General features: G+C 44.7%; 2 protein-coding genes across 3 annotated transcripts; one reads left to right on the top strand and one right to left on the bottom strand.

Annotated features, from left to right (window-relative positions):
- Nucleotides 1-43,677: 43,677 nt before the first annotated feature.
- HEATR5B (HEAT repeat containing 5B) lies at nucleotides 43,678-225,325 on the bottom strand. Of its 2 annotated transcripts, none has more exons than XM_082250254.1 (36): nucleotides 225,208-225,325; nucleotides 212,656-212,813; nucleotides 205,772-205,983; nucleotides 201,402-201,510; nucleotides 199,715-199,864; nucleotides 194,053-194,224; nucleotides 191,057-191,214; nucleotides 187,678-187,927; nucleotides 187,363-187,518; nucleotides 187,016-187,266; nucleotides 185,397-185,508; nucleotides 181,628-181,780; nucleotides 181,174-181,273; nucleotides 180,391-180,500; nucleotides 177,421-177,584; nucleotides 177,135-177,310; nucleotides 165,672-165,777; nucleotides 154,207-154,397; nucleotides 152,397-152,556; nucleotides 152,119-152,308; nucleotides 146,030-146,199; nucleotides 139,532-139,676; nucleotides 138,315-138,494; nucleotides 136,889-137,140; nucleotides 126,932-127,113; nucleotides 113,436-113,504; nucleotides 113,177-113,356; nucleotides 106,701-106,938; nucleotides 105,193-105,447; nucleotides 104,917-105,044; nucleotides 96,784-96,928; nucleotides 90,036-90,308; nucleotides 74,833-75,057; nucleotides 71,117-71,268; nucleotides 57,735-57,948; nucleotides 43,678-44,140 (listed from the first exon to the last, which is right to left on the bottom strand). In XM_082250254.1, the coding sequence occupies exons 2-36, from the start codon at nucleotides 212,779-212,781 to the stop codon at nucleotides 43,836-43,838; spliced, it is 6,159 nt and encodes a 2,052-aa protein (XP_082106380.1). In that variant the 5' UTR covers nucleotides 212,782-212,813; nucleotides 225,208-225,325; the 3' UTR covers nucleotides 43,678-43,835. The 2 variants fall into 2 exon arrangements, with proteins under 2 accessions (XP_082106380.1, XP_082106381.1); XM_082250255.1 differs by having other exon boundaries at nucleotides 199,715-199,858.
- Nucleotides 225,326-225,599: 274 nt separating this feature from the next.
- On the top strand, nucleotides 225,600-245,703 carry CEBPZOS (CEBPZ opposite strand; the record flags this gene model as incomplete). Its single annotated transcript, XM_082250193.1, has 4 exons — nucleotides 225,600-225,629; nucleotides 237,852-237,975; nucleotides 240,807-240,851; nucleotides 245,621-245,703. The coding sequence occupies exons 1-4, from the start codon at nucleotides 225,627-225,629 to the stop codon at nucleotides 245,701-245,703; spliced, it is 255 nt and encodes an 84-aa protein (XP_082106319.1). The 5' UTR covers nucleotides 225,600-225,626.
- Between the last annotated feature and the right edge of the window lie 3,499 nt (nucleotides 245,704-249,202).

The raw sequence follows: 249,202 nt of genomic DNA, 5'->3' as shown, positions 1-249,202 counted from the left end.
ATTTGTTTTCTGCTACATATTTTTGGTAAAAAAAAAATTAAAATAAGCAAATTTTGATTGGTTTGCGCAAAAGTTATCACGTTTACTAACTACGGGAAAGATTTGTCATTTTTAGTGGGTTTTTTTTTTTTACTAGTAATGGCGGTGATCTGCGATTTTTTTGCGGGACTGCGACAGATCGGACCCCTAACTGACATTTTTGACACTTTTGGGGGGACCAGTGACATTACTACAGTAATCAGTGCTATAAATATGCACTGTTACTGTAATAATGACACTGGCAGGGAAGGGGTTAACACTGTTGGTGATCAAGGGGTTAAATGTGTGCCTCAGGCTTACTGACATGTGTGGGGGGAGGGGGTTGTGTGACACAGACACAGATCGCAGGTTCAGTTATGCTGAGTCCTGTGATCTGTCCCTGCCTGTCACCGTCTCTCTTCCCCGATCGTCGGGGAAATACTGAGGAAATCCGCCTGCTTGTGTAAACAAAGCGGGCGGATTTCCTCAGTCTTTCCCCGACGATCGGGGAAGAGAGACGGTAATCACCGCCTCTCCTCCCCTGGCCCGACTCCCGCTGTGTCTAAACACAGCAGGAGCGCACCGCCGAGAGAGGGAGGAATCTGGTGACATAGGTCTATGTCGCCAGACCCAGGGCTGCCACCTTGCTGCAGTAGCAGCAACGTGAGCAGTGGTAAAGTGGTTAAGGATTCTTACTCTGAGTGGTGTACCCCAAGGTTCAGTGTGGAACCCTTACTTTTTAATATCTTTATAAATGATGTAGGGTCTGGAATTAGAAGTACAATTTCAGTCTTTGCAGAGGACACCAAACTTTGCAGTGGAATAACTTCCTTACAGGATGTCTCCAACTTACAAACTGGCCTCAATGCACTGTTTCATTGGGCAACTATGTGGCAAATGAGGTTTAATGTTGATCAATGTAAAGTTATGCACTTGGGGGCTAAAAATATGCATGCATCACACATACTAGGGGGAGTACAACTGGAGGAATCAATGGTGGAGAAGGATATGAGGGTTTTGGTAGATCCTAAGCTTAATAATAGCATGCAATGTCAAGCTGTGGTTTCCAAAGCAAGCAAAGTCCTTTCTTGTATTTAAGAGAGGTATGGACTGCAGAAAGAGATATAATTTTACCCCTGTACAAATCATTAGTAAGACCTCATCTGGAATATGCAGTTCAGTTTTGGGCACCAGTTCTCAAAAAGGGTATTGGGGAACTGGAGAAAGTGCAGAGAAGGGCAACCAAACTGATATGAGGCATGAAGGAGCTGAGACCCCCCACTAAGACCATGAGAGGCGGCAGCAGTTGACCTGGGGGACCAAGAGCGGCGGCGGGTGACCCAGAGACCGAGTGTGGCAGCAGGCACAGACCACCGAGAGGGCAGAACGGGAGTGACAGTGGGACCGGGAGACCGCGAGGTAACAGATTGACAGGTGTCTGTTGACAGGAGAGGTGGTGAGTAAGGGAAAACTACTGACCGGAGAGGAGTGTGACAGGGAAGCAGCGAGAGGCAGGCTGACCAAAAGAGGCTGCTGACAAGTGTCAGTTTACAGGGGCAGCTGAGCAGGAGCAGAGAGACCTATATAGAAAAGACTGACTGTTTGTAGTGGGGATGCTGGCTGAGGAGCGGGTAGTGTGAGCAACTGAGTACAACTGAGTATTGTTGAGTACCTGTGTATTGTTGAGTAGTATTGAGTACCTTTGTATTGTTGTTTACCTGTGAATTGTTAAGTACCTGTGTAGGGTTGAGTATTGGGTATTGTTGAGTAACGGAGTAGTGTTGAGTATCTGAGTATTGTTGAAGTATTGCGAGTAATTGAGTATTGTCGAGTACCTGTGTATTGTTGAGTACTGTGGTGTAACGTTAACCCCCCCTGTGTATTGTTGAGTACTGTGGAGTAGTGTTGAATACTGCTGAGTAACTATGTGTGACTGAGGAGTAAATGTGTGCTGAGAAATTAGATTCAGGTAGCAAGTTAACAATTAATCAGAGTTAAATTCCCAATCCCCATTAGATTAGTGGGTATGATGTTCGGAAGGTGTGGAGATGCGACTCAATGCACATCTTGTGGCATGTATGCGTTCCTCGATCATGCCATCGAGGGTGAATACAGCTGGACAAAATGTAAACCCGTTGCTTCCCTGGAAGCTCAGGTCCTGAATCTAGGGAAGCAACTGGCAACACTGAGAAGAATCTCCATACTAAAGGAGAGTTGGGAACGTGGCCAGCACAGAGGTGGTGGAGGCACTAGAGCACAGTAGTTGGGTGACCGTTAGGAAGGGTAGAGAGGAAAGAATCAAGGAGGCCGATCCTGGACTGGAACATCCCAATAAATATGCGCAGTTGCGTGATGTTGGAGAAACCAGTCAGGGACCAGAATTGCTGGAGCAGAGTGACGCCCCTAGCTGCCAGGGGAAGAACTCCTCCAGTGAGGGCGGGAGCGAGGCTAAGGATAAGGAAAGACAGATTCTGGTGGTAGGGGACTCAATTATTAGAAGGAAAGAGAGGGTATTCTCTCACAAAGACCATAAGCGCCAAACAGTATGCTGTTTACTGGGTGCTTGGGTTCGGCACATCACAAATCTGGTGGATAGATTATTGGGTGGGGCTAGGGAGGACCCACCTGTCATGGTACACGTGGGTACCAATGACAAAGTTAGAGGAAGGTGGAGAGTCCTAAAAAATGATTTCAGGGACTTAGAAGTTAAATTGAGAAATAGGACCTCCAAGGTAGTATTCTCAGAATTACTACCTGTACCTCGAGCCACACCAGAGAGGCAGCGGGAGATTATGGAAGTTAACAAGTGGCTGTGGAACTGGTGTATAAAGGAGGGGTTCGGGTTCCTGGAGAACTGGGCCGACTTTTTAGTCGGTTACTGGCTCTTTAGAAGGGACAGACTGCACCTAAATGGGGAGGGAGCAGCCGTACTGGGAGAGAAGATGGCCGAAAAGTCAGAGGGGCTTTTAAACTAGCTGATGGGGGGAGGGCCCAGATGTAGAGCTAGCCAGCGGGGAACAAGATTCAGCAGGCAATATTGTGGGCATTAGTGGTAGGGTGACCAGAGAGCCAAAATCAAAGATAGGTAACTTGACAAATCCTAAATGCATCCTCATAATATCTAACAAGGGTATAGTATGCGACCAAACAAAATTAGGGGGTGTGTATACTAATGCTAGAAGTCTGGCTAACAAGATGGGAGAACTGGACCTGCTAATGTATGAGGAGGATTTTGATTTTGTGGGAATTTCAGAAGGTTGGTTTGACAGCTCTCATGATTGGCTGGCAACCATTCAGGGGTATTCCCTTTATCGCAGAGATAGGGAGGGTAAAAAAGGGGGAGGGGTATGCCTGTATATCAAGAACGATGTACAAGTGAATATGAGGGATGATATCACTAATGGAGCTAGGGAGGAGGTGAAGAAAAACCCCAAGAAATTCTTTAAGTATATAAATAGGAAGAAAGTGAGGCCAGAACATATTGGCCCCATAAAGGATAATGTAGGGAATCTGGCTATAAAGGACAGGAAGAAAGCAGAGGTTCCAAATACAGTGCTTTGCGAAAGTATTCGGCCCCCTTGAACTTTGCGACCTTTCGCCACATTTCAGGCTTCAAACATAAAGATATAAAACTGTAATTTTTTGTGAAGAATCAACAACAAGTGGGACACAATCATGAAGTGGAACGAAATTTATTGGATATTTCAAACATTTTTGAAAAATAAAAAAAACTGAAAAATTGGGCGTGCAAAATTATTCAGCCCCCTTAAGTTAATACTTTGTAGCGCCACCTTTTGCTGTGATTACAGCTTTAAGTCGCTTGGGGTATGTCTCTATCAGTTTTGCACATCGAGAGGCTGAAATTTTTGCCCATTCCTCCTTGCAAAACAGCTCGAGCTCAGTGAGTTGGATGGAGAGCGTTTGTGAACAGCAGTTTTCAATTCTTTCCACAGATTCTCGATGTTTGACAATGGGGATGGTGTGTTCAGGGGGATGAGCTGTGTCGCTTTTACGCCAAACATAACGTTTTGCATTGTTGCCAAAAAGTTTGATTTTGGTTTCATCTGACCAGAGCACCTTCTTCCACATGTTTGGTGTGTCTCCCAGGTGGCTTGTGGCAAAATTTAAACAACACTTTTTATGGATATCTTTAGGAAATGTCTTTCTTCTTGCCACTCTTCCATAAAGGCCAGATTTGTGCAGAATACGACTGATTGTTGTCCTATGGACAGAGTCTCCCACCTCAGCTGTAGATCTCTACAGTTCATCCAGAGTGATCATGGCCTCTTGGCTGCATCTCTGATCAGTCTTCTCCTTGCATGAGCTGAAAGTTTAGAGAGACGGCCAGGTCTTCGTAGATTTGCAGTGGTCTGATACTCCTTCCATTTCAATATTATTGCTTGCACAGTGCTCCTTGGGATGTTTAAAGCTTGGGAAATCTTTTTGTATCCAAATCCGGCTTTAAACTTCTCCACAACAGTATCTCGGACCTGCCTGGTGTGTTCCTTGTTCTTCATGATGGTCTCTGCGCTTTAAACGGACCTCTGAGACTATCACAGTGCAGGTGCATTTATACGGAGACTTGATTACACACAGGTGGATTCTATTTATTATCATTAGTCATTTAGGTCAACATTGGATCATTCAGAGATCCTCACTGAACTTCTGGAGAGAGTTTGCTGCACTGAAAATAAAGGGGCTGAATAATTTTGCACGCCCAATTTTTCAGTTTTTTATTTGTTAACAAAGTTTGAAATATGCAATGAATTTTGTTCCACTTCATGATTGTGTCCCACTTGTTGTTGATTCTTCACAAAAAAATTACAGTTTTATATCTTTATGGTTGAAGCCTGAAATGTGGCAAAAGGTTGCAAAGTTCAAGGGGGCAGAATACTTTCGCAAGGCACTGTAAATTCTTCTCCTCAGTCTTCCCAAAAGAATTAGGGGGGATACAGTAACCTAGACTGTAATGTTAAAGTTAATAACACATCACAGGATGCACCCTCATGGTTAACAGAAGACAGGCTAAGAACCAGACTCGAAAAACCTAACATAAATAATTCACCGGGACCAGATGGCTTACACCCGAGGGTCCTTAAGGCAGCATTTCTCAACCTTTTTTCAGTCAAGGCACCCTTAAAAAACTATAGACTATCTTGAGGCACACTTTAAAAATGGACAGTCTCAAGGCACCCCCTTTATAAAATGTAAAAACGAGTCTAATAGTTGTACAAAACGCAGCAACATCCACACATGTAGGACACCCAACATTAGAGGTTAATTATTCTTCCAAAGCAAATACACTTTTGCAAACTGGTACTGATTAGTATTCCAATGTTTCTCCTCTCCCTCACTCAGCTAATGTGACCCCAACGCTGATGAGAGGGGCAGAGGAAGGTCAAACAAGGCTGCCATTGGTTATTAGGGCTATGGCAGATAGAAGGTTGTAATGGTGCACAATGAAAACCTGTGGCTTTGTAACTAAAAGGCAGGCTTCATCCACACGCAAGCTTGTATACAATTTTTGGGCTATTTTGAGGGATTTTGGCAAGGCACACCTAAAGAAACCTCAAGGCACTGCAGGGTGCCAGGGCACCCTGGTTGAAAAAGGCTGCCTTAAGGAACTCAGCCAGGTGATAGCCAGACCATTGTTCCCTATTTTAAAGTACAATCTACTGACGGGAATGGTACCAGCTGATTGGAGAAAAGCCAACGTGGTACTAATATTTAAAAAGGGCCAGGATATATCCCTGGGAACAACAGGCTGGTTAGCCCAACATCAATAGTCTGCAAGCTATTGGAGGGGATGATAAAGGACTATATACAAGATTTTAGTAATAAAAATGGTAGCATTAGTAGTAATCAGCATGGATTCACAAAGAATCGTTCTTGCCAGACCAATCTATTAACCTTCTATGAAGAAGTGAGTTGCCATCTAGATAAAGGAAGGTCTGTAGATGCAGTGTATCTGGACTTTGCAAAGGCATTTGATACAGTTCCCCACAAACGCTTACTGTACTAACTAAGGTACGTAGGTATGGACCATAAGGTGAGTACCTGGATTGAAATCTGGCTTCAGGGGTGAGTCCAGAGGGTGGTGATAAATGGGGAGCACTCGGATTGGTCGGATGTGGAAAGTGGGGTCCCCCAAGGATCTGTCCTGGGGCCAATCTTGTTTAATTTATTCATAAACGATCTGGAGGATGGGATGACCAGCAAAATCTCAGTATTTGTGGATGATACTAAGCTATGCAGGGCAATATCTTCTTCACAGGATGTGGAAACCTTACAAGAAGACCTGAACAAAATAATGGGGTGGGCAACTACATGGCAGATGAGGTTTAATGTTGAAAAATGTAAAGTAATGCACTTGGGTGCTAGAAATACGAACGCAAGTTAGTCGCTAATGGGAGAACCTCTGGGGTAATCTAGGATGGAAAAGTACTGGGGGCCCTAGTAGATGACAAGCTCAGCAATGGCATACCATGCCAAACTGCTGCAAGCAAAGTCAATAGAATACTGGGATGTATAAAAAAGGGAAACCCTTCCAGAGATAAAACGATTATTCTCCCACTCTACAAGACTCTGGTCCAGCTACATCTCGAGTATGTTGTCCAGTTCTTGGCACCGTTCTTCAGGAAGGATGTGCTGGAACTGGAGAGAATCCAGAGAAGGGCAACAAAGATAATTAGGGGAATGGAGGACATCAGCTATGAGGAAAGACTACAAGCATTGAACTTATTCTCTCTGGAGAAGAGACGCTTGAGAGGGAATATGATATCAATGTACAAATACCGAACTGGCGACCCTAGCATAGGGAAACAAACTTTTTAGCGAAAGGGAATTTAAAAAGACACGTTGCCATTCACTAAAATTAGAAGAGAAGCGGTTTAACCTTAAACTGCATAAAGGATTCTTTACTGTCAGAGCGGTAAGGATGTAGAATTCTCTTCCACAATCAGTGGTATCAGCAGGTTGCATCGATAGTTTCAAAAAACTTTTAGATGGGAACCTAAACGACCACAACATACAGGGGTATGCAATGTACTGTTAACTGCAAACACAAAAAACATCATAGGTTGAACTGCATGGACTGGTGTCTTTTTTCAACCTCACAAACTATAAGTTATTCACTTTAAGGTCATCAGAGGACAAGGGGGACTTTTTACGTCTAGAGGAAAAGACATTTCATCTCCGAATACAGAAAGGTTTCTTGACAGTAAGAGCTGTAAAAATGTGGAATAGACTGCCTTCAAAGGTGGTTCTGGCCAACTTAGTATATTGCTTTAAAAAAGGCCTGGATTATTTCCTAAATAAACATAATATAACTGGGTACTCACATTTATAGGTAAAGTTGATCCAGGGAATATTCGATTGCCTCTTGGGGGATCAGGAATTGGTTAAACTAGATGATCTTTTTTTTTTTTTTTTTCTCATCTCGGATGCCAGGTGGGCAACTTCCTTGGCTAACATACCTACAAGTAAGACACTTCCTTTCGCACACCAAACCTATTGCCGCCTGGTCCAGGGAGCTGACCCAATTTCAAATCCTTTGTACCAAGAAGGTACCCCAAAGACACCTCATATCAACTCTGTACTCCCTCGTTTCCCCCAGGTGATCCTAAAACGAACAAAGCTAGCCTTCAATGGGAAAGCGAGCTGTCCCTGGATCTGTCGTCAGAAGAATGGAAACGTATCTACTCACACATACATACAGGCTCTGTTATTGTGTCCGTTTAGGAATGTGGTTTAAAATTTTTCTCCAGATAGTACAGAACACCAGACAGATTACATAAAGTTTTCCCAGAGGTCTCTAACCTTTGCTGGCGCTGCAATAAAGAGCTGGGCTCTATTATTCACATCTGGTGGTCTTGCCCTAAAATACAAGTGTACTGGAACCAAATCCATAAACTCATAACAAACATTACTGCACACACTCCTAACTTCTCCCCAGCTCAGTATCCCCTCCATCCCACAACAGCATTACCAAAAATCTCTAACTCTTCACCTGATAAATGTGGCCAAAATGTGCATCGCTGCACGCTGGAAAGATACCTCTCCCCCATCGATTAAGGAATGAATCCAACGCGTCATGAGAATATAAGAAATGGAAGAACTAATCCACCAGGCTAACGATACTCCATCTAAATTTCTCAAAACATGGGCTGGTTGGTTGGTTACCACTCTTAACAGAACACATGATCTGGTATCATGTCCACACCAGGAATTGACTTTCAGGGGAAGAGGATGGCCACATATTCATCTCTCCAAGACCAACCCCCCACCCCCCCTTTTTTTTTATCCCTCCCTCCCCCTCATGGAACTACCCCATCTCTTATGCCTCGTACACACGTACCGATTGTCGGCCGTAAATATTCGGCCGACGACCGATTGGCCGATTGTATGCTTGTTAGTATGATGCTTCCGACAGCCGACAGCGCATTTTCGGCCGAACAGAATCCGTCGTGCAGGCATTAAAATTTTTGATGGCCAACACCAGAACGGCCGATTGTTCGCCAGTCAGTACAGAATTCGGCCGACAGACAGCAGATTTGCAAGACTGGGCATGCTCAGAGAAGAAAAAAGACACGGAAAGTTAACCATCACATGACATCACTTCTGTAGTCGGCTGTTGTTGGCTGACAAAATTCGTGTGCAGTCTTTTGCACTTTTCAGCGGACACGACAGCCCTGGACAAAAGACGGCCGATCGGTCGGCCTACGATCGGTACGTGTGTACGAGGCATTAGGCTCCAGTTTAGCAGTCCCTTCTTTAATTAAGGAGCAACTTCCCTAAATCCTAGACTCACAGTTGGTCCTTTACATCTTGCTCATCTAATTTATTATGAAACACCTAGATTAACCTAGTTAGATATTCCTCTGGTTTTGGTTTTTTTTTGCGACGGCAATACCTGAATGTGTTAAATGTTACTTGTTTTACTTGAAAACCCAATAAAAAAAAAAGAACTAGATGGCCTTTTATAACCTGACTAACTATGTAACTAAAATAAAATACGGCGAAATTGTGGTAAAAAAACACAAAAAGCACAGAAAAAAATGCTCAAAAGCAAACTAAATAGGTGTAAATGGTGCCTTAGGGCTCGTTCACACCTTAGGTGCATGAAAACTGATGGGAAAACTGTGCAGATTTCACTTGCAGAGACATCAGTTTTCAATGCACGTCAGTAATGTGCCCTATTCACACCAATGTTGATGATATGTCAGTTTTCTCCAGTGCAGAAAACTGTATACACGTTGCAGATTCCTGCATAGAAAAAATCTGCACGTGATACTGGTGTTGTGGTGTGAACAGGGCACATAGAGAAGAATTTATTTTTTGTGCCCTTGCAGAACATGTGCAGAAAAATGGACGTCTCTGCACCATGGTGTGAACAAGGCCTGAATGTACACTGAGCCACACATGCTACTGTAACTCCCATGCACGTGCGTAGGAGTGGCGTCAAAGGGGCCAGAGAGTGAAGACCGGGAGAAGATGGAAGTGCCAGTGACCAATGACAGCTCAGCACTGGAGGGCTTCTTTTAATAGCCAAGTCTGTCATAATGTGGTATATTCTAGCACATTGTGGCATAAACTAGCTGGGGGCCCATTTAATTAAAAAAAAAAAAAAAAAAAGTGTTTGATTCAGCTTTAAATAAAGTGATTGCGACATCTCCAGGGAAGCTGCCAAGCTGCCCACTCAAAACTAACCCCACAACTGCTGGGCATCTTTACTATGTAACCAGCAGGCATTCCCTAAATCACCCTCTGATTATTTGACAAGTGTCATTTCATAGCGAGAGGAAGAGATGTTTCATCCAATCCTCTTCCTCTGTGGCAGCCGGACCTCAGGAGATAATTATATTACTCTACTGTATACCATAAGTAGAGCGTATGTCTGATCATTACATATCATTGTTGCGTGGAAAAAGGGAAGGGTGTTTGAGGGTTGCAAATGGTTGTTTGACCTTTCTGAGTGTTATGTGTTTGGAGGTGGGTGTGGGGGGCGTCAGTGGTTGGGGATAGCTGGTTGGGTGGTTGGCAGTAGGACGGTGTCAATCCGAGGTTTCAGTAGTTGTGGGTTGGTGGGAAGGGGTCAGTGGTTGGGTGAGGGTGAGCAGGTTTCAGTCTGGGGTGTCAGTCTTTGTTGTCAGTGCTTGGCGGTGGGTAGGATACAGAATTTACTGCTACATCTGTCTACCTCAGTCAAGACACATCAACAGATATGGGTGGTGAATTACTAGATGTAACATATACATACAGGGGAGGACTGGGCCAGGGGGCAGGGGGGCAATTGCCCCCTGGGCCACTCTGAAGTCCTGTAAAAAGGCTGCACTGCTTCTGCCACAGACATGCCTAAAGGATTCTTGGTGAAGAGAAGTAGAAAGTCTCTGCCAGTGACCTACTGAGTGCAGGATGAAGACAAGGAAAGCTTGGATGGTGTAAACTGTGTCTGAGCATAGGCCGTTTCCATGCCCCACTTGAGACTCTCCTCCCCTGGCCAACCCCAACTGAGCTGTCCCAGTTTCCCCCCAGCCGCCCCCTGCTGGCCAGGTTGGGAACCCGGATTCAGCCAGTGAGTAAAGAGTACCTGGAGCAGGGCTTCAGCCTGGAATGTAGGTCAGGAGGAGGATGGGAAGAGGGAGAGTGAGAAGGGGGCCGAGTCGCTGCACCAGGGGCCTCTGGTTTGTACTTGCCCCCTGGGCTTAAAGTTGCCAGTCTGCCCCTGTATACATATACTAATGGAATTACTGTTTTGTGCAGCTTCATACACATAGACAGCCAACATTTTCCTCTTAGTGCAAATGAAAGTAAAAATGCCTGGTGTCAAAGTTCAGTAGGAATAATGAATGATCCCTTCATCGGTGCTCAGTGTGAGGTACAAATGATCCTTTGACCTGTGGTAAGTAGGAATGAACAATCACTTTCAACAATGGTCAGCAGGGGTAACAAATGCTTCATCAGTGGTCAGTAGGAATTTTGAAGAAATGATCCCTTCAACAGTGCTCAGTTGGAATAATAAAGGCCTCATCACCAGTGGTTAGCAGGAATAATAAATGATCCTGTCATCCTTGGTCACCAGGAGTAATGCCTCTGTGTCAGTGGTCAGTAGCAGTAATGAATGCTTCAAAATCAATGGTCATAGAGACCAATAAATTATCGGTATTCAGTGGGACTAATAATTGCCCCAGCATCAGTGACCAGTAGAAGCAATGATACCCCATTGTTTGTGTTCAGGATATAGTGGCCTATTATTGGTGGTGAGTGGGAGGAGTGTAGCTCCATTATTGGGAAGAAGGTAACCCTATCATTGATGGTGAGTGGGAGAAATGTAGCCCCAACATTAGGGGTCATGGAGAGAAATGTAACTCCATAATTGGTGGCGAGTGGGAAGTATGTAGCCCCATCATTGGTGGTTAGTGGCAGAAATGTAGCCCCATCACTAGTGGTTAAAGGAGGAATGCCATCCTATTACTGGTTGTCAGTGGGAGAAATGAAGCCCCAACATTGGGTGTTCAATGTGAAGAATGTAGCCTCATCCTTGGTGGTGAGTGGGGGGAACGTAGCCCCATCCTTGGTGGTGAGTGGGAGGAACGTAGCCCCATCCTTGGTGGTGAGTGGGAGGAACGTAGCCCCATCCTTGGTGGTGAGTGGGAGGAACGTAGCCCCATCCTTGGTGGGGAGTATAAGGATTGTAGCCCAATCATTGTTAGTTAGTGACAGAAATGTATCCCCATCACTAGCGGTAAAGGGAATAATGAAGTCCCCGTCATTGGGGATGCAATGTAGATTATACAGGCACTATCGAGCAGGGGTTCCCTCCTTTCAGTAGTGCCTGTTTAAACTGTCACATTATGGAATGCTATGCATTACAGAGAGTGTTTCTGTATCTGCTACAGTTAGTGGTTCCTTAACCACTTACCGCAAAGTGACGTAGGGCTACGTCGGCAAACTTTGCGGTGTTATACCGGGGTGATGCCTCTAGCTAGAGGCACCATCCCGGTACCGTGGTTTACAGCCGACGGTCGGCTTTCCATCGGTAACGACCAATGCGGCTCGGGAGCCGCTTGATCGTTACCCAGGTGAACGGGAGGGGACGCCCCCCCCCCCTCCCGTCACCTTCCGCGACTTTGCTCGGGGCTCCCGTCCCACCGGGAGCCCCGAGCACCCAGCCGGCGCGTCCGCCGGCTGGATGGAGTCCCGGAAGCGGCTTTGATCGGGTCTCTGATGACGTAACCCGGAGGCGGCATCCATGACATCACTTCCGGGTTACTCTGCTGCAAAAGGCGGCAGATTTAAAAAACGGCTGTATGCAAAAATGCCGTTTTCGGCGCTTTGCATACATGAAAGTGTAGTGGAGGGGTCTAGGGTCTTTTAGACCCTCGATCCCTCCATAAAGAGTACCTGTCACTGCATATTGGTGACACAAGGGATGTTTACATTGCTTGTGACAGCAATAAAAGTGATCAGATTTTTTTTTTTTTTAAAAACCTGTAATAAAGTAAAAAAAATAAATAAAATAAATAGGAAAAAAAAAATTTTAGCCGCCCCGTCACCGTTAGCTCGTGCACGAAAAAAAACGTATACGGAAGTCGAGCCGCAAATTAAATCACTGTTCAAACCACACATGTGAGGTATCGCCGCGATCGCCAGAACGTGAGAAATAATTAAAAAAAAAAGAGCTACACTCTAACACTACACTAAAATGTAAAGCGTCGCCTATTGAGATTTCTGTTGACCGTAGTTTGTCGCCATTCCACGGGTGTGCGCAATTTTAAACCGTAACATGTTGGGTATCTATTTGCTCGGCGTGACATCTTTCACAATATAAAAAAAAATGGGCTAACGTTACTGTTTAGTATTTTTTGAAATGCATTGAAATTTGATTTTTCGTAATTTTTCCAAAAAAATGGTGTTTTAAAGACCGCTGCACAAATACCGTGTGACAAGAAATATTGCAATGACCGACATTTTATTCTTCAATAAAAAGGGAGGAGGGCGTGAGCTTTCAAAAGAACCTGTCATTTTGCCATGAATGAGAAAAGCACAGGTTCTCTTAGAAATGGATTAGGTTGCAGTCACATCCGTATTTTTATACTCCCTTAACATAATACACACACTGGTGAATTTTACATAATATTGTATAGGGTGCAGTAACAAAACTACTGCATGCATGTGTTAGTGAGTAGTGAAGAATAACCTTGAAAAATAGTTTTTCAAAAATGATACGGTTTACCGGATAACGGGAAATTTATATCAAATACTTACCGTAATTTTCCTTTCCTGATGGACTCCATGGCAGCCTACGTGTGGGTTAGTCCCACCTCCTCCTACCTCATAGGACCCCACTCCCATAAATTTCACTCTGCCCTAGAGACCATGTTCCATAAAATAGCCTCCTCCGGCAGATGGGTGGGGACTCCGGCTGCCATGGAGTCCATCAGGAAAGGAAAATTACGGTAAGTATTTGATATAAATTTTCCGTTTTCCTGACAGACTCCATGGGAGCCTACGTGTGGGAAATAACTAGCCAAACACACCAGGGTGGGCAATCTGCTGTTCAAAAGAAATTTAATTTGCACCATCAACTGATAGTATCCGCAAACCAAAATCAACAGATGATAAAGAAGCTGGCTCGACACAAAAATTAGCCATGAAAGTGAATTGAGGACCATGAGGCCACCTTGCATACAACTTCAGGAGCCACATGATGGAACGCTGCCCAAGAAGTCGACATTCCTCTTGTAGAATGCGTCACAGCCTCCGGGGGAGCCAACCCTTTAGCTCTATAGGCCCACTGAATGGACTGGACAATCCAAGATGCGATCGTTCTAGATGAAGCACGCAAGCCTTTATTCTTCCCATAGAACAGGACAAACAGATAATCCATATGGCGGAAATGAGATGTGGCTTCCAGATATAGCTTCAGAATTTGCCCTACATCCAGTGGATGAGTCGCAGAGTCAGAGGATTGAAAAATAAATAGAGGATACTTTAGGATGAGAATCCAACATGGGAATCAGAACCACCCGATCCGGGAAAAACGTCAAAAAGGGTTCTTTGCTGAGACCCTTTTTGCTGAGGTGACTGCCACCAGGAACGCTACTTTAAGAGACAATTCTTTGATGGAGAGTTGAACCAGGTTATCTCTTCTGAGGTCTGCAAAGAAATCCAGAACAAGCGGAAGATCCCACTTAGGGAATCTGGGCTTTCTTTGTAGTCTGAGCCTAGAAGCTCCTCTGAAAAATTGCCTCACTAGGGGATGCTTTGCCCAGGATGTTCCTGTGAAAGCCGAGATAGCTGACACTTGAACTCGAAGAGAGCTGACTGATAAAGGCAGATCCAGGCCAGATTGTAGAAAACTCAAAATATGTTGAACCTTTGGAGTGCCTTGCACATCCATATTTCCGGAGATATGAGACATGAACTTCTTCCATATCCTTACGTAGACTCTATTTGTTCTAGCTCTTCTCGCATTCAACAGTGTGGAGATAGCTCCGCTTGGACACCCTAATGCCTCCAGCCTTTCCCTTTCAAAAACCAGGCCATCAGGTGCAGATGGGCCGGGCAGGAGATCCTGCCTGCAAGGTAGTGGAACTGGCTCGCGAAAGCTCAGCTGTAGCAGCATCGGAACCCAGGGCCTGTTCGGCCAATATGGGGCTATCACAAGAGCCTCCACTTCTTCCGACCTGAGTCTCGTCAGGAATCGAAGGAGGACTGGAACTGGTGGGAAGGCGTAAGCCTTGTGAAACCTCCACTGCTCTGTTAGGGCATCCACCCCGAAAGCTTGTGGGCATTTGAATCTCGTGTAATACTTCTCCAACTTGAAGTTGCACGGGGAAGCGAACAGATCCACTTCCGGAAGGAACCCTAGGGATTTTAGCCAAACACATCGGCCTGAAGACTCCATTTGTTGTTGTCCATGGAGACTCGTGATAGAAAATCCGCCTGGATGTTCTGTGATCCTGGTAGATAAACCGCAGTGACGTTGGATAAGTGTTTCTGAGCCCAGACCATTATTGGCTCGACTTCTTTCAATAGAGAGTGACTGCGAGTTCCCCCTTGATGCTTTATATACAACACTGCGGTCGTATTGTCCAGCCTCAGGAGGACAGATGTTCCTACTGTAAGGTGATGAAATGCTTGGAGAGCTTGAAATGCTGCCCGAAGCTCCAGGATGTTCGAGACTTCCCTGTGTAACCGAGGATTCCATTTGCCCTGGGCTATCTCTGATAGGCAATGAGCGCCCCAACCTGTGTTGCTTGCGTCCGTGGTTATCGTGACCCAGGAGATGGGAAGGATAGAATGGCAATTGAGTAGATTCCTCTTCTGCAACCACCACAGGAGACTGTCCCGCATTACTGGGGAAATCCAAATCAGATGATCCATGTCGCCTGGGCACCATTGGCAAAGAAAACCTGTTTGAAAAGGACGCATCCTCCATTGAGCCCATTTCACCATAGGTGTTGTGGCCACCATAGTACCTATTATTTTGAGGCACTGTGAGGCCCGGAGATGGGATGATGACATAGCCAGCTGTACTCTGTCTCTGATAATCGGATTTTCTCTAGAGGCAAGGAGACGCAGTGACTAGATCTCTGTGAACCAGGAGTTGCTCTCGATCTTGCGACAGAAGTAGTAAGTCGACTAAATAATGGTGAAGACGAACTCTCTTGATTCTGATCAGGGCTACCACAGCCTATAAGAGTTTTGAAAATACTCGAGGAGATGTTGTGAGCCCGAATGGGAGACATGTAAACTGAAGATGGTGTTGATCCACAGCAAACCGCAGGTATTTCTGGAACTCTGTTGCTATAGGCACATGGAAATATGCATCCTTCCAAGTCTATTGACACAAGCCAATCTCCTGGTTGAACCGCCTGGCGGATTGTCAATAGTGTCTCCATTTTGAATTTTTCCTTTTTTATAAAGGAGTTTAGATGTGTGAGGTCTATGACCGGTCTCCAGGAGCCATTCTTCTTCATTACTAAGAAGAGTGGAGAATAGAGGCCTTGAAACCTCTCTTTGGCTGGTACTGGAACTACTGGGCCTTGAAGCAGCAGCTCATCTACGTATGCTGAAAGGATTTGCCTTTTTTCTTCCGACCGTGGAAGAGCTGTGGGAACGAACTTGAGGATAGGTGGACTGCAGAACGACCAAGTGTGGCCTGTGGAGATTGTCCTGATGACCCAAAAATCTCTTATCGAGGCTGCCCAGATGTGTCGAAACCGGAGAAGGCGAGCACCGACCTGAACCGTCTGGACAGGCCCAACATCAAAAGGACTTAGCCGCTTCCCGGCTACTAGAAGAGGCTCCTTTGGAAGCCTTTTGGTTTGAAGATTGATTTTTTCTCCATGTTTTCCGGAATTCACGACCAGGTTTGTAACTTCGAGCATCCTTCGCTCTATCTGAAGATTGTCAGGACTGTGTCCTTCTCTGACCCAGCAGGCGACAATCCTGCGGGAGGAACCCCGACTTACCCCCCGTGGCCCGCGAAATAGCGCTCTCCAGCTTGTTCCCGAAGAAGGAAGACCCTTCGAATGGAATACGGCACCAAGCCTGCTTGGAGGAAGGATCAGCCAGCCAGGGGAGCAGCCATAGAGCCCGTTTAGCTGTCACTGAAGAGAGCATGACCCGGGCCACCAGACGAATAATATCTAGGGAAGCCTCCCCCAGAAAAGAAGCCGCCAGTCTGAGCTCATTCACTGAAGAAGCTCTGGCTACTTCTTCTGATACAGACCTTAGATCCGAATCCACCTCTAGTGTCAAGGCCTCCATGGCCTTGGATAAAGCCGCAATGGCTAGGGCTGGTTTACAAGCCATTCCAGCAGACACATAAATCTTCTTAAGGTCAGTGTCGATTTTGCTTTCCAGCCCATCTTTAAAAGACACTGTGTCTTTGAGTGGAAAAGTAACGTGCCTCGCTAATCTCATGAGGGCGGCGTCCACTAGGGGCGCTGACTCCAGGTGCTTCACATCCTCACTCTTGAATGGGTACATCCTGGAAACTTTGGATACCAGAGAATTTTTCCTCTCTGCACATGCCCACTCATCCGAGATGATTTCGCCAAGCTCACCTAAAAAGGGAAAATTATGGCGCTCTTTCTTTAGGTGTTTGAAGTACCTGCTTTGTTTAGATGGAGACTCTACTGGCTCCTTCCACTTTAGGGCTCCCTTAACTGCCTTAACCAGGGTAGGGACCAAGGCAAAATCAAAGCCTGTGCCAGGAGTATCCGATTCGTCCTCACTATCCGAGGAGTTGAAGCCGGAAATGCTCTGCTGAGAAGGGCCGGGAGTACTGAGACTATCCCAAACAGGGATGTCTGCCATACCAGCCGAGGGGCTACAGGTGCGGTCAACCTCCAGGTTTTGTAGGGATTCTTGGACCACCTGTCTAACCAGGGATTCCACCTGCTGGTTATCATTCCCCCTTTCTCTAGAGGCATGGGCAAAACATGCATCACATAGTGATTTGCCATCAGAAACACGTGCTCCACAACTCCAGCAAGATCTTCTATCAGGGTGTCTTTGTGCTGATGCAAGCGTGGAGCCTTCCTTGTGATGTTTGGTAGAAGACTTGTGGCGACTAGTGCCAGGAGATGTGTGATGACGTTGTGACCTAGTAAGGTCCTTATCTTCGCGTGCTTTAGTTTATCAGACCTAGAAGGGCTAAGAAAAAAGGGAAAAACTACCCCTACTGCCCTAAATCCAAACCGTACAGGGATAGGTAAAAATAATACCATTCTTACCTGTAGAGTAAGGGTTGGCCACTGGGGGGCGGTGAAGTATCCATACTGCTCTTAACAGGAAGACTGTAACAAACACAGGAATAAGGAAGTGCTGCATACACCACAGACTGCACACAGACATCCAGCAGGATTAAGTTTACCACTAGCAGAGGACGATCAAACACAGGGAAGCCGCCGCATATGCCCGCAGTACAATCCCAATGTGACCCACTGTGACAGCAGTTTAAATCTGCCGCCAGATGATGACGTCACCGCCCCCCCGTGACAGACAGCATCCGTGCGCATGTGTGAGCACGAACAGCCACTCCACTGCGCCAGCACCGCCCCCAGACACCCAGCGGTGACCGAGAAGCTGCGCTGGGACACAGGAAGAGCCGGGGGCCGCAAGATGAAAACGCACCTGCGTTCCAAAACACAGCAAGACAAAATACATATACAAAAAAATGGCTGCCATACGTTACCAAGCACGCTCCAAACCACGGTCTGACCTGGGACACGAAAACCTCCAGCGCATCGATTTGGGGTGTATTAATGGGCCTCCCGCTAGTAGCTAGGACGATTGGCCATATTCAGCTTGCCCGCCAGTGGCCAGGCTTTATGCTTCTCCAATGCATGGGATTGCACACCCGTGTCCTACCCGGCTAGTAGTTAGGGCGTACTGGACTCTTCAGGAATTCAGCCTGGAATCAATCGTGTAAATCACCAGGAAATAGACCGAAAATCTTCATGAGGTAAGACTTGATATCCATCCAACAGGAGGAGGACAAAAAAGGAACATGGTCTCTAGGGCAGAGTGAAATTTATGGGAGTGGGGTCCTATGAGGTAGGAGGAGGCGGGACTAACCGACACGTAGGCTGCCATGGAGTCTGTCAGGAAACATGGTTTTCATATACAAACGTGTGAATATTTACAGTGGGACTCCACCTTATACTTACATTTTTTACATTAGAATACGATGGGGAAACGTAAGCAGCACTAATTTATTGCTTTGTTATGCTGGTGGCCATACACATAACAATACCATCATTGTATTAACCACTTGTTACGTTACTGGACTGGAAGCTCTGGAAGATCTTGGTCATCACTGCAGCTGACTGAGATATCTTTTTTTCAGCCTGCAATTCTGAAGCTTGTAAAAGTTAGCAGCTAAAGAGCCGCTGGATTATTTTTACAAGAGGCGGGACAACCCCAGATTTCTCCGTAAAGAGGACCTGTCACTGCCCATGATATCGTCATAGCAATAAAAGTGATTAAAAAAAAAATATATATAAATATATATATATATATATATATATATATATATATATACACACACAAACCCGATTCCAAAAAAGTTGGGACGCTGTACAAATTGTGAATAAAAACAGAATGCAATGATGTGGAAGTTTTAAATTTCAATATTTTATTCAGAATACAACATAGATGACATATCAAATGTTTAGAGCCCATTCATACTAGCGCGACATGACTTTGGGGGGGCGACCTGTGAAGTCACGTGCACCGCGACTTCGGCGCGACTTGCAGAGACTTCACATGGAAGTGGAAGTCTATGCAAGTCGCTCCGAGGTCGCCCCAAAGTAGTACAGGACCCTTTTTCTAAGTCGGAGCGACTTGTGTCGCTCCTATTAGAACGGGTCCTGTGCAAATCAATGGACCGCGACCGAGCGCGACTTGTCAGGCTGACAAGTCGCGCTAATGTGAATGGGCTCTTAAACTGAGAAAATTTATAATTTTAAGGGAAAAATAAGTTGATTTTAAATTTGATGGCATCAACACATCTCAAAAAAGTTGGGACAAGGCCATGTTTACCACTGTGTGGCATCCCCTCTTCTTTTTATAACAGTCGGCAGGACTGAGGAGACAAGTTGCTCAAGTTTAGGAATAGGAATGTTGTCCCATTCTTGTCTAATACAGGCTTCCAGTTGCTCAACTGTCTTAGGTCTTCTTTGTCGAATCTTCCTCTTTATGATGCGCCAAATGTTTTCTATGGGTGAAAGATCTGGACTGCAGGCTGACCATTTCAGTACCCGTATCCTTCTTCTACGCAGCCATGATGTCGTAATTGATGCAGTATGTGGTCTGGCATTGTCATGTTGGAAAACGCAAGGTCTTCCCTGAAAGAGACGACATCTGGATGGGAGCATATGTTGTTCTAGAACTTGGATATACCTTCCAGCATTGATGGTGCCTTTCCAGATGTGTAAGCTGCCCATGCCACACGCACTCATGCAACCCCATACCATCAGAGATGCAGGCTTCTGAACTTAGCGCTGATAACAACTTGTGTTGTCCTTGTCCTCTTTAGTCTGGATGACATGGCGTCCCAGTTTTCCAAAAAGAACTTCAAATTTTGATTTGTCTGACCACAGAACAGTTTTCCACTTTGCCACAGACCATTTAAAATGAGCCTTGGCCCAGAGAAAATGCCTGTGCTTCTGGATCATGTTTAGCTATGACTTCTTTTTTGGCATATCGAGTTTTAGATGGCAACGGTGAATGGCACGGTGGATTGTGTTCACCGACAATGTTTTCTGGAAGTATTTCTGAGCCCATGTTGTGATTTCCATTACAGTAGCATTCCTGTATGTGATGCAGTGCCGTCTAAGGGCCCGAAGATCACGGGCATCCAGTATGGTTTTCCAACCTTGACCCTTACGCACAGATTTTGTTCCAGATTCTCTGAATCTTTGGATGATATTATGTACCGTAGATGATGATAACTCCAAACTCTTTCAAATTTTTCTCTGAGAAACTCCTTTCTGATATTGCTCCACTATTTTTCGCCACAGCATTGGGGGAATTGGTGATCCTCTGCCCATCTTGACTTCTGAGAAGAGACACTGCCACTCTACAAGGCTCTTTTTTTACCCAATCATGTTGCCAATTGACCTAAGAAGTTGCAAATTGGTCCTCCAGCTGTTCCTTATATGTACATTTAACTTTTCCGGCCTTTTATTGCTACCTGTCCCAACTTTTCTGGAATGTGTAGCTCTCATGAAATCCAAAATGAGTCAATATTTGGCATGACATTTCAACATTTGATATGTTATCTATATAATATTGTGAATAAAATATAAGTTTGAGATTTGTAAATTAGTCCATTCCTTTTTTACTCATAGTTTGTACAATGTCCCAACTTTTTTGGATTTGGGTTTGTATGTATATATATATATATAAATAAATAGCAAAAAAACACTTTTTTAAAGCACCCCCTCCCACTGTGCTTGTGCACAAAGGCAAACGCAAATGTCAGTTCCACACACAAATGTAAAAGGCGATCGCACTGCAAATGTGAGATAACGCTGCAAACGTTATGGTGAAAGCAATTCTAGCACCAGACCTGCTGAGTAACTCTAAACTGGTAACCTGTAAAGGCCATTAAACTGTCACTTTTTAAGTACAGTAGTTTGGCGCCATTCCACGACCATGTTCAATTTTAAAGCGCGAGATGTTGGGTATCTATTTACTGTAATATAATTTTTATCTTATCAAACAATTGGGTATTATTTTGTGTTTTTTATGCATTAAAATTCACTAAAGTCAAAACCAAAACCGCTGTGCAAATACCATGTGACATAAAAAATTGCAGAGGGAAGAGCCTGAAAATGGTGCCAGCAAGAAATCGGCATTAGGCTTGTGAAACCACCATCTACATGCAGCGTCAATAAAGCCTACAGCCCCACTAGCTACAAAAATTGCAACACCCACCATTTTATTCTCAAGGGCTTCTTATATACTGTATAATGTTAGAGGGTTCTAAGTAATTTTCTAATGTTAAAAAAGGGGATTTATACACAGGTATTAGAATACCCCTGGGGCTCAGGTGGTTAAACATTTGTTACACTGAAAGAATCATATTTGTAAAGGCATTGAATGTAATAAAATAATGGGACTTAAGCAACAATCAATATCACCGAAAATTATCAGATCTGTAGGAAAAAGCCATCAGGTATGAATAATGGGATTTTCTATTGTGTTCAACAATCATTTTCTTGATTTGGATGGAAGTACGCTTTAAAGAATAATTACAGGCATCAGCATGTTTTACATGGTTACATTGATCCAGCTTAGATCAATGTAACTATGTACAGTGCCTTGAAAAAGTATTCATACCCTTGAAATTTTCCACATTTTGACATGTTAAAACCAAAAACGTAAATGTATTTTATTGAGATTTTATGCGATAAACCAACAAGTGGCACATAATTGTGAACTGGAAGGAAAATTATAAACAGTTTTCAAACTTTCTTACAAATAAATATGTGAAAAGTGCGGCATGTATTTGTATTCAGCAACTCAATACTTTGTAGAACCACCTTTTCGCTGCAATTACAGCTGAAAGTCTTTTTGGTTATAACAAAAATAATAGAAGATTCAGCGCTGAATAAATATAAACTTAGACCAGCAGCTAACACTCAAGTGTAATCCAACACCCTCAGTACATATATAAATAATAGTGTAGCGCAGTCCAGTGTTACAATAAATTATGACAAATTAAAGTAAATCCTTAAAAAGCCACAAAAAACATTAAAAACATATGGTAGTAAAAAAGTTCATAGGTGAAGATGTAGATGGTAAGAAAAACACACAGTCCACTGGTGATCCGGTGAAATATAAAATATGTGTGACTTGAGTGCTCATAAAATCCCATCACCCGGCATTCTCTGCCTCTCACCTCCAGAACTTGACCCCACAGGGTCTAAAAGCATGAATCAATCTCCACGATGATCAGCCAAAACGATATCAATAGGACCAGACAATTGCCTCCAGCATAACGATATCCCAAAATCACAGAGGATACTCTTTCCCAATAAGCTCCAAAACATATGGATAAAAGAGGAAACAATCTAGTGCTCTCTGTTGCAGGAATAACATTTTATTGCTCAAAAAATGGTATTGCACTTACATTATGTCCCGGTTCAATGGGCATGTAAATAGCAGAGCATGCAGCGTGCTGTGAGGTGTCTGGCTTCCGTGTTGTGTGGCCGACGGACCGAGTGACCAATCCCCCGTACGCGTTACGTCTGGTGGGCGTAGACTTCTTCAGCGGGGATGCTGATAGGTCAATAGGTCCGGCTTTTTAAGCTTGAGATGGGCGGCGCCTATTTCGTCATGTCCGGCGTTTCACCATCGCCATAGAGACTCAATAGTCTCTCTGGACAGGAAGCGGAAAAGGCGGGCACGATCATGATGTTTACTACAGCTAAGCCACAACTATGTGTATTGCCGTGGAAACGGATGTCTCCGATCATGATACACTCTAAAATGAATCGGCTGCAATTTATATATCTGAAGGAAAATGTTTTAAAACACTACTTTAGATAATTTTATTACTGGCCATTAAAGATTCATCAAATACAATCAATCTTTGATTATAATGATGGTCAATCGGACCTGGCGGCCACACTGTTAACCAGTCACTAGATGGCAGCATACTGCATACTCTTAGGGCAAAATATAATGAGTACAATATTTTATAAAACACCACGTGCATAATTATTTAAAATACATAAAAATACAATCAAGATATTGTGACATTAAACCTTTATAAAAAGAATATTAAAAACATGTATATAAAAATTTACAAATAAATAAAATGACCATAAAACTCATCTGTCTGAAATAAAACAATTAAGATCGAAATCAACATTCAAGCCCAAAGGGGTTAAAACCTTCGCCTCATAGATCCAAAAGGATTCGCGGCGACTGAGTTGTCTGATAAAGTTACCACCCCTCCAATGGTAGCTGACTTTTTCAATACCCCAGAATTTTAAGGTGCTAGGATTCTTATGGTGGTAATTTTTAAAGTGCCTAGATACACTATGGGTAGTAAGTCCCTTACGTATATTGTTTACATGTTCTCCAACTCTTACATGTAGGGCTCTTGAGGTTCGACCTATGTACTGTAGCCCACAGTCACACTCTAACATGTAAACTACGCCTTGCGTAGCACATGTTATCAGATTTTTTATGTTATAACTTTTTTGTGTGACCGTGGATATGAAACTTTTTCGTTTTTTAATGTTTTTCCTACAGCTTTTACAGGTTGCGCACTTTCCACACGCATAAAAGCCTGCCAAAAACGGAAAAATGCCATTGTTTTTTACTCGGGGTGGGTTGATTACTCCTGGAGCTACTTTATCTCTTAACGAGGGGGCTTTTTTGTAGATGAACCTGGGCTGTTCTGACAAGACAGGACCCAAGATCCTGTCTTCTTTGAGGATAGCCCAATGCTTACGGACAATTTTTTCAACTTTTTTGTGCTGGATGTTGAAATCTAAGACAAGCCGGGACTGTGTATCAATTTCCTTAGATCTGGAATTTTCAAGGAGACGATCTCGCTCTGTATTTTTAACCCATTCTAATTCTTTCTTTATGTCTTTTTTGTCGTAACCCTTCTCCAAGAACCTTCCTGTTAAAGTGTCTGATTGTGCAATAAAATCCTCCTCTAAGGTGCAGTTGCGCCTTAAGCGTGTGAACTGTCCGCGAGGGATATTGCACAACCATTGTCTGTGGTGACAACTGTCCAAGGGGATAAAAGAGTTTCGATCTGTGGGTTTAAAATAATTCCTAGTTTTAAAACCACCATCAACTTTAAAAATTTCCAAGTCTAAAAACACAATATTTTCCTGTTGTATATTCCACGTTAAAACGATGTTTTTTACATTATTATTTAATCTGTTCATGAAGGCCTCCAAACTTAACATATCACCTTGCCAAATCATGAACAGATCGTCAATGTAGCGACGATAGCAAATAAGCTGTGGGGGCAAGTCTGCAAAAACAGCTTGTTCCTCCCAGTGGGCCATAAAGAGATTGGCCACACTGGGAGCAAACTTAGCCCCCATCACAACACCTTTGACTTGTAAGTAAAAACTGTGGTCATACCAAAAGTAATTTTTATTCAAACAAAACTTTAAACTTCTCTGAAGGAACCTAATTTGCTTCCTGGGTAATTGTGTTTGTGATAAACCCCACTTTACAGCACAGAGAGCATCGGAGTGGTCAATTATAGTGTATAAAGATCCAACATCCGCTGTAATCAATATACATTCAGATGAGCTGGGTAACACACTGAGTATTTGAATAATGTGTTTCGTGTCTTTGAGGAAGGATTTGGTTTTTCGTACAACAGGCTGAAGAAAATAATCTATATATTGTCCCAACCTGGCCGTAATGGAGTCAATTCCATTAACTATAGGACGGCCAGGTGGGTTCTCCAATTGCTTGTGTATCTTGGGTAAGAAGTATATTATAGGTCTCCTACAAAATAAAGGATCCAAATATTGAGCTTCCTTATGAGTGAGGACTCCACTCAGTTCACCTCTTGTCGTTAAATTGTGCAGTTCCTCTTTATACTCTAACATAGGGTCCTTTGATAAAATTTGATAGGTGGAGCGGTCACTCAGGAGTCTCAACATCTCATTTTTATAGTAGCTACCACTGAGTACCACTAATCCACCCCCTTTATCCGCCGGACGGATGACAATATCACTCCGGTTTTCTAGAGAGGCTATACCCCGTTTAACATATACTGGGTCATAGGCTTTTTTATATCTCAATTTTTCAAGGTCACTACACACCATGTGTTTGAACACCTCAAGGTGCTTAGTGTCCTGTCCAGGCGGATTAAAGGTAGATTTGTTGCGCAGAGAAGAATGTTGAAATGTAGAGGAGGATGAATTACGAATGGCAGGATTAGATAAAAAATATTTCTTAATACTCAACTGTCTCGTGAATTTCTGTATGTTCACATAGGTTTGGAATTTATTTAAATTCCTAATGGGGGCAAATTTTAGCCCCTTATCTAGGACTTTTAATTCATCCTCTGTAAGGGGAACCCCACTAAGATTGTAGATACCTGTACCTATCTGGGCCTCTGCCTTTTTGGTTCGTCTTCCTCCTCGGCATCCTCTCTGTCTTTTCTTTTTCCTAGGCTCTGGTTGACATTGTCTAATTGATAATGGTTCCCTCTCCAGTCGTGATTCTGGATTGGGGTTCCTGGAGCTGGGGATTGGAATTGGTTGTGAGGTCCCCTCCATGGGGACCTCCCTTCCTCTAAAAAATAATTATGTTCCTCATTTTCTTCCATATGGCGGAGGGGGGTAAACCTATTATGTAATGGCGTATCAGAATAGGGTCTATATTGGACATAGTTATGTTGTTGGAATTTACCTTTTCCTCTACCTCTCCCTCTTCCTCTGCCTTTACCCCTACCCCTAACCACATGCCAACCATCCCCTCCATTATTATCGGCTCTCTGGTAATAATTGTGATTGGGGGGGGGAGGGTTAGAAGAATTCTGTCTATCCCTTCCCCCTCTACTCCGATCTCGATGTACCCCATTATTTTGAGGGATGTGTTGTGCACGGGGAGTTGGCAAAGGGGCATAATATGTTTTCTTTTTGGGGACGGCTCCATTGTTACTATTACTTTGAGAGGGACCACTAACTTCCATTTCAGGAGTTTCCTGGTTGATCTGCCCATCTCAAGCTTAAAAAGCCGGACCTATTGACCTATCAGCATCCCCGCTGAAGAAGTCTACGCCCACCAGACGTAACGCGTACGGGGGATTGGTCACTCGGTCCGTCGGCCACACAACACGGAAGCCAGACACCTCACAGCACGCTGCATGCTCTGCTATTTACATGCCCATTGAACCGGGACATAATGTAAGTGCAATACCATTTTTTGAGCAATAAAATGTTATTCCTGCAACAGAGAGCACTAGATTGTTTCCTCTTTTATCCATATGTTTTGGAGCTTATTGGGAAAGAGTATCCTCTGTGATTTTGGGATATCGTTATGCTGGAGGCAATTGTCTGGTCCTATTGATATCGTTTTGGCTGATCATCGTGGAGATTGATTCATGCTTTTAGACCCTGTGGGGTCAAGTTCTGGAGGTGAGAGGCAGAGAATGCCGGGTGATGGGATTTTATGAGCACTCAAGTCACACATATTTTATATTTCACCGGATCACCAGTGGACTGTGTGTTTTTCTTACCATCTACATCTTCACCTATGAACTTTTTTACTACCATATGTTTTTAATGTTTTTTGTGGCTTTTTGGTTATGTCTCTACCAGCTTTGCACATCTAGAGAGTGAAACTTTTGCCCATTCTTCTTTGCAAAATAGCTCAAGCTCTGTCAGATTGGATAGAGCGTCTGTGAACAGCAATTTTCAAGTCTTTCCAGATTCTCAATTGGATTTAGGTCTGGACTTTGACTGGGCCATTATAATACATGAATATGTTTTGATCTAAAGATTTACAATGCCTCATGGGAATTGTAGTTCCTGAACAGCTGGAGGGCCGTAGTTTGGACACCCCTGATCTAAACCATTCCATTGTAGCTCTGGCGGTAGGTTTAGGGTTGTTGTCTTGCTGGAAGGTGAACCTCTGCCCCATTCTAAAGTCTTTTGCAGACTAACAGGATTTCATCTAAGATTGCCCTGTATTTGGCTCCATCCATCTTTCCATCAACCCTGACCAGCTTCCCTGTCCCTGCTGAAGAAAAGCATTCCCACAACATGATGCTGCTATCACCATGCTTCACAGTGGAGATGGTGTGTTTGGGGTGATGTGCAGTGTTGGTTTTCTGCCACGCATAGCATTTTAAATTTTTGGCCAAAAAGGTAAAATTTTGGTCTCATCTGACCAGAGCACCTTCTTCCACATGTTTGCTGTGTCCCCCCACAGGGCTTCTCGCAAACTGCCAACAGGACTTCCTATGGCTTTCTTCTGGCCACTCTTCCATAGATTTGTGGAGTGCACGACTAATAGGTGCCTGTGGACAGATTCACCCACCTGAGCTGTGGATCTCTGCAACTCCCCTAGAGTTACCATGGACCTTTTGCCTGCTTCTCTGATTAATGCTCTCCTTGCCTGGCCGGTCAGTTTAGATGGACGACCATGCCTTGGTAGGTTTCCATTTTCGGATGATGGATTGAACAGTGCTCTGTTCAAAGTTTGGGTTTTGCTTGTTTGGAACCTAACTCTGCTTTAACCACTTTACCACCGGAGGATTTTGCTGTCTTACGTCCAGGCCACTTTTTGCGATTCGGCGCTGTGCGACTTTAACTGACAATTGCGCGGTAGTGCGACGCTGTACCCAAACAAAATTTACGTCCTTTTTTCCCCACAAACAGAGCTTTTTTTGGTGGTATTTGATCACCAGTGCGATTTTTACTTTTTGCGCTATAAACAAAAAAAAGAGCGTTTATTTTGAAAAAATAACAATATTTTTAACATTTTTTTATATGAAATCCCCCCCCCCCCCCAAAAAAATGTAAAAATCTAATTTTTTTTTAATTTTTGGCCAATTTGTTTTCTGCTACCTATGTTTGGTAAAAAAAAATCACGATAAGCGTATTTTGATTGGTTTGCGCAAAAGTTATTGCGTTTACTAACTAAGGGAAAGATTTCTGTCATTTTTGGTGTTTTTTTTTAAACGTGTAATGGCGGCGATCTGCGATTTTTTTTGCGGGACTGCGACATTGCCGCGGACAGATCGGACCCTTGACTGACATTTTTGGGGTTACCAGTGACATTACTGCAGTAATCAGTGCTATATATATGCACTGTTACTGTAAAAATGACACTGGCAGGGAAGGGGTTAATTTTATTGGAGAGGGAGGGGTTAATGTATGCCTGGTGCTTACTAACGTGTGGGGGGGGGAGGTGACTGAGTGACACAAGGACAGATCGGATGTTCAGCTATGCTGAACACTGCGATCTGTCCCTGCCTGTCACTTAGGAGATCCGCCCGCTCTGTTTACACAAGCGGTCGGATCTCCTCACTCGATTCCCTGACGATCGGGGAAGAGCAGCGGCGATCGCCGCCGCTCCTCCCCTGGCCCGACTCCCACTGTGACTGAAAACAGCCGGAGCGCGCCTCCGGCGGCGCGCGAGCGCTGCCTACAGGGGGAGGAGTCCAGCGACGTAGGTCTACGTCGCTGGACAGGAACGAGCCACATTGCTGCAGTAGCAGCAATGTGAGCAGAGGTAAAGTGGTTAAACTTCTCCACAACTTTATTCCTGACCTCTCTTGAGTGTTCCTTGGCCTTCATGATGCTGTTTGTTCACTAAGGTTCTCTAACAAACCTCTGAGGTCTTCACAGAACAGCTGTATTTCTACTGAGTTTAATTAACACACAGGTGGAATCTATTTACTAATTAGGTGGCTTCTGAAGACAATTGGTTCCACTAGATTTTAGTTAGGGGTATCAGAGTAAGGCCCCTTTCACACTATCCGTCCATCGGACGGATTCCGTTTTTCTCAGCGGGGGATCGAGCCGCCGATCCCCCGGTGAGCAGGAGGATGACAGCTGTGTCTCTGCGCTGTGTGCGGAGACACAGCTGTCAGTTCCCCGTGCATCTCTATGGGGAAAATCTGATGGGAATGGACCGTTGGTCCATTCTCATCCGATCCCATCCGCTGGATGGATGGAAAATAGGGTTTCCATCCGTCCAGATTTGACGGATCGGATGTCAGCGGACATGTCTCCGCTGACATCCGATCCCCCATAGATATGCATGGGGGGACCATTCAGATCCGCCAAAAAAACTGACAGGCGGATCTGAACGGTCCGCTCGTGTGAAAGGGGGCTGAATACAAATGCATGCTACACTTGTCAGATATTTGTAAAAAATAAAATCCTAATAATATAAATTTACGTTTTTGGTTGTAACATGACAAAATGTGGAAAATTTCAAGGGGTACGAATACTTTTTCAAGGCACTGTATCTGACATACCTGGCTGATGCCTCTGGTAACTACTTGAGTAATGATGTCTATTTTAGTGATTTCTAGCTTCCAGTGTTATCTGTCAGGTATGTCATATGGTTAAGCTGGGAACATTTTCCCTTATCTTCCGTGTGGTCCTTGAAAAAGGTCTGCAAGGTAAAGGCATAATGTGCTAGTATGCATCACATACTAGCACATTATGAAATACTTACCTTAGAATGAAGCCCTCTTACGGCTCGCTGTCACCGCTGAGAGGGCTTCCATCTTCGACCGGTCTTCCTACCGGGCTGTTTGACTGCCCACACCGTGATGACGCACATGCGGGAGTCACAAACTGAGGCACGCAGCTCTGAAGGGACTGCACAGGTATGCCATTCCTTCTGAAATGACATCATCGGCTGCATGCAGTGTGAATATCTTCTAAACAGTGCAGGTTTAGAAGATATTCACGGTACCTAGAGGTAAGCCTTATTATGGACTTACCTGTAGGTACAATTGCAAAAATTTACTTTACTTCCACTTTAACCGTGCAGGGCTGATAATACTGCAAGTGTACAGCATTACATTTATCAAACGAATATAGCAAAACATTTTCGGTTGTATATTTAAGGGAATACAAAGGAGAAAATAAGAATCATTCATTGCTGGGGTTTGCATACATTTTAATGCACAGTTCTAGACAACAAGTGAAAACATAACTGCTAATGCTGTCTAGTAAACACAGTTGTGTGGAAGTCAAAATTCATCCTGTTCAGGCTGAAATCAAAGTTTAGCCTGTTATGTATATAGTGAGGGGAAAAATTGGATTTTTGACTTACCGTAACATCCATTTCTCTGATGTTCATTGACGGGCACAGCTCCTGATATTCATAATCATTGGGTTATACTTCCCCCTACAGGAGTAGGACACTAGGCAGAAATGAATTCTGGCTACACCCATGGGCAGTCCCAGGGGGTATAGTCCGTTTCTGCTACAGCCACTCAGTTTTGTGACAAGCGCTGTCAGGAGAAGTATAACTCCACAGAGAGGTGGGTGGTGTGTCCGTCAATGAACATCAGAGCAATGGATTTTACAATAAGTCAAAATATCCAATTTTCTCTTTGTTCATTGACGGACACAGCTCCTGATATTTATAACCATTGGGACATCCCAAAGCAGTGTTAAACATGCAGGGTGGGAACAAAAAAAAAAATTCCCAAAGCTAAACATTAGCTAACCAGGCAACAGGAGCTCAACCAAACAACTGGAGCCCACCTGAAAAAAACAACACACCCTCAAAGAGGATCTCGTCCTCTATACAGCAGCCTGCAAAACCTTGCAGCCAAAAGAATGAAGGAACAGGTCTTGTATCGCCCCCAAACAGGCCCTTAAGCGCTCTGAGGACAGGTGCAAGTTGAAAGTAAAAAACCTTGCCGGGGGGACAAGAGAGAAACTCGATCTTGCAGCCGGACCAAATGACTTTGTGGACCCACTTGTCTTGCACCCGGAAAGTCCACAGGCCTGGAAACCAGCAAAGACATTCTCCCACCGCCGATATGGGTCAGGGCTCACCTTCATGCAGATGGAGCCTTGTCCATGGGTCTGGAGTACCCCAATCCTAGCTTGCCAGACCAGGTTCGTTTGGATCCTCCAGAAGAGGCTCTGAAAACTGAGCCCTTGTCGGTCAACCCTGAGGGACAAAAAAAAAAAAAACTTATGAGGTGCGAAGGAAGACCCACATCTATGATGAGGTTTCTTGCCCTTAGTAGCCTGCAAAAGAAAGGTACTCTTCCACCCTGTGAGACCTTTAATGATGTCATCCAGGGTAGCGCCAAACAGGCGATCTCCATGAAAAGGAAGATCAGCCAAGGCCTTTTTTGAAGTCTGATCCCCAGGCCAGCACTTGTGCCAAAAGATATACGCCGAAGGACCACTGCCGAAACAGAGGGGCAATCCATCAGGGGAGCCGCCTCCAAATAGGCATCACGGATAAACTGCAGCCCCTGGACCAGCTGGTCCGCTAGCTCAGCAAAGGCAGGGGGGAGCTGTTCCCTCTCCAGGTCATGGTGTAGGATCTTAGTCCACTCGGTCAGAGTTTGCAACACTAGGGCAATGGTGAATACCAGTCTCATTGCAGAACTAGCCAGAGTGTACTGTACATAGTGTGGGCCACAGCCTCTGCCTTCCGGTCAGCCGGATCCTTAAAGGCTGGGGACTCTTTAACCAGAATCATGGCTGCCTTGTTTAATCTGGAAACCAGAGGGTCCACCACCGGTGGCACAGTCCACTTAAGAACGGAATCCTCTTTGGGGTAACACCTAGTAAAGCGCATAGGGACCCCACGGGGAAGCTTTGGACATCCCCACACTTTAGTGACAATTCTGTAAAAAAAAAAAAGGCAGGTAAAGGAAACACCTTTGCCGCTTTGGATGGCTTGCGAGTGCCAAAAGGGCGCCTGCGCCTCCAACGCAGATTCAGCTGCTTCCTCCATCTTCAAGGTTTTGCTCACAGATACTATCAGTGCATCCACCAGCGCCTTTTCGTGTGCGGTCGCAGATATGGAGAAATCATCCTCACTATCAGAGGATTCCAGGCACGTGGTTGCAGACCCAGCAGGGTGACCCACGTCTGTGGAAGCCAAATCAGATTCAGGATCTGATGAGACAGATGAGGCAGGGGAAGGCAGAGGGGCTTTATTTGCTAGCCGGTCACCTGCAAGCCACCTCCATCTGGGACACAAGGGACTCCAGGACTGCAGTCAGTGCATGAATGGTTGGTTGGGACCCGGCAGGCCCCACAGCCTCAGAGAGGGGAACCAGGTGGGGAAACGTGCTCCAAAAACTCCACGAGTCACCAGGGGTCCCCATAAAAAATGTAAAACACTGGTAAGGGACAACCCACACCACACTGGCAGCACCACCCGGTCGTCAGGCACAAAGCCCTAAGCGATCCTCAGCAGAGAAGGAGAGGACCCCACCAGATTTACCACCCACAGAAACAGGCACCTGCAGCCACCAGGAGAATCTGCACTACACGTGCGGCGATTAGGATGTAAAATGATCAAGGAGTCAACAGTAGGGGATAAGGAGGGGCTCCCACTACCAAAATTGCCGCCCACAGGGCTCCACTGTCATGGCTGCTGCTTTTTGCAATGCAAACCACAAGAACATGGCCACTGTGTATAGGAATACACAGGCTACAACAAAATGGTGGCACCACGCGGTATAGGAGTCAACACTAGGGGGTAAGGAGGGACTCCCATCGCTTAAATCGCCACCCACAGGGCTCCACTGTCATGGCCACTGCAATTTCCAATGGCAAACCACAACAAAATCGCCACCGGACAGCACAAACATGGCCGCTGTTTATAGAAACACAGGCTACAACAAAATGACAGCAGCACGAGGCTTACAGGGACCCAGGAGAAAGACCAGGCCTCAAGGACAGATCCAGGCAGGATGGGGGCCCTGGCAGGAGCCCCCACCAGGTACAACCGCCCTTGCACAGTCCATCGTCCGTTTACCAGTGACTGCGCACCCCCCACCCAGCCCCCATCGCCAGTTAGTGCCCTGCCAGACCACCCAAACAGCCCCAGCGTGGAGGGATGGGGAGGCGGGATGTGGGACTTGGCAAAGGGGGGGTGCCTGCGGAAAGAAGGGGAACACGGGGGTCCGACTATCCCAAGAAGGGGCCCATATCTACCCCAAAACCCTCCAGGGGGAGAGGGAGGACATCTACTCATCATGCCAGGAACCAGGTGGAAAACACTCCAGACAGAGCCCCTCTCCATCGAAATGGGGGGCTGTCGGCCAGGAGGAACGCTGCGACTCGGGCCGAGACCCAGTCATATGCGACCTTACAAAGAGTTTAACTCGCAGGCCAGCCCCCATCCGTTTAACTCGCTGGCCAGACTGGGATGACCACTGGATCTTGATGATCAAGCCCATCGCCCAGTCCGGCAGTTGATTGTAGATCTCACAGGAAAAAAGCCAGGAGGAAAAAATTTTCTATCTAAAAGCTGAGAGAGGGAGTATACCCACTGGGACTGCCCATGGCTGTTGCCAGAATACTTTTCTACCTAGTGTCCTACTCCTGTAGGGGGCAGCATAACCCAATGGTTATAAATATCAGGAGCTGTGTCCATCCATGAACGAAAGAGAAAAAGTATTTGATCCACTGCTGATTTTGTACATTTGCCCACTGACAAAAATGATCAGTCTATAATTTTAATGGTAGGTTTATTTTAACAGAGAGAGACAGAATAACAACAAAAATATCCAGAAAAACGCATTTAAAAAAGTTATACAGTTATAAAGGTTATACATTGATTTGCATTTCATTGAGTAAAATAAGTATTTGACCCCTTCGCAAAACATGACTTACAGAGGACAGGCGTTTCATGTAGTTGGCTACCAGGTTTGCACACATCTCAGGAGGGATTTTGTCCCAGATCCTCTCCAAGTCATTTCGAGGCTGACGTTTGGTAACTCGAACATTCAGCTCCCTCCACATATTTTTTTTATGGGATTAAGATCTGGAGACTGGCTAGGCCACTCCAGGACCCTAATGTGCTTCTTCTTGAGTCACTCCTTTGTTGCCTTGGCCGTGTGTTTTGGGTCATTGTCATGCTGGAATACCCATCCACAACCCATTTTCAATGCTCTGGCTGAGGGAAGGAGGTTCTCCCCTAAGATTTGACGGTACATGGACCCGTCCATCTTCCCTTTGATGTAGTGAATTTGTCCTGTCCCCTTAGCAGGAAAACCCCACCAAAGCATAATGTTTCCACCTCCATGTTTGACAGTGGGGATTTTGTTCTTAAGGTCATAGGCAGCATTCCTCCTCCTCTAAACACGGCGAGTTGCGTTGATACCAAAGAGCTTGATTTTGGTCTCATCTGACCCCAACACTTTCACTCCGTTCTCCTCTGAATCATTCAGATGTTCATTAGCAAGCTTCAGACAGGCCTGTGCATGTGCTTTCTTGAGCAAGCAGACCTGGCTAGTGCTGCAGGATTTCAGTCCTTCATGGCGTATTGTGTTACCAATTGTTTTTTTTTTGGTGACTATGGTCCCAGCTGCCTTGAGATCATTGACAAGATTCTCCCTTGTAGCTCTTGGCTGATTCCTCACTATTCTCATGACGATTGAAACTCCACGAGGTGAGAGCTTGTATGGAGCCTCCAGACCGAGGGAGATTGACATTTACTTTGTGTTTCTTTCATTTGCGAATAATCAAACTGTTGTCACCCTCTCACCAAGCTGCTTGGCGATGGTCCTGAAGCCCATCTACATTTTTGTTGGTAAATCTAAAAGATTGTACAATCAGATTGTAATGTGCATGGTCAGCTTAAAGTGATTGTAAATTTTCTTTTTTTTCTTTTTGTTAAAAATAACAAACATGTTATACTTACCTGTTCTGTGCAGGGATTTTGCACAGAGCAGCCTAGGTCCTCCTCTTCTCAGGTCCCTCTTCAGTGCTCCTAGCGCCTCCCTCCTGTTGCCTGCCCGCACAGCAAGCAGCGTGCTATGGGGGCACCCAAGCCGAGCCACAGCTCCATATGTCCATTCAGACACGGAGCCACGGCCCAACCCCCTCGCTCTCCTCATTGGCTCACTGAATTTGAATGACAGCAGTGGGAGCCAGTGGCGCTGCGCTGCCATCTCAGCCAATGAGGGCAGCTGATACACTCCAACATCGCTGGATCGAGATGGGCTCAGGTAAGTATTAGAAGGGCTGCTACACACAGAAGGCTTTGTCTCTTAATGCATAAAGCTAAAAAACCTTCCGACTTTACAAATGGACATAACTACTCAGCAAGTATTCGGTTTAATTTTCAATTCTGACTACAGTGCACCTTTACAATAGTCTTTACTGCACTTATTGTTATATCCTAAGTCAGTCAGGCTTGGAAATTATACAGGTGCATGTTTCTTTGCAAGGTCATGCTATATAAATATATGCTTCCAGAGGGGTTTGTATATGTTTATATAAACTACAGATATGAGCACAAAACTGGGTACACTTGCCAACAACCTAAACATACATCTCAACTTTTCTTCTCAATTCAGGCATTTCATAATACAACAGCCTACCTAAGTCTAACAGTTACTGACATTTTTCATTACCACCTTATATGATTTCAGTCACCTTTGAAGGACTAAATAAAAAATAAAAGCATTGGTATGTACACTGGAAACAAACTATTGAAGCCAATTGTGTGGTATTGTCTTCTGATTTGTACAGCTTCTGATTCGTTTCCTTTTTTCCAATAAACCCTCAGCACTAAAAACGAGCAGATTAATGCTGGCAAACTTTTGTTTGTGTTGCATTGAGGGATTGAATGAGACATTTAATCAAATCAAACAGCTGACAGCATGAAAAATGGATACCAGTATGGCTGGCATAAGACAGAAAAGTTAAATTATTGTCTATGTAAATTTAATTTATAAGTATTCGCTGTGTTATATTGGAGAGGTTTTGTTTTTTCCTGATTGCCGAAAGGAAATTGTAGACAATATTGTGCAATATAAGTGTGCAGGAATACCCAATATTTCATGCATTTACAGCTCTTCCCCTGACGCAAGCAAAATTTTTATTTTTAACTTATTTTAGGGCCTTTCACATTGCTTTGTCCACTTCTTTCAGCAGGGAATAAGGGAGCAGATCCCCTGCTTAAATTGAGCTGAAAAGGACACAAATTGGATTTTTGACTTACCGTAAAATCCATTTCTCTGATGCTCATTGACGGATACAGCTCTATCTTCTTGACCATTGGGTTATGCTTCCCCCTACAGAAGTAGGACACTAGGCAGGAAAAAACTTGACTATACCTATGGGGCAGTCCCAGGGGGTATACACCCACTCTCAGCCATAGGCACTCAGTTTTGTTACAAGCAGTATCAGAAGGAAGCCAACTCCACAGAGGGGTGGGTGCTGTGCCCGTCAGAAACATCAGAGAAATGGATTTTACGGTAAGTCAAAATTCCCATTTTCTCTTTCGTTCATTGATGGATACAGCTCTTTATCTTCTTGACCATTGGGACGTCCCAAAGCAGTGTTAAACATGAGGGGTGGGAACAGAAAGAAAAAAGTTCACAAGGCTAAACGGTAGCCAACCAGGTAACATGGAGCTCAACCATAAACAACTGGAGCCCACCTGAAAAAAAACAATACACACTCAAAGAGGACAAGGTCCTCTAAACAGCAGCCTGCAAAACCTGAAATGAAGCATCCGCAGATGCCAACACATGCACCTCATAAAACTTTATGAAAGTCTGCACAGACGACCATGTGGCTGCCTTGAAAACCTGCATCCCTGACACCTGATGACGGAAGGCCAGGAGGCACTAACGCCCTAGTAGACTGCGCCTTGACATGGTCATCTGGAAATGGTCACAGAGGAAGCAGACAACCCTTTTTGAGGTCTGTCTGTGGGCACAAATAGAGTTTGACTTTCTGAAAGACTCCGTAGCTGCCAGGTACACTCTTTTTGCCCAGACCACATCCAAGGCATGCAAAGGCAATTTCCTTTGGATGTTTAGGCCTGGGATACAGGGAAGGCAACGCAATGTCTCCTTTCAAATGAATAACAGAGACAACCTTTGGAAGGAATGACGGACAGGAGCGAAGGACCACCTTATCCCTGTGAATCACCAGATGAGGTGAATGACAGAATAAAGCCGCCAGTTCCAACACTGAGTGCACAGAGGTGATAGCTACCTACTGGGAGAGTGTAAGTAGGGAGATCCCTGGAATATTTTCAAAGGGAGGCTTCTGTAGAGCTGAAAGCACCAAATTGAGATCCCAAGGTGGCAGCAGAGCCCGCTCTGGAGGGACCATATGTCGGAAACCCTAAAGAAAGGTACACACCAGGGAGTGTGGGGCCAAAAGTCATTGGAAGAAGACCGCCAAGGCCGACACCAAGGCCAACTTCTGTTCAAACCCCCGTTGAAGGAAGGTTAAGATCTAAACCACCAAGAAGGAGGGAGGATGAACCCCAAGCGAATGACACCATGGAATGTACATCTTTCACGTACAATGGTAGATCTTCCTAGAAGTAGATTTCCTAGCTTCCAACAGTGTAGGAATCATGATTCAGATAAACCCCTATCCTTCAGCACCTGGCGTTCAAAAGCCAAGCTGTCAAAGCCAGCGACTATACAGTAGGATGGAAGATAGGTCCTTGGACAGCAGATCCTCCCTGGGAGGAAGCTTCCAAGGAAATGTCGGTGACCAGCCGCACCAGATTGGCGTACCAAGCCTGACAAGGCCAGTCTGGAGCCACTAAGATGACCAGAATCCCTTCTGCCTCTATTCTACGTAGAAGCCTTGGCAGAAGTTTGAGAAGAGGGAAGGCGTAAAATCAGCCGCTACTGACCCCACGAGGCCACCAGCGTGACTGTGTCATCCACCAGAGGATCTCTTAACCAAGTCACAAACCTCTGCATCCTTCTGTTGAGCCGACACGCCAACAGATCCAATTCGGGGGTGCCCCACCGGAGACACAGCTGATGAAACACCTCCGGATAAAGGGACCACTGCCCTTGGTCCAATGCCTGTCGACTTGAGGGGAGGGAAGGCGTAAAATCAGCCGCTACTGACCCCACGAGGCCACCAGCGTGACTGTGTCATCCACCAGAGGATCTCTTAACCAAGTCACAAACCTCTGCATCCTTCTGTTGAGCTGACACGCCAACAGATCCAACTCGGGGGTGCCCCGCCGGAGACACAGCTGATGAAACACCTCCGGATAAAGTGACCACTGCCCTTGGTCCAATGCCTGTCGACTCAGGTAATCCGCCTGCCAATTTTCCAACCTGAGAATGTGTACGGCGGAGAGGACTGGAAGAAAGTGTTCCGCCCACCTTAGAATGCCGGCTACCTCCACAGACGCCAGGACACTTCTTGTGCCCCCTTGGTGATTGACATAAGCCACAGTCGGGGGAAACTGTCCGATTGAACACGCACTGGACAGCCCTGAAGATGATCCCGTTCAATGGTCCAGACACAGTCTGATCGCTTGGGAGTTCCAAGACATTGATCTGTAGTCTGGACTCTTTCAGCGTACAGATCCCCTGAGGAGAATGCTTGACGGGGACGCCTCCCCAGCCGGACAGGCTGGCAACCACATTGACCACTGTCCAATACAAGGGGAGGAAGGATTTTCCCAGCCGGAGAAGGAAGCTGCCATATCAGGGACTCCCTCGTTCCCCGACTCAGCAGAATCTGATTGTCCACAGACTGCGGAGTCTTGTCCAATTTGGTCAGAATATCTCTTGCAGGGATCTCATATGGAACTGTGCAAACAGAACTGCCTCGAAGGTAAACCCCATCAGGCCCAGCACCCGCATGCAACTCCAGGGGGAAGACCATCTGTTGGACAGCAGGAGGCGAATCGCAGCATGCAATTTCTGAAGTTTGTCCAAAATTAGGAGCACTCAGGCTAAGGCCGAGTCCAGAGTCAGGCCCACATAGTTCAGCTTCGTGGACGGAGCCAGAAGAGACTTCTGAAAATTCAGAATGCAGTTGAATTCGCAGAGTTCGTATTGGGATCCCCAGGTTTTTCGCTAGAGCAGAGGGAGACTGCTCACAGAAGGAGATCCTCCAAGTAGCCCTGTAACGCGATCCCCCATTAGCGTAGCAAAGCTAGCACTGGGGCTAACACTTTTGTAAAGACCCGAGGTGCAGAGGCGAGACCAAAGGGTAATGCCACAAACAGATAATGCTTCTCTCCCACAGCAAAGTGAGAAAACGTTGGTGACTAGCACATATTGGAATGTGTACCCGCAAAAAGCAGTTGAGCGCCTTGAGGTCCAGGATTGGACGCAATGCCTTCCTTCCTGGGGAATATGAACAGGTTTGAGTAAAAACCCTGAAAACTTTCCGAAGTCAGAACGGGACAATCACCCCTTGAAGGAACAGGTCTTGTACCGCCCCAAAACAGGCCCTTAAGCGGTCTGGGGACAGACGCAATTTGGAAGGAAAAAAACCTCGCTAGGAGACAAGAGCGAAACTCGATCTTGTAGCCAGACCGAATTACCTCGTGGACCCACTTGTCCTGCACCAGGGAAGCCCACAGATGCGTAAACCAGTGAAGACGTCACACCATTCCCGATACGGGGGAGGGCGCACCTTCGAACAGAAGGAGCCTTGTCCACTGGTCTGGAGAAGCCCGAGCTTGGCTTGCCAGACCAGGTTTGTTTGGATCCTCCTGAAGAGGCTCTGAAAGGCTTCAAGCCCTTGTCAGTCTACCCTGAGGAACAAAAAAAAACGTATGAGCTAAAAAGGAGGGTGCACATCTACGGTGAGGTTCCTTGCCCTTAGTAGCCTGCGGAAGAAAAGTACTGTTTCCCCATGAGACCTTAAAATGACGTCATCCAGGGTAGCTCCAAACAGGCGATCTCCTTGGAAAGGAAGATCAGCCAAGGCCCTTTTTTATTTATTTATTTTTTTTAAGTCTGATCTGCAGACCAGCACTTGAGCCAAAGACACGCCGAAGGACAACTGCCAAAACAGAGGCAAGCTATCAGGGGAACCGCTTCCAAAGAGGAATCACAGATAAACTGCAGCCCCTGGACCAGCTGGTCCACCAGTTCGGCAGAGGCAGGGGGGAGCTGTTCCCCCTCCAGGTCACAGCCTCAGAGTTTGCGACACTAGGACAATGGTGAATACTGGCCTCATTGCCGAACCAGCTAGAGTATACATATTGCGGGCCACACCCTCCACGTTCTGGTTAGCCAGATCCCTAATGGCCGGGGACTCTTCAACCGGAATCAGGATTGCCTGGTTTAATCGGGAAACCGGAGGGTCCACCACCGGTGGCACAGTCCACATCTTAATAAAAATAAAACTCCTCATAGGGTTAATGCCTAGTAAAGCGCATAGGGGCTCCTCATAGGGGTAACTCCAAATAAAGCGCATAGGAACCCCATGGGGACGCTTTGGTCATCCCCACTCTTTAGCGACAATTCTGTCAAAATAGGCAGGGAAAAGAAACACCTTTGCCGCTCTGGATGGCTTGTGAGTGCGAAAGGGTACCTGCACCACCGTCGCAGCTTCAGCTGCATCCTCCATTCTCAGGGTCTCACACACAGATACAATCAGTGCATCCACCAGCGCCTTTTTGTGCGTGGTCGTAGATGTGGGGAATCATCCTCACTATCAGAGGATTCCAGGCGTGTGGTTGCAGACCCAGAAGGGTGACCCATGTCTGTGGCAGCCAAATCAGATTCAGGATCTGATGAGATAGATGAGGCAGGGGAGGCTGGGGGCACTTTTTGCTAGCTCATCGCCCAAAGTCACCTCCACCCGGGACACAAGGGACTCCAGGACTGCCGTCAGTGCATGGATGGATGGTTGGGACCGCAGCCTCAGAGGGGATCAGGTGGGGAAATGTGCTTTAGGGACTCAATTAGAGAAGAGGAGGACCCACACAAAAAAGGTGTATAACACCACAAGGGACACCCCCACCGCGCCAGCACAGAGCATTACCACTGCAATAGCAGAGAGGAAACGAAAATCCCACAAAAAGACCACCACCGATCAGGCACTTACAGCACCAGGCAACTGCACACCATGCAGCGATCAGGAAGAGAAAGATCCAGGAGTCAGCACTAGGGGGTGAGGAGGGGCTCCCACTGCTGAAATCACCATCATACATCTTCAAAAACATGGCCGCTGCTATTTTCAGTGAGAAAAACCACACAAAAAAAAAAGGTCACTGAGGCTACAGAAACATGGCCGCTGATCTACAGCACAAAAGGCTACAAGAAAATGGTGGCCACGCGGCTCCCAGGGGGACCCCAAAAGCAGCGAACACGATCCCAGCAGGAAGGGGGGCCCTGGCAGGAGCCCCCACCACTGCCCCCACCAGGTACAGCCCCCTCCTAAAGGTCGATCATCCTTTGGGAAGATAGGAAAAAATTCCATTTAAAAGAAAAAAATTGCCAGGACCAGAGATCCCAGCAAGGAACTAGGTCCTTACTCCTGACTAGGCAGAAAAAAAAACTGAGTGCCTATGGATGAGAGTGGGAGTATACCCCCCTGGACTGCCCCATAGGTGGTTCCAAATTTTTTCCTGCCTAGTGTCCTACTCCTGTAAGGGGCAGCATAACCCAATGGTCAAGAATATAGAGAGCTGTGTCCATCAATGAATGAAAGAGAAAAATAATTTTCTGTTACTCACCGTAAAATCCCTTTCTCAGAGTTCATTGACGGACAAAGCACCCACTCCTCTATTGAAGTTTACACTTCTGATACTGCTTTGTGAATAACTGCCTTGCCTATAGCAGAGAGGGGGTTTTATACCAGCTAGGACTACCTATAGGCAGTTCTGTGCTTTTCTTCCTAGTGTCCTCCTCCTATGTGGCGATTTAACCCTATGGCCAAGATTCAGAATAGTGGTGTCCATCAATGAACTTAAGAAAAATATTAGTTTTCTGACATCCATGCCTGTTCAGCTTGTTTTCACATTTTCACAGAGGACAGAGGCAGACTCATGATGGCTCAATGAGCATCCAGATGTAAACAGACAAATGTCTGATTACATAAGGCTACCTCTGATCTGTAACATTTAGGTCCAGAAAATGGTAAAGGACAGAATCCTTTTCGTTTTTTTTTCTCCCGGACCTGGACGAACTCAAAGGTAGGCAGGTATAAATGGACACAAGTTAACTTCCATCCTCCTGCCCATGTATCTGAATGAGGCTTCCTATCTGGTAAACCTGAAAACATTACATGCAGACCTGATTGGAAAAGGGGCCTCAAGAAAAGTTAAAAAGCCTACACAGGCATTAGGGATCTAGTAATGGAGTCTAATGTCGCCCACTTTGTGCAGCAAACATATTTTGTGTGCTTGTGTAGGCTTTTGAATTGTTCGAAACAAAATCTACTTGTAAGTGTTGAAACCATTATATTTCACTACACATTCATGTATACAAGTTTATTGTTTTAGGCTGAAAATCAACAACTTGAATGAATGTTACTATTTTCAATCATGTCTGTAAACATGCGGAGAATGTACAGAGTCTGAATATCTACAACTGATTAGACAGATGAATATAACAATAAAATCCACTTTAAATATTTACAACCAGTACAACACAAAATTCATGGTTACCCAATAAGCGAAACACACATTCATAAAGTATGTTAAAACCGAAAATGGTACTTCGTATATTCAATGTATATATAATCAGAAAGCAAAAGCAAAATGGTAGAAACAAATGTTGCCGTACGAATCCATAATATTTTACCTTTGAAACAAGTAATAGATACATTTCATTGTGTTATATTAAATATTCAGAGAATAGTCTAAGTGCAAAATGAGTGCAGGCTATACCCTAGTGTTTCAGGGAGATCATATATTTGTGCAATTTTTTATTCCTAATTATGCCAAAAGACGTTTTTTCAACTTCTATATTATTTGATGTCAAAGGAGTAAAGAGGTCTCTGCAGGCTGTCTGTGCCTGCTGTACAGAAAACCTACATTTTGTCTAATCGTAATGAAAAGTACCCTTTTCCCCTGTAAGCTGTACATTCCACCTACTTCCAGCTAAAGTTGGGAATACACTAATAGATTTTTATATAAAAATTCTCAGTACATTTAACGATTTGAAGAATGTTGTTTGCAAGTAGTTCAGAATTTCATTTGCCTTTAACATTTAATTTTGGAATAAAAGTAATTTCCTGAATGAAACCGCATACACTGTTAGAAATGTGTTCAAAAGGAAAATTTTCCTCCACGTTCCATCAAATCTTTTTGTCACTGCAGGCAAAAAACGATTGTCGATTTGACCCACTAACCATTCAAAATCTTAAAACAAAAAATTTTAAACGACAAATTCTACTAATGTATACCCAGCTTTAGTCTGACTGTAATACAAATAGTTCCGTGGCAGCGGTTTTCATGATACATGTGCTATGACTTGCTATCTAAACCTATGTACATGAGCATTTACCTGATCTTTGAACATTAACAGAATTTTTATATATAAATATATTTTGAAAAATGCTGATCGAGCCAATTTCATTAAAAACATACGCTTTTTTTTGCATAAAAATGACTCACAAGTAAAATGATGGTCATGAGTATTTTGGGTCAGAGGCCAGAATTTTGACAAGGTGCAAATGAAGGGAATGGCTGTGAATGTAAAAGTTTAAAAACAAAAAAGGTACTATAGAAAGCATGTAATACACATAAAGAAAACAGTCCTACATAGATAAACTAGTGTTAAGTTTTTCAATGCTGGAAGAGTTCCTTTGTAAAAAGTCCATCAGAATGCGTTTCAGAATAAAGTCTGCGGAACTTTCAGGAAATGCAACTGCTGAGCGTCTCTGCAGTTAGAAGAAATTAGTCTTGAGTTTGATGGTGGGTACACTTTGTATGGTAGGAGCAGGCTGTCGAGAGGCAGCTTTAGCCTTGCTTGCTTGATTAGCTCTAATGGCAGTTTCTAAGCATGCTTTCAACTCTGGAGCAGCTCCCATGACAGTTTTGAATGCATGAGGATACAGAGGACCAATACGCATCAAGTTCTGCAGTGCAAACTCATGAAGATCTTTTGAGGAGGGTGATGCCGAGCTGAAAGCATTCTCATCCAGCAAATAAGAAATCAGTGTTGGAACCAGCAGAGCAAGAAGCTGAACTCCTATGGAGAAAAATAAATGTTAAAAATATAACTGCAGAAAAGCTATTCTACCTATAATATCTAAAAAGTGCATGCCCATATAATAATCAAAACATTTTTAAATAAAATCATAATAGATTTATAGCGTGCTCATGATTCTGCCTCTAAATGTCCTGGGTACTCTGCAATTCAAATGTTAGAATGACAAGTTTACAACAAAAAAGAATGCAGTCCCCACAAGAACAAATTCATAGTTACATAGTTGGCAAGATTGAATAAAGATACCAGTTTATCCAATTCAACCTGTGTAGGTGTGTGCATTCATAATCATTTACTGTATCCTTGTATACTGTTTTTGCTAAGATACTCAAGAGTATTTTAAAACTCACAATGCTTCCCGCTGACACAACCGATTGTGGAAGTGAATTCCATGTCCTTACCGCCCTGATAGTGAAAAACCCTCTATGCAGGATAGTTCAACTTTACAAAAACCATGCCTATGCAGGTAAGGGATGTTTGTAGATTAACACAAACCGTGCAGCTCTAAATAAAGATAAATACCCTTGCTTTAGGTGTAGGCCATTTACATATCTTATGAAGCCTGACTAGAATACTCCCAGGACATTGCTAAATGAGACCTAGTTGTCACTGCTCACCTCCACCACCACAAGAATGAGCTCTCTCTCTGTTTCAAACTCCCTCAAATACTCTCTCTATTCTCTGATGCAGTAGCTCTGAGCTCAGCATTTGAGAGCTCACTCCTGTGATGGCGGAGATGTGTGAGGTGTGAGCAGTGATAACTAGGCCTCACTTTACAACGTCCTGGGAGTATTCCAGTTAGGCTTTATGAGATATGTAAATGGCCTACACCTATAGCAAGGGCTTTATTTAACGTAACCACTTCCAGCCTGCCCTATAGGCAAATGACGGCGGGAAGGTGGTTACATTATCCTGACCGGACGTCATATGACGGCGGCAGGATAATGCACTAGGGGGCGTGCAGAGCAGCAATCAGTGCTGCGGTGTGTCACTCTGACACACCTCATCTCCAATGTCGGGAAAGAGCCTACTGACGTAGGCTCTTTACCATGTGACCAGCTGTGTCTAATCACAGCTGGTCACATAGTAAATAGGAAAGTGCCATTGATCGGCTTTCCTCAGTTCGTGCCTGACAGGCACGAGTAGAGGAGAGCCGATCTACGGCTCTCCTGACAGGGGGGGGGGGGTTTGTGCTGGTAATCAGAGCATTGATTACCAGTGCAGACCCTTGGGGGCGGGGGTGCCACTAGAACCACCAGGGATGCCCACCCATGACCCCAGGGATGCCAACCATGGCCACCAGGGATGGCAATCAGGGCTCAGGGAGCCTGCCAGTGCCCTCCCCATCAGTGCTGCCCACAAGTGCCATCTATCAGTGCCCATTATTGCCCGCCAGTGCCGATCAGTGCCCACCAATACTGCCTATTAGTGCTACATATCAGTGCCCATCAGTGCTGCATATTAGTGCCACCCCATCAGTGCCTCCTCATCAGTGCCTGTCAGTTCGGCCTCATCAGCGCAGGAAAAAATTTATGTATTTACAAAATTTTATAAACAAACAAAAAAACTTTTTTTATTTCATTTCAAACTTTTCGGTCTTTTTTTATTTGTATAGCAAAAAAGAAAAAACCTTGCGGTGGTCAAATACCACCAAAAGAAAGCTCTATTTGTGGGAAAAAAATGACATACATTTGGTTTAGGTACAGTGTTGCATGACCACGCAATTGTCATTCAAAATGCAACAGCGCTAAAAGCTGAAAATTGGCCTGGGCGGGAAGGGGGAAAAGTTTGTTTTTATCTACAGATGCCCCTTATATGCATAGGCAGCATTGTGATAAAGGTTAACTATCCCTTTAAACCGCTTCTCCAATATCATTTAGTGGCCCCGTGTCTTCTTACACTGCCTGAGACTATACAGGTTTATTTCCTATGCCAGAATTGCCATTGAGGTATTTGTATATCGCTATCATATCTCTTCTCAAGCATCTGCACTCTAGAAAACAAGTTTAATGATTGTAGTCGTTCCTCGTATCTGAGATCCTCCAGTCCCCTTATTAACTTTGTTGCCCTTCTCTGGACTTTCTCCAGTTCCCGCATCTCCCTGCCTAGGATTGGTGACCAGAATTTGAGAGAATACTCAAGATGTGGGCAAACCAGAGTTTTAAAACAATAATGCTGCCACTTTTTATCACTGGAGTAAACTCCTTTTTTATGTATGCTAATGTTCTGCTAGCTTTGCTTGCTGCAGCTTGGCATTGCATGCAACTGCTGAGTCTGATCTGCTAGGACCCACCAGATCTTTTTCCATCCTGGATTCCCCCAGAGGTTCTCCCCCTAGCGAGAAACTTGCATACACATTTTTTAGCCTCCAAGTGCATTCATTTACATTTTTCGACAATAAACCTCATTTGCCATGTAGCTGCCCACCTGTCAGGGAACTTCCCACAGGAGAGCTGGATCTTCCGCCCACACTAATGCAGCGACGCCCAGTGGCTTATTTAAACCAGCCTGCTCCAGCCATTAGTTGCTGGATGATCTTCAGCTTCCTGTTTCCTGCGTTCCTGTTTACTTGGATTACCTGTTACCGACCCGGCTTGTCTCACCTGTCTTGTCTCTCCTCCTGGCTCCGACTATCGGCTTGTTTACCTACTCTGCTTCAGTCTGCTGTTCCCGTGTATGACCCCCGGCTTGCTCCTACGGACTCCTCTACTGCTTGATGAACTGTGTTTGACCCCTTGGCTTGACCTTGACCTCGCTCTTGTCGCACGCCTGGCTACCTCCTCTAGTCACCTTCAAGGCATCCTGCATTTCAGCACGCACTACGTGTCTACTACCACAGCAGTCACCTCTTCACCGGAGCTTGCCGCAGCTGGCGACCCCTGTTCCTTTGGGCACAGCATTCCCTGTCTCCACCTCCAGGGGTGCCTTGCACTTAGCCACAAGGGAAGCCCTCTCAGCACCTCGGCCTCTGATCAGGTACGTGATACCACCCCATTATTTTATTAAGGTCCTCTGGTAAAGTTACTATATCTTCCTGTTATTTCCCTACTTAATTTTGTATTGTTTGCAAACACTGAGATTTACCGGTAGCTTTTTAGACTTTATCCTATCCATTTTCTATCATGAGTGTGTGTATGTACAGGTACATCTCATAAAATTAAAATGTCAAAAAGTTTATTTTAGTAAGTCAATTCAAAAGTGAAAATCATATTTTATATAGATGCGTTACACAGAGTGATATGTTTGAAGCATTCCTTTCTTTTAATTTCGATGATTATGGCTTACAGCTAGTGAAAACTGAAAATTCAGTATATCAGAAAATTAGATTACACAGGACCGAAACGAAAAAAAAATGGATTTTTGTCTTACCGTAAAATCCTTTTCTCTGATGTTCATGGACGGGCACAGCTCCATATCTTCTTGACCGATGGGTTTATGCTGCTTTGCATAGGAGTAGGACACTAGGCGGAAAAAAATTTGACCACGCCTATAAGGCAGTCCCAGGGGGTATACTCCCACTTGCTGCTATAGGTCTTCAGTTTTCTAACAATCAGTGTCAGAAGAACATAAAAACCAACTCAATAGAGGGGTGGGTGCTGTGTCCGTCAATGAACATCAGAGAAATAAGAGTTTTACGGTGAGACAAAAATCCAGTTTTCGCTTCATTCATTGATGGACACAGCTCCATATCTTGTTGAGCGATGAGACATCACAAAGCAATGTCAATATGAGGGGTGGGAATAACACAGCAAGAAAAGAAAAAACTTCCCAAAGGCTAAACATAACCAACCATGCAAAACAAGAGCTCAACTAGGAACAACTGGAGCTCAACTGACAAAAATAAATACACCCTCAAAGAGGACTAAACCTCCCCAACAGCGGCCTGCAAAACCTTGGGGCCAGAAGAAGCATCGGCAGATGCCAACATATCCACCTTATACACCCTCAAAGAGGACTAAACCTCCCCAACAGTGGCCTGCAAAACCTTGGGGCCAGAAGAAGCATCAGCAGATGCCAACACATCCACCTTATAAAATTTTGTGAAAGTATGCACAGACAACCATGTGGCCACCTTGCATACCTGCATCACCGACGCCTGATGACGGAAGGCCAGGGAGTGCCATCGTAGAATGCACAGGGAAAGGAATAGGCCTGCACCACCATCTGTCTGATCCATCTGGAAATGGGTGCAGCAGACGTGGCCATCCCCTTACGGGGTGCATCCGTAAGGACAAACAGAGTATCCGATTTCCGATCTCTTTAGGATGTGTAAGCTTAGGACACAGAGAAGGCAACACAATGTCTTCATTTAAATGGAAAATAGAGACGACTTTAGGAGGAAAACTACTGACAGGTACGAAGCACCACCTTGTCTCTGTGAACCACCAGGTAAAGCGAACGACAGGACAACGCAGCCAGCTCCAACACCCTGCGCGCAGAAGTAATAGCCGGCAAGAAAAATACCTTCTGTGTCAAGGCGAGCAGAGGAATCTCACAAATATTTTCTAAAGGGCGGTTTCAGAAGAACCGACAGCACCAAAATTGAGGTCCCACGGAGGCAACGGAGACCACACAGGGGGAGCCAGGTGGCGGACCCCCTGAACAAAGATTTGAACCAAGGAATTTGTGGCCAACGGGCATTGAAAGAAAATAGTCAGGGCCGATTTCTGACTTTTGATGGTACCCAGGGGCAAACACTGATCTAAACCTCTTTGGAGAAACTCCAAGACACGAGACACAGAGAAGGAACCCCCCCGACTCACCCCAGATAATGTACGCCCTCCACACTCGATGATAAATCTTCCTAGAAGTAGATTTTCTAGATTTTAACAACGTCGGAAACACCGATTCAGACACTCCTCTATCCTACAACACCTGGCTTTCAATAGCCAGGCCGTCAAAGCCAGCAACTGTAAAGCAGGATGGAAGATTGGTCCTTGAGTTAACAGATCTTCTCTGAGAGAGAGTCTCCAAGGGACATCGGCGACCAGCCGTACTAGGTCTGCATACCAGGACCTGCGAGGCCAGTCAGGTGCCTCGCAGAAGAAGTGCCAGCAGAAGAGTCAGCGGAGGAAATGCGTAGATTAGATATTGGCTCCAAGGAGCTACAAGAGCATCTGTGGTGTTGGCCAGAGGGTCCAGAGACCTTGCTATGAACCTCTGCACCTTCCTGTTGAGACGAGAGGCCAACAGGTTCACCATTGGGAGTCCCCCCACCTAAGGCACAGTTGATGAAACGCCTCCAGGTGGAGAGACCATTCTCCCTGATCCAACTTCTGCCGACTGAGGTAATCCACCTTCCAATTTTCTACATCTGGAATATGCACGGCAGAGATGGCTGGAACAAAGCGTTTTGCCCATCTTAGAATGCCAGCTACTTCCCAGGCCTCCAAGGCGCTTTTGGTGCTCCCTTAAAGATTCACATATGCCACCGCCGTGGCATGGTCCGATTGAATCCTCACCGGGCACCCCTGCAGACAATCTGTCCAATGTATTAGGCAAAGCACACTGGACTCCTCCCGAGTCCCAACCCAAGACACCTCCCCATCTGGAGAGGCTGGCATTCGTTGTGACCATTGTCCAGTACAGGGGGAGAAAGATTTTTTCCTGTCGAAGCGCCGGAGAGCGGAGTGACAAGATCAGGAATCCCCTGGTCCAGCTCAACAGGATTAGGTTGTCTAGAGCCTGTGGATTCTTGTTCCATTTGACAAGGATCTCCTTCTGGTATGGAACTGAGCAAATGGAACCGCCTTGAAGGCTAAGACCATCAGGCCCAGCACTTGCATACAATTTCTGAGGGATGATCGCTGGTTGGACAGCAGGAGTCGTGCATCCTACAGCTTCTGGAGTTTCACCTCCAGAAGAAACATCCGGGCTAAGTTTATGTCCAGAGTCAGGTCCAGATAGTCTAGTTTTGTGGACGGAACCAGAACAGATTTTTGGAAATTCAGTTTCCACCCGAACTCTTGCAAAGTTCGCACTGAAATGTCCAGATTGTCTTTCAGGGCATTCAGAAGGAGATCGTCCAGGTACCCCAGCACCGCAATCCCCTTCTGCCTCAGTAAAGCCAACACTTTTTTAAAAATTTCCTAACCCACACAAAGTGGTTCAAAGCCTTGAGATCCAGAATTGAACAAACCTTGCCTTCCTTCCTGGGAATAGTAAACAGGTTTGAATAAAACCCCTAAAAAACGTTCAGATTCCGGAACCGGTACAATGAACCCTGTGACAGCAGATCCTGTACCGCCCCAAGAAGACAAACCCAGATTGGAAGGAAAGAACCTTGCCGGAGGCAAGGACCGAAACTATCTTGTACCTAGACTGAATCAACTCGTGGACTCATTTGTTTTGAATCCAGGAGGTCCACAGATCAGAAGAGAAGCAAAGATGTCCTCCCACCCCAAGTACGGGTGAGGGCACCCCTTCAGGCAGAAACTAGCTTGTCTGCGGTCCCGGAGGGGCCGGCTCTTGACTTACCAGGCCAGGGCCTCTTGGAACCAGCTGCGGGGTTACGGGTGGATTTTGATCCCTGGTCCTTAGAATCCGAAGCACGAAAAGACCGCTTATGGCCGAGAAGAAAGGACTACGCATGTGAGGAGTCTTCACTCCTGGCAGACTGCGGAAGCAGAGTACTCTTACCTCCTGTAAGGCCTCTAATGATCTTCTCCATGAAAGCTATAAACAAGCGGTCTCCTACAAAGAGGAGATCGGTCAATACCTTCTTTGAAGACTGGTCCGCAGACCAGTCTTTCAGCCATATCATGAGGTGCAGAGTCACCGCCATCACGGACACCCTGCAGGCTAAGGGGGCCACATCGAGAGCGGCATCACAGATATACTGCAACCCCTAGACAAACTGGTCCGCCAGGTCAGGAGGAGGAGGTTGTCCACCTTCCAAATCCTGTCGCAGGAGCATAGCCTATTCCGTTAGTGTCTGTGAAACCAAGGCTATGGCAAAACACTGGCCGCAGAATGAAACTGGCCATGGTAAAAAAGGTATCGTACCAGATATATTCAGCTCTCTTTTCAAAGGGGTCCTTAAAGGATGGAGAGTCCTCCACCAGGAGGGTGGCTTTATTCAACCTGGAAACCTGAGAATCAACCACAGGTGGTAACTTTCAGTTTCTTTAGCAGGGACTCTTCAAAGGGATACCTTCTAGCAAAGCGCTTAGGGACTCCGACATTTTGTTTGGGGGAACCCCACTGACTTGCGACAATATTGTCGAAATAGGCGGGAAAGAGGAATACCTTTGCCGCCTTGGAGGTTCTGCGGGTACCAACCTGCACCGTCGCAGCTGATGCAGTAGTAGCTACTTCCTCCAATTTTAAAGTTTCCCACACTGATATAATCAATGCATCAACCAGCGCCTTTTTATGCGCAGCTGTAGTGGAAAAGGAATCATCCTCACTATCAGAGCACTCAGGGTGCTTGGACGTGGGACCAGCAGGATGACACTTGTCCGCGGTGGCCAAATCCACTGCAGAATATGAGGAGGCAGAGGATTCAGGTGAAGGCGGAAGAGGCTTTTAACTCATCCTATTTTAGAGGGCCAAATCTACTTTAGGCACCAGTGACTGCAGGACCGCCGTCAAAACAGACTGGGACCCCGCAGGTCCAGCAGCCTCAGAGAGGGTGTGAGGGGATGACAAGTGCTCCAGGCACTCCATGGGTTAACCTGGAACCACCAGCAAAATGTGTAAAATTGCTGTAAATAAAATACCAACCCTCCGCTGCACCAGCGGCACTACAAATCCCAGTGCACCAAAAACGCTATAGCAGCAAGATAGAGCCAAATAACCCCCGCAGGGAGTCAACATCCCCTTCACAGATGCCGATGCAGAGTGTCAGGTATCAGAGAGGAAGAGGAAGTTCATAGAACTGCCACTAGAGGCCCACCGCTGAATCACCTCCCCATAGTCTCCAAAAACATGGCTACCGATTGATAGTAATGGGAAACTACAAGAAAATGGCCACGGACTACACAAACATGGTTGTCGCAAGATACAGCAGCCACCCAGAACAAAATGACGGCTGCACGTGGTGCCCAGGACCCTCAAAGGACCACTAGGTAGAGTTGGACAGCAAGGGGGGCCCCCGCTAGGGTCCCACACCCACAACATCAATGTTGAGGGGGGAGCATAAAGTTGGAAGGAAGGGCATTCGGGGATCCGACTAACCCAGGAAGGGGCCCAGGTCCACCCCAGAGGGGTGGGGGGACACTACTCCTGATAGACCACCCACCATCTTTGCATGGGGATGCTGCGGGCCAGAGGTATGCTGCGACTCAGGTCATGACTAGGATCGTGACCAGGGCTATGTGTCCTCGTGAGATGTTTAACTCGCCGGCCAGCCACCGTCCAGTGGGGCTCTGTTGCGGCCAACCCAGCGTGGAGCTAAGGTCAGGTCGCGCTCGCAGGCCAGATTGGGAAGACCGTAAGCATCTAGGATATCCAGTCTGTAGACCAGTCCGGCAGATGATTGTAGTTCTCACAGGAACAGAATTGATTGTAGTTCTCACAGGAACAGAAAATAATGAAAATAAAAAAAGGTTGTTTAAAAAGAAAAAAAATGAAAATATGCTAGGACCAGAGATTCCAGCAAGGAATAGGTCTGTACTCCTGACTAGGCAGAAAAAAACTCAAGTCCTATAGCAGGGATTTGGAGTATACCCCCGAGACTGCCCTATAGGCGTGGTCAAATTTTTGTCCTTCAATGAACGAAAGAGAAAAAGGATTGTTGGTTTACTTTAAAGCAGCGTTTCCCAAATGGTGTTCCGCAGAACCCTAGGGTTCTGCGAGAACAAAATCGGGGTTCCGCTGCATTTTGGCACATCAAAGATGGCCGCCGCTACCTGCTGTTTCCGGAAGGTCGGAAACCACAGAGATCGCGCAACCGCGATCTCATAAGACGGGCGGGACAATTCTGGACTGGGGGGCAGGACCAGTACTGAGGCAGCTGCCTGAATTAAAGCGGAGTTCCAGCCATTTACTCACCTGTCCAACGGTCCAGCGATGCGGCCGCCGGAAGCCTCGATCCTCTCCCTCGGCGCCGGCATCACTGCTGTGGGCACCCGGCTGTTACAGTTTGCGGCTTCACAGCCGGGTACCCACTGCGCATGCGCGAGTCGCGCTGCGCGCCGTGATTGGCCGGCAATCTTCTGGGACCTCTGACGTGTCCCAGAAGATTGCAGGGAGGGAGGGGGAGAGGAGAACTTCCGCTCAGGGCGCCGCGGCGCTCCGAGCGGAAGTGGGAGCGGGTACCTGTCAAAACTAGGTACCCGCTCCCCCCCCCAAAAAATGACATGCCAAATGTGGCATGTCGGGGGGTCAGGACTCCCTAAAACGGAAGTTCCACTTTTGGGTGGAACTCCGCTTTAACTTTTCACATCAACCAGGAGGTGATTGGCTGCTAGGATGGCTGCTAGAAGGCAGTCCTAGCAATCAATCACCAGCTTGCTAATATGAAAGGTTAACCCGGCAGCTCCTCGCTCTGTGTAAGGTAGGAGAGTGCAGGGAGGAAAGGACATGGCTGTGAACTTGTGAAGGATGGGGAGCAAGGTCATGTAAAGGGGGCTTTGCTGGGGGTGGGGGGGGGGGGGGTGTAAAGGGGGACAATTTTGTGGGGGGTATGTGAAAGGGGCAGCGCTGTGGGGGGGGGGGGAGAAATGTGAAGGTGACTGTGTTGTGTGGGGGGGATGTGAAGGGGGCGTAGGTGGGTGTGTGAAGGGGGAAAATGTTGTGGGGGGGGGGTGAAGGGGACAGTGCTGTAGGGAGGGGGTGTGTGAAGGGGACAGTGCTGTGTGTGGGGGGGGGGGATGTGAAGGGGTCAGTGCTGTGGTGGGGATATGAAGGGAAACAGTGCTGTGGTGGGGATGAGAAGGGTGACAGTGCTGTGGGGGGGGGGGATGTGAAGGGAGACAGTGCTGTGGGGGGGATGTGAAGGGAGACATTGCTGTGGGGGGGGGGGGGTGTGAAGGGAGACAGTGCTGTGGGGGCGATGTGAAGGGAGACAGTGCTGTGGGGGCGATGTGAAGGGAGACAGTGCTGTGGGGGCGATGTGAAGGGAGACAGTGCTGTGGGGGGGGGGGGTGTAAAGGGGGCAGTGCTGTGGGGGGGTGTAAAGGGGGCAGTGCTGAGGGTGGATGTGAAGGGGCAGTGCTGAGGGTGGATGTGAAGGGGGCAGCGCTGGGGGGGATGTGAAGGGGGCAGTGCTGGGGGGGGATGTGAAGGGGGCAGTGCTGGGGGGGGATGTGAAGGGGGCAGTGCTGGGGGGGGGGTGTGAAGGGGGCAGTGCTGGGGGGGATGTGAAGGGGGCAGTGCTGTGGGGGAGGGATGTGAAGGGGGCAGTGCTGTGGGGGAGGGATGTGAAGGGGGCAGTGCTGTGGGGGAGGGATGTGAAGGGGGCAGTGCTGTGGGGGGGGGGGATGTAAAGGGTGCAGTGCTGTGGGGGGGGAGGGGATGTAAAGGGGGCAGTGCTGTGGGGGGGGGGGATGTAAAGGGGGCAGTGCTGTGGGGGGGATGTTAAGGGGGCAGTGCTGTGGGGGGGGGGTGTGAAGGGGGCGGTGCTGTTGGGGGGTGTAAAGGGGGCAGTGCTGTGGGGGGGGTGTAAAGGGGGCAGTGCTGTGGGGGGGATGTAAAGGGGGCAGTGCTGTGGGGGGGATGTAAAGGGGGCAGTGCTGTGGGGGGGATGTAAAGGGGGCAGTGCTGTGGGGGGGATGTAAAGGGGGCAGTGCTGTGGGGGGGATGTAAAGGGGGCAGTGCTGTGGGGGGGATGTAAAGGGGGCAGCGCTGGGGGGGTGTAAAGGGGGCAGTGCTGGGGGGGTGTAAAGGGGGCAGTGCTGGGGGGGGTGTAAAGGGGGCAGTGCTGGGGGGGGTGTAAAGGGGGCAGTGCTGGGGGGGGGTGAAGGGGCCAGTGAAGGGGGCAGTGCTGTTAGGGGGGGAATGTACAGGGGGCAGTGCTAACCAGATATAAAATGAATTTGCCAGCAATTACACTCTGCTCATTGAAAGGTTTGCGCTGCGCTACTATATGGCACACATTTTTTTGTTTGTTGCAATTCCAAATTTTTGCTATACCATGTCAAAGGATTCCACAGGAAAAATTAATTGGGAAACCCCGCTTTAACCACTTGCCGACCAGTCACTGGGACTGTACTGCGGCAAAGTGGCTCGATTCCGTCTAGCGACGTAGACCTACGTCGCTGGACTCCTCCCCTTGTGCTTTCAGTCACAGCGGGAGTCGGGCCAGGGGAGGAGCAGCGGCGATTGCCGCTGCTCTTCCCCTGTGTAAACAGAGCGGGCGGATCTCCTAAGTGACAAACAGTGACAGATTGCAGGGTTCAGCATAGCTGAACATGCGATCTGTCCCTGTGTCACTCAGTCACCTCCCCCCACACACGTCAGTAAGCACCAGGCATACATTAACCCCTCCCTCTCCAATAAAATTAACCCCTTCCCTGCCAGTGTCATTTTTACACTAACAGTGCATATTTATAGCACTGATTACTGTAGAAATGTCACTGGTACCCCCAAAAGTGTCAAAAATGTCAGTCAAGGGTCCGATCTGTCCGCCGCAATGTCGCAGTCCCGCAAAAAAAAAAAAAAAAAAAAAAAAAAATCCCAGATCGCCGCCATTACTCGTTAAAAAAAAAAAAAACACCAAAAATGACAGAAATCTTTCCCTTAGTAAACGCAATAACTTTTGCGCAAACTAATCAAAATACGCTTATTGTGATATTTTTTACCAAACATAGGTAGCAGAAAACAAATTGGGCAAAAATTTAAAAAAATTTAGATTTTTACATTTTTTTTGGGGGGGAATTTTATATAAAAAAATGTGAAAAATATTGTTATTTTTTCAAAATTTACGCTCTTTTTTTGTTTATAGCGAAAAAAGGAAAAAGATCGCACAGGTGATAAAATACCACCAAAAGAAAGCTCTGTTTGTGGGAAAAAAGGACGTAAATTTCGTTTGGGTACGGTGTCGCACGACCGCGCAATTGTCAGTTAAAGTCGCACATTCCTGAATCGCATAAAGTGGCCTGGACGTAAGACAGCAAAATCCTCCGGTGGTAAAGTGGTTAAACTATGCACGTGTACAGTATAGTATGCACTTAATACTTGGTCAGGCCTCTTTTTGCATGAATTACTGCATCAATGCTGCGTGGCATAGAGGCGATCAGCCTGTGGCACTGCTCAGTGGTATGGAAGCCCAGGTTTCTTTGATAGTGGCTTTTAGCTCATCTGCACTGTTGGGTCTGGTGTCTCATCTTCCACTTGACAATACCCCACAGATTCTCTAGGTGGTTATGGTCAGGTGAGTTTGTTGGCCAATCAAGCACAGTGATACCATGATCATTAAACCAGGTATTGGTACTTTTGTCAGTGTGGGCAGGTGACAAGTGCTGCTGGAAAATAAAATCAACATCTCCATAAAGCTGGTCAGCAGAGGGAAGCATGAAGTGCTCTAGAATTTCCTGGTAGAGGGCTGTGCTGACTTTGCACTTGATAAAACACTGGACTGTGGAAAATGTTGCATTTCATTTGGAAATCAAGATCCCAGAGTCTGGGGGAAGAGTGGAGGGGCACAGAATCCAAGTTGAATGAGGTCCAGTGTGAAGTTTCCACAGTCATGATTTGGGGAGTCATGTCATCTGCTGGTGTTGGTCCACTGTGTTTTATCAAATCCAAGGGGAAAAGGAAGATGGGAGACACCAGACCCAACAAAGCAGATGAGCTGAAAAGACACTATCAAAGAAACCTGGGCTTCCATAATACCTCAGTAGTGCCACAGGCTAATCGCCTCCATGCCACGCCACACTAATGCAGCAATTCATGCAAAAGGAGCCCCGACCAAGTATTAAGTGCATACTATACTGTACATAGACATTTTTCAGTAAGTCAACATTTCTGCATTAAAAATCCTATTTTGTATTGGTCCTATGTAATATTTAAATTTTCTGAGATACTGAATTATGGGTTTTCACTAGCTGTAAGCCATAATAATCAAAAATAAAATAAAGAAATGTTTGAAATAGATCACTGCGTGTAACGCATCTATAAAAAACATAGCAGTTTCACTTTTTTAATTGAATTACTGAAACAAATGACCTTTTTGATGATATTCTAATTTTATGAGCTGTACATACATACTATATGTATTTGTGTGTATATATATATATATATATACCGTATTTTCCGGCGTATAAGACGACTGGGCGTATAAGACGACCCCCCTAATTTTCATCTACCGGTAATACTTATACTTAGGTTACCTTGGAGATATTATACTTGGCGTATAAGACGACCCCCCATTTTTGGGGGATTTTTTTGAGGTTCAAAAGTAGTCTTATACGCCAGAAAATACAGTATATATATTTATGGGAAAGCAATAAAGGATCAGAAGCTCCAGGTTTTTTTTAATGCTTTCTCTTTCTGTGTGCACGCACACAACACCTTTTACATTTACTGTACATGTAAACAAAAAATAATCATAAGATATCTTACAGCTTTGATGGCATGCTAAAATATTTCTTGATAACAAGTAAATGGCAAACATTTCAAAAAATGTACTTACTATTTTTTTCTTCTCCCAAAGCAACTACAGTCTCTAATACTTTAATTCCTTCCTGCACTGCCAGCAACTCTGTGCTGTTACTTGGTCTTTTTCTTGCAACAGCCTTTAAATTTTCTACCATGATGGGTGCAAGTGCATGAATATAAGGAGTGGAGAGAGCTCGATTGGAGTGCTGGAACACTGACAATATAAGCTGGTAACATTTTGCTTGCACCTGTGAAATAAAAACATGATAAATTATCAGTTTTGTTATGGATACTGAGGCCATCAAAAAAGAGGTTTTCAATTTCATGAGCATCTGATACACAGAGAAAATAACCCTTACAAGGATCCGCCAAGCACTATTTGAAATAAAATTGGCCACATATTTCAACTGCTGTTTTTAAAATCTCCCCCTTCCTGTAAAAGGCTATTTTTTAAAAGATCATATTTGAAAAATGCACAAATAAATGCTTTAAGGGCACTTCTATTCTAGAAAAATGGATTTCACACCCGACTTGTATTCAGCCTTGTGCAGTGACCTTACCCTCCTGACAGGGTAATGTTCAATTCCATTCAAATTGGCCAACAGAGAGAACGATTTTAGAAAAATTGGATTTTTGACCTACTGTAAAATCTATTTATCTGATGTTCATTGACGGACACAGCACCCACCCCTCTGTTGAGTTAAAATTCTCCTGACACTGGGGAGTATACCCCCTGGGACTGCCCATGGGTGTAGCCAGAATTATTTTCTGCCTAGTGACCTACTCCTTTACGGGCAGTATAACCCAATGGTTATGAATATCAGGAGCTGTGTCCGTCAATTAACATTAAAGAAATGGAAATCAAATTTTCTCTTTCATTTATTGAGGGACACAGCTCCTGATATTCATAACCATTGAGACGTTTTAAAGCAGTGTTAAACATGAGGGGTGGGAACAACAAAAAAATTCCCAAGGCTACACATTAGCCAACCAGGCAACAGGAGCTCAATCAAACTGGAACCCATCTGAAAAAAACAATACCTCTTAAATTGCAGCCTGCAAAACCTTGTGCCCAAAAAAGGCATCCGCAGATTCCAACACATCCACTTTATAAAGCTTTGAAAAGAGTGCACCGACGACCAGGTGGCCGCCTTGCAAACCTGCATCACTGATCCCTGATGATAGAAGGACCAGGCGGCACTAAACGCCCTAGTAGAGTGCGTCCTGACATGGAAGCTGTGGCATTGTCCGATTATATGTGCACTGGACAACCCTGAAGACGGTCCGTCCAATAATCCAGACACAGTTTGATTGCTCAGAGTTCCAAGACATTGATCGGGAGTCTGGACTTTTCCAGCGTCCAGATCCCCTGAGCAGAATGCTTGCTGAGGATGCCTCCCTAGCTGGACAGGCTGGCATCCGTGGTGACCACTGTCAACGCTGGTGACTGGCACATACTAGAATGTGAAGGTAGGCATCCTTGATATCGATAAAAGCTAGGAAATCCCCCTGGCTCAGGGATGCCACGACAGTTCGAATGGACTCCATTCTGAACTTCTGTACCCATACAAAGCAAATAAGCGCCTTGAGGTCCAGGATTGGACACACTTTGTCTTCCTTCCTGGGAACTATGAACAGGCTTGAGAGAAGAACAATAAAAATGTTCCAAAGCCGGGACAATCATCCTTAAAAGGAACAGGTCTTGTACCACCCCAAACAGGCCCTGTAAGCGGTTTGCGGACAGGCACAAGTTATAAGGAAAAAACCTTGCCGGAAGACAGGAGCGAAACTCAATCTTGTAGCCGGACCGAATGACTTCTTGGAGCCACTTGTTTTGCACCCGGGAAGAACACGGGTCCGGAAACCAGCGAAGACTTCCCCCCCACCCCCAATACGGGTGAGGGGGCACCTTCACGCAGAAGGAGCCTTGTCAACGGGTCTGGAGAAGCACGATCTTGGCTTGCCAGCCCAGGTTCATTTGGAACCTCCAGAAGAGGCCCTGAAAGGCTTCGAGCCCTTGTCAGTTGACCCTGAGGGACTAAAAACTTCTTACAAGCTGAGAAGGAACTCCCATGTCTACGACGAGGTTCCTTGTCCTTAGTAGCATGTGGAAGAAAAGTACTCTCCCGTGAGACGTTTAATGATATCATCCAGGGTAGCTCCAAACAGGCGATCTCCTTGGAAAGGCAGAGGGGGATGGGGTGCTGTTCCCCCCTCAGGTCATAGCGTAGGAGCTTAGCCCACTCGATCAGAGTTTACGTCATTAGGTAATGGTGAATACCGGCCTCATTGCAGAACCAGCCAGAGTGTACATAGTGCAGGCCACAGCCTCCGCCTTCCGGTCAGCAGGATCCTTTAAGGCCAGGGTCTCTTCAACCGGAATCATGGTTGCCTTGATTAATCTGGAAACCGGAGGGTCCACCACCGGTGGCACAGTCCACTTCTTAAGAAATGATCACTCATAGGGGTAAAGCCTAGTAAAGCATTTAGGGACCCCACGGGGACTTTTTGGTCGTCCCCACTCTTTAGCAATAGTTCTGTCAAAATAGGCAGGAAAAGGAAACACCTTTGCCGCTCTGGATGGCTTGCGAGTGCCAAAGAGCACCTGCGCCTCCATCACAGCCTCAGCTGCATCCTTCATCTTCAGGGTCTCATGCACAGATACAGATACAATCAGTGCATCCACCAGCGCCTTTTTGTGCGCTGTCACAGACGTGGAGGAATCATCCTCACTATCAGAGGATTCCAGGCACGTAGTTGCAGACCCAGCAAGGTGACCCACGTCCAGTGGGGCTATGTCGCGGCTGACCTAGCACGGAGCTGAGGTCTGCACGCGCTCGCTGGCCAAACTGGGGTTACCAATGGATCTAGATAATCCAGCCTGTTGCCCCCGGCAGTTGATTGTAGATCTCACAGGAAAAATCCAGGAGAAAAAAAATTTCTATCTAAAAAAAATGTTGCCAGGAGCAAAGATCCCAGCAAGGAACTAGGTCCTTACTCCTGACCAGGCAGAAAAAAATATAGTGAAAGAAAATAGGTGCGCGAACCTAAAATAATGAAAAGTGAAGTGAAAGCAGCACTGAAATATAAATTAAACGTGAAAGGATGGTAATATAGGAAACATTACCAAAGTGCGCTAAACAAATAATGAACCAATTGTTCAAAAATCCATGGATGGTGTCCGGGTTGACACCAAAAACATATACATTCAATCCAAACAAAGTGCAAAAACTATAAAAAAGTCTTTCTTTTCAAATTGGAGTGAAGGTGAGGGAGTGTTGGGAGGTGGGTGGGGCCTCGTCCCAAAAAAAAAAAAAAATGATCCAGAGTGGTTCTCAGTGACCTGATATACACATGTGGACACCCAGTGTTAGGAGTGGACTCTTACCACAATGTGGAGAGATGTGAGCATATGCTATGTTGTGTCCAGAAGTCCCAACTGATCAAGCTGGCAGGGATAGCTCTCGGAATGGACCGGAACAATCAGCTGCTTCCAAAGTGGGGAGGGATCTGTAGGCTTCCAGGCAGGGGGAGATGCCAAGACAGAACGAACCCAGAGAAAAGAAGAGGACTATAGTGCATTACCTTCGACTTTATTTATGAACTGAATGAAGAGACACTTACACAATCCAGACGAACAGACAGCAAATACAGGACGGTCGCGGATGTCTGCAGTACAAACCGGGACCTATGACAGCACGGCTGGCTCCCCCCGACGCGTTTCCACTAACAAGTCGGCTTCTGGGATTGGAGCTACAGCCGCGCTGTCCACATCTCTCATTTAAGTGTTGGCAAGTGGAGACTTCCGGTGCGGCCTCGGCGGGGACTCGGAAGTGCAATGACGCACTTCCGGTTGCGGAATTGGCCAATCGTAGTGTGTTCCTCCGAAGACCCGGATGTGCAATGACGCACTTCCGGTTCCGGAGTCGGCCAATCGCAATCGCATTACTTCAAAGACCCGGAAGTGTTGCGATGTCGTTCCGGATTCTTGCTGGGCCAATTACAGCGGATGTCAACAGAGCAATTGGTAGGTGATACCAAGGTATCCAAAAAAAGAAAAAACACTTTACCTACAAATGCATGAACAAGTAATCTAATGTAAGAAGGTAAGCAGTGTGGCCATGTTTACCCTTCTTGACGGCTAAAAAAGAATATTTTAATTAAAAGGCAAAAAATATGTGATTAAAAAATGCTAATATTCACGGTGAAAAAATTCACTGTTAATAAGAATAAACAATTTCGGAGGATAGATCGTAAATGGCCACGAATTGGACTAAAGACTAAAAACCCAATATGTGGACATATTTTATCTTGACTTTATCAGATGTTAAAAAACATTTTTTTTAAAAAATTATTAAAAAACTTTTTTAAAAGTTAACATTATATAAAAACGTAAAAATAAAAATGTTGGTTGAGGTGGATCGCAATGGAAATCTCCATCCGCCAACTGGTATATTTGATGACAATACATGTATAAATACCAAATTTTACAATATGTAAAAAATATAAAAAATTTTTTTTATATTTTTTACATATTGTAAAATTTGGTATTTATACATGTATTGTCATCAAATATACCAGTTGGCGGATGGAGATTTCCATTGCAATCCACCTCAACCAACATTTTTATTTTTACGTTTTTATATAATGTTAACTTTTAAAAAAGTTTTTTAATAATTTTTTTAAAAAAATGTTTTTTACGTTTTTTAACATCTGATAAAGTCAAGATAAAATATGTCCACATATTGGGTTTTTAGTCTTTAGTCCAATTCGTGGCCATTTACGATCTATCCTCCGAAATTGTTTATTCTTATTAACAGTGAATTTTTTCACCGTGAATATTAGCATTTTTTAATCACATATTTTTTGCCTTTTAATTAAAATATTCTTTTTTAGCCATCAAGAAGGGTAAACATGGCCACACTGCTTACCTTCTTACATTAGATTACTTGTTCATGCATTTGTAGGTAAAGTGTTTTTTCTTTTTTTGGATACCTTGGTATCACCTACCAATTGCTCTGTTGACATCCGCTGTAATTGGCCCAGCAAGAATCCGGAACGACATCGCAACACTTCCGGGTCTTTGAAGTAATGCGATTGCCCGACTCCGGAACCGGAAGTGCGTCATTGCACATCCGGGTCTTCGGAGGAACACACTACGATTGGCCAATTCCGCAACCGGAGGTGCGTCATTGCACTTCCGAGTCCCCGCCGAGGCCGCACCGGAAGTCTCCACTTGCCAACACTTAAATGAGAGATGTGGACAGCGCGGCTGTAGCTCCAATCCCAGAAGCCGACTTGTTAGTGGAAACGCGTCGGGGGGGAGCCAGCCGTGCTGTCATAGGTCCCGGTTTGTACTGCAGACATCCGCGACCGTCCTGTATTTGCTGTCTGTTCGTCTGGATTGTGTAAGTGTCTCTTCATTCAGTTCATAAATAAAGTCGAAGGTAATGCACTATAGTCCTCTTCTTTTCTCTGGGTTCGTTCTGTCTTGGCATCTCCCCCTGCTTGGAAGCCTACAGATCCCTCCCCACTTTGGAAGCAGCTGATTGTTCCGGTCCATTCCGAGAGCTATCCCTGCCAGCTTGATCAGTTGGGACTTCTGGACACAACATAGCATATGCTCACATCTCTCCACATTGTGGTAAGAGTCCACTCCTAACACTGGGTGTCCACATGTGTATATCAGGTCACTGAGAACCACTCTGGATCATTTTTTTTTTTTTTTTTGGGACAAGGCCCCACCCACCTCCCAACACTCCCTCACCTTCACTCCAATTTGAAAAGAAAGACTTTTTTATAGTTTTTGCACTTTGTTTGGATTGAATGTATATGTTTTTGGTGTCAACCCGGACACCATCCATGGATTTTTGAACAATTGGTTCATTATTTGTTTAGCGCACTTTGGTAATGTTTCCTATATTACCATCCTTTCAAGAAAAAAATATAGTGCCTATAGCAGAGAGAGGGAGTGTACCCCCTTTAACTGCCCATGGGTGTAGCCAAAATTATTTTCTGCCTAGTGCCCTTCTGCTGTAGGGGGCAGTATAACCCAATGGTTATGAATATCAGGAGCTGTGTCCGTCAATGAACAAAAGAGAAAAAGCCCTTTTAATTAGGCGTCAAGAGAAATAATCTCCTGTTACACATCTCAAAAAAGCAGCATTCAGAAGACAAAGCAAAATAAGCCAGTTCTGGACCTTGGATGTGAAAGAAATGCCCACGAAAGCTTCAAAACAGTTACTAGGGTGTATCTTTGACCTTGTCCTCTTCACTCACTGATGCTTTCCTGCTACTAGCACCAGCAATTGCTTTGCCTCACCTGGTCTGCAAGTGTTTTGGAGAAATATGATGTAACAGATTATTGGTTTCATTCTTGTGCACATCAAAGGGGTGACTTTTAATCTACTAACATCTGTTAAAGCAACCTTAGAAGAAAAAAAAAAAAAAACCTTCTTCCCCTTTTAGTTTTTATAACAAACAAACAAAAAAAATTAATGTACATCATTAATACCCTTAATTTCTTTAACGGTTTAGCATTAAAGCTAATTGATGAGCAGAGGATTGCGGTTATATAGCCACCAAGAGAAAGATTTGGACACAGACAATAAATAAAAAAAAAAAAAAAAAAAAAAAAGAATAACGAAAAAGCAGAACACATCCCAGTTTAATTCCCAGCACGCCTCAGTTAGTAGAAAAGCAGTGGTGTAACTATAGCAGTCGCAAGGGTGGCGATCGCGAGCCGGCCCCGTGCTGCAGGGGGTCCGTGCAGGTCCTGTCAGGTGTGTCTACACCTGTGCCTGAGCTGGAGTCGGGGGGCGGTCCTAGGTACCGATAGATAACTGCTTGTCACTTGTCCACACTGTGGAAAAAGCTGGCCCTAGGGTGTATACGCGGGCAGGAAGTTCGGCATAAAGGAGAACCGATCTCCTCCTGGCTCCTGCAGGGCTTTCAGTGGCTGCAGGGGCAGGATCAGTTCTACTATATGCCGCCCCACCAGACCTCCTATCCAGCCTGGTGGTAGCTGTATTCACAATGTTAACAAGTCATCCGTACCTAGGACAAACTCCCAGCTCCGCCCCCTGCTTCTTGTCTCAAGGCTGTTCCTGCTGCTGGGCAAGATAGGAGAAATGCTCCCTGCCCCAAGGCTGCTCCCGCCTAAGTAGATACAAACACAATCTATGCCACAGCAGAGTGTAAGGAAATACACTGCCCAGTGAGTATAGTATTCCAGGTGTCCTACCGAAAATCTGCTCTCCCCCCTGGCCCCATACTGCCCCCCTCCCATCATGCTGTCCCCCCATACTGCCCTCCACTGCACCCCTCTAATACTGGCACCTGCAGGAACACTGTCCCCCTATACTTCCCTCCACTGCCCCCTCCCATCATGCTGCCCCCCCATACTGCCCCCTCCTGGCACAATGTCCCCCTATATCACCCTCCACTTTCCCCCTCCTATAATGCTGCCCTCCTATACTGCCCCCTCTTGGCACACAGTCTCCCTATACTTCCCTCGACAGCCCCTCTCCCATCATGCTGCTCCCCCCATACTGCCCCCACCTGGCACACTGTCCCCCTATACTGCCCTCCTCTCATCATGCTTTCCCCCCATACTGCCCCCTCCTGGCACACTGTCCCCCTATACTGCCCACCACTGCCACCCCTCCATCATGCTGCCCCCCCTCATAATGCCCCCTCCTGGCACACTGTCCCCCTATACTGCCCTCCTCCCATCATGCTGCCCCCCCATACTGCCCCCTCCTTTTTTCATTCTGTTCCCCCATACTGCCCCTTCCTGTCACACTGCCCCTCTTCCGTCACACTACCTCCCTCCTGTCACACTGCCCCCCTCCCTTAATGTTGCTCCCCTCCTGTCACACTGTCCCACCCTTCAGCCGCACTGGCCACTCCCGTCACACTGTCCCACCCACCAGCCGCACTGGCCCCTCCAATCTTACTGCCCCCTCCTGTAACACTGCCCAGCTAACCTTCTGAGATGGGGTGGCTACATTAGTTTCCTTGTTTAGACTCTTATTTTCATCTGTGATCTGGCCATTAAGTGTTATTTTTCAACAGAACAAGCTCTCCAGCAGAGGTAGCAGTTAGAGGGATATGACAAAACATCTCCCACTGACAGGGGTGCTTACAATGATTAGCTTTTAACTATTTATATATAAATATATATATTTTTTTATTTATGTAAAACCTTCATCCTAAAAGAAAAAAAAAATTGTTTTTTTACTGTAACGGATTATAAAGTGTTCGCTGGAGTTTGGCTTCAGTTTGTAAGTGTATTTAAATCTGCTACTAACTTTAACACCCCCCCCCTCTCTGAAGGTGCCCACTGTGCTCCTTCATCCAGATTGAGGCACTTGAATACAGAGGGCGTTACTATGTGTGGCAGGTTTGGCGGGAGGATGGTGGTGGAGAACGGAGAGCTGCAAAATGCACCTTCGCCTTTGTAGACAAAAATCCTTGCACTGGCCCTGTATCCAGGGTACTTGTTTCCTGTGTGTTCCCTGGTCCCCCCTCTCACCCTGATATTTCAGCAAAGCCCCCCAATGGGGCTTCCAAAAAAAAAAAAAAAAAGTAAAAACAATAAAAAAATAAAAATTTAAAAAATGTAAAATTAAATAAAATGGTAAAAAAGAAAAAAAAATATATACAAAAATTAAAACCTCCTGGCCCCGACCACTGCCATACTGACCACATCCACTGCCCTACTGGCCACGTCCACAGCCCGCTGACCTATTGACCATGTCCACAGCCCGCTGCCCTGCTGACCACGTCCACAGCCTGCTGCCCTGCTGACCACGTCCACAGCCTGCTGCCCTGCTGACCACGTCCACAGCCTGCTGCCCTGCTGACCACGTCCACAGCCTGCTGCCCTGCTGACCACGTCCACAGCCTGCTGCCCTGCTGACCACGTCCACAGCCTGCTGCCCTGCTGACCACGTCCACAGCCTGCTGCCCTGCTGACTAACACTATTCACAGTCCACACTAACACCACTGGCGGAACGACCAGGGTTGCAAAGGTCGCACTTGTGACTAGGCCCTGGCCTTTTAACATCATGGTGGGGCCCAAGACTGCAGGAAGGAGGTCCGCTGCACAATATGTGAAAGGGATCCACTGCAACACTGTAAAAGGTGCTGGGACCAGTGGGAGGGGCTCTGGGCTTAAAAAGGAAGGGCCAAGGCCCGAGTTCAGGGGGACCTTCATGGGCACCAGGGCCCCGAAGGTTCTAGTTACGCCTCTGTATAAAAAATTAATAGTAAGATTTCAAACTGAGTAGTGGGACCTGCATCCCCCAACAAGCTCCAAAAAACTGGTTTTGTAGTAAGTGCAAATATATTAATTTTCCATTCTGGTTCATCGAGGGACACAGGATTTAGAGGCAACTGAGACAATCTAAAAAGCAGTCCAACTGAGGGCTGGCAACAGTAAGAAAAACACAGACCCACGTAACAAAACAAACAAAACAACTAAACTTATGCCCTGTACACACTATCAGATTATCTGAAGACTTTTGTCTGCAGACTTACCAAAACCATATAATATGAGGTCAAACCTAAACACTTTCAATTTGTATGCAATCCGGCAGGCCCTTGCACTACATAGAAAAGGAAAATCTGAAGACAAAAGTCTTCAGATAATCTGATAGTGTGTACAGGGCATAAGGGTTGTCTGCAGCTCAAAGAGCTGGCTGAAGGACCTTATGTCCAAATCTGGCATCAGGTGAGGCCTGAACATCCACCTGTGAAACCTTATTATGAACAGAAGACCAGGTGGCAGCCTTGCAAATCTGGGAAAACAGATAACAATTATTCCAAGAGGCACACACAGATCTAGAGTAGTAAGCATTGACATGAAAGCAAGGAACATGATCTGCTAAGCTTAAATATTGAACTGTATGAGCCATTAAGAAATGTTGGCACAAGAAGCTTTCTACCCCTTTATAGAAACATGATGAATCACAGAAAGAGAGGTAAACCTGGATAGCACAAACTACTTCCAGACAGTAGAGAGAAATGTCCTTCTCATGTAATGGAGCTGGACAGAGAGACAGAAGAACTATGTCCTGGTTGAAGTGAAAGGCCAAAACCAACTTAAGCAGGAGTAAGGCTCAGGGTCTCAACTCCACCTCTTCCTTGTGTAAGATCAGAAGTGTTTTTTTATGGGGCAAAGCTGCCAGCCTAAACACACTCCTTACAATCAGAATGCCCTTGGAGTGTAGTAAAGCTAGAATGGGAGCCAGTACCTTGTTGAACACCCTGGGTACAGAAGACAGACCAAATGGACAGCCACAAACTGGTAGAGCTGAGGGCCCACAGCAAATGAGGTAGTGTTGATGTTGACGGAAAGATAGAAACTGGAAGTCCACAGAGGCTAAAAAGTATTCCTGATAAGGGGAAGCTTTGATAGACCTGATAGATTCCATGAAAATGTTTTGAAACCGCAACCATGACATCTTGGTTCAAGGATATAACAGGATCATGCTGTCCAAAGAAAGAGCTTATCCCATGCTGTGGGGATGCTCCAAATTATAGAGTGAGATTGAGTAAATAGAATTGCTTTAAAAGTGGACACCATCAATCACAGCACTCACATGCAGCTCCCTGAAAGGCCAGGGTCAGGACTGAAGGACTGTTATGATGGAATCAGAGAAGATTTCTCAATGTTAAAAATGTATCCAAAATCCTCTAAGGTCCACAGTGTGATTGACACACTGGAGTGCAGGGTAAGCTCACGTTACAGATCATTAAGATAAAGTATCTAAAAAGTATATATAAAAAAAAAAAAAACACAAACGGCTGCTCTTACCATAAGTTACACTGTGCTCAAAGTTAAATACATTAAAATTTAATTCTAAGTAATTCCTAAATTCTATGTACAGCAAAAGTGAACAGTGCTAATTAAAGTGCTTATGAAAACAATCTTAAATAAATTCCAAGTGCTCCCTGCCTGCACTCCACACTCACCGACTCTTTGAATCAAAAAGGTGTAATAAATACCAATATTCTGGCGTGGTGAATGAAATCTCATTTCTCTTGTCTCTTCCAGTATTGTGGTCAGTAGCAATTGCAGCGTGTCATGAAATATCATAAAGAGATTTCCATGGCATAATAACGGTTTGACTTTATTCAGATTTGTGTATAAAAACAGTTACACTCATATTTGCGGCTTGAAATCTAGACATATATACAAGTGTCAGCTTGCAGCCTCGGGTTGCGCTCCAAATACCAGAACTACGTCACAGGCTATCCCTGCTTGACACATTTCACCTGTTGAGTCGGTGAGTGTGGAGTGCAGGCAAGGAGCACAGAGAAGTGGAATTTGCACCTTAGAGACTCATCTGCACAAGCATTTTGATATTTGCACTATGGACTTTATTTGTTAAGATTGTTTTCATAAGCACTTTATTTAGCACTGTTAATTTTTGCTGTATATAGAATTGTTGAGAATTTTATGAATTGTTTAGAATTTAAATTCCTTTCTTTAACTTTGAGCACAGTAGAATTTTATGGTAAGAGCAGCGCTTGGTGTTTCGTCATTCATTTATTAAGGTTATTTAACCCCATAACATAGCAGCAGCTCTAATATACACTAATCACTTGAATATAGAATGTATTATTTAATTACTATTCTCACACAACAAGCACTTTTTAGCACATGACCATAGCACAGGTGTATTATCTTAATAAAGAAACACACACACACACAAACTCGGGATGAACTGATTGGACTCTTTTCTTTTTTCAACCTTACCCACTATGTAACTATGATATTTGATGACTGGGATACCTTTGAAGAAGAAGGCCCAGAACCAATGCAAGGACCTTTGTGAATACTCGTTGGGTGAAGGCCAGGCCAAATGAAAGGGCACCGGTCCTCAGGAAGGATGTGCTGGAACTGGAGAAAGTCCAGAGAAGGGCAACAAAAATAATTAGGGGAATGGAGGACATCAGCTATGAGGAAAGACTACAAGCACTGAACCTATTCTCTCTGGAGAAGAGACGATTGAGGGGGGATATGATATCAATGTACAAATACTGTACTGGCGACCCTAGCATAAGGAACAAACTATTCAGAGAAAGGGGATACAATAAGACACGTGGCCACTCACTAAAACTAGAGGAAAGGCAGTTTAACCTTAAAGTGCGTAAGGGGTTCTTCACTGTAAGAGCAGTAAGGGTGTGGAATTCTCTTCCACAAGCAGTCGTATCAGCAGGGAGCATTGATAGTTTCAAAAAACTATTAGATGGACACCTTAGAGACCACAACATACAGGGGTATACAATGTACGGTTAAAAGCAAACACACACACACACACACACACATCATAGGTTGAACTGGATGGACTGATGTCTTTTTTCAACCTCACTAACTATGTAACTATGTAAAAAAGAGCCACAAACTAGTGGTTGTTACCCATGGCAAAGCCAAGAAATTGCTGGTGACCTATAAAAATAGGTATGTGCAAATGTGGATTTTGATGTATGCTAAGAAGTCTTCATGATAAAGGGAGGCAAAAACTGACCAGATTCCATCCAAAACGTTTCAGTTCGTACAGAGGTGTTGAGTGCCTTAAAATCCAAGATTTAGCAAAAAAAAAAAAAAAATTGAGATGGAAGACAACGGTGAAAATATCCTTGCAACCTGTGGGTACCACCGCTAGTACCCGAGCATTGGCTATACGAGCTTCCCAGATTCTACTTTGTTTCATCAAGCAAGCTGCTTCCCTCAAATGGGCAATAAAAGAAAAAAACATTTTTCTTTTTTTTTTATTTGACACTGAACAAAAAAAAAAATAAAAAAACAAAAATAATAAAAGTTACAATCTTTATAGTAGGAAAACTGGAAATTATTAAAAAAAAAAAAAATCACAAAAGGAAGAAGGAGTTAATTAGAACTATATTTCAATGATGTATTTAACTTAACTGTTTGCCCACACTTAAGGCCCGTACACACGTTAGGAAAATCTGAAGTAAAATTTAGTCTGATGAACGATCTGCTGATTTTCGGATCGTTAGTATAGTGCTTTCGACAGCCGATTACGAATTTTCGTATGACAAAAACTGGATGTGCAGGCTATAAAATTTTTATCGTACGTCAACACAACGTGCGATTTTTGTTTAATTAGTACAGTTTTCATTCGAAAATAATCATAAGAGCAAGACTAGGCATGTTCGGAAACGAAAGAATACATACAAAGTAATTCAACACATGACTTCTGAAATTGAATTCTGTTGTATGAGAATTTTTGTATGAAAGTAATCTCTTCACTTTCCGTATGAGACTAGCATGCAACAAAAAATTAAGTCCGATAATCTGATCATGTGTACGAGGCTTTACACTTTATTTCTTCACATTTAAAGCCATCATTCTACAAAAATGTTCCTTACAGCAAACTCACCAAAGGGTCACTGGAGGTCATTGCAGCTTTGAACCTGTTTATGCATCCGGTCTGTAATGACTGCACCCCAATAAGCTCAGTGCTTGTAGACCACAGAAAAAGTACAACAGCAGTTAGTATGCTTACTTCATCCAGTGTTTGTTTGGAGTCACCTGCATATGGTAATAAAGGGGGAAAGACTATATATTAAACTTGGTGCACTTCTAGCTGTAATATAAAAACACAACATATTCAAGAATGCAGACAGGTTTTATACAATTTGGACTGGACACTAGAAGACTGCATTAAAATGGTTATAAAGATAGAAGACTTTTTACCCTAATGCATTCTAGGCATTAAGGCAAAAAAAAAACTTTCTGCATGCAGTTCGCCCTCCCAGCACCCCCCCCCCCCCCCTCTCTCAAAAAATACTTAAATGAGCCAGATCGCGATCCAGTGATGCTTTTGATGGCAGTAGCTCTCTCAACTCACTTGACTGTCAATTGCAGCCAGTGAGGAGAGACGGGGGGGGGGGGGCGAGCAGAACTGTGTGTGTCAATGGACACATAGAGCCAGCTTAAGAGAGAGCGTGCACGAGTACTCCTATAGAAGGGGCTTGCTATGGGGAGCACTCAGAAGGCGAGATGAGCCCAGAGAACTGGTGGTAAGCATACCATGTTTGTTATTTGGGAAAAAAATGCATGTAGAATCATTTAAAGCGGTTGTATCCTCAAAAAAAAAAAAAAAAACAAAACAAAAAAAAAAAAACCCTGCAGGACAAAGGCATAATGAGCTAGTATGCATTGCACGGTCGCCCGGACACCACCGAGGCAGCTGACACGTTCCCTCAACGTCTTTTCCGGGTTCAGCGGCTCCGGCGCTGTGAATGGCCAGAGCTGCGATGAGGTCACTCCCGCGCATGCATGCAGGAGTTCACTTTCCGGCAAGGAGCTCTGAAGGTCCAGCAAGATACGCTGGACCTTCAGAGCGCATGAGCCGCTGGTGTCAGGGGCTGCATGCAGGGCGAATAGCTCCTAAACCGTGCCGGTTTAGGAGATATTCATTTTTCCTACAGGTAAGCCTTATTATAGGCTTACCTGTAGGTAAAAGTTAAAAAGCGGAGTATACTACTGCTTTAAAGTACCAACTGTGGTAAAAGTGAGGGCTGATGCACCCTAAACTGTGGAGAGAATAGGGGAGTAATACTAAACACAGTGCCTACCTCAAAGCGGCATTAAACGCAAAATCAAAAGTTTAATATAGTGCAGCTTACTAATTCTTAGATGTGGTGGTGGCTGCAATAATTTTCATCTTTAGGCTCCCCCCCCGCCCCGGTCTCTGTTTTTATCAGGTGAGCTGACCAGTAGCACACTCCCTGTATTAAAGTGCCTGCATTCTGGATGAAAAAAATGAAAAGTTAGCCCTGTCACATTCTCCCCAGGGACAAGAAAAACCTGCAGTATTTGGCAGCTAGAGCTCTTGTTTTATGATCACGTCTACCAAGAGAATCATTTTCTGGGGGCCAGTGACTATTGCAAACAGACAAATTATTCTGCAAGTGGTGTGAATGCTGCCCTGAACCAAAGGCCAAACGGACTACACTTAAGTATTCATTAATTTTAAACCGCCCCTTTTTTATTGTCGCTTATGTCTGTTTTGTAATGTACTTTTTGCAAATATTTCTTATGTTTTTCTTTTCATTAAATCAATATTTAAAATGTTTTAAGCTGAATTTCTGAGTGTGTAATCGAGACACAAATAATTGTAAGCATTCTAACTGGGCCACTACTTATTATACTTTGTTTAATTTGCCCACAGAAAAATGTATAAAATCTAGTTGTTACTATGAAGAACATTTTGCATCTATTTTTTATCCAGTTTATTAGCAAATAGTCCCCTTGATTGTAATAAATTATAGTTGTGTTTCTGGAAGCATTGCTGTAAATACACCCATTTACCAAAGAGTCTACAGAACGCAGGCAGTCGTTTCCCACCTAGCCTTCTGTAATTAATTTCTGTACAAAAAATAAAGGAACAGAGCGCACACCGCCCTAGTGTAACACCATTTATTTGAAGTTAATAGAAGCCATAAAAACAGGTACTCACAAACAGATAGGAAGTCATGCATGGAAATAAATATCCCCCGATGATGTTTGCAGGGCTCTCTCCTCCTAGCCTCGGCAACTCAGCTGTTCGTCCTACACTGATCAGTGAGTATCGTACGGCTAAGCCAACCGCCCCGGATTACTCAAGGAGACTCGATGTGGTGCGCCTACGCACGGTCCAGCCGCCGCCGCACACTCTCCAAGAGCCGGATGCTGTAGTCGCTCAGAGAAACTGACAATGCGGTTAAGCAGAGGGAGATTCCCCTATCGGGACCCAGAGCATGACTTTATTAATTTTTTTTATTAATTTTTTTATTAATTTTTTTAGATATGTACAATTCATGGATATATATGAATGTTTGGATATTATTGCCCCTGATTACAGGCTCTCTATTGTCATGTCCCTTTAAGAAATAGTGAGGGGAGGAGCCGCTATATTGTTATATAAAAGAGGGCAAAGGATCTCTGGGGTGTTGAGATCTGAAGAAGGAGGCTGCGCCTCCAAAACGTTGTCCCTAGCAACCCCATGCAAGTCATGCTCTGGGTCCCGATAGGGGAATCTCCCTCTGCTTAACCGCATTGTCAGTTTCTATGAGCGACTACAGCATCCGGCTCTTGGAGAGTGTGCGGCGGCTGGACCGTGCGTAGGCTCACCACATCGAGTCTCCTTGAGTAATCCGGGGCGGTTGGCATAGCCGTACGATACTCACTGATCAGTGTAGGACGAATAGCTGAGCCGTCGAGGCTAGGAGGAAAGAGCCCTGCAAACATCATCGGGGGATATTTATTTCCATGCATGACTTCCTATCTGTTTGTGAGTACCTGTTTTTATGGCTTCTATTAACTTCAAATAAATGGTGTTACACTAGGGCGGTGTGCGCTCTGTTCCTTTTTTTTGTACAGCTTCTTTGCCTCATATCCCATGGAGGGTTAGGAGAGCTGCCACACTTCATTCATGTGTTTCACCACAGGCCATATTACAAGATTCCCCAGCTTGAGAATCAATCTCCAGGATCTGTGCAGGGACTGGTAATGTGTGTTTTCTCTGTAATTAATTTCTACCTGGCTTGTCACGATCATCTTTTTTCCTCTAAGCTTATCGTATATATCACCTTTGTAAATCTGTCACAAGCAGTGTGTGTGTGTGTGTGTGTGTGTGTGTGTGTCTGCTTTTACACACTTGTTTTTAAACACTATACACAACCACCCTGTTTAATCCCACAGCAACAATCCAGAGAACAGGAATGCTGTATGACACTCAAATACAAAATTACCCCAATGCCCCAAACCTTCAAGGAGTGACAACTGCAAATTTTCAGATTCACCCCCACTTTCTGTCCAGATGATCTAATGGTCACCAAAACAGTTAAAGCTCCAAAGCAAGAACACAGATGGAAATAAGAACCTGACAGAGGTTCTAACCCTTCCAATGTTATCCAAAACTAGAAAAAAAAAGTGTTAGCTTTAACTACACCTTAGCTATACAGCATACATCAAACACTAAAATGTCCATTTTGGGAGGAATGGCCATTTAAGTGCTGTACTTTCTTCAGGTGTTCCAAGAAAACAAAATGTTCGGATATTGTGTTTTTTTCCATATTTACCTCTGATGGTACTTTTTTTCCCTCTTACCTGACTGACGGCACTCTAGAATAGATGCTAAAGTGCTGCGAATGAGATCAGTCCACTTTTTCTGAGTTTTTTCTGTCTTTGCAGATGGTGAAGTAATAACTGTCTTTATAGCTTGTAGGCAAGCACTGACAGGTAGAGGGACCTGATTATCTGAAGCCGTAATTGCCGTCTCTTTTAGAATTTTTGTGATTAGGTAAAGAATAGTAGGCAATATTGTCATACAACCTGCAAAGGAGAAGAAAGTTAAGGATAATACTTGCAAATAATTTGTTTACATGGGCTATAAAGCTGGTCGTACATGGCTCATTTTTTTCTGGCTGAACAAAAAAAAAAACTGAGCCAATTTCTCTATCCATTAGAGCTGCATGATTCTGGATAAAATGAGAATCACAATTTTTCTCTGGTTAGAAAAAAAGATCAGGATTCTCTCATGATTCTCAGCTTAACATCTTTTACATTATACAAAAAATTGGGCTAAACTTTACTGTTCGTTTTTTTTTTAAATTCATTAAAGTGTATTTTTCCCCAAAAAACTGCGTTTAAAGGATTTCTGTGCAAACACAGTGTGACATAAAATATTGAAACGATCGCCATTTTATTCTCTAGGGTCTTTTCTAAAAAAAAAAAAAAAAAATTATATAGATTTGAACTTGTAAGCAACAAGTGTCAGAAAAAGGCTTAGTCTTTAAGTCCCGGTTCACACTGGGGCAACTTGTCAGGTGCCCCATTCAGTGCAATGGAATCGTTCTAATCGGAGCAAGTCAAGTCGCTCCGACTTAAAAAAAGGTTCCTGCACTACTTTCGGGGCGACTTGCATTGACTTCTATTAGAGAAGTAATTTGCAAGCCCAGCTGAGTCGCACTGCAGGGGGCGGCTTCAGAGTCGGGAGACTGAAGCCGCCCCAGTGTGAACCCAGCCTAAGCGGTTAAACTGCCCTCACTTACAGATGGAAGTTCATTCCTTTGAACACAGGTGTCAAACACAAGGCCCGCGGGCTGATAGCGGCCCGCCAGGCCATATCATGTGGTCCTCACACCTCTCCTGCCGCTATGGCACCACCCTATTCTGGCCCCATCATGTCTCAGCAGTTGGCAGCAGAGAGGATGCCAGATCTCCTCCACCAGATCCTGCACTTCTCTGTGCAGCCGCGGAGGCACTCGTCTCTGCCCCCCTCCTCCCCATCTCGGCAGTCGGCAGCAGAAAAGAGGACAGAACTTTCTACAGATCCTACTCCTCTGTGCACAGCTGCAGCACCCCCTTGTCTCCGCATCCCAGGGTCTCGACATTCAACAGACTCTGGCAGTTGACTCCAGCCCTCCTCCATACTCTGCACTTTTCTGCTTCCCAGCCCCTTCCCTGGCAGAAGCACAAGGTAAGGGGGCTAAACTAATTAAAAGGAGGGTGGGGGGCTCTTGACATCTGATGTAAGGGGGGGTGCTCTGGACATCTAGTCTTATAGATACAACCGGCCCTTTGAAGGCAACCATAATACAGATGTGGCCCGCAATGAAATTGAGTTTGACACCCCTGATCTAGAAGAACGAAAAGATACATTGTAAAGCATTGTGTTTAAAGTTATCAAGCAGCCTTAATGTTGATAAACATTTGCCAGCTCTTTTTATTTGACAGCTGTGAGTGAGCAGAGAACGGCTCTGTAAGAATCAAGGCAATGCTGTTTTAAGATTGTGAGGGGGGTCAATCGGGATCGCAATTTTTTAACGATTAATCGCATGTGAGGTGCATGGGGAAATTGTTATTGTATTCTGCCAGTGTCAGTGACAGGCTCAATGGATGCATGAGCTGATCAAGCAAAAGTTTTTCAACAAACCCAGTATTTGAAAATTGGATTTTTCCTACATTCTTACCTGTAAAATCCATTTCTTGGATTACATCACGGGACACAGAGCAGCCATAAGAATTACTATCTGGGTTATGCACCACCTATAGGTGAATGGACACTGGCAACCAAAAAGACAGGAAGTCTTCCCCTATAAAACCCCTCCTACACAGGAAGTAACTCAGTTTTGTAGCAATGCAATGAATATCCTAAAAAGAGGGGAGGGAACCTCTGTGTCGCGTGATGCACTCCAAGAGATGGATTTTAACAGGTAAGAATGTAGGAAAAATCCAATTTTCTTTATCGTACATCACGGAAAACAGAGCAGCCATATTAATTACTATCTGGGATGTCCCAAAGAAATGCACTTAAGGTGAGGGAGAAAATTGCCACCGGAGAAGGACCTACTCTGCTGTTTGTAATACGCTGAGGCCAAGGCAGTATCATTTGCGGTTTTGACATGCACCTTGTGAATGTATGAACCAAAGGCCAAGTAGTGACCTTGCAACCTGAGCCACTGACGCCTAATGGCGGATAGCCCAAGATGCACCCATACACCTGGTAGAGAAGCTCTGCCCAGCAAGGTTGGGATTTTTCCCTTTCAAACCATAGGCTTGAAGGATTAACTGGCGGATCCTATGAGAAATAGTCGCCCTGGATGACGTCGGCCTTTCCAGAGCCCTTCTGGCAGCAAAAACCAGGATTGCAGAGCTGTGCTGACAATTCAAGTAAATCCTAACTGCCCGAACTACATCCAGAGTATGCAGTATTCTTTTCCTTGCCAATTGTGGACTAGGAAAAATAAAGGCAAGATACTGTCATAATTCCAGTGGAAACTAGAAAACCACTCTAAGCAAGAAAGATGGATGAGGACGCAACATCATGTTAATATGATGCAAGACCAAGAACGGCTCCTTACATGAAAGAGCCGCCAGTCCAGACATTCTTCTTGCCGAAGCTACAGTAACCAAAGAAGCCACCCTCCAAGTCAAAGGATTAACAGAGTTTCTTGAATTGGTTCAAAAGGTGGCTTGTTCAAGGACAGTGAAAACCAACTTCAAGTCCCAAGGACACAAGGGTGGCCTGATAGGCGGGACTGTCTGCGTTACACTCTGCATGAAGTATGAATCAAGGAGTGAGGAACCACAGTCTCTTGAAAAAAATGGATAGGGACGAAATCTAATCCTTAAATGGTACTTAAGGCCAATCTCATTTCCTCTACCTATCAGAAAAAAATGAAAAACTCCCACTCACATATTTACGCAGGTAACATTTCTTGGCTACACCCCAGGCATAAAAGATTTCCAAGTCTTGTGATGTAAACTCCCTGAAGCCAGCTTCCTGGTGTTCAACAGTGCAGAAATAACAGAACCCAAGACCATTAGGTTTGGTTGTACTGGAAGTGACCAAGGAGAGTACCCCGCAAAATTCACTGTGTCAGTCAGTGTACCAAGCCATCCTGGACTAATTCGGCTAAACAGTATTACCACTTCCTAAATTCTTTGCAAACGATGAGGCAGTAGTTGAAACAGAGGGAAGGAGTCAATTAGGGAGAACTGGTCCCTAAGGTGTTACCTACCTCTTGTCATCTACCTCTATTGCTGGTGGGACACTCGTTCCGGACATACCGTAATCTGTCCAACTTGTTGTAGAACTTGGGATCCAGTAGATCAAGCCGCAGATTTCAACATTCGCAGATTGCAAAAAACGTCTCAGGATGCAGAGACCACGTGGTCCCGGCATTAGTTGCTGATGACTGGAAAACCCCTCTGCCATTTTTCTATATCCAAATATATGTATATATATATATATATATATATATATATATATATATATATATATATATACTGGCGACAGACAGCACCTGCTGTTATACCCCAGGCAGAATGTGGAGCATGCGCCCTCCCCCAGCTGCCAGGGGAGGGACGGCTCCAGGAAGAAGGGGGGCCGTAACGCAGGAAAGGTTAGACAGGTTGTGGTAGTTGGGGACTCAATTATCAAGAGGACAGAGAGGGAAATCTGTAAAAAAGATCTCGTGAACCGAACAGTTTGTTGTTTACCGGGCGCCCGAGTTCGGCACATCGCAGATCTGGCAGACAGATTGTTGGGCGGGGCTGGGGATGACCCAGCGGTCATGGTGCATGTGGGCACTAATGACAAAGTTAAAGGTAGGTGGAGGATCCTTAAGAACGATTTCAGGGACTTAGGTAATAGATTGAGGAAAAGGACCTCCAAGGTGGTTTTCTCTGAAATACTGCCTGTACCTCGAGCCACACAGGAGAGGCAGAAGGAGCTTAGGGAAGTTAACAAGTGGCTGAGGAATTGGTGTAGGAAGGAGGGGTTTGGGTTCCTGGAGAACTGGGCTGACTTCTCAGTCGGCTACCGGCTCTTTAGTAAGGATGGGCTGCACCTTAATGGGGACGGTACAGCTCTTTTGGGGAGAAAGATGGCCACCGAGTTGGAGGGGCTTTTAAACTAGGAGACGGGGGGGAGGGCTCAGAAGTAGAATCAGTCAGGAGGGAGCAGAGGACTGAAGGCAGTTGTAGGGTCAACAGCGACAGTAGGTCAACAACATCAATTGGCGGGTCTGTGCGGGAGAACAGCAGACCAAACAGAAATAAACAAAACCGCCAATCACGTTTAACTTCCGTAAAACTAAGAGGGGTATATGCTAATGCCAGGAGCCTAGCTAATAAGATGGATGAGTTGGAAATGTTAGTACATGAGGAAGACATAGACCTTGTGGGAATAGCGGAGACTTGGTTCGACCCCTCACATGACTGGCTGGCCAATATCCAAGGGTATTCGGTGTACCGGAAGGACAGGGTTGGTAAAAGAGGGGGAGGGGTATGTCTCTATGTCAAGAACAATATAAAGGTGCTAGAAAGGAGTGACATTACGGATGGGATGAGCATGGATTTAGAATCTGTGTGGGTTGAACTCGATAGGGAAGAAGATAAGGGAAAAGTAGTTGTGGGGGTTTGCTATAGGCCACCTAACCAAGGGGAGGAGGTAGAGCTGGAATTTTTAGCACTAATAGGTAAAGCGGCAAAACTAGGATCAGTCATCATATTGGGGGACTTCAATTATCCCGACATTGACTGGGAAGAGGGGACTGCACACTCGCATAAGGCCCGGCTATTCACGGAAACCTTACAGGATAACTACATGTCGCAGTTGGTGGATTCCCCTACTAGAGAGAATGCTATCCTGGATCTATTGATCACTAATGACCCAGACATAATCTCGGAGGTTGGAGTCCAGGACAACCTGGGCTCTAGCGATCACAGGATGATCACATTTAGTATAAATAACAATATAAAAAGGCAAGTGGGGAACATAAGAACCCTAAACTTCAGAAGGGCAGACTTTCCAAAATTGTACTCATTGATGGAAAGGGTAAACTGGGACCAAACCCTGGGATCACTGACCACAGAGGAAAAATGGGAATGCTTTAGAACAATATTAAGCAAAGGCATCTTGCAGTGCATTCCTATGGGGAATAAATTTAGAAGAGACAAAGCCAAACCTGGCTGGCTAAACCGTAGCGTTAAAAAACTTATTAGGGGAAAAAAATTGGCCTTCAAGAAATATAAATCAGAGGGCACAGTATCGGCCTTCCAGCAATACAAGGAGGAAAATAAGAAGTGTAAACACGAAATCAAGATGGCTAAAATCAACTTTGAGAGACAAATAGCGGAGGATAGTAAAAAAACCCCAAAGAAATTCTTTAAATATATCAACAGCAAAAAAACTAGGGCAGTGCATATTGCACACATAATTAACGATGAAGGGAGGATGGTTACAGAGGACACTGAAAAAGCAACCGTGCTGAATTCTTTTTTCTCGTCAGTTTTTACGCAGGAAAAGGAAGGGTACACTGACCATGACTGTATGGTTAGTAGTAATACACAGGACTTGCCACTATGGCTAACAGAGGGGGAAATCAGGGAAAGACTGGATAAACTTAACACAAACAAATCACCAGGCCCGGATGGCGTACATCCGAGAGTGCTCAAGGAACTCAGTATGGTTATATCTAGACCACTGTTCCTGATCTTTGCTGACAGTATTAGGACAGGAGATGTACCAGGGGATTGGAGGAAGGCTAACGTGATTCCGATATTCAAAAAGGGCCAGAGACATATCCCGGGAAATTATAGGCCTGTCAGTCTGACATCAATAATATGTAAACTTTTGGAGGGGATGATAAGGGACTATATCGTAGAGTATGCTAAAGACAACAACATCATCAGTAGTAACCAGCACGGGTTTACAAATGGGCGTTCTTGTCAAACCAATCTCTTAGCATTCTACGAGGAAGTGAGCTGTGAGCTAGATAGGGGGAGACCAGTGGATGTGGTGTACTTGGATTTCGCTAAGGCGTTTGATACAGTTCCCCACAAGCGCTTAATTTATAAAATAAGGTCTGCAGGTATCGACAGCAGGGTTTGCTCTTGGATACGGAATTGGCTAAAAGGCCGTGTCCAAAGGGTAGTAATAAACAGCGCATACTCAGACTGGTCTGAGGTAGTAAGCGGGGTGCCCCAGGGCTCAGTCCTGGGACCAACCTTGTTCAATTTATTCATAAACAGCATTGAGGAAGGGATCAGTAGTTCGTTATCAGTTTTTGCAGATGACACAAAATTGGCCAGGGCGATAACTGCACAGCATGAAGCAGATATCCTACAGAATGACCTGGACAAAATTACGGAGTGGGCAACGACATGGCAAATGAGGTTTAATGTGGAGAAGTGTAAGGTTTTGCACTTGGGGACCAAAAACATAAAAGCACAATACACGTTAGGAGGGGAACCCTTGGGGGAATCAAAAATGGAGAAAGATTTGGGAGTCTTAGTTGATGATAGATTAGGCAACAGCATGCAATGCCAAGCGGCAGCTTCCAAAGCCAACAGAATATTAGCATGCATAAAGAAAGGGATGTATTCCAGAGATAAGACTATAATCCTTCCACTTTATAAAACTCTGGTCCGACCGCATCTGGAGTATTCTGTCCAGTTCTGGTCGCCAGTCCTCAGGAGGGATGTGTTGGAGCTGGAGAAAGTCCAGAGAAGGGCAACTAAACTGATTAGGGGGTTGGAGGACCTTACCTATGAAGAGCGGCTGCAATCGCTCGATTTATTTTCCCTGGAGAAAAGACGTCTGAGAGGGGACATGATAGCAATTTATAAATATCTTAATGGGGATCTCAGCTTAGAAGAAAAGCTGTTCATTCGAAGGAATTGCATGAGGACTCGAGGACATACAATGCGATTAGAGGAGAAGCGTTTTAACCTCAGGCAACGTGGGGGGTTCTTTACTGTTAGGGCTACAAGATTGTGGAATTGTCTACCACAAGAGGTGGTTTCTGCGGGTAGTATGGTGACTTTCAAAAGACTCTTAGACTTACATCTCAAGGATCAGGAGATTGAGGGCTATGTTAGATGATTACAGTCACACACACCTACACAGGTTGAACTGGATGGACTATTGTCTTTATTCAACCTCGCCTACTATGTAACTATGTAACCCACCTTCCTGAGCCGCAAGGTGCCATCCGGGTGACGGATATATGCCACTGTAGAGGCATAGTCGGATTGAACCTACAACTGGTTTGTCTAATCCCGAGCAAGGTGCACTGTCCAACGGTTTGAAGATATTGATGGGCAGTATTTTCTCATGTGAAGACCAAGTCCACTGAATTGTAGCCACCTTCAAACCAACTGTAGAGACTGGCATCAGTGGTTATCTTCCAAACCCTTGAAAGGAAGAATTTCCCCTTCTCCAGATTCAAAACCATCAATCACCAATTTAGGCCCTGCAATCCCCTGGGAACAGAGCCCTCCGGTATTTCAAAGCTTGGATCGTGTTCCAGACAGAGAGAATGATCCACTGCAAAAGACTTTGTGCAGGACTGTACGTAGGGAACGCTAATTCAACCTAGATACAACTTCCTTTTACATAAATATATTAAAAGAAAATCTTGAACTGACTTTTTTCCCGAGCAAAGTTTATTGAGGTATACTGAAAGTGACACCCTCTGCGCCTTCAGCAAGTCCAGCACCGGGGCTAGTAGCTTTATGAACCCTCGGGAGCTTTGACCAGCCCAAAGGGCAGCATCACAAAATGAAAAAAAAAAAAGACAACTTTCTACTACAATTACAGCAACCCTTGATGAGCTTGGAAAAAAAAATGGCACAAGAGGATATGGGTCATTGATTACTATGGACCCCAAAATCTACCTCCTGCAGAGAGGTCATCACTGAACAGACCAAGTCTATCTGAAACAGAAGGACATCCAGCGGCCTGAGATCTAAGATAGACCTTCATGTCCCCCATATGGTTTTGGGATCGCTACCGGTCGAGTGTTTTAAATGCAGTCTCCCATCCACATACTAACTAGGCTTGATCCTGCTTAGACACGATCCCCAATGATCAGGCATGTTCGGGGTGACCCGGCCGCAGTCCATCTGGTGAAAAATGAATGGGTCAGGAAACGCTGCAATGCCCAACACCCTAGTTCAAATGCACTTGAAACCAATGGTCAATCAGGAGATGTGGACACCGTTAGATCACTGACCTGAGAGCAGTGCACCTGCCTCCCCCAGCTGCCTCTCTCTTCTGGAACCACTTAGCTGGTATAACAGGTAAATGATATAGCAACTATTTTAGCCTAAGCCTAATACGCAGCACCCCAAGGATGCAGGGCTAAAACAAGGTTGGTCTACCGCTATGCAACCGCGTAGGTATGTAAATACACTGGTACCCAGCTATGCAAACATGCAAGTATATAAACATTCTTGCAGTTCATTCATTTATGCATGCTGTTCGCGTTACACATGTATGCCGTTCGCGACAAATGATCACACATGTATGCCGTTCGCGGCAAATGATCACACATGTATGCCATTCTGAAACAATAACAGAGAGACACGGCTTAAGGTAAATACTCTTCAAATGATCCTTGTTGAGCACAGAGAAAGGGTTCTGACTCTGCATGCATAGCATAAGAGAACAAAATGTTTGGATGGCCCCACTCCGATGCAATTCTCATTTATTGGAATGAATAAAATCTATACAGCATTGTAGAGGTACAGGAATCAAAAAAGCTAAAAGGAAATCATACTCTAAGGCTCCATGTACACGGGACGTTGTTAAAAGTCCCTTTGAATGCTGGAATTTTTAGGACGTTTGAAACGTCCGTTTGATCGCGTTTGTACCCGCGTTTAGCGGGCGTTTGCGGGCGTTTGCGTTTAGAAGCGTTCCTAGAGGTCAAAAAAATTATTCCCCTTTAAAATGGAAAAACGCGAACGCTAAACGCGGGTCATCGCGTTCGGACGCGTTTGTGCGTTTGAAACGCCGGGAAACCCACGTTCGAACGCAAATAATTGCGTTCTAAAAACAGTCCCTGAACGCAACTGCCTGCAAACGACCTGGTGTACATGGACAGATAAGATAAAATGTAGGTGGGTTCAGGGGCTTCTGAAAAAACGCCCAACTGCTCCTAAACGGCCATTTCCAGCGTCCCGTGTACATGGAGCCTAAATGTATTCCCAAAAAACAGAATCATGTACAGGGTTATAGACCTGGCATGCATCAAACACCACAAAACTCTCTGCGATCAAGGGGGAAATACAATAACCCCACATCAACTTTTAAACTCGCAGAGACCTACCCTGATGTAGACGGTAAACATTATATAACACTCCTAAATGAATTAGTGTACCAAACCATGTGAAGTAAGTACATGCATGCCACATATGGGAAAATCCCAAAAATACCCAAAAACTGATTAACAAAAAAGGCTAAAAAAGCTAGAAAGGAATGAGAGCTGCCCCTGGAATCGGTTATTTACTCATAATAATGGGAAACATTGGATTCAAATTTCAGGCCTGCTGGCCTTCTAATATTTAAACTAAATCCGGAACACCTCTCTCTTACATAATAACCTATTAACGTATCACCTCCCCTTGTTGGCATCTGAATTTTCTCAATACCTTGAATAACCAAACTAGAAACATCTTTATTGTGGAATCCATTCCAATGCTTGGCCACATTAGTATTATGATTTTTCTCTATGTCATACAGGTGGTCATGTAATCTGTTGTCCTACCTACATATTGGACATGACATAACTAAATGATATGTTATGATATGTTATTACATGTGAGTTATGTCATGCCCAATATGTAGGTAGGACGACACGTAGATTAAAAGACAGATTACATGACCACCTGTATGACATAGAGAAAAATCATAATACTAATGTAGCCAAGCTTTTAAATGGATTCCACAATAAAGAGGTTTCTAGTTTGGTTATTCAATGTATTGAGAAAATCCAGATGCCAACAAGGGAAGGTGATAAGTTTAGGTTTTTATGTAAGAGAGGTGTTCTGGATTTTTAGTTTAAATACTAGAAGGCCAGCAGGACTGAATTTTGAGTGGGATATTTCTTGTTATTTTGAGTAAATAACCGATTCCAGGGGCAGCTCTCATTCCTTTCTAGCTTTTTTAGCCTTTTTGTGCATCAGTTTGTGGGTATTTTTGGGATTTTCCCATATGTGGCGTGCATATACTTCCTTCACATGGTTTGGTACACTAATTCATTTAGGAGTATTACATACTGTTTACTTCTACATCAGGGTAGTTCTCAGCAAGTTGATGTAGGGATATTGTATTTCCCCCTTGCTCGCAGAGAGTTTTGTGTTGTTTGATGCATGCCAGGTCTATTACCCTGTACATGATTCAGTTTTTTGAGAATACATATAAAGTATGATTTCCTAGCTGTAACAGTCTGTTTTTTTGTTATAGGTGTGTTCTATACAGGCCTCAGCACTATAGTTTATTCATCTCCAGTTTTGGAGTTTTGTTAATATGATGCGGATTAGTGCTGTTGTGTAAGTAGATTGATACACATCTTATTTGTGAACATTGGTTTTATTTAAAACATGTATATATGTTGTTTTAATTTCTGTATATATAGATTTGTCAGTCTGCTCCTCGTGAGTTGTGGGGTATCTTTTACATATATGATATATAATGGTTTTATATAATAATAGCAAGATGATTTGGGATGTGATTGTGACTCCCTGTTGAGGGTCAACTTAATCATCCCTGATTGCTTTGGGTGCCCTGATGTGTGTTCAATTAGAATGCACCTGATTAGACCCAGGAGGGTATGTTCTATTTAGTTTTTTACATCTATATATACCTTGGGTTATGTGTATTGTAGCTATGACTAAGCACTAATGTAGGTGCGAAACATGTCAGCTTTTTTGATTCCTGTACCTCTACAATGCTGTATGGATTTCATTCATTCAAATAAAAAAAGAGTTGCATCGGAGTACGGCCATCCAGACATTTTTATTCTTATATGCATGCAGTTCTTCAAGGCAAATGGGCATATATGTATGCAGTTGTTCTAGGAAAATGAGCACATATATATGCGGTTCTTTGAGGCAAATGAGAACATATATATGCAGTTCGAGGCAAATGAGCACATATGTATGCTGTTTGAGGACAATAAGCAAAATAAGTATGTAGTTCAAGGTAGGGATAGACCGATTGTCGGCAAGGCCAATATATCGAGGGCCGATATGCACTTTCCTCGATATATCAGTGTCGGCCCGGAACTGGCCGATATTGCCAATATTTTTGTGACTTAATTCTGCCTTCTTAGGTCGCCTCCCTCGCCTTGAACAGCCTTGTCTGGAGTCGGGACTAGCCTCGCGGGAGTGTATCACAGGCATACACCCACCCACATCCACAGGCTCTGTACCAGCCAGCCACCCACAGGCCCTGTACCAGCCAGCCACCCACCCACCCACCACAGGGTGCCAGCAAGCCAGCCACCCACCACAGGGTGCCAGACAGCCAGCCGCCCACCACAGGGTGCCAGACAGCCAGCCGCCCACCACAGGGTGCCAGACAGCCAGCCGCCCACCACAGGGTGCCAGACAGCCAGCCGCCCACCACAGGGTGCCAGACAGCCAGCCGCCAACCACAGGGTGCCAGACAGCCAGTCACCGACCAGAAGGGTGCCAGACAGCCAGCCACCAACCAGAAGGGTGCCAGACAGCCAGCCACCGACCAGAAGGGTGCCAGACAGCCAGCCACCGACCAGAAGGGTGCCAGACAGCCAGCCACCGACCAGAAGGGTGCCAGACAGCCAGCCACCGACCAGAAGGGTGCCAGACAGCCAGCCACGGACCAGAAGGGTTCCAGACAGCCAGCCACCGACCAGAAGGGTGCCAGACAGCCAGTCACCGACCGGAAGGGTGCCAGCAAGCCAGCCACAGACAGACCACAGGGTGCCAGCAAGCCGGCCAGTCACCACAGGGTGCCAGCCAGCCACCACAGGGTGCCGGCCAGCCACCACAGGGTGTCAGCCAGCCACCCACCACAGGGTACCAGACAGCCAGCCACCCACCCACCACAGGGTGCCAGTAAGCCAGCCACCACAGAGTGCCAGCAAGCCAGCCACCACAGGGTGCCAGCATGCCAGCCAGCCACCACAGGGTGCCAGCAAGCAAGCCATTAAGCATTAAACAAAAATGAACATGTTCAGTACCAGATTTGTGTCAAAAATGGTCTTTATTTTTCAAAACTTCAAATGTACAAAATATCGGCCCATATCAATATGCAATGGCCAAAATATCGTTATTGGTATCGACCCTGAAAAAACCATATCGGTAAATCCCTAGTTCAAGGCAAATGAGCACATACATACACACAAACACACACACACACATATATATATATATATATATATATATATATATATATATATATATATAGGCAGTTCAAGGTAAATGAGCATATATGTATGCAGATCAAGGCAAAAAAAAAAAAAAAAAACATATGTAGTTCAAATAAAATTATGCATTAAATGCCAGCATGCGTTTAAGCAAGTACGCATTTATGCAGTATGAGTTTAAGCAATTTATATGTTTAAATATGCAAGCATTACGCAACATGCGCCTAATACAAACGTGTGTAAACATACAAACATGTGCCTATGCAAACATGCATTTATGCAAACTTGTGCCTATGCAAACATGCGTTTACGCAAACCTGCAAGCATGTGTCTATGCAAACATACAAGCATGTGTCCAAACTTGCGTTTATGTACACGTTTATTTAAGTCTGCAGGCATGTGTTTCGGCAAGTAAGCAAGCCTGCATTTATGCAATATTGGTTTGCAGCAAGCATGCATTTTTACAACCAGTTTGCAAGCATGTATACTATGCTGCACCAGCCCAACTGCACTTGGCCCCATACTAGTTTGGCAGGATTAGCCAAGCACATATGCATCCTCTATGCTGCTTCAGAGCAGCCTAAGAGTAAGCTCCTGCAGACCAAATGCACGCTATTCTAGAGACAACTCCTCAAAGTGCACTGATACCCGTACAGGGGTGTATCAACAGACAGTTGTACAAGGCCCCCAGATTAAGCAGTATGTGTACAAGTATACCTTTATACAGTATACAATTATGACTTGTCTAGTTAAGCAGCTCTCCCTTAGGAAGTACTCACATCTAATTATGTAGCCATGGGCTGCAGTTATGTCTCAGAGGCCTTACTGATTCTTCAGCCCACATTGTCCACAAAATGGCCGGCCTTCTACTTTCTGCCTAGACAGCACATTGCCCCAATGGCCACCAGGAGAAAAACAAAACAGTCAGATGTCTTTTTTTTTTTTTTTAAAGACATACTGCAAATGCAGACTTCCCATTCCTTAAGCAGGACTCTGAATCATAACAGGAGTCCAATCTTCACCCACTCCGGTGGGTTTTGTCACTCAAGGACCTTCAAGGACTGGGTACCCTCTCTATTGTCTGGGTCCACTCCCCCGGACCTGTATAGCACTCTGCTGGAAAGCACCTTGACAGAACAAACACTCCACAGGGTTCCATTACGCAGGGTCCAGCGCCATAAGGCTGCATTACAGGCAAATCTCGAGGATTCTTCTCCTTATCCATCGAGACTCAGGGTACCATCCATTTTAGCTGACAGCTTTACACGAATGGATCCGAATAATGTCCATGATTCTCAGTAGAACAGGTCTAGACCTTCAAGTATGCTCCAAGAGCACATGTAGCACACTAGTGACCACCACCTTACAGACACTGGCAAAAAACTGGAGGTACTTCCTGTTCAGGAGGGGTTATATAGGGGAGGACTTCATGTCTTTTTGGTTGCCAGTGTCCATTCACCTATAGGTGGCGCATAACCCAGATAGTAATTCTTATGGCTGTTCTGTGTCCCGTGATGTAAGATAAAAAAGTTGTCTGCCCTAAGCCTTTGGTAGGCAAACAAGGAAAATGACAATGAACACATACTTCCAAAAGTCACATGTAATGCTCTTGCACATGAGTGCACTGAGTCTGTGAAATGTAAACTCTAGCATACTTCCCCCAGCTGGGAAGCCTAGCCAGTACTCACTGGTTCTCTGGCAAACCCTTGTATGGCGTACAAGCATGTGCAAAGAACAGAACATTTCTTGTACTTGGAATGCCTGCATGTGATACTATGGTTTACACGAGCATATACCCAAGAACAGGCACACGTGACCAATGATATATATAGGCAGCTGTATGTAACAACTGGGGTTCTTGGCAGGGGAAAGGCACTGGAATTTACACTGCACATGCTCAGTGTGCCAGTGTGGAATAACCCATCTATATCAATAATTGGGCAACACAGTGATTAAGTGGTCATCTCACTTCTGCCTAGCAGCACTGGGGTTTGTTAGTTTGAATCCAAGCCAAAGCACTGCCTGCCTGGAGTTGGCATGTTCTCCCCGTGCCTGTGTGGGTTTCCTCTGAGTACTCTGGTTTCCTACCACACTCCAAAAACATGCTGGTAGGTTTATTGGCTCCTGTCCAAATTAGCCATAGTATCTGTACATATGAATGTGAATTAGGGACCTTAAATTGTAAGCTCTGAGTAAATCAACAGCGCCATAGAAGTCCCTGCAATAAATAAATTCAAATGAGATTTAAAAAAAAAAAAAAAAAAAAGAAGAAGGAGCTGGGAAACCATATGGAATACACAGATGATACAACATGTAACAGGATATTAATTTAAAAATAATATATGGTCCTATGACTTAAAATCCCAACTATTTCCATTAGATGATAAACCGAAATTAAAAAATTACAGGGTCAAAATAGCATCCAGCATGCCTATGCAGACTATTTAGAAGGATTTTCAGTCCAAGATAAATTCAGCTTTTATTTGCAGGGATGTCTGGAAAGCAAAACCACAAGCTCACACAGCATGGGTTCAAATCTTAGTCCTATCAATGTAAACCATCTTATTGTAGAAAAGCTCTATGTAGTGACAGAAATCCTGAATATATTACCTGCTGGTGAGCATAATGATGGCAGCTCAGCAAGGATGGACACTGTGGATGCTACAAGGCGTGCACTCATTTCTGAAAGCTGTTGATTTTTAGCAATGATATGGCTAGGAGAATCAGACAACTTGGAGCTGAGTTGTGGCATATGTCGTACCAAGATGAACATTAGAAGCTCCATAGCAGCAAAGACCAAAGACTTTCCTGGAATCAGTCCACCATTTTCTTCACCTTCACCCAAGTGTGTCTGTGTTTCCTTTTCACTTGTGTCATCTTTGTCTGGTGTAAAAAAAATAAATAGCATTTAGATTTTTTTTTCATTAATATTGTGTAAGAAAAATTAATTGAACATAAGTCATAATTTAAAAAATGTATGTATCCAATAGGGGCAACAAATTAAACAAGTACACCTGCAGTTAGTAAGTCTGACTTTATATGTTCCAATAAAATTGCATTTTTTTATTTCATCATTGGGCATGTCTCACCTCGTTTAAAGTCCCAAGGGCAAATCTTTGCAACTTTCTATGGTATTTAGGGATGGAGGTGCGTCACGAGGTGTACCAGGGCATATTTTATTATTGCAAAACATAAAGACAGAGAATATAAACCTAAGCCCAATATCTCTATCACCCTGCGCTGGTAGGAGGATGTGAACTTGCTAAACTGTATAATACAGTAAATAGCAGTGTCTAGCAGCTGCTTTGATGAATACAAACTGATAAAAAGATGTGAATAGCCTCAAAGTCAAAGACAAGGAAGTACCACATAAGCAGCGCTTAAATGAGTGCATACATAAACCATATGTGCAAAATACAGCAATCAAGTGAGATAGATGTACTAGTAATAAATACAAAAGTCCATCTTGACCAATCGGAAAGGGGATGACCCGTCACCATGAAGTGAAAAGATAATGGATGGCAAACTTCCACCACACCGCGTGACCCCTTAGGCAGTCAACACTCACCGAATGCCTGAAACAACTGAGCCTTCAGAGTACCAATATAAATCCCGGATCACTCCTCAGGATAATCAACACTGGCAGGTGACCAGAAGGATCTCTCTCAGGAAAGCTCACAGAAGACTGGAACACTCAGAACGGCATCACATGTGTATGAAAGGGAAAACTCATAGGGCAGTAGTTCTAAAAAAACTTTATTGTAAAAAAACCCAAGCCCCGTCCCCCTCACATAAAACTCACATGTAAAATATAAATATTAGGCATTTAAACGAGAGGAGATGGCCAGAAGGTTCAGCGACCGATGGCTCACCAGTATCATACCGTCCCCAGGGTACCGGATCAAGACACCGCCGCTGCTCCCCAGACAGTCCTGCTATCACGTTCGCCTATCTCCGCTCCGCCGTGTTCCCGACACTTGGTAGCACTCGTCAGCGTTCGGCGATTTCCGCCTACAGCTTGCCGACAGTCCACTGTTCTAGGGATTCTGATTTCCATAGCCAGTCAAAAATCATCAAGGACCGTTTCCTGGAAAAGGGGTATGATGGTCTGAGGCTGGAAAAAACTATACAAGAAACCAGCAAGTTGTCACAAGCCATGTGCCTACAGGGACGAACTACCTCAAAAAGTCTGAATCATGAATGGGGTTTCATAACTGACTATCATGAACAATTTAGGGAGGTTGAGGAAAGCTTTCATAAACATTGGAGAATTTTGACGATGGATAAAGTTTTGGGGGCGGTTATCCCTTCCAAACCTGCCTTTATCTATAGAAAATGCCCGTCGTATGGTGATCGTGTCGTCAAAAAGGTCTTAGATCCACCAAAAAAGCCCACCATGTTTTGGGACAGAAATGGCTTCTTTTCTTGTCGTAGGTGCATTTCCTGTAGACAGGTTACAGATAGACAAAGAGGCAAAACTTCCTTCACTTCTAGTGGGAATGGCAGAACATTTGAAATTACAAAATTAATCACGTGCCAGTCCACACATGTGGTATACGGTCTAGAATGCCCTTGTGGGAAGTTGTATATTGGATGGACTAAAAGGACCCTTTCAAAGAGAGTATCTGAACATATTGCCAATATTAAAAAGGGATATAAAGATCATAGTCTCTCTTTACATTTCAGACGGAAACACAATAGAGATCCGTTGGGGCTAAAGTTTTGGGGTATAGACAAGATTGATGCTACCTGGAGAGGTTCGAATATGGTGAGAGAATTGTCCAAGAAGGAAACTTATTGGATATACCTCACCAAGTGTTTATATCCCAAAGGTCTGAATGTAGAATTAGACGTCAATTGTTTTATTAGCAATTATTAATTTAATTTTATGCAATTACATTTCTGATTATACAGCTATTGAGAATTTTTGTTCCTACCATTTCCCAGTTTGTTTTATATATGGACCCTTTTATATATAAATTTGTATATGAGGATCTACCAGGCCTCTTGTACATTATATAATATTAATATGTACTTTTAGAAGATGATATTTATATTATTTATTTTATATCATTTTAAATAGTTGATAATAAGGCTGTGTGTCATTTATTTTGGTATTCTGCCTTGTTTCTCGATTTAATATATGTTGAATCTGTGAGGTCTCCATACATTGTATTTGTTGAGATCGGCATAGGTTCCACTTTCTGCACAACTCCAGGTAGAAGCCTAGGGAGTTAGTGCATGGACTTTGTATACTTACGAAATCCAGTCAAAAGTGGTTTATGAATATTGATAGCATTGTGAAAACAAGGGGAGATGACTGATGGTTCTACGGCTGTCGGGAGTTCTCTAACACATATTGCTATTGATCAGATCCAGTTGGGGTGTATGCAAGCTTTACTTCTCCTGTGTGACAATTTATGCCTGCATAGGGGAAGTTAGCACAGATCAGATTGTGAATAGTATATATTCCAATGTCCTCTGGGTATCAATGATCTCCTAGGAACCAGCACACTTTCCCTATTGGCTATCGTCATGTTCGCATGTCGGATTGGCCATTAAGGGTTAAGTGTAGCGGCGAGGAGGGAGATAAATAGCGGGGGTGATTTGCATGCTCACGCCCTCAGTTGAAGTCAGCCAATCAGACGAAACGCGTCAGGGCGTGAGCACGCTACCACCCCAACCACTACGTGCTGTCGGCGAGCTGTAGGCGGAAATCGCCGAACGCTGACGAGTGCTACCAAGTGTCGGGAACACGGCGGAGCGGAGATAGGCGAACGTGATAGCAGGACTGTCTGGGGAGCAGCGGCGGTGTCTTGATCCGGTACCCTGGGGACGGTATGATACTGGTGAGCCATCGGTCGCTGAACCTTCTGGCCATCTCCTCTCGTTTATATGCCTAACATTTATATTTTACATGTGAGTTTTATGTGAGGGGGACGGGGCTTGGGTTTTTTTACAATAAAGTTTTTTTAGAACTACTGCCCTATGAGTTTTCCCTTTCATACACATGTGATGCCGTTCTGAGTGTTCCAGTCTTCTGTGAGCTTTCCTGAGAGAGATCCTTCTGGTCACCTGCCAGTGTTGATTATCCTGAGGAGTGATCCGGGATTTATATTGGTACTCTGAAGGCTCAGTTGTTTCAGGCATTCGGTGAGTGTTGACTGCCTAAGGGGTCACGCGGTGTGGTGGAAGTTTGCCATCCATTATCTTTTCACTTCATGGTGACGGGTCATCCCCTTTCCGATTGGTCAAGATGGACTTTTGTATTTATTACTAGTACATCTATCTCACTTGATTGCTGTATTTTGCACATATGGTTTATGTATGCACTCATTTAAGCGCTGCTTATGTGGTACATATTTTATTATTGTATTGTATATTAGGTGGAAGACACCTCTTGCCCATTCGTGGCTTGCTGCACCCATTGGACCCTATATTTTTTGCATTTTTATACTTTGTGCCATTATGTTGACAAAAATAGCCTTAGAGGCTATCTACAGCGCTTGCTATAATGTTTAAAATATGTTTGATGAATCAACTATGTTAAATAATTGGATAAATATACAACCAAAAAAACTTATATATCACAATAGGACAACAAAAAATGAAAGTGAAATATTTCATAAAAATGTGCAATAGCTGGTGAATCTTCCAGTATAGACAATATTGTGCAAAAAACCAATATTAAATGTGAAGTAAAATTAATAATAAATATATAAATGGTGCAAATTACTAATATAATATTACTAATTACTAATATTACTAATATTATTATAATATATAATAAATAAATAATAAAGTAGATGTGTATATATACAAATTAATTAAGAGTCCATAAATTAGTGAAAAAATGTGAATATAGTTGGCAAAAGTCCAAGAAATAATTTTCCTTGTGCAAAAAAATCTTCCAGTCTTTAATCAAAGTGCAGGTGCTCAATGTTAACTTTATCCAATATGGCTTGGCGACTTATAGGTGGCATAGGTTCCTTTTTTCCATAGTGATATTTGGTAAAGATGGGTGACTTACCAGATGTAATGGATCTTATGTACGTTACAGCACGCTTATAGGCCCTCCGGGCCAAGGCAAATTCCCGGAGGGCCTATAAGCGTGATTGGTCTTAGTGCTGTATGGTACATAAGACCCATTACATCTGGTAAGGCACCCATCTTTACCAAATATCACTACGGAAAAAAGGAACCTTTGCCACCTATAAGTCACCAAGTCGTATTGGATTGAGCACCTGCACTTTGATTAAAGACTGGAAGATTTTTTTGCACAAGGAAAATTATTTCTTGGACTTTTGCCAACTATAGTCACATATTTTCACTCATTTAAGGACTCTTAATTAATTTGTATATATACACACATCTACTTTATTATATATATATATATATATATATATATATATATATATATATATATATATATATATATATATTTCACAGTAATTTGCACCATTTATATATTTATTATTAATTTTATTTCACATGTAATATTGGTTATTGCACAATATTGTCTATACTGGAAGATTCACCAGCTGTTGCACATTTTTTTGAAATATTTTGCTGTGATTTTTTGTCATATTGTGATATAGGAGTTTTTTGGTTGCATATTTATCCAATTACTTAACATAGTTGATTCATCAAACATATTTTAAACATTATAGCAAGCGCTATATAGGTTATTTCTTTTGTGCCCTAATGGCTTTACTGTTCTATGATGTGAACTTTCCAACCAATTATCCCATGCTCTTTTCTGTGAGCTGCAATTAGTGTCTCTGTCCCGGGAGCTGCGATGCTTTTTCATACTTCGTGGTTCCCATACTTCGTGGCACCTGCGAGACAGTTGGCGGTACGTGGGGGACTCAGCGTAGGATGCCAGCGCCCTCGCCGTTATGTCATCGCACCAGTCTGCGTGGCCATGTTGCACCATGTTGGGTGTGCGCTCAGCGCGGTCTTTCCCACATGGTGGTGGCCATTGCTGGGGATGCTTCTCTCTTTCCCAGTCAGCCGCACCCACCTGACGTTGGGTGGGGTCCACGGGGCCTTGTTACAGGTACAGATAAGAGAGCCAAGCGCTGCACTTGCCTTCAGTGGCTCCACAATGGTCGGTGAGGACACATGCAGCCATTTACCAGAGCATTTCTTCATTATGGTAGGTCACATTCCCCCACTTTCTCTGTCTCAGACTGGTGATTTGGTGGCTGTTTATCCTCCTTTCTCTTTTTTTTTTCTTTTTCTTCTTTCTTCCTTACCACATGCACTAGTAGTGTATTTTCATCCTCACTCTCTCCAATTCTCCTTTACCCTACACTAATATGATATACACAAACGTACCTAGGGAGTCATGTTTATTTCACTTTGATTGCACATTAGTCAATTAGTCAATATAGTACTTTGTTGCTATATATTCCCACTTAGGTAGCACACCTTAATTCACTATCGTTTCCTTTTGAGACCTCTGGGCCCTGGGGCGGTTTTGCTTCTAGTGTTGTCTTTTCATTTAATTTTAATCGTTCATCATTGATACTTTTTTTCTTTATTGCTCAGTTTTAGCATTTAATCTGAGCATTAAATACATACTTTTTGAACTCAGGCTCACTAGTTGATACCCCTACTTACTGCACAGTATTATACTCCTTGTACTGATTGCTGATATTACTATTCCTATACACTTTAGAAATTAGTCTGATACAAAGATATGTCTCCTATAGCCATCACCGTGGATGCCACACTATGTTGGTTTGTGCTTGCGTTTGGCCCTGTTTGTCCTGCCGGGCCTTCGTGGATCCCAGGCCCACAGCTCCCGAGATAGACATTCGATTTCTTTTTAACAGATTTGTAAATATGGGCCCTTTGGTGGCCCCTTACTGTTTTGCATTAGTATAACATTATCTACTATTTTAAGTACAGGCTACAAACAGTTTTATTTCATAGAAATTATGTATCACATCAACCCCTGAGGAAGTAAACAGTTGTTCACGAAACGCGTCTGGTTACCAGGATGCAATTTAATTTCTACCATCGATTGTTCTATGGAATACTAAAATTGACCATGAATATATAATATACTATGTAAAACATCACAGATCTGTTTGATAATACGGTACTTGTCTGTGTTTACTTTCTGACATTGTATGTTCCAATAAACTTGCATTTTATATTTCATCATTGGGCACATCCGCACCTCATTTAAAGTCCCAAGGGCAAATCTTTGCAACTTTCGCAGTTAGTAAGTCTGGACACTTTTCAAATGCACCATTTATAAATATTTTGTACTTGCTATATTTTTAATATTTTGTAAAACATAAAGACAGAATGCAAAAAAAAATAAAATAAATAAAATCAGCCTTACTCTGAGCATTTCTTTGCTCTTGTAATCTGTCCTGTGCAGCCCTCACGGTTTGTTGTACTACATTGGTAACTAGTAGCTGGACATTAGGTGGGTTATAGGTCAGCAGAAGACGATGAAGGACATTTAAAAGTTCCACTCCAATCACCTAATATAGAGGAAATGAAATGCTGTATCAAGTACAAATGCAAAACAGTTTATGAAGAACACAAAAAAGGCAGTGGTAAACCACTAGATGCTGAATTAAATATTCAAAAGAGACAGTGCAGGACATAAAATTATACAATTATATTTTTTTTATAGCATCCTAATGTCCAGTAAAATATAAAACAAAAGGATAATAGCACAGATAATGTTGCATGAAATGTTTTAAAAACAAGTACATACTGCTTTTAAAGTGGTAGTAAACTCCACTTATTTATTTATATCTACAGGTACAGGCAGGGCTTGTTGGAACTCTGGTATGGAATCCTTAGAAAAACCAAAAGATATTGTTATACGCCCATCCGATAAAGAGGGGGGGGGGGGGGGATAGTTGTTTTAAGTAAAAAATATCATCAAGAGGAGATATGCATTACGGTCAGCAAGTAAACGACCTACCAGTTACTTAATAAGGATCCCCTGAATTCCTGTTTATAGAATTGAACACCTTGGTGGAAGGGGGTAGGAAAATGGTATGTTAAACAAAAAAAAAAAAAAGAGTCATCAGGTCTTCACCCTTTGTTTTGGAGGACTCTCATCATTTACTTTTCATCCAAAATTCATAAAGATAGCTAACACCCACCGAGGAGACCCATTTTTAATGGAATAGATTCAGTGTCGGCCCATTTGGGCCATTATATCGATTACCTCCTTCAACCCATGGTGATTAAAACAGATGCCTTTTTAAAAGATACTAAACATAGAATTCAGATTTTTAGAATCCTTAAACGGTTTTCCTTCCAGTATACTTATTACTGCAGAGGTTGGTTCTCTGTACACCATTACTGGCCATGAGGAGGTTTTGTCAGCAGTACGGTGGGCTTTCAAGTCCTCTGACCTTCCTAGAATGCACAGGAGTTCTCTGTTGAGTAGTCTATTTCTGCCTGTCTAAAAATTATTTTTGGTATGACAGGCAGTTTTATTTACAAACAAGGGGTGTTGCAATGAGAGTTCACTTTGCCCCCAGCGTAGCTAATCTTTTCATGGCTCAGTGGGAGGAGGAAGCAGTTTTCAGCAATCGCCTCCCAGAACTCATGTGCTACAGAAGGTATATTGATGACCTGCTTATGGCCTGGGAGGGAGATATGTTGAGTTTGGAGGCATTCATGCAGAGGCTTAATAACAACAATAAGAATATAGCCCTTATTAGGAATATTAGTACTGAACATATAGTCTTCCTTGATTTAGAAATTTCTAAAGATGGAGATCGTTTTAAGACTTGTAACTATTTCAAGCCCACTGATCATAATGCATTTACCCCTTTTGATAGTTGTCACCACTGTTCGCTGTTATGTAAAATCCCTAGGGGACTGTTCATTAGGTTACAACGTAACTGTTCTGTGGAGATTGATTATGTTGCTCAATCCACAGTTCTGGCCACCCGCTTTCAGCAGAAAAGGTACGAGGGTGGAGCCTAACTTGGATTATAATGTACAGTATAAAAGAACTGAAAAAAATATTGAGAAGAATTAGGTTATCCTGAAGCAGGACAGGGCCTTGGAACCTGTGCTGCCTCAACTACCACAAATTTTTAAAAAGGCTCCCTCACTTCGAGATTGATTGGTCCCAGGTGTTGTTGATCCACCTATACAGTTGGAAAGTAGGCTTTTTTCATTCATGACTGGTTTCTACACATGCGGCCAGTGTACCGCCTGCAGGCATTCGAAAGCCAATATCAAGAAACGTAAAGAATTTTTAGCTACAGCGACTAAAAACCAATATAAAATGTGTGATTTGTTTACATGTTCCACCACAGGAGTAGTCTATATGCTCGAATGTAGTTGTGGCCTACAATACATTGGTAGGACCTAGAGGGCTCTCCACATTCGCCTGGGGGAACATGTGAACAATATAAAAAAAAAGGGACTTAAAACACAATGTTTCTCGACATTTTGAAATATGCCATAATAAAGAAACACGAGGGTTAAAATTTTGGGGTATTGAGAGGGTTAAAAAAAAACATCAGAGAGGGGGTAATTTTGTCAAGCAGTTGAGTCGCCAAGAATCTCACTGGATATATGAAATGAAGATCTCCGTGCCTAGAGGAAAGAATGTAAAAATTTGATTTAAAGGGTAACGCCACTTTCGTGGGCGAAAAAAGAATGGCAAATAAAGAAAAATAATATAGTGTATACAATTGCGACACTCCCATTTGACCTACTCAGCACAGAGGATCTAACAATTTCTTCAGAATAACAAAAGGTAGGAATCTGCAACAAAGTTTGTTAAAATTCTTGTAATGTACAGTGCCTTGCGAACGTATTCGGCCCCCTTGAACTTTTCAACCTTTTGCCACATCTCAGGCTTCAAACATAAAGATATAAAACTGTAATTTTTTGTGAAGAATCAACAAGTGGGACACAATCATGAAGTGGAGCAAAATTTATTGGATATTTCAAACTTTAACAAATAAAAAACGGAAAAATTGGGCGTGCAAAATTATTTAGCCCCCTTAAGTTAATATTTTGTAGCGCCACCTTTTGCTGCGATTACAGCTGTAAGTCGCTTGGGGTATGTCTCTATCAGTTTTGCACATCGAGAGACTGAAATTTTTGCCCATTCCTCCTTGCAAAACAGCTCAAGCTCGGTGAGGTTGGATGGAGAGCATTTGTGAACAGCAGTTTTCAGTTCTTTCCACAGATTCTCGATTGGATTCAGGTCTGGACTTTGACTTGGCCATTCGAACACCTGGATATGTTTATTTGTGAACCATTCCATTGTAGATTTTGCTTTATGTTTTGGATCATTGTCTTGTTGGAAGACAAATCTCCGTCCCAGTCTCAGGTCTTTTGCAGACTCCATCAGGTTTTCTTCCAGAATGGTCCTGTATTTGGCTCCATCCATCTTCCCTCTTTTTTTCTATATTGATTGCGAATGATTTATTCTTTTTAAATTTTATTATTTTTTATATATATTTTTTGAGTGGTTATTATCTTCTGTGGTAATACCATTTATCTTTTATGTAGTATTGGTTTTGTAAAGGATGACAGTGGCAAGAGGATTAATGTGTTCCCTTTTATTTTTGAATATTGCTTTTTAATCTAATATATACTATTTGGTTTTGTTAGTTTAAAGGATATGTCAAAAAATTATTGGGGGGGCTAAAAAGGAGTCATATAAAGCCCATACATATTATTTTATATATATTATTCTACTGGGCAACCTAGCAGCCATTTTGTCATGGGGTGAATGAAAGTTCATTGTCTTTGAGACAAATTTTAAGTCTCAGCAGAAGTTTTTTTTTTCTTTCTAGCCATAAATAATGGGGCCCTTTTGACATCTCACCAGATAGAGTCGAGCCAGAATGGCACCAGATACTAAAGGCCCGTACACACGTACCGATTGTCGGCCGTAAAGATTCGGCCAAAGACCGATCGGCCGATTGTAGGCTTGTTAGTATGATGCTTCCGACAGCCGACAGCGCATTTTCGGCCGAACAGAATCTGTCGTGCAAGCATTAAAATTTTTGTTGGCCAACACCAGAACGGCCGATTGTTCGCCAGTCAGTACAGATTTTGGCCGAAAGACAGCAGATTAGCAAGACTGGGCATGCTCAGAAAAGAAAAAAAGACAAGGAAAGTTAACCATCACATGACATCACTTCTGCAGTCGGCTGTTGTTGGCCGACAAAATTCGTGTGCAGTCTTTTGCACTTTTCAACAGACAAGACAGCCCTCGGACAAAAGACGGCCGATCGTTCGGCCGACGATCGGTACGTGTGTACGGGGCTTTATGAGGGTGATAATTGAGGCCTTATCTGTGTTTCACAATGAACAATGATCAGTATATATATTTTTTTTTAGGGCTCATTTAAAATATGCTGAAGGAAACATTATTATGTGTAAAGAAATACATTATCAACAATGTATTGTTATATTATCGATATACTAGGTGTGAACTAGACATCTATAATGTTGGATAGATATGTATACCATTTTCTTTCCTTATGTGTAAAGAACTAAATTGTGTCTTGAACTAAGGTATGTGAAGGAGGGGTATTCTGAGAAGTTGTGGTCGTAAACTTTATCCAAACAAACATACATCTTAAAGAGAGACACTATTCTTGACAGATGATGACATGGTCCATGAGATTTAGATTTCTTTCACAGCCTTAGGTCAAAAGGTTATCTTTGGGAAAATAATGAAATTAAATTCAATGTCCCAAATTCGATCGTAATCCAACAGTGCCCCTGGTGATTGTTCAAAGTTGTGTCAAGAGTTATAGAAACTTAGCAAATAAGCCCCTTTTTTAGGTATTTTTCCTATGGAAAACAGGATCCCCACCTACATTTCCCATAGGATAAAAGTTTCATGTCAGTTAGAGATGGGAGAGAATTGAATAGAACAAGAAGGAAGTAAGATGCTTTGAAGGAGGTTCTGGGACACTGATGGGTGACATTAAAAGCGGAGGCTACACAAGCATGACATCCCAGGCAACAGAAATAAAAGTTTGTTTGGTAAAGTATATATTTCTATTTTTCCTACAGGCAAATTAATTTGCCTTATACACCTGACTGAACCATTCTTCCACTTAAACTTGTAGCATCAAGATTTGAATTTAGACCATTCTATCTGCAGTATGATTGGTTTAATTTTTCTTATCTTGGAATCTTAGGCTAATTTTAGCCATAGAAAAATCGGTCAGTTATGATGTATTCTTAATAATAGATTAACTTAATAGAAGTTTATTTTACCAAAACTATCTGGACTTTTAACGAGTCTTGATACATGGTGTAACAAGTTTTGTCCATGCATTTCTTAAAACATTGTGTTGTGAACATCTGTGTCAAATCTGTTAGATTTTGTTGACATTTTTTTTTTGTGTACTCTTAGTAGGCTATTAATCATATCCAAGAAGTCATTGGTTTTGGTTACCTTGATATTCTGTAATAATATTATTTGATTACATTTCTCACATTACCTGTGTGATACATTTTATTGAATTTGTTTCATATTTTGTGTTTATTACCAATTATATTTTTTGACATTTATTCTGCACTGATTTAATAAATATATATATTTTTGCACAAAATTGTATTCTGATCTTCAGGTTAGTGCCACTTAAAGCAATCTCGAATTTTTGTTGATTTATAGAAATAAGTTAAGAATCTCCTTACTTACAGATCTTTGCTTATTTGCATAAATAGACACTGTTTATCAAAGCAGTATAAACATTCTGACAAATAATCTTACCCTAGAGGTTTGTTTTGCACTGGTTCTAAATTGGTTTGGCTATTTTCTGTATGTATTTTATATAGTGCACTGCGGACTGTTATTCCTCTTCTGTCCGGGTGTATAATTAGTGACCCTGTTAATGTGGATTACAGATTGTCTGAGCTTCTGGGACAATCCTGGAGCGCCAGGAGTTGCTATGATGATGCGATCATGTGACGAGCAGTTTCTGCCTATCGCCGACCATTCATTGCCTATAACTAGTGGGTGTCTTCTGTGCCTTCTTATCTGCTGAAGAAGTCGTGCCCACGGGACGTAACGCGTACGGAGGAGGAGGGGATAACATGATGTCACCCATGGTCATTCTGTCTATACTCATGTAACACGCTGGAGACACTGAGTACTGGGTTACAGTGCCGGTTTGTGTAAGTGCATTTTTATTAAAATCTTTGTATACAAGCGGAGAGAGCACTATATAAATATTTTGCCTTTATACATGACACATGCTAAGGATTCCATTTCGGGAGGTCTAGAGGGACACACTGTTTCCAGTTCATTACGATCTTTGGAGACTTCTCTTTTGTTTGATTGAGGACTCATGCAGGAAAACGCACCGTTCTTCTGCCCCAGAGCGGAAAAGTGTTGTTAGACCCTACTGTTAATTCAGGGGTCTACATAAGAGGTGAGCGGCTTGATTGTCTGGTGGAGGATTTCTTGCACCTGATCACCCAACGAGTTTCATTTAGGAGCACCTTTCGTCACTGTTTGGGACTCTTTATGTAGTGTTCCCTTTGTAGTATCTGGGAACTACTTGTTAGCGCTGCACTGTTATTTATTATTGGCTAAACAAAAATGCCTGAAGCTGTAAAAGGATTTTAATATACTTCCAAAATGCTTGTAATACACTTCCAAAAATGCTCAAAAACTCTTAAATAAAAAACGCCTGAAAATCGCTCTGCTCAGATGTGAATGGAGCCTTAGGCTGGCCATACATGGGTCAAATTTACATAGAATTTTCTTTTGAAAGTCTTATCTAAGAATATTCGTTCAAATTTCGCACCATTAGTGGGCTGCAGCAACAGCCGATTTTCATGCGGTCATCGGATTTGAGTGATTGGGCAGGTTGTAAATTTTTTGAAAAACAAAACGATTTTCGAATCAATGATGGGAGAATTGTGCGAAAAATATAATCAAAAAAGAAATGTGCATGATTGCAAGAAAATAAAATTCCTGGAAAAAAAAGAAGATTCTCAGGCCACAAAAATTATTTTCTGAATAAATATTAGGTGAAATTAAAGGCTTGGGTTGGTCGAATTTCAAAATCAATGGTGGCGCCATTGAAATCACAAAACGCACAAAATTTCTAAATTTGCAAAAGAATGTTCCTTCGAAATTCGACACATGTATGGCCAGCCTTAGGCTCAAGTAAACAAATTCCTCTACAGACGTAGGGCTCTTTCACACGGGTGGTCCGATCAGATCCGCCTGTCAGTTTTTTAGGCGGATCTGATCGGATCCTCCATGCAGCTCTATGGGGCAGCGGGTGTCAGCGGAGGTCACCTCCGCTGACACCCGCTGCCATCCGCATCCGATCCTGTGCTGAAATCTGGACGGATGGAAACCCTATTTTTCCATCCGTTCAGTAATCGGAGCGGAGCGGATCTGACGAGAGCGGACAAGCGGTCCGCTATCCTCCGATCCCCCATAGAGGGCAGCGGGTGCTGAGACACCTCCCTCTCCGCTCTGCAAGCGGAGACGGAGCTGTCATCCGCCCGGCTCAGCGGGGATCGCGGATCGATCCCTGCTGAGCAACACGGATCCGCCTGCGGAGGCGGACCGTGTGAAAGAAGCCTTAGGCTTCTTTCACACGGCCGCTCCGGATTTCTTCTCCGCTGCGGGACTTTTTTTTTTTTTTTTCACGGAGCGGGTGACATTTGTGTCATCCGCTCCGTATGCCCGCATATCATCCCATCTGTTTGCGGATGATATGCGGACATAATGTAAGTCTATGGCATTGCGGATGTCAGCGGATGACACCGCTGACATCCGATTTTCCTTCCTTTACGTTTTTTGAACGGATGAAAAAATAGGGTTCTGTTCCGTTCCAAAAAACGGAACAGAACTGAAAGGAAGAAAATCGGATGTCAGCGGATGGTATTCCGCTGACATCCGCAGTGCCATTGACTTACATTATGTTCGCAAATCATCCGAAAAAAAAATAGGATGATTTGCGGACAAGCGGAGCGGCCGTGTGAAAGAGCCCTTAGTAACACTAAAAGTGTGTGTACTGCTCGATGAAAATAACATTTTACCTTCTAGGCTTTAAATGAAACATGCCTTATCTAAATACAAAAAAAAATCCAGGGCATGGCTTAACCTTCACTCTCTGCAGCCCTGCAGGGTGAAAAAAAAAAACCAGATTCCTCGATCCATGCCATGCAGAGAGAGTCATCCATCCACATTTTAGGTATTGTATTTTTATTTAACCATGTCAAGTGGCTGTCAGTATACCCTGACTGCAGGTGCAATTGCTGCTCGGCCGACAGGTTTTCACCTGGCTCCACCATTTTATTAAATTGAAGGATGTCGGGTTGAAGACAGGGCCAGCCACAAAGTGAAATGGCCAGCTTTAGAATGCCCCTGAAATAACTGCTGCAGTTTAGAAAATAAATTTAACCAAATAAACTTTAGAACATAAAAGGAGATACACAGAAAGACCAAACCAGATTTTAAAAATGCTAAAAGAAGCCATTTCAAACATACCTGATCGTCTGCTATATGACTTCTAGCAAAGGGAGAATCCAGAAGTATGTGTAAAGCTTGCAGACAAGCTGTAACATGTTCAATGGGTTCCTCGGGTCGTGGTGCACAAAAGAACTGGATACTTATACCTAAAGACACAAATAATAATTTTTTTGACCACTTGTGCAATCCACACTACTGAACAAATCTAGCGCTCACCTGTTATTTACATACAAATTAACGGGAGGTAAAAGCGTTAACAGCACAACAGCATTACAAAAATATTAAGCAACCTACCTAATATAAGATGCATTCTATCCTTGTTCAGCTCTAATAGGGACTTGGGGCTGGGTGGTGTTCCTGGTGGTTGGTTCATTGTAATGGTGGTGTTTCGTTTCTGGGATCCCAACACTGTTGCTTCATCTGGGACTTCAAAGTTATTAAACCCTGCAGAATTCAGCCAAAGTGCTACAGCATGCAGGATTGGAGCCCAAGAATTGCGGTAATGTAGTCTTGCTGTATCAATTGTTTCTGGGGTATAAAATGCTCCACCTATGCATTATCAAAATTATTATTTTTAACAACTAAAAAAATCAAAAGTTGGACGTTTTCAATCAATATATTTCAAAAGTGTACATAATAACCAATTTAATAAGAAACTTTTATTTTCAGGGTAAATATCTTAATGGAGTGTTAACTTTCAGCATCAATACCTGACAGACAGCAACAGGGACAGGTTAGTATTGAGGGTTAGAAAAACAAAAAAACAAAATTGTTCTTGCCATATAGTTTTCTTAGTGCCCATTGAGGCGAACAGGATTTTTAAACAACTGGATTATGCTGCTGCCTACAGGAGGCTTGGACAATGCATAAAACAAACTGTAGGACAGCTATATGGGGTACAACCCTTATATAAGTAGTACCAAAGCAACAGCCATAAGAAAAGAGGTAAGGAACCTGAGCACCTCAATGGCCTCCAAGAAAATAATTTTAAGGTGTCTACACATATTCCACTGGGAACATTGTCTGTTTTGCTTTGCCACTGAGGGACTCCGCCTACATTACTGAGTTCCCTTCCTCCTTGCTCTTCCCCTCCCCACTTCTGATCTACTGGCCAAAAGATTGTAAGATACTTCTAATGCAACCCCCAAATCAGCAATTTCCTCCACTGCCTGTCTTTTGTCATTTAGCAGTCCCTTGCAGGGCTCCTAGCACAAATCCCAGGGTATCTTACACTCCCTCCCACTTTTGGAGAAAGAGATGCTGTGGGAGCCTGAGAGGAGCATAACCGCAGCAGCCAGTTTCAGAGCTCCACTGCTGCTAAGATCTGGCTGGTCTGTGTGGTCACATTATAGCGCTTACAAGCAGCCAAAGGTAGATACAACTACTGTGCTCGCTCCCCACATACAACCCTCTATTCCCCTACTGACAAAAGCTGCCAGCCAGGAGTATTTATAGGAGTGCCCCCCGCCCACTTCCCCATTTACATTGCCGGAGAAACTGTTCGAGTTAATGAGAAACCACCTAAAAGCTTCTCTACTGCAGTCATCTCTTACTTGGCCCGGTTGCTCTCAGACTCCTTTACAAAGCCTGTGCATGCTCTCATTCTATGCACCCTCTTGTCACCCTATGTCTTTTGGAAGTGGACCTCCCCTCCTTTTAAACTCAATGCCACTGAGCAATATTCCCCCCCCTGAAATCACAACCACACCCCCTTTCCCCCATCCACCTATAGTCACGCCCTATCCCCATTCTCAACTTTCCATTAAATCTAAATTCACAGTAATCAAAAACTGAAAACTTACCGTCAGGTGGAAGCTGACTTGCAAACTCAGGTGGCAGGGTAAGGAGTGCATAATCCTTGAGCACAGCTGACCACAGTCGACTAAGTGTTGAAAGCTCTGACTCCACTAAAGATATCAGGCTGTCTGGGGGAAGTTCGTCTGATGAGTTCAAGTCTAGGTCTTCATCATCATTGGTTTTTAATGCTTTTTTGGGCTTACCTTCAGCTTCCTTTTTAATGGTCATTGCAACAACATACACCTATTAAAGAAATGCATTTCATATTATTAATATTCACAACACCAATGCTGGAACATGCTGTAAGAAACCATTTTATCAGCTCACAAGCTATAGACAGCAGCTCCAAGTTTTTTTCCATTTTTAAACGTTTTCCCTTTTGCTTTTAAAAAAAAACATTTAATCAGGACCACGAGAAACTACCAGACAGAGTGTGTGTGTGTGGGAGGGGGGAGATAAATACAGTGAGCAATTGTATTCAGCTCGGTGTTATGAATGCCCTGACTTCTGCTTAAAAATTGGATTTTTGACTTACCATAAAAATTTATTTCTCTCATGTTCATTGGCGGACACAGCTCCTGATCTTCTTAGCCACTGGGCTATACTGTCCCCCTACAGGAGTAAGACACTAGGCAGGAAAAAAGTCTGGCTATGCCTATGGGCAGTCCCAGGGGGTATACTTCCTCTCTCTGCTATAGGTACTCAGTTTTGTTACAAAAAAACAGTGTCAGAAGAATTACAACTCCACAGGGGGGAGTGGGTTTTATGTCCGTCATCAATGAACATTAGAGAAATGGATTTTACGGTAAGTCAAAAATCAATTTTTTTCTTTTCTCTTGTTCATTGACAGACACCGCTCCTGATCTTCTTAACCATTGGGACATTCCAAAACAGTGTTAAACATGAGGGGTGGGAACAGCGAAAAAGAAATTCCCAAGGTTAACTATAGCCAACCAGGTAAACAGGAGCTCAGCCAAAACAACTGGAGCTCACCTAAAAAAAAAAAGCAATACACCCTCAAAGAGGACCAGGTCCTCTCAACAGCAGCTTGCAAAACCTTGCGGCCAAAGGAAGCATCTGCAGATGCCAACACATCCACTTTATAGAACTTTGTGAAAGTGTGCATGGATGACCAGGTGGCCGCCTTGCAAACCTGCGTCACCGACGCCTGATGACGGAAGGCCCAGTTGGCACGGAGCGCCCAAGTAGAGTGCGCCTTGATAGGAAAAGAGGAACCTGGCCCTTGATGGAATAGGCCTGAATCACAGTCTGTCTGATCCACCTGGAAATGTCCGCAGAGGTAGTGGACAACCCTTTCCGAGGCCCATCCGTAAGCACAAACATGGAGTCTGATTTCCTAAAAGACTCTGTAGCTGCCAGATACACCCTAATCGCCCGGACCACATTTAAGGCATGCAAAGCAATTTCCTTTGGATGTTTTGGCCTGGGACACAGGGAAGGCAATACAATGTTTTCATTCAAATGAAAATCAGAGACAACCTGAGGAAGAAACAAGGGACAGAGGCGAAGAACCCCCTTATCACTGTGAACCACCAAGTAAGGTGAACCACAGGGTCATGCCGCCAATTCTGACACCCTGCACGCAGAGGTCAAAGCCAGCGAAAAGGCCACCTCTCAGGACAGCGTAAGCAGGGGAATCTCCCGTAGGTTCTCAAAAGGAGACTTTTGGAGGACTGTGAGCACCAAATTGAGGTCCCAAGGCAGCAACAGTGACCCCGCACTGGAGGGGTCAAGTGCCTAACTCCTTAAAGAAAATTATGCACTAAGGAGTATGTGGCCAGGGGCCATTTAAAAAAAAAAAGACCACTAAGGCCGACACCTGACCCTTGATGGTACTCAAGGCCAGTTTCTGCTCAACCCCTCGTTGAAGGAAGGTCAAGATCTGAGCCACCCAAAAAAAAAGAGCGAGGATGAACCTCAAGAGACTCACACCACGCAATGTACGTCTTGCACATACGATGGTAGATCTTCCTAGAAGTAGATTTCCTAGCTTTTAACAACGTAGAAATCACTGACTCAGACAAACCTCTATCCATCAGCACCAAGCGTTCAACAAACAGCCAAGCCATCAAAGCCAGCAACTGTAAAGCAGGATGGAAGATTGGTCCTTGAGACAGCAGATCCTCCCTGAGAGGAAGCTTCAAATGAATGTCAGCGACCAGATCGGGGTACCAAGCCCAGTGAGGCCAGTCCGGGCCACTAAAATGACCGGAATCCTTCTACCTTGTTCCTGCGTAGAAGTCTTGGCATCATAGGTTGAACTGGATGGACTGATGTATTTTTTCAACCTCACAAACTATGTATGCAACTATGTAAATCAGACGATACTGACCCCAGGGGGCCACCAGCGCATCAGCTGCATCCGCTAGAGGATCCCGTGACCAAGCCACAAACCTCTGCACCTTTCCCTGGAGACACATCTGATGAAACACCTCCGGATGAAAAGACCAATCTGCCCTTGGTCCAACACCTGCCGACTTAGGTAATCCACCTGCCACTTTTCCAAACTGGAACGAACTGTTCTGCCCACCTTAGAATGCCGGCTACCTTCAGAGCCGCCAGGATACGGCAGTGGCATTGTCCGATTAAATGCGCACTGGACATACCTGAGGACGATCCGTTCAATGTTCCAGGCACAGTCAGATCGCTCGGAGTACCAAGACATTGATTAGTAGTCTCTTCCAGTGTCCAGATCCCCTGAGCAGAATTTTTGCATCTGGGTCCTTAACCACTTAAGCCCCGGAAGATTTTACCCCCTTCCTGACCAGGGGGTATTTTGCGATTCAGCACTGCGTGACTTTAACGGACAATTGCGCGGTCGTGTGATGCTGTACCTAAACGAATTTGACGTCCTTTTTTCCCACAAACAGAGCTTTCTTTTGGTGGTATTTGATCACCTGTGCGATTTTTTGATCACGCGCTATAAACAAAAAAAGAGCGTCAATTTTGCAAAAATAACAATATTTTTCACATTTTGTTATATAAAATTCCCCCCAAAAAAAAGTAAAAATCAAAATTTTTTAACATTTTTGGCCAATTTGTTTTATGCTACATATGTTTGGTAAAAAAAAAAAAAAAAAAAAAAAAAAAAAAAAATCGCAAAATTTTGATTGGTTTGCGCAAAAGTTATTGCGTTTACTAAAAAAGGGAAAGATTTTTGTCATTTTTGTTGTTTTTTTTTTAACGCGTACTGGCGGCGATCTGCGATTTTTTTTTGCGGTACTGCGACATTGGGGCGGACAGATCGGACCCTTGACTGACATTTTTGACACTTTTGGGGTTACCAGTGACATTTCTACAGTAATCAGTGCTATATATATGCACTGCTACTGTAAAAATACACTGGCAGTGAAGGGGTTAACTTTATTTGAGAGGGAGGGGCTGTGTGTGTCCCTAGGGGCGTGATTCTAACTGTGATTGGCTGTCTGTTGAGCTGTAGTTACACTGATCAACGGTCCTACATAGTAGAACCGTATGATCAGTGTTTCTACACAGGGGAGAATGACAGGCAGCTTGTTTACACAAGCTGCCTGCCTTTCTCCCTCTCCCCCGACGATCGCAGAGTGAGCGGCGGACATTGGGTCCGCCGGTCACACGCGTGGGGGGGGGGGGGGGGTCCGTGACCGCGCGCGCGCTCGCTCCCCAGAGCCTCACAGGCTAGTGACGTATATTTACGTCACTTTGCCTGTGAGGGGCTGAGACCGCCGCAGTAAATCTACTTGCGGCGGTCGGCAAGCGGTTAAAGGCTGGGGACTCTTCAACTGGAATCATGGTTGCCTTGTTTAATCTTGAAACCGGGAGGTTCCACCACCTATACCAGAGAGGTCCACAGATCCGGAAATCAGCAAAGACGTCCCCCCAACCGAGATACGGGTGAGGGCGCCCCTTCATGCAGAGGAAGCTTTGTCTGCAGGTCTGGAAGAGCCCCTTGTGGCTTGCCAGACCAGATCCTCTGAAGGATTTTCATCCCTTGAGGGACAAAAAAAAAAAAAAAAAAAAAACCTTAGGGACAGAGAAGAATGGCCCACGGTAGCCTGCGGAAGAAGGATACTCTTCCCCCCTGTGGGACCTATAATGTCATCCAAGGAAGCTCCAAACTGGCGATCCCCCACAAAGGGGAGATCAGATAAGGCCTTCTTAGAAGTCCGGTCCGCAGAGCAGCATTGTCATCCAAATAAGAAACAGAAGGACCACTGCTGATACAGACAGCCTAAAATCAAAAGAGCCGCATCCAAACAGGCATCACAGATCAACTGCAGCCCCTGGATCAACGGATCCGCCAGCTCCACAAAGGCAGGGGAGGCCCGCTGACTGCAATTCCGCAAGGGGAATGCCGACCCAGGGTCCACGAATGGACCACCTACTTGACCCCGCAAAAAAACAAGGGGTCGCCCTCTGAGCCCCTTCACAGAGGCCTGCACAATAGGAAATGGTGCCCTTAAGGGGGCCACCCTCTGACGCGGACATGCAGGCAGGGTATCTGGATGGTCCCGCAGCGCTAAAAGGGGTAGGTTACTCCACAATAATGGCGGCATGGTTGCCATCAAAAATTAAACCACCCCCACAGCGCCACGCTTTCCAAGAGAGGTGCCAAGCTGGCCGCATGGCCTAGTAGGCCGCAAGCCGCGGCCTCACTTAGTGTGGAGGCCCAGCGGCAAGTGGACTCATTCCAGCCAGGCTTACCGGGGCCGCCCTTCCCCAATGGAGGCCAACTCGGCCTCATGGCCTAGTAGGCCGCAAGTCACGGCCTAAATTTTTGTGGATGCCCAGCCACCTGGACACGAGCCTCAGCATAGCCGACCCCCCAGAGCAGCAGAGGGGAGGGCGGATGCCCAAATAGAGGGTAGTGGCTTCAGCTACCCTCACTGGGGCCGCCTCACATAGCTCCTGACCAGTAGGCCGCAAAGCTGCGGCCTAAATTTGGGGCCAGATCCAGCAGCGTGAGGCGTGGATGCCAAATAATCCGCTCCCCCAGCCCAACAACTGCAGCAGGGAGCCCAGAGGACATCCCTGCCCCATTCACCAACCCACAGGGTGGCAAGGAATCCTGCTTAACCCCCGTTGTGCACCAGGCTAAACCCAGTCAGCAGCAACTCAAACAAGGCCCCCTTAAGAGCATGTGGCAAAACCCAGCTCATAACCTCACCCAGGGAGGGGGGGAGCCTGAAGACCCACAGTGACCACCAGATTTTTAGTGGGCTGGGGGGGAGGGGGGGGGGGGACTCGGGGGTTCCACCATGCCAGGGAGGGGCCCACAACCACCCCAAAACCCTCCAGGGGTAGAGGGGAGACAGCTATTTAACATACCAGGAACAGGATGGGCACCGCTCCTGACAGACCACTGCTTCATCCGGATGTGGGTGGCTGTCGGCCAGAAGGAAACGCTGCGACTAAGGCCGAAGACAGTTTGCGTTCTCGTGAGACGTTTAACTCGTGGGCCAGCCCCTGTCCAGTGGGGCTATGTCGCTGCCGACCTAGCGTGGAGCTGCCGTCTGCACGCAATCCCTGGCTGGACTGGGGGATCCCTAAGGATCTAGATTATCCAGTTCGTCCCCCAGTCTGGCACTTGATTGTAGCTCTCACAGGATCAAAATAAAAAAAGGAGGAAAAAAATTCCATTTAAAAATAAAAAATTTGCCTGGACCAGAGATCCCAGCAAGGAACTAGGTCCTTACTCCTGACTAGGCCGAAAAAAAAAAAAAAATAAAATAAAAAAATAAGTGCATATAGCTAAGAGTGGGTGTATACCCCCTGGGACTGCCCAAAGGCGTAGTCAACCTTTTTCGTGCCTAGTGTCCTACTCCTGTAGGGGGTAGTATAACCCAACGGTTAAGAACAATCAGGAGCTGTGCCTGTCAATGAAAGAAAGCTAATTTACCTTTACTTTTCTATCTGCAATGCTTTTTTTTTCTGTAAAATGCTAGGCAATATGGCTACCCGGAGGCGTTCTGTACACAGATGGTATACAGAATGCTATAATACTTTTGTTCCCCCTTTTTGTCTATATACAATATAGATGATGGCCATTATGTCAGTGTTTTCTTCCAAGTGCTAGGGTGATATGTTTTTAATTCTGGGAATCTGCTCACCTTTACTCCTGCAAGTGCTACCCAGGCTGTTCACAGGGGGCCTTTCCAGGCTACTGACTAGAGTTTAGTGTCCCATGCATTGCGTTTATCAGCCCACTCCCCAGTCCCGGGTCAGGGTTTAACGGAGGCAAAATGTAACCGTGGTCAGTCAATTCCCCTCAATTGCTTTTCTGGTGAACAAAGAATCAGGCAAAAAAGTAAATAAGCTGGTTCAGAATTAAGTGCTGCAAGATTGAGCACTGGAACTCCATGCTATATGGCCTCTCAAAAATGCCAGCACAGCCTTGTATTTCCCAATAAATATCTATGAAGAAAATTACCAGGGACTGGAAGTAAAAACAAACTGCTGGGTAAATCACGTACATACCTACCTCTGCCCAAGCTTTTAATACAGCCAGTTTCTCCATAGTAATGGCACTTTCCCGGTAAAGCTGACTTGAAGATCCCTTTCCTGCTTGCACCTTGTCTAGTGAGGAGACAAGGAGGTTGTGCACCCTGCGAAGATCATTCAGGTCACTCACAACTCGGCTTCCTATCCAGGCACTACACACCTAAGAACAATACACAAATGTCATTGTCAAATGTTCTAGGAAATTTTGCCTTAACTATTTAGAGCACAAACAATTATACCTGGCAAGCTTTTGCTGTAATGTCTGAGGGTGTATCCTGTGAAAATGCCGGTCGTAGTGCAGCACCAACCTGGAAATTACATTTATGGTTAGTTTTCTGCAGCAGGTAAGCATTTGTAAAAAAAGCAATAAAAACCACAATCTTAAAAAAAAGCCTTGGAAACTATTTTACAAAAAGAACGACAGAGAAATGTTGACAATAAAAATGCTGTTGCTTTAATTTATCTCTGCTGCAAAACCTGTGAGTGCTTCTATTTGTTTTTAATAAAAAAAAGAAACACTGTAGTACCATTTCAACATTTCAAGCAACAAAGTATTACAGATGCAATATAGGAGATATCAGAAGGTGCCAGGTCCTACTGTTAACAGCACCACCCAATGCTCTAATCTTCAAATAAAGTCCTGTGAAAAAATAGAATTTTTGTACTTACCGTAAAATCTATTTCTCTGAGTTCGACTGACACAATGCTCCATAAATCATAACTAGTGGGTTTGATTGCCTCCTCCAGGAGTAGGACCAGGCAGGAAAAAAAAAAAAAAAAAACACCTGGCTACGCCCATGAGCAGTCCTCAGCTGGTATATAACCCCCCTCTCTGCTCTAGGCAATCAGTTTAGTAGCAAGCAGTATTCAAAGTGTCAGAACTCCATAGAGGAGTGGGTGCTGTGTCGTCGAACTCAGAGAAATGGATTTTACAGTAAGTACAAAAATCCAATTTTCTCTTTCGTTCATCAATGGACACAGAACTCCATAAATCATAACTAGTAGGAGGTCCAAAAGCGGTGCCAAAAGGAAAATGAGGGGTGGGGAAAATAACCCATGGCTAAACATAAGCACCCTTAACCAGGACGCAGGAGCCTTAACTGGATCACAGGAGCCCAGTCTGAAAAAACTGAATTTTTGTAAAATCTTACCTGTAAAATTCCTTTCTCTGAGTCCTCCGACAGTCGCCGCCCCTTCATATTCGTCACCAATGGGTTATTGACCTTTGCTCCGTAGGAGTGGCTAGACAACAGAATATGTTAATATCAAAGCTTTTAGCATACCCCACCCCCAGGGGGTGGTCCCCTCAGTCAATACCCTCCTGCTTCCTGCATTCCAACCTCAGTTTCAGTAGCATAGCAGTAGAGAACATAAACAAAACCCCAAAAGAGCGACTGTCGGAGGACTCAGAGAAAGGAATTTTACAGGTAAGATTTTACAAAAATTCAGTTTTCTCTTACGTCCTCCGACAGTCACCGCCCCTTCATATTCGTCACCAATGGGACGTCCCAAAGCAGTGTAGACATGAGGGGTGGGAAAAAAGCAGCCGCGCCTAAGGCAACGCAATACCCACATCAGAGAAAGGAACCTTACCAAAGGAAGGAAACCAACTGGGCAACATGAAAAAAACTTGCTCAACAGGAGCAACAACCCAGGAAAGAACAAGTAACCCAGGGGTAAAAATACCACAACAGCCAAGGACCCAAACCAGGGACCCTAAGGCACTGCCGCACTAAGAACTTTGCGGCCAAAGGAAGCATCTGCCGATGCCTGAACATCCACCTTGTAAAATTTTGAAAAGGTGTGAACGGACGACCAAGTCGCCGCCTTACACACCTGGGCCACAGAAGCCCGATGATGACAGGCCCAAGACGCACTCAGAGATCTTGTAGAGTGTGCCTTCACAGGCATGGGGGGAACTTTCCCCTTCAAAGCATAGGCCTGCTCAATGGTCTGTCTGATCCATTTGGCGATGGTAGAAGCCGACGCCGCCATGCCCTTCCGAGGTCCCTCTGGAAGGACAAATAGAGAATCCGTCTTGCGAAAGGATTCAGTCGATGACAGGTAAACCCCGATCGCCCGAACAACATCCAAGGAATGCAAAGCCACTTGCTTTGGATGTTTAGGCTTTGCGCAAAGCGAAGGCAGAACAATGTCCTCATTGAGGTGAAATTCCGAGATCCTCTTCGGAAGGAAAGACGGGTTAGGACGCAAGACCACCTTATCCAAATGAACCACCAAATACGGAGATCAGCAGGACAAGGCAGCCAGCTCCGACACCCTGCGAGCCGAAGTGATCGCTACCAAAAAGGCAACCTTCTTGGACAACATAGACAAGGAGATCTCCCTGATTTTTTCAAAAGGAGCATGTTGCAACACGGACAGAACAACATTCAAGTCCCATGGAGGCAAAGGCTCCCTCCTAGGAGGGACCAGATGCCGCACCCCTTGAACAAAGGTGCCAACTAAAGAATTAGACGCCACAGGGCGCTGAAAGAGAACGGCCAGAGCAGAAATCTGACCCTTAATCGTGGCCAACGCCAAACGCTGGTCCACGCCCGTTTGAAAAAAAGCCAACACCCTTGATACCGAGTATGAACGAGGGGAATACCCCCTGGACTCACACCAGGCAAAATAGGCCTTCCAAGTACGGTAGTAAACCTTCCCCGAAGAGGACTTTCTAGCCTTAATCAAGGTGTGAATGACCTCAGGGGATAGACCCCCATCCTTCAGGATCTGGGTTTCAACAGCCAGGCCGTCAAAGCCAGCGACTGTAAAGCAGGATGAAATATCGGCCCTTGAGACAGGAGATCGTCTCGAAGAGGCAGACGCCACGGAGCGTCGACCGCCAGATTCACGAGGTCTGCGTACCAAGACCGGCGAGGCCAGTCTGGTGCCACCAGAATCACCGTTTTCGGTTCCGAGGCCAACCTCCGAAGGAACCTGGACAGCAGCTGAATCGGTGGAAAGGCATACATCAGACGATACTGATGCCAGGGCGCCACCAACGCGTCTGAGGCGTCTGCCCGAGGATCGCGCGTTCTTGCCACAAACCTTTTCACCTTGTTGTTCAGACGAGACGCGAACAGGTCCACATCTGGGGACCCCCACTTCTCGCACAACATCCGAAAGACATCCGGGTGAAGGGACCATTCTCCCTGGTCCAGGGTCTGGCGGCTCAGATAATCCGCCTGCCAGTTTTCCACCCCCGGAATGTGAACAGCAGATATCACCGGGAAGTGCGTCTCGGCCCAAGACAGAATGTCGGCTACTTCCCGAGCCGCTCGGGCACTCCTGGTGCCCCCTTGGTGGTTGATGTAGGCCACCGCTGTGGCATTGTCCGTCTGCACCCGAACCGGACGGCCCTGCAGCCTGTCCGACCAACGCCGAAGGCAGAGATTTATCGCTCGCAATTCCAGAATGTTGATCGGAAGGGAGGATTCCTCCTCCGACCAAGTTCCCTGGGCAGACAGAACGCCCAGAACACCACCCCAGCTCGACAGGCTGGCATCCGTGGTGATCACAGTCCACGAGCAAGGGCGAAAGGACTTGCCCCCCGACACCGCCGGGGACTGGAGCCACCACAGAAGGTCCCTTCTGGTGCGATGACTCAACGAAATCTGGAGATCCAGAGATTGCGGTCGTCCGTCCCACCTGGCCAAAATCTCCCTTTGGAGACCCCGCGTGTGAAACTGGGCAAAGGGTATCGCCTTGAAAGCCGAGACCATCAGTCCCAGACACCTCATGCACGTCCGGAGGGACGAACACTGAAGTCCCTGAGGGACCCGACTTCTTCTTGAAGCTTCCGGAGCTTGTCTTCCGGCAGGAAGACCTTCGCCTGAACAGAGTCCAGGATCATTCCCAGGTAAGGGAGACGAACCGACGGACACAGCGTCGACTTTGGAAAATTTATCGTCCAACCGAACTCTTGCAGAGTCTGCATCGTGACGGACAGGTCGTTCACTAGGCCCTGACTGGTCGCAGACCGAACCAGAATGTCGTCCAGATACCCCAGGATCCAGATGCCCTGGGCTCTCAACAAAGCCAGAACCGGCGCAAGCACCTTGGTGAAAACCCGCGGAGCCGAGGCGAGACCAAAGGGCAACGCCACGAACTGGAAGTGATCCTCCGCAATGGCGAATCGAAGGTACTGCTGGTGACCCTCGAAAATGGGAATGTGAAGGTACGCATCCTTCAAGTCGATGGAGGCCATGAATTCCCCCGGAACCAGGGCAGCCACCACCGAGCACAGGGATTCCATGCGGAACTTGCGAACCCGCACAAAGCGGTTCAGAGCTTTCAAGTCCAGAATCGGACGTACCTTGCCCTCCTTTCTGGGCACAGTGAACAGATTTGAATAGAACCCCCGAAATCTGTCCCGATGAGGCACCGGAATCACCACTCCCTGAGCCCGCAGGTCCCGCACCCCCAGGTGCAGATCCCGCAAGCGCTCCGGAGACAGCTGAAGATTTGAGGGAAAAAATCTGCCCGCCGGCCGAGAGAGAAACTCGATCTTGTATCCAGATCGAACGATTTCCTGAACCCACCTGTCCCGAACGCGGGCCAGCCAGGGTTGAAGAAAACCGAGCAAACGTCCCCCCACCCCAGAACTGGGTGAGGGCGCCCCTTCAGGCCGCATTGTTATGGGCAGCGGACCCGGACTGGCCGGACTTCTGCTTACCTGCCCACGGCTTCTTCTGGGAGCCTTGTCCCTTGAAGGGCTTACCCTTATAGTGCGACCGAAACGCACGAAAGGACCCCTGAGAGGGCCTAAACGAAGCATTCTTCTTACCGCGAACAAACTTAGACTTGTGAGACTGGGGCAAAAGAGTACTCTTACCCCCAGAAACACCCTTGATCAGAGTATCCAAGGATTCGCCAAAAAGGCGAGAGCCCGCGTAAGGCAAATTAGCCAAAGTCTTCCGAGAAGATTGGCCACACTCTGCAGACGCGCAGCCAAAGGGACCATATCTAGGTCCGCATCACACAAATACATGACATCCTGATGAATCTGATCCACCATAGCCAATGTCGACGGCGAAGCAGAGTCAGCCACCAGAGCGCGCCTGAGCAACTGCGTCCAATCGGCAATAGCCTGGGCCGCCATAATGGAAGCAAAAATAGGCTTCAGCATAGAGCCCGCAACCGTATAAGAGTGACGGGCCAGACACTCCAATCTCCAGTCCGTAGGGTCCCGGAACACCGGGGTATCCTCAGCAGGAATCGCAGTGGATTTATTCAAAATCGCCACCGCGTGATCCACCTGAGGCGGCACACACCAACGCTCATCAGTAGCCGGTGTAAAAGGATAACGCAGCTTGAACCTACTCGGCACAGCAAAAGGTTTCTTTATGTTGCGCCATTGCTCCTCAACAGCGCGCTGAAATTCCGTAGAGCAAGGAAAAACCTGCGACATTTTGCGTTTTCTCTGTGTCCCATAAGAGGACATCAAAGCAGGAGGACATGGTTCATCCTCCAAATGCAGCGTTTGTTTGATAGAAGCAACCAACTCATCCATGATTGCAAGCTCTTCGGACGAGCCAGGGGGAGAATTATCAACCCCTTCCACCTCAGCCTCCCCTTCAGACCCCGCAAGGTCTAAAGAAGAACGAGACCCTGAGAAGGGCACACCAGCCATAGCATCCCCATCGCCCTCTGAATCAGAGGAAATGGACACCCTGGGCCTTTTCGTGGAACGATCAGCCACCAGCATCTGCACCTGAGCAGCAAGGTTAGCCACAATAGCAGCCAGATCAACCCCCTCAGGGGAAGCAGCAGCAGCCCCCTACCAAGGAGGGAGGAAACTTGCTTTCCTGAGAATCCATGCCCCAGTAAATTAGAAAAAAAAAAGAAGTACTGCCCCTTTAAGGCCGCGGCGATCGCTCACCGCACTCACAGAAACACACTGACCCACCGGGCTAGGAATACAAAGGCAAGGAATACAGGAATGGAAGGTAAAACCTGGAGAGGTCACACAGGCTGCTGCTTCATCGATCGCTGTCCTCAGAGCAAAAGGAAGTGATGCGAGACTGACCGCCCACATAAAGCCTATGTAAGGCTACACAAACATGGCCGCCGGCCGAGGCTATAGAGGCAGAAACACTGACATGTGGCCCGCGCGATCGCCGCCAAAATGGCGGCGTTTGGCGCCAAAACGGCGCTCTCCCACACAGGGTCGGTCACCACAAAATCGTCACAAAAAAATGGCGGACTGCAGTAGCGGCCGCCGCACAGTATGCCCACAACATGTCTTACACAAGCATGTCCTTCACAGCACACAGCATGTCACACAGCCTGTTACACAGAGCAGAGCAGGAGAGCCCCCCCCCTTGCAGCCCACAGAGAGCAGCTATACTGACAGGGAGCTCAGCATTATGCACAGACATGCAGGGTCCCACAGTCCCAGACTGACACCCAAGACAGACAGGTCCCCACACAGAAATACACTTACCATCCGGATGGCGTAGGGAGCCTGCACAAGCGATCAAACCGCTGCACCAAGGACAGGGAGAGTCGCAGCCAGGACGCAGTGGAATTGCGGTGCGAAACCGCATGGCGTCCAGTGAGGTAGCCACCTCACTGCAGCATCCCTGCAGCGGACAGGGATGGGTCGTTCATATTTGCCAGGGAAACCTAGCTGAACGCTCGATGGCAGGCTGGGAAGCCACTGGCCCTGAACCCCCGGATAACCAGGGAAGCCAGCCCGAGACCCAGCACCGCACGATCATCTTCATCAGAAGACCTGACTAGAGGTGAAAATAAACAGCTAAGTAAAGAACTCCAAATAAAATCAAAAAGAGAGAAGAAGCTAAGGCTGAAAAGCCCCAGCACAGGAAACGTCTAACCTACTCCTGAGCTAGACAAATGAAAACTGAGGTTGGAATGCAGGAGGGTATTGACTAAGGGAACCACCCCCTGGGGGTGGGGTATGCTAAAAGCTTTGATATTAACATATTCTGTTGTCTAGCCACTCCTACGGAGCAAAGGTCAATAACCCATTGGTGACGAATATGAAGGGGCGGCGACTGTCGGAGGACGTAAGAGAAATAAAGGTTTAAAGTAAAAACATCCCCAAGAGGGAACAGCCCCTCTTAAACAACCGCCTGCAAAACTTTGCGGCCAAAAGAAGCATCCGCAGATGCCAAAGTATCTACCTTATAGAATTTTGTGAAGGTATGCACGGACTTGCAATATTGAAGCCTGATGACAGGAGGCCCAAAAAGCACTCAGCGCCCGAGTAGAATGCGGCGTGACAGGGAAAGGTGGGACCTGACCTTTAATGGAATAGGCCTGAGTCACCGTCAGTCTGATCCATCTGGAGATGATACTCGAAGAAGCGGACAGCCCCTTTCTTGGTCTTTCTTTAACTACAAAAAGCGAGTCTGACTCAGTAGCTGCCAGATACACCCGAATATCATGAACCACATCCAAGGTATGCAAAGCAAATTCCTTGGGATGAGCCAGCATGGGACACAAGGAAGGCAACACAATGTCCTCATTCAAATGGAAGTCAGAAAACTTTGGGCAGGAATGGTGGACAGGGACGAAGAACCACTTTATCCCTATGGACCACCAAACAGGGACTGCAACAAAATAAAGCCGCCAACTTCGATACCCTGCGGGCCGAGATAATAGCCACCAAGAATGCCACCTTCTGGTATAACGCAGGCAAGGGAATATTCTGAATATTCTCAAATGTATGTTTCTGGAGAGCTGAAAACACTAAATTTAAATCCCATGGCGGCAAGAGACAATACAGGTGGAGCCACATGTCGATCCCCCTGAATGAATGTATGGACTAAAGAGTGCATGACTAGGGGTTGCTGAAAGAAGATTGCCAAGGTAGACACGCCAATTTCTGATCAACGTCCCGTTGAAGAAAGGTTAAGAACTGAGCCGCAGAAAAGGATTGAGGATGAGCGCCATCGAGTCACACCAAGAAATGTACACTTTCCACGTACGATGGTATATCTTGCTGGAAGATGACTTCCTCGCCTTCACCATGATCGGGATCACTGATCCAGACAAACATCTATCCCTCAGTACCTGGCTTTTAATAGCCAAGTCACTAAAACCAGCGACTGTGAAGCAGGATGGTAGATTAGCCCTTGGGACAACTGGTTTTCTCTGAGAGGAAGCCCCCAAGGGACGTTTACGGCCACCAGGATGATTGGAAGATCCTCACTCTTGATTCCTCGCAGGAACTGTGGAAGAAGCCTGAGCTGAGGATAATGTTGGCCTTACTATGGCCCTTGGATGCCTGCAGCTTCTGCCAGAGGAATCTGTAATCATGCCACGAACCTCAGTATCCTCTGTGGAGCCGAAACCTGCCAAAGGAGCTGCATGTAGGACTGTGCAAACAGAACTGTCTTGAAGGCTGATACCACCAAACTCAGAACCTGTATGCAAATCGGGAGAGAAAACGGTCTTTGTGACAGCAGCCGGTGAATCATGGCCTGTGGTTCCTGAGATTTGTCTAGAGGAAGGATCACCCTGATCAGAACTAAAATCAGACCTAGGTAATGTAATTCCCTGGAAAGGGATAAGGGGACATCATCTGAATCTTTGCAGGATTTTGCAGTTACTCACCAAAGATTCACCGGAAACCAGCGAAGATGTCCCACCCCTATATAGGTGAGGGCAGACCTTAATGCTGAAGGGGTCTTGTCTGCGGGTCTGGAGAAGCTAGCTCTAGGCTTACCAGACCAAGGTTACTTGGAACCTCCTGGGGAAGAATTAAAAGATCTAGTTCCCTTATCCCATAAGCACAAAATAATTTTCTATGGGCTGAGAAAGGAGGGCCCCCGTCTGCTACGAGGCTCCTTTCCCTTCCATGACTGTGGCAGAAAGGTACTCCCCCCCCCCCCCCCCGTAACACCCTTAATAATATCATCCAGGGTAGCCCCAAACAGGCGAACGCCTTGAAAGGGCAGATCAATGAGAGTTTTCTTAGAGGCCTGGGTCTGTGGACAAATTCTTAAGCCACAGCCAGCGCCTAATCACTACCGCTGAAACAAAGTTTGGACAGCACAGGAGCTGTATCCAAGGCTGCATCACAAAGAAACTGCAGACCATGGACCAACTCAGTTTCAGTTACGGTCTGAGACACCAGGGCTGAGGCAAAGACTGGCCGCAACGCTGGACCAGCCATAGTAAACATGCTTTGTGCCACAGCCTCCGCTTTCTTGTCTGCCAGGTCCTTAACTGCTTCCGGTCCGCACTATAGCCGAAATACGGCTACAGCGCAGACTTGAATTTCCGGGAGGCCGTCTTTAAACGGCCTCCCAGTAACAGGCTCCCCGCGCGCCCGCGCATCAGGGAAAATCTGTGTTGGCCGTGTCCCTTGGACACAGCCAATCACAGATCATGGTAAATGGCCAATCACAGCGGCCATTTACCACGTGATTGGACCGTGCAATGAGAGATGATTTCATATGTAAACATATGAGATCATCTCTCATCGCCAGCTCTCTTCCTCACACGGAGATTGCAGTGTGAGGAAGAGGAGAGCCCGAACAACGGTAAGGGAACACACAGGAATGTAATCAGGGCACTGATCACCAGTGCCCTGATTACAGAAGAGGGGAATAAAATGCCACAACTGCCCACAGTGCCCCCCATCAGTGCCCACAGTCAGTGCCTGCTCATCTAGGCACTGATGGGCACTGACTAGCAGCACTATGGGCACTGAGTGTGGGCACTGATGGTGCTGCCCATCAGTGCTGATCAGTGCCACCCGTCAGTATCCATCAGTGCCCCCCATCAGTGTCACCCATCAGTGCCCATCAGTGCCGCCTCTCAGTGCCCATCAGTGCCGCCTCTCAGTGCCCATAAGTGCTACCTCATCAGTGCCCATCAGTGCCACCTCATCAGTGCCCATCAGTGCCGCCTCATCAGCGCACATCAGTGAAGGAAAAAAATTATTTATTTTCAAAATTTACTCTCAGAAAATAAGAAAAACTTTTTTTTTTCAAAATCTTATGTCTTTTTTCTTTTTTTTTTGTAAGAAATAAAAAACCCAGAGGTGATTAAATACCACCAAAAGAAAGCTCTATTTGTGTGAAAAAAAATGATAAAAATTTCATATGGGTACAGTGTAGCATGACCGCGCAATTGTCATTCAAAGCGTGACAGCGCTGAAAGTTGAAAATTGGCCTGGGCAGGAAGGGGGTATAAGTGCCCAGTAGGCAAGTGGTCAAAGGATGGGGATTCCTCTTTTGGGATCATGATTGCTTTATTCAACCTGGACACAGGAGGGTCCACCACTGGTGGACTAGTCTACGTCTTTAAAAGTGACTCCTCAAAAGGGTAACGTACAGAAAAATGTTTGAGGACCACAAACGGTAATTTTGGCTGTTCCCATTCCTTACAGGGAAACCTGTCAAAATAAGGCACATAAAGAAACACCTTTGGAATGCGAGGTGACTTCTGTGTAGCAAAAGACACAGCCATGTCTGTGGCTACATCAGCCGCATCCTCCATTTTAAAATCTCTTTAAAATCTACCAGCGTTTTTTCATTCGCTGCTGCGAACATGGAGAAATCATCCTCACTATCCGATGGATCAGGGGGTGTGATATTAAGTCCCCCTGGATGGGCCGTGTCAACGGCGGCATCAGGCTCAAAATCAGATGAGACAGACTGAGCGGAGGAAGGCGGGGACGCTTCCACCTGGGCATTTGCCCACATGCCACTTCCACATGGGAACTAAGGACTGCAGGACCGCTGTCAGTGCAACAATGGGAAGCTGGGGTTCTGAGAGACCTGCCACCTCCATGAGGGGGGTCGGTGGGGGAGATGTGACCCTAAGGCTCCAAAGAGAAGGAAAACCTTGCAGTTTTTCTTTTTGGCACCACTAAAGGATCCCCCCCAAGGCTCAGGGTACCTATCAGCGGAGAGAGAGCCCACCAAAGACTCACCCTACCGACCAGAGGAGCACTATCCTTGTTCATATGTCCCGGGCACAGGAAGAGGAAACTAAGGAGGAAGAGGAGCTTCGGCATCTCCACGAGGTCTCAGTCCTCTAGCATCCCCGTGACATCTTCCGATACACAAACATGGGCGCCAACCAAAGACCAGCTAGACTAAAGGAAAAATGGCCCCGTGACATCATTTGGCTACACAAAAATGGCCGCCAACCAGGGACCAGCTAGACTATGGGGAAAATAGCCCCCATCAGCTACACTGGAACATGCTGCCAGGATCTTTAATGCACCCTCTGCAAGGTAGGTAGGACACACGTTTAGGGGAGACTCTGCTGTGCACTCTGCACCGGTCTCTGCACTGGGACCCCCCCTGCAAACAGCAGGGCATGCACCTAGGGGTCGCCTACACTGGGACCCCTCCAGACTATCAGGGTGGGACACACACTATGTCAGGACACTTACAGAGTGGGGAAGACTCCAGGGGTCCCTGCTGCATTCCCTGCTCTGGGACCCCCCCCCCCCCCCATCAGACTCCTGGGACCCCCCCCCCCCCCCCCATCAGACTCCAGGTTCAGACAGGAGGGAAAGGGAGTGGGGGAAGCCCAGCTCAGTGAGGGATTTAAGGATGGGAGGAGGGAACCTGCAGGCCCGACCGTCCCTGTAGGTTACCCACGTCCCCCCCAAAAGAAAAAGGGGATAGGGGGTGTACTTACTAGTGATCGACCAATATCGTTTTTTTAATGCCGATACCGATATTTTGGTCATCGGATATCGGTATCGGCTGAAATTTTCGAAAATGTAAAAAAAAAAAAATAATAATTCAAAAGGTACTTCTTGTGGAGGGATCTGGGGGTCTAAAAGACCCCAAACCCCTCCTCGGCACTGCAAAGCATGCAAAACGCCAAGTTTGGCTGTTTTGAATGCTGTCAGTTTTTTTAATTCTGCGCTGAGTACCAGGAAGCGATGTCATGACATCACTTCTGGGTTTTTTACATGGAGACCCGATCAGAGCTGAATGCGGCTTTGATCGGGTCCTCTCTTCGGCGGCGGTGGAGGTAGGATGCCCGGGTCTGCCGGTGGGACAGGAGAACCGGGAAAGCCACGGAAGGCGGCGTGAGGGGGGCGTGCCCTCCCGCTCCTTGTAATGACAGCCGAGCAGCTTCTCAGCCGCATCGGTTGTCATTACAAGTCAGCCAACCGTCGGCTATGGACACCGGTACTGGGGCGATGCCTCTAGCTGCAGGCCTCACTCCAGTACATGCACTTTCCCTAAATATTGGCAATATTGGTAACCTCAGGGGCGGATTCCGATATATCGGGGAAAGTGCATATCGGCCCCCGCTATATCGGTGTTGCCGATAGTCGGTCAATCCCTAGTACTTCCCCTTCCATTGTGCGGGTAACTCTCCAGACAGAACTCCTCGCCACCGAAGTAGGGGAGCTGTCGGCCAAGGGACCACTGCGACTCAGACCCAAGCCCAGTCGTATGCGACCCTATAAGACGTTTAACTCACGGGGCAGCCTCTGTCTGTGAGGCCAGGTCACAGCCGACCTAGCGTGTAGCTGCGGTCGCCTAGCCCGGCAGTTAGTTGTAAGAGAAAAAATAAAAAAAAGATGTAAGGAAGGAAAAAGTTGCTAGGACCAGAGATCCCAGTCGGGAGCCTAGGTCCTTACTCCTGACTAGACAGATTAAAACTAATTACCAAGAGCAGAGAGGGGTGTTATATACCAGCTGAGGACTGCCCATGGGCGTAGCCAGGTGTTTTTTGTTCTGCCTAGTCCTACTCCTGGAGGAGGCAAAATAACCCACTAGTTAGGATTTATGCAGCGCTGTGTCAGTCGATGAACGAAAGAGAAAACAAAACTGCCAGCTTTGGGGCACACATGGTTACTGCCCCTCCTACAAACAAGCTTGGAGACATCTCACCAGTCTATTGCAGCTTATCAATCGCAGCTTATCAATCCTTTTTCTAAGGCTTTTTTCCCTTTACTGTCACCTAGTGATCCAGCCAGTATTACACTTCCTGTCTTTAGGGTGTCTCCACTCTGGATGTAGGAGCAACAGACAAACTTTTAGACAGCAACATTGTCAATCTGGGGGGAGGAGTGTTAGATGCACTTGCAGATTTGTATAGACCGAACTAATAAATTAAAAGAGAAGTATGGGTTTGATTTTTTTTCCCCCTCGTGTATACTTACCTAGGTGGATGCAGCATCTGTCCTCCGGTGCCTCTACACTGAGAACCGAGCAATCGAACACCGGACAGCTCCCAAAGCAGAGAGCTGCTGATTGCCCCCCTCCTCGCTCATTGGAGTGCTGGGCCGTGGAGGGGCGGGGAGTGGCTGGCTCAGGCTCTCAGAGGCTTGCTGAGAGGCTGAGCCAGGTGTTGGTTCAGGCACCTGGTGGATCCTGACTCCGTGGTCGTGATGAGGCGGTGCCTGGACCAACTTCTGTGACGTCAGCAGAAAACGGACTTCAGGCCAGCTTTCTGCTGAAAACGGGTCACAGGAGTGCAGAATGAACTGCACTCCTGTTATCCATAGGATAGAACTAAAAGGTAAATTTTTTTGGTTTAATTTTGGATAGAGTAAGTGAGGGTTTAGTAATTGATGAGCAAATCCCTTTCAAACAAGGTTACAGAAATACAGATTAATATATTATTCAAGGTATTTGTTAAATATATTTTTCTTGACCATGGTATAGTTGCACCTCTGAATTGTGTAATAAAATAAAACGCTGCACTCTCGTGCTCACAAAACAGCTGCTAACAGGCTGTGTGAAGGATATTTCGCTAAGCATATTTTTCTTACATTAGCTTGATACTGTTCTAGAATTACATGCCCAGGAAATTCAGGTTCAGGAACAGAGGCAAACTTTTTGATGATATCCTCCAAAGCCTGTAAACCAGCCATACGAAGTTGGTTGCTGTGGTCAGTAGCAGCCATGAAAGCCATCCGAATAAGGTCAGAGAGATGCAAAACCAAAAGGTCATCTGCAAAACAAAAATAATTGCCAGAATGAGAGTATTAGTCAGATTCCAGCATTGCAGTACATGTATAAAAAAATATTCTAGTAGGAGAGTTTGTTCAAATACATTATATACCAGGTTCTAAAAATTCTGAGAAAATAATTTTTGAACTCCTAAAGCAGTAGTAAACTCTGTTTTTTTGTCATTTATCTACAGCTAAGCTTATAAGAAGGCTTACCTGCAGGTAAATATCGCCTAAAGGTGCACCATTTAGGAGCTATTTACATGTGTAGCAGCTGGCTCTCAATGGCTAATCATTGAGAGAGCTGTGCCATGGCTGTGACTTCTGCGCACATGCGCGGGAGTGAAATTTGTGTGGCTCAGGCATTCTAATGACCAGAGCCCACCAACCTAGAATGAAGACAAGGTGGATACCCTGTTAGCGGTGACAGCGTGCTTCTGGAGGGATCCATTTTTTAGGCAAGTCTGTCATTCTGTGCTCTTTTATTTTTAAACCAAGATTTACTACCACTTTTAAAAATTAAAACGTTTTAAACTTTTGGGGTATACTGCCACCAACAAAAGAATAGGACACTGCTAAAAAATGTAGACCAGCCCAAGATAGCCCCCTCCTTCCATCCTACTTTTTTTTTTCCATAAATGTTATTTTCCTTTTTACATGCAAAATCAGACAAAAAATTATAAAATGCAGCCAATTACTTGGGTCAAACACTCCAAGGCTTTGCGTAAATAGACAACGAAGAAAAAAGGGAGAAGAAAAAACAAAAAAAACCACAAAAAACCAAATAAAAAAAACAAAAAAAAAAAAAAAAAAAAAAAACGAGAAGAAAAGGGGGGGGGGGGGTGGTAATTGAGATTCAGCCTGAGCCTATCTAGGTTGCAGCCCTTATGTTGCCAAGAAAATCGTCCGTTCCGTGTCCCTAGAAGAAAACCATTCAGTGAATCTAAAAGGGCGTATCATATCTGTCAAGCTCTCTTCTGAAAATGTATATTCCAGAAATGATCTCCATATGGTAATCTTTCTAATTGGCATAGGGACAGCAAAGATTGTTGGACCTGTGAGAGATTTGGTGGGAGTTAATCCAGTTAGCCATAATCGTTCTGCGTGCTGCCAAGATGCAGAGGTGGGTCCATTGTGAAGAAAAGGATATGCAGTTAAAAAGGCAAGTAGTAGGAGTCTTAGGTAAACCCATACCCGAAATTAGAAAAATGTAACCCAGCACGCTGTCCCAAAAATTGCTGATATGAGGTCAGTCCCAGAGTCGATGTAAAAGTGTAGGCCGTGTGCTTTTACACAACGGACATTGCGCTTGGGTAGGATCATCTGGGCAATGTCAAAAAGGATAGTAAGCCTGATGCATTATTCTAAAATGAGTTTCCCGCCAATTTTCAGAAATAATAATAGAGTATATGCTTTTATGGCTCTTAAGAAGCTTTTCCGGTAATGTTTCATCCCCCAGAGTGTGAGACCATTTCTGGAATAATACCTGTTGAATCCTAACCCAACGAATGAGACACTAAATGCTTATATAGAATAGAAATAGAATATTCTTTTTGGTGAAGCACTACGTCGATAAAGGAAGGTTTAAATGGATTTGTTCCATATCTACAGCAAGTCCGCAAAAAGGAAGTTATTTGTAAATAGAAGAAGTAATGAGAAGAGGGCAGATTAAATTCCTGTCTCAGCACTTGAAAAGATTTAAAGTGATTGGTAATATTGTCATAAAGCGAGGAGGCTTTAGTTAGTCCCAAAATTGCCCACTGTCTGAAGGCTGCTTGTGTAGTGGAGGGAATGAACATGGGATTGCCTTGAATAGTAAGGTAACTAGAGATACTGGAGGGCAAGCCCACCATCCTCCGCACCTCCCTTCATGCCACCACTGTGTCTCTGATGACAATATTATTTTTAAGATGAGGTGGTAGCGCCCTGACAGAGGAGAGGAGGATGGCTGGCAGGGTATATGGAAATACCCGCGCTTCTTCAAGCTCGAAATTAGAATATCGTGATGCTCCTGTGAGCCAATCAAAACCCTGTCTTAATAAGCAAGAGAAATTATAAAGGCGAATATCAGGGAGACCCGCCCCCCCCCCCCCCCAGACCTCGGGAGAGAAAGTTTTCGAAAAGCAATATAAGGTTTTTTAGAAGCCCATAAAAAAAATGTTCAATGCTTTATTTATTCTCTGCACATCCGAGTGCTTCAAAAGTAAAGGAAGTGTCTGTAATGGATATAAAAGACGCGGAAAATATACCATCTTAAATAAATGACATCTCCCGAAGAGTGAGAGAGGGAGGGTCGCCCAAGTCTGCAACTCAGAGACAATTTTACAAATGAGTGGTGGAAAGTTAAGGGTGTATAAAGATGAAGGGTCCCTTCCTATGCGGATGCCAAGGTACGTTCTAAATTGCGATGCCATAGCAAATGGGGATAGTCTACGCCAGTGAGCGGACAGTTGAGGATGTAGATCTAATACCTCGCTTTTATCAAAAATTTATCCGAAAACCCGAGCAGAGACGGAAGGTCGCAAACATTTCTTTAAGAATTATGAAACCATTAGGAGGATTAGACGAAAAGATCAAAATATCGTCCTCAAATAAAGCAGATTTTAAGGTTTGGTTCCCGACAGGAATTCCGCTAATACCCTCTGGAGAATTAAGAAGTCTAGATAAAGGCTCAAGGGCCAAATTAAAAACAATAGGGGAAAGAGGGCAGCCTTGGCGTGTCCCTTTCGTTAAGTGGATAGTATCCGAAGTGAAATCTAGCGTAGAGAGCTTGGCAGTCGGTGATTTATACATTTGTCGAAGAAACAGGAGAATAGAGCCCAAAAAGCCGAATATTTCCATAACTTTAAAAAGCCAGTTGAAATGAATGTTGTCTAAGGCCTTTTCAGCATCTATCGTTATAATGGCTGCATCTATTTGAGGATTTCTTCTAGCATGTTCAAGTGCCAGAAGGACCCTGCGGATATTAAGCGTCGCTGAGCGACCCGTGAGAAGTCCTGAATGAGCAGGAAGCAAAAGTGATGGAAGAAGACGTGAAGCAACTATCTTTGAAAGAATTTTTGCGTCCACGTTTAGAAGAGATATCGGACGATATGATCCGGGCAGAAGTGGGTCTTTCCCTTTCTTGGGGATGAGTTTAATGTAACCGAGTGATCCCGTAGGGAGATAAGGACCCCCCGACCACATTAATTGGAAAAAGGGGAGGAGAGTCGACGATATAAAAATCTGTAGTAAGCTTGTAGAAATCAGCTGAATAACCATCTGGACCAGGGGCTTTAGCTGATGGAAGAGCTTTGATAGTAAGTCGAATCTCTTCCAATGAAATGGGAGAATTTAAGCTTTTTATATCGGCCGACGTAAGTGTAGGCAGGCGTATTTTCGCAAGTAGAGTCTGTGCAGTATCTAGATCAGTAGGGTCAGTAGAGTACAATGCAGTATAATACTCTACCAGCATCCTACTGACCTCTGTCGGTGATGAAACAAGAGTGCCATCTTTTGATTTGAGGGCTGTTATACGTGTCGGACAGCGAGTATCCGAACACACTTCCATCCTACTAATATAAGCAAGCCTCGGCAGTATGGCAAATCGAGAGCACGGTCATAAACACAGAAAGATGGATATCACGGTCAATACAAGCCTATCTTTTTTCTTAACCATCGAGGGCCACTGGACATAATACAACTTTTTAAAGTTCGAAAACAGTCCAACTAAGGGGCAGGCAACAGAACCAACCAGTGCGAACACGTCTAGGAAAAAAAAAAAAAAAAAACGAAAAAAAATACAGAACTGGGGAATGCCTGCCATTTAAAGTCTCGCCTGAAGGACAACACCCCAAAACTGGTAACAGATGAGGCCTGAACATCCACTAGGTAGAACTTTGAGAACTTTTAACAGAATACCACGGTGCAGCCTTGCCAATATGGGAGACCCGATTCTAAAAAGCCCAAGAGGTACTCTCAGACCTAGTAGTTCACCTTGACAGGAATGACAGGTAGAATCTGGAAATGGGACACCTTAATCCAAAAGACACAACAGAGCTACTTAAAAGTCTGCTAATCTGTACAGTGATTTAGGATATGTGAAGTGATAAACTAAAGAGGGGCCTGAAGGGAACATCTAGTATGTAGCCCCTGCAAACCTCCTTCCACACCTAAGCATCCCAGATGCAAGCTTTCCAAATGTTCACAAGGCTAACAGACTTCCCCTGACTTCAGGCCATGGAAGATTAGTAGGATGATTTGGTAGACTTTGGACTTCAGGCCTTGCAGGCAGACTGGGAATCCAACTTGGGATTAGACTTGGGGGTTGCAGGAGTGTAGTAGTCTTTTTCTGACCTTCAGCAATGAATGAGCCTCATCAGACTGTGCCTAAGGCTACTTACACTGAGGAAGATGGGTGCTCTTGCCACCAGTAGTGTTCCTTGATAATGTTATCCAGACTAGATCCGATGGGACGTTGTCCCTTGAAGGCCATGTAGAGAAAGCACTTCTTTATGGATTTCGAGATCCAAACACTTCAACCAAAGTGTCTTCTGTGTGTGTGTGTGTGTAGTCACAGATGCCCAAAGCAGAAGCAGCCCATCACAACTGTAGCATAAGGCTAAAACCGTTTGCTCCAAACATTGTATGATCAAGGAATCAACTACAGTAGTGATATCCTTTTCAGCAGACTTTGACTAGTCAGATAGAGTTTGGCAAAGCAAAGTCACAGCTCAGACAAGGAGCAGAGCAGAACCTCTCAGCAAAAAAAATTTGCTCTAGAGTGTGGCTTTAAACCACTTTTTTAATGGCAAATGCGTCCTCTATCAATATGGTGGTTGTTTTGGTAAGACAGGAAGCTCCTGGATCCATTGAGGGGGGCAAACTTCAAATAAATACAGGGCGGGGAGCAAACATTTTGTCAAGAGGTTTCCAATACCCAAGGAGGAAGAATTATAGTAGGTGCACCTCAAAAGTCTTGGCAGTCAAGGGCTCCAAAGGACTCACAACTGGGAATGGCACTGTTAAAAGCAAGAGGCTGATCTCTAGGTTAAGAATAGTGCACACCACATAAATAGAAGCCGAATGGAGCCTGCTACTCCTAGGAAGCAAGCTTGTCCAGGAAGGACTGGGGGGGACTCAGAATTAGACAGAGTGTCAGCAGCTTATGGCTCTGAGGTCGCATGCAGATTAGATACAGATCCAGAAGGGAAAGGTGCGGGAGTGCACTTTTGGCCTCAGAAATCAGAGTCAGCTAATAACTGGGTGATTTAGGATATTAAATCATGGATGACTGTAGTATACCCAGAACAGTGGGACTGTCCTAGAAACAGACATGTTGCACCCACTTGGTGGTAATAAAAGCAGAACTATGGGGGGAAACTTGTTCCCATTTTGATAGGAATATAACCCGTGTCAGATTTGTTTTTCTGCCATCTCGGTTTAATTGCGGAGATTTCCCTTCACTTCCTGTCCCATATCCAAACAGGAAGTGAGAGGAAATCCCTGCAAATTAGGGGAATTTCTTGGGCACCCCCAGGTCACCAGAGATAGCGTCTCCATTGGATGATTTACCCTTGATTACTTTTCTAGGGACAACTCAAAATTTGGGTTTTTTTTTTTTTACTTTCAATGATTAAAAGGACAAATTGAGAGGTTGTATCTCTTTAGCAGGGGCACAGACAGCTAAAAAAAACTGACGGGTGTTTCAATCACTATCCAAAAAAAAAAAAAAAAAAAGTTTTGCCTTTAGTTGTACTTTAATGCTTAGGGCATGAGGGAAAGCCTAAGGTCCTCACAAAACCCAACTGCTGGTAGCAGGTTAGGGTTGGATGGCCAGTGGTGACCAAAGTCACTGTAGTCAGGAAACAGAATCAGACTGAAGATAGGAGTTGCATGCGACTCTGCAGAACAGGAGCAGCAGGAGGGAGATGGCAAGAAAATTCCCTCCCTCGGTGTTAACCCTTTCCAGGAAATTTTTGTCAGTAAGAATTATAAAAGCCCCCAGCAATCCGACAAACAGCGTAGCTCCTAATGCGCAGCCAGATTGGCCAACTTACAGAGTGAGTCATCAGATAAAGGGTAAGCACTAAGGCAATTCTATCGGCTTTGGGCCTGGAAAGCACTCTGTGGCTAACCTGTTGCCAGAAATGTGTCTGGAAAGTGGCTTGTGTGGAACCCAGGTCACTTCTAGGCTAGTCCTGCAACATCCAGTTCAATAGGGACCAGACACGACACTCAAAAAGCTGTGATTGGGACAGTCTGCAATGGATAGCTCCTATCAAAAAATCTTAGCAAAAAAAAAAAAGGAGGTTTGTGTTTTAACAGGAAAGCTTAAAACAATCTATCCTCCTGTGGTAATTAGTAAAAAAGTGAGGTATGTTGGTAGTGGGAAGGGTTATTCTGGGCTGGCCTCTAGTTTTTTTTTTTTGTTTGCCAGTGTTCTATTATCCTGTAGGTGGCAGGAGTATAGCAAATTAAGGTTTCTACCTATTTTCAAATCCTAACTAAGATTCTTCCAAGGACACACTTAGTAGTGGGCATCTGTGGGGAAGAAAACTCTGAACTTTTAGTTAATAAACCAGGTAGGGATGAAGCATTCAGATCTAAAGTATGTCACAAAAGTGAGTAGACCCCTTACATTTTTGTAAATATTTTATTCTATCTTTTCATGTGACAACACTGAAGAAATGACACTTTGCTACAATGTAAAGTAGTGAGTGTACAGCTTGTATAACTGTAAATTTGCTGTCCCCTCAAAATTACTCAACGCAAAGCCATTAATCTCTAAACTGCTGGCAACAAATGTGAGTACACTCCTAAGTGAAAATGTCCAAATTGGGCCCAATTAGCCAATTCCCCTCCTCGGTGTCATGTGACTTGTTAGTGTTACAACTTCTCAGGTGTGCTGTGGCCAAGGCTCATTGCCGAAACACGTTAGCCACCCTATCTATTTTACTCACTGAGGTGTGATAATAAAGAATAGGAAGATTTACAGTCGCCGGGTGTCCTTTTGCTTGACAGTGAATGGGGAGCAGGTGTGTTAAATTTGGTGTTATCGCTCTCACTCTCTCATACTGCTCACTGGAAGTTCAACATGACACCTCATGGCAAAAAACTAAGGATCTGAAAAAAATAATTGTTGCGCTACATAAACATAGCCTAGGCTATAAGAAGATTGCCAAGACCCTGAAACTAAGCTGCAGCACAGTGGCCAAGACCACACAGCGGTTTAAAAGGACTGGTTCCACTAAGAGCAGGCCTCACCATGGTTGACCAAAGAAGTTGAGTGCAAGTGCTTAGCGTCAAATCCAGAGGTTTTCTTTAGAAAATAGATGTATGAGTGCTGCCAGCATTGCTGCAGAGGTTGAAGGGGTGCGGGGTCAGCCTGCCAGTGCTCAGACCATAAGCCGCACACTGCATCGAATTGGTCTGCATGGCTGTCCTCCCAGGAGGAAGCCTCTTCTAAAGAAGATGCACAAGAACGCCTGCATACAGTTGGCTGAAGACAAGCAGACTAAGGACATGGGATTACTGGAACCATGTCCTGTGGTCTGATGAGACCAAGATAAACTTATTTGGTTCAGATGGTGTCAAGCGTGTGTGGCGGCAACCAGGTGAGGAGTACAAAGACAAGTGTGTCTTGCCTAAAGTTAAGCATGGTGGTGGGAGTGTCATAGTCTGGGGCTCCCTTCAGAGACTGCAGGGCAGTATTCCAACATGATAATGACCCCAAACACACCTCCAAGACGACCACTGCCTTGCTAAAGAAGCTGAGGGTAAAGGTGATGGACTGGCCAAGCATGTCTTCAGACCTAAACCCTATTAAGCATTTGTGGTCTATCCTCAAACGGAAGGTGGAGGGGAGAAAGGTCTCTAGCATCCACCAGCTCTGTGATGTTGTCATGGAGGAGTGGAAGAGGACTCCAGTGGCAGCCTGTGAAGCTCTGGTGAACTCCCTGAACAAAAAGGGTTAAGGCAGTGCTGGAAAATAATGGTGGCCACACAAAATATTGGCACTTTAGGCCCAATTTGGACATTTTAACTTAGGGGTGTACTCACTTTTGTTGCCAGTGGTTTAGACATTAATGGCTGTGTGTTGAGTTATTTTTAGGGGACAGCAAATTTACACTGTTATACAAGCTGTACACTCACTACTTTACATTGTAGCAAAGTGTCATTTCTTTAATGTTGTCACATGAAAAGATATAAAAAAATATTTACATAAATGTGGGGGGGGGGGGTGTACTCACTTTTGTGAAATACTGTACTATCCAATATTTCTTTTACAGGCAGTGTTAATTTTCTTTTTTTCCGTTTCTCATAGATATTTAACCAATAATTGTTTACAAGAGAAATAAATGCAGAACTCATGGAGCACCCATGCTTTGTGGGCTGTTTAGTATTTGCTGTCCATGCTCACAGTGGAAAAGCCTGTCAGGAAAAGCCATTGCATGGAACCTAGCAGTGGCTCAAACACTGCATGCAATATGTAGATCAATGCTACATGAGTTAAAAGCCAACAAATAGTAGTCCCTGAAAGAGAAAGCTAGTCCTAACAACAAAACGTCTGACATTCAAGCACCAGGTTGTGAATTCGTCAGAGCTTACACATTGCTATGTACCCTGCCACATCCCATGACAGCAACTGTACCTTGCAATTGGCTGCACAGGCAACAATGCTTCAGTAGCGAACTGCCTAGTGTTCTCCCTTACTAAGAAGGCACTACGTTTTTCTTAGGACTTTAGGAAGCAAATGAGGTGGCAGAGTAAGGAGAGGAGCAAGAACTAAAGGCTGCCTGCTATTCAATGATCCTGCTAATTTTTCCAGAATAGAAAAAGGCACAGATTCACTTTAACCCCTGATCCTGGGGATGATTGAGATGGTCATTTTATAAATGTTTTCATTTTACAAATTTATTCTGGCCCCTGAAATGAATTATCCCTCAAGCACTTGATGTGCCTAGCATTATTGTGCATTTAGAGACAATTACCTGCAGCATGTAGTTTTTCTTGCAAAAACGCTGCTGCTCCTGGACGTTCAGGCATTGGGTTTTTTTTTTTCTGCCTCTAAACACCTATGCGTTCATGGACACATAGGCCCCTTTCACACGGGCTTTCCGATCAGGTCCGCCTGTCAGTTTTTCAGGCGGACCTGATCGGATGCTCCATACAGCCCTATGGAGCAGCGGATGTCAGTGGAGACATCTCCGCTGACACCCGCTGCAATCTGATCCATGAAATCCAGATGAATTGAAACCCTATTTTCCATTCGTCTGGAGGATCGGATGAAAACGGACAGGCGGTCCGTTCTCATCCGATCTCCCATAGAGGAGAGAGGGGCTCTGACAGTCCTGTCTCTGCAAAGTAAGCGGAGATGGAGCGGTCATCTGCCTGCTCAGCAGGGATCGGCGGATCCATCCCCGCTGAGCAAAATGTCAGTCGGGCGCACCGCTCGTGTGAAAGGACCCATATGCTAACAAGGAGGAGCATTTAGAGGCAGAAAAAGCACATAAAAGCAGTATTTTTAATGCTCAGTGTGCATGAGACTAAACGTTATTTTTACTGGTACCTTATGCACAAATGAATATTGAACCCTTGAACTGTAAGGAGAGCACACTGCAAGATTATTTTTTTTTTCATATCCATGGAGTGCAGCTTTAACTTTCAATGGTTAGAAAAATCCTTAGTATAAGAAAGCACCATCCCAAAGAGAGCATCATCTATTTGCAAGGTTCTGTATAAGGCACATATGGCAGTATTCATGAAGAAGAAAGAAAAATTACTTGAAAGTCTTACTTTTGGTATTTTTCAGTTTTAGTGTGCGAGCTGCAGCTAAATCAAAGTGCGCTTTGTCAGCGTTTTCACACAGCAATATAATTCTACAAAGACAGTCTGCAGCAAAGACACGTGTAGCCCAGCGGGGTGCCACAAATGGTTTTGATTTATCATCCTCTCCAAGAGTAGTAAACATGGTATCGTCATCCATTTCATCTTTCTTTTCGGACGATTCATCCCTTCCTCCAGCCATCACAGCAGTTGTTCCTACATCTACAATGACAAAAGTAGTATGGGCTTTTTAATGAGCAACATACAAAACATTTTCTTATATTTTGCCTAAATATGGAAAATTAGCTGCTACATCATTAGGTCAGGGAAGAAATATTGTACTAAACAAACAGACTAATCAATGCAAACAGAGGTAATGGTGTTTTAGGCTCCATTCACACCTGGGCGTTTTTGAGTGTTTTTCAGCTCCAAAAACGCTAAAAAAAAAAAAACGTTCCAAAACGCCCAACAAGTAAAACCCCATTCATTTAAATGGCCCCTGTTCACATCTGAGCGTTTTGCAAAACGCCTGTAGCTGAAAAAAGTACATGAGCTTCTTTTTGGGCTGATTACCAGCGTTTTTGATAGATGTCAATGAAAAACGCCTGAAAAAAAGGCCTGCAAATCGCGGAAAAAAAACGCGGTAAAACGCTACGCTCAAGTGTGAATGCAGCCTAAATGTTCTGTGGATTTTGTAAAATTGACAGGGAGTGGATCAATATATGAAATACACAGCCTGTTTCTAGGTCCTTTACTCTCTTTAGAAGGATAAGTAATGACAGCAAAAGCACAAAAGTCTTCTAAGGCCTCCCATGTTCACAAAGGATTTTCTCTAATAGCTGGATCCCTCAAAGACCGAGCTTATTTGCAGAGAAGCTGACAGCAATTAGCTTCACTGCAGCCTACTCTGATCAGCTGCATCATCCTTTGAAATATAAGATCAACACACTGATTTACATAGAACATGGCAGGTATTTTAAAGTATTTCAAGCATCTTTGACAGAACGGTTTGGAAAGCCCCAAACCTCTAAACAATAAAACTGCAAAACAAGCCATTGTGTTAAGGGCAAAGAGTAAATAAATTCACAGATTCATTTTTAAACACCATGGGCTTATTTATGAAAGTAACGGAGGAAAAATCGTTCCATATTTACAAATGGGATGCATACACAAAATATTTTATGTCCTCTCTAATATCATAATTTTAAATCATGCAGACATCTTCTTGCCATAAGCAGACTTTTGCTTTTTTTCATACTTTGCGCACATCTTTATAAATTCATATAACAGTCCATTTCTTTGATATGCAAAATTAGTAATAAACATGCAGATAGACAGAAAATGAATAAAGAAATGGAAAAAAAAAACACAGATGGATACCAATTTAGAAACATACCACTGGTGGCTGCCAAGACATCTTTGCATAGTTGCAACCAATGGGATAATTTGTTCACAGCCAAGGAAGAAAGCATGTGACCCAAAGTGTCATGAATGTCTGAGCAAAGTTTTCGATCAGTTTCCCGGTCCAGCATGCCAAACAGAACTCCTTCCAGACCTGTGTCAGTTATATTTATGTCTGAAATTAGAAAAGAAAGAAAATCATCAATGCTGATTGACTGCTAAAGCATGCATATATCCCATTGGTTTTGGAACAGCTACTCTTTATCAGCTTAGGTGTTTCAAATAAAAATGTATAGTCATTTTGTATATCCTTTATTATAGTCAGGAATACTGTAAAACAGATTAAAGATGTATTTATTGCCTGGTAAATATAAAATGTATTTACAGTATATATCAAAATCATGCAGTCTTCTATCCAGGTAGCAGACTGAGCTTTAAACTCCTTTTCATTTAGAACAACTTTCATCTGCACTGCAAGAAGCTCAGAAGACATCACATCAGTGATTCTTTTATCAGACAGATCAGTATAGCAGGTTCTAAATCAAATGGAGCTGCAAAGTCAGATTTGCTTGCCATACTGTCTCTTTGGATAACCCAAATTACCATCAGAAGCATTTGCCATGTAATAAATGGTTATTTGTAAAAAAAAAAAAAAAAAAAAAAAAAAAAAAAAAGTTATATTAAAATGGATAATACATTAATGTAAATATGAATGTATTAAAAAAAAAAAAACAAAGCCATTATAGCCTTTTAACACACTGTGAAACATGGACACCTATTTCAGACAATTAGAAAACAAAAAAATCTACAGCAGAAATAGCCCAAACCTTTACCTTATTCGTTTTTGATCGAAGGGGGGGGGGGGATTAGGTACTCTGCTAGGTTTTTAGGTCTCTTGGCACACCTTTGGGTGGGGTTCTCTTCCATCTCCAGTTCATGTAACCATATAGAAGGCGCCTCCCTTCCCTCTAGAAGAAATTTCTAATCCCCACCAAAAAAATAAATAAATCACCAGTCTGTGACCCCAACTCTGGTTACTTCCAGCAATTGAGAGTTCTTCCAAACAGTCACATAAACAACACTAAATACCAAAATGAAATCGAATCTAACCATTTTTAACTTTAACCAAAATGTTTTAGTTCAGCTAAAGAAAACAAAAAAAAAAAAAAAAAAAAAAAAAACAGGTTATTGTACAAGTACTGTCCAACTTACTTATACCACTGACTTCCTTGTCCCCAGCATTCTTTGCAAGTCTCATGGCATATTCACACACTTCAGCAGCTTCCCTCTGTGCCAGCTGTCTCAAGCAAGCTACAGCTGCACGTCTCAACAGTAAATGGGAACTACCCAGGTGAACCTACAGAAGAAAGTTACTCTCAATTTACAAAAAATAAACCGGTTACTACATAGAACACTTATTGGAAGAACAATGACTGAGAAAGCTAAACTTTTATGAAACAGTTAGCAATTACAGTTGAAATCATAATAATCACAATAAATCATAATAATAATTGTTATTTACCAGTAAAACCCTTTCCTGAAGTAAAGTACAGGATACAGATCTTTAGTCTTTGACCATGGGTTATATTGCAGGTGATTGGATACTGGCAAAAAGGCAGCTAGAGGAACTTCCTCTGTACAACCTGCCCCACTCACAGCTAGCCTCAGTTTATAGCAAGCAAAAGGGGGAACAAAAAAACAGATGGGAATGGCCTGTGTGCTGTACAACAACAAACAAATTTTCCTGGCAAGTCAAAAATCCTATTTTCTTAGTCATACACCGGATCTTTAGGCTCTCAATGGAGCTGGTTCACACAGGTCCAGAATCACACCTGAACCGGTGGACACGCACCGGACCCCAGGCATGAACCTGCCACCAGGTCAGTCTTTGACTATGCATCCAAAAAGCAGTCCAACTAAGAAGTGGAAATCACTGCAAACAGAAAGGACAGATATGTCCCACAGAGTACTTCTAAAGATTACATTTCTTGGTTTCGCACCATGCAATATAGCCTTTCCAGATTTAATGGCAGATCTTGCAAGAAGTCAACTTCCTAGCCTTCACAAGGGTATGAATGGTTGTATGCAAAAGGTCCCTGTCCCTCAGAACCTGGGCTTTAACAGTTATGATGCTAACGCCAGTGACAGAGTGGCCGACTGGACCTTGGGACAGAAGGTCTGGAAGATCAGAAAATAGCCAAGCAGTCTTCCAGGAGTCTTAGGATGGTAGAGTACCATATTCTCCTAGGCCAGTTAGTTGCATCATCAGAATGCTCTCCAATCTCGATTCTGTGGAGCAAGACGTAGATCAGTTGGAGTCACCAGATGATCCGCTGCAAAGGCCCCTGGGTCCCTGAACCGGAGATGACTGAGAAAGCCTGCCAGCCCATTTTCAACTCCTGAGATTTGGACGGCAGACACAGACGAAGCATGAAATTCTGCCCAAGAGGAAAAGTCAGCTTCCCTTTCTTGCGCTTCCTTGATGGTTGAAGTAGGCACGGTCAACTAGATTCTCGCAAGGTGACCAGGGATCCAGTGTTGAAGGGAAAACCAAATCATCCTGAGTTCCAGGATGTTGATAGGAAGATGGGTTTCCTCTGACCTGCACCAATAGGACACCCAAAACTTTTCCACAGCCCCAGGCTGGTATCCATTGCAATAACTTTCCACATCTGAAAGAAAGACTCCTGACTCAAACACCAGATCAAAATCCACCACACAGAGAGAACCTGGCCTTGCTGGTTAGAAGCATTCGGCGGTCCAAGGACAAAGACTATTTGTTCCACACTGAGATTATCATGCCCAAGACCCTCATGCAGGCACAAATCTAGGGTCGACTCTGGGACCAAAGGCACAGGCACATGAGCAGAGCAACAGAAATTTGTCCTGGGCAGGAAGATCCTGGACAGGACCATATGCAATGTTGGGCCCAAGTACTCTAATCAGAGACTGTTCCAGCAATGACTTCTAAAGGTTGAGGATCCAACCAAAAAAAAAAAAAAAAAAAAAAAGGAGGGCATGGAGCTAGACTTGGCTGACTTGGAGGTTTACTTCTTTTGACAAAAGTGTGTTCCAGATTTAGATATGGAGTCGGAGGCCTGGTTAAGGATGATTGGAGTTTTTCTTAGCCTCAGGAGTAGAAAGTCCAGCTACAGAAGCACAAGCCTTCTTTTCTGGGGGAGGAGATTACTACTATCCCACTCTTGTGAGCTCCTTGATGTACAACCTCAATTCCAAAAAGGCTAGGGCACTGTGTAAAATCTAAATCTTAGAAACCCATATTTTATTCACAAAGAAAATAGAAAACATATCAGTTTAAACTGAGAATATTTACCTTTTTAAGAAAAAATTGGATTTTTGACTTATGGAAAAATCAGTTTCTCTGATGTTCATTGACGGACATAGGTCCGGTCATTCTTGACCATTGGGTTATACTGCCCTCTACAGGAGTAGGACACTAGGCTTAAAAAACTTCTGGCTACACCCATGAGCAATCCCAGGGGGTATACTCCCTCTCTCTGCTATAGTCACTCAGTTTACAAGCAGTGTCAGGAGAATTATAACTCCACAGAGGGGTGGGTGCTGTGTCTGTCAATAAACATCAGAGAAATGGATTTTACGGTAAGTGAAAAATCCCATTTTCTCTTTTGTTCATTGACGGACACAGTTCCTGTCATTCTTGACCATTGGGACATCCCAAAGCAGTGTTAAACAAGAGGCGTGGGAAACAGCAAAAAAATTCCCAAAGCTAAACATTAGCCAACCAGGCAACAGGGGCTCAACCAAAACAACTGGAGCCCACCTGAAAAAAAAACAATACACCCTTGAAAAGGATCAGGTCCTCTTAAACAGCAGCCTGCAAAATCTTGCGGCCAAAGGAAATATCTGCAGATGCCAACACAAGCACTTTATAAAACTATAAAATGGTGCACCGACGACCAAGTGGCTGCCTTGCAAAACTGTGTCACTGACGCCTGGCCCAGGAGGCATTAAGCGCCCTAGTAAAGTGCACCTTGACATGGAAAGGAGGAACCTGACCCCTGATGGAATAGGCCTGAACCACCGTCTGTCTGAGCCATCTGGAAATGGTCACAGTGGAAGTGGACAACCCTTTGCGAGGTCAATTGGTGAGCACAAATAAAGAGTCTGACTTCCTGACAGACTCAGTTGTTGCCAAGTACACCCTAATTGCCCAGACCACATCCAAGGCATGCAAGGCAATTTTCTTTGGATGTTTAGGCCTGGGACACAGGGAAGGCAACACAATGTCTTCATTCAAATGAAAGTCAGAGACTACCTTAGGAAGGAATGACAGACAGGGGCTAAGCACCACCTTATCCTTGTGAATCACCAGATAAGGTAAACGGCAGGATAACGCCCCCAATTTGGACACCCTGCGTGCAGAGGTGATAGCCACCAAAAAGGCCACCTTCTGGGACAGCGTATGCAGGGGAATCATTTGAATATTTTCAAAGGAAGGTTTCTATAGAGCTGAAAGCACCAAATTAAGACCCCAAGGCAGCAACGGAGCCCGCACTGGAGGAAACAAATGTCAGACACGCTGAAGAAAAGTAAGCACCAGGGAGTGTGTGGCCAAAGGTCGTTGGAAAAAGACCGCCAAGGCCGATACCTGGCCCTTGATGGTACTTAAGACCAATTTCTGTTCAAGCCCGCTGTTAAAGGAAGGTTAAGATCCGAGCCACCCAGGAAACCACCAAAAGGGGAGACGGGGAACTGTACTTACCCTTCCATGGTATGGGTAACGCTCCAGACAGAATTTCTCACCACCAAACTATGGGAGCCGTTGGCCAAGGGGCCGCTGTTACTCAGACCCAAGCCTGGTCGCATGCGACTCAGACATTTAACTCGCGGGCCAGCCTCTGTCCATGAGGCTTAGCCGCAGCCGACATAGCGCTTAGCTGCAGTCTGCACGCGCTCGCTGGCTGGGCTAGGGGAACCACTGGATTTAGATTATCCAGCCCGTCGCCCAAGCCGGTAGTTGATTGTAGATTTCCTGAGAAAAAACAAAAAAGATGTAAGGAAGGAGAAAATTGCTAGGACCAGAGATCCCAGCCGGGAGCCTAGGTCCTTACTCCTGATTAGACAGATATAAACCGATTACCTAGAGCAGAGAGGGGGGTTATATACCAGCTGAGGACAGCCCATGGGTGTAGCCAGGTGTTTATTGTTCTGCATAGTCATACTCCTGGAGGAGGCCATATAACCCACTAGTTATGATTTATGGAGTGCTGTGTCCGTCGATGAACGAAAGAGAATAACAGAGCACCTTAGAGAGTCAGAGTGTCTCTGAAGTAAGAATAGGCAGAGGGGCTCACCAATCTGTGAAAGGCTAAGTCTAAAAATTGTCGAACAAGATCAGAATAAAGTTCTTCAATGTCAAATTGCAAAGACTTTAAATATTATCATCTACAGCACAGAATATCATCATCAAAAGACTCAGAATCTGGAGTAAACTCCAACTAAAAAGCAACATTGGATTACCAGGTGGCACTACATTAAAAACAGGCATGACTCTCTGATGGACATCACTACATGGGCTAAGGAATACTTCCAAAAATCACTGCCTGGGAACACAGTTCACTGTGCCATCCAAAAATACAAGGTAAAGCTCTATCATGCAAAGAAGCTATATCTGAACATGCTCCAGAAATGCCTCCATCTTCCTAGGCCAAAGCTCATTTAATCACTTCCTGCCCTTTGTATGTCCTCGGGTTTCATTGGTTATACCAGGATCATGCCTGCAGCTAATGTCATGACCCTGGTATTTTTTATTTATTTTTATTTTTTTCAGCTAGTGATGCTGAATAGGGTCGCTGGATCGCTTTTACATGTGGCACAAGGGTTGTCGTCTCCCACTCCTTCGCCACTTTCTGCTGCCTTACCGGGCTCTCTTGTTTGAATGGTTCCGTCAGCTGACCATAGAAATGAAGGAGGAAAAGAAGTTCCCCAATCATCTCCATGGCCTAAGAAACCAGAAGCGAATATTTTGTCAGTTCCGGTTTTGCTTTGAAGTAAACAAACTGTTACTGGTGTTCTAAAATTTAGTCGGACCCGTGAAAATTCCGGACCCTCGTCACTTCCGGTGACGCTACGTCATAACCCAGCTGATGCGAGCCTGGTGCGCATGCGCACAAGGCATTTTCAAGGTCCGATGAAATTCTAAGACTTATGAACAGCTGACTGAGAGGAGGAGGGGCTGAGGTGGGACGCACACACCGCTGCGGGATAATGTTACAATACCGCCGCGTCATCGAGCAAGGAACATGTTGCAAAGCTGACTCATACTAAATAGTAATGATAAAAAATGTTTAGTATTTCTTATTTTCTTTTTTTTATCATTACTATTTAGTATGAGTATTCACTTCCTTCCCGCCTCCTCTAAGTTAGCTCTGCAACATGTTTGCGGCGGTGTTGTAACATTATCCCGCAGTGGTGTGTGCGTCTCACCTCAGCTCCTCCTCCTCTCAGTCAGCTGTTCGTAAGTCTTAGAATTTCATTGGACCTTGAAAATGCCTTGTGCGCATGCGCACCGGGGCTCGCAGCAACTGGTGGTGACGGAGCGTCCCCGGAAGTGACGAGGTTCCGGAATTTTCACGGGTCCGACTAAATTTTAGAACACCGACTTGTAAAAGCATCTGGTAAAACCAATCTCGGTTTGATCAGATGCTTTTGAGGGCAGAGGCGATATCTGAGGTCTAATTAAACATCTGATGTCTCAGTAAAGAGTACCTGTCACCACCCATGCTATCACAAGGGATGTTGGTTTATCCCTTGTGATAGCAATAAAGTTGATTTACAAAAATAAATGAATTGAAGGGACAGTGCAAAAAAAAAAAAAAAAGTTGAAAATTATATATATATACATATACATATGAATATGTGAATAGGAAAGGGGTGCGCTGATTTGTGAAAAAGCTGCTACTGAAAATGTGAATAAATGATGTAATATATAAGTGCGCTAATTCTAAATAAATATATAATAAATTATATATAATTTACTTGTGACAATATTGCTATTCAACAATATCAGGTAAAACAACTCAAATAAATGGGTGACAATACAAATAATATGTAATATAATCAGTCCAAAGTAAAAGTCTTTCTTCAAATGGTGTTTTCGGTGAAACTAAATACAAATGTGAAGTGTTCAACCAAATCAATAGTGACTGTGAAATCCCTCCACCTGGTGAATCTCCTCCTTACCCGGCGGAAAAAGGCAAGAGCAGTAAGTGAATCCAATTAGGCTATTTATGTATTATCCACCTCCAACTCTGTGACAAACCACCAGTGTTTAAGAAGGTAATGGCCTCTTACCAAAATAAGGAACCTTTTGCGTTTGAAAAAACAGCACTGGCCGCTGGTCCTTTCTCCTTTAAATAAGGTGAGCGGCTTTCCAATTGAATCCAGCAAGGATATATTGTTCCTCCGCAGTGACATGTAAATGAATGGAGGCGTACCCCGGGAAAATGGCAGAGGAGTACGCCTCCATTCATTTTGTTTCAAGACTAAAGATCCTGTTTCCTGTACGACTAAGAAAATTATGTTTTTTAAATTTGCAACAAAAATACTTTTTAAACTGCAGTTTCAAAAGTCCAGTTCCATGGTCTGCAAGTGTTGCAGCAATAGGACAAAAACCTTTTAAAAAGTAAAGGGGGAGGGACTAAAAAAAACAAAAAAAAAAATACTTACACAGAGACAAGGGACCAAGCTGGACAAGTTGACATGCCGGGGGGCAAACATATGAAGTTGCTGAAGGCAGGAAATAGCAGCAGCCTGGACCAATGAGTCCGAATGATCCTGCATTATAGCACAGCCCACAAGGCATGAGGAACGAATGGTTGAAATTGTGGCCCCATTGCCTGTGATGGAAAATTAACATTTATATTAGACAGTTCATTGAGGGAGCATTAGCAAAAGCAATGCATATATGCATTAAATACACGCCATAATATTATTAATCTTCATGTTATACATGATTTTTATAGTGCCAACAATTTGCACAGCACTTTACAATGTAAAGGGAAACAATACAGTTACAATACATTGGTTAGGAGGGCCCTGCTCATATGAACTTACAATCTAATAGGGTGGAGCAAATAGTACAAAAGGTAACAACTCTAAAGGGATGAGCTAAAAAGTAATTTTTTTAGGTGGATAGGCTTCCCTGAATAGATGATTGTTCAGGGATCATCCAAAAAGGGTCAAAGTAAGAGATGAACAGACAGATTGAGGTAGAGAGTTCCAAAGAATGGGAGAGGCTCTTGAGAAGTCTGGGAGAGGAGCATGGGAGGAGGAGACAAGAAAACTTGAGAGCAGGAGGTCTTAGGAGAAGTACAGAGAACACTTTGGGTGCCATTTTGAGACAACAATTAGTGATGTAGCCTGGGCAGAGTTGTGAATGGCTTTGTATGCTGTTGGTATTTTAAATTTTATTCAATGGGTAATTGGAAGCCAGTGGAGGAATTTGGAAGAGAAGGGTGGCAGACACTGAGCAGCTGGTAGGGTAGATCATTCTGGCAGCAGCATTCATAACAGAGTGAGCAGAGGTAGGCCTATAAGAAGGGAGTTGCAATAGTCAAGGCAAGAGATATCAAGGGGAGTGAAGAAGTAGCTTGGTGGCTTAATTAGTTAAAAGGGGCGAATTCTACAAACGTTTGGAGGAAATTGGGGCAGAAATGAAAGGTCAGTGTCTAGGATTACACCTAGTACCCTGGCATGAGGGGCGGGATTGATAGTTGTACTATTATTCTTGATAGAACAGTCAGGAAGGAGGGCATTTGGGGGGGGGTTTAGATTTTGGTCACTTACCTTATTAGGAATGTAATTCTGGTAACATATAATGAAGGGATGAAGTCCATTTTTTATTTTACAGCCATAAAAAAAATACCTTTACTTACGTTAAAAAAAAAAAAAAAAAGTGTAATGAACAAAAGAATTTGAATTTTTGTACCTGCCATTAAAAAAACACCTTTCTTGGGGTTAACACAAACTCACTAAGAAAAGTATACCAGGAGATATACATAATAGCACAACCTAAAGTGATATTAAAGGCAGATTTTTATTTTATTTTTTTAAATAACAAACAGGTCATCCTAACCTGCTCTATTCAGTGGTTTTGCACAAAAAAGCCCCAATCCTCTGCTTCTAGGGTCCCCTGCCTATGCTCCTGGCCCCTCCCTTCTGCCGAGTGCCCCCATAGCAAGCAGCTTGCTACGGGTGCGCCCGAACAGGTTTGCACCCAGGCCATGTGTCTATTAACACATGGAGCATGGCTCAGCACTGCCCCTGCTCTCTCCTTATTGGCTGTGATTATCAGTAGCGGGAGTGAATGGCAGGAAGAGCCCCGGGAGAGCCACTGCTCATGTGAAAACTGCTGGATCGAGATGAGGCTCGGGTAAGTGTTTGAGGCACAGTCCGTGCTCAAACATGCAGTTCATGCAAGACAGCTCAAGAAATTAAAGGAACTGGAAGCTTTTTGCTAGGAAGAATGGGCAGCTTTTGAATCTGAGAAGATAAAGAGCCTCATCCACAAATGCCATAAAGAGTTCAAGCTGTCACTGATGTTAAAGGGGGCGATACGCGGTATTAAGAACTGGGGTATGTAAACTTTTTGATTAGGGTCATTTGGGTAGTTTCTGTTGTCATTAAGATTTAAAGAGTAAACACAGTGATAATAAATGGCTTCAGCCAAACACTAGCCACAAGTGAAAGAAAAGTTTTTGTGTTATTCATATTCTCGGAAAAATGGCCAAGAAATCAAATTCTGCAAGGGTATGTAAACTTATGAGCACAACTGTATATATTATATTTATTGATAATAAATATACCCAGAAGTCAGATATAAAGGGTATTTTACCTGAGAGTCAGGCAAAGTTACATGAAGGGTGGCAGGGTATATAAATGTTTTATATTAAAGAAGTACTAAAGTCTGAGACCATTTTGCATGGCTATAATCATTTTAAATATAATGCACAATACTGGAAAACACTTACTTTAAATTTTATTGCAAGGCCCCTTTCACACGAACGATCCAATCAGACCCGCCTGTCAGTTTTTTAGGCGGATCTGATCGGATCCTCCATGCATCCCTATAGGGCAGCAGATGTCAGCGGTGACATATCCGCTGACACCTGCTGCTATCCGATCCGATCCTGTCCGTGAAATCTGGACTGATGGAAACCCCATTTTCCATCCGTCCAGGGGATCGGATGAGAACAGACAGGCGGTCCGTTCTCATCCGATTCCCCCATAGAGGACAGCGGGAAACCGACAGCTCCGTCTCCTCAGAGCGGAGACGGAGCTGTCATCCGCCTGCTCAGTGGGGATTGGCGGATCGATCCCCCGCTGAGCAGAACGTGAAAGGGGCCTAATGCCTTACATCAGTGGTCCTCAACCCTGGTCTACACCCAGACTACACCTGGCAGTTGGATATTTTGCATATAGACGACAAGACATTGATAGGTATTTACATTTTAAACACCTCTCCATTCATTCGTTTGGACACTTAACAAGTTAGGCTTCACATAGAGATGACAGAAAACATCTGAAATCATTGACAATTACTTACATGTCAACACATCATACAGCTGAACACAGACGGATCGGCTCTCCCACAAAACACAATCTCCGACACAAGACACCTCATATTGACACAGATGTATAGGGGACACAAGGGCCTTTTCTTCTATTGTTTTGTGTGAGATATGTTCTATTGATAAATTGACCCATGAATTGTAACTGGTTTAAACAGGGTTTTGCCGCCCAAATTTCCTTTAAATGTGTGAGAGAAACTTGAAATAAACAGATGTGTCTACACCTTGCTTAAGTGCTCTGTGTTGTCGCACCTCCTGGCCGGAAGAGAGAGAATTCAATATACAGGGGGGTTAGCAACTGAAGGGCCGTATATCATCTTGTAAATTGCCTCCTGAGGAGATTGAGCTAACAAGGCCTAAATGGGGTAGAGCTGCAGAACACAAAATATCATCAGAGTTGAGGGAAGGGGACCCAGGGAGGGGAGACCCCCAGACCGACTGGAAAAGGCAGCACCATTATTGAGGGATTAGCCTAAGGGTTAAAAGGGGGATTTCCTTAAACCTTAGTATCCACCAAAGAAGGAGACTGTCCAAGTACACTCCAAGAATGCACAATTAGGCCCCTATCTGAAGAAGTGGGGGTGAACTTTCACTTTCATGTAGAGGGATTCGTAGACCTCTAAAATAAAGCCCTCTTAAATCAGGCTTAGGAGGCCTGGGGGCACCTGTTGCTGAAATACATGTACCAGAATGGTGAACCCTCTCTGTAGACCTTCTCAATCTGATGAGATTGTCACAGACAAATAAAATCTTGCCTGCTCTAAAGGATCAGGGAGGGTCAGAGATAGGCGATGGTGCTATATTGAGACCCTCTGCAAAAGATGTGCTCAGGAGTTGACTTGAGTGGACGTGGAGGGCTCCAGTGGGACACAAACCTCAAAATCAGACAGGGGTTCTAACCCTTTAACATGCCATCAAAATACATAAAAAAAAAAAAAAAAAAAAAAAAAAAAAAAGTTTTGCCTTTACCTTAATTATTACAGTGTTTTAATCTACCTAGCATCCTATCAGGTGGTTTCTGCCATTACATTTGCACGCAACACACCTGATTTGCTACTAGTGCTGCCCCTTCTTTTTCTGAGTCTGAGTACTATTTTATTGTACATAGGATTGCAAGAGGCTGTTAGTCAAATTTAGGTACTTACAACTTCCTGCAAGCTGCATTGTTTTGAGTCTTTAATATCTATACAAGTAGTTCCGTTTTAATGAGAGGGAGAGGGTAAGGAAGGAAAGATCAGATTAACTGAATTCATTAACCCTTGAAAGAAGGCAATCATTGGGGACAATATGTGCAGGCGCATTTTGGGGTCAAGGAAAGCAGTTTAATTTCTGCATATAAAAAGTATTGGGGCGCCTGCCTACACACACATGTGCTTTAATGGCATCCCAGTCTTAGTCCGTAGGGTTCAATATATAGTTGTTCCACCCTTTGCAGCTATAACTGCTTCAACCCTTCTAAGAAGGCTGTCCACAGGGTTTAGGAGTGTGTCTATGGGAATGTTTGACCATTCTTCCAGAAGCGCATTTGTGAGGTCAGACACTGATTTGGACAAGAAGTCTCTGATCCAATTCATCCCAAAGGTGTTTTATCGCATTGAGGTTAGGACACTGCACATGCCAGTCAAGTTCCTCCACTCCAAACTCGCTCATCCATGTTTTTAATCGACCTTGCTTTGTGCACTGGTGCACAGTCATGTTGGAACAGTAAGGGGCCATCCCCAAACTGTTCCTACTAAGTTGAGAGAATAAAATTGTCCAAAATGTCTTGGTATGTTGTTGTCTTAAGAGTTCCCTTCACTGGAACTATAGGGCCAAGCCCAAACCCTGAAAAAACAACCCCACACCATAATCCCCCCTCCACCAAATGATTTGGACCAATGCACAAAGCAATGTCCATAAAGAAATGGATGAGCAAGTTTAGGGTGGAGGAACTTGACTGGCCTACACAGAATTCTGACCTCAACCCGACAGAACACCTTTGGGATGAATTAGGGCGAAGACTATGAGTAAGGCCTTCTCGTTCAACATCAGTGCCTGATCTTACAAAACGTGCTTCTGGAAGAATGGTCAAACATTCCCATAGACACACTCCTAAACTTTGGGGACAGCCTTTCCAGAAGAGTTGAACCTGTTATAGCTGCAAAGGGTGGGCCAACTCAATATTGCCAAATAGATCAATAAGTGGTGCGCTGCTCTCACATGAATTATTGTACATAAACATCAACAACATAAATCAATATTCCTGTGCATTACTGAAAAATATTTTCCTTAAATTATATATATAAAAATTGTCCATCATGATAAAACGCTTAAATCAAACAAAAATTGACAAAAAAACACAATCCTTTTTCCCCAGGTGCTTATAATCCACCCTAGTGAGGTGCTCCACTCAAAGGTCAATACTTGTTCCCAAACAACTTATATCAGTGACTATTTCACCTTCAATTCCAGCCACCATTTACTCACCTCTAGGTGAATAATTTTTAGGGAGTAAACATTGTACAGACAGTTTCCAATTTATTTGAACACCATTGTGGAAGGAGCCATATCCCTTGCATTAGGGAAGCAACATGCAGAGGATGACAAGAGGGCTGTATATTCGACTTACTCCACTGAATTACTATACTACAATTGTTTGATCTCTTGAAGGTGAGCGCGCACTGCACCTAGAGGTGAATAAATGGTGGCTGGAATTTAAGGTGGAATAGTCACTTATTTAAGTTGTTTGGGAACAAGTATTGACCTTTGAGTGGAGTACCTTACTACAATGGATTACAAGGACCTGGTAAAAAGGATTGTTTTTTCCAATTGTTGTTTGATTGAAGCACTTTATCACGATGAACAATTGTTATATTATTTTTAATTTTTTTTTAGGAAAACATTTTTCACTAATACACAGGAATACTGATTTATGTTGTTGATGTTTATGCACAATCATTCACGTGAAAACTGCACACCACTTTATTTCAAGTTATTTGAGTGCTTATTTTAGTGGTAGCAGTAGTTCACCATTATTATTATCAATATAGCATGGTTGTTTATTTCTATAGCAGCGCATGAGTTCTAACAAATATCCAACTCAATATTGAACCCTATGGACTAAGACTGGGATGCCATTAAAGTTCATGTGCAAGTAAAGGCAGGCGTCCCAAAATGTTTTACAATATAGTGCATATAGGAGCTTACCTTGTAGCTCTGGTCCAACTGTTGTGATGATAGCCCCCAAGCAGCGACCCAGACACTGGTGAACCTCTGTATGTGAAGGTGGGACCATCAGTAGAAGTGTAAGCACTAAAGACAGTGTTGGTTCAACATAGCCACGATACATTGGACCACTGGAATCAACTATTAAGGCAAGTGAATGAAGAGACCAGGTCTACGAATAAACAAAACGAAAATGCATTCAGTTTACAGGTTTAACACAATTTTCTTTATTTTTTAACTGCTTTAGAAGATTTCTTCACCTGGACTTCCGGTGAAGTGCCATCCTGAGCCAAAGCCAAGAGAATACTGACACTCGTCTTAAGGTGCTGTCCTGACCCAATTCCTCCAACATAACGATGAAGACAGCCAAGTGCAAGAGAATGACCTGTTCTAGACACTACATCCCTAGCTGATTTCAACCTAGAAGATTTTAACATACAAAAAAATATATAATTACCTTTAGCAGTAAGCAGAGTTTTAAACAATAAGGTTTCCATTTTTAAAGAAAGCATAAGCAAAAGCTTTCTTATATATTATGAAGCAGGGCTTGACAAATGTGCTTTGCATGTAGGAGCCAGTTTTTTTTTTTAGCGTAGCGTGGGTTGTCAGAGCCCCGGGGAAAGGCAAATAATTTGCACCCCCCTAACTTGCTAAAAGCAGAGCAGCCAGTCAATAACTCCAACGTACCGCTGTTATGTCAGGGTTATAGGCTTTCCAGAAAGAAGGACGCTATAAACCTGTTATAGGGGGAAACTCCTTTTTTTGTGAATGCATCGTGACTGCGGCATGTAAAACACCCTCATCTGCTGCCTATTGTAGCTTAAGGGTGGCTGTTAGTGGGTGGAAAAAAACCTGTATCTACTACACATTTTTACTACCCAACTGCCCATCTAAATGAAGCCTTGGTGACACTTTAAATAAAACAAAAAAAATGAAAGAATTATCTCAGCCCTGTTGATCTGCTGCCTCTTTGCAGCTGCTTCCTGCCTACATGTGTGTCCTCTAGGGCAGTGGTCCTTAACTCCGGTCCTTGGGGCCTACTAACAGGCCAGATTTTAAGTATTACCTTGGGGAGATGCGACTAGAATACTGCAATCACTGAGCAGCAAATGAGATCACCTGTGATGTAATTTAGTTATCTTGCAAACCTGGCCTGTTAGTGGGCCCCGAGGACCGGAGTTGAGGACCACTGCTCTAGGGTGACTCCAATCATTGCTCTGGTGGATTTCTGGTCACCATTACAAAATGGAGCCCAGCTGTACATAAAGTGTGGTAATTGTTGAGGGTACACAGGGCTTTATCAGAGGACATAAAAAGGATTCTTCTAAAGCATATCCACCTGCCTCATCTCCCCTACTCCACCTCACAGCATCGCAGCAAGTGCACTATTTGATAGAACACCGGCTCAGCATATCACAGTGTGCACACAGGAACACACAGCCCAGGCAGCTCCCGTGCTCCATCCTCCACCAGAAAACCTTCCCTCCCTCTAAGAGGACTGACAGTCCGCCCACTCCGTCCGGTGGAGACGACACAGGCTGCTGGGTCCCCCTCCACCGCACCCTTCACCAATGTCTGACCTCCCCCCACTGACCACTCCCGCACCGTGTAAGTTGGCTCTGGGGGGAGGAAGGCCGGCTTGGTGGCATTGCGGCATGGACAGCGGAAGAGAGCTCCCCCAGAGAGAAGCCATTAATTCTCAGGCCTTGCTCGGGCATTGGGGAAGAGGAGGAGGAGAAGGAGACAGCGGCTGCTTGAGGAGAGGAGGCCTGCCCCCTCTCCTCTCATGTCACTTACAGCCGGACATTAGACTACTGGGGGGGGGGGGGGTGGAGAGAGAAGGATCAGCTGCCCGACACTCTGAGCTGCGTGTCCGGGGAGCCAGGAGTTGCAGTGAGTGGGCTGGCGGCAGCCCAGTTGCAAGGACGCGGTTTCTGGTCGTCAAGCCAACCTGGCGCCTGGGGTTTGTCAAGCCCTGTTATGAAGACTATAAGTCTAAGGCAATGAACCAAAAAGTAGGCAGCAACAGTGTCAAAGCATGCATTTCAGATTTGTCAGCCACAAACTTACTTGTCAAAACTATACTGTGCCATCCTAGCAATGAATGATGCCTCTCCAACCACTTGAGCCATTCTGCCCAAGGCCTCTCCAGCAGCACATCTTAGGATAGGGTTAGGATTGTCCAGGGCACCCATGACCAATGTTAGTGCTGATTTTCTAACCTCTTCAGGACCCAGGGAGCTTTTGTTTTCTGCAAGACCCTGAATAACAAGTAATAAAAACATAAATGCTCCAGCTAATTTTTATTCAGTAAGTTTACTTTCTTTTACTCTGATTACATTGAATAACTGCAATATATATATATATATATATATATATATATATATATATATATATATATATATATATATATATATATACACACACACACACACACACACATACAGTAATCACACAAAAGTGAGTACACCCATTTTTGTAAATATTTGATTATATCTTTTCATGTGACAAAACTGAAGAAATTACACTTTGCTACAATGTAAAGTAGTGAGTGTACAGCTTGTATAACAGTGTAAATCTGCTGTGCCCTCAAAATAACTCAACACACAGCCATTAATGTCTAAACCGCTGGCAACAAAAGTGATTACAGCCCTAAGTGAAAATGTCAAAATTGGGCCCAATTAGCCATTTTCCCTCCCCAGTGTCATGTGCCTTGTTAAGTGTCACAAGGTCTCAGGTGTAAATGGGGAGCAGGTGTGTTAAATTCGGTGTTATCGCTCTCACTCCCTCATACTGCTCACTGGAAGTTCAACATGGCACCTCGTAGCAAAGAACTCTGAGGATCTGAAAAAAAGAATTGTTGCTCTACCTAAAGATGGCCTAGGCTATAAGAAGTTTGCCAAGACCCTGAAACTGAGCTGCAGCACGGTGACCAAGACCATACAGCGGTTTAACAGGAAAGGTTCCACTCAGAACACGCCTCTCCATGGTCGACCAAAAAAGTTGAGTGCACGTGCTCAGCGTCCTATCCAGTGGTTGTCTTTGGAAAATAGACGTATGAGTGCTGCCAGCATTGCTGCACAAATTGAAAGGGTGGGGGGTCAGCCCGTCAGTGCTCAGACCATACGCTGCAGACTGCATCAAATTGGTCTGCAAGAGGAAGCCTCTTCAAAGATGATGCACAAGAAAGCCCACAAACAGTTTGCTGAAGACAAGCAGACTAAGGACATGGATTACTGGGAACCATGTACCGAGGTCTGATGAGACCAAGATAAACTTGTTCAGATGGTGTCAAGCGTGTGTGGCGGCAACCAGGTGAGGAGTACAAAGACAAGTGTGTCTTGCCTACAGTCAAGCATGGTGGTGGAAGTCTCATGGTCTGGGGCTGCATGAGTGCTGTCGGCACTGGGGAGCTACAGTTCATTGAGGGGAACCATGGATGCCAACATGTACTGTGACATACTGAAGCAGAGCATGATCTCCTCCCTTCAGAGACTGGGCCATAGGGCAGTATTCCAACATGATAATGACCCCAAACACACTTCCAAGACGACCACTGCCTTGTTAAAGAAGCTGAGGGTAAAGGTGAAGGACTGGCCAAGCATGTTTCCAGACCTAAACCCTTTTGAGCATCTGTGGGGCCTCCTCAAACAGAAGGTGGAGGAGCGCAAGGTCTCTAACATCCACCAGCTCCGTGATGTCGTCATGGAGGAGTGGAAGAGGACTCCAGTGGCAACCTGTGAAAGCTCTGGTGAACTCCATGCCCATGAGGGTTAAGGCAGTGCTGTAAAATAATGGTGGCCACACTGGTTGACACTTTAGGCCCAATTTGGACATTTTTACTTAGGGGTGTAATCACACACATATACCCAAACATATATATATATATATATATATATATATATATATATATATATATATATATATATATATATATATATATACACACACACATATACACACATACACACCAGATACTTTATTAGGGCTACCTGTACAATTGCTTAACACAAATTGCTAATCAGCCAATCACATGGCAGCAACTCAATGCATTTAGGCATCTAGATGTGGTGAGCACGACTTGCTGAAGTTCAAACCCAGCATCAGGATGGGGAAGAAAGGGGATTTAAGTGACTTTGAACGTGGCATGGTTGTTGGTGCCAGGAAGGCTGGTCTGAGTTTTTTCAAAAACTGCTGATCTACTGGGATTTTCATTCACAACTATCTCTAGGGTTTACAGAAAATGGTGGGGAAAAGGGAAAATATCCAGTGAGCGGCAGTTATGTGGACAAAAATGCCTTGTTGGATGTCAGAGGTGAATGGGCAGACTGGTTCAAGATGATGGCACGGCAACAGGAACTCAAACACTCGTTACAACCAAGGTATGCACAATACCATCTCTGAACGCACAACACATCAAACCCAGCAGCAGAAGACCGCACACCGGGTGCCACACCTGTCAGCCAAGAACAGGAAACTGAGGCTACAATTCGTACTGGCTCACCACAATTGGACAATAAACGATTGGAAAAACATTGCCTAGTCTGATGAGTCTCGATTATAGCTGCAACATTCACATGGTAGGGTCAGAATTTAGCGTAAACAACATGAATGGATCCATTCTGCGTTGTATCAACAATTCAGGCTGGTGGTGTAATGGTGAGGGGGATAATTTCTTGGCACACTTTGGGCCCCTTAGTACCAATTGTGCGCCCGGCACGCCCTACCCGAGTATTGTTACTGACCATGTCCATCCCTTTATGACTACATTGTACCCATCTTCTGATGGCTACTTCCAGCAAGATAAAGCCAGGTCCCAAAGCTCAAATTATCTCAAACCGGGTTCTAGAACATGACAATGAGTTCACTGTACTCCAATGGCTTCCAAAATCACCAGATCTCAATCCAATAGGAACAAGAGATTCACATCATGGATGTGCAGCCGACTAATCTGTAGCAACTGTGTGATGCCATCATGTCAATATGAACCAAAATCTCCGAGGAATGTTTCCAACACCTTGTTGAATCCATGACATGAAGAATTAGGGCAGTTTAAGGCAAAAAGGGGTCCAACCCCGTACTAGCAAGGTGTACCTACAAAAGTGGCCAGTGAATATATATTTTATATACATACATACACATAGTGGGGAAAATAATTATTTGATCCCTTGCAGATTTTGTAAGTTTGCTCACTTACAAAAAAATGAAGGGTCTATAATTTTTCTCATAGGTGTATTTTAAATGATAGAGACAAAATATCAACCAAAAATTCCAGAGAAAAAAAAAAAACACATAATACAAATGTTATGAATTGATTTGCAGTTCAGTGAGTAAAATAAGTATTTGATCCCCAAGCAAAACATGAAATAGTATTTGGTGGAGAAACCCTTGCTGGCAAGCACAGAGGTTAAACGTTTCTTGTAGTTAGTGATCAAGTTTGCACACATCTCAGGAGGGATTTTGGCCCACTCTTTTTTTCAGATCTTCTTTAAATCCTTAAAGTTTCTTGGCTGTCGCTTGGCAACTCGAAGTTTCAGCTCCCTCCATAAATTTTCTATAGGATTAAGGTCTGGAGGCTGGCTAGGCCACTCCATGACGTTAAAGCGGAGTTCCACCCAAAAGTGGAACTTCTGCTGATCTGTTTGCTCCCCCCTTCCGGTGCCACATTTGGCATCTTTCGGGGGGGGGGGGGGGGGTACCTGTTTTTAACAGGTACCCATCCCTATTTCCAGTGGACTCTGCCGCAGCGAAGAACGTCACAAGCCGGCCCCCTCCTCCTTTGCCCGCAACCGCACCAATTAGAATGCGCAGCCCGCTTTGCACATGCGCAGCAGGGAACCGGGCAAGGAGCCGCGAGGCTTCACTGCCATGTTCTCTTCCTGGAAATGGCGGTAGCAGCACTCGACAGACGATGAAAACATCGCCTGGGGTGCCGTCATTGCTGGATTCCAGGACAGGCAAATATCCTAATATTAAAAGACAGCAACTACAGCATGTGTAGCTGCTAACTTTCATTTTTTTTTTTTTCTGGGGGAAGAACTCTGCTTTAATGTGCTTCTTCTTGAGACCCTCCTTTGTTGCCATGGCGGTATGTTTTGGGTCATTGTCATGCTGAAAGACCCATCCATGACCCACCTTCATTATTCTGGCTGAGGGAGGAAGGTTCTCATCCAAGATTTTACAATATATGGCCCTATCCGTTGGCCACTCAATGCGGCAAAGTCAGTCTGTGCCTTTAGCAGAGAAACCGACTCAAAGCATGTTTCCACCTCCGTGCTTGAGGGGGGCCAATGGACGGGGCCATGTACCGTAAAAACTTGGAGAGCCTTCTTTCTTCAGCCAGAACACTGAAGATGGGTTGTGGATGGGTCTTCCAGCATGACAAAAACATACTGCCAGGGTAACAAAGGAGTGGCACAAGAAGAAGCACATTAAAGAAGTTGTAAAGTCAGAAGGTTTTTTTATCTTAATGCATTTGGATATAAACCTTCTGGGTGTAGCAGCCCCCCTCAGCCCCTATAATACTTACCTAAGGTCCCTCTCTGTCCAGCGATGTCCATAAATCCCTCGGCCGTTCGGGACTCTCCCTCTTGATTGGCTGAGACACACCTGAGGTGTTATTGGCTCCTGCGGCTGTCAAAGTCAGTTATCCAATCAGGAGAGAGAGGGGGCAGGGGGGGAACTGCAGCTCCGTGTCTGAATGGACACACAGAGCTGCAGCTCGGCTCAGGTGCCCCCATAGCAAGTGGCTTACTGTGGGGGACACTCAACAGGAGGGAGGGACCAGAAGCACCAAATAAAATGGATGTCCTTTTTTTCCCATAAATAGTAATTGTTTTGGTGGTATTTGTTCACTTCTGTGGTTTTTATTTTTTGTGCTATAAAACAAAAAAAAAAATTGAAAGAAAAAAAACATTTTCTACTTTCTGCTAGAAAACACATCCAATAAAAAAATGTAAAAAATGTAATTTCTTCATCAATTTAGGCCAATGTGTGTTCTGCTACATGTTTTTGTTAAAAAAAAAAAAACAAAACAAAAAAAACAATAAGTATATATTATGTGGTTTGCGCAAAAGATATTGCATCTACTAACTATGGGGTAGATTTATGGATTTTTATTTTTACTAGTAATGGTGGCGATCAGCGATTTTTAGCGGGACTGCGACATTGCGGTACACAAATCTGACACTAAGTGACACTTTTTGGGGGACCAATACAAAAAAATACAAATACAAAAAAAAAAAAAAAAAAAAGCACTATCAATGTATAAATGACACTGGCAGGGAAGGGGTTAACATCAGGGGCAATTAAAGGGCTAAGTGTGCTCCTAGGAATTGCTTTTTAACTGTGTGGGGGGGGGGGGGGAGATGCTGTGACTGGAGGAAAACCGAGATCCGCGTTTCTGCTCTGCAGAAACACAAGATCTCCATTTCCCCCCTCACAGAATGGCGATCTGCCTTGTTTATATATAGGCAGACGGCCATTCTGCCTCTTCCCTGAACAATTAGCATGTCCAGGCAGCGATCGCGGCCCACGGGACCCGCTGCATCCAATCACAGCAGAAGTGGGTCACTGGCGATGCGCGTCCCAGACCTAGTGCACAAAATCACATCTGAGCTCCCTGTACATGAATATGTACGTGATGTTGTGCAGTCGGGCCGCTCTGCTACAGTATATATGCTGAATGTGGTCCGGAAGCTGTTAAAGAGCATTTCCACTTTTGTTGAGAAAAAAAAAAAAAACAATCCCCTCTGGGTGTTCAACATACATGACTGCTTTGAAAACATGGGCAGAATTTTTTAATGGCACCCCAAAGGTGGTGTGAATTTGCTACGTTTGCCACGTGACAAAATTTGTGAAATTCTTGACAAAAGGAGTTCAGAAATTTGTCAAGCACGGGTGAATGGCTGGCCAAGTATGACCAGCAGAAACGTGCTAAAAATCATGCAAAAAATTACAAGCAGGAACACACATTTGCACTACACAATAATGCCACTAATTCCAATACTCTGCAGGCCGAGGTAATAGCCACCTTCTGGGATAACATAGGCAAGGGAATCTCTTGAATATTCTAAAATGCAGGTTTCTGGAGAATCTAAAAAGCGCTAAATTTAAATCCCATGGCGGCAGGTGGGAAAAGAGACCGTACAGGTGGAGCCACATGATAAACCCCCTGAAAGAAGGTACGAACTAAAGAGTGCGTGGCTAGGGGTCGCTGAAAGAAGTATGCTAAGGCAGACACCTGGCCCTTGATGGTAATCGAGGCCAACTTCTGCTGAACGCCCCGTTGAAGAAAGGCTAAGATCCAAGCCACAGAAAAGTATCGAGGATGAGCGTCAATCGACTCACACCAAGAAATGTACGCTTTCCACGTACAATGTTATTTCCTGCTGGAAGACGACTTCTTTGCCTTCACCATAGTAGGGATCACTGTTCCAGACAAACGTCTATCCTTCAGTACCTGGATTTCAATAGCTAAGCCATTAAAACCAGCGACTGTAAAGCAGGATGGTAGATCAGCCCTGGTCATCTCTGAGAGGTAGCCATCAAGGGATGTTTACGACCAGCAGACTGATCGGAAGACGACCCTCACCCTTGATTCATCGCAGGAACCGCAGAAGACGCTTGAGCCGAGGAGAATACTGGCCCTACTGTGCCCCTAGGACGTCTGCAGCGTCTAGCAGAGGAACCTTTGACCTTGTCATGAACCTCAGTATCCTCCTGTGGAGCCGAACCTGCCAAAAGGAGCTGCATGTAGGACTATGCAAACAGAACTGTCTTGAAGGTGGATACCACCAGACTCAGTACCTGTATGCAAATCGGGAGAGAACTTGTCTGTGTGACAGCAGCCGGTGAATAACAGCCAGTGGTTCCCGAAGTTTGTCCAGAGGAAGGACCACCCTGGTCAGAATTAGGATCAGACCTAGGTAAATTAATTCCCTGGACAGGGATAGGGGGGACCTTAGGTAGTTTCGGACATTACCTGAACCTTTGCAGGAATGAAACCTGCACAAGGATTAAGGACCTAAAAAACCTGAAAGAACAAACCTTGTCCCCCCCCTTTCTGGGTACTCCCAAAAGAAACATTTTGTGGATCTCCTTGATGCTCACAAAAGAAGTCCACGGGGCGGGAACCCAGCGAGGATGTCCCCCCACCCCAATAATCGGGCAGACCTTCATGCTGAAGGGGTCTTGTCTGCGGGTCCAGAAAGGCTAGCTCAAGGCTTACCAGACCACATTTGCTTGGAAACTCCTGGGGAAGATTTTAAAGATCTATTTCCCTTATTCTTCGTCCTGTAAGCACAAAATAATTTTCTATGGGCTGAGAAGGTGGGCCCCCATCCGCGACAAGGCTCCTTCCCTATCCAAAGCTGCATCACAAATAAATTGCAGCCCATTGACCAACTGGTCTGCTAAATCAACATAAGCAATGGGAACCTGCTCATTCCCTAGACTCTGGCGCAAAAGCTTGGCCCATTCAGTTAGGGTCTGAGACACCAGGGCTGAGGCAAAGACTGGCCGCAATGTCGAACCAGCCATAGTAAACCTGCTGTGTGCCACAGCCTCCACTTTCCTGTCACCTGGGTCTTTAAAGGATGGGGATTCCTCTACTGAGATCAGGATTGCTTTATTCAACCTGGACACAGGAAGGTCTACCACTGGTGGACTAGTCCACTTCTTTAAAAGTGACTCCATAAAAAGGTAGCATACAGCAAAACATTTTGGAACTACAAAAGGGTAACTTTGGTTGTTCCCATTCCTTACAGGAAAACCTGTCAAAATAAGGCACATAAGGAAACGCCTTTGGAGTGCGAGGGGAGTTATGCCTACCAAAAGAAACAGCCACATCAGCAGCATCCTACATTTATAAAAAGTGTCATGCACTGTAGTGATAAGTGCGTCTACCAGCTGCTGCGTCCATGGAGGAATAATCCTCACTATCGGATGGATCTAGGGGTGTGATATTAAGCCCCCCCAGGACAGGCCACATCCCCGGTGGCATCAGGCTCAGAATCAGATGAGACAAACTGAGAAGGGGAAGGCGGGGGATGTTTCCTCCTGGGCCTTTGACAACACACCACCTCCACCCAGGACACTAAGGCTCCATGTACACGGGACGCTGGAAATGGCCGTTTAGGAGCAGTTGGGCGTTTTTTTCAGAAGCCCCTGAACCCATCTACATTTTATCTTATCTGTCCATGTACACCAGGTCGTTTACAGTCATTTGCAGGCAGTTGCGTTCAGGGACTGTTTTTAGAACGCAATTATTTGCGTTCGAACGTGTGTTTCCCGGCGTTTCAAACGCACAAACGCGTCCGAACGCGTCTAAACGCGTCCGAACGCATCTGAACGCGATGACCCGCGTTTAGCGTTCGCGTTTTTCCATTTTAAAGGGGAATAATTTTTTTGACCTCTAGGAACGCTTCTAAACGCAAACGCCCGCAAACGCTGCTAAACGCCCGCTAAACGCGGGTATAAACGCGACTGAACGGACGTTTCAAACGTCCTAAAAATTCCAGCATTCAAAGGGACTTTTAACAACGTCCCGTGTACATGGAGCCTAAGGACTGCAGGACCGCCGTCAGTGCAAATATGGGAAGCTGGGGTTCCGAGGGACCTGCCATCTCCATCAGGGTGACAGTGGGGGAGAGGTGACCCTGAGGCTCCATAAAGGAAAGGAAAATCTTGCAGTACAAAAACAATCTTTTGGCACCACTAAAGGATCCCCCCAAAGCTCAGGGTGCCTACCAGCAGAGAGAGAGAGAACAGGGACTCCCCCTACTGACCGGAGGAGTGCCGAAAATTCGGACCCAGCAACACCATGAATTTCATCCCTTTTCATATGTCCCAGGCACAGGAAGAGGGGAAGAAGGAGGAAGAGCTCTGGCATCCCCAGCATCTCCCCGACTAAGGGAAAAAAAGCTGCCATGACATCATCGGGCTACACAAACATGGCCACGGGCTGAAGACCAGCCAAACCAAGGGAAAATGACCACCACAACACCATTGGACTTAACCAATATGGCCGCCGGCAGCTCGAGATGCCGAAGCATTCTGCCAGAATCCTCCCTTTGCCCTCTGCAAGGGGACCCCCCCCCCCCCTGAAGGTGCCTCCACAGACAGGGCATACGTTTGGGGAGACTCCGCTGCGCACTCTGCACTGGGACCCCTCTCCACCACACCTACACTGCAACCAGTAGGGAATGCACGTAGGGGTCTCCTACACTGCTACCCCTCCATACTACCAGGGCGGGACACACAATATCTCAGGACACTTACAGAGGGGGGATGGGGGAGACCCCAAGGGTCTCTGCTGCATCCTCTGCCCTGGGACCCCACCAGACTCCAGGTCCAGATGGGGGAAAGGGAGTGGGGTAAGCCCAGCTCACTTTCAGAATAGGAGGAGGGAACCTGCAGGCAGGTCCAACCGTCCCTGGAGGTTACACGCGTTCACCCCAAAAAAACGCTAAAAAGAGAAGAGGGGGGGGGGACAGTATTTACCCTTCCATGGTGCGGGTAATGCTCCAGACAAAATTCCTCACCACCGAAGTAGGGGAGCTGTCGGCCAAGGAACTGCTGTGACTGCGACTCTGCGAGATGTTTAACTCGCGGGCCAGCCTCTGTCTGTGAGGCTATGTCGCGGCTGACCTAGCACATAGCTGTTGTCTGCACATGCTCACTGGCTGGGGGGAACACTGGATCTTGATTATCCAGCCCGTTGCCAGGCAGTTGGCTGTAGATTCCCCAAGGGAACAAAAAAGATGTAAGGAAGGAGAAAAAAAAAAAAAAAATTGCTAGGACCAGAGATCACAGCAGAGAGCCTAGGTCCTTACTCCTGATTAGAGATTAAAACTGATTACCTAGAGCAGATTGGGGGGGGGTTTATATACCAGCTGAGGATGGCCCATGGGTGTAGCCAGGTGTTTTTTGTTCTGCCTAGTCCTACTCCTGGAAGAGGCAATATAACCCAGTAGGTATGATTTATGGAGCGCTGTGTCCGCTGATGAACGAAAGAGAAATAACATTTCTAAAGGCATTCTATACACCAACTGTGTACACCACGCTTCCAGGAACCAAATTGCATGGACTTTTCAGAAAATATTTGTTTGAAAAGGAAAAGTAAATTTTTAGCAACATTACAGTATGGCTTGTGTAACTATTGTCTATGCTATATATTTTTTTTACTTGCTATATTTTTTTCCACAAAAGAGGGGTTATCCTTTAACCACTTCCGCCCTGCTCACATTGCTGCTACTGCGGCAATGTGGCACGATCCCGTCCAGCGACGTAGACCTACGTCGCTGGACTCCACCCCTTGTGGGCGGCGCTCACGCGCCGCCGGAGGCTCGCTCCCGCTGTGTTCAGTCACAGCGGGAGACGGGGCAGGGGAGGAGCAGCGGCGATCGCCGCTGCTCTGCCCCGATCGTCGGGGAATCGAGTGAGGAGATCCGCCCGCCTGTGTAAACAGAGCGGGCGGATCTTCATAGTGACAGGGACTGACAGATCGGAGTGTTCAGCATAGCTGGACATCCGATCTGTCCTTCTGTCACTCAGTCACCTCCACCCCCACACGTCAGTAAGCACCAGGCATACATTAACCCCTCCCTCTCCAATAAAATTAACCCCTTCCCTGCCAGTGTCATTTTTACAGTAACAGTGCATATATATAGCACTGATTACTGTAGTAATGTCACTGGTACCCCCAAAAGTGTCAAAAATGTCAGTCAAGGGTCCGATCTGTCCGCCGCAATGTCGCAGTCCCGCAAAAAAAAAATCGCAGATCGCCGCCATTACGCGTTAAAAAAAAAAAACACCAAAAATGACAGAAATCTTTCCCTTAGTTAGTAAACGCAATAACTTTTGCGCAAACCAATCAAAATACGCTTATTGCGATTTTTTTTACCAAACATAGGTAGCAGAAAACAAATTGGCCAAAAATTTTAAAAAAATTTGATTTTTACATTTTTTTTGGGGGGAATTTACACAATCACACAGGTGATCAGATACCACCAAAAGAAAGCTCTGTTTGTGGGAAAAAAAGGACATAAATGTAATTTGGGTACAGCGTCGCACGACTGCGCAATTGTCAGTTAAATTCGCACAGCGCCGAATCGCAAAAAGTGGCCTGGACGGAAGACAACAAAATCCTCCGGTGATAAAGTGGTTAAGATAACTGTGGTATAATCAAAGCCCTATTTGAATACAAGAGAGAGTCTTAAAATCCTGCATTTGCATCTGTACATAACACAAAATAACACATCTATTACTTTTTGCCTCTTCAATTCATAATAATATTGAAGAAAACTTTATCTTTGACTAACATTAAAATACAGCTTAAAATCAAACTTTTGTGCCATAACTATGGCATTTTCCAATAACATGAGCATGAAGCAATTTTCAGAAGTGTTATGGCAAATGTACACTTGACATGAATGCATTGGCAAAGGCTGTTAAATACAGTAAAATTGCTACAGGATTGGCAATAGCTAGAAATATGGCAAGTACTTGGTATTTTCATATTGTGGTATCTGTACCTTGAGTGCACTAAGCACAGCTGTGAAAATATTGAGTTGCACAGACTGTTGGCGAACTCCTTTAGCCTGTTTTACACACTCAGCAAAATGATCCAACATTTGTAATCTAGAGGAGAAAACACAGCCAAATATCCAGTTATAATGAGACTCGTGCTGTAGAAAAGCCACACTTTATCTTCATACTCACAAGGACCTGTTTAATACTTATGTCAGCAGCATTTATAGGGCTTATAAAATGCTGCAGCTGCAAAACATCAAATTAAATGCAAAACTCAATTTCCACATATAGATTAGAAATAAATCTTAGTCACAGGTTCAATACACACATCAGGTGGTTGCTAAAATAAGAGTCACCAGTCATGCAATAAAATTTAAATGTTGTGCAAGGCTTTTAGGTGGCATAATTGAGTTCAAATAGACCCTCCATTACATAGCTAGCTGTTAAATTACTTAATTATATACCTAAAGATGCTGCAAGTAGAGAAAAAATACTGGCTGATGTGCCCAGTGCCTCCCATCTTTAGTGTGCTCCTAAGTTAGTCTCTCACCCACAGTCTTCTCTTTCCCACTCTGCTGTGATTTCTTTCCCTGTAAAACACTGCTAAAAATGTATTCTGGAGGGCAGCTGTCACTGCAAGAAGTTTACAAACCCCTAATGATGTCACTGAGAGTAATAAAATCAGTTTCTGTCTATAATGCTAAAATTCCAAGTAGTGCTTGCAGCTAGATATATACATTACTCATGTATTTTCCCTTCAAAAGCAATGCAGGTATAGAAAAAATAAAAATAAAAAATGAGATTTTTGACTTACCGTAAACTCTATTTCTCTGATGTTCATTGACGGACACAGCTCCTAATTCTTCATAACCATTGGGTTATACTGCTCCCTACAGGAGTAGGACACTAGGCAGGAAAAGGCTTGACTACGCCTATGGGCAGTCCCAGGGGGTATACACTCACACTCAGCTATACACACTCAAGTTTTGTTACAAGCAGTGTCAGAATAAAGACAACTCTACAGAGGGGTGGGTGCTGTGTCCGTCAATGAACATCAGAGAAATGGATTTTATGGCAAGTCAAAAATCCCATTTTCTATTTCGTTCAATGACAGACACAGCTCCTGATTCTTCTTAACCACTGGGACAACCCAAAGCAGTGTTAAACATGAGGGGTGGGAAAACAGCAGAAAGAAATTCCCAAGGATAACCATAGTCAACCAGGTAACATGGAGCTCAACCATAACAACTGGAGCTCACCTGAAAAAAAAAACAAACAATACATCCTCAAAGAGTACCAGGTCCTCTAAACAGCAGCCAGCAAAAAGAAGCACCCGCAAATGCCAAAACATCCATTTTTTAAAACGTTATAACAAAGTGTGCACAGACGACCAGATGGCCGCCTTGCAAACCTGCATCGCTGATGCCCGATGACCAAAGACCCAGGAGGCACTAAGCGCCCAAGTAGAGTGTGCCTTAACAGGTAAAGGAGGAACCTGACCCCTAATTGAAAAGGCTTGAATCACTGTCTGTCTGATCCATATGGAAATGGTCGCCGCAGAAGCGGACAACCTTTTTCAAGGTCCAACCATGAGGAGTCTGACTTCCTAAAAGACTCCGTAGGTTCCAGGTAAACCTTAAATTGCCAGAACCGCATCCAGGGAATGCAGAGCAATTTCCTTAGGATGTTTAGGCCCTGGACAAAGGGAAGGCAACACAACGTCTTCATTCGAATGGAAATAGGAGACGACCTTTGGAAGGAACAACGGACAGGGACAAGGAACAATGGACAGGGATGAAGAACCACCTTAGTTCTGTAAACCAACGGGTAAGGTGAATGACAAGACAACGCGGCCAGCTCAGACACCCTGCACGTAGAAGTAATAGCCATCAAAGAAGGCCATCTTCTGGGACAATGTAAGCAAGGGAACCTCCCGATATATTTGAAGGGAGATTACTAGATAACTGACAACACCAATTTGAGGACCCACGGTGGAGACCGCATTGGAGGAACCAAGTATCGAGCTCCCTGGATAAAGATACGCACCAAGGAATGCCTGGCCAATGGATGTTGAAAGAAAACCGCCAAGGCCGAAACCTGGCCCTTGATGGTACTCAAAGCCAGGCGCTGCTCTACCCCTCTACCTTGGAGGAAAGCCAAGATCCGAGCCACGAAAAAGAGTGAGGGAGAACCCCAAAAGATTCACACCATGCAACGTACGTCTTCCAAGTACGATGGTAGATCTTCCTAGAGGTAGATTTTCTAACCATGAACAGCGTAGGAATCACCGATTCAGACAAACATCAACCCTTTAACACCTGGCTTTCAACAGCCAAGCCGGTTAAACCAGCAACTGTAAAGCAGGATGGAAGATTGGCCCCTGGGACAGCAGATGTTCCTGAGTGGAAGTCTCTAAGGAGTATCGGCAACCAGCTGTACCAGATTGGCGCACCAAGACCGGCAAGGCCAGTCTGGAGCTACTAGAAAGACTGGAATCCCTTGCTGCCTTGATCCTGCTCAGGAGTCTTAGCAGAAGTTTGAGAGGGGGAAAGGCATAAATTAGACGATACTGATGCTAAGGAGCCACTAATGCTTCTGCAGCGTCGGCCAGAGGATCCCGAGACCATGCCACAAATCTCTGTACCTTCCTTCCTCTGTAACTACCCACCTTGGAATGCTGGATACTTCCTGATTCGCCAGGACACTTCTTGTGCCCCCCCCCCCCCCATGGTGATTGACATAGGCCATGGCCGTGGCATTGTCCAGTTTAATTCGTACCGGACACCCTGAAGACGAATTGTCCAATGAGCCAGACAAAGTCTGATCGCTCGGAGTTCTAGAACATTGATCGGCAGTCTGGACTCTTCCCGAGTCCAGACTTCCTGAGCACAAGCTGTGACGAGGAAGCCCCCCCCCCACCAGGACAGGCTGGTATCCATGGTGACAACAGCCCAGTACAGGGGGAGGAGGATTTCCCTGCTGAAATGTCAGAGAACCACCTCTAGAGACTGTGGATTCTTGTCCCATTTCACCAGAATCTCTTTTAGCAGAGAACTCGTGTGGAACTGTGCAAACGGAACCACTTCGTAGGTAGACACCATCAGGCCCAGCACCCGCATGCAACTCCAGATGGATGACCGTTTGCTGGACAACAGAAGCTGAATTGCCTCCTGCAATTTCTTGAGTTTTTCCAGAGGAAGCAACACTCTGGCTGAGTCCGAATCCACCCAGATAGTCCAGTTGCGTGGACGGAACCAGAGCAGACTTCTGAAGGTTCAGAACCCAAACAAACTCCATCATAGATCACAGCGTAATCTCCAAGGTGTCCATCAGAGCAGTCGGAGACTCTGCTCACAGAAGAAGATCATTCAGGTACCCCCGCTGACGCAACAATACTAGCACCGGGGCCGACACTTTGTGAAGACCCGAGGAGCGAAGGCAAGACCAAAGGTAAACGCCACAAACTGATAATGCTTCTCACCCACGGCAAAGTGGAGGAAGCTCTGGTGACCAGCACATATTGGATTGTGAAGGTAGGTGTCCTTGCTATCGATAGAAGCAAAAAAATTCACTAGATGCCACTACCGTGTGGATGGACTCCATTCTGGACTTCTGTACCCGCACAAGGCAGATTAGTGACTTGAGGTCCAGAATTGCATGAACATTGCCTTCCTTCCAGGGCACTGTAAACAGGATTGAGTAAAACCCCTGAAAAAATTTTGAAGCCGGAATCAGGAAAATCACCCCATGAAGTAACAAGTCTTGCAATGCCCCAAAGTGACCCGTAAGCGATCTGGGGACAAATCCAGGTCGGAAGAGAAGAACCTTTCCGAAGGAAAAGACCGAAACTCGATCTTGAATTAGTTTGTGGGCCCACTTGACCTATACCAGAGACGTCCACGGATCTGGAAATAAGCGAACCATATAAGGGTGAGGGCGCCCCTTCATGCAGAGGAATCCTTGTCCACAGGTCTGGAAGAGCCCCTCGTGGCTTGCCAGACCAGGTCCTCTTGGAACCTCCGGGTGAGGCCCTGAAGGACTTTTATCCCTTGAGGGACAAAAAGGCCTCTTATGAGCCAAGAAGAATGGCCCACGTCAACTAATGTCATCCAACGAAGCTCCAAACAGGCGATCCCCCACAAAGGGGAGATCAGATAAGGTGTTCTTAGAAGTCTGGTCCGCAGACCAGCATTGTCAGCCAGATAAGATGCCGAAGCACCATTGCTGATAAAGACAGCCTAAAATCAAAAGAGCTGCATCCAAAGAAGCATCCCAGGTAACTGTAGCCCCTGGATCAACTGATTCACCAGCTCCGCAAGGGCAGGGGGGTCCCACTGTCCCAGGGAGGGGACCACATCAACCCCAAAACCCTCCATGGGTAGAGGGGGACAGCTGCTTACCATACCAGGAACAGGGTTGGCACCACTCCCGACAGACCACCGCTCCATCGGGATGTGGGTGGCTGTCGGCCAGGAGGAACGCTGCGACTCAGGCCGAGGCCAGGTCGTATACACCCTCGTGAGACATTTAACTCACAGGCCAGCCAAAGTCCAGTGGGGCTATGTCGCGGCCAACCTAGCGCGGAGCTGAGGCCTGCGCGCGATCGCTGGCCAGACTGGGGAGACCCTCTGGATCTAGATAATAGATTATCCAGTCAGTCACCCAGTCTGGCAGTTGATAGTAGATTCTCACAGGAACAAAATAGCAAAGATAGGAAAAACGGAATTTTTGTAAAATCTTACCTGTAAAATTCCTTTCTCTGAGTCCTCCGACAGTCGCCGCCTCTTCATATTCGTCACATATGGGTATTAGACTTTGCTCCGAAGGAGTAGCTAGGCAACAGAATATGTTAACAATAAAGCTTTAACATATCCCACCCTCAAGGGGTGGTCCCCTCAGTCAATACCCTCCTACTTCCTGCAACCATATCTCAGTTTTAGTGGAATAGCAGTAGAGTATACATTCAAACCCCAAAAGAGGGGCGGGGGCGGCGACTGTCGGAGGACTCAGAGAAAGGAATTTTACAGGTAAGATTTTACAAAAATTCCGTTTTCTCTTACGTCCTCCGACAGTCGCCGCCTCTTCATATTCGTCACATATGGGGACGTCCCAAAGCAGTGCAAACATGAGGGGTGGGAAACGCATCCGCGCCGAAAGGCAACGCAGTCTCCACATCAAAGAAAGGAACCTTACCAAAGGAAGGAAACCAGCTGGGCAACAGCAAAAATAAGTGCTCAACAGGAGCAACAACCCAGGAAAAGACAAAAAACCAGGGGATACAAAACTTATCCCAACAGCCAGGAGTCCCCAACAAGGGACCCTAGGGAACAGCCGCACTAAGAACCTTGCGGCCAAAGGAAGCATCCGCCGATGCCTGAACATCTACTTTGTAGAATTTTGTGAAAGTGTGTACGGTCGACCAAGTCGCCGCCTTACACACCTGGGCTACAGAAGCCCCATGACGACAGGCCCAAGACGTACTCAGAGATCTAGTAGAGTGCGCCTTCACAGGCACAGGGGGAACCTTCCCCTGCAAGGCATAGGCCTGTTCAATGGTCTGCCTGATCCATTTGGCAATGGTAGAGGCGGAAGCCGCCATGCCCTTCCGAGGACCCTCTGGAAGAACAAACAAGGAGTCCGTCTTTCGAAAAGACTCAGTCGAATTAAGGTAAACCCTAATCGCCCGAACAACATCCAGAGAATGCAATCTCACCTCCTTTGGATGTTTAGGCTTCGTGCACAACGAAGGCAAAACAATATCTTCGTTAAGATGGAATTCCGAAACTCGTTTCGGCAGAAAAGAAGGATTAGGTCGCAAGACCACCTTATCCAAATGAACAACCAGGTACGGAGACTTGCAGGACAAAGCCGCCAGTTCCGACACTCTGCGAGCCGAAGTGATCGCCACCAAAAAGGCGACCTTTTTGGACAACATAGACAACGAGATCTCCCTGATCTGTTCAAAAGGAGCACGTTGTAACACAGACAGGACTAGATTCAAGTCCCAAGGGGGCAAAGGATCCCTCCTAGGAGGAACCAGATGCCGCACACCCTGAATAAAAGTGCCAACCAAGGAGTTGGAAGCCACGGGACGTTGAAACAGAACGGCCAGCGCAGACACCTGACCCTTTATCGTAGCCAGCGCCAAACGCTGATCGACACCCGTCTGAAGGAAAGACAGCACACGGGAAACCGAGTACGTGCGGGGTGAAAACCCCCTGGACTCACACCAGGCAAAATAGGCCTTCCAAGTACGGTAATAAACCTTTCCCGAGGAAGACTTCCTCGCGTTGATCAAGGTATGAACAACCTCTGGAGAGAGACCCTTCTCCTTCAGGACCTCGGTCTCAACAGCCAGGCCGTCAAAGCCAGCGACTGTAAAGCAGGATGGTAAATCGGTCCTTGAGACAGTAGATCGTCCCGAAGAGGCAGACGCCAGGGGGCGTCGACCGCCAGATTCACGAGGTCTGCGTACCAGGACCGGCGAGGCCAGTCCGGTGCCACAAGAATCACCGTGCTGCGTTCCGAGTGTAACCTGCGAAGGAACCGGGACAGCAACTGAATCGGTGGAAACGCGTACATCAGCCTGTACTGATGCCACGGGGCCACTAACGCGTCCGACGCGTCTGCCCGAGGGTCGCGCGTCCTTGCCACGAACCTCTTCACCTTGTAGTTGAGGCGAGACGCGAACAGGTCCACATCTGGAAGACCCCACTTCGCGCACAACATCTGGAAGACAGCCGGGTGGAGAGACCATTCCCCCTGATCCAGGGTCTGGCGACTCAGATAGTCCGCCTGCCAGTTCTCCACTCCCGGAATGTGAACCGCCGTTATCGCCGGGACATGAGTCTCGGCCCAAGACAGAATGTCGGCCACTTCTCGAGCCGCTCGGGCACTCCTGGTGCCCCCTTGGTGGTTGATGTAGGCCACCGCCGTGGCATTGTCCGTCTGCACCCGAACCGGGCAGCCCTGCAGCCGGTCCGTCCAGCGATGAAGACAGAGCCTTATCGCACGCAATTCCAGAATGTTGATCGGGAGGGAAGACTCCCCCTCCGACCAGGTCCCCTGGGCGGACAGAACGCCCAGAACACCACCCCAGCCCGACAGGCTGGCATCCGTGGTGATTATCGTCCACGAGATCGGACGAAAAGACTTGCCCCCGGACACCAACGGGGACTGGAGCCACCACAGAAGGTTTTCCCTGGTGCGATGACTCAACGAGATCTGAAGATCCAGAGATTGAGGTCGCCCGTCCCACTTGGACAAGATCTCCGCCTGGAGACCCCGCGTGTGAAACTGCGCGAAAGGAATCGCCTCGAAAGCCGAGACCATCAATCCCAGACATCTCATACACGTCCGCAGAGACGAGTTCGGAACGTCCCTGAGGGACCTGACTTCCTCCTGAAGAGTCCTGAGTTTGTCTTCCGGCAGGAAGACCTTCGCCTGCACCGAGTCCAGTATCATTCCCAGATAGGGAAGACGAACCGACGGACTCAGTGTCGACTTTGGAACATTTATCGTCCAACCGAACTCCTGCAGAGTTTGCATCGTGACAGACAGGTCCTTCTCCAGACCCTGACTGGTCGCAGACCGAATCAGAATGTCGTCCAGATACCCCAGGACAGAAATGCCCTGGGCTCTCAATAATGCCAGAACCGGTGCAAGCACCTTGGTGAAGACCCGCGGAGCCGAGGCGAGCCCAAAGGGCAACGCCACGAACTGGTAGTGATCCTCCGCAATGGCAAATCGAAGGTATCTCTGATGACCCTCGAATATGGGGATGTGAAGATACGCATCCTTCAAATCGATGGAGGCCATGAATTCCCCCGGAACCAGGGCAGCCACCACCGAGCGCAGGGATTCCATGCGGAACTTGCGAACCCGCACAGAGCGGTTCAGAGCTTTCAAGTCCAGAATTGGACGAACCTTGCCCTCCTTTCTGGGCACGGTGAACAGATTGGAATAAAACCCCCGAAATCTGTCCCGATGAGGCACCGGAACCACCACTCCCTGAGCCCTCAGGTCCCGCACCGCCAGGTGCAGATCCCGCAGGCGCTCTGGAGACAGTTGTAGATTTGAGGGAAAAAAATCTGCTCTCTGGCCGAGAGAGAAACTCGATCTTGTAACCAGATCGAACGATTTCCAGAACCCATCTGTCCCGCACACGGGCCAACCAGGGCTGAAGAAAACCGAGCAAGCGTCCCCCCACCCCAAAACTGGGTGAGGGCGCCCCTTCAGGCCGAACTGTTATGGGCCGCAGGTCCGGATTGGCCGGACTTCTGTTTCCCAGACCAGGGTTTCTTCTGAGAGCCCTGGCCCTTGAACGGTTTGCCCTTGTAGTGCGGCCGAAAGGCACGAAAGGACCCCTGAGGGGGCCGAAAATGAGCATGCTTCTTCCCAGAAGCCCCCTTAGCCTTGGGGAAATGGGGCAAGAGAGTGCTCTTACCCCCGGTAATCCCCTTAATCAACACATCCAGGGACTCCCCAAAAAGGCGAGACCCATCATAAGGCAGATTGGCTAAGGTTTTACGTGAAGATTGGTCCACCGACCAACATTTCAACCAAACCAGGCGGCGAGACAACACCGCCACGCTGTGCACACGCGCGGCCAACGGAATCAGGTCCAGGTCCGCATCACACAGATACATGACACCCTGGTGGATCTGATCCACCATATCCAGGGTCGCCGCCGAGGCCGAATCGGCCACTAGGACGCGCCTAAGCATCTGCGTCCAACTTGCGATCGCCTGGGCCGCCATGAGAGAAGCAAACAGAGCCTTAAGCATAGAACCCGTAACAGAATAAGTATGACGGGCAAGAGACTCCAGTCTCCTATCCGTGGCATCACGGAAAACAGGGGATCCCTCTGCAGGGATCGCAGTGGCTTTGTTCAAAACCGCAATAGCATGATCCACTGGCGGAGGCACACACCACCGTTCATCAGTGGCAGGCGAGAAAGGATAACGCAGCTTAAATTTACTTGGTACCGCAAAAGGCTTGCGCAAATCGCGCCATTGGTCCTTAACAGCGCGCTGAAAATCAGCATTGCAGGGAAAAACCTGCGGTGTCCTGCGTTTTCTCTGCGTCCCATAAGCCGCCAAGGCAGCTGGGGGACACACCTCGTCCTGCAAACGTAGCGTCTGCTTAATGGAAGCAATCAACTCATCCATGATTGCAAGCTCTTCAGGCGAGCCAGGGGGAGAATTATCAACCCCCTCAACTTCAGCCTCTACCTCAGACCCCACTAGATCAAGAGAGGAGCGGGACCCCGATAGGGGGGTCCCCGCCAGAACAGCCCCATCACCTTCACCCTCAGAATCAGAGGACAGAGCAACTCTGGGCCGTTTAGTAGATTGAGCAGCCACCAGCATTTGCACCTGTGCAGCAAGGCCAGCCACAATAGTGGCCAAATCCCCCCCTGGGGGGGAAACAGCGGTCCCCTGGCTTTCCACCAATACTGTGGGAAACTTGCCCTCCTGAGAATCCATTGCCCCTGTATGCCAGACAACCAAGGGTTAACTGCCCCCTTACAGCAAGCGCGGCAAGCGCAGCCCACCGCACCACACTCAGGCACAATGAGACCCCCACAGGGAATATACAGACTGAATACAGGCAATGGAACACAGGAATAGAAGGATAAAACCTGAGGAGACTCCGCTGCTGCTGCTGCCTCGATCGGTGCTTCCAGGAGAGAGGAAGTGATGCTGCCAGGGCGCTCTATGTAAGCCTATGGAGGCTACAAGAAAATGGCCGCCGTGCATGTAAACCATGCGGCCGGAGCGGGCGCCGGTAAAATGGCGTCGTTTGGCGCCGAAATCGCCGCTCCACAGTGCATAAAATCACACACAATATTATCCCATTATATGGATACATGTTAGATCGCCGCAGCGATCGCTGTATATGCCCCAACATGCCATTAAAAACATGCCCCACAGCTCCTCACACTGCCCAGCCTGACATACTCAGTGTCATACAGCTCCCCCCCCCTTGCAGCCCACAGCATGCAGCCGAGATATAGGGAGACAAGCAGTGTGATTAAAGGCAGGTTACACAGTCCCAGACTGAGACCCCCCCCAGACAGACAGGTCCCCACATAGATACACTTACCTCACATGGCGTGGGGAACCCGCACAGGCGAACAAGCCGCTGCACATGAGGCAGGGAGAGTCGCAATTCAAGACGCACACAATGGCGGTTCAGAAACCGCACAGCGTCCGGTGAGGTAGCCACCTCACCAATCATCCCTGCACCGAACAGGGATGGGTCGTTCACCGTGCCAGGAGCGTTACCTGGCTGAACGCTCGATGGCAGACTGGGAAGCCACTGACCCACGACCTGCGACCAGGGGGATCAGCCCGAGACCCAGTCCGCATGATCCTCTTCGTCCGAAGAACTAACTAATGCTGACAAAAATAACAGCTAAGTAAAGGTAGAGAGAAAACTCAAACAAAATATCAAAAAGAAGAAAGAGTCTGGGACAAAAAGTCCCAGCACAGAGAGAGCCAGCCACTCCTGACAAGCTAGACATTAAAACTGAGATATGGTTGCAGGAAGTAGGAGGGTATTGACTGAGGGGACCACCCCTTGAGGGTGGGATATGTTAAAGCTTTATTGTTAACATATTCTGTTGCCTAGCTACTCCTTCGGAGCAAAGTCTAATACCCATATGTGACGAATATGAAGAGGCGGCGACTGTCGGAGGACGTAAGAGAAAAAATCAATTTAAAAGGAAAAAAACATTTCAAGGACCAGAGATCCTAGCAAGGAACTAGGTCTTTACTCCTGACTAGGCAGAAAAAACTGAGTGCCTATCACTGAGTGTGGGTGTATACCCCCTGGGACTGCTCATAGACGTAGTCAATCTTTTTCCTGCCTAGTGTACTACTCCTGTAGGGGGCAGTATAACCCAATGGTTAAGAAGAATCAGGAGCTGTGTCCGTCAATGAAGGCAAGTGAAATTCTTGATTGAGCTGCCCAGTGCCCACTTAATTGAGTGAGCTCCTAACTTCCTGTTTAGAAGTCTAGCCTCCTGGCCTACAGAACATAGTCCATCCTTCACATGGTATCACAGGGAGTAATAAAAACAATTTCTAGCTACAGTGCTCAAACTTCAAGTAGTGCTGCCAGCTCTTGCTGGACTACAGAACACCCCCTTTCTTACAGTTTAGAGAGGCAGGTTTTCTCTAGTTAAGCAGGGAAGAACTTAAGCAAGGGTCACAACACTGCTTGAGATTTCAGTGCAGCAGAGGCAGCATTGTCCATTCTCTACAGGAAGGTAGGAGCTCCCTGAATTTCTGGCAGGATCAAGCACTTTTCTGTTCCTTTAGCACTTTTAAACAGACAATCCAGGTGAAATGTTTGTTTCACAGATGTACTGAATGTAGTTTTTGCATGGACATATATTTTAAACTAAAACAGCTATTGCTTATCATGTAATCTATCATTTAAACAGTGAAAGCACTGACCTGTGTTTAAATGACACATGAGGAAACACCACTCCAAAGAGAGCCACAGAGGCATCAATGACCGAAACACCCAGAGGAAGAGGACCAGGCACAGCTTCACCAGCTGGGATGCGCAGGTAGATGGAGGATGGGTCATGTTCCAGAGCGCCACTTCCAGAGGCACTGTTGGGTTGCAGCTAAACAGCATTTAAAACTCAAATTAAACAATTTGTTTTGGATATTGTAATTGCTACTAAAGATAGATCACAGAACTGTAGAAAAGTACTAATAATATTAATAGCCTTACCTGATCCTCAATGGATTTGTGATCGGTCTCTTGCAGCCAAGAGCCAAGCAAAACACTGTCATCATAGTGACACAGAGAACGAAGTAGAGAAGTAGTCGTGTTGGAAGAGTTGTCAGTTAAGGTGAATTCAGCAACCAACTCACGGAGAAGCACACTGAAGTTACCTTTGTAAAAAGATGAACATGACATTTTCACAGAAAAACAAAACAACTTGCAATATAATATACAAAGGTTGAGTGAAGTTCAGACCTGACCCTTACTAGGCTTTTGCACTCTCAGAATGAGTGAAGTCCAGACTTCACTGAACTCTTTGCAAGCCTAGGGCTGCAAATCACATTCCTCTACAACAGGGATCTCCAAACTTTTTAAAAAAAGGTCCGGTTTACTGTCCTTCAGACTTTAGGAGAGCCAGTGGGAGTAGAAACTACCTTGGGCTTGGTGGTCAGTGGCAGGAATGGCGCCCCCATCCCTGGCATCAGTGGCAGGAATGACGCCCCCATCCCTGGCGTCAGTGGCAGGAATGACGCCCCCATCCCTGGCGTCAGTGGCAGGAATGACGCCCCCATCCCTGGCGTCAGTGGCAGGAATGGCGCCCCCCATCCCTGGCGTCAGTGGCAGGAATGGCGCCCCCATCCCTGGCGTCAGTGGCAGGAATGGCGCCCCCATCCCTGGCGTCAGTGGCAGGAATGGCGCCCCCATCCCTGGCGTCAGTGGCAGGAATGGCGCCCCCATCCCTGGCGTCAGTGGCAGGAATGGCGCCCCCATCCCTGGCGTCAGTGGCAGGAATGGCGCCCCCATCCCTGGCGTCAGTGGCAGGAATGGCGCCCCTATCCCTGGCGTCAGTGGCAGTAATGGCGCCCCCATCCCTGGCGTCAGTGGCAGTAATGACGCCCCCATCCCTGGCGTCAGTGGCAGGAATGACGCCCCCATCCCTGGCGTCAGTGGCAGGAATGGCGCCCTCATCCCTGGCGTCAGTGGCAGGAATGGCGCCCCCATCCCTGGCGTCAGTGGCAGGAATGGCGCCCCCATCCCTCGCGTCAGAGGCAGGAATGACGCCCCCATCCCTGGCGTCAGAGGCAGGAATGGCGCCCCCATCCCTGGCGTCAGTGGCAGGAATGGCGCCCCCATCCCTGGCGTCAGTGGCAGGAATGGCGCCCCCCATCGCTGGCGTCAGTGGCAGGAATGGCGCCCCCCATCCCTGGCGTCAGTGGCAGCAATGGCACCCCCCATCCCTGGCGTCAGTGGCAGGAATGGCGCCCCCACCCCTGGCGTCAGTGGCAGGAATGGCGCCCCCCATCCCTGGCGTCAGTGGCAGGAATGGCGCCCCCCATCCCTGGCGTCAGTGGCAGGAATGGCGCCCCCCATCCCTGGCGTCAGTGGCAGGAATGGCGCCCCCCATCCCTGGCGTCAGTGGCAGGAATGGCGCCCCCCATCCCTGGCGTCAGTGGCAGGAATGGCGCCCCCCATCCCTGGCGTCAGTGGCAGGAATGGCGCCCCCCATCCCTGGCGTCAGTGGCAGGAATGGCGCCCCCCATCCCTGGCGTCAGTGGCAGGAATGGCGCCCCCATCCCTGGCTTCAGTGGCAGGAATGGCGCCTCCATCCCTGGCTTCAGTGGCAGGAATGGCGCCCCCATCCCTGGCGTCAGTGGCAGGAATGACGCCCCCATCCCTGGCGTCAGTGGCAGGAATGACGCCCCCATCCCTGGCGTCAGTGGCAGGAATGACGCCCCCATCCCTGGCGTCAGTGGCAGGAATGACGCCCCCATCCCTGGCGTCAGTGGCAGGAATGACGCCCCCATCCCTGGCGTCAGTGGCAGGAATGACGCCCCCATCCCTGGCGTCAGTGGCAGGAATGGCGTTCCCCATCCCTGGCGTCAGTGGCAGGAATGGCGCCCCCCATCCCTGGCGTCCGTGGCAGGAATGGCGCCCCCATCCCTGGCGTCCGTGGCAGGAATGGCGCCCCCATCCCTGGCGTCCGTGGCAGGAATGGCGCCCCCATCCCTGGCGTCCGTGGCAGGAATGGCGCCCCCATCCCTGGCGTCCGTGGCAGGAATGGCGCCCCCATCCCTGGCGTCCGTGGCAGGAATGGCGCCCCCATCACTGGCGTCCGTGGCAGGAATGGCGCCCCCATCCCTGGCGTCCGTGGAAGGAATGGCGCCCCACAAAACATTAAAAAGAAAAAACTAGTGTTAGAGGGTGATATTTTTTAACATCACATGCTGTACAAACCCCCAACTTAGAGAGGGCTTAGGAGCTGCTAGAAGTACTAAAAAAAACAGCAACTAATCAAAGGCAAAAACCAGGAAATGAGAACTGAATAGTTGTATCTGTATCTCCTAATAAACCCTTTAAAAAAAGGGATTTTGCAGGGAACACACACCAAAAAAAAATTACTATTACCATGAACATTTTTTCGGGAACACAAACTATCTATGGGAAATTTAAAAAGCAGTACAGGGGAAAACCAGAAAATGCCCAACAAATTCCAGAACTAAGGTCCAGCCACGCTGCATCAAGCAGATGCATGCAACAAGTGGAAAGGGGAGTTGTAGCCTTGTAAAAGCAATAGATTAGGGCATCCATGACAGGTTAGGCCTCCTTCATCCCAAAGCCCTCAGGATGGGGATAAACATGCATCCCAGTGCTCAGGGACCATAAAAGAACAGGCAGAATACTTTCTCTAGGGCCCAAGGCACCTGATTGGATCCTAAGGGGCCAAACATTGGTGGCAGAGGAGAAATGAACAGGTTGTCTGTTTGTAAGAATCCTGCAAGGTGCAGCAATCTATAGGTCAGAGTTGAACAGGTTGAAAAAAAAAGTCCCAATATATGCATCAGGGAAGAAGGCATAGCAATGTATGCTGCACCTGAGTTCAAAGATGGACTCTGCTGGGAAAACTGATCAGTCAGCCTTATAAACACCAAATCTGAAGCCACAAAGGTTGGTTGTATCCAGGGAAAAAAACCTTACCTTCATAGGTCTTTGGAGGTAACAAAGCCAATATATCATAAAGCCTGAGACGGACCATCGCAGCACTTGCCTTTAAATGTGCACCATGAGCCTTGATTACAGAAAGGATGCTGAAAGCAAAGAAAGAGGAAGGGCAAAAACATAATAAATCACTGTCCAAAAAAGTACACAAAAATGCATTTCTACATTTGTGGTGGAATGAGCCATGGTTCCATCGTGACTCCCGACACAATTTTTTTTTTAAAGAGTTCAAATTTCCGTCTGTGACCACATCACTTTCGGTCACTAACACCAAGACAAGAATTGGGGGTAGCAATAGTCCCTTGTACAGTAGGCAGTAAAAAAAAAAAAAATTGCTTTAGAAAAAACGTAATTTTCTTTTTTCACTTGGAGACAAAACAGGGAGTAGAAATCTCCCCAACAGAGAAACAGCCATAAAAACCTTCCCAAAACTAAATAAAATGTCGGGGCTGGAGTTCAGCTTTCAATTTCTGGTTTCCAGAAAATAGGTAGGGAACTTGTCTCTCTCTGTGTGTCAGGACCATGGGCATGACTGGCCTTAGCTACAGGCTAGTCACCACAGTGTGGGCAGAGGATAGACCTTTTGCCAGGACCATATACAACACAGAAAGTCCAGCACTGCAAGCTCTGCTCCACTCCACCAATAACAGAAAATGTTCATATTTTATTTTGAGTTTTTAAGTTTCTCTTTAAGACTCAGGTAGCTGGAGCTTACATTCTAAAAAAAAAAAATGACAAAATGCACAATGAACTACTACTTACTGAGACATCATAGTCATAGCACATTCAATGGGTGTCATCAGTTTCCTAATCACATCCTCCGTCAACAATTCAGGACAATGAGCCACAAAGCTTCGCATAGCTGGAAAGGGATCATTAAATTAATGTTAAACAGACCAAGTGCACAAACTTTAAATAAAAAGTTTCAACAGTGCTGGCTAAATGATCACATTTAGTAAATGCTATAAAAGAATAAACCTGTTTCTACAAAAACAGCCTCAAGAACTATTTTAATGTATTTATCATATAACGCTGGTTAAAGTATGACAAGCTCTCTGTTAAAAATACATGAAAAAGAAAAAAAAAAAAGAAAGAATAAAAATATATATTTCTCAATGCAAAGCAGAAACACTACTAAATAAACAGAAGCTAAAGCAGTGTAAATAAAAGATAAGATGAGAAAATATGTTATAACCCTTTTAGAATTGATTCTTACCACAAAGTGCTCCAGCGCGTCCTTCCAGAGTCACCTGCCAAGTAAAAGCATCTCCTTTGGCTTTTTCAGCCTCCAGCTCCTTCAGGGAACGTGGAAATACATTTCTCCACAGCAGAAGCATCTTAGGAAGATGATAGCGCACAACGGAGGGACCTGTTTATTAGCAATGCATTGTATAAGAGAATTGGCTGGCAATAGTCATATGTGCTTTAATCAATTCTAACTTACATAGTTAGTGAGGTTGAAAAAATACATCAGTCCATCCAGTTTAACCTATGATGTGTGTGTGTTTGCTTTTAAGTGTACATTGTATAACCCTGTATGTTGTGGTCTCTAAGGTGCCCATCTAACAGTTTTTTGAAACTATCAATGCTCCCTGCTGATAGGACTGCTTGTGGAAGAGAATTCCACATCCTTACCGCTCTTACAGTGAAGAACCCTTTACGCATTTTAAGGTTAAACCGCCTTTCCTCTAGTTTTAGTGAGTGGCCACGTGTCTTATATTATCTCCTTTCTCTGAATAGTTTGTTCCTTATGCTAGGGTCGCCAGTACAGTATTTGTACATTGATATCATATCCCCCCTCAATCGTCTCTTCTCCAGAGAGAATAGGTTCAGTGCTTGCAGTCTTTCCTCATAGCTGATGTCCTCCATTCCCCTAATTATTTTTGTTGCCCTTCTCTGGACTCTCTCCAGTTCCAGCACATCCTTCCTGAAGACCGGTGCCCAGAACTGGACAGCATACTCCAGATGTGGCCGGACCAGAGTTTTGTAGAGTGGGAGAATAATCTCTTTATTTCTGGAGTGAATCCCCTTTTTTATACATCCCAGTATTCTGTTGGCTTTACTTGCAGCGGCTTGGCATTGCATGCCACTGCCAAGCCTGTTGTCTACCAGTACCCCCAAGTCCTTTTCCATCCTAGACTCACCCAGAGGCTCCCCCCCCCCTAGTGAGTAGCTTGCTTTCTGGTTTTTGGCCCCAAAGTGCATTACTTTACATTTTTCAACATTAAACCTCATCTGCCATGTAGTTGCCCACCCCGTTATTTTGTTCAGGTCCGCTTGCAAGGTTTCCACATCCTGCATAGAAGATATTGGCATGCTTAGTTTAGTATCATCTGCAAATACTGAGATTGTACTAGATATCCCCTCCTCTAAATCATTTATGAATAAATTAAACAGGATTGGTCCCAGGACAGAACCCTGGGGGACCCCACTTTCCACACCCGCCCAATCTGAGTACTCCCCATTAATCACCACCCTCTGAACTCTCCCCTGGAGCCAGTTCTCTATCCAGGTACTCACCTTATGGTCCATACCTACCTTCCTTAGTTTGTACAGTAAGCGTTTGTGGGGAACGGTGTCAAAGGCCTTTGCAAAGTCCAGATACACCACATCCCAAGGCTTACCTTTATCTAGGTGGCAGCTCACTTCATCGTAGAAGGTTAATAGATTGGTTTGGCAAGAACGATTTTTCATAAATCCATGCTGATTGCTACAAATAATACAGTTTTCATTACTAAAGTCTTGTATGTGGTCCCTTAACATCCCCTCCAAAATCTTGCAGACTACCAATGTTAGGCTGACCGGCCTATAGCTCCCCGGGATACATCTCGGCCCCTTTTTAAATATTGGTACCACGTTGGCTTTTTTCCAATCAGCTGGCACCATACCCGTCTGCAAACTATCCTTAAAGATCAAGAATAATGGTCTGGCAATCACCTGGCTGAGCTCTTTAAGAACCCTCGGGTGCAAGCCATCCGGTCTCGGTGATTTATTTATGTTAAGTTTCTCTAGTTTAGTTCCAAGTCTATCTTCTGTTAGCCATGGCGGCATTTCCTGAGGTGTGTTGTTTAGTTCGGCCTTACAAGCTAGGTTCGTGTAGCCCCCTGATTCTTTTGTGAAGACCGAAGAGAAGAAATGATTTAACACTTCCGCCTTTTCTCTGTCCTCAGTGGCCATATTTCCTTTGTCATCTTTTATGGGGCCAATGTGTTCTGGCCTCGCTTTCTTACTGTTTATATACTTAAAGAACTTCTTGGGGTTCTTTTTACTCTCCTCCGCTATATGTCCCTCGTGTTCTATTTTAGCCGCCCTGATTTTGTCTCTTTACATTTCTTATTACACTCTTTGTAATGCTTAAATGCTGCCAATGACCCCTCAGTCTTGTATTTTTTGAAGGCCTTATCTTTAGCACTAATATACATTTTTATGTTGGAGTTTAGCCACCCAGGGTTTAATTTTGCTCTTTTAAATTTATTTCCCTTTGGAATGCACTGGTCAATCCCCTTGTTAAGTATGCTCTTGAAGCACTCCCATTTTTCCTCCGTGTTCTTTGTTCCCAGGGTTCTATCCCAATTGATATTTTCTAGCAGCGAGCACAGTTTAGGGAAATTGGCTCTTTTGAAATTCAGTGTCCTTATATTGCCCCTCTAATTCCTATAACTGTAATTAATACTGAAACTTATTGACCTATGGTCACTGTTTCCTAAGTTGTCCCGTATTTCTATATCCGTGAGCAGGTCTGTATTGTTGGTAATCAGTAGGTCAAGTACTGCATTGTTTCTCGTCGGTGCATTCACCATCTGAACCATGAAATTGTCCTGCAAAACATTTAGAACTGCCTAGCCTTGGCTGAGTGTGCGGTTCCTTCTGCCCAGTCTATATCTGGATAATTAAAGTCCCCCATTATAATGACATTTCCCATCCTTGCTGCCAATCCTATCTGTAAAATGAGGTCCGCCTCTCCCTCCTCCCTCAGGTTGGGGGGCCTATAGCATACGCCCAATATTACCTTCCCCACCGTGCCTTCCCTTTGAAGCTCTACCCATAGGGATTCTGCTTCGTCCATAGCTCCATTATTAATATCATCCCTCATATTTACCTGTACACTGTTCTTAATATACAGACATACCCCTCCTCCTTTTTTACCCTCTCTATCTCTGCGATAAAGGGAATACCCCTGAATGGTTGCCATCCAGTCAGGAGAGCTGTCAAACCAAGTCTCAGTTATCCCCACAAAATCGAAAGTCCTCCTCAAACATCAGCAGCTCCAGCTCTCCCATCTTGTTGGCCAGGCTTCTGGCATTGGTATACAAACCTCTTAATTTTGTCCGGTTACATATATCCTCATTTGATGTTTTTAGGCTGCTCTCCTGATTTTTCCCCATACCCACCCTGGGTATAGGAGCTCCGAACACCCTACCGCTAATGTCCCCATTTCTGCCCTCTGAAACTTGCTTTCCACTGGCTAATTCTACATCTGTACCCTCCCCCCCATTCCCTAGTTTAAAAGCCCCTCTAACTTTTTGGCCATCCTCGCACCCAGTACGGCTGCACCCTCCCCAGTTAGGTGCAATCCGTCCCTACAAAAGAGCCGGTGGCCGACTGAGAAGTCAGCCCAGTTCTCCAGGAACCTGAAACCCTCCTTACTACACCAGCTCCTCAGCCACTTGTTAACTTCCCTAATCTCCCGCTGCCTCTCTGGTGTGGCTCGAGGTACAGGTAGTATTTCGGAAAATACTACCTTGGAGGTCCTTATCCTCAACTTAGCGCCTAAGTCCCTGAAATCGTTTAGGACTGATACATAGACAAACAGTTATTGCAAAGTTTAGGAAACAAGAAGCAGATTCATTTGGCATAACCTTGTAAAATGAGTCAGTTGTTAGCAGCAAAAACACTTCAACATGCCAGCAAGGAAGATGCAAATAAATACGCAAATAGGCAAAACGGATTGCCAAAAGACCCATTCATTGTAAATGAACCAATACCTAATGTCATAAGAGCTCCAAGCAGTAACCAGCCAGCCTGGGTTCGCTGCAGGGACAGTCTGCTGTTTTGTGACGCTGTGCGTAGCAAGTCCTCAGCTATACTGACAACCATCTATAAAAGGAAAAGTCAAGATTTCAATACAATATATAGTTCTGATTTAATGCATGTATAGAATTCCGATGACGTCATTTCTATGACGAAACGCATCAAGTTGCAACGCACGCTGCCTCAATCTGGTCCCTTACTTTGAACCGCACACCGTTTTCCCCACTTCCGGGTACGGCGCAAGTTCACATGAGCGGACTCGAGACACAGCCGCGAGGCTTACGAGTCTGCCAAAGGTGTACCAGCTATTCTTTTTTCTTTATTATCCAGTGCATATCTTTTAAAAAATTCTTCTTGTGCGATTGGCGTGATGTTTTTTTAAAATAAAGAAGATTTGAACCGTCTACACTATGAGGAGTCTTCTTCCTTCTATATCCTGAGCATATACCAGCAAAAGAATCACAGACCCCCATTTCTCACCAGGAGACCGGAATAACTGTGACCAAAGCTTATACTGATTCCTGCTGGCGTACGCCACCGGGAATCCACCACATCTGGTAAGTGGGAATTCTTACTACTCTACACCGAAGCGGAGGGTCACACCACTGTTGCATATGTGTTTGCATCGGCAACGGCACTTTTAAGAGTCACACGAAAAGACTTTCTGTTATATTGCACATTTGCACTATTTTGTATCAGCACTATTGCAGCACGGACTTCGTCCACTATATTATTGCATGATTGGTTTGCAGGACAATATTGTTGTTTCTTTCCCTGCACTTTATATATATTTTTTAAATGTTTTTTCAGGTTGGAATTTTTTAGAGCCATTGAGCTGGTTTTTTTATTCACTTTTTTTATTCACTTATTAATTGTATTACCTATTTATTGAGCAATCAATAATAGCACATTTACACTTTATACTATTTGGAAGGAATAGGTATATATATGGAGACAATTCACTGTTCATTTATTTCTTGCACTTTAAAATTAATTACCTATGGATGGTACACTAAATTTGTTATAAGACTTATTTACTGTCACATTAACACTACACAATAACAATTTTTAATATAGGGGTAGCGCAGTTTTTATCTACCTGCATGTATAGAATTAGAATTTTTTCAGCTCTGTCCCCTATGGAATAAAGTACATATAGTTATTTGTCCCATGTTTCTAAGCTTTCCAACCTTGGTTAAGAGTACTGACCTGCCCTACACCCCACCTCCTATTGAAATCTGACAACCACTTTAAAGGAGACAGTCAACTCATAGCCACAGCTTGTCTTGGCTGTGAGCACTTTCCTGAGAAAAGCAACGGAAAGAGAAATGCATATGGAGCGGAGGAAATGTCCGCATCTCTATTCCCCTTGTCATTGCTTGTGTTTGTCAGAAGTTTTATCCCAAGTAGGGACTAAAACGCAGTACCAAGAATATTAATGTAAGGTCTCAGAATTTACACTAAGGCAGCCATATTCCAAAGAAGAAATCTTTGCCAATGCGGGATATAAAAAGGATGAATGGTAACAAATACACTACCACCAATATTTTTACACCTATGCTTTGATTCTTACCTTTCCTTTGGAGTGAGGGATACCCAAGGGACACTGGTGCACACCTCCAAGAAGGGCTGCCATTGCAAAGCTGTAGCCACTGACAGCTTCTGGTGAATTCTTTAGGTTGTTGAGCCTCTCTGCACATCGGTCAAGGAGTGGGGTCAACTGAAAGGGTAGAGCTACTGCAACGCAGCGTAAACACCATGCAGCAGCAAGCCTGGCTGCCATACTGGGGTGAAGGAGAACAGAGGTCACTGTATCCTGTAAACCTATATGTCAGACAAAAAACAAACACTCAACATGGGATGTAAATATGACTACATAATATAAATTATACAGTGGTATACTGGAGACTATTCAGTTACCTATTGAGGGTTCCTGTATGAGAGGAGATGCAGTGGAGTTTAGGCTTTGCACCAGACTTCCCAGCTCTTGCAGAGCACACACCATTACATGCTGACTAGCAGATACATCAGCTGTACCAACTTTATTCTCGTTATTAGCATCATTAACAACAGCTTCTGTAAAATGAAAAAAACAAACAATTAAAACAGATTTTAAAAAAAGTACGTGAAAAAAAAAAAGAAAAAAAAACAGGTTTTTCTTAAAATATGTGAAAATTGCATTGATAACACTTCACTTTAAAGCAAATTTAAATATGAATAAAACAGACATCTTACCAACAGATTTCATTTGCTTGCCGATTGCCTGACAGATCTCTTTAGCTGCTGCATTCTGTGCCTTTTCACCAAGCAAACTGCCAACTGTAGCACGTAGAATAAATGACACGCATCTTCGAGAATAGACAGCCTCTACATGTGTTTGGGTGGCTCGTGGATGCGACACTAGGTCAAGCACATGTGAAAGAAAAGTAGCAAAATTGCGCTCCAACCATTGTCCTCCTAAAGTGGTGACAAAGACTACATATGCCTAAAATGAAAAAGGAAATTGTGTTTTACCATCACAATATTATCACACACTTTTTAGTTCACTTAATAGTTTATCCCTATTTAGCTTAAATTCAGATTCACTCCAATTCATCACCTTCAAATGGAAATTGATGATAAAAGTGTAATAAATTGCTTACATTTTTTTTTTTTTAAACTTCTTATCTCAATCACTGCCACCCATCTGTACTTTACTGGTGTGTTGAGCTATTTGCCTGCATCTCAGCTTTAATGTCTTAATACTGACAGAAAAGCTTAGAGGAAAAGCCATAACCAGAGTGACAGAGCAGAATCAATAGCACCTTCCATTATTCAATGGATTATATGGTCACATAGATATTTGAAAAAACTGTTTTCATACTGTGAAGTCAACCTAAAGTCTGACAAACATGACTCATATTTCAGACGATTCCTGTTGAGTTCAGTCAAACAGACAGCGTCCAGTCAGATGCATTTCAACCAAAGAAGTCCACAAGTACTTTTTTTTTAAGTCTGTAAATAACAGAAAAAAGCCACAAGGCATCCAAAGCATTTCAGGGACCCAGCGCACCTCTTTCATCATGGCTACAAAAGGACACAGAAAGTGTAGGTAACACATATTGATAAACACATATAATGTTTTTTTTTTATTATTATTTAAGAATAGATTTTTATTAAATTATACCGCTTGTATGCCGTATAACAACGCGGCAAAAGAATATATGAATATATCTAATAATTATATATTCACTCAGAAATTTGGTTTTGGCAATTTCCACCATTATTAGGGCGGGTTCAATGGACATAAAATGGTATGGACACTGGGAAATGGATGGAGGATGGCGTGAATGAATGATCTGTACGGAGGTTACGTAATATGGAGGTAAATTCCCTTCTCGAAGGATGAATATGAGGAATGGGGGGGGGGGAATAGGAGATTCCCTTCATGTAGAAAATAGAACCAGAAAACTCAGAACATGAGACCATGGTGGTACAAGAACATCACTGAGCGATGGTTGGTTGGTGGGGAGGACAAGGACTCGAATAAACAAATGTTTTATATTCATCCATTAACCAAGTATAGACACCAGAACAGTTTTCAGACAGACCACTAGAGGGAGCAAGGACTCCGTTGAACATGAAAGGATACAAATACAAACTTGGTTTACATAGTCTGTGTATGGTGAACACATCATTTCGATTTTCCAGGAGTCGGGTGGAAAGGTTTTAGCCAGACGGTGACCGCATCCAATCAGATGCAATCACTGTTCAGTAGCCTGATAGCCGCAAATGTGCTGGCTGTCAGAATAAAAACAGCCGGCATTGAAGATTCCTTTACCCACACTGTTTAGCGTGGATGAAGAAATATGTCTGATTTCTTTTGTATAGCTGAATGAGAGAAATCTATTAATGTATGGCTGGCCTTATCGGAGAGATCTGCTATATAACCTATTAAAAGACAAGGAGGCTTTTCACACCAGCACCAGCAGTTTTTATTAATTTAATTAAGTTTTTTCTTAATAAAACAGTAAATTATCACAAATGTCACAATTTTATTTAGCTGGTAAGGCAAAATAAAACAAGCAATTGTTGGTGATCCACTATAGGCCTCTCAATAAACCCCAGAGGTAAATTCCTGGGGAAGTACGGCTCAATGACTAAAAATAGTCAGTGGAAGTGACCGTTGGATAATGGGGTACCATAAATAAAAAGGGGTGTGGGGTGACCAACCAAGGTTCGACACTCCCACCAAGAAACCAACTAAGGGCACTACAACCAATCAATGAAGTAAAAAATAATTTTATTAGGCACGTATGCCTGTGAGAAATTCAAAAAAGGGAACTTGGGGTGACATGAGGAACCCTGCACAGCAACATGTTAAAATACAACATTAAAAATGGCACACAGCACATATAGTAAATGGACTTGAGCCTAAACCAACCATTGATTGATGACCGTCATTTGACTGCAAAGGTGGCTTAAAACACTAGAATGGTGTATATTGATTGAACACTATAGTGACGGTCATCAATCAATGGTTGGTTTAGGCTCAAGTCCATTTACTATATGTGCTGTGTGCCATTTTTAATGTTGTATTTTAACATGTTGCTGTGCAGGGTTCCTCATGTCACCCCAAGTTCCCTTTTTTGAATTTCTCACAGGCATACGTGCCTAATAAAATTATTTATTTATTTTTTACTTCATTGATTGGTTGTAGTGCCCTTAGTTGGTTTCTTGGTGGGAGTGTCGAACCTTGGTAGGTCACCCCACACCCCTTTTTATAGCTGGTAAGGCAGCCTGAAATCTGTTTGTCTAACTAAAGCACTCTCCATCTGTATGCCTCGGTGGGGCACTGGCAATGGCATAACATATTGCTGCCTATGTAGAAAAGTTAAAGTAATAAAGCAAAAATGGTGCTTTAAAATAAACAGTCATGTTTAAGCTAATATTTTACAAGTGGAAATTACAGAACAAAAACAATTATCACTAGTTAATATGGGCATAGGCTTTAAAGCGGAGCTCCATCCTATTTTTACACTTTACACCATCAATGACATTAAAACATCCTGAAAAAGAATTGGATAATTATTATTTTTACTTTTTTCACCTTATTTTTAATGTAAATGAACTTAACTTCCTTCCACTTCCTCCTTATGCGGCCGCGGCCCACAACGTCACTTCGTCCTTTGCATTGACTCCTGGGAGATGAGAGTCCTCAATCCCAGGAGTCAATGCGCCTGCCCCGGTATCCCTCGTCGCTTCCGGTGCAGGCGCGTCATTCCCTGCTGAATGAATGAGAACAGCTTAGCTGTGGGATGACGTGCCTGGAAGTGACGAGGCATGGCACTTTGGGACTCCGAAATCCAGGAAGAGGACACAAAGAGGGACTCTGAGGCTTCAGTTGCCCACACCACAGATGGCAGCACTGGACAAGAAATTTACAAAGTAAGTAATTCTTCTTACAGGTACACTAAACAGGGGACAGTTCAGAGGCTATTGTTGCTTAAATGCACTAGCCCTGACTGTCCTAGGGGTATTTTTATCTAAAAAAAAAAATTTTGGAACTCCGCTTTAACACCAAAATTAAAAAAAAAAAAAAAAAAAAAAGAAAAAAAAGAAGAAGGACACTCACCTGTGTCACACCAACTCTTACTTCCCGACTGATTGACCCTCCCCCCTTCAGCATTTCTCCTCCACTCTTCAGAAACCCAGATCCTCCCCGCAGAAACCCTGTAGCCATGAGTTCCAGCACCTCTTCTAACGTGGCTTTTTTCACATTCTGACGCATAACTTGAATTACAAAATAAAACAAAAGGATGTGAACAATTGTGGGAATAAAGCTACATAAATAATTCAGATTACAGACAAAAGATTATTGTAGGATGTTAAAAACTATGCTGAAAGAAAAAAAAAAAATCAAAGACAAAATAGTACTTGACAGTTTATTAATTCTATGTAAATATTTCCAAGTCTGTAGTATACTGATAATTGTTACAGAAGGTATATAAAACGTATTTTGGGCACAGACTCATGCAATATTTATTTGCAGTAAAACTGTTGAGAACATGACAACAACTATGCAGCTCTTGGCAAATTCAGGGATTTTTAAAGTAAAACTCCAATTTAAACTTTTTTCCCCCTAGTTTTGAATTATGAGGAAGAGTTAGAAGACCTGTCAGGCCTCTGAATCCAGGAAAGCTGCCTGGTCTCATGTGGGTAGGCTTGTTCTATCCAGGTTTCTTTCGATTCATTTAGGAACTTTTTTTTTTTTAAACCATAAAGTTCCCTGGGGCTGTATGTACATATTGTTGTGGGCTGTATTGTCTACACCGCTGACCTCTTGTGGTTGACCAATCTATTACATCTGCTTGCAATTAAAGCAGAGTTCCGGGCACAAAATCGATCTTTTTTTTTTGTGCCCGTCCGCTTGTTCTCCTTCACCTGAAACAGAATTGGATAGTTAGGTTTTTTTTTTTTTTGTACTCACCTTGTAATTGTAGATCGAATATACTCACCTATTCTTCACTTCCTCCCTCTGCGCCGCGGCTCCGCCATCACTTCCTGGCTTGCAATGATTCCTGGGAGCTGAACGTCATCGCTCCCAGGAATCAATGCGACGGCACCGGCCCCGCTCGTCACTTCCGGGGCGACGCCGCATTCCCTGCTAAACAGCTTCTGGGCATGCCCAGAAGCTGTGGAGGAATGCGGCGCCACACCGGAAGTGACGAGAGGGGCCGGTGCAGGCGCATTCTGGGAGAAGGAGACGCGGAAGAGGATCGCGCCGGCTTCAGCTGCCCACAAGAGAGATGGCAACGCTGTGGAAGAAATGAGTATTTCTTCTTGCAGGTAAGTGCGAACCGGGACAGATCAGAGGCTAGCCATTGTGGAATGTACTAGCCCTGACTGTCCCGGGGGTATGTTCACTGAAAAATGTTTTCTGTGCCCGGAACTCCGCTTTAAGGGGAGTCTCATATACAGGTGTGGACAGCCTAATATGCTGTCCACACCTGTATATTATTTTAGAGACTTATGGGATTTTATACATATGAATATTTTAACTGCCTTTGGCCTAGACCTCCATACAATGATGGGGAACACTTTGGAACGTGTGGGTGTGTGTGTATCATGATCCAAAAGGTATCTATGGATGCACTTTAGTAATTTTCTTTAACTTATTATTATGTTGAATATTATGTTCCCTATTAGGCAATATTTACCCCTTTATTCTGCTAAAGAGATGTTTGTCTCTGGTCCCCCATCAGCTGTGTGTTTTCTTCCTTGTGCTGTGGGCAAGCCTTTATGCACCTTCGTCAGTTGGATGTATTTGTCCTACACCATTGAATATATATATATATATATATATATATATATATATATATATATATATATATATATATATATATATATATATATATATATATATATATATATATTCTTAATATGTTGTTATATACAATCCTGGCCAAAAATATTGGCACCCCTGCATTTGTCAGATAATGCACCACTTGGCCCAGAAAATTGTTGCAATTACAAATGTTTAGGCATTCCCATGCTTATCTGTTTTGTTAGTATCGGTAGGAAAAAAAGCAGAGAAACAAAAAGCCAAATGCGACACATTCCATGCAAAACTCTAAAAATGGACTATACAAAATCATTGGCACCCTCGATTTATTATTTGGTAGCACACTCCTTGGAAAAAAAAAAAATAAAAAAAATAACTGAAATCAGATTGCTTCCTGTAACCATCATTAAGTTTCTTACACCTCTCTACTGGAATTTTGGACCACTCTTGTTTCGTCAACTGCTCCAGGTATCTCAGATTGGAAGGATTCATTTTTCCAACTGCCGTTTTAAAATCTCTCCACAGTTGCTCTAAGGGATTTAGGCCTGGACTCATTGCTGGCCAGTTCAGTACTCTCCAGTGCTTTGTCTTAAAGCATTTCTGGGTGCTTTTTGAAGTGCGCTTTGGGTCATTGTCCTGCTGTAGGACCCATGACCTTTAAAAACCCAACTTTCTGACACTGGGCCCTATATTGCACTGCAGTTTTCTCTTTTCTATATCCTTTCAGAGTGCTTAATTTAGATAAAATCCTTATTTGTCAGTAGCACAGAGAAGGGGATGGGGAGCTGCAGTTACAGCTCTTGTACAGTGTTTGATTGGAGGAAAGAGACACCCGCCTTCACACATGGCATAGGAAGGAAGAAACGACGCAGAGCTGTGTTATGAATAGACAACCTGTGTGCTGAGCTCTCCTCCCCGTCACTATTTTATCTCTGGTGTCAGGACAAAACTTGTCAGAAGTGACACGTGCTGAAGACAGGAATGGAGCACCAGAGAGAAATTACACTCTTTGCTCTGAGCTTTGGAGGGAGACAAGTAAATATTACAGATATAGGTGCATTGTTCAGATTTCATGACTGAGGTTTACAACCACTTTAATATGGTCACAGAGAGAATATATATATATATATATATATATATATATATATATATATACACACACACACACATACACACTGACAATGTAGGAGAAAAAAAAAAACACACACACAACTTTACATTTGCTGTTATAGACTGCAATAATGAAATACCGATTTTTGTTAGAGAAAGATTTTAATAAAACCTACCTGCTGCCTGTTTTGGCATTAATGCAGTTGCCATAACAGTTCCCAGAAGTTTAGACACCGCAACTCTGACCCCATAGTTAGAGCCTTCCAGGGCCTTGAAGCAAAGCGTTGCAACATTCTCAAGCTCCGCCGTCCACATAAATACGGCTTCACTCTGAAGCTCCAACAAGCACTGTAGTAAGAGAATTTATAGATCAATATCTTGACAAGTAATCTTTCTTTCCACATTCCTATATATTACAAAGAGCTATAAGACAGAACATATTTAAAACTAAAGAAAAAAATCATACTTTGTTTAAAAAAAAACAAAAAAACACGCAAATAGAAAACCTTTATATACGATACACATATTTGCACCAGAAGGCAGCAAAAAATAAAAAATAAAAAAAAATTCAACTACTCCAGTGTTAATACTTCAAAAATGAGTATCCTGCTATATTTTGTGCATCCAGCTCTTTTTTTAAAACAATCTGCTGAGCTGGCCAGAACTAGTTCTTAAGGGATTCTATTCCACATTTTCACACTCTTAGTGTAAAGAAGCCTTTCCATTTGCGAAGGTTAAATCTCTTTTTCTCCAGACGTAAAGATGACCTGAAAGTGATTAACTCTCACCAAGCTCACTATATAGACCACTTATGTATTTATACATGTTGATCATATCCTCCTTAGTCACTTCTTCTCAAGAGAAAATAAATACAGTTCCTCCAATAATTCCTCATAACTGAGCTCCTCCATGCCTCTTATCAGTTTGGTTGCTCTTCTCTGCACTTTCTCCAGTTCTCGGATATCCTTTTTGTGAACCCCCATAACAATTGTCACATTTTAAGATTGGCGTGGCTATGCCGCATCAACAGGGATCTAGGAATGAATACACTACAAATCTGAGCTGCCAAAAAGTGGTTCAGCTTACTCCTAGTAATTTCACACTCCCTCTAGCTTTTAAACTGAAAGTCCATACAGAGGTACAGACAGAAAGCTGGAGGGAGAATTCACAGGAGCCTGACATTGCACTCACAATCCACTGCTTGTGGATGCAATACCCCACAGGCCTCTGTAGAAAAAATAAATAATAAAATGCACATTTTTTTACCAGCAAAAATATGTGCAATTATTATTTTTTTTGTACACCACTTATCTACCGGCATATAGGGAAATAATGCCAGCAGGAAACTTTCCTGCCTCCGTGCAGGCGTCCTATGACGTCTGCCTGTTCTTGGCGTGGCGATCGGGAATGTGGCATAACCCTTGCGACACATCCCATCCCTGATCAGGGTAAAGAGCCAGTGAAAATGGCTCTTTACCACGGGACCGGCTGTGTCCAATGACAGCCGGTCACATGCACACCCCCAGGGGCTGGCAGCGCAGCGATCAGAGATGAGGTGTCACTCTGACACAGCCCATCCCTGATCAGTGTAAAGAGCCAATGAAATTGGCTCTTTACCACGTCACCGGCTGTGTCCAATCACAGTCAGTGACAAATTTTAACAAACTGCGGTAATTCCCTGTCTGTTATCAGGTTCTTCTCCTCACACACGATCAGTGGATTGCGGTAACAGCTAGTTACTGCTTACAGCGTAAGGCATAGTCCCCAGATTGCCCAGCAATAAAGAGTACCTGTCTGCAGCCCATCAGAGTACTCGAGTGCCTGTCTGCAGCCCATGCCTCACAGAATATACGTTGGGGTGTTTGCTTTCCTAAGTGGGGTCATTTTGTGGGAGTTTCCATTGTCCAGGTGCTCCAGGGCCCTTAAAAGTGTGATTTAATTTTTTAATTTTCCCAAACATTTGGGGGAAAAATAACTTAAAGAAACTCACCATGCATTTTACTAAATAACTTGGACTGTCTACTTTCCAAAAAAGGGGTCATTTGGAGGGTATTTGTACTGTCCTGACATTTCAGGGCCTCAAGAAATGAGGTCGTCAGTACATCAGGTGTGATCAATATTTAATTATTTGTACCATAGCTTGTAGACTCTACAACTTTCACACAGACTAAATAATATACATTAATTTGGGTTATTTTTACCAAAAATGTAGCATTATAAATTGTGGCCCAAATGTATAAACAAAAATTACTTATTTGCAAAATTGTATAATACAAATTAAAAAAAAAAAAAAAGTGTTTTTTTTCCCCCCAACATTTTCGCTCTTTTTTTTTTTTTAACTTATATCGTAAAAAACAAAAAAAAAAAAAAAACCCAGTGGTGATTAAAATACCACCAAAAGAAAGTTCTATTTGTATGGAAAAAAAATTATACAAACTTTGTTTGGGTACAGTGTTGCATGACTGAGTAATTGTCATTCAAAATGTGAGAGTGCTGAAAGCTAAAAATTGGTTTAAGGTGAACTTGGCCTTTAAGTATTTTAATGCAAGCGATACATATATGTATAAACAATTGATCTATGTGACCATTTACTGACAGCGGTTTATAATATATAATAACACCACATCACCAACATGTACTATATTAATAAAAGCAGCAGAAGCAAAATAAAAAAAAGCAAAAAAGAGTTATGGTTCACAAAATAAAGCCTGTTAAATATAATAGATATTTATGGTTTAACCCTGAGCATTCAAAACCGGTTAATTCTCACTTCCTCTAAGTGCCGGTTCACATTTCTGTGATGTGGGAATGCTGCAAATATACAGCATGTTCCCGCGTCGCATCCGCACCACTGGCAGTTCACACTGCCATATGCGATACGCTGGGGGTGATAATTAAAAGTTAACGACACCCCGAGATCAGATCGCATATCGCAGTGCGATCTGAAAGTTCGCACAGAATCTGATCGCACTAGAGTGAACCACCATGCGATTCGATTCTGCTGCTGATCAAAAAAAGGGTCCTGTGCGAGTTAGGTCTGATTTCGGTGCGAATTCAGCCATACAAACTTAATGGCTGAATTTGCACCACACAGAGATCGCATGTAATTTTAGGAGCAGTGTGCACCAAATTACATGTGATCTCTATGATCGTACTAATGTGAACCGGCACTAACAGAGTGAACATTTTTCAAATATTGACTTTATCTTTGCAAATCTGCAGGCTATACAGTACAAGTCCATTTAACCTCTTTACGACTGCCCACCGCAGATGTACTGTGGCAGACAGCCGCTCCTGCACGAACCACTGTAACTGTACATCGGTCGCGAGCAGGAGACTAGGGGGCAAGCGTGCTCGTCAGTGGGGAACCTGATGCAGCGGGCAGGCAGCTCCGATTGCCGCCTAACACCCGCGATCGTTCCCCGATGAGAGAGAAGAACGGTCAGCTGTTGTAAACACAACTGACCGTTCTTCTCCCTGGAATGATCACAGAGCGTCTGGGATCCTTCTATGTAGAAACACAGGTCTCTATGGTCATTTCACAAGCCACGCCCCACCACAGTTAGAATCACTCCCCAAGGTTCACATTTAACCCCTTGATCACCCACAATATTAACCCCTTCCCTGCCAGTGTCATTATTACAGTAAAGCCCCGTACACACGTACCGATTGTCGGCCGTAAATATTCGGCCGAAGACCGATCGGCCGATTGTAGGCTTGTTAGTATGATGCTTCCGACAGCCGACAGCGCATTTTCGGCCGAAAAAAATCTGTCGTGCAGGCATTAAAATTTTTGTTGGCCAACACCAGAACGGCCGATTGTTCGCCAGTCAGTACAGATTTCGTCCGACAGACAGCAGATTTGCAAGACTGGGCATGCTCAGAGAAGAAAAAACACACGGAAAGTTAACCATCACATGACATCACTTCTGCAGTCGGCTGTTGTTGGCCGACAAAATTCGTGTGCAGTCTTTTGCAGTTTTCAACAGACACGACAGCCCTGGACAAAAGACAGCCGATCGTTCGGCCGACGATCAGTACGTGTGTATGGGGCTTAACAGTGCATATTTTTAGTACTGATTACTGTAGTAATGTCACTGGTCCCCCCAAAAGTGTCAAAAATGTCAGTTAGGGGTGCGATCTGTCCGCCGCAATGTCGCAGTCCCACAAAAAATTGCAGATCGCCACCATTACTAGTTAAAAAAACAAAAAAAAAAAAACAACAAAAAAAAAAAAAAACACAATGAAAATGACAAATCTTTCCCGTAGTTAGTAGACGCAAAAACTATTGCGCAAACCAATCAAAATAAGCTTATTGCTTTTTTTTTTTCCAAAAATATGTAGCAGAAAACAAATTGGCCTAAAATATTAAAAAAAAATTGATTTTTAAATTTTTTTGGGGAATGTTATAGAGCAGAATGTGAAAAATATATATTTTTTTTTTCAGAATTGTCGCTCTTTTTTGGTGTATAGTGCAAAATATAAAAATCGCACACGTGATCAAATATCACCAAAAGAAAGCTCTATATTTGTGGGGAAAAAAAAGGACGTAAATTTTGTTTGGGTACAGCATTGCACGACCGCGCAATTGTCAGTTAAAATCACGCAGTGCCAAGTTGAAAAAAGTGGCCTGGTCATTAACCACTTGCCGACTGCCGCAAGCCTATATACTGCGGCAGTCTGCCCCGTGCAGGCAAAGTGACGTACTGGTACGTCACAAGCCTATGAGCCAATAGGGGGCTAGCGCGCGCCACCGGAAGCCCGCTCCCCCGCCCCTGCTCATTCACGGACACCTCTGCGCGAGTGGCCGGCGGACCCAATGTCCGCCGGTCACTCGCGATCGTCAGTTACAGAGGGAGAAAAGCAGGCGGCTAATGTAAACAAAGCCACCTATCATTCTCCCCTGTGTAACAGCAGAGATCAAACAGTCCTGCTATGTAGGACCGTTGATCTCTGCTGTTACATGAACAGCCCCATCCCTGCACAGTTAGAAACACGCCCCTAGGGACACACTTAACCCCTCCTTCTCCAATAAAGTTAACCCCTTCCCTGCCAGTGTCATTTTTACAGTAACAGTGCATATGTATAGCACTGATTACTGTAGTAATGTCACTGGTACCCCTAAAAGTGTCAAAAATGTCAGTCAAGGGTTCGATCTGTCCGCCGCAATGTCGCAGTCCCGCAAAAAAAAAAAAAAAAAAAAAATCGCAGATCGCCGCCATTACTCGTTAAAAAAAAAAAAAAAAAAAAAAGACAAAAATCTTTCCCTTAGTTAGTAAACGCAATAACCTTTGCGCAAACCAAAAATACCCTTATTGCGATTTTATTTTTTACCAAAACGTATGTAGCAGAAAACAATTTGGCCTAAAATGTTAAAAAATTTTGATTTTTACATTTTTTTGGGGAATTTCATATAAAAAAAATGTGAAAAAAATATAATTTTTTCAAAATTTAGGCTCTTTTTTTGTTTATAGCGCATGATCAAAAAAAAAAAAAAAAATCGCACAGGTGATCAAATAACACCAAAATAAAGCTCTGTTTGTGGGGAAAAAAGGACGTCAAATTTGTTTAGGTACATCGTCGCACGACCGCGCAATTGTCCGTTAAAGTCACGCAGTGCCGAATCGCAAAATAGGGCCTGGTCAGGAAGGGGGTAAAATCTTCCGGGGCTTAAGTGGTTAAGGGGGCAAATCCTTCCTGTCTTAAAGTGGTTAAATTCCCTGCGGGCTAAAAGCAAAGCATAAATTAAGGACTTTGTATAAGTATGAGATAATGACAAGTAAAACTAGAATAGTCCCATTTTGCTGTCTAATAATTTGTAATTGAAGAGAATGTTACCTTGGCTACAGCACATCGAACAGCCATGGATCTGTCTGTCAAAAGTGATCGCGTATTCTTATAAATGTCTCTGTGACTAGAAGCTGCAGCTCCTCCGAGGCCATTGAGAACTTTCTGCAAACTCATCAAGATTTCACTGCGACCCTGTGACTTGATAGAATAGAGACCAGTCATTGATCATTTATCAAAGCATAAAAACCTATCAATAAATGCTGTATTACATGCTGTTCATATTCATTCAATAACTAGGAGATTCTCTTTCTGTATTCTGCAAAAAAACTGGATGATCCTACTGCTCTCAATCTCCACCTTCTCTCCATGTCCCCAATTCAGCTAGGGCAACTCTGCACATGCTCAGTTTTCACTGAGTTTTTATGCTGAGCATTTGTTCCCTATCACATCTGAGCAGCCCATGAGAGTATAGAGCAGGCTTATGCAAACTGTGGCCCTCCAGATGTTACAAAACTACAAGTCCCATGAGGCATAGCAAGACTCTGACAGCCACAAGCATGACACCCAGAGGCAGAGGCATGATGGGACTTGTAGTTTTGCTACAGCTGGAGGGCCACAGTTTGCATATCCCTGCTATAGAGAGTCACACATGTGGGCGTACACCCACTGGTAAGGCAGCCTGCTCCCTCCCTATTCCTCCATACCCACTAACCAGCGCCCACTGGCAGAAATCCACCCACACCTGGTTATTGCCAAAAAATTATAAGTCAAATCATAACAATTATTTGATTTCAAATATAGTAGTAGTATACCGCTTTTTGCCACTTTTAACTACAGGTAAGCCTATAATAAGGCTTACCCGTAGGTACAATTAATATCTCCTAAACCGGCATGGTTTAGGAGATATTTGCACTGCATGCGCCGCTCACTCGAGCGGCGCATGCGCTCTGAAGGTCCGGCGGACCTTCAGCTTTCCTTGCCGGGAGCTTGCCGCAAAATGACTCCCGCGCGCATGCGCGGGAGTGACGTCGTCGCGGCTCCGGCAAATCACAGCGCTGGAGCCGCCAAACCCGGAAGAGAAGCCGAGGGATCATGTTAGCTCCCACAGCGGTGTCCGGGGGTCCGTGTCGGGGCTTCGTTCTAAGGTAAGTAATTCATAATGAGCTAGTATGCGATGCATACTAGCTAAAGAACCATGTATAAAAAATGGACTGGATGGCGGCACTCCGAAATAATCACTTTTATTCAAAATAGCAAAAGTCAATAAAAGATGACCATATCACAGCGGTGATGATGACAATAACAGCTAAGCTGTTGTCATCATCCCCGTTGTGGTATGTTCATCTTTTATTGCTATTTTGAATAACTGTGATTATTTCAGAGTGCTGCCATCCAGTCCATTTTTTCTACGTGTTTCTGTTGCAACTACGTGGTGCACCCGAATCATCCTTCTGAGGCTGAACTTTAACAGAGGTTCCTCTGTCCTGTAGCAGCACATTATTTAGCTAAGAGAGTAATCTGATGAACTGAGATAATTTCAGCCTTTTCATCAGAATCATCTAAAATGGCCAGCTCTGTTGATGTTCTGCATGCTGAAAATTGTAGCAGCTAGTAATGTAATTCTGGCTAACTAAGCAGTCCATTTTCACACCTGAAGTCATATACCTTTTACACTGTCTGATGAAGCTGGGAGAGGCACATTATCTTTGCTCCCTATAAAATGATAGTCACTTACCTCGGCACTTTTCAGGGACTTGAGCAGATTATTTACAGTTTCAGGAAAGGAGCTTCCCAACATTCTGCCCATCTTTTCATAAAATGCTCCCACACATGCAACAGCAGCTCTGAAACACGACAGAAAATAACATGTATTTATTATTTTATAGAAAATACAGTCTTAAAATATTTCAAAGCCAATACTGGGTTACAATCTTATGCCTCCAATACCCCACACACATTCACACATGCTAGGGCCAATGTGGATGAAAGGCGACTAACCGATCAGTAAGCTTTGGAACTGTGGGTAAAAAACCCCACATAAACACAGTAAAACTTCCATGCAAACAGTGCCACTGGTGGGGACTCAAGTCCTCAATGTTGCAAAGCTGCTGCGTTATCATCTAAGCTACCATACTGCCCAAGTAACAAAGCAAATACAACTGGCATGCTTTGTTAATGGTTAAATTTAAACTCCAGGAATTCAACCAAATTCCTGTGTAAAATGTGATCGATTGCCAGGGGTCAAGTCAAATAAGGTGCATGCCACCTTTAGCAAAGTTGTATGCGACCCCTGTACCTGCAATCCGGAGGGTGGCCAACTGAGATAGGTTTTGTGAAGGTCGAAAACAGATTTACCACTGTAGAGGACATATTCTCACATATGCATAGTGAAGATGTGGTGGGGGCAGGTTATATATTGTTGCAGTGCTAATTAGGAGATAAGGGGGGGGGGGGTTGGAGATAACCACTTTGAGTTATTTTGTTTAGTGCTACATATGGTGGCTTAACAATGGGAACATACACTATATTGTCAAACGTATTGGGACACCTGCCTTTCCATGCACATGGACTTTAATGGCATCCCAGTCTTAGTTCGTAGGGTTCGATATTGAGTTGGCCCACCCTTTGCCCCTATAACAGCTTCAACTCTTCTGAGAAGGCTTTCCACATGGTTTAGGAATGCATCAATGTGAATGTTTAACTTTTCATCCAGAAGTGCATTTGTGAGGTCAGGCACTGGTGTGGAGGAGAAGACTTGGCTCGCAGTATCCGCTCTATTTCATTCCAAGGGTGTTCTATTGGAGAGCGATCGTGGGTGCCCGGCGGACATTGCGTCCACCAGACCCGCTGATTGGCTCCCCCTCTAGCCAATCGGCGCTTGCCCACATTAACTGCTACACAAATCGACGTAAATGTACGTTGTTTCGCGTAAAAGAGCCGACCTGCTGCAGTGTAACTACGGTGGCTGGTCAGCAAGTGGTTGAAGTGGAACTATACTCTCCAAGTCAAAATTGATTATTTTTAGTCCTCATGCTGCTAGCATTAGTAAATAGATAGGAAAGTACATTTACTTGTTTAAAACTTTTTTTTTTTCATTTCTTCAGTTACGTCCAGGTTTCTAGCCTAGGCAAATGATGTCATGCATCCCAGGTGACTTCAGGAGGGAAGGAGGAGGGTCTTTCCTCAGCTAAGCACACTCATGTATGCATACTTTAGCTAAGGGCAGGAAGTAAATGAATCATGTGCCCTTACTCAAAAAGGCCACGGCCAGAAATGCCAGGGGGTGATTTTCAAAGCGATTTCTCAGCAAAATAAAGCTCAGACATGGATGGATAGGGGAGTTTTCTTTGAATAATAAAAATGAATCAAATAACGTTTTTGGTTTGTGGTGCTTAGATGCAGTGATGTGCTTTAAGCTTTCACAATAAAACCTAGAAGCTGATTGGTTGCTATGCAAGGCTGAACCAATTCCAATTTTAGTAAATATCTCAGAGGAAGTCACAGCCGGCTGCCCACAGTTAACATGCCGTCAACAAAGAGAGGAAAAGAAACCGGGTTTGGGTAAGGACGGCGTTGGATCCCTGAACATGGGAGTGTCTGTTATTAAAAGTCAGGAACTACAGTTATTTTAGCTGCTGGCCTTGAATTTTTTTTTTTTTTTAATAACTGAAGATCCTCTTAAAGAATGACTTCCTGTACATTGTTCTGGAGAGATTTAAAAGCAAATCCCACACTTAAAGTGTAAGTCCACCCCAACACTAAAATCCCTGCATTCACGATCCAACACTAACCTATCTAGCCCTGTAAAGAAGAAATCAGTACACATATCTTTTTTGAAACCGATCCGACCCCATCCCATGCTGAGCTGTCAGCCGTGACATCGCTGTGGAGGCGGGTGCAGAGGACACAACCGAAAACAGAAGCCCCATAGTAAGTCTATGAGTGACGTCACTTCCCATTCATTTCACAGCCGTAGTCGGCCGCGTCCTCTGCAGAGCTTCTGCCACTAGAGACCGAATCGGATCGGCTTCAAAAAAGGTATGTATACGGATTTCTTACAGGGCTAGATAGGTTAGTGTTAGATTGTGGATGTCTTTTTTTTATTCTTTTGGGAGTGGGTACTTTTTTTTTTTTTTTTTTTTACACATACCTGCTGACAGTTCTGCTATTCTCACTTAGGCAAAAATAGTGGAAGCTTGGCCATCCTATGTAACAGGTCCTGAGGGACCAGTCCGAAAGTGCAGTACACCATGCACATGCCCAACCAAAGTAATGTTAACAGTGGAGGTCTAAGCCTGTATCAAGCCAACATTGCCATATATACACATACATTTCTGTGTTTATAGGAATTTTTCTCCTGTATTAGAATGGAATTTACTTGTTCAATCCATTTACGGCAGGTAGGGGGATGTTGAGAAAGCCAGTACGTTGCTATTAATTTCTGGGCAAGGTACAGAAGTCGGTAAGGGCTGTATAAACAGCGGGGGGTATACAATTCCTCATCCAATGCCCCAGGGAGACATATCAATGGATCAAATGGGACTTGTAACCTATAGGTCTGGTTAATAACATAAATCAAAACCTTCCAAAATCTTACTAGGTTTAGAACACTTCCATAGTATGTAGCAGGTCTCCATCGTTAGTGTAATACTTGAGGCAGAACGGGGTGCGGTAAGCATAAAAAGCTGTGACAGTTTCTAGGCAGCGGAAACAGAGACCACTGGTACAGACGCCAAAATCAGAGAGTCCACTTTAAATCTATAACTTGTAACCATAAGCTTTAGGTGTGACCCAAAAAAATTAGCACACAATTGCAGTTGTATCCCACAGGAACTGAACACAATTCTAGTGTAATGTTTCTCCAAAATAAAACAGTGAAATGGAATTGTTTTCTATTAGCTAGAACTCCGTTCTCTGCTGATTTTTAGTTCTCATTTTTGAAAAGTTATGTTAAGTTCCTGGAGCAGACAATATTGCACAGTGTCGATTTCTGGACTCATCACAAGAATGCATATACCAATCAGAACAGACACAAATGAGCAATTTCAAACTGGAGAATCAATGAAAGAGTAATTACTGGGATCACTGAGCCGGTCAGACAGCAGAGAAACGTTTTTAGGATGAGGGCATTGTGCCACTCTAGCAATAAATACTAAAAAGACTAAGGAGGAAAATGTGAAAGTGGGTGCATACCCAAAGATGGACAGCCTCAGAAGCCACACACAAAGCATCCCAGCAGTTGATTGCATGCTTCCCTGCCAACCTACCTGCGGGATCTTGTGGCTGCAGAAGGCTTCTGTGTATTTGCAGGGCAGCTCTGTGCTGATCAATCAGCTTATTGCACAGGCAGGCATTAGCAACACATTTAGCTCATACAGGAGGCCAAGCTCTGCAGTGTCCTGCACTCCCGCTTGCTCCTTGAATGAGGATAAAGCTGCACTTGCTGGGTGTCTGTATTAGTAGGGAAGCTAAAGCCTGGTACCTGCCACATTGCTAGGACTTTCAGGCACCCAGGGTAGCCAGAATTGCTAGAAGGCACCTTGCAGATTTACCCTCATTTCAGGACCCTGCAGGAGGGCAGAACAATGCTCTATTCTACTCTTAGAGTTAGAATCTAGCTATCAGAGAAAACAGGAAGCCCCATCCCTGCAGCAGGCCATGGCTCAGTGGCTGAGAACTACTGTTCTAGGTAAACCATTCTCACTACAGGATTTAGGAGTTGATGGCGTTTAATTGTTATGCTTAGTGACGTATCTAATTAGTATAGTTACAGACGGATAGTTGCAAACACTTTTAATGAACATATGGGGAGAAAAAAAAAAAAACTTGCTCTAGGCTCTGTAACAAGAATTCTACCTCAACCCCTCCTTGAGGCTGCAGCTTCCTGCTCCCGGGTTCTGAGACCTCGGCAGCTACTTAGCAATATATTCTTCAGTTAAAGGGGATCAGCATCAGACAGCACACACAGTTTTACGAGTTCTGCCCATCGGTTTGTGTTGGGGGAACTCCACTTGATCTCCCTTGCACTGGGATCCATATTTGAAACACGTATGCATTTTTTTTTATCATTTGTTGTCTTTATATTGAATGTAGTTTAAAACTTACAGTTTGGTAGGTAGATATGCAGCTGTGTCATCTTTGCTCTTGATCATTTCATTGCACTTGTCCAATGTCTGGAATACACTGTAGGTGTCTCCAATAATATATAACGTAGCTAGATTCTTAGCAAGCAGCTTGCGAGTTGGAGGACCAGGAGAGCTGCTTATAAGTCCTGTAAGCTGTTCCACAAGTTTCTTTTGGTTTTCTTTAACATCTGTCTGTTATAGGAATTTAGAATTAAATATCTAACACAATGAACTATTACATCACATTTCTATTAATCCTGATGCTTTTAGATTCTCCATTGCATAAAACCAAAATTACATGATTAAAAGAAAAGTTGGGGAATTGAAAAAAATCATCCTTTTTATGGATAGTGTAGGACCCACTGACAATGGGGTACTTTGACGTAGTGGTGGGCTTGAGCACGATATGGCCATATGGTGGGACCAAATCCCCATTTTTATTTATGGATTGCCTTTATATTTGATAGTCATTTATTTTGCATGTGTGCGCTATTTTTTGTATATATGTATGTCTCTTGGTGTATAGCTGCACAGGCTTTAGAAATGCATGCTCAGGGTGTGCCCCCCCCAGGGTGTGCCCGGGTGTGCCCCCCCCCCCCCCAGCTCCTTTTTTTCTGTAATGTATTCGGTCTGACCAGACTCTGGGGTTGAGCACCCCACCCTCCCACACCTGTACTCTATCAGTGTCCACTAGCTAGCAGATATAGGAGGAGTCCCTCATAGTGGAGTCGCACATCTCTCCCAGTAAGGAGTAAGTATCTCCAATGGTTTGAGAAGCTGGATTCATCCTTTTTATGGATAGTGTAGGGCCCACTGACAATGGGGTACTTTGACGTAGTGATGGGCTTGAGCACGATATGGCCATATGGTGGGACTAAATCCCCATTTTTATTTATTGATTGTCTTCATATTTGATAGTCATTTCTTTTGCATGTGTGCGCTATTTTTTGTATATATTAAAATATCTAACACAATGAACCATTACATCACATTTCTATTAATTCTGATGCTTTTAGATTCTCCATTGCATAAAAACCAAAATTACATGATTAAAAGAAAAGTTGGGGAATTGAAAAAAACAAAAAAAACAAACCCATCTAAGTGGATGCAGCATCAGTCCGATATTGCATCTGTCCCTGGCTGCCTCTAGAGTCTAGACCTAACTCAGCAATAAAAGACTGCTGATCCCTCAGTTCTTGGTCTTCTGAGCAGAGGACTGGTGACTGACAGTCACTGCTCTCTGTTCTGCCCCACCAGCACTCCTTGGAGCGCCAGGCTGTGAAGGGGGTGGATGCGGCTGGCTCAGTCTTGCAGAGGCTCAACCAGCTGCCAGTCCAGGCATCTAGGTGGATCTCGACATTAAAGTCTGGTTTGATTCAGAGTCTGGACCAGCTGAGTGACTTCAGACGACGGCAGGCTTTAGCTCGTCGGGTAAAAATGGGTCGCATGAGAGAGCAAAACTTAGTGCACTCCTGTGACCCACAGGGAAAGTAGGGCCAAAAGAGTATATTCCTTACTTCTTTAAACTCAGCCAAAATAAAAAGTACATGTATATAATTTTGCAGAGTTTGACCTCGTCCATGGACAAGTCCCTTTCCAGAGAGAGGTCACTCGTGTCAATCCATTAAGAACAGGTTATAAATGATTACCCATATACAGGGCTGCTGTTAGAAATTGCGGGGCCCTGTACAGACTACCTGGCAGGGACCCCCCAAGAAAATATTAAAGATATATTTAGCTAAAATTACAACAAAATCACTATTATCAGACACAAATATAACATAACTCGCATTATTCCTGCTAAATCTAAAAAAAAAAAAAAAAAAAAAAAAAAAGATGTTAAATAAAAAAGATGAGATGAGAAAAATATACAGGCTGGGCAGTTGGAGCTCAGTGATCAGAGAGACAGACAGAGAGAAACAAAGTTACAATTTACAAATAAACTCCTGAGCAGAGATAAGTGCTGGGAGGGGGGCCACACAAAGGGAGGGGGATTAGTGAGGGACAACTGTCTCTTTCTCAACAGATAAAAGCTGATAGCAGGGAGAGGGACAGATCAGATTCAGGTGCTGGAGGAAGATTTCTGTATTTGTTGTCCATCACTAATCCCCCTCTCTGTGTGGGCCCACTACAAGAGGGCTGGTGGTCCCCCCCCCTATCAGCGGCCCTGCTCATATATATACAATAAAACACAAAACAAACCAAACCTCACCAGACACAACTATGATGCCCCAGCACCACAAGTCTGCATGGGTAAAATTAAACATCAGTGGGCCTGTAATCAAATCATAGGGATGATATTTAACACCACTATGTTAAAAAAACAGAACTTGCTTTAAGGAGGATATGTGCACAGCAACAGACAATTAACTGGAGCTAAAACAGTCCTGTTAGGCTTGGTTCACACATATACGTTTTTTATTGCATTTTGCAGATACGCACTACAGTCCATATAACATGGTTTCCTAAAAAGTTTACATCTATGCTATTTTCAGCCTCTGCGATTTTGGAAAGGGTCAGGGACTTTTTCTAAAAGCAAAACAGTGCATTTTTGGCTCAACAGACTTCAAAGGAGAAGCTGCAGAAAAGCTTATAGTGCGTTTTGCTGAGTAACGCGTTTTAATCCACCTAACGGGTCAAAAAAAGAAAAAACAAACAATGCAAAATGGACAAAAAAAATGCGCGAAAAAATGCATGTGCAAAAACGTAAAATGCACCGCATTTTGCACTGCAGAAATGGATCAAAAGTAAACTGCAAAGATGTGGACTGAGCCTTATCCCTTGGGAAAGTAGTGTCACCTAGCGTCACCTTCTGAAGAGATCTTTCATATGGCAATTGATATTCATATCTTTATCCCAATTCACGACTGACTGTCTCTAATAGAGCATAACTCCCATACCTTGCCTTCCACAGTTAGAATTACCACAAAGGACTGGCTGTAATGAGAGTTTCAAAAAGCGTGCACACATGCCATAAAAGAGGTAATAATAATATGGGGCCATACAGGTTCAGTTGGGTATGTTTCTTAAATGTAGATAAATAAGTGGACTAAAAAAGGAACAACCTTCTCCAGAGCCTCTCCATCCTCTGGAACTCCAAACTCCAATCTGTCCACTTATCTCTTACTCTGCCTTTTGGCAATCCCTGAAAACGCAAATCTTCAGGGAAGCCTACCTCGCCTCCACCTAAAAACTGTACTTCAACTTTATCCATCAGTTCATCTCTCAAAATCTTTACCTTTTGTACCACTTGCCTCTTCTTTTAGCTTGTGAACTCCACGAGCAGGGCTCTCCTAATCCTTTTGTGTCAAAGTGTATGGAACAGTTCTATCGCCATTTATTTTGTAAAGTGCTGCACAAACTGTTGGCGCTATATAAATCCTGTATAATAAGTGTCCTGATCACAACCCTAGTTAAATATTTTTATCACAAAATGCAGTGCAGTTGGGAGGGTTAAATGCTTCAGCTAAACATACTTGTGGAAATTATCTTAGCATGCAATTGATAACCCCTGTTCTGTCGAATAATGCATCCCATCGGATAATGCCTCCGCATTCGCAGATCATCGGAGGCATCTGCAAAGCACGGAGGGAGAATCTAATTGCCAGATTATGCCTCGCACTCTCTGCGCATGCACGAGACTTGAGCGATGTCATAGGCGGAGTCACAGGTGGAATACTATTGTTGGGCGGATTTAGGTGTGTTGCAGGGCTGATTCCATCGCTCGCGGATGCCCAAAGAGAGCAAGGCAGAATGTGGCAATTAGATTCTCCCTCTGTGCTTTGCAGATCATATAATGCCTCCGACGATCTGCGCATGCGTAGTGTCTGAGGCATTATCTGACGGGATGCACTATTCAACAGAACACTCCTCTCACCTAGGGACAGCATTTGCCTGTATTAACCCTGTAGGTTGAAGTGACTGGTTAGCTACATAGTTAGCCTGGTTGAAAAATTACAAAAGTCCATCTAGTTCAACCAATAATTAGCTAAACATTTAACTGTTAGGGACAGAGGTGTGTGCATGCAAAAACCTATTTACCAACCTAATATGGGCTAGAGAGCAGATTTATTTTTAGTAGACTTTAGACTCTACTGCCAGTGTTTTAGACAAAGACTCTCAAACTACACCCCATAGCTGGTAATCTGCATGCTGGTTAAAAACCACTGCAACAATAATGCCTTGCATGGACAGCTCATTGCTCGCCATGTAAGCCGCTGTGTAGTTCCACCAGATGCCAGGTACTGGAGCGCACAACGCTCCAAAACTTGGCAAGGTAACAGGCACCAGGAGGGGAGATCACCTTCTTGATGGTACCTGTATAAAAATAATATTATAAAAATAATAAAACATTAGAAAAAGGATCCATCACCCAACCTCTCAAACACTATCACAGGCATTAGGATTAGTTACAAGAGGGCTTGACAAATCCCAGGACCCAGGTCGCATAGGAGACTAGAAATTGTGTCCTGGCGCCTGGGCTTTTATCAGCCTAGCTGGCCTGGATATGAGATGTTACATTGGGCCTGACTGACACTTTCCTTACCTGAGCTGGGAGCTGCATTCACAGAGAGCCACCCAAACTCACACACCACCAGCTGCTTGGTGTGATCTGTACCCTGGCAGGATTGTGCTCAGCCCAGCTGCTTGGTGCAACAGTGTGCCTGCCTTGCCGCTGATCACAGGGATCAGAGGGAGCCAGGATCCGGTCCAGGCTGGGGATTCAGCTTGCTTGCTTCCGTACTGAAGAGATCTAGTCAGGACCCCAGGGAGCGAGTAAGAGTCAATTTGGTTGGGTTTTCAATACTATTTTTTTTTTGGTTGAACCAGATGGACTTGTGTCTTTTTTCAACCTGACTAACTATGTAACTCTTTAAGAGTCAGCTTCGCTGAAGAGATTCAGCTGCACAAGGTGAGCCGCCCATCAGTGCTCATTATTGCAGCCTATTGGTGCCAACTCAGCAGTACCCATCAGCGCCGCCTTTCAGAAACACCTCATCAGTGCCGCCTGTCGGTGCCAATTATTGCTGCTCATCAGGACCACCTCATCAGTGCTGCCTCATCAGTATCCATCTGAGCACCTTGATTCAAAGCAAATTTGTCAAGCCTTGAGTTACAAACATGGGAATTCTCTGTCCTTAAGATCTGGCACCCAGTCTAAATTTAATCACAAGTGGAAACCATGGATTGTCTGGCTTAATACCTGACCTTCTGTTCATGCCTTTCTTGAATATATAAATACCGATCTCTCTCCTGACGTTCTGTATATGCCCTGCGCAGCTTTGGTACATGTATCTTTGATATTGTATCTTGCTTTTTTGTTTGCTTATACTTCATGATTACTTTGGTAGTTGTTTAAATACTACTGCTGTATTCTTATTTATGTTAGAATTTTCAAGAAAAATTGTATTAAAGGAAAAAAAAAAAATAAGAATATTATAATATATTTCTGTATATAAAAAAAATAATTGACAAATATTTGACAAAAATGTGGGGCCCGTGAAATCATCATTTGTCATAGGAACTGTGATGCCTGGAAGAAGTGATCCCTTTCCTCTTCTTGCCTGTTATTCTCTGCTCTCACATTTTTTTTCTCTCGTACCTTTTTTTTTTTCCTTTTATTGTATCTTATAGAGACTCCAACTCTGTGCAAAAGAGATAGGCCTAACCATGTGCAAGTTACAGCCTTCGATGATAACACCATTGCAAGGGTTTAACAACTATACCATCTATACTGACAACGAATACAGAAAAGAGGCTGTATATTTAAATAAGGGAGGTTAGAGGGTGTAAATGTTGCAACATTTTTGTATCTTTATCAATGTTTGTCTGTTGACATTGATACTCCTATGGCAGAAAATCTACCCATTTGTGATTTGTGCCTAAGGGCTCTTTCACACGGGTGCTCCGTGTGTCCGCAAATTATCCTATTTTTTTGCGGATGATTTGCGGACATAATGTAAGTCAATGGCATTGCGGATGTCAGCGGAATACCATCCGCTGACATCCGATTTCCTTCCTTTCAGTTCTGTTCCGTTTTTTGGAACGGAACAGAACCCTATTTTTCCTCCGTTCAAAAAACGGAAAGGAAGGAAAATCGGATGTCAGCGGTGTCATCCGCTGACATCCGCAATGCCCATATACTTACATTATGTCCGCATACGGATGGGATGATATGCGGACTTACGGAGCGGATGACACAACTGTCATCCGCTCCGTGAAAAAAAAAAAAAAAAGTCCCGCAGCGGACAAAAACAGCGGAGCGGGCGTGTGAAAGAGGCCTTCCTTATAAAACCTAATAAAAACAGATTGTGAAAAAAAAAAAAAAAAAATCAATCTGTCATAGTCTTAACCCCCCTACACAACAAAAATATATTCTAAATGACCAATACCAAACTACATTAATTAAAAATACTATGACTGATTAATGCAAGCAGCATATAACAAAAGGGAGTAGGACTATGTAAATTATGTTTAATAAGTGTAAATAAAAATGCTATGATCGACACAATTTCCCTTTCACAGGCACCATTCAGAAAGGAACTAATAACAGTATGCTGCATCTATCAAGGAATTAAAACAAGAGGCATGATCACATTTTAACAATTTTAGGTTTGAAGAATTTTTGACCTGTAAAATTAATTTCTTGGAGTACAGTATAGGATACTAAAGCATATTCTTAGACAGCTAGGGTATAGGTTGTTCCCAATGACCTGAAGGTAGCAGCATATAACCCAGTTGTCTAAGAATATGCCGGAGTCCTGTACTGCATGACCAAAAATCTTTTTCTGGAGAATTTTCATTTGACCCTCAATAACAGATGTAAGCAACCTAACAATACATACAAACATGACCAATATTTACCTTGTTTGCAGCTATGAGTACTTTATCCAGAAAGCGGAGCCACTCAAATATAAAGACTGGCTTCTTGGCCTCTGTGACCTGAGCCAGGGCATCCTCCTTCAGGAGCAAGCTGTGAGCCAGTTCCATGTTTGTTTCAGATCATTCACTAAATAAACCTCCTGTAATAAAAAAAAAAATAATTATAAACTTGAAATTTAGCACTCATCCTACATAGCCTTGTGTATGTAAATGCATGATCTTCAAACCCAGACTATCATTAGACAGGGCAGACATATAAATGAAATGTCCTCCATTGCTGGTTTATCCTCCATTGGGAACCTTCAATACCAGTTCTAATACAGATTTGCTGTAGTCATTGGTGTCTCTGAATCCATCAAAGGTTTATCCTGTGTTGAGCCCTGAAGAAGGGGGAGCGAGGATGCTCCCGAAACATGTAGGTGGATTTTTTGTGGCTTTGTGATCAACAATTAATATTATCCTGGAATCTTATCCAGTTTTGGTGCTCTTTTCTGTATTTCTATGGTACTGTTGGGTACCCATTGAGGGAAACCTTGTTCTGTGAGAGCCCCCTCCCCAGAGACAGACAGCAAAAAAAAAAAAAAAACACCTGGCAGGGGTTTTCACCCATTCATATGTTAGACAACATTTTTGGATATACATTTTAAGTCAATCTTTCTCAACCTTTTTAACATTAAAGCGGTAGTATACTTAAAAAGAAAAAAAAAAAAAAAACCCTGCAAGACAAAGGCATAATGAGCTAGTATGCATTGCATACTAGCTCATTATGAAACACTTACCTTAGAACGAAGCCCCGACACGGACCCCCGGACACCGCTGCGGGAGCTAACATTAACCCTCGGCGTCTCTTCCAGGGTCGGCGGCGCGGGAGTCATTTTCCGGCAAGTTCCCGGCAAGGAACGCTGAAGGTCCACCGGACCTTCAGAGCGCATGCGCCGCTCGCGCGAGCAGCTGCATGCAGTGCAAATATCTCCTAAACCGTGCATGTTTAGGAGATATTAATTGTACCTACAGGTAAGCCTTATTATAGGCTTACCTGTAGTTAAAAGTCGCAAAAAGCGGGATACTACCGCTTTAAGAAAACCTTGAGCTAAGTTTCCAGTCTCCGGGAACCCCTGCTAGTAAACACTGTATCTACAGCTAATGGTACATTAGAATGATGGTCAATGAGAAGAATGTCCTTTACATTTGTGGTCAGTAGAAAAATTCCCATTCTTAGGTAGCTAAAAAGATTTGTGTCAGTGGTTACTTATCAGAGGGGCAGAAAATGTTCATTTCTGATTGAACGCCTAGCAACCTGTGGAGGAACTCTACTTAGAAAACTCTTCTTTAAGCGCTTGCTGAAATAGTTGCTAGCTTGGAAAAAAAAAAAAAACGAATGCAGCTACCATATCTAAGGACTGGTAAGCTGTGATATTTTAAAATTTTGCTTGGGTTTATTTACGCTTTAACCACTTTAGCCCCAGCCCTATTTCGGACACTTTTTGTTCACAAGTTAAAACCAGTATTTTTTCCTAGAAAACTACTTAGAACCCCCAAACATTATATATATTTTTTTAGCAAAGACTCTGGAGAATAAAATGTCGGTCATTGCAAAATTTTTTGTCACGCGGTATTTGCGCAGCGGTCTTTAAAACGCCATTTTTTTGGAAAAAATTTGAAAAATCACATTTCACTGCATTTAAAAAATACTAAACAGTAAAGTTAGCCCATTTTTTTTGTATATTGTGAAAGATGATGTCACGCCGAGTAAATAGATACCAAACATGTTACGGTTTAAAATTGCGCCCCCCCGTGGGATGGCGACAAACTACGGTCAATAGAGATCTCAATCTGCGACGCTTTAAATTTATTTAACGGTTACCAGTTTAGAGTTAGAGTGTAGCTCTTTTTTTTTAATTATTGCCCACGCTCTGGCGATCGCGGCGATACCTCACATGTGTGGTTTGAACAGCGATTTCATTTGCGGCTCGACTTGCGTATACGTTTTTTTTTGTGCGCGAGCTAACGGTGACGGGGACGGCTAAATTTTTTTTTTTTTTTTTTTCCTATTTATTTTTTCTTTTTTTTTAAACTTTATTACAGGTTTTTTAAAAAAAAAAAAATCTGATCACTTTTATTGCTGTCACAAGCAATGTAAACATCCCTGGTGACAGCAATATGTCGTGACAGGTACACTTTATGGAGGGATCGAGGGTCTAAAAGACCCTAGACCCCTCCACTACACTTCCCTGTATGCAAAACGCCGAAAACGGCATTTTTGCATACAGCCGTTTTTCAAATCTGCCGCCTTTTGCAGCACAGTAACCCGGACGTGACGTCATGGACGCCGCCTCCGGGTTACGTCATCGGAGACCCGATCGATGCCGTTTCCGGCATTCATCGGGACTCCATCCAGCCGGCGGACGTGCCGGCTGGGTGCTCGGGGCTCCCGGTGGGACGGTAGCCCCGAGCAAAGCCGCGGAAGGCGGCGGGAGGGGGGGGACGTCCCCTCCCGCCCCCCCGGGTAACGATCGAGCGGCTCCCGAGCCGCATCGATCGTTACCGACGGAAAGCCGACCGCCGGCTTCAAACAACGGTACCGGGATGATGCCTCTAGCTAGAGGCATCATCCCGGTATAACCACTCAAAGTCAGCCGACGTAGAGGTTACGTGACTGGTAGTAAAGTGGTTAAAATCCAAAAGTAAAGGTCCTCCCTTGTAGTGGGGCTTAACCAGCACTGCAAGAGTTAACAGCCCATTTAGTCGGGGGGGGGGGGGGGTGTCGGTAAAAGCACTTTTATTGTCCTGGTCTTTCGCTCCCCCAGAAGAGGGCATTCCCATGCACTCTGGCAGTGCACTATAGGCCCTGCATCAGTCTTGATGATATCAGGGACATCTGATCACCAGAGTGCAGGGGAGAAGATGCTGTAGAACTGGTCTAGCAGCACAGAGAAAGGCCTCATGCATACAGGGTGTTTTCCCATTTCTCCTAGACATACTTTAATAAGAATTTATTCTGGGCATTGAAATTAACTAATGCTCAAGTACTTAAAGCACCTAGCGTTAATGGGAATTTAATCACATTTACACACAGCAAGACATGCTGGTTGTGTGCCTCTAAATGCTTATGTAAGCATGGTGACATAGGATAACACGCAGGGCCATTTAAAGGCAGGAAAAAAAATAAAAAAGACAGATGCTCCTAACAGCAGCGTTAAAAATGTCCAGTGTGCATGAGGCCAAACTCCTTTAGGCCCCTTTCACACGGCTCCGTTCCGTCAACTGAGCCGTTCAGTGGGGGATCAATCCGCCGCTCTGAGCAGGCGGATGACAGCTCCGTCTCCGCTCTGTGTTTGTTCTCATCCGATCCGCCAGACAGATGGAAAATAGGGTTTCCATCCGTCTGGGTTTGACGGACAGGATCAGGTGTCAGCGGACATGTCTCCGCTGACATCCGTTGCCCCATAGAGATACATGGGGCATCCATTCAGATCCACCTGAAAAACTGACAGGCAGATCTCAACGGACCGTATGTGTGAAAGGGGCCTTACGCTGTCCCCTAGACCAGCCTTTTTCAACCAGCTTTCCTAGATGTTTTTTCAGGGGTGCCTTGGCAAAATGCCAAAAAAAAGTGATCAATAATTGTATACAAGCCAACAGGTGGATCAAGTCTGCCTATTAGTTTCACCAAACCATTATAACGTTCTAGACACTGGCATCCTAACCAATGACATCATCAGTTGATAAGGAGGATGTCTGTTGCCTTCACAGCATCCTTGTTTGATCCTCCTGTGCCCCTCTCCCTTAGCACTGGGGGGACATTGGCTGACTGATGGAGAGAAATTGAGGGAGAAGAGAAACATTGGAATACCAGTCAGTACCAGTGTGCAAAAGTGTATTTGCTTAGGAAGAATAAATCACCTCGAACGTTGGATGTCCTACATGTGGATGTTGCTGCATTCTGTAAAGCTATTAGAATCGTTTATTTACATTTTAGAATGAGGTGCCTTGAGACTGTCTATAATTTTAAAGGGTGCCTCGACTAGCAAAAGATTGAGAAACATTGCCCTAGACCAGTGATGGCGAACCTTGGCACCCCAGATGTTTTGCGACTACATTTTCCATGATGCTCCTGTACTCTGCAGTGTAGTTGAGAATCATGGGAAATGTAGATCCAAAACATCTGGGGTGCCAAGGTTCGCCATCACTGCCCTAGACAAACAAGCAGTCATTTCAATGGGCTCCCCTACACATGGCTAAAAAGCTCATGTATTTTTCTAAGCTTTTCTCAGACTCATGCACACTGCATCTCAAAGGCGCTGCTCCTACAGGCTTTTTCAGCTCTCATTTTTTTTTCTGCCTTGCATGTTAGCCAATGTGTCCATGCATACTATGGCTTTTTCATCAGTTTACAGGCAGAAAAAAAAAAATCCACCAAACTCATGTTATTGAGAGGAACTTTCTAGCAAAAAAAGACGCCTAAGTGCCCAAAAACACGCACACAAGGTTAAAAAAAAAAAATGGGAAAAATGAGCTGAGGGTTTGTGAAAAAAAAGTTTATGTTTAAATAAGCTCAATAAAATTGTGCATAAGAGCACAAAAAAAAAAAAAACAAGCTTCTTCAAGCTCCTAGGCAGAGAAATAAAAGCTCAGTTGCCTTAAAACAGCTTTTTTTTTTTTTTTTGGAGCTCAAGTGTGCAGAGCCCTTAACACTATGTGTTCTTGCACATTTAAGAATGCACTTCTTGTTTTGCACCTTTGGGGTGTCAATGAATGGCAACACAAGTGTTTTTTTTTTCATGTTCTGTGTATGTGTAAAAAATTGTGAAACTTCGTGTTAAAGTGGTTATAAAGGCAGAAGGTTTTTTAACTTCATGCATTCTAGGCAGGAAGGTAAAAAACCTGTGTGCAGCAGCCCCCAGAGCCCCTGCTAAAACTTACCTGAGCCCCATCACCATCCAGTCATCTGCAGGAGAGACTTAGCTCTCCCTTCTCATTGGCTCTGTTTGCTGTCAATCACAGCCAGTGAACCAATAAGGAGAGAGGGGTCGGGGCAAAGCCATGGCTTTGTGTCCGCATGGACAGGAAGAGCAGTAACTCAGGAAAGCTCCTGCTTGGGTGCCCCCATTGCAAGCTGCTTTCTCTGTGGGCACTAGACAGAAGGGAGGGGCCTGGAGCCCCGATGGCGGACCCAAGAAGAGGACGATTGGGGCTGCTCTGTGCAAAACTACTGCAAAGAGATGGTAAGCATAACAGGTTTGTTTTTTTTAATGGTCACCCTTAACCACTTCCCGACCACCCGCCGCAGTTATACTGCAGCAGGCAGCCCCCTCTGCGCAAACAGACGTAAGTATACGTCGGTCGCGCTCCTGCAGTGGGGATGCCGATGCACGGGGCAGGCAGCTCCGATTGCCGCCTGACACCCGCGATCGTTCCTCGCTGATTCTTATCTCTTGAATGATCACAGAGCGCCTGTAATCCTTCTATATAGGAACACAGTTCTCTGATCATTTCACAAGCCACGCCCCCCCCCCTATGTACACACTTAACCCCTTGATCACTTACTGTTTTAACCCCTTCCCTCCCAGTGTCATTATTACAGTAGCAGTGCATATTTTTAGCACTGATTACTGTAGTAATGTCACTTGTCCCCCCAAAAGTGTCAAAAATGTCAGTCAGGGATCCGATTTGTCTGCCACAATCCCGCAAAAAAATCGTAGATCGCTGCCTTTACTTGTAAAAAAATAAATAAATAAAAATGACAAATCTTTCCCGTAGTTAGTAGACGCGATAACTTTTGCACAAACCAATCAAAATAAGCTTATTGCGATTTTTACCAAAAATATGTAGCAAAAAACAAATTGGCCTAAAATGTTAAAAAAAATTTTGATTTTTACATTTTTTTTTTTTTCGCTCTTTTTTTGTTTATAGCGCAAAAAATATAAATTGCAAAGGTGATCAAATACCACCAAAAGAAAGCTCTGCTTATGGGAAAAAAGGACATTGATTTTATTTAGGTACAGCGTCGCATGACTGCGCAATTGTCCGTTAAATTAACGCAGTACCGAATCCCAAAATATGGCCTGGTCATTAAGGTGGAAAATCTTCCGATCCAGACGTACCGGTACGTCACTAGCCTGGGAGCCAATAGGGGGCGGGCGCGCTCCTGCACCCGCTCGTTCCCTAAGAAGCCCTCGCGGTCGTCGGGTGGAGAGGGAGAAAGGCAGGCGGCTAATGTAAACAAAGCCGCCTGACATTCTTCTCTGTGTAAAAGCACAGATCATACGGTCCTGTTATGTAGGACCATAGATCTCTGCTGTTACATCACAAGCCACATCCAATCACAGTTAGAAGCACGCCCCTAGGGACACACTTAACCCCTCCCTCTCCAATAAAGTTAACCCCTTCCCTCCCAGTGTCATTATTACAGTAACAGTGCATATGTATAGCACTGATTACTGTAGTAATGTCACTGGTAACCCCAAAAGTGTCAAAAATGTCAGTCAAGGGTCCGATCTGTCCACCGCAATGTCGCAGTCCCGAGAAAAAAAAAAAAAAAAAAAAATCGCAGATCGCCGCCATTACTCGTAAAAAAAAAAAAAAAGACAAAAATCTTTCGCTTAGTTAGTAAACGCAATATCTTTTGTCAAACCAATCAAAATACGCTTTTTGCGATTTTTTTTACCAAACATATGTAGCATAAAACAAATTGGCCTAAAATGTTAAAAAAATTTAGATTTTTACATTTTTTTGGGGGGGAATTTTATATAAAAAAAATGTGAAAAATATTGTTATTTTTGCAAAATTGTCGCTCTTTTTTTGTTTATAGCGCGTGATCAAAAAATTGCACAGGTGATCAAATACCACCAAAAGAAAGCTATGTTTGTGGGAAAAAAAGGACGTCAATTTAATTTACCCCTTGGTCAGGAAGGAGGTAAAATCTTCCAGGGCTTAAGTGGTTAACACAGTGTCATGCAATACTAACACACTCCCTGACCTAGAATGACAACACTACTCAGCATAGTGAGCTAATGGAAAGATCACGGGGGGGGGGGGGGGGGGGGTGGATCACCACTGAAGCAGCAAAAAATCTAGGGCACTTGTGCATAGTCACCCATCCGCTTCTATCTTTAGCTTGTTCACACAAGTGCTGGCACTCGTACTATGAGCATGAGGAATTTGTTTTTGCGCCTGTAGCTGTGTGCAGGGAGCCTACAAAATCAAAAGCAGATGCGGCGGGTGCATGGACATGTGCAAATTTGAGATTGTGGCTGCATCTGTTTCCATAGGCTGCCTGCACGCAGCTTGGGATGGATCTATGCAGTATGGGTGCCAGCACCTGGCTCAATGAGGTTATAAAGTGGAACTAAACCCTTCTATCCTTTACAGCCAAGGAAGCTGCCATACTATTCTCAGTTTGATCTGCAGCTGCCATGGTGTATATGTGATCACTTACAATACCAGCTATTTGATGGCTTGACAGTCCTGTAGAGAGTGCAAGCACCTGTGTCAGTTATCATTGATAGCATGCCTTGAATAGAACAGCTTAGGAAAACAGTTAAACTGATGAGTTTTGTTCAACTTAACAGTTTCCTAAGATAGTTACTTTCAAGGCATGCTAAGAAGGATGTGACAGGTGCCTGTGCACTCTACAGAACTGCCAAACCATCAAATGGCTGGTGTCATAACTGATCAAATATACAGCACCATGGCACCTGCAGATCAAACAGAAGATACGATGGCAGCTTTCTTGGCTGTAAAGGATAGGAGAATTTAGTTTAACTTTAACCACTTAAGCCCCGGAAGATTTTACCCCCATTCCGACCAGGGGGTATTTTGCGATTCGGCACTGCGTGACTTTAACGGACAATTGCGCGGTCGTGCGACGCTGTACCTAAACGAATTTGGCGTCCCTTTTTTCCCACAAACAGAGCTTTCTTTTGGTGGTATTTGATCACCTGTGCGATTTTTTGATCACGCGCTATAAACAAAAAAAGAGCGTCAATTTTGCAAAAATAGCAATATTTTTCACATTTTTTTATATGAAATTCCCCAAAAAAAATTTAAAAATCAAAATTTTTTTACTTTTTCGGCCAATTTGTTTTATGCTACCTATGTTTGGTAAAAAAAAAAAAAAATCGCAAAAAGCGTATTTTGATTGGTTTGCGCAAAAGTTATCGCGTTTACTAACAAAGGGAAAGATTTCTGTCATTTTTGTTGTTTTTTTTTTTTAACGTGTAATGGCGGCGATCTGCGATTTTTTTTGCGGTACTGCGACATTGGGGCGGACAGATCGGACCCTTGACTGACATTTTTGACACTTTTGGGGTTACCAGTGACATTTCTACAGTAATCAGTGCTATATATATGCACTGTTACTGTAAAAATACACTGGTAGTGAAGGGGTTAACTTTATTTGGGAGGGAGGGGCTGTGTGTATCCCTAGGGGCGTGCTTTCTACTGCGATTGGCTGGGGCTTGAGCTGTATGGACACTGATCAACGGATCTACATACTAGATCCGAGTGATCAGTATCCTAACAGCAAGGAGAATGACAGGTGGCTTGTTTACACAAGCTGCCTGACATTCCCCCTCTCCCCCGCCGATCGCCGAGTGACCGGCGGACATCGGGTCCGCCGGTCACAAGCGCGGGGGGGGGGGGGGGGGGGGTCCGTGACCACGCGGGAGCGCGCCTCCGGGGGCGCGCGCTCGCTCCCTAGACCCTCACAAGCTAGTGACGTAGCCCTACGTCACTTTGCCTGTGAGGGGCTGACTGCCGACGTAGATCGGCGTTAGGCAGTCGGCAAGTGGTTAAAGTGTTACTAAACCCACACCAGCAAAATCAGTGTGTATATGCAAATAATTTCATTTCCATGTTCTGTGTACTGTCGGAGACCTGATATAGTGAATGGAGGTTCTGGGTTTAGTAACACTTTAACCACTTGCCATCTGCTCACATTGCTGCTACTGCAGCAATGTGGCTCGTTATCGTCCAGCGACGTAGACCTACGTCGCTGGACTCCTCCCCTTGTGGGCGGCGCGCCGCCGGAGGCTCGCTCCCGCTGTTTTCAGTCACAGCGGGAGTCGGGCCAGGGGAGGAGCAGTGGCGATCGCCGCTGCTCTTCCCCGATCGTCGGGGAATCGAGTGTGTTTACACAAGCGGGCGGATCTCCTAAGTGACAGGCAGGGTCAGATTGCAGGGTTCAGCATAGCTGAACATGCGATCTGTCCTTGTGTCACTCAGTCACCTCCCCCCCCACACACGTTAGTAAGCACCAGGCATACATTAACCCCTCCCTCTCCAATAAAATTAACCCCTTCCCTGCCAGTGTCATTTTTATAGTAACAGTGCATATTTATAGCACTGATTACTGTAGTAATGTCACTGGTACCCCCAAAAGTGTAAAAAATGTCAGTCAAGGGTCCGATCTGTCTGCCGCAATGTCGCAGTCCCGCAAAAAAAAAAAAAAAAAAAAAAAAAAAACGCAGATCGCCGCCATTACTCGTTAAAAAAAAAAAACACCAAAAATGTCAGAAATCTTTCCCTTAGTTAGTAAACGCAATAACTTTTGCGCAAACCAATCAAAATACACTTATTGCGATTTTTTTTTACCAAAAATATGTAGCAGAAAACAAATTGGCCAAAAATTGTAAAAAATTTTTATTTTTACATTTTTTGGGGGGGGAATTTCATATAAAAAAAAGTGAAAAATATTGTTATTTTTTCAAAATTTACGCTCTTTTTTTGTTTATAGCACAAAAAGTAAAAAATCGCACAGGTGATCAAATACCACCAAAAGAAAGCTCTGTTTGTGGGGAAAAAAGGACGTAAATTTTGTTTGGGTAAGGCGTCGCACGACCGCGCAATTGTCAGTTAAAGTCGCACAGTGCCGAATCGCAAAAAGTGGCCTGGACGTAAGACAGCAAAATCCTCCGGTGGTAAAGTGGTTAAAGGTTAAAAAAAAAAAAAAAAACTGCAAACAGGCTGTTTGGTGCACATGCAACATCTCTTCTGCAATAAAAGACACTTAGGCTCCATGTACACGGGACGCTGGAAATGGCCGTTTAGGAGCAGTTGGGCGTTTTTTTTTTTAGAAGCCCCTGAACCCATCTACATTTTATCTTATCTGTCCATGTACACAGGGTCGTTTGCGGACGTTTGCGGGCAGTTGCGTTCAGGGACTGTTTTTAGAATGCAATTATTTGCGTTCGAACGTGTGTTTCCTGGCGTTTCAAACGCAAAAACGCGACCGAACGCGATGATCCGCGTTTGGCGTTCGTGTTTTTCCATTTTAAAGGGGAATAATTTTTTTGACCTCTAGGAACGCTTCTAAACGCAAACTCCCGCTAAACGCGGGTACAAAGCGACCGAACGGACGTTTCAAACGTCCTAAAAATTCCAGCATTCAAAGGGACTTTTAACAACGTCCCGTGTACATGGACCCTTACCTGCCTTTTCACAATGCCTTCCCTGCAAAACATACATGGAGCTGCACACACATATCTCCATTTACACTTTCGGCACAGTGCTGGGATAAAAGACTCCCATGCATGTCATCCTACACCAGCTAATCAAAACAATACCTTTAAGAAGCCGGGGAGAAAATGCCAGCAGCAGATGTCAGGCGGTTGGAGAATTAGGTTAGTATTTCGGACTTCAGTTCCACTTAAAAAATAAAAGATGCAGATTGGTCCCAGTGGGAGGCTCCACTTTTCACAAATTTCTCTCATTCAGGGCTCATTTATACCAATATCGCTATGTTTACTGTGCATTTCTGCAATGAACGCTTTGTGCATTCTGAGAAATCATTTTATTTATTGTAAATTTGTAATATTATATTAATAATTTTTTTTTTTTTACAAAGTTGCATTTTACATGCATTTGCACGTGTTCATGCATGCTTCCAACGCATTCCGTTGCAGAAAAATCCAGCATGCTGTACTTTTTTTTAGCCACTTGCCGACCACCAGATTTACTGCAGCAGGGCGACCTGGTTGTGCATAATCACATAGATCTTCGTGATTACGTGCACGTGGTCTCGGCCGCACTCCCGCTGTGATTAGACACAGTGGGAGCCAGACCGCAGAAGGAGCGGGCTCGATCGCCGCCGGCCTCCCGCGATCTTTGGGGAAACTGACAGAAGAGCCGCCTGCCTATGTAAACAAAGCAGGTTGCTCTTCTGTCAGACAGGCACACAGTGATCATGTGATTCAGCTAAGCTGAAACACTGATCTCTGTGTGTGTTACACAGAGCCCTCCCCCCACAGTTCGAAAGCACATTTAGTAGCACACTTAACCCCTTGATCACCCCCAGTGTTAACCCCCTTCCCTGCCAGTATCATTTATACAGTAACAGTGCATATGATTAGACACAGCGGGAGCCAGACCACAGAAGGAGCGGGCTCAATCGCCGCCGGCCTCTCTCGATCTTCAGGGAAACTGACAGTAGAGCCGCCTGCCTATGTAAACAAAGCAGGCGGCTCTTCTGTCAGACACAGTGAGATTGTGTACCAAGCACATTTAGGAGCACACTTACCCCCTTGATCACCCCCCACCTGCCAGTGTCATTTATACAGTAACAGTGCAAATTATTTAGCACTGATTACAGTATTAATGTCACTGGTCCCCAAAAACTGTCAAAAATGTCAGTTAGGGGTCCAATCTGTCCGCCGCAATGTCACAATTCCACTAAAAATCGCTGATCGCCTCCATTACTAATAAAAATAAATATTAAAAAATAAAAAGTCCAAGAATCTATCCTGTAGCTTGTAAACGCAATAGCTGTTGCGCAAACCAATTAAAATACGCTTTATGGGATTTTTTTTACCAAAAATATGTAGACTACAAAAAATTGGCCTAAACTGATAAAAAAAAAAAAGAAAAGATTTTTTTTAACTTTTATTATTGGGAATGTTTTGTAGCAGAAAGTAAAAAAATTGTTTTTTTTTTTTTTCAAAATTGACACTTTTTTTTTTTTTGTTGCTTATAGCGCACAATCTAAAAACCGCAGAGGTGGTCAAATACCACCAAAAGAAAGCTCTATTTGGGGGGAACAAAATAGGACATCAATAGTATTTGGGTACAGCGTCGCACAACCACGCAATTGTTAAAGTAACGCAATGCCGAATCACAAAAAATGGTCTGGTCATTAAGGGGGTAAAACCTTGCGCAGCTGAAGTGGTTAAAAAGCACATGATAGCATTGCAATGGTGTAATCTAGGCTCGTTGGATGTCATACATTTTTCTTCTATATGGGTTTGTATTGTGCACCCATCTGCATCTGGCCCTCAATCCATCTTCCTGGGTTTCAACAGGTCTTTCTATGATGCAATACAAAATGGTGCAAAATGATATTCCCATTCCAGTGATAGAAAAGTATTCCTAGTCACACGAATGTACATGGAGTGTGTACAGTAATCAGGTGTGGGGCTCATCTACAGTCTCTGGATATTAGGGTACCATTATGCCCCCCCAGAAAGATGATCAGTAATATGGGGCTCATCCCCCTTCCCTGATTTATCGTCTACAATCCTTCATCCAGGAGATCATTACCTGAAGTGATCGCTATATCCACCTCCCGGAGCACTTCCTCACCTCTGTCACATATAACCCACCTCCAGGAAGCCCCACCGTGGCCGAAACTCTTCAGTCATTGCTGAGCGACATCACCAAAGCAACTGTGGGCAGCCTTGATGACATCAGATCCTCTGAGCTTCGGAAGCGGCCATGTTTAGTGTGGGCATATCGGTCTTTTTGTTTTATATTGCAGATGTAATTTCATTACAGCATATTGGTCATGTCTATTACTTCGCGAAGTGAGTTTGTGGTTGTATTGCATGTGCAAACGTTTGCATAATAAAAGAATTCGCCTACCTGTAGGTTATGAGTGCCCTTTACAGTGATGGCGAATTTGACTTCCTACAGTGTATGACCGCTTCCTAGGGCTGGGCTGTGCTTTGCTGCTCTCTACCATGGTGAGTGCTCACACTATATCTGTAGAAGAGATCACAGGGGATCCTAGTATAGGTTAGATAATGTCAGCAGTGGACTGCCTGTAAATCACAATCATTGCAGTTAGATTACTGTAAGCCTCTTTAAGTATAACATTGATAATCTTTTGTTATAAATTATTTATACCAAGGAGAGAAGAGACGACAACATGGGAATAAAGTATAACACAGGGTTTAAGGTTGAATTTAGTTATTACAATATTTCTTAAAGCGTAATATAGCGCAGCTTACCAATAATTAGATGTGATGGCTGTATTGGTTTTTCTTTTTTTAAACCCCCCCCCCCCCCCTTTTATTTCACCTGGGGATCTGGTCAGTAACACACCACCTGTATTAGAGTGCCTCCACCCTAGAGGAAGGAGAACAGGGGGCACCGCAGAAAGCAGCAGCGGGTGTTAGATGTATTAGCAGATTTAAATACACTAACAAATTGAAGCCACGCTTCAACTCACACTTTATAAGCAGTTACAGCAAACCGTTTTTTCCTTTTGGGATAAAAGTTTTACATAATTAAAGCTGAATATGTAAGCTCCCCTGCTAGTGTTAAATGGTTTGCCTCAACACTCTAAGACCCTGTTCACACTGGGGCGACCTGTCAGGCGACCTGGTCGCCGTAGGTCGCCTGACATAGAGAAGCTGTGAACCCGTTCTAATAGGAGCGACACAAGTCGCTCCGACTTAGAAAAAGGGTCTGGAGCTTCTTTGGAGCGACCTGCATTGACTTCAATAATATGAAGTCCGTGCCGGCCGCTCCGAGGTCGCAGTGCGAGCTGCGCACCGCGACCTGTGAGGTCGCCCCGGCAAGTAGCGTCACCCCAGTGTGAACGGGGTCTAACTGTTACATCTCCAGGACAGCTTGTTCTGTTGTCTTACTAGCTAGATGACCAGGTGAAAAATAAAAAGCAAAGAAAGCTTAAAAAAAGAAAACTAATGCCACCATTAAATCTAAGTATTGGTAAGCTACAATATAATAAATATTTGTTTTTGGGTTTAATGCTGCTTTAAATGTTTGCTCTTCAGCACCCGAGACATAGTTTACCCCAAATGAAGTGTGTCCCATGCCCAAATGGCTGCTGTGTAGGCCTCATGCACACCGGATGTTATCATAACGCCATTAGAAAGCTGTAGCTGTAGTTTTTCAGCTGTAGTGTTTTTTAGCAAAACAATACTCCCAGAAAAGCTTATGACTTAAAAACGCTGATAAACGCCAAATAGCTGCATTTTTCATTTTTTTTATTGCCATTTTAAGCTTTTATCAGAGTTAGGCCCCTTTCACACATACGGTCTGTTCAGTCACGTTGAAATGTATCCGTTTTCCATCCATTTTTCATCCATTTTTCATCCGGTTTTTTTTTTTTACATCCACTACCAATGCAAAAATGGACCGTTTGTCCGTTTACATCCGTTTTTCGTCCGATCCGTTTTTTTGACGGAAGAAAAATAGGGCATTCATCCGTTCCAAAAAACGGACATTGACGGAAGTGGATGAAAATGGATGTTAACTGATGATCATCCGTTGTCATCTGTTTATACATAGAGATGCATTGATGTCTGGATGGATGAAAAACGGACAAATGGACCTATGTGTGAATGGACACATAGAATAACATGATGGGGAGTTTATGTATGAATGGACACATAGAATAACATGCTGGGGAGTTTATGTATGAATGGACACATAGAATAACATGATGGGGAGTTTATGTGTGAATGGAGACATAGAATAACATGCTGGGGAGTTTATGTGTGAATGGACACATAGAATAACATGCTGGGGAGTTTATGTATGAATGGACACATAGAATAACATGATGGGGAGTTTATGTGTGAAGGAACACATAGACAGACATCTCAAGTCTCCCGCAAGTCGCGGGAGACTCCCGCTATCCGCCCTGAGCTCACGGACACCCGCGAGCTCAGGGCAATATCCCGGCTCTGTGTGTGAGTCAGTCTGAGTGTGTGAGTCAGATGAGATGACTCATCGATCGATGCAGGCAGGAGTGTGACAGCTGTCAGCAAGCTGAGCCTGCACAGACATCACGTCGGAGCCGAAGTAGATCCGGCTCACAGGCGGAGTGATATGAGTCATGCACTCCGCCTGTGGGAGGAGCTGCAGAGAGCAAGCAGCGGCTTTGCTCTCTACTACAGCCACATTCTAGTACTCCAGGAGGCATTTTGGCGCGCGCGGGACCGTGACACTGCGACACCCCACTCTGTGTCAGTACCAGCAAGTGACCAGGCCAGTACCAGCACGTGACCAGGCCAGTACCAGCACCAGTGACCAGCACCAGTGACCAGGCCAGTACCAGCACCAGTGACCAGGCCAGTAACCAGCACCAGTAACCAGTACCAGCACCAGTGACCAGGCCAGCACCAGTGACCAGGCCAGTAACCAGCACCAGTGACCAGGCCAGTAACCAGCACCAGTGACCAGGCCAGTACCAGCACCAGTGACCAGGCCAGTACCAGTGACCAGGCCAGTACCGGCACCAGTGACCAGGCCAGTACCGGCACCAGTGACCAGGCCAGTACCAGCACCAGTGACCAGGCCAGTACCAGCACCAGTGGCCAGGCCAGTACCAGCACCAGTGGCCAGGCCAGTGACCAGCACCAGTGACCAGGCCAGCACCAGTGACCAGGCCAGTACCAGCACCAGTAACCAGGCCAATACCAGCACCAGTGACCAGGCCAGTACCAGAGACCAGTACGAGCACCAGTGACCAGGCCAGTACCAGCACCAGTGACCGGTACCAACATCAGTGGACCAGGACCAGTACAGTACCAGCACCAGTGAACAGTACCAGCATCAGTGACCAGTACCAGCATCAGTGACCAGCACCAGTGACCAGGTATACTGATTACATTTCATTTCATTATTCTCTGGTAGTGTTAAATTGGAAAGGGGGAGGGGTGCGGCACAGGCGTGCGTGGGGGGGGCGGCGGCATGTGGGGGGGGGGGCTCACCTCCCTGAAATGACTTTGCCACCTCCCTGAAATGAGTTTTTGCAGGTTGGGATGTCTGCATAGAATAACATGATGGGGAGTTTATGTGTGAATGGACACATAGGATAACATGCTGGGGAGTTTATGTGTGAATGGACACATAGAATAACATGCTGGGGTGTTTATGTGTGAAGGAACACATAGAATAACATGCTGGGGAGTTTATGTGTGAATGGACACATAGGATAACATGCTGGGGAGTTTATGTGTGAAGGAACACATAGGATAACATGCTGGGGAGTTTATTGGCTGCAGAAAAAAACGTCTAAAGCCAAAAACAGCAGCTGTAAAAACATCCAGTGTACATGAGGCTTGTAGAAATCTCTCTGCTGACGCCGAGTCGTCCCCACGGTGCTGATCCTGCAAGACCGCAGGGGTTAACATCAGCAGCCCTAAGTGTGAAACAGTTGCGCTGCTCACCTATGGGGATGAGGCGGGAAACTGATGCCAGGACGATGTCTAAGCAGACAGCCAATCACAGGCGATAGAGGCATCCCACACGTCTGCACGTTTGCAGGGGTGTATATGAGCGGCTTTGTGGAATGTCTTTATCACCTATGATTGGCTGTTTTGGCAGCTTCCCGGCCGGTTGGCTGTGTTGGGATCAGACTTAAATCTGAAAACACATCTGAGCTCATCACTAAAAAAAAATTGCAATCTCAAAGTGTTGCGTTGCTCAAATCAATAAAAAAACAATAACCAAATATAAAAATACTACCAGACCTATATCATGACATGTGATATATGTAATTAATGTGAATCAAATTGGCATCAATGCTTCACCCCAAACTGAAATATTGAATTATATATTGGGGTGGGAATATACTGCTGGAAAACTTGGGTTATTGCCCTCATCCCTCAAATATTGATAAAATAGATATAAACCCCCTAGAAGTGGGACTTTATAGGGCATAGAATAATAAAGTGTAGATATATATAAAAAATATATATATTCATAAATACAGTTAATAAAATCACCATGAGGAGATACAGAGAAACAATTGGAGTTGTACATGAATAACCCAGAATCTGTTGAGTAACAGAGGAGGAGCACCCAACGCGTTTCGAGATATCTGAAGGTTTTCTCTTCATCGGGGGTGAGTCCCGGTTCACACTTGTGCGATGCGGGAAGGCTGCAAATTCGCAGCCTGTTCCCGCATCGCAAACGCACATCTGGCAGTTCACACTGCCATATGCGATACGCAGGGGGTGTCAATTAAATGTTAACGACACCCCCAGTTTGATCGCATATCGCAGTGCGATCCGATCCTGATGCGGCTGGAAAAAAGGGTCCTGTGCGTCTTTTGTGCGGGTGCAGTGCGAATTTCAGCCATACAAAGTAATGAAGGAGCAGTGCGCTCCGAATTACATGCGATCGCCGCACTCGCAAGAGTGTGTACCGGCCCTGAAGGGTTATGGGTACAGTAGTATCCACAAGAAATGTACAGCCAAGTCAGTAGCCGCTTGTAGTTAAAAACCATACATAGGACTGATTTAGTTCTGGCATTCATACACAAGAAGCCACATAGGGGGAGGTCTGAATCAAGACATGGAAGGATGCTCCACCAAATGGTGCCAGGGTGGGATCTGTATAATATTGAAACCTAAAGTGCATGTATGGATCCCATAATTAGATATCCCTAATTCCCTATATAGATAAACCATACACAGATGGAGGAAAGAAAAGAAGGCAGCAGGACAGGTGGGAACCCTGGTCATGGTGAATGGTGATTCTCTTTAGCCGAAAAATAGCAGAGCTTGCCAGAGCCTCTGCTATTTTTTTTTTTATTTTTTTTATATTTTTGGGTTTGCGACGTGCTGACGTCACCGAGTGTTACGGAGGTCCCGGAAGGACGGCTGCAGAGTAATCACCTTTTTTAAATAAATGACCTTACTATTTTACACTATGGTGCTTTTAATTGTGTCTTTTGGAGATCCTTCATCCGGTGCCAAGCTGAATATCATTTAAAGAGCTACAGTGGAGAGGTCCACTCGTCACCATAATATCTACTTACCTCTGGCGTGTTTCTCCTTCTGGTAAGCAGGTTATTCGTGTGGTGGTGGATACACAGTGTTAATGGTGGAAGTTTACTCCTTACTTCACATATTTATTTCGTTTATGGTTGGAATCCAATTAACTCTTCACTGATTTTGGACTTTCAACATTATATTTATCTTCATCAATCGTTTGGACTATATATGGCAGGGCTTGACAAATTTTCCTGAAATCTAGGAGCCAGCTAAAAAAGTTAGGAGCCAGTTTTTTTTTTTTTTTAACCGATTGCCGACCGCCGCACGACTATTTACTGCGGCGGTCAGCCCCTCACAGGCAAAGCGACGTAGGGCTACATCGCTAGCCTGTGAGGGTCTAGGGAGCGAGCGCGCGCCGCCGGAGGCGCGCTCCCGCGCGGTCACGGACCCCCCCGCGCCTGTGCCCGGCGGACCCGATGTCCGCCGGTCACTCGCGATCGTCCGTTACAGCAGGAGAAAGGCAGGCGGCTAATGTAAACAAAGCCGCCTGTCATTCTCCCCTGTGTAAGAATAGTGATCATACGGTTCTACTATGTAGGACCGTTGATCACTGTTCCTACACCTCAAGCCACAGCCAATCACAGTTAGAATCACGCCCCTAGGGACACACACCACCCCTCCCTCTCAAAAAAAAGTTAACCCCTTCACTGCCAGTGTAATTTTACAGTAACAGTGCATATGCATAGCACTGATTACTGTAGTAATGTCACCGGTAACCCCAAAAGTGTAAAAAATGTCAGTCAAGGGTCCAATCTGTCCGCCGCAATGTCGCAGTACCGCAAAAAAAATCGCAGATCGCCGCCATTACGCGTAAAAAAAAAACAACAAAAATGACAAAAATCTTTCCCTTAGTAAATGCAATAACTTTTGCGCAAACCAATCAAAATACGCTTTTTGCGTTTTTTTTTTTTTTTTTTTACCAAACATAGGTAGCATAAAACAAATTGACCAATTTTTTTGGGGGGAATTTCATATAAAAAAATGTGAAAAATATTGTTATTTTTGCAAAATTGACGCTCTTTTTTTGTTTATAGCACATGATCAAAAAATCGCACAGGTGATCAAATACCACCAAAAGAAAGCTCTGTTTATGGGAAAAAAAGGACATCAAATTTGTTTAGGTACAGCGTCTCACGACCGCGCAATTGTCCATTAAAGTCACGCAGTGCCGAATCGCAAAATAGGCCCTGGTCAACACCCAAGCTTTATTTCCACAAAAATAACATACTAAATTTACACATAAAGACGACTAGAACTTCACTCTCCTCTATAGCGCAATCAGATGGAAATAGACTGTCTGTCTGTTTCCATCCGATGCCATCTGATCCGATCCATGGGATGGATAGAAAATAGAACCACCATCCGTCTGTTTTTGGCAGACAGGATCAGATGGCGGCAGCTTACTGCTCCATAGAGGAGACTGAAGGGTCCGATCAGGTCTGCCTGAAAAACTGACAGAATGGGGCCTTCGGCTGTGGCATGGCAATGAGGTAAAAAAAAATGATATTATTATATAATATATATTTTTTTTTTATAATAATTGAAAAAAAAAAAACTATAAAAATACATTTTTTATTTTTTTATAATTGAAAAAAGAAAAATATTTTTTTTTAATAATTTAAAAAAATTTAATAATAATTAATAATAATAATAATCACACTCCCTGTCCACTTACCTTTTAAGCAAAGGTAAGTGGACAGAGAGATGAAGCCTGCAAAAACTTCCATCTTATCTCCTCTTGGGGAAGGAGATGGACAGGCATTGAGGACAGGCAGGGGAAACAGCCATTACTTACTGCTTGTCAAACTCCCGGCCACCACAAGAGGGCGCCAGTTCCCCCGTTCTCTCACTGAAGAAGGCCGAAAAGCCGCGGCCTCAATTTTCGGACGGCGCGGAAGTCCGTGCACTCGGTGAGTGGTTGGGGGGGCGTAAAAGGGACAGGACACCTCCTGCAGTGCACCCCAGGCGCCAGGTCGCTAATTCTAGTCGCCAATGCGTCCTGGCGCCCGGGGTTTGTCGAGCCCTGATATATGGTGTATTCACTTAGCACTTTATTGTTCAATATAACACTTTGTTATTTATAACATTATTTATCATTCACTATTCAGTAACAATTTATCACAGCGCAGTTTTTATACTTTTACTAGTAATGCCTTTGATTAGCGATTTTTAGCGGGATTGCGACGTTGCGGCGGACAAATCTGATACTAATTGATACTTTTTGGGGACCAACAGTGCCGAAACAAGGTCATCTAGAGCCCATGGCAAATTGCGCCACCCCCCCCCCCCAAGATGTATGATCATTTTATGTCAGCAAAAAGCCCCTCCCCCAAAACAATTGACCGCAGAACTGAATCTGCTTAGCTCAAATCCTCTCATTCTAATATGCTACCAGCACAATTCCCCCCCCCCCCCCTAAAAAAAAAAAAAATCCCCCCTTCTTAACACATCCTCTACCCCTCAAATTTCCCCTCTGAGCACAAATCCCCTCTCTCTCCCTACTCTAAATCCACCCTTCCAGCACAAATTCCCCTCCCCCAATCCCCCATCCTAGCACAAATCTCCCCTCCTAGCACAAATGCCCCCCAATCATCCCTCCTAGCACAAATCCCTCTCCCCAAAAAACACAACTCTCAACACAAACCCCCTCCCCCCAATCTCCACTTCTAGCACACCTCTCCAAATCCCCCCCAGAACAATTATTACCTCCTGTAGAACCCCTAAATTCCCCCTCCAGCACAAATCTACCCCCCAATCTCCTTTGTTGTGCCCCCGAACCTTACATTATGGCACAGTGCCCAGGGCAGCCGTCCCTCCTGCCCACCCCTTGTCCCGGCTCTGGGGACCAGTAAAACCAATACAGTGATCAGTGCTAAAAAAAAATGCACTGTTACTTTATAAATTACACTGGCAGGGAAGGGGTTAACACCAGGGGCGATCAAGGGGTTAAGTGTGCTCCCAGGGAGTGCTTTCTAACTGTGGGGGGGGGGGGAGTTGATGCACCAGAGGAAAAGAGAGATCTGTGTTTCAGCTTAGTTGAAACACAAGATTGCTCTTTTACTCCCTGACAGAGCAGCTATGTAAACAAGGAAGACTGCTGTTCTGCCTTTCCTTTGAATGATCAGCGGGTCCCGGTGGCCATCGCTGATTGGCTCTCGTTGTGTCCAATCACAGCGGGAGCAGCACTCTGGTGGTACGCTCGCATCCCCTAGATCACCTTCACAAAATCACGTACACGTCTGTGATTTTGCGCAGCCAGGCCGCCCTGCCGCAGTATACAGTATATGGGGTGGGCGGTCCAGAACTAGTTAATACCAGGATTCACTTCAGCCAATCACAGAACACTTTGCATTCTGGGAAAGAATAGTACAAGTTTTTGAATGAAGAAGGCAAGCACAACTCTCAACTGTTCCAGGCCTGTCTAAGGCAACATTCATATGTATGCATGTTGCTTTTGAGACTTTCTGCAGTGCATTTGCTGAGCTTTTCACGTTGTAGGACATGCGTTTTTGATGCGTTTTGCGTATTTAATGCTTTTTTTTTTTGCAAATTTGTCGTTCAGCAGATTAAAAAATGTAAATCACAGCAAAAAAACTAAAACGCTGTAAAAACACACTACATGGTTTTCTGCAGCTTCTCCTTTGATGTCTTTTTGAACCAAAAAAGCAAAAGAAAAAAGCACCGTTTTGCGTTTAATAAAGTCCGTGACCCTGTCCAAGAATAACAGAGGTACAAAAATGCATAGGTGAGAACATGTCCTATAGGAACCCATGTTAAAAATAATGTTTCTGCAGAAAGCATAAAAAAAACGCATTGGTGGTATTAGAGCCTAAGGGCTTTTTCACACAGGCGTTCAGATCCGCCTGTCCGTTTTTTTGGCGGATCTGAACGGTCCCCCCATGCATCTCTATGGGGCATCGGATGTCAGCGGAGACATGTCCGCTGACACCCGATCCGATCTCTGAAATCTGGACGGATGGAAACCCTATTTTCCATCCGTTGATCGGATCGGATGGGATCGGATGAGAACGGACAGACGGTCCGTTCCCATCCGATTTCCCCCATAGAGATGCATGGGGAACTGACAGCTGTGTCTCCGCACACAGCGCGGAGACTGTCACTTATAGATCGCTTTGGCAAATTCTCCGGCCTCCAAATAAATTGGCATAAGTCGCAAATCCTTCCCCTAGACACAACCCCGTCGGCTGTTACCCCTGCACACCCCGCCCTTCAATGTGTCTCTCCCTTCAAATACCTGGGGGTCCACGTAACGACACGTCGGACAATGTTCAACCTCAATTCCCGTTGGTGAAATCTTAAATCCAGGTGTGGTCCAAATTGCCTTTGGGGGTAATGGGTAGGGTCAATCTGATTAAGATATTCCTCTTCCCCAAGATATTGTATATTGTATGGCATTCCCCAGTTTATCTAGCCTTAACGCATTCCATGCAGCTGGAGTCCCTTCTTTGTCTGGGGATCGAGTAGACATAAGATCTCTTGGCTGAAACTCAAGAACCCCACGACTTTGGGTGGCCTAGCGCTCCAGGTTTTAATCTATACTACCTAGTGTCACAGCTTTCCCAACTGTATCATATAGACAAGACTGACAGGGAACGCTTCCTAACTCTCCTATGCCCAAAGTGGGCTTCCCATTCACAAGACCCATTCACGGTTATACTCCGGGGGGTGCGGGGGACAACAGAAAGACTGGACTCTAAATCCCTACTCTATCCCTACAGTCGGGTTTGGGAGGTGGTGATGCATAGACTAAGCGGCCCTCCCCTCCGTGACTTTACCCCTTTGTGGCATAACAAGTCCCTTCAGGAACTCTGTTTGCTTTCTGACTCCGCATTGTGGAGCAGACGTGGAGTATTCCAGCTGCAACATATACTGTCGGGGGGTGCCCTTAAACCTTACGAGGTGCTGGAAGAGCAATTCTCCCTCCCGAATTATATGTACTATAGGTATCTGCAACTTGCCCATGCATTCCACACTCAGTTTTGGGAGACTCCACCGACCACTGAGCCTGTTCTAATTTTGGAACTCATCAAGTGTCCGGGAACCCTCGCACTTAATCTCCCTGTTCTATGCTGAACTTCATACACCCTCCTCCACTGAAATAGCTTATACTCTTAAGACCCGCTGGGTTCGGGATGTGGGACCTATCGATGATGAGGAGTGGGAGGAGACTCTGGAGACCTGTCAGAAGGTGTCACCTAAACTGTCAGACAGATTTACCCAGACATTCATAGTACATCAGACTTACCTTATGCCTCTTAGGGTAGCCAGGTATCACACTGATCGTGACCCTGGCTGTCCGATGTACCACTCGACCGGAGGCACCTTTTTCCACTTGCTCTGGAGCTACCCTCAGCTCCGGGGTTACTGGCAACAGGTGGTAGCCTTTCTACATGACAAAATGGGATCCCCGTTGCAACTGGACCCTAAGCAGTGTCTCCTTGGTATATACCCGGACGGAGATATGAATAAATGTATGACCCCATTCTTACTGGAGACGCTGTTTGCAGCCAGGAAATTAATAGCCAGAACCTGGATGAGAAGTAACCCCACGACCTTTGCCATGTGGATACGGGAGGTGAATGCCACTAATCCCTTCTATAAATTGCTTTACAAACATAGAGGGTGTCCCACGAAGTTTGATGAGATATGGGACAGATGGGTCCAGTGCCCGGATACGAGTGTATAGACGTATTGCAGTTGTTCCTACACCCAACTCACATTGTTATACTTTGTGCTAGATGGCTGTACCTTGTATCCATGTACTATGATGGTGTTATTTTTCTCCCTTCTCCTTGCATATCCGATACCTGAAATGCTGCACTTGTTCATATTGTTTTTTTTCTCTGTTACCTTCAATTGTACTGAACTAAGATTTTAATAAACTCACTGTTTTGAAGAAAAAAAAATTGTGTTGCCTTCCCTGTGTCCCAGGCCTAAACATCTGAAGGAAATTGCCTTGAGTGTCTTGGATGTGGTCTGGGGAATTATGGTGTACCTAGCAGCTACGGAGTCTTTTAGGAAGTAAGACTCTCTATTTGCGCTCACGGACCGACCTCACAAAGGGTTGTATGCTTCTTCTGCGACCATTTACAGATGGATCAGACAGACGGTGGTTCAGGCCTATTGCATCAGAGGTCAGGTTCCTCCTTTCCCTGTTTAGGCACACTCTACTAGGGTTGCTTAGTGTCTCCTGGGCTTTCGGTCTTCAAGCGTCAGTGATGCAGGTTTTGCAAGGTGGCCACCTGGTCCTCAACACAACCACTTTACAAAAAACTTTGTAAAAGTGTGCACTGACATCTGCGGATGCTTCTTTTGGCCACACGATTTTGCTGGCCGTTGTTTTGGGGGTATATTGTTGTTTTTCAACAGTGTGGCGTGCATTTGTATTTAGCCCCCCTTTACTCTAATACTCCTAACTAAAATGTTTTTATCCATTTATTTATATTTCTTTTTTCTTTTTTAATTGTGAATGTGTGTGTGTGTGTATATATATGTATATATATGTGCACATATATGTGTGTTTGCATTATTTCTATAAATATATTTTTTCGCTGTTGCCCTAACCAGAATGAAAACATTTGGTCTTTCTTCCTTACTTTGCATTTCTTTTTGTGTTGCCTTGCAGCCCTAATAAGAACATGTTTTCTTTGTTGTTCTTGGTTTTTATGCTTTTCAGTCGAGTAATGTATGTCGGTTTGGCTCTGATAATTACTGCATTAGGGCATTTGTACATTTTATGTTTGTATATTTCCATAGCTTTTTACACATTGTAAGGATTCTTTGTATATTCTTTAATGTCTAGTTTTTAGCCCTGATGAAGGGGGGTGCTGAGCCCCTGAAGCACGTTGGCTGTTCCAAAGAAAAATATTTTAAATGTTTATACAAGCTGGTGTGGCGCTCCCATGGTTTTAAAACTTTAACAAACCCTTCTGAGTGTCCAGCAAGACCCCACAGTTGCTGGTTTGCAGCCCCTAGGACCAAAAACCATCTCTTCCATCACTATATATGCGCATAAGGTTCAGCGCTCCTACATCACAAAGATTGCTTATATAATCCTTTGTGCCAGAATTGCATTAATCTTTAATACTAAAAAGTGCTCAAAAATCCAACTACAAACCTTTCTTTTAACAGATTCAAAGGAAAGTTCAAGGTATGGAACCCATGGCTAAGAAGATCTTTAAGGGTGTGATTCTCCTTGAACTGGCAGGCTTAGTTGGTGTGTATATACTGTACCATAAAATGGATTCAAGCCAAGGTTGGTGTCTTCACGCTTCTTAATTATGTTTCATTCGTTTTTTTTTTTTATTGGTTTACTTAAATTGACTTATGCCTTTTTTTTTTCAACCTATGTAACAATTAGTGTATGGAGATCAAATCATTTAACAAAGTAATACACTTGAAATGGACCATATGAAGTGGTTCCTGAGCAGAGGTTACCTTGTATGAAAACTCATCAGAATAGTCAATAGAGCCAGTAGAGCTAAAGGAAACCCTTAAATATGCATTGGCTCTATCTGCCCAGTTTGTATAGTCACATCAAGTGAAAATGCTCTAGTCGAGTCTGTTAACTTCTTTCTAAGTATTGTACTGTGCTGCAGAGAAGTAGGTGTTAATACTATATTACTTATTATAGTACATATCATGAAAGAAATATAGAAGCTGCTATTGCTTACCTCCCTCTGAAAATGTTAGTTCTCTGGCTGTGTCAGATTTTAGTTTTTGGGAGCAATTATGCAGCAAATGAAATTGGTGAAATGCATGTTTTTTTCATTAAGTCTGTGTCTTAGAAAGTATTGATGCCAAAATAGTATGAAAGCCAGGCAACTAGCATTTTTATACAGAGGAAAGGACAGGGAGAGGGAGCCCATTGTATAGGGAAAGCGGAGGAAGAGGGAGCTCACTGCACAGAGAAAAACACAAAGAGGGGAGCTCACTGTACAGGGGAAAGGATGGGAAGCTCACTGTACAGAGGAAAGCACAGTGAGAGAGAGCCAACTGTACAGGGAAAGCGCAGGGAAAGGGCGCTCACTGTACAGGGAAAGCACAGGGAGAGGAAACCCACTGTACAGGGAAAGCGCAGGGAGAGGGAGCTCACTGTATAGGGAAAGTGCAGGGAGAGGGAGCTCACTGTACAGGGAAAGTGCAGGGAGAGGGAGCTCACTGTATAGGGAAAGTGCAGGGAGAGGGAGCTCACTGTGCAGGGAGAGGGAGCTCACTGTACAGGGGAAGTGCATGCTGAGGGAACTCACTGTACAGGGAAAGTGCATGCAGAGGGAGCTCACTGTACAGGGAAAGCGCAGGGAGAGGGAGCCCATTGTACAAAGGAAAGTGCAGGGAGAGGGAGCCCATTGTACAGAGGAAAGCGCAGGGAGAGGGAGCCCATTGTGCAGGGAAAGCACAGAGAGAGGGAGATCACTGTACAGGGAAAGCGCAGGGAGAGGGAGATTACTGTACAGGGAAAGCGCAGGGAGAGGGAGATTACTGTACAGGGGAAGCGAAGGGAGAGGGAGATTACTGTACAGGGGAAGCGCAGGGAGAGGAAGATTACTGTACAGGGGAAGCGCAGGGAGAGGAAGATTACTGTACAGGGGAAGCGCAGGGAGAGGAAGATTACTGTACAGGGGAAGCGAAGGGAGAGGGAGATTACTGTACAGGGTAAGCGCAGGGAGAGGGAGATCACTGTACAGAGGAAAGCGCAGGGAGAGGGAGCTCACTGTACAGGGAAAGTGCAGGGAGAGGGAGCTCACTGTACAGGGAAAGCACAGGGAAAGGGGGCTCACTGTACAGGGAATGCACAGGGAAAGCACAGAGAAAGGGGGCTCACTGTACAGGGAATGCACAGGGAAAGCTCAGGGAAAGGGGGCTCACTGTACAGGGAAAGCTCAGGGAAAGGGGGTTCACTGTACAGCATACCTCCCAACTGTCCCTCATTTTGAACTACATCCCTCTGTCCCTTTTTTCCTCCTCAGTTGGCCCTCTTTTTGGACAGATGTATAGACCTCTATAAAAAGTGCAATACTTAAAGTGGTTCTAAAGGTAGAAGGTTTTTTTACCATAATGCATTTTCTGCATTAAGGTAAATAAACCTTCCGAGTGCAGCTTCTCTCACGCACCCTCTTCTACTTACCCGAGCCCAATCTCTTATGTAGCTCTGGTTATGAGAGCAGTGACTCTCATCCTCCTCATAGTCTCAGAGACAGCACCATTGGCTCCCACTGCTGTTAATTACAGCCAGTAATGAGGGAGCGGGGACACATGGACATTCCACTCGGGAGCAAACTCACACGAGTAACCCCATAGCAAGTGGCTTGCCTTGGTGGGGAGGGGGAGACTGCTGCACCGGCAGGGGACTCGAGAAGAGGAGGATCAGGGGTTGCTCTGTGCAAAACCAGTACACAGACCATGTAGGTAGGTATGCCATGTTTGTTATTAAAAAAAAAAAAAAAAAAAAAGATGGGTTTACAATCACTTTAAAGTGGTAGTAGAGGCCTTTTTTTAAATGTATACCTACAGGTTAGCCTATAATAAGGTCTACCTGTAGGTACGGTAAGTATCTCCTAAATGTACACTGTTTAGGAGATATTTACTTTAGCAGCATCGGCTTGCCAGCCATTGAGAGAGCCGTGCCATGGCTGTGATGTCATCGCAGCTCGGCCAGTCAAAAAGGAGCTGCCCATGAACCCGGAAAGAAGACCGGGTGAAGATGGAAGCCCTGTCAGCAGGGACAGTGGGCCACTGGAGGGCTTTGTTTTCAAGTAAGTCTTTTATAATGTAGTAGTATGCAAAGCATACTACTACTTTATTGCATTATTTGGAGGGAGAGGTTTTTTTTTTTTTTTTTTTTTTTGCGGTTTACTACTGCTTTAACTACTAAACTACAGTACGCTAAACCTTTCACACAAACCTTTTTTTATCACATTTTTGTAAGAGTACAAAGGAAGCATAGTGATGAATGAGCTACATTTTTATTTAAAGTAATGACATGGCGTTCCCCACTGAATCATGTGCAGTGTAGGTGTTGTGCTGGGGCAACTTTATTAATAATGGTTTTTAATTGCTAATAATTATTAGCTTTCTTATGTTAAGATTTCAGGTATACAGTGAACAGAAGATTACCCTCTGTTTTAGAAGGTAAGTGCACATTTCAAATGTACTGTGCAGAACACAAAGGCAAAGTAACATTTAAAGAAGCCTAACTAAATTCACATCTTAATCTATTTATAACCATGTTTTTACTGTAACCTAATGTGTGAAAATCAGCCCTGTATTAGTTCCAGGCTCACTTTGTCTCCAGTTCCAGTGTTCTTTCCAGAGATCAGCCACAGGACAGGACATGATCTGTATGCAGGCTGTGTCATTCATTGGCTGCCTCTATCTGAATAGCCAGTCAGTTGCATCCATGTACACAGGACGCTGGAAATGGCCGTTTAGGAGCAGTTGGGCGTTTTTTTTAGAAGCCCCTGAACCCAATCTACATTTTATCTTATCTGTCCATGTACACAGGGTCGTTTACAGTCATTTGCAGGCAGTTGAGTTCAGGGACGTTTTTTAGAACGCAATTATTTGCGTTCGAACATGTGTTTCCCAGCGTTTGAAACGCAGAAACACGGCCGAACGCAACCAAACGTGACCGAACGTGATGAACATACGTTCAGCCACGTTCTACGTTTTTTTTCTTCCATTCAAAATCAATGGTTCCCTATGGGAGCCTATTGATTTGAATGGAAGTCGCACCGCAAGTCGGATCAGGATGATCGGACTTGCAGCGCGACTTGCCCTGTGAGAATCTTGAGGGGGAACTCCATGCCAAAAAATGGGAAAAAAAAACGGCGTGGGGTCCCCCCCAGGTTCCAAACCAGGCCCTTTGGGTCCGGTATGGAATTTGAGGGTAGCCCCACACCGAAAAAACGGCGTGGGGTCCCCCCCAAAATCCATAGCAGACCCTTATCCGAGCATGCAGCCCGGCAGGCCAGGAAAGGGGAGGGGACGAGCGAGCGGCCCCACCCCCCCTGGACAATGCCAGGCCACATGCCCTCAAGATGGGGGGGGGTGTTGGTGCTTTGGGGCAGGGGGAGCTCTGCACCCCCCACCTCAAAGCACCTTGCCCCCATGTTGATGGGGACAAGGGCCTCATCCCCACAACCCTGGTCGGTGGTTGTGGGGGTCTGCGGGCAGGGGGCTCATCGGAATCTGGAAGCCCCCTTGAACAAGGGTGGCCCCCCAGATCCCAGACCCCCTCCCTATGTGAATGGGTATGGGGTACACTGTACCCCTACCCATTCACCCCATAAAAAGCAGTGTATGTAAATAATGGCAGGAGACGTTTTGGAAATTTTATTAAAAATCTTCATCTGGACTTCATCTGGGACCCCACGCCGTTTTTGGAACCTGGGGGGGACCCCCACGCCGTTTTTTTTCCCATTTTTTGGCGTGGAGTTCCCCCTCAAGATTCTCACAGGGAAAGTCGTACCGCAAGTCGGATCATCCTGATCTGACTTGCGGTGCGACTTCCATTCAAATCAATAGGCTCCCATAGGGAACCATTGATTTTGAATGGAGGCAGAAAAACGCTGCTAAAAGCGATGTGGCCAAACGTGCAATAATGCCAATGGAAAAAGCTACTGAAAGCACGTTTAACAGCTGCTTTTTCCCGGCGTCAGAACTAGCCTTGCAGCACGTTTTTTCTAACGTCCCGTGTACATGGAGCCTTAGGGTTAAAATAGTTTAGAGTATAATCTAAGTTTAGCTCCACCATAAATGGGAGAATAAACGGAAGTGTCTTTTTATACAAAAATATGTCAAATTTCTGATTGGATAACATCATAGATCATACAATAACATCATACATGTGATCTTCAGTGGGTATAGAACCCCCCCCTTTTTTTTTTTTTTTAAATAATCACATTATGTTGCTTTGCAGCCTGAAATTAAAACAGTCACGGGTTTTGTTTTATTCAGCTGTATTTACTAGTGCAACATATAACATCCAAGATATAACACCAACATATCAGAAAAAAATAAATCCAAAACAGAATTACTGAGTTGATAAAAGGATCACCCTCCTTATGTCAGTATTTTTTTGGACCACATTTTGCTTTAATTACAGCCTTTAGTCTGTTGGGATATGTCTCCACTAACAGACTTTGCAATATTTGCACCACTCTTCTTTGCAGAATTGCTCAAGTTCAGTTAAATTTGATGTTGACTGTTTGTGGACTTCAGTTGTCAAGTCGTTTCACAGATTTTCAATGTGGTTAAGTTTGGCCTCTCGCTAAGCCATGCAAGGACAGTCACTTTATCTCGATGATTCTGTTTTAGAAGTTTGTTCTGGCATGTTGGTGTTATAGCTTTCACTTAGGTGTTATAAGTTGCACTAGTAAATACAGCTGGCTAAAACAAAAACAATGTCTGTCTTCATTTCAGGCTGCAAAGCAACAAATTGTGATTATTTTAAAGGGGGTGATTTGTTTCTATACCCACTGTATGTAAGCAAACCAATGGCAATGCTTTTACCCTTAAATATTAGAAATACTGTATCTTGTCCAGAAATGTTTCTATAATATCTATGATATTGCTGGTTTTCTGCCAGTACAGTGTGTAAGCACTGCAAATGGTATGATGTTGTGAGATATTACTAATTTCCTTTCTTGATGTTATATTGCATATGCAGTGGTATTTACAGTATTTGTTCATTATAATATCCCAAGTGCCATATGCAAATACAGGCATTCAAAATGTCAAGTTTCAGGAGCAAACGATAATTCATTTTACATATGATGTATGTAATATATGCTAAACTAAACCAAGAGAAGCATTGGAAAAAAAAAAATTAAAGACCAAGTGTACATTTAGAAGAAAATGGGGAATTTAGCCCATAGGCCACCCTTCTCCTAACATTTGACAGTCCAGACTTTTGACACAGACAAATCAACCCAATGCTGGTGCATCGCTTATATCTTCTGGATGAAGAAGTACTGAAAAAGAACCCCCTGAAGTGATGTGCATGGAATATTCAGTGGTCCCATGCACATACTTTCTGGGGACATTGGACAAGTCAGACCTGGGCAGGCCAAACATTTTTCTGCATATGATGTCATCTGATGTTCTCAAATTTTTGCAAGGACCTGCCGGTGTTCCGTGAGAATTACCTACCCGTGAGAAAAACCTACCCCTCGTCACTTCCGGTGCTCGGCCCTGTATGTAACGCAGCGGTTACATTAAAACAGCTGTGCTGAAATACGAGTCATCTCCGCTCCTGTGCCTGTCACTTCCCTGATCTCGGATAGTAAATATAAAAGCGGCGGCGGCTGTATGAATACATAAATCACGGAGCCGAGAGCCGCTTTTATATTTACTTGCCGAGAGCAGGGAAATGACCGGGACAGGAGCGGAGATGACTCGTATTTCTGCACAGCTGTTTCATGTAACCGCCGCGTCGGTAGGTTTATTTCACGGTACACCGTGATCGTTTCATACTAGTGCGCATGCGCACTAGTAAGCTCCTCTGTTCTTCCATTAGGTATCCGGGGCTCTAAGCATGCGCACTGCTGCGCTGCTCAGATGTTTCTGCCAGGAAGTGACGAGGGTAGGTAATTCTCACAGGGTAGGTAATTCTCACGTTACACCGGACACCACATCTGAGCGAGCTCTTAATTACATTGTAATAAAAGTTCAATTCTAGGATCAACCATTTTCTAGACCTCCTGCCCAATAGCCTTCATGAAAGGGGAGTATTGTCAGTAACTTTCCCTCATGAGCTTTACATACTAATGGCTAAGTAAAAAGCACATCATTTTATTTCTTAAAAAAGACAGATATATAAGCCATTAAATTCAGGCTACTGAAATGTAATATTTCAGTGTTTAGAAGATGCTGGAGAGTTAAACCAGCTAACATTTTTTTTTCTGATATTTCTCAGGACTTCTGGTGGTGAGATGACTATACTTAGGTTTTCATACTTGCTGTGAGGAGATCCCTATTTCTCTGTGAGTGCTATTTTACACTGAGGTTAATGCTTACCACCCTTTGAAAAGTGATCTGTGATGGATTGCTTTTCAGAGATGGGTATAGCAGCAGCTAACAGGCATTTAGAAGGCACTACTGCTGTCTCCTGCCAGGACTGCAGTGCAACTGTAAGCTTTTTCGCAGTAGAGCCCCATTGATCTCAATAGGTGAATTTGCCAGGCAGTGTCACCTGTCAAACTCTGCAGCCTGACCTGGGATTGAACAGACAAGGACTCACTGCTCAAAGTGGTGTAATTGCCTGATGACTCACACAGGTGCATGCCCCGGCTCGCCTCCGTGAAAACTTGATAAAATAATGATTAATGATTAAGCACACAGTCAGTGTGTGAAACGCGTCTACCTTGTCACGATTGTCATAATTTGGATGTCCAGTCAATAAATCTGGATTTTGACTCAACCTGGAGTGCTGCCAATTCCTTTTCTTTTATCAAGCCTGACCTGGGAAATGCTGCAACACACAAAGCAAAGCTTTACAGCTGCGGCTTGTGTACAGCACTGTCAGGGCTTGTATTTATTGCTCCTAGCCATCTGTGTGAAAGCACCCTTAGATCTGCAATATACTTCATGTAACAGGAAAAGTAGGAACACCCAAAACACACAGTGGGTGAGAAAAGAACTAGGAACTATTTAACCAAAAATTCAGGTTGAACCGGTCAGTAATTCAAAAAGCACTGAAGCCACAGGGAACTAGCCATGTAGCCAGGGAACTAGCATTTTCAGATGAAGACTAGAATTGGCTCCCCAAATATAGAAATGTTAAGATGCAGACTATGGATCTTAGAAAAATGAGGTGAAGGAGAAGACCTAAATACTTGTTTAAAAGCAATAGATCGGGCATGTAGCTGGCTGCGTACATTTTTTTCTGTTCTTTTCAGTGTATTATAAATCGAATGAATGGGCTGGAATACATGGAAAACGGGAAAAGGATGCACAAGCATGGAATGCAAAGACTAACTAGTGAGTTTTTTTTTTTACTATTTCTTCATATTGCATCTATGACATCAGTAAACCATAGTTAGTCTGGCCGATCTATCCAGTTCAACCAATAGAAAAAAATAAATAAAAAAAAAAAAAAAAATATATATATATATATATATACACACACAATACACTCAGTATCTCACAAAAGTGAGTACACCCCTCACATTTTTGTAAATATTTTATTATATCTTTTCATGTGACAACCCTGAAGAAATGACACTTTGTTACAATGTAAAGTAGTGAGTGTACAGCTTGTATAACAGTGTAAATTTGCTGTCCCCTCAAAATAACTCAACACACAGCCTTTCATGTCTAAACCGCAGGCAACAAAAGTGAGTACACCCCTAAGTGAAACTGTCCAAATTGAGCCCAATCAGCCATTTTCCCTCCCCGGTGTCATGTGACTCGTTAGTGTTACAAGGCCTCAGGTGTGTTAAATGTGGTGTTATTGCTCTCACTCATACTGGTCACTGGACAGTTCAACATGGCACCTCATGGTGAAGAACTCTCTGAGGATCTGAAAAAAAGAATTGTTTCTCTACATAAAAATGGCCTAGGCTATAAGAAGATTGCCAAGACCCTGAAACTGAGTTGCAGCACGGTGGCCAAGACCATACAGTGGTTTAACAAGACAGATTCTACTCAGAACAGGCCTCGCGATGGTCGACCAAAGGTGTTGAGTGCAAGACAATGTGGTTGTCTTTGAGAAATAGACGTACGAGTGCTGCCAGCATTGCTGCAGAGGTTGAAAGGGTGGGGGGGTGGCCTGTCAGTGCTCAGACCATACGCCACACACTGCATCAAATTGGTCTGCATGGCTGTCGTCCCAGAAGGAAGCCTCTTCTAAAGATGATGCACAAGAAAGCCCGCAAACAGTTTGCTGAAGACAAGCAGACTAAGGACATGGATTACTGGAACCATGTCCTGTGTTCTGATGAGACCAAAATAAGCGTATTTGGTTCAGACAGTGTCAAGCGTATGTGGCTGCTACTAGGTGAGGAGTACAAAGACAAGTGTGTCTTGCCTACAGTCAAACATGGTGGTGGGAGTGTCATGGTCTGGGGCTGCATGAGGGCTGCCGGGACTGGGGAGCTACAGTTCATTGAGGGAACCATGAATGCCAACATGTACTGTGACATACTGAACTACAGCATGATCCCCTTTGGCGACTGGGCCACAGGGCAATATTCCAACATAATAATGACCCCAAACACACCCCCAAGACTTGCACTGCCTTGCTAAAGAAGCTGAGGGTAAAGTTGATGGACTGGCCAAGCATGTCTCCAGACCTAAACCCTATTGAGCACACGGAAGGTGGATGAGCGCAAGTTCTCAACATCCACCAGCTCCGTGATGTTGTCATGGAGGAGTGGAAGAGGACTCCAGTAGCAACCTGTGAAGCTCTGGGGAACTCCATGCCCAAGAGGGTTAAGGTAGTGCTGGAAAATAATGGTGGCGACATAAAATTTTGATACTTTGGGCCCAATTTGGACATTTTCACTTAAGGGGTTATTCACTTTTGTTGCCAGTGGTTTAGACACTAATGGCTGTGTGTTGAGTTATTTTGAGGGGACAGCAAATTTACACTGTTATACAAGCTGTACACTCACTACTTTACATTGTAGCAAAGTGTCATTTCTTCAGTGTTGTCAAATTAAAAGATATAATAATAAAATATTTACCAAAGTTTGAGGGGTGTACTGTTGTGAGAATATGTTTGTTTGTGTGTGTGTGTGTGTGTGTGTGTGTGTGTGTGTGTGTGTATATATATATATATATATATATATATATATATATACCCTGAACAAAAAATTTTTTTTGCCCTCATTTTCCTTGAGCTAAACTCAAAGATCTAAGACTTTTTCTATGTGCACAAAAGGACTATTTCTCTCAAATATTGTTCACAAATCTGTCTAAGGCCCCTTTCACACTTATGCAACGCGATTTTACAGCGACTTTGCCGCGATTTTGAAAGCAATGGCTATGGCTCAAAACGCAATCAAATCGTGGCAAAGTAGTGCAGGAACTACTTTGAAGTCGGTGCGACTTCAAAACGCACTGATATGAATGGGGCTCATTGAAAATAATGGAAAACGACTTGTCATGCGATTTTGCGGTCCAAAATCGCGGGACAAGTCGCACTAGTGTGAAAGGGGCCTAAATCTGTGTTAGTGCGCACTTCTCCTTTGCTGAGATAACCCATCCACCTCACAGGTGTGGCATATCAAGATGCTAATTAGACAGCATGATTATTGCACAAGTGTGCCTAAAGCCCCGTACACACGATCAGATTATCGAACGATCGGTCATCCGTTTTTGTTGCATGCTAGTCTCATTTTGAAAGTGAAGAGGTTACTTTTATACGAATTTTCCCGTACGACAGAATTCAACTTCAGAAGTGATGTCATGTGTTGTATTGCTTTGTATGTGTTCTTTCATTTCTGAGCATGCCTAGTCTTGCTCTTAAGATTTTTTTCAGAGGAAAACTGTACTAATTAAACGAAAATCGGACGTTGTGTTGACTTACAAAAAAATTTTATAGCCTGCACATCCAGTTTTTGTCGTCCGAAAATCCGTAATCGGCTGTCGAAAGCACCATACTAACAATCCGAAAATTGGCAGATCCTTCGTCGGACGAAATTTCCTTTCCGATTTTTGTACCGTGTGTACGGGCCTTTAGGCTGGCCACACTAAGGCCCCTTTCACACATGGGAGTCCGTCGGCGGACTCCGTTTTTCTCAGCGGGAATCGATTTGATTTGATTTTCAGGGTGTCTTTGAAATCAGCCCTCTGTAGGTTAAGTTTAATTTCCATCAAAGGATTTGGCATCATTTGGTTCCTAACACATTACCCAGTCCATATCAGTATAGATATCCAGCATGATATTTTTCCCCATTGAGATCTGATGTGTTTTCAAAGTGTTCCTTCAATTTTTTTGAGCAGTGTGTGCGTATATATATACATACATACATATATACATACACACACACATGTACAATCCTATACCCACAGTTGATCCAGAGGAAGGCCAAAACAAAAAACAACCCAATAAAGCATGATCCAATTTGCTCCAGCAGGGTAAAAATTCCTTCTTGATCCCCCCCCCCAAGAGGCAATCAAATTTTCCCTGGATCGACTTTACCTATAAATGTTAGTATCCAATTATATTATGTATCTAGGAAAGAATCCAGGCCTTTAACATGTGTGGAGGGATGCACACGCAGAAATTCATTCTTTCCAACAAATGCCGGAAATTGTACTTTGTGCTGCACAGGCTCAACTTTATGTACATTTTTCAGAAAATTGCAAACAGGCATGTGAGGTTCCTTAACTGCAGAGCCAAGGGGACATATTTATAGGGCCATTAATATTGTATGTTGTTTACAAAACATTCATGAATCTATCAGTTACATATGTTTTAAATAAAAGTGATTCACCACCAGTGAATGCTTGGTGAAATTCACATTCACAGCTTT

Source organism: Pelophylax lessonae (assembly GCF_965119305.1).
Source record: "Pelophylax lessonae genome assembly, chromosome: 3".
NCBI lineage: Eukaryota > Metazoa > Chordata > Amphibia > Anura > Ranidae > Pelophylax > Pelophylax lessonae.
Note: the sequence above shows the minus strand (reverse complement) of the source record. Positions and strands in the feature narration are given on the sequence as shown.

Bases quoted from the DNA above. Each gene is read 5' to 3' on its own strand.
- HEATR5B (XM_082250254.1), bottom strand. From the start codon at position 212,781: ATGGAACTGGCTCACAGCTTGCTCCTGAAGGAGGATGCCCTGGCTCAG. The intron at 177,585-180,390 runs GTAAGGTTTTTT...CTTTTTACAAAG, and splicing joins ACCTCCAAAGACCTATGAAG to GTAACTTCAGTGTGCTTCTC. The intron at 152,557-154,206 runs GTAAGTTTGTGG...AAAATCTTCTAG, and splicing joins GCACAGTATAGTTTTGACAA to GTTGAAATCAGCTAGGGATG.